We start from the raw sequence: 288,358 nt of genomic DNA on the forward strand, positions 1-288,358 counted from the left end.
TGGCAAGGATATATAGAATAGGGAGCTCAGACACCGTTGATGGGAATGTAAATTAGTCCAACCATTATGGAAAACAGTACAGAGACTTCTCAAAAACAAACGAAAAAATGGAACTACCATAAGATCTAACAATGCCACTGCTGGGTATTTATACAAAGGAAAGGAAGTCAGTATATCAAAGGGATACCTGCACCCCCATATTTATTGCAGCACTGTTCACAATAGCAAAAAATATAGAATCAACCGAAGTGTTCATCAACAGATGAACGGGTAAATAAAATGGAATACTATTCACACAATGGAATACTAGTCAGCCATAAAAAATGAAATTCTGTCATTTGCAGCAACAGGGATGGAACCGGAGGTCATTATATTAAGTGAAATATAAGCCAGGCACAGAAAGACAAACATCACATGTTCTCACTCATATGTGGAAGCTAAAACAGTTAATCTCATGGAGGTGGAGAGTAAAATGATAGTTACCAGAGGCTGGGAAGGGTGTGGGGTGGGAGGGATGAAGAGAGGTTGGTTAATGGGTAGGAACATACAGTTAGATAGAAGGAATAAGTTCTGATGTTACATAGCACAGTGTAATGACTATAGTTAACAACGTATTGCGTATTTCAAAACAGCTAGAAGAGAGGGCTTGAAATGTTACCAACACAAAGAAATAACATACTGGAGATGAGGGATACCCTAAACACCCTGACTGGATAATAACATATTCTATGCATGTAACAAAATATCACATGTGTCCCGTAAGTATGTACAAATATTATGTATCAAGAAAAAATTAATTAAAAAAAGAAAAATAAGTTTGTTCAAAGTCTTTTTTTTTTTTTTTTGAGACAGAGTCTTGCTCTGTCGCCCAGGCTGGAGTGCAGCGGCTCGATCTCCGCTCACTGCAAGCTCCGCCTCCCAGGTTCACTTCAGTCTCCTGCCTCAGCCTCCCGAGTAGCTGGGACTACAGGCACCCACCATCACGCCGGCTAATTTTTGTTTTTTTGTATTTTTAGTAGAGACGGGGTTTCACCATGTTAGCCAGGATGGTCTCAATCTCCTGACTTCGTGATCCACCCGCCTCGGCCTCCCAAAGTGCTGGGATTACAGGCGTGAGCCACGGTGCCCGGCCTGTTCAAAGTTTTCTTACTAGCTCTCTGGAATGCCAACCAAAGGATGAAAATGTAAAACATATATTTATTGTTAATAATGTGTTAAAAACCCCTTTATTGTATGGCTTAGGGACTGTTCAGTTTTCTCTACAGTTTGTTATTTTTTTGTTTTTAAAATTTACTAGTTTGACTTTTTGTTGGTTGTTCAAAAAATGCTATTTTTGCATACAAAAAATGTATAGATGAAAGGAAGAAAATTATATCAAAAAATAACAAAAAATTACTTAGGACACTTTCCTAGTTTTAAAATGGAAGTGGATACTTTTGAGTTGTCAAGGTTTTTTTTTGTTTTGTGTGTTTTTATCAAAATCTCAGATTTAATGAGAACTACTGAAATTTGAAGATGGTCCTGAATGGAAAAAGATGGAAGACAAAGGTGAAATCAACTAATGGAGAAACTTTAGAAAATGTCGCAGTTCCACAACAACATCTTTCCTGTTTTTGAAAATGAGTCTTTGCAGGTGTGTTTCCTATCTTGCTTTCCTGCTCAAGAAGAATGTTTATCATTTTCTGAATTTACCAGCAATTGGTGTGTGCTGAGAGCTCATTTATTACAAAATGTCGCTAACTCACTCCTGTCCTCTTAAATTTAAAACAGCTGCTACCCACTGCCAGAATCTAAATCTTCACAGATTTCCAGACTCTCTGTACGCCTGTAATACATTTTTGTTAATAATAATCTCTGTCCATCAAGGTGACAAGGGGACATTGTGCTTCTGCACACATATTTTCTCTGTCCATATATAAAAAAACTAAAGCTTTCATTTTGTTAATATAAACCCATGATTTAATGTTTTTTAAAAAAACCACTGATTGTTGGTGCCATTTGAGGCACTACAGTTTAGTTTTGCTTCAAGAATCATCACTTCCAACATTGCTCCCTTTCCATGGAGTTATATTTTCTTAATATTATCTCTGAATTAGAATAGCTCATTTACTGAGTGAAAGTTGCAGAGGGATCCCAACTAAATGTTAAAAGACAGCAGGCCGGGTGCAGTGGCTCACACCTGTAATCCCAGCACTTTGGGAGGCCAAGGCAGGTGGATCACGAGGTTAAGAGATTGAGACCATCCTGGCCAACATGCTGAAACCTCGTCTCTACTAAAAATACAAAAAATTAGCCGGGGCATGGTGGCGGGCGCCTCTAGTCCCAGCTACTTGGGAGGCTGAGGCAGGAAAATCACTTGAACCCGGGAGGTGGAGGTTGCAGTGAGCCAAGATCGAGCCACTGCACTCCAGCCTGGCGACAGAGCAAGACTCTATCTCAAAACAAACCAAAAAAAGACAGTGAATTTGGAAAAAGAAACTTATTCTGTAATTTTAAATTGGATTGTAATTTTGTTTTTCAGATTAAATTTCTACAATTTAGAATTTACAATCTTGTCAATATTCATTTGTAAAGAAACTACAATTTTCAACTTTTTCAATGACCACTTCGCTGTCTTAAAATATACGAAAATATGGGCCAGACACGGTGGCTTAAGCTTGTAATCCCAACACTTTGGGAGGCCGAGACGGGTGGATCACGAGGTCAGGAGATTGAGACCATCGCGGCTAACACAGGGAAACCCCATCTCTACTAAAAATACAAAAACTTAGCCGTGCCTGGTGGCAGGTGCCTGTAGTCCCAGCTACTCGGGAGGCTGAGGCAGGAGAATGGCGTGAACCCGGGAAGCGGAGCTTGCAGTGAGCCAAGATCGTGCCACTGTACTCCAGCCTGGGCGACAGAGCAAGATTCCGTCTCAAAAAAAAAAAAAAAAAAAAAAAAGAAGAAAGAAAAAATAGATATATTTGAAAATATTAATTTTGACATAATAATAAATTCTTGGATTTTCAAAGATATCATTTTCATTTTACTTTGTTTTTACATTGTTACCTTACCAGAAAGAAATGATTTTGTTTCTTCCCGTTAGATTTTCTTCTGGAACAACTGTTCAATTTCTACAAAGAGAGAGTAATGTTTTGAAAGATGCTAAAGATTACAATGTTCATGCATAAGATAAATCACTGAGACAGTAAAAGATTCAAAAGGTACTTCATGTTCTACCACAGTGAAATTCAAATCATTCTCCTCCACAGTGAATTCATGGTTTCATGCAAGATAAGATCTCATCCTGTTAAGAACCTTATCTTTGAAGAAAAAAGAACATAATTTCTCAAGGGAACTCCAGTATCATAATTCACAAAATCAAAGATATTAATATACACATCTTTTATTTTAAAATAGCTATCCAAGGCTTTGGAACCTAGAGTATAAAGTATGGATGGTAAATTGTAATACTGCATAATAAAATAAATATGGAGAAGTGAAAAAATAATTGTCTAATTATTTAAAAGTTTTCATTCAGATGAATAAAATTAAAATGCCCAGTAATCCTTAATTAATACATTTAGAATCCCTTCCTTAGTGATGAGAATTAACTCTGCAATTTAATTTGACACTTTACAGTGTGAAAAAGAAAGATAAAAAAATAAGCCTCTTGGGAATGGAAAGAAAATTTCCAGTCTCTCACCAGCCAATCCAATTTAATCAGGTCTTTCTCTTCTTTTTTCTGAAATCATTCGTGTTTCCATACCCAGCCCTTTTCATTCCCTGTGTTTCATGAACAGAACTAGCTTTAAAGATCTGGGGTTTGGATCTTATTTTGTCTTGAAAGGTACACTTACATTTGCTGCTGGTCAACATGGTAGTCCATCATCTCAAAGATTTTATGAAAATAGACTCTAAAAGAAGATACATGGTATTCTAGATATAAGATACCAGGAACCAAGTATGGCACAAATTTCCAAATGTTTAATACTTTTAACAGTGTCCAGCTTATCTTGGTGTTTATTCATTCATTATTCATGCATTTATTCATTCATTCACCAAAAATACATTGAGAATCTATAAGGCACAGAAGAGAGCATAGGGCCGAGGATATTAACTCCACCTAGAGGCACTCATGGCTTAGTAGGAGTGTCAGGTATGTAAACAAACAAGTTTCAGTTTTAGATGGTATTACAAATTATTATATAAAGAGTTGTATGGTGCTATAGGGAAAAATGAGAAGACTTCCCAGAGCAAGTGACATCTGATTGAAGGCTTTAAGAAAGAAGAGAAGGATAAGCAGAAGGTGGGAAATCTATCCTTGGCAGACAGAAGATCATATGCAAAGAAATGGGGATCAGGGATTTGGGGGATGCAGATATCTGAGGTTGCCTGAAGGACAGAGTCAGTGGTGACAGAGGAATCTGAGGAGAGAGAGAGAAGGATTGGAGCCAAACTTTCTGTGCCAAATTAAGGACTTAATACTTTAGTCTGTTCACAAAGGGTTTTAGGCAGAGAAATGACATAATCAGCTTTAAGATTATAGTAGATCAGACTCCCTAAGAAATAGTCTCTGAAACTCTGTGATTTGCATGCAGGAATTCATACAGGGAATAATTTGGGGGACAACACCTGTAAGGAAGCGAAGAAAAGCAGGGAGGGAAGAAGGAACACTGGGCTGCCATGCAATATATGGTTTTTTTTTTTCCTGGTTACCATTCCCCTTCCTTGGGGTTGTACACAAACCCATAAACAATGGGGAAGAGCCTCTGGTCTTTGGTGCTGGTGGCTGCCACGCCTGATCATCCTAGCCCATGGGCCCATGTAGTCCATTCACAGACGTGAAACTTCATGCCTCTGGGTCAGATCTGGCCTCATGATTGTCTGTCCAGAAACCTAACCTAACCTTTCTCAGGTCCATCTTTCCTGGGCACACATACTTCTTACGGTCCTGAGTCATTGATAAAACCTGCAGTGTGTGTGAACCCACTGGTAACGCCTCCTTTTTTTGAGACAAGGTCTCACTCTGTCACTAATTTTTAACAAATTATTTTTCTAGAGAGGAGGTCTGGCTACATCGCTTATGCTGATCTCCAACTCCTGGCCTCAAGGGATCCTCCTACCTTAGCCTTCCAGTGTGCTGGGATTACGGGCATGAGCCACTGCACTCACACATGCAATAGTTCCTGAAGTATGGATCCTGGACCAACAGCAACACCTGAGAAATGCTTTTCATTTTAGTCTGTGAGGTAGCCCTAATTTACTGTTTTTAAATGTAGAACCTCCACCTCCTGGGCTTAAGCAATTCTCCTGCCTCAGCCTCCTGAGTAGCTGGGATTACAGGCACATGCTATCATATCTGGCTAATTTTTATATTTTGAGTAGAGATGGGGGTTTCACCATGTTGGCCAGGCTGGTCTTGAACTCCTGACCTCAAATGATCCACCAGCCTCAGCCTCCCAAAGTCCTAGGATTACAGGCGTGAGCTACCACACCTAGCTTAAACTCTATTAAAAGTAAGTTTCTAGTTAATTTGTAAGTGAAATTACCAATCTCATCTCTCAATCAGCTGAGAAAGGATTCTTGGAACTGGCGGAATTTAAGGAGTTCACGCGCAGAGTCTTCTGGCCCTTCTCCTTCCTACAGGCTGCGGGATCACCAGAGCTAGGCTGAAATCCTGGTGACTTTGGGAATGTAGGTCATGCATGACCAAGCAACGGGATGGAAGGAGCCTGAGGCCCAGGCCTTACCCTGGGCAAACTGATCCTGGACCACCTACATCCAGACATCCTTAAATAAAATAAACTTGAATCTTGTTTAAGCCTGTTATCTTGTTGTTCGCTCATTCACTAACAAGTTATCCCAACTAACATTGATAATATCAATAGCAGTGCCAATTGTATGACTAGGCAAGAGACTCTCGCCATAATAATAGATTAATTAGATACCCACATTCTATGCAGCCTTGGAGTTTAGTTTTAAATGTAACCAAAAAGTGACTGCTATTACTATTTGTGGTATAGAATAACACATGAATGTGATAGTTAACAAACATTGACCTCCCTTCTCTCACGTGTTATGTGAGAAGAGAGGGGCCCAGGAAAAGAAACATACAGGACTCTTAGCTATGTAAGACTGTGTGTTCTGTGAGAGCCATCAACATAACATTATACATGCAGGGCCACACTGGAAACCCAATTTCTATTTTACACTTCAATTTTTATTAAGTATTTTTCTCTATTGTTTAAAAATCAAAAGTTGACACCTTAACCGATAATTCCTAATGCACAAAAAGTTCCTTCTCCAGAAGATATAAAAATTGTGAAAAATCTATTCATAGCGGCAAATGTAACTATTAAAAATCATGAATTCGTGTACAACATTAATGAATTTCTGGACAAAGCTGTTCATTTTGCAGTTTTATGATCATTCTTAAGCTGGAGGCTTAAATGATCAAGCTCTTCACTTAAGAACCATCACAAACTCAAGGGCCTTCAGGGGCCAGGTAGGTAGGTTAAACAATACCCAGGTGGGGTTATAGGAAAATGTGGAACATCTGTGCCTTTGAACTAGGCAGCCTCATTTCAATAATAAATGCCTGGAGTGATTGGGGGACTAACGCTGTCAGAGCTTCTGATTTTTCATAAAAAGCCAAAATACTTGTGATATGGTTAGGTTTTCTGTCCCTACCCAAATCTTATCTTGAATTATAATCCCTATAATCCCCACGTGTCAAGGGAGAGACCAGGTGGAGGTAATGGAATCACGGGGACAGTTTGCCTCATGCTGTTCTCCTGATAGTGAGTGAGTTCTCACGAGATCTGATGGTTTTATACAGGGCTCTTCCCTCTTCGCTCAGCACTTCTTCCTGCTGCTTATGAAGAAGGTCCTTGTTTCCCCTTCTCCTTCCACCATGACTGTAAGTTTCCTGAGGCCTCCCCAGCCATGCTGAATTGTGAGTCAATTCAACCTATTTCCTTTATACATTACCCAATCTCAGGCAGTTCTTTATAGCATCCTGAAAATGTACTAATACAACTTGCTTTTCAAATGTGTTGTCTTCTGATATTCATTTCAAAATTTAAAAAACACAACATGAATCAAACCAAACGCCTCTGTGAGCTGAGCGCCACCTCCCACTTAAAGTCTAAATGCAATCAGACCTGAGTTTGCAAAATCAGATTTTAAAATTTTACTTTAATTTGTCCTTCATATAACTGCCTTAATGGACTAAAAATGGCCTGAACCAAACATGAAGGATGGAAAATAAATGACAATTTGTCAAGCAGAGAAGGAACATGCTGAATTAACTGCCAAGGGGAGCAATCACAGGCCTTTAGAGGCAGATAGAATTAACTGGGATAAACTTCAGAGAAGTTGTGACTTTGTCTTCATTGGCCATTAGGGTCTTGGTACTGACTTTTGACTCCTAGGTTCTACCCATCTGTCACTCCATTGGGTGGATGACCTTCCTTCTTTAACTGGATTAAAGAAATTTGTAAAATTCCTTTTTTGGTGCCAGAAATTGTGCTTGGTATTAAGGACACAAAGTTGAGTAAATTGGTCTCTGTCCTCAAAGGATTCATAGCTGAGCGGGGGCAAAAGAAGCTTAAACAATTATAATATGTGTTATTCAATCCAAGGTGCCACCAATTATAAGAAACCATTATTTTTTGTACCTCCTAAAATTAAACTATGATATTCTTCAATTTTAAGATGAATTCTAATTTTAGAGATATTTCAATGTTAAAAAATAAGTGTGTTTAAATGAACAGATACTGTATGTGTTATGGGAGAAGTTGTGTTGAAGAACAGGGAGAAGAAATGATCTGACCATCTGGGCAAAGCAGGGAGATACAGTAAAGTTTGTAAGGGGGAGTCAGATTACTTTAAGCAATGTAATTATCTTAGTATGCTTGGGCTGAGGCTTAAACAATGGAAATTTGTTTTCTTACAGTTCTAGAGGCTGAAAACTTTAATATCAATCAAGATCTTGCAGATTTGGTTCCTTGCTGAAGGTCTTCTTCCTGGCTTGCAGATGAGTGCCTTCTCACTGTGTCCTCACATTGTGGCGAGAGAGAACTCTACTTCCTCTATTATAAGAACACCAGTCCTATTGGATTAGGGCCTCATCCTTATGACCTTATTTAATCTTACCTCCTTAGTTCATTTGTCTTACTATAATAAAATACCACAGGTAATTTATAAAAAACAAATTTATTTAGACATAGTTCTGGAGGCTGGAAAGTCTAAGATCAAGGCAGCAGCAGACCGGCTTGTCTGGTGAGGGTTGCTCTCTGCTTCCAAGATGGTGCCATGATGTTGCATCCTCTAGAGGGGAGACACACTGTCCTCACATGGCAGACAAGAAGGGATGAACTCCCTCTATCATGCCTTTTGATAAAGCACCTAACCCCATTCACAAGGGCTCCACCCTCATGACTTAATCATCTCCTAAAGGCGGCTCCTCTTAATGCTATTACATTGGTGATTAAGTTTCAACACCAATTTGTGAGGGGACACCAATATCTAAAGCATAGGACCTTCTAAAATCCCTATCTCCAAATACAGTCGCACTGGGAGCTAGGACTTCAATACACAAACTGGGGGGTTGGGGGCAGAAAAGACACCATTCAGTCCATAGCAGTGACCCATGGCTAGTTGCTCAATCTCACTTTTTTCCCTCATCTGTAAAATAAGATAAAAATAGTAGCTACCTCATAGAGTTGTGAAGATTACAATATTTCATATGGAGTGCTCTGTGATGTCTTAGATCTAGTACCTGCTTAGTTAAGGTTGGCTGTTATCAGCAGAGGTAATTAATGATAGAATTTGAACTCCAAGAATCAGTAGACCTTCTCCAAGGACTAAGAAAGCAAGCAGATTCCAGGGAAGAACAAAATGCCTAAAGGACTGTTTCTGGAACATTCTGCCTGTCTGCTATGATGTCTTGATGTAGTTGGGGAGTTTTTTTTCCCTTGAGGAATTTTTTTTTTTTTTTTTTTGAGACAAGGTCTCACTCTGTCACCCAGGCTGGAGTGCAGTGGCATAATTATTATGGCTCACTGCAGCTTCAACCTTCCCAGGCTCAAGTGATCCTCCTGCCTCAGCCTTCCAAGTAACTGGGACCACAGGTGCACACCATCATGCCCAGCTAATTTTTGTATTTTTTATAGATGGGGTTTGCCAGGCTGGTCTTGAACTCCTGGGCTCAAGTTATCTGCCCACTTAGGACTCTCAAAATGCTGGGATTATAGGCATGACCACCGTGCCCGGCTGGAAATCTTTTTGATATCTTTTCTCCTGTACCTTCTTCCCTGTTCCCCAATCCCAATACACCCACAAGGACAGTTTGGTTCTTTCGGTTTTACAGTCAGAAGCATGCACCAGGCCCTGTACTCAATCAAGAACTGGGCTTCTCAGAACAAGGACACAAGTTCCTTGTCTTTCCATTTCCCTTCTCGCTTCCCTCCACCTCTTCTTGTTGGGGACAGCCTTTGTCTAACATCCTTTGTTTAAGAGACTTAATTGCTATCCCCCAGTGCCTGTCAGTGTCTTTCAGAGGACCTCATGTAAATAAGGCTCCAGGTGGCCTGTTCTGATTTCCCAGATTTACCAGAGGGGTAACATCCTGTTAGGACATTCATCAAAGATAACATTTAGTGAGGTCCAGAGCAGTGACTCAGGCCTATAATCCCAGCACTCCGGGAGCCTGAGGCGACAGGCTTGCTTGAGGCTAGGAGTTCGAGACCAGTCCGGGCAACATAGCTAGAACCCATCTCTATGAAAAGTAAAAATAACCAGATGTGGTTGTGTGTGCCTGTAGTCCCAGCTACTCAGAAGGCTGAGGTGGGAGAATCCCTTGAGCCTAGGAGTTCAATGTTATAGTGAGCTATGGTCTTGCCATTTTACTCCACCCTGGGCAAGAGAGCAAGAGCCTATCTCAAAAAAAAAAAAAAAAAAAAAAAAAAAAAAGAAAAGAAAAAAAAAATTTAGTATGTCTAACTCCATTTGAGGCTTGCAGAAGTTACTGGACTCGCACTAAAGTACCCAGTTAATCAGTTAATAACAAGAGCTGGCCCTGTTCAGTGCTTTACTATGTTATGCTGCATTGCCATTCAAAATGTCTTGTCTCCTAAAGGAATTTTCTCATCAGAATTATTCCTATTGACAGTGTCCCCTTTGTAAAAAGCAACTAGCATCTTGAGTAAGAAAGCTACCCAGTCTTTGAATTTGAGTTCATCCATCCATTCACCATGCATTCATCTACACATATTAACTGATAACCTATTTGGGGTACTACATGTAGAGGATTCGAGATTAAGACTCACATTTCCCCTATTCTCACAGAGCTTACAGTCTAGCAGAAGCAATTAAAATAATTTGCAATGCAGAGAGCAAAAGCTGCTTAGGGAAGGCTTCTCAGAGTCAGTTCCTGCAAAGTAGAGACCTAAAGGATTGGGGAGAATTAGCTAAGTAAAATGATGGTGGAAGGGAGGTGATAAAATGATATGAAATACTGTGCGAACTGTGTAACTGCAGACTTGTAAGACTGTTATTAAACAGACATCCCTCCAGAGCTCTCCAATTTCTCTCCCAGGTCTTCTTCCAGCAAAGTCTATCTCTGCTCCTTTGGCAGAATAAGCCCCCTTTTAACCTGTGTTACTCTGTTTTATAAATGGTATTTTATTGTTATTAGTGTATTCTTGAGTTTGAGCTGGAGATAAGGGCCTATCTCTAATCAGGAGTGACCTGATTTTTATGTCAATTACCTGGGAAGAGAACATCAAACCAGATCCTGGGGCTTAGAGACGGATGTAAGGGGATTGCAGAATGGGATTTTGTTTCCCTTGGTCTTGATCCTGAAGGATAAATGATACATGTTAGTTAGGCAAGGGGTGGTTAAGAGTGTTTTTCAATTTTTGTTGATTGAGATCCATAGTATGAAATACATTTAACGTTGCAACCCAGAATATACTCATGTGGCTGAACGTTCCCCTAATTTGTGTTTTGGGAAAAAATACCCTTATTACATGTGATACGATCTGATATTTTGTATTTTGGATTCTGATCAGTGTTTTTCAGATCCTTTAATGGATCACAAAATCAACTTAGTGGGTCATGATGACCACCTTAAAAAATCAAATAGAAGCAGTCATGCAAAGATGGGATGGGAAACAGCGAAGAAGATACCCATACACTGTGGTCAGTATTTTGGAGCTAAGTCCATATTTTGGACTTCCTAATCCCCTCTGTTTCTTACATAATTTGTGCCTGGTTGTATGAAACTTGAGACAGATGAGTGGTTATGGCTGTGGGTTCTGAAGTATGAAGTCTGGACTCTTGACTGTGTTACTCAACAGCTGTGTGACATGGGCACTTGACCTACTTACCTTGTGTTTAAAATGGGGATAATAACATTTCTTATCTAGTTGCAAGAATTCAAGGAAATAATGCAGTGCTTGGCACAGAATCAACATTCAGGAAATATTAGCAATTATATTTCTTTCACTTTTATTTTCCCCAAATATTAAGTACTCTGTTTTGTCTTAATTCAGCTTTTCCTAGCTTGCTAAGTAGGACCAAGGGAAGAGATGTGTGTATTGACATAGAGGGCTCTGGAAGCCAGATTGCTACAGGCAGCAGATATCAAAGAGAAAGAATCACAAGGGGAAACTGAAAGCCCAAGGGTCACAGCGGAGGGCCTCAGTCCTTCCAGTGCTAAACCTCCAAGGTCCAAGGTTTTATTTTCTTAAAGAAAGCAGTTCCTCTCTTTAATAACGACACTTTTGGCCCTAGCTTCTCGCTTCCTGTCTAGGTCAAATTCCAGTTTGTTATAGAAACTTGACTGAACATGAGTGTGTATTTTCCCACAAATTTCTACTTGACATTCCTTGAGGTTGTGATCCTTGCTTGGGTACCTTTACTGTTGGCTATCTTCTGTTCACTGCGTTTACTTTTTCCTGCATCTGGCAAAACAACGTTTTTTTTTTTTTTTTTTTTTTTTTAATACCTGGGATTTCAAGAGAAAGTATATTGAACAATACGATGAGAAGACTATATTCTACAATGCCATCTTTCAGAGGCAAAAGTATTCTATAGGAAAAACATTTAATACATTTGGTGTATGCTTCTTACCTATTTCCACTCCAAAAAATAACAGATGACATGTACCTGTGAAACACTCCCATAAGGTATACCTAGAAACTCAAAAAAATTACGATTTTTAGAAATGATATATATAAAACATTTTGTAAGCATGTAAACTATGAAATTAACAATTTAAAGGTTTCTTAAAATTGTTTTGCAAGGAAAAACATAAATATCACTGTTTTAAAAATATGCAGAACTTTAAAAAACGTTAATTTTTCTATACCTCTGCTCTACAGAAAAACATTGTTACAATTATGTACAGCCTTTACAAATTCCTCTTACATCATTTGATAATTAAAGCTATTTAATATTCAGATAAAATATACAAATATTTTTTCAAATCAGAACATTTAAAAACACGTAGATTTTTCTGGAACAATAAACATTTTTATTTTTAACCAGCTCAAATCTCGAATTAAAACCCAATATTCCCGTCATCACTCTTTCCTATAAAAATACGACAGCGTTTTCAATGAGAGTGTAAACAAACCATTGTTTCAGGTTTTACTTACAACTGGAGCTGCCTTGCAAAATCCCTGCCCTGGCCATCTGCCGTGGTTCCAAATAAGTTTACAAAAGTGAATCTTGCCATTTTCAATACTTCCTTCTTTGGGTCTATTTATTCCGAAGCCTGTTTTTCTCATTCTTTTTTTTTTTTCCCCCCAAGACAGATTTGTGTGAGCTACTTTTTTACCATAACATTTGTTTTTTCTGCTTATGAGAGTGTAAGAATTCCAGAAGCCAAATGTTAATATTTTGTTGTCAGTTCTTTGAGCCTTCATTTTTTCCGTCTATTGAGCCCCCTCTAACCATAACTCTGTTTCTGAGGGCATAAAAGAGCGAAGAGGCCCGGCGCGGTGGCTCACACCTGTAATCCCAGCACTTCGGGAGGCCGAGGCGGGTGGATCACGAGGTCAAGAAATGGAGACCATCCTGGCTAACACGGTGAAACCCTGTCTTTACTAAAATTACAAAAAATTAGCCGGGTGTGGTGGCGGGCGCCTGTAGTCTCAGCTACTCAGGAGGCTGGGGCAGGTGAATGGAGTGAACCCGGGAGGCGGAGCTGGCACTGAGCCAAGATCGCGCCACTGCGCTCCAGCCTGGGCAACAGAGCGAGACCCCGTCTCAAAAAAAAAAAAAAATTAGCCGGCTGTGGTGACGCGCGCCTGTAATCCCAGCTACCCAGGAGGCTGAGGCAGGAGAATCGCTTGAACCCGGGAGGCGGAGGGTGCAATGAGTCGAGATCGCGCCACTGCACTCCAGCCTGGGAGACAGAGAAACACTCGCCTCAAACAAAAAAGTGGGGAGCAGAGAGTGGGGCGTGGACACGGGAAGGTATCGTGAGATGACTGGTGGGGGGGGCTGGAAAGTTTGTCCTGGCGAAGAAGTGAACATGTTTATCCGGATCACCGTTTGTTAAACTTAATGGAGGTGAACAGCAACCCGTGAGTAGCTTCACCCAGCCGAAACGGGAAATCCTGCAGGCCAGGCAGAAGCTGAAATCTGCAAGGAACGGGCTGGGCTGGAGGCGGCGCCAGGGCAGGAGGGGCAGGTGGGGGCCCGCGGGAGCCATGAGCCGGAGCCGGAAGGGCGGGACCTAAGGGGCAGGGCCTAACCAGGTGTGGGAGGGGCCGAGTCAAGAGATGGGCGGGGTCTGGGCGGAATCTACCGGGAGCCGCGTCGAGCCGGGGCGGAGCGAATACCCCTGGGAGAGCTGTCTTCTCAGGGCTGAGGAACGGCCTGCACCTGATGGAGAGCAAATGGCTGTTTCCACACGTGGAGAACTTTTAACGAACACGTGAGGAAGGCGGGCAATGTCTGTGGAAAAACTACCTCACAACCCAGGCGTCCTACTCCAGCCCTCAGGGCGACAGCTTGTTTACAGTATTTCTGAAGGTCTCCGTCCCCTTTTGTCGGCCCCTCCTCCTTCGCTAACCCCGGCTTCGGGCTTTGAGTAAGGCTTTGGTAGAGGAGAGGCCGCCGCAGGCGCCCCGGCTGGCGAAGACCACTGGCATGCCGATTCTGAGGCCTTCTGCGCCCGCGCGCGGTGTCCGCGACGGGGCGGTGCGTGGAGGTCGGGGGCGTGTCTCCCGCCGCAGCGCCGTGGGCGGGGCGAGGGCGGAGCCTGGGGGCCAAGTGGCCGGCGCCGGCTGGCCTGACCTCCCCGAACGCTGGGCCCGTGACGTCACCCCGCCGTGACGCGCACGCTGTAGGAAAACTGTAAGTTTACGAGAATTCCTGCAGCTCCTTGGGCTTGCAGGGCCCGTTGGCAGCTGGCAGCCCCGGCGGTGGTGGTGGCTGTGGGGGCGTCAGTTCCTTGGGTAGCCGCCGATTGTGACGAAGGGACAGGTGCCTGCTCAGAGTGGCAGCGCGTCCTGCTGGGCGGGAGGGATCTGGGGTGCGGGAGGCGAGGCCGCGCCCCGTGGGGCAGGGCTAGCACCTTTTCCCCTGGGGCGGGGAGCGTCCCCGAGCCTGGGAGCGAGGCCTTAGAAGGGGCGGAAAGTCCAAATGGAGAGTGCCTTTTTTTCTTCTGTGATAAAGGGACTTAGATTCCTCTTCTCCCTCTTAGCCCTGGAGTTTGACACGTGAAGTCGGGGATGGAGGATTTCTCTTAGAGACTAGGAATCCTATGTCCTGGCCGTTGGGATCTCGCAAGTGACCAAGTCGTCGTGGACACATTTATAAGATAACCACTTGCTGCCTTAGTTTTCTTTTTGTGTAAAATGGAGGTACAGCAGCCTCTGGCCTCCCTAATGGTCGTTCCCACAGCACTAGGAACACGTGAGATAACACAAGTGTGTAAATTTGCTAGGAGAAAGCTTATACACAGACACTTGGTTATTCTGAGGAATGTGGTAGCCGCTGGCCATTTGACCAGGAATCTTGTAGACGGGGAACTTTTTCACTATTTTGCCTACCCCCGACAACCTTCCATCCATCTGATCCTATACCACACTGGAGCCTGTTGGGTGATATGAACTGTTGTCACTAAACTTGATAGAATGAGGATCCCAAGAAATAACAGGTATCATTAGCATGGTACTCTTGACAATTACAATGCCCCCGTTGTCTGGGTTTTGCAGAGGAAGCTTTCAGTATGCTGGAACTAGCACATTATACACAACATAGACTCACTGAGTTTTAAGGATTGCTGTAAAAAATTAAAAGAATGAGAATATCCAGTCATCGTATCTGACTGCTTGAATATTTTCGTCAAGGGGTAGTACATTATCGATTAGTTGTTTCTAGACTATAATGCCTCTCAAACTCCAGGACTAGTATTTGTCAGGAACTTTGAAGGGAAGAATACTGTGCACACTTCAGGGTGTATTTATACAGGAGCTCGAGAGTTCACATTTCTGTAAATTCATTTCAGGAGTGTGATATCCTTTCATCTAGGTGGGAGGAGCCTTTGAATCAGAAAGCAGGGCTTCTAATTTTTGTTCTATTCGTTAACTAGCTTCGCGTCCAAGGACAAGTCACCCAAACTTGGAACTGTGTTTTTCTTATCTAAAATGAGAGCCGATGGTATATCTGCTGTTGGTTTTTCCAGGATCAAATGAGATCACGAGTGTGTAAATGAAAGGCTTTCTAAGTGTGCTATTGTTATTAGGAGATTTGCATTGGTCGCCTACCCTGGATGAGATGTGAGTCAGAAATCTCTAGAAATAGAGTAGTAAAGAAGACAGCCTCCAGCCTAGCAGGGCTCATGTTGCTGTGGGAAATAAACGAACAATACGTGCATAATGTAATTTCAGATAGTCCTAAGTGCAGTTAAGGGGAGGAAGAAGAGAGAAGGACAGTGGGGGAACAGGGAAAGTTGTTTTTGGTAGGATCTGTCAGGAAGAGCCATTCAAAGGCAGGGGACACTTGAATCAATTGAAGTGTGAGGGAAAAAGCCTGAGGTAAGAAGGTTTCAGAGAGGAATAATAATAGCAATGAACACTTAAAAAAAGTAGAGCTTACCATATGTAAGGCACTATTGTGAACACTAAATTAGAGTTTTACAAGTCTCATGGTATAACCTAATATCTCCATTTCATAGATGAGGCAACTGACACACAGAAAGGTGTCAAATTTGCCAAAGGTTGCACAGCTAAAACGCTGTAGAGACTATCTGAATGTGGGTGGTCTGACATCAGAGTCCAGGCTCCAGGTGACTGTAGTTTCGGCCTCACAGCAGGAACAGCACAGCACAATGCTCTGAGGTGGTCCAGACACAGCAAGAGTGTTTAGAGTACAGCAGGGAAGGGGGAAAGTGGTGGCCAATGATGGTCAAGGGCCAGGCAGGCTGTGGGGTCCCTTGTAGGCTGTGGTGAAGTAAAGGTGTTATTTTAACTGTGGTGGAAAACCACTGGAAGGTTTGCATCAAGGGACTGGTGTCTGATTTAAGTTTTATTATATGGAGAATTAACTGTAGATTAGAGTGGGTGGGGTGGAGTGAAAATGGGGGAAAGCTGCTGTGCCCTGCCGGTGAGATGATGGTGGTTTGGGCTGGGGTAGGTAGTTGTGAAGATGATGGTCAGCGGTAGAACTGATGATGCGTTTTGAAGGTAGAGCTGACAGGATGAGCTGATGTGGAATTTGAGGAAAAGGGAGAAGTGATGATTTCTTAGGGTTAGCCTGGAACAACTAGAAGTATAGTGGTGCTGTTTACTGAGGAAAATTACAAATTTAGTTTTGCACAAGTTCTAAATGCCTGTTAGACGTAGTCATAACAACAGTGCTAGTGAAAATAGTAAGTACTATGTAAGTGTAAACTGAGTCCCAGGCAGGGTTTTAACTACTTTTACCTATATTAATTCATTTAATCATCATAAGAATTATATGTGCAAGCAACCATTATTGTCCCCATTTTACACACGAGAAAATAAAGGCAAAAAGAGGTTATAAGTGACTTGTCTGAAGTCACCCAGATTGTGAGTGATGTAGCTCGGATTCAAACCTAAGCAGTGTGGCTTTGGAGTCCATGCATTGAATCCCTGTAACCACCTCCGAGCGGACATGTTGAGTATGCATGCCTGTGAATTTGGAACTCAGGGGAAGGTCAGGGTTGCAGATACCCATTTATTTTTCTGAAGAGAAAGCCTGCTTTTATATTTCATCTAAGCTTTGGTTGGCTGTAGGAGAAAGATTATAGGCAGTGGGACTGTGCTAACTGGTCTTTCATTATGTACCTGACTGGGTTCATGCAGCCAGTGTCTGGTATTCCCCTGCCCATTCTGCCACTGTAGGTTCCATAGGGGCAAGGTCTATCTCTTTAACTTCTCTATCTCTAGTCCCTAATCCAGTGCCTGCTGTGCAGTAGATGTTAGGGATGACTTTATATGCTGGGCATTTGGTTAGGTGTTGGAAGTTCAGAGATGAATAAAACATAGTTCTTTACCTAGAGGAGCAGAGTATGAGGAAAAACCTGTGGGAATAAGATTAGAGTAGACTAAATCCATAAATACATGCTGATTAGTTCATTCTGGTTTTTTGCACCCTCCCCTCCTCAGCTTCCATGACTTGTGAGATGGGGCATGAAAAGGGCAAAGAGGCAGAAGAATGCCTAAGCTGTTGCAGGATGAAGTTGAGGCTCCCCAAGAGTCCTTTTCAACAAAAGAATTACTCAAAATCATGCATATTTTACTGTATTTATATTAGTTTTATTTGGCAATGATAGAATTTTTACCAAATGAAATAAATTCTGATATTTGACTATCCTTGTGAAGTGGTGAGTTTTTTCAGTTCTGTTACCTCAGTGTTGACAGGGCTCACCAGAGAAATAAGGGAGTTGGCTTGAAATGTTGCAGCTTGCATAATAGAGGGTGATGGAGGGGCTGGGTGAGGTATTCAGGCAGGTTTCCACCAGTTTAAGTGTATTATGCCAAAGTTCCACATATTGGAATAAGTTTGAATTTCTCTGCTGACCATCTCTAACATTGACATGTATTTTTTTTTTTTTTTTTTTTTTTGTCATAGAAAGGGGATCTGGTGATGTATGTCATAGGTGGAATTGCAGATTACATCTTGTATAGCTGGAACATTGTAGAACATGGAGACTAAAACAATACAAACAAAAAAAGATGTGTCTTGTTCTTGTAGATCTTTCATGGCATACCATAACCTCAACAGTTGTCACAATTTTGTTACTTCCTAACATGAGTATTTCAAATTTAAACCATTTAAGGATTGTATAAAATTGCACTGCTATAGATTTTATGGTTAATTTCAGAATTTTTTAAAGTATATAAAATTATATTTTGTTTTAAGCTTTCATTGGGAAAGTATCTAAATAACCCAATCTATGATTACTCCTAAACAGGAGCCCTCTACTAACATAAATGTAGAGGGGTGCCGTCTGATTTTGCAGTTCACAACATTTTAAATCTGCTCTTGTAGCTTCCCTACATTTAATGGAGTTGAAATGGTTAGTCTTTATTTATACTACATTTGCAGTTAGTTTCCCAGGAACATCAGATACCCATATATGGTATAAAGTAAAATTGCATAGTCAATAGCCTACTGATGCTCAGGCGATATTAACTTTTAAGTTCAGGCTTAGTGAGGGCAGGTTGATGGTTATTTAATTGTGTCAGGTAGCTCCCAGCAGAGGCGAATGATGGTAAGTTCTACCTGAAAACAACAGGAGCCTCTGTTTCTAACACTGACCATGTGAAATATAACATCCTAGATAGTAAGTCAGATTCCTTTTAAAATTTACATTTGCACAAACAAATTTTAAACTTTTATGAGTAATTTTATATATATGAAGATTGTTTGTTGTTGAAAACAGTGTGTCTAGCCCAGTGATAGTACATACTGAGTATTTAAATAATTTTTTGAATTAAATTTATTTTTTAAATTATACTTTAAGTTCTAGAGTACATGTGCACAACATGCAGGTTTGTTACGTATGTATACATGTGCCATGTTGGTGAAATGTACCCATTAACTCGTCATTTACATTAGGTATATCTCCTAATGCTGTCCCTTCGCCCTCCCCCTACCCCACCATGGGCCGCGGTGTGTGATGTTCCCCTTCCTGTGTCCAAGTGTTCTCATTGTTCAGTTCCCACCTATGAGTGAGAACATGCGATGTTTGGTTTTCTGTCCTTGCAATAGTTTGCTCAGAATGATGTTTTCTAGCTTCATCTATGTCCCTACAAAGGACATGAACTCATCCTTTTTTATGGCTGCATAGTATTCCATGGTGTATATGTGCCACATTTTCTTAATCCACTCTCTCATTGATGGACATTTGGGTTGGTTCCAAGTCTTTGCTATTGTGAATAGTGCCACAATAAACATACATGTGCATGTGTCTTTAGAGCAGCATGATTTATAATCCTTTGAGTATATACCTAGTAATGGGATGGCTGGGTCAAATGGTATTTCTGGTTCTAGATCCTTGAGGAATCGCCACACTGTTATCCCACAATGGTTGAACTAGTTTACAGTCCCACCAACAGTGTAAAAGTGTTCCTGTTTCTCCACATCCTCCCCAGCACCAGTTGTTTCTTGACTTTTTAATGATCGCCATTCTAACTTGTGCGAGATGGTATCTCATTGTGGTTTTGATTTGTATTTCTCTGATGGCCAGTGATGATGAGCATTTTTTCATGTGTCTGTTGGCTGCATAAATGTCTTCTTTTGAGAAATGTCTGTTCATATCCTTTGCGCACTTTTTGATGGGGTTGTTTGATTTTTTCTTGTAAATTTGTTTAAGTTCTTTGTAGATTCTGGATATTAGCCCTTTGTCAGATAGGTAGATTGTAAAAACTTTCTCCCATTCTGTAGGTTGCCTGTTCACTCTGATGGTAGTTTCTTTTGCTGTGCAGAAGCTCTTTAGTTTAATTAGATCCCATTTGTCAATTTTGGCTTTTGTTGCCATTGCTTTTGTTGTTTTAGTCATGAAGTCCTTGCCCATGCCTGTGTCCTGAATGGTATTGTCTAGGTTTTCTTCTAGGGTTTTTATGGTTTTAGGTCTAACATTTAAGTCTTTAATCCATCTTGAATTAATTTTGGTATAAGGTGTAAGGAAGGGATCCAGTTTCAGCTTTGCACATATGGCTAGCCAGTTTTCCCAGCACCATGTATTAAATAGGGACTCCTTTTCCCATTTTTTGTTTTCGTCAAAATTCTACTTGCAGTCACTTTTTTTTTTTTTACATTATTATCTTCAACTCGTATATATTTGCAGTAGTAGCTGGATGCTTGTTTGTGTACTTTACACTGTAAATGTTTGAATATATTTAAATAATTTATATAAGTAGCACTTAGTTTTGCTTCATGTCACATTTGGTTGCTTGCGAATCATGAGGTCAGGAGATTGAGACTATCCTGGCTAACACGGTGAAACCCCGTCTCTACTAAAAAATACAGAAGAAAAAAAACTAGCTGGGCGAGGTGGCGGGCGCCTGTAGTCCCAGCTACTTGGGAGGCTGAGGCAGGAGAATGGCTTAAACCCGGGAGGCGGAGCTTGCAGTGAGCCGAGATCCAGCCACTGCACTCCAGCCTGGGCGACAGAGCGAGACTCCATCAAAAATAAAAAAAAAAGAAAAGAAAATCTTTACGTTTGATTTTAACACATAACACTAATGGCTAATAATTAGTAAGTCTAGGTGGAGACTAAGCTTTAGTGACAGGTTAACCAAGTTTTAACCCCAAAACACCCAGAAGAAAATTCTTAGGGAATGTTAAGCAAAACCAGTATGTTGATGAAAGGAATAATTTAACCATAACTACGTAGCTATTATTCTTCAAGTTGTTACCATTCTACAGGGAGTATTTGCTTATTTGGTTCTTAAATTACAAAGCTGTTAATTTCAATTTGCATTGCAAGCCACCAATCAGTGTGAAATAAATACTGGAAGATGATACTGTGATGAATCTGAGCTCAGAATGATTTTTTACTTTCCAACACACTCTGGGGACATTTGGCAATGTCTAGAAAACATTTTTGGTTGTCACATTTGTGTGTAGGGGCATTACTCCTAGCATCTAGTGGATTGAGGCCATTATAGCATGTCACTGAATGTCCTACAATGTATAAGACAACTTCTCAACAACAGAAAATTATCCAGTTCAAAATGTCAGTACTCCTGATGTTGAGAAATCCTCTAATATCTTTTTTCCCTTCCCTCCCTCCCTTCCTCCCTTCTTCCTTCCGTTCCTTTTTTTTTTTTTTTTTTTAAATACTTTAGAAATGGAGGTGGTAGATTTAAGTGGCAAATGCCTGACTTGGACAAAGGATTGTGTTGTACTGCTTTTAGTCTGTTGGATAGCTGAGCTAATTTGGTTCTTTTACTGAATGGGAAATAATTCTTGAATCTAATAATAGTAGCCTTGAATTTTTTTGGTTGCCAGTGTGTCTAGTGTTTTTACATTTGTTTTTGGTTATGAATATATTTCTTACTAAAATTAATTTAATCTGGACTTTATATAATCCTGGATTGTAATAGGTTTCCTAGTGTGAATTCCCTTTATTGTTGTATATGTTAAATTAGCTATCTCGGAGTTTCATGGTTTATATCTATCAAAATCCTTTTCACATTAATTTTCATTTTTGATTGTTACGAACAGTCCATAAAATGTATAGGATGTGTATTATCCTCACTATTAGACCAATGAAGAAACAGACTTAGATTAAATGACTTTCCATATGTGTTAGCAAGTTAGTGATGAAAGCAAATCTAGAACTGTATACCTAGCAATCTTTTAAAGTTATCAGTTATTGTTATCCCATTTAATCGTCTTGACAGTACTGTGAAATAGAGTTATTACTCTCATTTCATGGAAAAGGAAACTGGTTTTGAGATATTAAATAACCTATTCAGTGTCACCCAACTCATAATGTAGTTTGGCTGTTTCCACTGAGCTGTTTTGTGTCTTCAGATATTCTCCAATAAATAAATCTGACAATTTCTGGATAAATTCACAAAGTCTTTGCCTAACTTAATTTTAGGTCTCTTGATACTTATGTTGCCACTTGAATCATTGGTAATTCAGTGTTTGTAAGCCTATTCTAATTTGACTTAACTAGAAACTTATCTGAGTTTTGGTAAACCGTACTTGCTGAGTAGGGGAGAACCATGCTTGCAGAACATGGTCCTTTAAACACGCAGAGATGTTTTTATATAGGATTTTGAGGAAGCACAGAGTTTGAGATTGGCTGATTTTGAAAAGTGCAAAAATTTAAGGATTAGCCAGCTTTAAAGTTAGAGTTTAGAGACTGACGGGCTTTGAGGAGCAAAGGTACTGAAGCGGGCAGTTGCTGATTGGCTTACTTTGTTGACAAAGTACTTACGTGGAAATGTTGAGTAGACTTTAAGGATTGATTGGGGTAGAGTTAAAACTGGTTTTGTGGTTACTTGTTTCCAGCTTACGACTAGAGCCAAAGAACAATCTTTTCCTTTCTTGAAGTTGAAGAATACGTACTTTTTATGTCAAACATGTTAATGTTAGCCATGGCACTAATATAACATACTTTTGATTTTTCTTTTCTTCTGAAACTTAAAAGAAAATTGGATGTACAACTATCACTTGTTTTCTATCAATTTCAGGATTATATATTTGGAACCCAGGCTGCCTCAAGGATTATTTTTATATATAGTTCAAAAGGTAATATATTATTTGTGGAAATATATTAATGCTTTAAAAATTATGGTGAAAGCTGTGTTGCTTTTATGTCTATTTTTTTTTCTCTTGTGGGAGTGTGTTGTATTATGTGCCTGCCAAAATTAGTCTTGATAGATGCCAATTACAGATCTAGAAGTGTGTTGTTTTTGCTGTTATTAGAGATATATCTAGAAGTGATTACTTTTTGAAAGTTACTTGGAAATTATTCTTATCAACATTATGAAGGATTAATGATTATATTGCATATATTTTACAGAACAAGGCAAGCAAAATATTTTAGTATTTGCAAATCATGTCACTATAATTATTATATCATAGTAACATTTATATAAAGTATTAGGTTGGTGCAAAAGTAATTGCGGTTTAGGACCATGAATTTTAAATCATAAGTAGACTCAGACACATCTTTATTAATCAGAATAGGAAGCATTATAATCAACATATTTTTGCCAATGAGAAATAAGTTTGTTCATTCCCATAACTTAAAAATTCATGCTTTGGGATTTGGAAAGCGTTTTCTGCTTTCCAAAAGCCTGCTGGTTTTGGAAGCATTTTCCTTTCAAATAGTTGTCGAGATGCTTGAAGAAGTGGTAGTTGACAAGAGGTCAGGTGAATATGGCAGATGAGGCAAACTTCATAGCTCAATTCATTCAGCTTTCGAAGCGTTAGTTGTGTGTCGTGCGGTTGGGCATTGTCATGAAGAAGAATTGGGCCCTTTCTGTTGACCAATGCTGGCTGCAGGTGTTGCACTTTTCAGTGCATCTCATTGATTTGCTGAGTGTACTTCTCAGATGTAATGGTTTCACCAGGATTCCGAAAGCTGTAGTGGCCCGGGTGTGATGGCTCACGTCTGTAACCCCAGCACTTTGGGAGGCCGAGGTGGGTGGCTCACCTGAGTTCAGGAGTTTGAGACCAGCCTGGCCAACATTGCGAAACCCCATCTCTACTAAAAATACAAAATTAGCCAGGCATGGTGGCATACACCCGTAGTTCCAGCTAATTGAGAACTGAGGCAGGAGAATTGCTTGAACCTGGGAGGTAGAAGTTGCAGTGAATTGAGATCGCACTGCTGCACTCCAGTCTGGGTAACAGAGTGAGACTCCGTCTCAAAAAAAAAAAAGGAAAAGAAGAAAGCTGTAGTGGATCAGACTGGCAGCAGACCACCAAACAGTGACTATGACCTTTTTTTGGTGCAAGTTTGATTTTGGGAAGTAATTTGGAGCTTCTTCTAGGTCCAGGCACTGAGCTGGTCGTTGCCAGTTGTATAAAATCCACTTTTTGTCACACGTCACAATCCGATTGAGAAATGGTTCGTTATTGTTGTGTAGTATAAGATGAGATGGCACTTCAAAATGACGATTTTAAAAAATTTTCCCTCAGGTCCTGAGACACCCACTTATCCAGCTTTTTCAACTTTCCAATTTGCTCCAAGTGCCAAACGACCATAGAATGGTCAACATTGAGTTCTTCGGCAACTTTTCACGTAGCTGTAAGACTATCAACTTCAATGATTGCTCTCAATTGGTCATTGTCAACTTCTGATGGCCGGCAATGAGGTTCCTCATTTTCAGTCTCCTTTGCAAAATCTCTTGAACCACCCACTGCATTGTACTTTTGTTAGTAGTTCCTGGGCCAAATGCGTTGTTGGTGTTGTAAGTTGTCTCTGCTGCTTTATGAACCATTTTGATCCCGAATAACAAAATCACTGGAATTCGCTATTTGTCTAACATCATTTCCATAGTCTAAAATAAACATAAACAGCAAGTAATAAATCATTAGGAACAAAAACATAAAGTGAGAAATGTCCATTAAAATGATATGTAACATAGCCACATTTATTTTAAAAATGTATTCCAATATCAAATGGCAAATTCCAGCAATGCAAAACCTGCAATTAATGTTTGCACCAACCCAATATTTCAGTTGTTTAACATTTATTTAGAATATTTTTCTTTTTCAGAATGAAATAAAGAACTGCTGTACTATCTATAACTATTTACTCTGTGACAAAACTTCTTTTAAATTGATCTTTCACAGTAATATTTTAAATTATTATTTTCCTATGGAGATGTTAAAATAAATTTAGGGCATTCATTATCTTAGAAGTTATAGAAGTCAGAATGAGTTTTTGGTGTAATTTCTTTTTTGTATTGAAGTTTTATTTTTAAATGCCCTAAGTGCTGTCTGTATTTACATATGTAATAAGCTCATAACATGTTAAAAAATGGGTGCTGTTGTAAGCTGAGATCACGCCACTACACTCCAGCCTGGGTGACAGACTGAGACCCTGTCTCAAAAAAAAAAAAAAAAAAAAAGTTGCTGTTGTTTTTATATGCAGCCTCTATTTCCTTCCTTAATCTACAGGTTTTGTGTCATACCTTCATTCCTGCCTTCCAGGTAGGAATAATCCACTGTTAAAACTATGTTTGTGATTTAGATATTTTTATGGGAAAACTCTTTAAAAATGTAAAGTCTGATTCTTGTCTCTGTTGACAGACCAAATTTCTGAACTGTGTGATAGTCAACCTTAAGAGGTTAATCTTAGCCTAATGTGAAAATTAATACTATAGTTAATATATTATAAAATTACTTATATATTATGACATTGACATTATGAACAATAAGTAATATTGTTTTTGACAGAGCTGTTGTTTAACTACTAAAAGATATTGAAACATTGTTGTCTTTAACAGTTAAACTTTACAAATTTATACTAAGGAGAAATAAGAAAAACCTTTTTATCTGGGAATGCAAGCTCCTTTAAATTATCAGGCCCAGAAAGGCATTTAAAATGTAACAGCAGTCACATCTCATTCCCCATAGAGCTAAATAATGACCCCTTCAAGCTGCTTGCTATTGGGGCTCCAGACTAACTGACGCCAAGTACCCATAAAATGCCATGTATGCTGTAGTTCAACAACATACACCCAATCACCAAGCAATGTTATTTTTGTAAACCAATGAGAATTTCTGATGAACAGCTTTTGTAATTGCCCCCTCTCCTGATTCGTCCTTTGTTTCTTTAAAAACTTGAGACTCTCTTTTGTTTTCTGGAGCACTCAGCTAGGCAACTTGGAAGTTTCGTCCCTGGCTGCAGTCCTCAACCTTTGTGCTTGAATAAACTCTAAACTACAGTCTGACCCTTTTGATTATTTTAGGTTCACACTAAATATGTACTTAAAATTCTTAGGAAAAAATTGACTCCTGAATATGGTTACTAGGATTATTCTTGTTGTCTGCAGTATGAAATAAATGGATTTGAAATGTGTTTTTCTCTGTGTACATGCAGTGAAGAGTTGGGCTCTTATTTGCCTAGTGATATGATAAAGAATCCTAGGTTTGGTTATCTTTTGTAGTAAAATGAAAAAAAAAGAGTTACATGTTCTTCAATAAAAGACTTATTTTCTAGTTTTTGCTAGTATAATGGGTAAAATGGTAGCTCAAATTTTAATTTGCATTTTTTTAATTACTAGTGAGTGAGAGTGAGATTCTCTTCATTCACTTGTATGGATTTCACTTACAGTTCCAAATTTAGCAAATAAAAATACAGATACCTTGTTAAGTTTGAATTTCAGGTAAGCAACAAATAATTTTTTAGTGTAAGTATGGGCCATGCAATATGCAGGACATACTTCTACAAAAAACAATAATTATTTATCTGAAATTCAGATTCAGTGGGGCATGCTGTATATTATCTGGCAAACTTAAATTCACTTTCTGTGAATTGTCTGCCTCTACCTTTTTGTCAGATTTTCATTTGCACTTTCTATCTTTTGGTTGTTGTTTTTGCAACAGTTCTTGGCATAGACTGGATTTTAATCCCTTGCCTTTTTTAGATGTTGCAAACATATTCTTCCAGTCTTTTGCCTATCTTCTAATTTTGTCTGTGGTGTCCAATTCATCAAAGTTGATGCCATCAAAATTTTTCTGTGTTTATGCTTTTGAGATCTTGAATAAATCTTTCGTCATCCCAAGGTTGCAAATATGTTATTTAACTTTTTCTTTCATTAGCATTACAGTTTTATACATTGGTTTTTAATACATTTGGTATTTATTTTATGGGAAGAATATTAGGAGATGAGGTTAGAGAGGCAATGAAGGGGCACATTGTGTGAAGACTTGTTGGTCATTGTGAGGACTTTGGTTTTTATGCTAAGTGAAATAGGAAGCCCCTGGAGGGTTTGGAACAGAGGGTGCCATTGTCTGAACCATGCCTTTAAAGAAACTGATGACTATGGAGAATAGATTGTATGAGAGTGTGGCAAAGACTGCTAATTCTGCTCCAGTATCTAATTCCTCCTTTCTTTTACTACCAGAACCCCGTTGGTTTAGCCAGATACATGGCTATGCACATAGAGACTGTTTTTAAACTCCTCCTGCCAATAAGTATGGCTTTGTGATTATGTTTGGGCCAGTTAGAATAAGAATACAAGTGATATGTGAAAATTCTGAGTTATCTTTATAAATATAAGGTGCTTGTCCTGAACTTCGTCTGCCCACCTCACTCCCTTTCCCCCTAACTGAAAGCTGCAGCAGCTAGAATGGCAACAGTTACCTTGAACCTAAAGATCCCTCTGCCTGGGTTCGTGAATGACCTTGGAGAGCAGAACCAATGACTACTCTCCATCTTCTCCCTGACCGTCTGCCTATCTGTCTCTTGTTTCAAGGAAGAGAATAAACTTCTTTCTTGTTTTAGCCACTGGTTTTTGGCATCACTTTATTACAGCAGCTTAGCCCATAGCCTGTATAGTACAAAAATTGGCACCTGAAATGGTGTTCCAGAATTAAAAAGCTGAAATGTATAGCACTGGTTAAGTGGTTGGTCGACAGACAGTAGAAAACGTGTTATAGGCTAGAAAACTGGTGACCCTTATTACGCGGTGGCAAAATGTTCAGTGAGACTGTCATCTCTAATAACTTGGAGGAGAGTCAATTTGTCTACCCAGTTTGTACCTCCAGGGAGGTAGTTAGAAAGAATCAGACTGCTAATATGAGTTGACTAGTCCTTGCCAGTAACTACAAGAGGGCGTCAAATGAGAGAACAATTAGCCAGTTTGCAATTAGAGTTAAAAGGGAGGGAGTATATAGTTTTTAGTTATATAGCTAAAGGAGGTTCTCTCTGCCAATGGCCTGTGGTCTGAATTGACTGAGAGGCCAGTAATATGGGGCACTGCAGTGTTGGAAAAAATTGCTTCTCTATGCCAAACAGCAAGAGGTAAGATAGTCATTCTCAGGAATCTCCTGTTAGATTTTCTTGGCCTGACAGTGGCAGACAGTCCAGGCAAGGTTCAAATTAAGGATTTGCTTTTCCACCTCAACCAGTCATTTCAACTATGTAAAAGCTTCAGTTATAAGTACAAAATCTCAGTTCCCTACAACAACAAAGGTTTATTTCTTACTCATGACATGTTAGTTGTGGCTGTGTTCCACATACTTTGTTACTCCAGTGTTTAAGCCAAAGGAATAAGCCTGTTTGGGACATTGCCTTTCTTGTGACAGGCAAAAGAGATATGGCAGAACCAGTGTCTTAGAAGTGGCACGTGTTACTTTTGTTCATATTTTATCGGCCAAAGCAAGTCAAATGGCTGAGCCTGAAATCAGTCAGGTCAGAAGGGATATCTCAAGTCACATGGCCTGTCCTGATGTCAGTGGGTTGGAGTAGTATAAGCCTCCTGATGTGAATCAGATAATCTCAAGGTAGCTAACCTTCAATCAAGAGAGGGTTGAAGAGAGGGAGGAATGGCTGTGTCACAAAACAAGAGAGTTGACAAGCTTAATATCTATGACCAGATTAAATCCTTAGTTGTGGTTACTACTTTCTTGTGGAACTGACTGAGGCAAACAGACCTTTTGAAAATTTTAGGAGATTATGTTGCCAAAGATCCCATAAGTTTGGCTTGCAAAAGCCTCTGATGTTTTGATATTGTCTGTCACCTAAAGCAACCCTTGGTCCCAAATTTGCACCAGCAGTAACTAGGCTATTAGATCTTTGCTGTCCTCTTGGAGCATGTACTCTTCCAAGTCTGCTTCATGTATGACCAGAAGTGATACTGGAAAGGAAAAAATCTTCCAAAGGCAAAGCCAAGACTGCCAAGACACCTGGACAAGGGTCTTCCCCTCAGAGAATAGAATCTGAAATGAACCAAGGGACTTGCCTTCTTGCTAGAGCAGAGATACTTTGCAATTCCTTTCTAGAAGTATTTCATCTTTGATAAAAATAGGTGTTTGCTATTCTTTTATTTTCAGAATGGGAGACTTAATTGCATGAATCTCATTTGTATTCCACAGTTGTATTTTGGGTGTAATGGTGGTGGTGGAGAGCAGAGGTCATACTCTTTTGTTAGTTTGTGGAGCACTGCACTAGGAAGGAGCTACATGGATGTGCATGGGTTGAAGAGGGTTGTGTATTGCCCAGAGACCTAAACTTTAAGCTAAATCCAATAACTGGATGAGACTTCAAGTTATCCCTTTAGAAAGGAAATGACTATTCCAGAGTGGGAAGAAGGATGCTCTCCCACCTTTGATATGTATTTAGCTAGGCACATAACCGCTACATAGAAATTGTATTTCTTATGCTCCTTGTAGCCAGATGAAGCCACATTTCTAAGTTTTGACCAGAGGGATGAGAGTGGAAGTGACATATGCTACTTTTAAAAGCATATTTGTATTAAAAAAGCGGCTTGTTAGTCATATTCTTTTCCCTCCCATCCCCATAAATGAAGCATTGGTGAGTTAGCTTCAATCATGCATCTGAGGGCAGTGCCCCAAGGAGTGGTAAGAGAAGACAGGAGGAATCTTAGTCTCTGGATGACGTTGTGGAGCAAAGCTACTTACCTTCCCTTGACCACTTGTCTGCCTCTTGACTGTAACATGAGAGAGAAATAAATTCTTTTTTTATCTGAGCCACTATATTGGTCTTATTACAGGAGTTTAGCTTTTATCCTAGTTAATATAGATGGCAATGATGTAAGCAGGAAACAAATATAGAATGTTAGATTGGAAATTATTCTTGATTTTTTTCAGTTGAAGCTTTTCATTTATGTATTCTTTCTATGAAAATTTATTTTTCAGATTGTCTAATTATACCAACAGTTTAGAAATAAAGCTCTTACTTTAACATCACGCCTGTTATAATTATGCTATATTTATTTTTATTTTCATAAGTATATGCTTTACATATTTATATTAAAATTTTATATCCTGATATTTTCATGTGATATCTATTTTCTTTCTTGCTTTAGAGTTCTTATATTGCCTGGTTATTATTGTATAACACTCAGTTTTACTGTACTTAAAATTTTGTTATTATTGGTCACTGTGGACTAGTTATGTCCCCTCAAAATTCATATGTTGAGGCCCTAACCTTCCACATGACAGTACTGAAGAAGTGGCCTTTAAGGAGGTGATTAAGGTTAAGTAAGGTAGTAAGAATGGAGCCCTGATCAGATAGAACTGGTGCCCCTATAAGGAGAGGAAGAGATACCAGAGCTCTCTTTTCACTTATGTGAAGACACGGTAAGAGTATGGCCATCTGCTAGCAAGGAAGAGGGCTCTCATCAGAATCTGACAGTGCCAGCGCCATGATCTTAGACTGCAGCCTCCAGAACTGTGAGGAAGTCCCAGTCATGGTATGTCATTATTGCAGCTGAAGTTGATAGTATATTGGCATTTAGATTGCTTTCAGGTTTTCCTTCTATAAATAATGCTGTTTTTTTTTTTTTGTTTTTTTGTGTTTTTTTGAGACAGAGTCTCACTGTCCTGCCCAGGCTGGAGTGCAGTGGCGTGATCTCAGCTCACTGCAACCTCAGCCTCCCAGCTTCAAGCGATCCTCCTGTCTAAGACTCCCGAGTAGCTGGGATTACAGGCACACACCACTACACCTGGCTAATTTTTGTATTTTTAGTGGAGATGGGGTTTCACCATGTTGGCCAGGCTGGTCTTGAACTCCTAACCTCAGGTGATCCGCCTGCCTCAGCCTCCCAAAGTGCTGGGATGACAGGCGTGAGCCACCACGTCCGGCCATAATGCTGTATTCTTATAAAAATTATTTATTTGTTAAATTATCTTACATAGGACTCGAGCTGGAATAATTTTATTTTATCACTGGTAATAATGACAGAAACAATATTGATAGTAATAACAATGGCAATCAGCAATGATGATTTTAATAAAGACAGCTATGAGAATGACAAGATCAATAAGAGTAACAGACTGGGTATGGTAGCTCACGCCTGTAATCTCAGCACTTTGGAAAGCTGAGGTGGGAGGATTGCTTGAACCCAGGTGTTCAAGACTAATCTGGGTAACATAGCAAGACTTTGTATCTACAAAAAAATTTTTCTTTTAATTAACTGAGCATGGTGGCATATGCCTGTAGTCTCTGCTACTCAGGAGGCTGAAGTGGGGGGATGGCTTCAGCTCAGGAGTTGGAGTTATGATCACACCACTGTACCCTAGCCTGGGTGACAGAGTCAGACTCTGTCCCTAAAAATATATATATACATATAAATATATATATACACACACACACATATTTTTATATAATTATAACAGTAAGAACAATGACTAATATTTATTGCATGTTTACTGCATGCAGGCACTGTTTTAAGGGTTTATCTTATTTGATCCTTACAACAGATTTATGAGGTAAATACTGTTGCTCATGTTTTGTAGATAAGGCAAGTGAGCCACTGGGAGGTTGGGTACCTTCGCCGTCGTCACGCAGCTGATTAATGGTAAAGTGTAGATTCTTGCTAGGCTTTATTTGCCACAGAGCATGCTATGGACTGACTTGTATCGCCACCAAACTCATGTGGAAGCCCTAATCCTCAATGTTGATAGTAATTAGAGATGGGGCCTTTGGTAGATAATTAGGTTTAGATGAGGGCCTGAGGGTGGGGCCCTCATGATGTGAATAGTGCCCTTAAAAGAAGAGACACCGGAGAGCTTATTCTTGCTCTTCTGCTGCCATATGAGGACACAGTGTAAGGTGGCTGTCTGCCAGCCCAGAGTGGCCCTTATCAGAAAGTGACCATGCTGGCACCCTGATCTTGGACTTCTCAGCCTACAGAGCTGTGAGAGAATACATTTCTGTTGTTTAAGCCACCCAGTTAAATTTCTGTTGTTGTGGTAGCTCAGACAGACAAAGCCCATGTTCCTAACTGTGATGTGACATGATTAGAGGTTTTTTGTTTTTTGTTTTTTTCCCCAGATCACACAGTCAGTATAGCAAACTGGACTGCAAAGAAGGGGCCAAAAAAGTGGAAGGGACACTAAGAAAAAATAATGTTGCTGAAGCCAAGAGACGGGCATTTTAACATCAAGGATATCATTATTAAATTGATACACTTTGAGTGAATTTTCATTTAAGAAGTCACCTGTGCTTTGGGAAGAGCAGTTTTGTGTTTGCAGTCCAGATTGCAGAGGGTTAAGTAGGAAATGATGTGGGGTAGGGGAGACAGTAAAAACAGTTTAAACTCTTTTTTTCAAGGCTTGGCTGTGAAGGAAAAGAGGCAAATAGGAAGTGGCAAGAGAGACATAAAGTCTGGGGATGTATATTAGTTTGGTTCATTTTTTTAAATGAACCAAATGATGGGAGAAATGTGAGCATTTATGTGCAGTGGGGTAAAAGAAGAGAAGGAGAGAGAGAAAATGTGGAGGGGAAGTGGATAAATGATGGCATCAGAGCCCTAAGGAGGTGGATACCTGAAGTTGCAGATTTGCTTTGAGCAGGAAGTTTCTTTCCTACATCTTCCTGGCACCTTCCTCCACAGGGCCAGGAAGGAGGGAAGAATGTGAGTGTGGTTGTTGGTCAGTGAGGGTGGAGGAAACTGAGGGAGTCTGACCTAATAACCCCTCTTTTGTTTGTGTGGAGGTGATGCCATTTTCTGAGTGAAGGGGGAGTAGGAAGCTTGAAAGTGGTGGACGTTTGGGATTGAATCTGTGGGATGTGAGAGAGCCTAAGAGAGGATTGATGGCAGCAGTGAGAAGGGTCTGCTGAGGTGGGAAGCCATGTATTTGTGGAATTCCCAGCTTCTGTGGTTGGGGATTTTTATAAGAGTGCTCTCTAGACCAGGTATGGAATTAAAGAAGTAGACTCTTAGATGGGTTTAGGGAGTGTATGTGGAAGGATAAGACAGTAAGACAGTTGAGAATTTAGGCCAGGGAGTGAGGGGTTATTAGGTCAGACTCCCTCTGTTTCCTTCACCCTCACTGACCAGTAACCACACACACATTCTTACCTCCTTTCTGGCATTGTGGGGAAGAGTGTCCCTCTTTCTGAGAGATGAGATTCTGGGTTACAACGGATAAGAAGTGAAGCTTGGAGGATGGTTAATGGAATAGGAAAGATAGAGAGTGAAATGGGGAAAGACTGAGCGTAACAGATTTAAGAACAGAGTTGGTGTATGCAGTCATTCCTTCAATAAATGTGTATTGAGCATTTATCTTCTAGACACTGTTCTAGGTGCTATGGCCCCCTAGATCAAAACAGTGATCAAAACAAAATCTGCCCTTGTAGAGCTTAATTCCAATGGGGAGGTAGATGATTAACATATATTATGTGTATAAACATATATGTATATATATACACTTGTATGTATAATTTCAGATGGTAAGATAATGTCGAAAAGAAAATGAAATCAGGGAAGAGGCTCTGAGAAGTGACCTCTGAGCAAAGACATGAATGTCATCAGGGACACAGCAATGCAGATATCTGAGAGCATTCCAGGACAAGGAAATAGCACATATATGTGCAAAGCCCTGGCAGAGGCTTGTATGAGGAACAGCCATGGCACTGGGGAGCATGAGTGAGGAGGAGGACAGTGGTAATAAATTAGGGCCATGATACATTAGGGCCACTGTAAGCACCTAGGATTCTATTCAAGGGTCATGAAAAGCCATTGAAAGGTTTGAGTCAGAGAAGTACTTTTCTGAAGGCTCACACTGACTGCTTTTTGGAGAGTTGATTGGCCGTGGGCAATTAAGTAATCCAGAGGGGTAGAAGGACAAGAGATGGTGGTCCACATGTAACATATGGGAATTTGAGATTTCAGCAGTTGAGTGCTTCTGGATGAGAATCTTGTTGCTATTCCTTTAAGCAGACACACCCACTCCACAATAGACATTCTTTTCTGTGGATGAACGCCTGACCCTGACCCTTGGCTTATACCACACCCTTTCCTGTTTTTGACTCTCTTCCTCTCCAGCTCCATTATTCATTCTCCCATTTTGTCCTCACCTTGTCTTTCATATCTGATGTACATGGTTGTCTTCCTGGCCAAGACTTCCTCTAGATCTAGGTTTTCAGACCTTTTATTCACAGTCTGACTTCATACTTCAGTCTGCAGAAAACTTTGATGGAAGCCCCGTGTGTCAGCCAGGGGAAACTGAGTGAAAGGGGGGTCAGGAGTGCAGTGCTCTGCCCACTTGCAGTTGTCCTCTGACCTCCAAAGCAACTTTGAGATGCCTTCTGAGAACCTTTAGCCTGCCAGCTCACAGTGTGGGAAAGCCCCAGGTTGAACTGTTGCTCTTTTGCAGCAGCTCATCCCTGGGATCACCCCAGGCCATGCTCTCCCTGCTCAGCCTGTGCCTTCTTAATCCTCAGGGACCTGGCTTGCCTGACAGTGGTACGTGCAATACGAAGTGGTGTGCAGAAGGCACTCAGAACCATGAGGCATGCATGCTGCATCTTCCTGAGTGTTAGTTTTCCTCACTGGCTATTATTTAATCTACTACATTTTTATAGTAAAAATTAACATAGTTCTAATTACACACCATAAGTTCTGTCTATCCTTCTCAACAAAATCTTTTTTTTTTTTTTTTTAAAAAACAGGATCTCATTTTGTTACCCAGGCTGGAGTGCAGTGGTGCAATAATAGCTCACTGCAGCCTTGAACTCCTGGGCACAAGTGATCCTCCTACCTCAGCCATGCAAGTAAGTACCTAGAACTACAGATGTGTACTACCGTGTCTGGCTAATTTTTAATTTTTTTTTCTAGAGACAGGGTCTTGCTATGTTGCCCAGGCTGATCTAAAACTCCTGGCCTCCAGCTGTCCTCCCTTCTCAGTCTCCCAAAGTGTTAGAAACACAGGCATGAGCCATTGTGTCTAGCCAACAACTTTGTTGTTGACCCTAATTAAACATATTAAATGTTTTACGCCAAGAGGAAATAGATGTATTAGAGTTTAGAATGTAATATTTGTGTACAGTTTTTAAGGAAAAAAAATAAGATCAAGACATTTAAAGTTTGCCTGGGACACTTATGGTGATGCCTTTAGTCTTCTGGGGATGATTAGATCCCTCAGCTCTGAATTAGGACTGCTTTGATGGAAAAGGTTAGAACTACCTGTTTAAGTTGTCAGATTTGTAACTCTATATTTTCGTTTTGTTTAATGGAGCTATTGTAACGTTTTTATTCAGGATGGAATAGGAACTGGCCATGAGTTAGTCTCTGAATCATCAGGCTTTTCTGGTTAAAGGTAAACATAAGTATTTTCTTCTTTTAGCCATGTTTAATTTTAACAAATGTCATTAAAGTAAGCATTGTTGCATTATAAAAAGGATTGATAAGGCCGGGTGCAGTGGCTCATTTCTGTAATGTCAGCACTTTAGGAGGCCAAGGCAGGTGGATCACGAGGTCAGGAGTTTGAGACCAGCCTGGCCAATGTGGTGAAACCCTGTCTCTACTAAAAATACAAAAATCAGCCGAGTGTCATGGCATGTGCCTGTGATCCCAGCTACCCGGGAGGCTGAGGCAGGAGAATCGCTTGAACCCGGGAGGTGGAGGTTGCGGTGAGCCTAGATTGAGCCACTGCACTCCAGGCTGCTGGGTGACAGAGCAAGACTCCATCTCAAAAAAAAAAAAAAAAAAAAGATAAGAACCAGGTGATGGCCTAGATATTGGAGCAATACTCAAAAACAAGGTTGTCCTAGGACACAAAGTAAGTTTGATGCTTTTCATTTTTTTAAAAAAGAGTATCAATTGTGTTAAGCTCTGTAATGCTTCCTCTGAGTTGAGAGTGGATCTTTAAGATAAAACACTTCTTTGTCAGGACTGTTTGCAACTAAGGAATTTAAGGTTAAGAGTTTTGCATGACACTGCCAAATTATAAGACTAATGAGGGCGAAGATTTGATCATGTTCATGGATGCTTGTGAAATAGGAGTAGTGTGGCACCTCACATGTAATACTCAGTATTTTTTGAGTGAAGGAATGAACTATCCTTGGTGTAACTGTGGAAAATATTGTTAGGTTGTATAATAGATACAGGATAGCTTCCCTGCATCCATTGAGTTGAACAAGGCAGCCTTCCTGGATGTGTTGTCACAATGTTGCTATCAATATACTCTTTTAAATTAATAGAAGCAGAGGCACAGCTATACGTTTTCTTTTGAGTGCCAGTTATCAGGTCTGTTTAATCATATGCCAATTCTGTCTGCAAAATGGGGATAGCAACACACAATCTAGTAGCTGCACTAGTAGCAACACACAATCTAGTAGCTGCACAACGCAAGTAGCTGCACTAAGATTAGATGAGGTATACAGGGTAAGAGAAAATACTTGCAAATTGTATATCTGATAATGGACTTATATCCACATTTGTAAAGAACCTTTGCAGCTCAATATTAAAAAGACAAAAATACCCCATTAAAATGGGCAACGGATCTAAATAGACATTTCTCTAGGGAAGATTTATGAATGACTGATAAGCACATGAAAAGATGCTCAACGTTGTCACTCAGAGAGAGAAGCAAATCAAAACCACATAAGATGCTACTTCATGCCCGCTAGTTAGCTGTAATCTAAAGAAGATAACAAGTGTTGGTGAGCATGTGGAGTGATTGGAAGCTCCATACATTGCTGGTAGGAATTTAAAATGGGCAGCCACTTTAGAAATAGCTTGACAGTTCTTCAAAAGGTTAAAACATAGAGTTACCCTGTGTTACCTAGCAGTTTCACTCCTAGGTATCTGTGCAAGATAAATGAAAACATACGTACACACAAAAACTTATACACAAATGCTAGTAACATTATTCCTAATAGCTAAACAGTAGAAACAACCTAAATATCTATCAGCTGATGAATATATAAATAAAATGTGGTACATCCATACAATGGAATATTATTTAGCATTAAAAGCATAAAGGAATAAAGTACTGATACATGCTGTCACATAACAAAACATGCTAAGTGAAAGGAACAGACATAAAAGGCTGTATGTTGTATGATTCCATTTATATGAAATGTGCAGGGTAGACCAATCCATAGGGACAGAAAGTAGATTCATGAGCTGAGAGGGTTAGAGGAGAGAGATGGGGAAGGACTACTAATGGATAGGGAGTTTCATTTTGGGATGATAAAAACGTTCTAAAATGGCGGTGATGTTGGCACAACTCTGAATATACTTAAACCATGGAATTGTATATTTCAAAAGGGTAAATTGCATGGTATGTGAATTATACCTCAATAAAGCTGTTAAAAAAGAATAAGTGAGGTAATATGTGGGAATATACTTTGAGCTATTTGAAAAGATATTATTATTATTATTTCAGTTTGACTGTAAGGCCATTAAGTAATAGCAGGATGACTTAGATATTTTTCCTTGCTTGCAGGCCTGAGGTTTTTATGCCATGACTCAACTTTATAAGGCTGTAACTCAGCAATATAAAATATTGAAAATGTTGAAACATAAAATGAAAACTGCTTGGTCTACTGTTTATATTTAATAGGATTTTCTCAATCAGTTAATTAGCAATAAGTAGAATGTATCATTAAGGAATTAGATTTTAGAATCGTTAAATTTTAGAGCTGGCAGAAACTTCAAAAGTCATCTAGTCCCCCCTCATTTTGCTGTGTGAGAGAGCTGTCATAGAGAGGCCAAGATGTCTTATGTCGCAGCTTTGAGTAAATTCTAGAACTCAGTGTTCTTTCTGTTGACTATTTGGTTTCAGTGCTGTTAAGAGTGTTCTACTATTAAAGAACTAACACTCTTAATAGCTATTTAAATGCTTCCTATATACTAGGCACTCAGGTACTTTATATACGTTATCTTGGTTAATCTACACAAAGCTTATGAAGGCAGTTCATTTTACCTGTGTATTAGTTTTGTATTGTTGCTGTAATACAAAACAAAACAAACAAAAAAACAAAAAATCTGGCCGGATGCAGTGGCTAACACCTGTAATCCCAGCACTTTGGGAGGCCAAGGCAGGCGGATCACGAGGTCAGGAGATGGAGACCAGCCTGATGAACATGGTGAAACCCCATCTCTACTAAAAATACAAAAATTAGCCGGGCGTGGTGGCGTGCATCTGTCATCCCAGCTACTCAGGAGGCTGAGACAGGAGAATTGCTTGAACCCAGGAGAAGGAGGTTGCAGTGAGCTGAGATCACGCCACTGCACTCCATGCCCTCCAGCCTGGGCAACAGTGTGAGACTCTGTCTCAAAAAAACAAAACAAAACAAAACAAATAAACACCAAAAAAACCTTTGTGGCTTAAAACAACACAAATTTCTTATCTTACATTCTGGAGGTCAGAAGCCCAAAATGGACCTGATGTCCTGTTAGCAGGGCTGCCCTTCTTCCTGAAGGCTTAGGGGAAGTCAATTTTCTTGTCTTTTCCAGCTTCTGGAGGCTGCCTGCATTCCTTCACTTTTAGTCTCCTTCCATCTTCAGAGCCAGCAGTGACTGGGCAAATCTTTCTCACAGTGCTGTTTTTCTGGTTTTGATTGTTTTGCCCCCGCTTTCCCTTTTAAGAACCCTTGTGATTACTTTGGGCCCATCTGGATAATGCAGATACTCTCGTTATTTTAAGGTCCACTGATTACCAGCCTTAATTCTGTGTGCAACCTTAATTCCCCCTCACCAAATGAGTGGAAAAAACACATTCAAAATGGTTTTTTTTTTTTTTTTTTGTATTCTCTCAGCCAACAGCAATCAACACAGAAGACTTCTGTGATGACACGTATGGGAGTTTGCTCCCCACCACACCAAGCCATTTTGCAACAGACACCACCTGGGTTACCTTCAATTCAATGCTGACATCACCTGTAGAGAGTGTCAGATCCCCCATCTTTAGGCCTCAGTCTCACAGCAAGTCTCAGGAGGCTCTACCTGTGCTTCTGACCGACCTGCTATAAATTGGGGTTCCCACAGCCACCTCTTCGGGTTCATTTAATTTACTAGAGGGCTCACAGAACTCAGGCAAACACATCTACTGGTTTATTATAAAGGATACAGATGGAGAGGTGCACAGGGCCAGGCATGTGGAAGGGGCAAGGAGCTCCCTTGCCCTCCCCGGGTACACTACCATTTGCGAACCTCCATGTGTTCAGCTATTTGAAAGCTCTCTACACTGTGTCCTTTTGGGTTTCTATTTAAGCTTCATTGGGTAGGCATGATTGATTGAATCATTGGCTGTTGGTGATCAACTTAACTTTCAGACCCTTTCCCCTTCCTAGAGCTTGGAGGGTGTCGCTGAACGTCCCAACCCTCTAATTGTGCTTTGGTCTTTCTAGTGACCATCCTCCATCCTGAAGCTACCTGGAGACTACCAACCATCAGTCAACTCATTAGCATACAGAAAGCATCACTTTGGAGATTCTAAGGATTTTAGCAGTTGTATGCCAGGAAATGAGGATGTAGACCAGATATATATTTCACAATATCATACCATGTAATATAGGGTAGGCAGAGATTCCAGGGAATAAGGTATGGACATCCTTTGAGGGAGCCAATATTCTGTGTACCACATCTGTTAATAAGCTGAAGAGATTTAGGCTCAGAGAGGTTAAGTAAGTTGTCCAAGGTCACAACATAGTAAGTGAAAGAGCTGATATTTTAACCTAGGTCTGTTATTTATCATATGCATATCTTTCACAATAACATGATCTTTCCCACAAATGCCATTTGATCCTACTCTGGAAAAGTAAATAGGATGATGATCATTGTTCAAATAGTAAATACCTCCTTTTTATTGTATATATTTAAGGTATACGATGTTTTGATGTACACACACAGTGAACTGGATACTACAGTCAACCAAATTAACATCAGTCATCTCACATAGTTACCCTTTTTAGTGGCACTTAAAATCTCTTTTAGCAAAAATCTCAAATACAATACAGTATTAACTGTAGTCCTCATGTTGTATGTTAGACAGGGAGACTCCTTTATCCTGCGTATCTGCAGCTTTGTATCCTTTGAGCTACATCTTCCCATTTTCTCCCCCGCCTGCCCCTGCTTACCACCATTTTATTCTCTGAGTATTCAACTTTCTTTTTCTTTTCTTTTTCTAAGATTCCTCATATAAGTGAGGTCATGCATTTTCTGTGTCTTGCCTATTTCACTTTGCATAATGTCTTCCATGTTCATCCATGTGGTAGCAAATGGCAGGATCTCCTTTTTAAGGCAGAATAATATTCCATTTATGTATGTGCATGTACATATATATATATACACATGCACATATGTACACACACATACCTCATAGTTCATTCATCTCTTGACAGATACTTTGGTTGTTTCAATATCTTGGCTATTGTTTCTAAATCTTGGCTAATGCTACAGTGAACATGGGAGTGCAGGTATCTTTACGAGATGGTGATTTCATTTCCTTTGGATATCTACCCACTAGAGGAATTGCTGAGTCATATGGTAGTTGTATGTTTAATTTCCTTAGGAACCCCTGTACAGTTTTTCACAATGGCCGCACTGATCTGCATTCCCACCAACAGTGTATGAGTTTTCTCTTTTTCACACCATAACCAACACTTATCTCTTGTAACTTATTAAAGTAATAATCACATTTGCTTAATAATATCAAGCAATAGGCTATGTTATTATGAAACAGTTAAAAGCGTATAGGAAATATATTTATTGATGTGGTAAAAGTATTTATGACTCATCATGACTTCCAGCGCCCTTCCCAGATTTCTACTTATCACTTCCTTTCTGTTACCAGTTCTTCCTTATCCAGCCTAGATGCTTTGATTCAAATTATTTTCCGGCAAATTCTTTCAATTCTTTTGTACCTCTTTGGTCTCTCCAATTTCGGAACTGGATGAGCTCAACTACCTGCCAGTTTTTTCACTTTAATGTTATACTCAGCAGCCTTAAAATTGTCCAGCAGTCTTCCAACATGTCTATTATCTCACTCCCTCACTCCCCACAGCATACTGCCTTCATTCTTCTCAAACCTTTTAACCCCCATCAGGTTATTTGACGTCTTAGCAGTTTTCCACACAGTTGACCACAATTGACCATTGCTGCCTTTTGGAAACACTTGTCTCTTGGCCTATGACACAAACCCTTCCCTGGTTTTCCTTCTCCCATTCTAGTTGACCATTTTCTGTCTTCAGTGTTACCTGACATCTAAAAGAGGAGAGGTTTAGTTTCCTTGTTTTTCATCTTGTACTTTTGGTTAAATATCTTTTTGTGTAAGTCTTTCACATTATCTCTAGCCCAGAGTTTGTCATCTTTAGCACTACTGACATTTTGGGCTGGAAAATTTTTTCAGTGTCGGGGGATGTCTCGTGGATTGTAGGATGCTTAGCAGCATCTCTGGCTTCTACGCTGTAACTGCCAATAGAGTTCCCTCTACCCTTATTGTGACAATCAAAATGTCTCCAGATATTGCCAAATGTCTCCGGGGTACAAAAAATCACCACCTGTTGAGAACTACTTATCTAGCCTGAAGCTCTCTTCTGAGGATCTGGGGATAACACCTTTCTGACATCTCTACCTGAATGTTTCCTAGGCATTGCAAATTTAATGTGACCAAAATGGACTCTTGTTTTTTCTCCCGTAGGTGCTCTCCCCTCAGATTTTCAGATTTTAGATGATTTATGACCTTGCATTGGAGGTACCAATAAAAGACATTGGAGGCTTTTATTTATTGAACTAGGGAGCCACCAGAGAGTTTTGAGCCAAGAAAGGACATGATCTCACTTAGGTCAGCTCTTTCTTGAGCATAGACTATGACTTGGAAGACTTAAAGCAGGAAGACCAGTTAAGAGGCTACTGTGGTAATCACAGTGAAAAATGGTAGTAGCTTATACAAGGATGGCAGTAGGGCATAAGGTAAGGAGTGGCATCTCTGGTTTAGTGCTTAAACACAAATATCCCTGAGAAGAAGAATGCACTTGTACCTTCATGAAGTTAGTATCAGAGTATGCTTTGTTTTTCAGATGTTTTCTAAGAACTTGCAGGGAACAGGTTTTGGTGGATCAGAAGGAGAGGACAGTAGCCAAGTTCCTGGGTTCCTCCAAGCCAGAACTTCCTGGGATGTTACTTGAAGGGATTCAGGCCACAACAGGGTTTTAAAACAAAGGACCCAATAGGAGGAGTAAGCAAGACATCCAGTACTGCCTATTCTACCTCACAATCTTACTTAGGGCTGGTCCTCCCTTGGTAAAACATGTACTGGGTGGCAGGGTAGATAGAACAATTGGAAGTCAGGAGTTTCCTTCATTAAATATAGGAAGCACATAATCTTGGGCTGGAAGGCCCTTAGCTGAAGTGAGGTGGCTATTGGCATTTGGGATAGGACAGGTTTTTGTTGTACAAGATTGCCCTACATGTTGCAAGATTCACAATAGTGTGCTCTCTCATTGTGACATCTAAAAAACGCCTCCCCACATTTCCAGACTCCCCATGGGAGTCAGACATGTTCAACTGTATACCACTGGACTGAGCCCCCTTTGCTAATTTGAAAACTGCCTTCTGTAATATGAAGTTAGTAAAAAGGCTATACCTTCCAGGCCCTTAAAGAAAAACTGCATTACTTGTTTGGGGACTTAGAAGGTATCCGCTAGTACTTTAAATTAGCATTGATGTTTATTGCTGATACATCCCATAAATGTTTTCTGTCCATGTTATGTACCTTAAAATACTAATTTGTAATTCTTTCATAGAAGTTGTAGACATTTCAGGGCCATCTCTAAAGATACTGCAAAGGACACATGCTCTAGCTGCTCTCTTCCCAGCATTGCTATGTAAGGGAGCCTGAATGAAAATGAATCGAGAGTTTGTATGAAAAGGAATTCCCTAGCCATCTTAGCAAAGGGAGTGGGAGTAAGATTGGAAGAGGGAGGATATTGGCCTGTTTGTAAATGTTTATGTACATCATGTTTTTTTGTTTGTTTGTTTTTGTTTTTATAATCAGGTCTAGCTAGTATAAAGAGCTAAATATTTTTTAATCGTATTTTTGAAAAGTAGTAGAGAATAGAACGATATTCATCAGATTTGTGAAGGATTGATGACTTAGTGTTAGAGGGAATATTCACCAAGGAAAAGATCTAATAGTTTTGAACATACAAAATGTAAGGTTTATTTACAACGAAAAAAATAACACAACACAACTGGAGGAAATGCTTGTATCAAATGTGACTAAGGGTGAACATCTATAATATCTGAAGAGGAAGTTCTCTCAAACCTAATGAAGAAGTTTTAATACATAAGTAAACAAAGTATTTTAGCAGTTAATGATTAATAAAAAGGTGGAATTATGTTTACCGTCACTGGTAATCAGAGAAATGCCTTTTAAGTTAACCTTGAGTTACCTCTTCTATTCTCTCGAAAGCACTGAAAATTAAAATAACTTCCAATTCTGGAGAGGCTTTAAGGAAATGGACCCATTCACTCTAATGTGTTTCTTGTGCTACTCCCAGCCACTGCCTTTCCCTGAACATGCAGTGCCATTTGAAATTCTTATGTCTCATCTTTATGGGTCCTTCACCTGTTCTTCGTGTTGACTTTCTATCTCTTGAGAGCAGCAGTCAGATCCTGGGGGCATCCCCTCTGAGTCAGCCCTGCCAGTGAGCACTCTGGTTTGCATTCGGTACTGCACCAGAGTCATGGGTGTATGAATCAGTCACTACCACTTGGCTGGGGAGTTCTTGAGGTTAGGGCTGGTCAGGCCCTGCATTAGGGTCTGGCATACAAGTAATTATTCAGTAACTATTGAACTAAATTATTGGACTTTGGTAAATGTTTTAATGAACATTTGTTAGGGTGATGGAATAACGTGATCACTAAAGTGTAATTATAAGTGTAACTTACGGCAAAATTTTGTAACCAAATACAGAATGATATGTTTAGTGTAATTTCAACTCCTTTTGAAAGGTAATGTGCAGAAAATGAATTTTTAAATATTTTAAAGTTATAGATAACAAACTTTTATTTCTTTATTACAATCTTTATGGTACAATATATAATTTTTAAAATCAGTTGGCAGACTTGACCTCCCTCTCTTCTCATCAGAAATTAACCTCTGTGTGCCCTGTTCAGTTATCTGATTGAACTCTCAGGAAATAGGGTGGGCCTCCCCAGAATGTGGGCTTTTAAGGATAGCTGCATTTATGTGGCTGAATTAGGTCCCCAAGCATGTTTGAACTTTTGCTGTGCCTGGGTGCATATAACTGTATGGTACTTAGTATTGTAGAGTTTATAAATATATTCATGTTATCAATGATAAGTTCTACAGCTTTTAATAATGTCAAATATAAATGGTAATTGATTTTTTAAAACATTTTTTGAGTATCTACCATCTGCCAGTGACTGAAATGCAGAATTCCTTTGAGGAAGTCCTTGTCTGACAGGAAAGACAGACATCCATGGGCCTTTCATACAGCGAGATGAGTGCCATAATCATGTGTTGAACAGAGTGCAGTGGGTTGTAGAGGTAATGGAGAAGCAGTTATTTCTTAGAGGGCTGGTGAGATGAGATGACTGTTCTCCAGTGAGATAACTCTTGAGCAGGACTTCAGAAGATGGGCAAAATTTTTGCAAGGTGGATAGGAGAAAAGGGAAAAAGCATGAACAGAAAGGTAGAAGTGTAGAAATACATGATGTGTTCAGAAGCCACTAAAAGATTTTGGAGAGGGATATGACATGGTTAAGTTTGTATTTGGAAAGAAAATGGAGATCAGTGATTATAACAAGGAGACACAAGAAAAGTTAATCTTTTTTTTCTTTTTTTTGCATGCTTTTCTATATGACAATTTTGTGAGCATCCCCAGATTTTAAATTGCAACATAGATAGGACATACTTTATGCACAGTACTGGCCAGCCAACCATATGTCCTGTCATAGCTGTACATCAGAGTGTCCCTTCCAAAAGTCTGGGTTAACAGTGGGCTGCAGGAATGAGGTCAGCTAAGAAGCCATTTCAGTGTCCACATCACCACAGGAAGTGATGGCTTAATCAGGGCCATGATAACAGAAATGGATGGGAGGGAATATATTTGCCTATTTAGACTTCGTATCAGAGTTTTGTGGGGGTAGAGAGAAAAAGGAATTATACATTGGTGTTTCTCATATTTTAATGTGCATATGAATTGTCTAGGGATTTTGTTAAAAGGTAGATTTTGATTCAGTAGGTCTGTGGTGGGGCCTCAGATTCTGCTCCCAAGTGTTGCCACCACTGTGAGGCCATGGTCCAGTAAATAATTAACAAGGACGAGATAACGTGGGTATGAGACTCCACTGACTAGATGGTGATGTCATTATCTGAAATATCTGAAATGGGGAATACCACAGAAAAGAAAGATTGGGTGGGGGAATGGGGTGAAGTTTTTGTGGGACATTTGGATATAAAAATTGTAGACAGCTGAAAGTTTGGATTCTAAGCTTGAGAGAAAAATCAAGCATAGAGATACAGATTTGGGAATAAACATTTCGTTGCTGACAGTAAAAGTCATGAGAATGAGTGACATTACCTACAAAAAAGAGATAAAGTTAATATTAGAAAATATACCTATTGCTTCATCATTCAAAGGCCTCATCTTCTAAAAAGAAAAATAAAGAAAATGTATCTATTTGCTAAAATTTTAATGTCCATTTAAGTGACTATAAATCAGCAATGGGAAAGAAATTGGATAGGTAGCTTCCTCCCTATGAACAATCTCTAGGTGTAAATTGAGGGAAGGAGAAGTCTTCTTTGGAAAACCCCCCTTTTCCTTGGTAATGACTGTAGATAAGTTAAAAATGCATTAAAGTATCTTATGAGAAATAATTCATATAAATAAATATGTGTAAAGAATCTTCAAAATGCCAGGCAGTCTTCTGACCTTAACATTAATAGCAAATGAAATGAATCCCTGAAACAGTGGAGCTTATCGGGGAGATTGACAAATGCTGTGTTAGGAAAGTATAGTGTGATGCGAGAGCACACACATCAGGAACACATGACTCAGTGTGGAGACAAGGGATGGCCTACCTGAGGAAGTAGCATTAAGCTGAGACGAGAAGGCTGAGTGGAGGTGACCTACAGGAAGAAGAAGGGAAGGTTGTAACAGTAATGACTTGGAGGGGAGAGGCCCTGCAGGTTGGAGAAGTTCAGTGTGGCTGACCATGGAGTGTGCAGAGTGAGGGGGATGACTGCTGAGCTCCAGAGGTGGACAGAGCCCCTGGTGAGGCCCACTCCTCTGGGACTTAGTAGAGAGGAGAGGGAGAAAATGATGTATTTTCCCAAGGAAAAACTATTACCCTGCTTTGGTATAGTTCAAACAACAGTCTTATGCATATGGTTTTACAAGCATATGGCTTTTATGGACGGGCCTACTAATGACATGACTCAGTAATGTTTCTATAGGAAAAATGTTTTGTGCTTCAAAAGCTGTCTTATAATTTAACTTTCAGATTTTTTTTTTTCCATTTGGGAACCGCTTGGATAAGAGCACAATTCTATTGCTTTTTGTTATTTCTGCTAAAAGTGTGCTTTCTCTGGTGTGTATCTATGTGGCTATAGTGTTGATTTTCCATCTTCTGATATGAATCAAGCTATCATTGCACAGATGCAGTTGAAATGTTGTTTTATTTTCTTGACCAGATTCAGAAAGTGTATGGAAATAGAGAAATCTTTTTATAAATTGTTTAGTTTTCAGTGTTTGTTCTTCAAAGTTAAGGATTCCCTCTGTAAACTATATTGTGGTATACTGTGTTATATACCATGAAAGTATGAAAAATTAAACTACCATGAAAATTGTTATGAACAGAAAGTAGAAGAGATTGGTATGTTTTCACTATTGAAGTCAAATAGTATGTAGAAGGTAAACAATAAAGGATAAAATACCCAGCTTTAAAAATACTTTAATAGCCATGAGCTTATCGTCATAATCATCTTCATTACTAGCTATTGTTACCATTAGTAATACTTGATATTTTAAAGCAGGAAACAGCAAATGTTAAGGCCACTCCCTTTGTAAAATTGATCTATATGAGTTTCACTTTCTTTAATAAATGAAACTTTAGGCTGAAACTCTCCAATTCCCTTATCTCCAATATGCAAAGTTAATTTCATCCACATCTATCTTGTGAAAGTATCTTTCCTTCTATATCAATTAGAATACTTTCAGCTGGTAAGTGACAGAGACCCAACTGAAAGTATCATATATAATAACTGCATTTTATTATCTCATATAACTAGAAATCTGGAAGAAAGATGGTTTTTTAGTTGGCTCATATAGCAGCTAACTGTTATCATCAGACTCTCTGGCTCTGTCTTTTCATTCTACCATCCTGCATAAGTTGACTTTTGTCTTCAGACTTTTCCCCTTCTCATCTCAAGATGGCAGCTTTAACTCCAAGAATGACATACTCATATCAAAGCATCCATGACTGTAAGAAAAGGTGTCTCTCTCATGTCTTTTTCAGAAATGAAGAAAACTTTCTTAGAAGCCTCCTAGAAAACATGACCTCACTAGCCAAAACTGCATCCTATACTGTTTCTAAGCCAGTCAGTGGGGAGGGGTACAGAAGTCCTATGTTTGGCTTAGACTAGTCTAGATTCATGGCCCTCCACTCTTCCCAAGGTAAAAAAAAATAAAAAATAAAAAAATAAATAAGATTTTGTTATCCACAAAGAAGGGAAGACTAAGTAGGCAACCTCTAGGTCTACCATACCTTCCAAGGCCAATTTATTTGCCTAGACTCTTAATTCGTTTCTGCCTCCTAGAAGACTTTGTTAATCATTTCTTCTTGCCTTCATTTTCAGTCTTCTCATTCTTTTTCTTCAAGCTTATTGAAAGAAGAGTCTATATATGCTGCCTTCATTTTTTCCCCTCCCATTTATTCCTTAAATTCCTTGCAATCTGGATTTTGTTCCTTCTAATAAGAAACCTTCCTCTTCTGTCAACAACAGTGACCACCTGATTCCCAAATCCTTTGCCAGTGTCTTTTGTTTTCTGGATTTTCTATTCTCTGTTTCATTTGTTTGCACATTATTCTTTATTATTTCCTTCCATCTGCTTGCTTAGGTTTAGTTTGCTTTTCTTTTTGTAGGTTCTGTCTTCTTAAGGTAGAAGATTAGATTATCCACTTGAGATCTTTCTTTTTTAATATAGGCATTTATAGCTACAAATTTCTTTCCAAGTACTATTTTTTTTAGCTGTATCCAATAAATTTTGGTATGTTGTGTTTTAGTTTTCACTCATCTCAACATATTTTCTAATTTTCTCTCTGATTTCTTTGATCTATTGGTTATTTAGGAGTGTGGTTCCCCCGCCCATCTTTGTGAATTTCCTAAAATTCCTTCTGTTACTGATTGTATTATAATTGCATTCCATTGTTTCAGAGAACATTCTTTGTATGATTAATCTCTGTAAATTATTGAAGGTTGTTTACGGCCTAGCATGTGATCTCTTTTGGAAAATGTTTCATATGCACTTAAGAATGCATATTGCCTTGTTGGGTGGAGTGTTACATAGTTGTCTTTAGGGCTAGTTGTCTTACTGTGTTGTTCAAATCTTCTGTGTTCTTGTTGATTTTCTTCCTGGTGGTTTTATCTAGTATTGAAAGAGGGTTAGTCTCCAATTATTATTTTTGAGTTGTGTATCCCTTCAACTCTGTCTTTTCTTCCTTCTGTTGTTAGGTGCATATATGCTTCTAATTGTTATATTTTCCTCATGGATTGACCCTTCTGTCATTATGAAGTGTTTCTCTTTATTTCTAGTAATATATTCTTGTTTTAAAATCTATTTTGCCTGATTCTTTTATGTTTACTGTTTTTATGGTATAGCTTTTACTTTCAACCTATTTGTGTGATTGAATCTAAAATGTGTTTTATATAGATTTTATATGTAGTTGGGATCATTGTTCTTTTTCTTTTAAAAAAATACAGCCTGATAATCTTTCTTTTGATTAGATTGCTTAATCTGTTCACATTTAATGTAATTACTGATATAGTTGGATTTTTGTATGCAGTTACGAATTTTGTTTTCCATAGGTCTCAAGTCTTTTTTGTTCTTTACTTTCTTGCCTTCTTTTGAGTTAAGTAGATATATTGTAGTGTGATGTTTTAATTCCTTTGCTATTTTTTAAAACATATATTTTGAATTATTTTCTTAGTGGTTGCTCCAGGGTTTACAGTGTACATCTTGATTTATAAGAATTTCACTTCTGATTTATACTTACTTTCAGCAAAATAGACTTCCTCTATTAGCTCCATTTCCCTCCCCAACTTTTTTGTGCTATTATTGATGTACCTATTATGTCAAACCCAACAATACACTGTTGTAATTTTTACTTTATATCTTTTGAAGAAACTGAGACAAGGGAGAACAAGTACATATTTATAGTTAGTTGCATTGACCTCTCTATTTTTCATTTTCTTTACATATTTCTGCATATTTGAGTTAGCTCTGGGGTCATTTTCTTACTCCCATAGAACTTTGTTCTCATCTGCTTCATTTGTACTGTTATTGTCTAAATATGTAACAGTGAATGTTGTTAGCCCAATAATAAAATTATAGCTACAGTGTTTTATTGAATTATTCTTTAAATCAGTTAAGAGAAGAAAGGGGAAGAAATATGCAATTACAGTGTCTTTTGCAATTATGTACGTAATTTCCTTTACTGGCACGCTTTGTTTTTTGGGGCTTCCAATTACTGTTTGGTGTTACTTGCTTTTAGCCTGAAGAATTTCCTTTAGTATTTCTTGTAAAACAGATATTCTAGCAACAAATTCTCTGTTTTTATTTTCCTAGGGATGCCCTAATTTCACCTTTATTTTAAAAATAACAGTGTTGGTGGATATTAGAGTCATAATTCACAATATTTTACTTTAGCACTTTGAATATTTAATTCCATTGCTTTCTGCCCTTGCTTGTTTCTAATGAGAAGTCAGTTGTTAATCTTACTGGGGACTCCTTTGTGCTTGTCTGGTCATTTTGCTCTTGCTGCTTTCAAGATTTTCTCCTTGTCTTTGGCTCTCAAGATTTTGCCTATAATGTGTCTGGAAGTATATCTTTTTGTATTTATCCTATTTAGAATTTGTTGAGCTCCTTGGGGGATGTGTAGATTAATATTTCTTTTTCTTTTATCAAATTTGGAAAGATTTCAACCATTATTTATGTATTTTTTATTCTTTTTCTTTCTTTCTTTTTTTTTCCCTCTCTCTGAGACAGGGTCTCACTGTCACCCAGGCTGGAGTATAGTGGCATGACCTTAGCTCACTGCAGGCTGCACCTCACTGCAGGCTTAAGCAGTCCTCCCACCTCAGCCTCCTGAGTAGCTGAAACTACAGGTGTGTTTCACCTTGCCTGGTTAATTTTTAATATTTTTTTATAGAGACTGGGTCTCAACATGTTTCCCAGGCTGGTATTGAATTCCTTGGGCTGAAGCAATCCTACCACCTCGGCCTTCCAAGGTGCTCGAGTTACAGATATGAGCCACCATGCCTAGCCTTATTATTTCTTTAAATATTATTTCTCTCTCTTTTTTATCCTAATGGTATCTGTTTTAGTCCATTTTCTGTTACTGTAACAGAATACCAAAGACTAGTTAATTTATAAGGAAAAGAAATTTATTTTTTATGGTTCTGGAAGCTAAGAAGTCCAAGAGCATGGTGTGAGCCTCTGGTGAGAGCCTTCTTGCTAGTGGGAATTCTCTACAGAGTCCCAAGGTGGCACAGAGCATCACATGCTGAGAGGGCACATGAGTGAGAACCAAACTGGATTTTATAACAGATGCATTCTTGTGATAGCTAACCTACCTGCTTGATGACCCATCAATCCAGTAACTTATTAGTCTACTAATCCATTCATGAGAGCAGAGCCCTCATGACCCAGTTACCTCTTAAAAGTACTACTTCTCAATACTTCTGCATTCAGGACCAAGTTTCCAATACAGTGAACCTTTGGAGAACACATTTAAACCACAGCATTCCACTCTGGGCCCCCAAAATTTATGTCCTTCTGGTGTTTAAAAATACATTCATTCCATCCCAGTAGCTCCAGAGTCTTCATTCATTCTATCATGCACTCAAAAACCCAAAGTTCCAAGTCTCATGTAAATCAGATTTGAGTGAGACATATGGTGTATTTGCCTTGAGGCAGATCTTTTCAGCTGTGAGCCTATTAAATCAAGTTACCGACTTCCAAAATATAGTGGTGGAGCAGACATAGGACAGACATTGCCATTCCAAAAGGGAGCAACAGGAAAAAATTAAGGAGTAACAGGTCCCATGTAAAACGAAAACCCAACAAGGAAAACAGCGTTACATCTTACAGCTGGAGAATAATCTCCTTTGACTCCATGTCCTGCATCCTGGGCACACGGGTGCAGGGTTGGGCCTGAAAGCCTCAAGTGACTCCACCCCCATGGCTTTACTATGCTCAATCCATATGTCAGCCCTTGTAAGTTACAGTTGGGTGCCTGTGGCTTTCGCAGGTTGGACCTGCATGCTGATGCTATAGTTCTGAGGTCTCAGCAGCATTCCTGCTCCCACAGCTCCATTAGGCATTACTTTAGTGGGGACTCTGCCATGGCCTTGCTTCTGGCTGTACTAGGCATTGCCCTAGTGGGGGCTTTCAGCAATGGGTTCACTCTTGTGACAAGTCTCTGCCAGGGCACCAGTCTTTTTGGTATATCCTTTGAAATCTAGGTGAAACTACCATAGCCCCACATCTCTTTCATTCTGTATACCTGCGGAATTAGCACCTTGTGGATGCCACCAAAATTTATAGCTTGTGCCTTCCATAGTGGTAAGTTGAGCCACACCTGCTGCTACTTGGGTCATGGCTGGGGCAACCACAGAGCCTTGCTCTGGGGAGCAGGGAGCAGAGTCCTGAGGCAGTCCTGGACAGTGGGCTGTGCAGAATGCCATGGATGCCATGGGCTCCCACAAAATCATTCTGCACTCCTAGGCCTCTGGGCCTCTGATGGGAGGAGCAGCTTCGAAGATGTGTGAAATGCCTTTTGGAGTCTTTCTCTAATTATCCTGATAAATAGTCTCTTGGTCCCTTGTATCAATATGAATCTCTTTAGCAAATGGTTCCTAGGCCACATTCTTGGTTTCCTTTCCTAAACAAGCTTTTTAAATTCTACATAGCCAGCCTGAGGAGAGTTTTCCAAATCTTTCCACTTTGCTTTTCATTTGATTATAAATTGTCTTTGTCATCCCTTTGCTCCCAGATCTCACCTGTGTCTTGAGTGTTTTGCTGCTAGAAATTTCTTCCACCCTATATGCTAGTTCATCACTCTCAAGTCCAGCATTCCACAAACCCCTAGGGCATGGACATGGCCTTGGGGTATGTCAGGCTGTTTGCTGCTTTGTGACAAGTGTGGCCTTTATGCCAAGTTCTAGTACCTTGCTCCTCATTTCCATCTGAGGCCTCTTCAGAATGAACTTTACATATTTCTGTCAACATTCTGGTCATGAGCACTTAAGTAATCTCTAAGAAGATTCAGGCTGGGCACGGTAGCTCACTCCTGTAATCCTCGCACTGTGGGAGGCCGAGGCAGGCAGATCACCTGAGGTTTGGTGTTTGAGACCAGCCTGGCCAACATGGCAGAACCCCTCCTCTACTAAAAATACAAAAATTAGCGGGGCTTGGTGGTGCATGCCTGTAATCCCAGCTACTTGGGAGACTGAGGCAGGAGAATCGCTTGAACCTGCAAGGCGGAGGTTGCAGTGAACTGAGATTGTGCCATTGCACTCCAACGTGGGCGACAGAGTGAGACTCTGTCTCAAAAAAAAAAAAAAAAAAAAAAAGATTCAGAATTTCTCTAGTTGTTTTCAGAACCTTCACCAGAATCACCCTTAATGCTCCATTTATGGCAATACGGGTTTTTTCTATCCAGCTCCTCCATAGTCTGCCAGCTTCTGCCCGTTACCCAGTTCCAAAGCTGCTGCTTCATTTTCAGATATTATAGCAAAAGTCCTACATCTTGGTACCAACTTTATGTCTCAGTCTGTTTTCTGTTGCTATATATAGACTTTAATGAGGTTGAGGATACCTCTGAATCACCTGGTGGGCTCGTTTTAATAAAACACAGATTACTGGGTCCTATGCCCAAACCTTCTGATTCAGGAGGTTGGAGGTTGGACCTGAGGGTTTGTATTTCTGGCAAGTGTCTGAGTGAGGCTGAGGCTGCTCATCTGGATAACCGACTTTCAATGTTTGGTTGCATCTTTTTTTGTGATCCTAGCAGCCATTTATATGTATTTTTTGTATCTATTCATTCATTAAGGTTTGAAAAATAGTAATATTCTAATTCTTTTTACCCTTTTTCATTTATTCATTGGAATATTTTTATAAAGAGATACATGTTCTTATCTCTTACTTGGTTACCCAGTGATAGAGTTCACAAAAGAAAGGTAACATAAATTCTTGATTTTTTCCCTTTGATATATGTTTTTTAAGATAATGAATTGGTTCTCTATCATCTCTTAAAGGTGACCAGTTTTTTAAGAATATTATTATGAACTTTTAGAATTTAATGTATTAGTTTAATCCATTTCAAGTATTACCATCATTGAAGCTCAAATGACTCCATCTTTGGCTAATGGAAGCCTCTTAAAGTTAGCTCCTGAGTCCTAGATTCAGCTATTTCTCTTAGAAGCCCTACTGTTTAAGGGGTGATCATGTTTTCTCTCAGCCCTTTCTGTAGACAGAGATCAGAAGTATGTGCACATATTAAGATAAAATAAAAGTATTTCATAAATTGATATTGATGCTTCCAATTGAAACTTGAGACTATGATGGAGACGATAGTGTGTTTAAATCTTCTTTCTGTATCTCTTTCCTCTGCTTTCAAGGATATGAGTGATTATAGAACTGGAAAGTTCCACAATTATTCATTTATTTTTATCCTATAGTGTACACACAACAGTCTCAGAATGACAACACCACAGTATTACTCAAAACATTAAAATGCATATTTTTGCATACATTCTCACCCTCTTAATCGCATTTAGGACTGGGGATGTCTTCTGAGACTTTAGTTTATTCAGCAACCATTTAAAGCGTCTTCTCTGTCTCATACTCACTGCTAGAAAGGGGATACGAAGAGGTGTAAGATATGTCCCTGTTCTCTAAAAGCTAAGGGTCAGGGTTACTGGGTTATGTATCATTCTGGTATAGGAAGATGTGGCCATAGAATCTGGGATTCTGTTCTTCTTTAAAAGAAGTTAATGTTAATTCTTCTTTAAAAGAAGTTAATGTTAATTCTTCTTTACTTGCATGTTTCTTAAAACCCTTTCTCTCTACTCTTATCAGGGAGCAGCTTCCTTTTGGTGGAGCTCGTTAATACTTTCTAATCTCCCTTACGTAGTGTATTATTAGTCAGGGTTCTCCAGAGAAACAGAGAACAAGAGAAAGATACAGAGTTTATTTTAAGGAATTGACTCACAGAATTTTGAGAGTTGGCAAAGCAACTGTGTAGAATACAGCAGCAGGCTGTATATTTAAGGAAGACTTGATAATAGTCTTGAGTGTAAAAATTGCAAAATAGGCTAGTAGGCTGGAAACTCAGCATTTCTATGTTATCATCTTGATGTAGACTTGCATCTTCTTCAGGTAACTTTTATCTTCGCTGGTAAGGCATTCATCTGATTGGGTAAGGCCCACCACAGTATGGAATCTGCTTTATTTCAAGTCAACCAATTATAAATGTTAATTACATCCACAGAGACCTTCACACAGCATCTCTATTAGTATTATACCAAACAACTGGCCATGATAACTATCCAAAGTGACTCATAAAATTAACTAGCACATCTAGGTTAACTGTTTATTGCCCAAATTGATATTCTTTCTGAAAAACAATAAAATTATTTAATTTTATTACTTGACTGACAAATTGGTTTCATCATATTGGCGGACCTATAAAATAGTCCTATTAAGGAATTATTTTAAAAATAAAGTTATTTCTAAGACATATTAAGATATAGCTATATTCATTAAAGCAAAACAACTGTTTTAACATTAAAAATAACATAAATATAATTCTCAGTAAAAGTTCATATACATTAGTTTCTTAGCTATAATTTGTATCTAATATATAAGCTTCTGTATTGGAAAAAATATTTTAAAAATATAGTTGTATTATCTTTAATTGCTTTATAAAATCATAGTCTTTTTCAAGTTGCATTTTGTGATTGCTACATTTGAAATTATTGATTTTTTCAAGTTACTATTTTCTATACAAATTGTGATTTTTAAATTTGAGAATGTAACCTCTATGTTGATAATGAGGTACCTGGTAAGTTCAAAGCAAATTCTATTATATTTTTATTTTGTAATAGTTTAATATGCAAATATTCTGGCACATGTATTTTCACAGAAACTGTTAAAAAAACAGTAAACTCTATTTACAGCACTTTTATTCAACAAAATTTTTATGACAAAGCTTGTCAAATAAATTATGTCTGTTATGGAAATCTTTTAAACATCTTAACCAAATTTAGATGCTTCTAAATTGTAGGCATTCTCAAGTTCATTTTATTCTAGTACATAATATAAACTTATTTAAGTAAAAAAATAAGTTCTCCATAAAAATTAAATCTTGAATGAAAGATTTCTGTCTTAGTTTGGGCTGCTGTCTCAAAATACCACATACTGGGTGGCTTAAACAACAATTCATTTCTCACGGTTCTGAAGGCTGGAAAGTCAAAGATCAAGGAACCAGCAGATCAGTTTCTGGTGAGGGCCTGCTTCCTGGTTTGCAGACCTGATTTGATCTCGTTATGTCCTCACATGGCCCTTCTTGGGTGTGTGCACTTGGATGGGGGTGGTGGGGGTAGAGAGAGAGATCTGTTTCTTTTTATAACACCATTAATCTCATCAGGAGGCCCCACCAACATGACCTAATCTAACCCTAATTAAAGGCACTACCTCTGAATACCATCACGTTGGGTATTAGGGCTTCAGCATAAGAATTTAAGGTGATACAAACATTTAGTCTATAGCTATTTTCAACTGACTTTGAATGTAATGTTTGATTGAAAATCATCCGTTATGTTGATGATTTTACAAAGTCTAAGCCTCAAAGAATTCTAAGCTAGATAACAAAAAGAGAAAACATGGACTGTCATGCTGAAATATTTTTCTAAATTCAGCATCAGCTTTGTCACAAATATTTTAGTTCATTTTTTTTTTTTTTTAGATGGGGGTGTACTCTGTTGCCCAGGCTGAAGTGCAGTGGTATGATCACAGCTTACTTCAGCCTTGACCACCTGAGCTCAAGCAGTCCTCCCATCTCATCCTCCCAAAATGTTGGGATTACAGGTGTGAGCCACTACACCCAGCCTTAGTTCAATTTTTTTAACCCTATGTGTATGTATAAACATTTGTAAATTTTGATTGGTAGAATGTCACATCTTTTGTGGATGCAGTTGTGAAATATGTTTCCTCCAATTTTGATTGGTAATATATTGCAGTTTATATGGGCACAGTTGTGAATTATATGTGAACCACAGCTAAGTCCAAGTTTATTTCTGTTACATCATTTTTAAAATTTAATAAGAACATTGTTCTTTCTATGATGCTGTGCTCAACCAAAGTTTGTAATTGTGTTATCACTGTAAAAACAAATAGAATTGACCCTTACTATTCACAGATTTTGCTTTCATGAATTCGTCTGCCTATTACAGATTGAGCATCTCTGATCTAAAATCAGAAATGTTCTAAAATCCTAAACTTTTTGAGTGCCGACATGATGCTCAACACAATTCTCAAGGGTCATGCGCAAATGAAATACTCATTGGAGCCTTTTGGATTTCAGATTTTTGGATTAGGGATACTCAGTAAGTATATAATACAGATGTTTCAAAATTTTTAAAAACCCCAAATTCAAAACACTTCCGACCCCAAACATTTCAGGTAAGGGATACTGAACCTGTCAAATTTATTTGGAACTGCAAAATCAATACTCATGACACTAGTCATTCAACTGAGTGCATGACTACAAATGGTACAGAATGGTGAAAATTTTGGATTGCTCAACACATTCCTAGTTGACAGGCTGATTTCCTTCAGCTCTCATACAGTAAACAAGTCTCCTTTTTTGGGTTTATATAGTGCCATGATTTTTGCTTTTTTAGGCTTCTTTGTGAATTCTGTGTTTAAAATGACTATTCAGTGTGGAACTGAAGTGCTGTATATTGCTCCTAAGTGCAAGAAGGCTGTGATGTGCCTTAAGGATAAAATACACATGATAGATAAACTTATAGTGCTGTTGGCTATGAGTTCAGTGACTCATAGTGATTCAACAGTAAACAGCCATACATTGCTTAACAACAGGGTTAAATTCTGAGAAATGTATCATTAGGTGATTTTGTCATTGTGAAAATATCATAGAGTGTGCTTATATGAATCTATAGCTTACCACACTTGTAGGCTATGTGGTAAAGGCTATTGTTTCTGGAGTACAAACCTGTGCGGTGTGTTACTATACTGAATTCTGTAGGCAGTTGTAACAGAATAGTAAATATTTATGTATCTAAACATAGAAAATGTACAGCGAAAATATAGCTTGATAATCTTATGGGACCACCTCCATCGTAGATGCAGTCTGTTGTTGACACATCATGCAGTGGATGACTATATATTAATCAGGTATCTTGAAACAGAACTATACATAAAATGAGGTTATGTTTGGTCAGCTAATTAAAATGTAATCAGAGGCTCTCAGGAGCTCTCAGGAACCCAACCCTGAATTTCCCTTATGAGTAAACAATTTGGTATTCCCTAATTCAGTATTCATGGTGACTTCATAGACCATAACTACTGTGAATAATGAGAACCAACAGTAATTTTTTGTTGTTGAACTTCTAAACTGATTTTTAAGTAACAATTAAAGCAATGTCAGGTGTTTCATATTCTACAGAATGAACTTCCAACAGCTTTACTTTGGTTTCATGAATTAGATGAAATCATCAAACCATTATTGGAATTAACTGATTTTTCTAGTTGGTACATTTCCTGATATTGACAGAAAGCTGGCAACAGTTAACTGTGAGTTTTTCTGTTAATGGAGCCAACCAGATATCACTTTACTTTGATGATGTAAAAAAGATGCTTTAGAATCAGAACTAAGTGCATTTTTTAAAAAAGTAATTTGATCTAGATGAAAAGTCATGCTTTAGAGAGTAATATGTAAAACACTTTCTCTATCTGCTTTCATTAAATCTGTGTCTTTAAGCTAGCCATGAGCAGGGACAGCAGTCAGTACTCAGTATTTCCTCTACGTCCTTTCAAGACTGGAGGAGTTAGCTGTCCTTACCTGCTCCTGCCTGAGAACACTTTTTCTGCGAGGTGCCTGGGTGCTGTCTTTAAGAATGAAGTATCAGTAACAGTACGTTTAGAAATGGGTTACTGCTAGGTGTCTTTCAGATTTAACCACATGTGAAATTGACAGCTGGCTTCATTGCACATGTATCTCACACGGCTTAATGAGGTTATGGCAGAGCCTAAAAGTACAAATAAGTCCTAGCCTATTTTAATGGTATCATTAAAACAAATCATTAGAAAATGAAAGACCCGGCCGGTCGCGGTGGCTCACGCCTCTAATCCCAGCACTTTAAGAGGCCGAGGCAGGTGGATCACGAGGTCAGGAGATCAAGACCATCCTGGCTAACATGGTGAAACCCCGTCTCTACTAAAAATACAAAAACTTAGCTGGGTGTGGTGGTGGGCGGCTGTAGTCCCAGCTACTCGGGAGGCTGAGGCAGGAGAATGGCGTGAACCCGGGAGGCGGAGCTTGCAGTGAGCCCAGATTGTGCCACTGCACTCCAGCCTGGGTGACAGAGCAAGACTCTGACTCAAAAAAAAAAAAGAAAGAAAGAAAATGAAAAACCCAGGACAAATGGTAAATTGGTGGGACAGTGGGACAGTAGCCATAAATTGGGACTGTCTCAGGCAAACTGACACACTTTACCAGACATTTGTCCTTTCAAAAATCTTTGAATCCCAAACTCTTGATTACTGTTTTCCTGTCAAAAAGGCTGTGCCCTGAATATGAATCACTTGTTTGTGACTAGTAATTTCCACAGCATTATGCACATGGAAAAGAATGTGAAGCATTCTTCTTAGCCAGTTTTATTCATTGCGGCATTTCTTTTTTTCTGGAACATTTTCTATTTATCTTAAAACTTTTATTAAATTTTGCATGCTTTCATTTTTAAACTAAAGACATGTAATCAACTATGGAATTATTTTCTTCTACATTAGTTCTTTTGTTATCTTAATAAAAATACACAGTAATTAGAAATGAAACTTGAAAATAAGGTACTATTTACATATATTTGATAAAAATGGATTATCTGAATATGATTATAATACTACTTTGTATTCTGTTACAGAATTAATTAAAAGGATTTATGGTATATCTTACGACTCTACAGGAGCCTTGGAATATAGGTAAGTGACAGGCATTTTTTGAAGAGACGTTTCTGAAACATTAAGTAATTTGATCTCACAGGTTCCTGGCAAAGTAGACAGTGGGGCATATCTTACTTCAGCAATTTACCTCTTTTCTCTTCAATGTAACGTTTGTAGAAATACCACATTTACATGAATCTTCATGTAACATTTCCCTAATAGCTAAAAAGTCATATTTTCCAGGGAATTTTAGGCTTATATTCTATAATAATTATAATGAGGATATTATTTATAAGACATAGGAGTGTGGCATGTAGCAAAACTTAAAGCATTAAAAAAAATAACTAAATGCAATATGGTACCCTGGGTTATACCTAGGAACTAAAAAAAGACATTAGTGGAAAAACAGGTGAAATATAAATGAAGTCTATATTTCAGTTAATAGTAATCAATTAGAAATTAATCAGTGTTAATTTCTTAGTTTCAACAAATGTCCCGTGGTTATGTAAGATGTTTAACTTTATGGAAAACTGAATGAGGGGTATATAGGAACGCTATAGTATTTTTGTATCTGTCTTCTAAATCTAAAATTATTTCAAAATAAAAATTTACTTGAAGCACAAAAGTCAGAGTTTATTGATTCAAACTGTATAGTTTAGGAGTAGATTTTCTGGACTATGGTTTAAAAAAATAAAAAAAATTAATTAAAATCCAAATTACATAAAAATGATTCAAGGAAATACAAGGCTATAGGTTTCATTTTTCAATTTGTAGGAAGTATGCAATTTTATTTTTTTAACTTTGGTGATATGGTTTGGATTAGTGTCCCTGCCCAAATCTCATATCAAATTGTAATTTCCAGTGTTGGAGGAGGGACCTGATGGAAGGTGATTGGATCATGGGGGCGAATTTCTTTCTTGTTGTTCTTGTGATAGTGAGTGAGTTCTCATGAGATCTGGTTGTTTAAAAGCGTGTAGCACCTCCCCCTTCACACTCTTCCTCTTGCTCCGGCCATGTAAGACGTACCTGCTTCCCCTTTGCCTTCCGCCATGGTTGAAAGTTTCTTGAGGCCTCCCCAGCCGTGCTTCCTATACAGCTCGAGGAACCATGAACCAATTAAACCTCTTTACTTTATAAATTACCCAGTCTTGGATAGTTCTTTATAACAATGCAAGAAAAACTGCTATAATGGGCATGGTGTTTGCGGACATCTCCTCGTACTCGGTTACAGGCTTTCTCTTTGATGCTTTCAGCCACTTGTGTTTTTTGGTCCTTTTGTGTAACTTTTTCTGTTATTCCAAGCAGGCCCTTTAAATGGTTCCCAGTACACTTCTTTTTCTTTAGTGTATTGTTTAGAGACGAAAGTCCAATAATGTGACTCAGTAGTTTGGAGACCCCGTTAGTATAGTTTTGTTCAGTCACACTACTGGAGCTTCTAGGTCAAGTAGTAGACACAGTAGACCTATTGTTAATGAGTATGAATAAAGATGAGCATAACTCTTACATAGCCATTTCTGTAATTGAGCTAAAATAATACAGAATCTATTGCTGTCAGATAATAAAATTCTCAGTTTCTAAAATGGACTCTAGCATGATAACTATTTTAAATTTCTATAAATATTAAAAGACTTATAAGAAGGAAACTTTGTAGTTTGCCAAAACTCTTATGTAACTTTTCATTAATAAAAGTAAAGTAGCCATGCAGGTCTTGTGGATGGTTTCCTGCTTCTGCTGCCAAATTTAATGATTTTAGTTAAATTTCATAAAGGGAAATATAAATATATTATACTTAAAGGATATAGACACTTAAAAGAGCAGACCCGTGCCTGAATAACTCTTGCAGAATAATTGTCCAGCTTCGAAATTTCTGTGTTGCTTGGTAGTCTTTAGTCAGAATTGGTGTTAACAGTCTCATGTTAATAGAATTACAGTTAATGGAATTATAATCTATTTTTTAGTTGTTTAACATGATTGTGCTAACCTTGGTTGGGAAGTTTAGAAAAAGACAGGATTGTTTTCTCAGGCCAAGTTTAAATTACATTGATCATGTAATAGTTCACACAAAACAAGCAAACAAGAGAAACTTGTGTTATTCTGTGCTAGAAGAGCATTAAAAGTGTTGTTTTTAGGGACATGCTTACCATTCAGCTGATTGTAATTTGTGGTCATCAAAGTGTAAATAAGAATAGCTAATATATATTGAACATTTTTTTTTTTTTTTTTGAGATGGAGTCTTGCTCTGTCGCCCATGCTGGAGTGCAATGGCACAATCTCGGCTCGCTGCAACCTCCACCTCCCGGGTTCAAGTGATTCTCCTGCCTCCGCCTTCTGAGCCGCCGGGATTACAGGCATGCGCTGCCATGACCAGCTAATTTTTTTGTATTTTTTTTGTATTTTTGTATTTTTAGTTTCACCATGTTGGTTAGGCTGGTCTCGAACTCCTGACCTTGTGATCTGCCTGCCTCGGCTTCCCAAAGTGCTAGGATTACAGGTGTGAGCCACCACGCCTGGCCTGAACATTTTCTATGTACCAGGCACTTTACTTACATTATCTCATATAATCTTCACAATTACCTATGAGATAGGTTGGAATTCCCTTTACAGATGAGGCTGAGTGAGAACAGCTGTCTCCAGTCTAATTCTGAGATGGGGAGGTGGACAGAATAAGTGCCTATTATATAGTACAGTACCTGCTGTTTATTTATAATATAGTACAGTACCTGCTGTTTATTTATAGTTATAGTTATAATATAGTACAGTACCTGCTGTTTATTTATAAGCAGCTCCCAGGAAATGCCGTCATGTTTCCATAGATGTGTAGTAAACTTCAGATTACTTTAGCTTTTCTAGGTAAGAGTATCTGATCACACTGGGTCACCTAGAGTGGATTCTCCTGGGGTGAACAGCCTGGAGTAAGGACTTATGTTTCTTGTCTAGCTTTGTTCTGGCTCATTCTGCAGTCCCCTAACATGTCAGTTGTTCCCTGTCACCTGATTAATTGCTGAACACTCACTCATTGTGTGCTTCACTGATCACATGCCAAGAACTTTTGGCAGGTCTTGGGAACATGCTCTCCACGTGCCTCCTGGTAACTGTTGGACAACTAGAAGTTCCTAGTTGTTGTGAGAACTTTGATCCAGAACCTGCAACACATGCCAGAGACCAGGGATGGGATAGTTGAGCAGCTGACGGGTGAAATGTAGCTATTCAGATTGTTAGTTGGTCAGGAGTCAGAAATAGAGTTGGCATGTGACTCTAAAAAGTGGTTTTTGGAGAGGATTATGATGGTTGGCTATGGACTTCATAGTTTGTAGACAAAATAATTCTAACTTCTTTTTGAGGAAGAGTCATAAAAATACAAAATCTCCTTTACTATCTTCTCTTTATGATCTCTAAAAGTTGACATTTCTTAGGGCTCAGTCCTTAGCCTTCTGTATTTATTTTCCACACAATCTCATGTGATCCCTTGTTTTAAATGCCATCTGTTCTCCCAAATTTACAATTTCTTTACTTTGGTCTCTCCCAGGAGTTCTAGAGGTATTTTTATGTCTTTTCAACATCTCCATTTTGGAGTCTAATAAACATTTCAAACTTAATATGTCTAAAATGTAAATCTTGAACTTTTCTCCCTGTGTAGATGATATACGCAGTTGTTCCAGGCCAAAAACTCAAAGTCATGTTGGACTTTTTCTTTCATATCCCATACCCAGTCCATTAGTAAGGCTTATATGCCTTCCTTTCAAAATGTACCCCAAATTACCCCTACCCCACTCCTCACCCTTACTGCCCTATTATAAGTCGCCTAGGTGATAATAATCATCTTCTAACTGGCCTTCCTTATCTCCTGATTGTATCTCTCCATTTAATCCTCCATATAGGCGTAAAAGGTGTTTTTTTGGTTGTTGTTTTTTGTTTTTTTTTTTAATGTTAAACAGTTTCTGTCATTTCTCTGTTCAGAACCCTTCGGTGGCTACCCAGCACACACAGTATAAAATGTTGTCTCACATGTTCTACCAGACCTGCTGACTTTATCTCCTGTCACTCACTCTCTTGCTCACTGTCCTCTAGCCACACTTGCCTTCTTGCTATTCCTTAGATACTCCCAAGTCCATTTGTAATCAGCTAACTTCCCCCAGTTCCGTGATCCCACACCCCTCACTCCAACCAGTCTAGCCTGGTACCAGTGGAGGTAGATTTAGAGAGAAGAAAAGTGCACATCCAAGACTCTGTAGCACATGCAGTGGTAGAGTCACAATAAAAATATTACAGCTTTAGCATTCCTAGTTTCTGTAATTTAAATTGCTTTCAAGTGTAAGAGGGACTGGATTTAGAGCTACAGAAAGTCATAGCTAGAATCAATGGGGAAAAGTTACAGAGAGAGATTTCTGTTCAGTTTAAAGAGTGCTACAAAGAGACTTAGACTCCCACACAATAATAGTGGGGAACTTTAACACCCCGCCGTCGATATTAGACCAAGTGGTCCAGATCTGTCAAAGATCAGATGGTTGTAGATGCATGATGTTATTTCTGAGGCCTCTGTTCTGTTCCATTGGTCTGTATATCTGTTTTGGTACCGTACCATGCTGTTTTGGTTCCTGTAGCCTTGTAGTATAGTTTGAAGTTAGATAGCGTGATGCCTCCAGCTTTGTTCTTTTTGCTTAGGATTGTCTTGGCAATGCGGGCTCTTTTTTGATTCCATATGCAGTTTAAAGTAGTTTTATCCAATTTTGTGAAGAAAGTCAGTGGTAGCTTGATGGGGATAGCATTGAATCTATAAATTACTTTGGGCAGTATGACCATTTTCACGATATTGATTCTTCCTATCCATGAGCTTGGAATGAAAGCTGAAATTACTCCTTGTTCCATAAGCTGCAGGATGGATATCATGTTAGCAGGCGTGTAAACAACGTTAATGTCCTTGTATATATCTATTAGAGCTGTTGGGTGACTAGGTGCATTTTCATTGAGCAATAATATTTTGAAAGGAATCTTTTTCTCTGAACAGTGACTCTCAACAGTGGGCTTAAACTATTCAGTAAACCATACTGTAAGCAGACATGCTGTCATCCAGGCTTTGTTGTTCCATTTACAGAGCAGAGTGGATTTAGCATAAGTATTCACAGCCCTAGTATAATTCTTAATGGCCTCAGTGCAAATGAAAACAGCCTTATATTCGAAGAAGATGCCATACAAGACTTCCATAGCTAGAGAGGGAAAGTCAATGCTTGGCTTCAAAGCTTCAAAGAGAAGCTGACTCTCTTACTAGGGGCTAATGCAGCTGGTGACTTGAAGTCGAAGCCAATGTTCATTTACCATTTTAAAAATCGTATATACTAGAAATATGGATAAACTTCAAAATCATTATACTGAGTAAAATAAGCCAGATACAGAACACCACATCTGATTCCATTTATTGCTCTAGGTTAGTATATCAGAAGTGTGAGAAAAGATACATTTACTGTATGGTGACGAACAGTGGACAAGTTGTTGCATGCCGCTAAGGGTGGGTTGTGATTGATCTGGAGGCAGTACAAGGGAACTTTCTGGGATGATGGTTGTGTTCTATATCTTGATTCTGGCAGTAATTATGTGGAGATATAAATTTGTCCAAGCCCACTGAAAGGTACACTTAAAATTTATGTATTTTATTGTATATAAACTATTATCTCAGTAACATTGCTTTAAAAAACCTGGTACACACATTTTGAAAGTTGTTTTACTAGCAAAAGATTAACTTCTGTCTAATGTTAGAAGACCTTTGTGTAATGCTAAAATTTAGTCACCCTGAAAAATCCATTTAGATAAATCAGTGTATACAATATACATTAAAAAATGAATTAAAAGCCCTTAAATAAGGAAAGAGAGTATAGAGTAGATGAATTCTCAGTATACTTTCTAGTCTGTGGTTTGATATATTGGAATCCTCAGAATGCACTGATGTACATTTCCAGTTTCTTGAATCGATGTTTGGTAATACCCTTGACACTAAGAAGCAGCCAGATAAAATGAAATAATTACAGTGTGTTCTTGGTTCTGTTTTCTTGTTCTTAACTTCTTGAGTTGAATTTTATTTCATGTTTTTTAACTAGAAAAACTGGTTAGAAGACATACCAGTATCCCTTAGAATTTTTTTCCTTTTTTTTTTTTTTGAGATGGAGTCTCACTCTGTCGCCCAGGCTGGAGTGCAGTGGCATGATCTCGGCACACTGCAACGTCTGCCTCCCAAGTTCAAGCAGTTCTCTGCCTCAGTCTCCCAAGTAGCTGGGACTACAGGCGCCTGCCACCATGCCCAGCTAGTTTTTGTATTTTTAGTAGAAACAGGGTTTCACCGTATTGGCCAGGCTAATCTTGAACTCCTGACCTTGTGATCTGCTAGCCTCAGCCTCCCAAAGTGTTGGTATTACAGGCGTGAGCCACTGCGCCCGGCCCAGAATCTATTCCTTCTTTTAGGAATGGATCCCCTAGAGTTTAGCTAAGCACATGACTGCCCATCTAGAAATTGTGCTCCTCTGCTTCTTTTGCAGCAAAGTGTGGTTGTGTGACTAATGAGAGGTGAATGGTAATGTGTGTAAGGTCACCTCCTTTAAGACAAGCCACTTACCCTAGACTTTCTTTTTTCCTTTCTGCTGGCTGGGATGTTACACCAGTTACAGTAGCCATCTTAGTTGGGAACTACGTTGGAAACCACATGGAAGATGGCAGAGCCAGCCTGGGTCCACAAATGATCTTGTGAAATCTTCCCCTGTCACCCTGTATTTTGACATGAAAAAGAAGATTTTCTTTCTCACTTGAGCTACTTTTGAGTCTCTTTGTTATGGCAGAAAATTTATACACTAATATAAAATGGAAAGCATTTCACAGTTTTAAGTTTTTCTTTATACTGTTTGGCTGTATTCTCTATATTTGTTATGGTATTTGGTATATATTTTACCAAATATATGGTAAAAATACCATATATTTGTTATGGTATTCTCAAAGTAGTTTTTAAAATAGCATATGATTACATGCCACGAGTTCCTTTTTGATTGATTATTTAGGAGAATGTTTTGCAAATTTTCAAGTTACTTTTAAGCTTTTGGTACTAATCATTAATAGAATAGTATTAATAAAATGATTATTAATATATGGCATTCTAATTATTAATAGAATGATTATTAATATATGGCATTCTGCTTTTCTAGATTTTTATGGTTGTATTTCTGGACTAGCTTATGATCAGTTTTGGTAAAGTTACACAGACCTTTTTAAAGAATTTTTCTTCAGGAGATACCTAAATACTTATTATGTTGTTGAACTTTATTATTTTTCTTGTCTGATCTCTCAAACGCTTAAAGTTGTAAATCACTGATTTCTTCCATTAATTTTAATTATTTATATTTCTATAAGTTTTTATTTTGGTGTGTGTGTTAATGTGTTATTTACTGTCAACATCTCAACTGAGGATTATAGCTGTTATTAGAGTAATATGACTTCTTTCTTTTTTTTCTCATTAAATAAAGGGTCTTGCTTTGTCACCCAGGCTGGAGTACAGAGGCATGATCATGGCTCATTGCAGCTTCCAAACTCTAAGGATCAAGTGGGCAATCCTCCTGGCTAGCTGGGTCTATTGTTGTGCTACTACACCTGGCTAATTTTTCTTTTTAATTTTTTGTAGAGACGGGGCCTCGCTATATTGCCCAGGCTGGTCTTGAACTTCTGGCCTCAAGCAGTCCTTCTGGCCTAGCCTCCCAAAGTGCTGGGATTACAGGTGTGTGCCACTGCACCCAGCTATGACTTTCTAATTTATGACTTGTGTTTTGTTTTAGCTGACATTGATATTGCTACCTTAGTTTATATTTCTCCATAAATCTGTGCTTCCTGTTATATTTAAACTTTCTTTGTCATTACTTTTATGTATGTTTCCTAAAAGTAGAACATAGTTAGATTTCATTTTTTATCCTAAAAAGAGCTATGTCCTTTATCCCTTAACAAATATTTAATGCATTTAAATTTGTTTCCAAATTGTTCTAATTGGTTTTACTTTGTTGATCTTCTTTTCAGCTTTCTGTTTGAAATTCTTCCTTGTTTTCATTGTGTTTTGAATTTTTTGCTGTTTTAATTTAAAGTTTTATGTTTAATTTGGTTTTCATTTTTAACTTTGGTTCATCTAAGAGGCTTTGAAATCCAAGGATTATTTTAAAGATTTTTTTTAACTTTAAATTTATGTGATACCTATCATTAACAGTCAAGAATAGGATGGTATCTCTTGATTTCCCTCAGTATCAAATGAGAAATTTAATATGTTTTACTTCTCTGCTTCTCTGTTTTCATTAATATGATCTAAGATTTTTAACTCAGACTGTTACTAAATTATAATTTTAAATTTATGCACAATTTCTTTTATTAACTTTTATATGGGTATAAAGATTATGAAAACCCTAAGTCGTCACAACCTTAATTTCCACTTTTTCAAGTAAAAGGAATCTTAAACCATCAAAATTATACTCTGATATCCTATTACTCATTATCTTCTTGATTTATTTTCATATTATCTCTTTAAAAAATACTGTTTTCATTTTTCCTGTTGCCCACATTTGAACTATTTCTTTGCTCCTTAGTCTAGGAGAAAAGAAGTAGAAATTGTCAGATTTGAAATTAAAATACCAAATTATGTATTTGGTATTTTCTATAGCGAAGTCTAAGGTCTGGAACATGTTTTGGATTATTGGATTAACAGATTTTATGGTGATGGGTTTTATGAGGAGAATTACCAGTTATTTAGTAGCTTCATAAGCTTGTTTTCTAGGATGTCCCTGTCAATTACTGCATCAGGTAACACAGGACCTGGCACTCAGATTCTCATTAATATTTGTTCAGTGACAGGAGCTGTCCTCTGTTGCTTTCGAGTCTCTAAGACTGTTTTCCCCATCTTGAATGTGCCTAGTCATCTGACCTCCTCTCAAATGGGCACCAACTTCATTCTCTCGGTATAATAAGGGACCTCGTATGGGACTTTCCTATTTTTTTTTTCAGAACATGCCTGAGGACCATTTAGGGAAGGAGGGTCTTAGAGGACATTCAGTCTTGCCTTGGAAACAGTGGGGAAGGAAGAACTCTGTAGCAGTTGCTAGGGGTAATATTATATCTTTAAGAAAACAATGCTGTTGCTAAGTTATTTTTAGACACAGAAGGTTTCTCTTTAATTTTTTTTCTTTTTTAGTGGATGATTATGTAGCTAGTCTACCAAGAGGTAGGGAGTGAAGTAAAGCTGAGAACAGCCTCTCCAGGATTATGAGGTCAGGATGAAGTTCTTGGCAAGAGACTCGATTTAGTGTGGTATTCTGGAAAGCACATGGGCTGAGGAGGCAGGAGACCTTTATTCTAGCTTTGGTTCCCTGTGACTGTGGCAAACCATTTAACTTTTGTGAGTCTCAGACTAGATTTATTGAATGAGGAATCTGACTCAAAGAATCCTTTCTAACTTTAAAATTCTGTGTCTGACCAGAGGACCAGGGTAGAACAAGGAGGTTTCTACTCGACAGCATTTTTATTTTTAATTTCATTTTGTAAAGTCAAGAGGAATAAATCATTTATCTTACTGCTTTGAACAGGAGGATTAGAAGAAGGAATCATATGTGGCTCATGTGTCTATGTTCTGACCTTGTATTAGGTAAGTGACATGACGCATGTTGCAATCAGTTTTCCCTATTGTAACACATGGAAATAATCTGGTACTAGAATGACTCAGAGGAATGTTTGTTGTTGTTGTTGCTTGTTCTGTTTTTGTTTTCTTGAAACAAGATTTTATTCCATCACCCAGGCTAGAGTGCAATAGCTTGATTATAGCTTATTGCAGCCTTGAACTCCCAAGCTAAAACGATCCTCCCACCTCAGTCCCCTGAGTAGCTGGGACTACAGGCACCCATCACCAGCCTCGGATAATTTTTTATAGAGACAGGGTCTCCCTGTCTTACACAGGCTGGTCTCAAGCTCTTGGTCTCAAGCAATCCTCCTGCCTTGGTCTCCCGAAATGTTGGGATTACAGGCCTGAGCACCTGCACCTAGCCGGGAATGTTAAATCACCATTTTTTCCCTGGAGAAAAATTGACAAAAATATTTATCTAGATTCCCAGAAGGTTATCACCTTTTCCACTGGGATATGTGTGTGTCTCAAAATTGAGGATGCTGGGAGGTGGGCCTGTTGTATGCTACCACTCAGCTATCAGGCTGCAGGTCACACTGAACATCTTTCATTGAACTCCTGAGTGGTGAAACGGCTGCTGGCACTAAAGTTATGTTTCACAAGGGCAGTAACAGGATGCTGCCCTAGCTGGCTATCTGTCATAAGTGGAGCTGGGCATGGTCACACGCGGGGTGGGCAGAGAGAGTTTTCAAATAATGAACATGTCACAGTTGTGAAAGAGCTGGGGACGAGTGCTGACTGAATAAAATCTATGCAGCAAAGGGTGACTCTTTTTGAAGAAAGGCTTTGTTCTGCCTGGATTCTGGAGGAAGAGCCACCAACAAAGGCTCCATCCAGAACAGCACAGCAAAGACTGGACAGCAGACTTTGGTTGCTTTTCTTCTCTGTAGTTATCACACTGAGAAGTAAAAAATAGTTGAAAAGTTTTATTTCCCTCTATCAAGAGCTTCCAGGGGTGGGAGAGAGTTGTTTCATTTCAGAAATGTGTTTCGTTTTAGTAAACACATATCATGAGTTGAATAAATGTAAATAAAATTCAAAATAAATTAGTAACTTGAATTTAAAAATGTATGTGACAGGCTTTTAAGTGCCACTGTATGTTAGGCCCTGGTAGGGATGCGGAGATCAGCATTCATTAAAGTCTGCCCTCTGGAACTTTGGTGAGGCCAACAGATAAATGGCTAATATTTATTATGTTTCATTCAGTTTTTGTGGAGCATCTACTCTATGCCAGGCAATAGGACTTACAAACTAAGGCAGAGAAGATCGAGTCTCTGGTCTCAAGGCATTTATGGTCCCAAGGGATACGAGTAAATAGGTAACTAGAGGGCCAGGTACATGAGGGCATACAGGGGAGACTACTAGAATGTGTGGGATTGACTGTGTTCTGAGATTAGAATGAAGCAGCCTCAAGGTGCCTATACTTTTCAGATTTCTAGAATCTTTAAGTCTTCTAGAACTACAGAGTTAACTGCTAGAGGAAACATTATTGTATGTTTTTGTAGGAATAGCTGCTTTATATTAATGATCCATAGCTGAGCATCTGGAAGGAAAAAAAATTGTTGATACATGTGCTTTCTGTTTTCAGCTGATGATGATGATGATGACGACTGAATTGCCCTCTACTAGCTGCAAATTATATCTACAATTTTAAATTTGAAATTATAGGGAGACACCTTTTGATCAAACATTGTTCCCTATTAAGTTACGGTAAAAGTCTTTCTTGAACTTTTAATCTATTTAAAAGAGATTGCATGGCTTCCCATAATCATTGAATCCCACGGCTCTTTGAGGTAGGGATTTCTCATTCAGCCCAGTGTCCTCCTGTTCAAGTACGAGGCTGCTTTCTCTCTGTCATCATTGAAGTGTTGGTCTTTTTGGACAACAGTAGAGGCCTGTAATTTATTTTAAGCTGGATTTGTAAATTGAAGGGGCCCAGGCTGAGTCTAGCCCATGGTGCATGTGGCTTACCTCCATGTCTGAGCCACAAAAGGCCCACTATTTGCTGTTTTCAGGGAGTTCATAAGAGCTTTTGTGACATAGTTTATACACACTTTATTGGCTAAAATCTAGATGATGTGAAGGAAAAAAGAAAAGGTTGCAAAAGTCAAAGTTATGGCTGTGAACTAGAAGAAAAGTTAAAAATATGAAAACTGGCACAAATGGTACAAACAAGAATTAGACATTAGCAAGAGCATAGAAGAAGAGGTTTTTAAATTATAGCACCCCTTAAGACATTTGAAATTGTTATAATGATTTAAAATAGGCAAATCTTTGGTCTTAGAAAGAATGAAGGGGCCGGGAGCAGTGACTCATGCTTGTAATCCCAGCACTTTGTGAGGCTGACGCAGGTGGATCATGAGGTCAGGAGATTGAGACCATCCTGGCTAACACAATAAAACCCCATCTCTACTAAAAATACAAAAAATTAGCCAGACGTGGTGGCGGGTGCCTGTAGTCCCAGCTACTCAGGAGACTGAGGCAGGAGAGTGGCATAAACCCAGGAGGCAGAGCTTGCAGTGAGCCAAGATCGCACCACTGCACTCTAGCCTGGGTGACAGAGCAAGACTCCATCTCAAAAAAAAAAAAAAAAAAAAAAAAGAATCAAGGGCTCTACTTTCTGTGTGTAGTTTATTAAATGTAAACACATACAAAATTTAAGGGGAAAAGGTAATCTTTTTATGTGAAACTGTTTTGCTTTATGGCTTCCAAGACTTTGAAAGCCTCTTTGCACTTTGCGTGGTTTTAAAACTTAATAAAATTGTTGGGGGGTGGCATAAGCAGATATTTTTAATATAGCAATTAGGAATATCATAAAGAAGATTATTAAAGCAGTTTGTAACATAAGCCTTCGATAGTATTACTAAATAAAACGAGGTTTTAGAAATTGGAACATGTTAACTACAAAATACAGTAAACTTTTTTTCATGTAATACTGAAATCAACTATGGAATTGAACAAACTTACTATGATTTTCCTTTTTAAAATAAAATTGTTTATAGAGGAAATTCTTGAATACTTTCCCTTTGTTAAAAAACAAAAAAAAACAAAAGACGTTTATATCAGGCTAAAGTTCCATTTGACTACCACCCTTCTGTCTTCCCAGAGATCATCATTTTGCTGTTTATTCTTCAAAATCATCTTCTAAATATTTTTAAGCATATATATGTTTACATACCACAGATGTGTATGTTTTTTGTTGATGTTTAAACACAGAATGTTGATTGCTGGTTCATTTTAAATATGGCCTTCCATTGTTGTTTTATTTTTAATACTTCTGCAGTATTACTAATAGCAGTTGACACTTAACTGAGTAGTTACTATGGGCTAGGCAGGATGCTTAGCATTTTTCATATAATTTAGCCTTATCTTCATAATAACCTTCAGAAGTAAAATAGTTGGTTTTATATGAATAAAATTCTACCTTCAATATACCTTTCATTTACAGTAAATTACTAATGCCAGTAGTTTAGCATTCTTTAATTAGATTTCAATACCAAAACATTTGGAATGATTTTTTAAAATTGCTAAGACTGTAACTGCTAGTTCTGTTACATTTTTTATTCTTGTGCGGTTGGCCTTTACCAAGGCTGAAGAGTCAGGTGTCTGCTTGCTAAACCAGAAGGCTGGAGATATGAAGGTAATTCTTGCTCAACTTTTAGGAATGAAGTGGTAGTATGTGTCCTATTTGACTGATTTTAAATGAGGAACAGACAGCCCGAGACATTTCCTCACTAGTTAATGGTTTGAAAAGCCTATGCCTGTGATGATGTCCATTTTGGGGACAGTTATAGGATACAAGACTTAGACTGAAGGTGGTTCCCTTTTGAAAGAAGTCTTTCATTGTGCCCTTAGTTATACTGGTATGAAGAAATAAAGGCTGCTGCAATAGGAACTCCAAGAATTTTTATGAGAATTGGTAGAAAGGGGTATTGGGTAGATTGAGAGTAAAAAAGGTTGTGCTTATGTATATGCTGATTTTGGAGTTTGGGTGAGGATATTTTCCACATTTCATGACAAAATAAAGAGCTGTTAGTGAATGGGAGAGCTCTCAGAAAGTTTTAAGTCTCTCTGCTGCTTAAGTTTTAAGTCTCTCTGCTGCTTAACTGACTGTGTGACTTTGAACAGCTCCATGACACTGTTTTAATCAAATAATAATATTCACTTCATACAACTATAGGGTAGAAATTACATAAAGTACGTTAGACATTGCTAAGTGTTCTATAAATGTGCCAGTATTAGGTGGTATTCTTACCGTTTTCATTAACATAACTGTTGTCAAAATCTTCTACAGTTCACCTCTATACCAAAGACTTAACCTACTTGCTTCTATCCTTTATTACTTGAGAAAGGTTACTATATTAGGATTCTGTTATTTTCAGAATAGTGAAAGAGGACCTATCACCTTTTAACATTGAACAAATATTGAAGGCCTAATATATGTGTGTGTGTATGTATATATGTGTGTGTGTGTGTGTATGTATATATATGTATATGTGTGTGTGTATGTGTGTATATATATATGTGTGTGTGTGTATATATGTGTGTGTCAGCCAGCATTTCTTCTGGCTGAATGCTAGTAAAGGAAAGATCATTTATATTAATAATAACTCTGGAGGAGAAGAGAAGGTCCCAATAAATATCATTTGCGAACGGTCTCAGTAAATATTTCATTGTCATCATTAGTCTTCATAGGCTTTTTAAAATCTGTTTTTGTCTTCAAGATTTAAAAATGATTATTAATAATATCTGTCCATTTATGCAAGTATTTGTAAGTAAATGAATTTGTAAATGGTTATGATGAGACACTAAAAAAACTGATAAAATCTTACCTGCTTTGGTTTGGTTTTGGTTTTGGTTATAATAGCTTTGAAGTCACAAATTACATTCAATGGGAGTATGAGGTTTTTATGTTTAATAGGATGGAACATGGGTTAAAAATGCTAAGAAGTGCTCATTTCCAGAGTATGCTCTCATTTTCAGCTGAGGAGACTGAGCTCCACTGAGTCTGCATTTGGTATACTTCGGGGTCCACATTCTAATGGGAAACTGATTCTTGCTGGAAACCCAATCAGAAGTCTGGTTTATTCTGGGTTTGTTTAAAATTTTCCTTCCTACTGTTCTATTTTCCTAATATAAGTATTATAGCAATTTAGAATTCATGGAAACAATGAGCACCTTTAGCTTCTTACAGTGTCATGAGACTGCATATTTGTGATTCAATGTTCAAGAAATTAAACATCAGTTGTTTAAGGCAACTAGGAAGTCTACAGTTTAATCTCATTTACTGTTATTTAGTGATACGCCATTTAGTATATGAAAACACTGTGGGTATAGGCTGTTTCTTGAAGCAGACTATGTGTGCTTTGCGGGGGGGCACTTTGCTAGGGGAAGAAATCTTTTGGTTTTTTTGTTCCCTCTTCTGGAGAGTTCTGAAAGTCTGTCCTTTTGACTTTTATTGGCAATTGTCATTGTCATCTCTATATTCTTTTATTTTTTTTACTTACTCTGTGGTAAACCATCTCTAGCCTGCAGTTATACCAATGGAAAAAAATCTTACTTCAAAGTGACCCATGAAATTCCATTCTATATTTTAAACGTGCCACATTGGAAATGCCACTTTTTTCTCCATTGTATTTTGTTACCCTAACCCATGCCCTCACCATCTGAGGACTGTATGTTTTTAAAATTAATAGCTCTCATGCTCACTGGTTTGTGGAAACTGAGCATTTCCCTGTTACCCAGAGGCAGTTGTGGTAAAAGTATCTTGTTTTCTTCAGATCCCAACCATGGGTCTCTAAAGGTATCTAAGATCTGTACGGTCACATCTGCTTTTCCAAGTAACAACTAGAAATATTTTACCTGGCCTTCACTATAGCTAGGCTATAATAAAGTTTACAATCAGAGGCCGGATGCAGTAGCTCACACCTGTAATCCCAACACTTTGGGAGGGCTAGGCGGGCGGATTACCTGAGGTCAGGAGTTTGAGCCAACCTGACCAACATGGAGAAATCCTGTCTCTACTAAAAATACAAAAGTAGCCGGGTGTGGTGGTGCATGCTTGTAATCCCAGCTTCTCAGGAGGCTGAGGCAGGAGTATCGCTTGAACCTGGGAGGCGGAGGTTGTGGTGAGCCGAGATCGCGCCATTGAGCTCCAGCCTGGGCAACAAGAGCAAAACTCCGTCTAAAAAAAAAAAAAAAAAAAAAAAAAAAAAAAAAAAAAAATTGGTTTACAATCAGTTAAATTCTCTCTAAGCTTCTGGCTTAGAATACTGAAGAAACTTTTATATAGAGTAGATAGAGGATAGAGTAGGAATTTCTGATTTGATTGTGTGTTATTGTGGAAAGAATGTTTTCCCTACAGACTGACTAGGAACAAGATGTTTAAACATAAGCCAGGGTGGAGACCTGTTTGGTCAGCTTTATAGGAGCCATGTTTCCCTACTTAGGATGAGTTTGCCAACTATCCCATCAACCTACCCCTGCCTTATCCTTCAAGTGTCTTTGGAATTTTTACTTAGGGCAATGTTGGGTAAGGCAGTGATATAGTACATATGTAGCAGTTAGGCTAGAGGCTGTTTTGTGGAGCAGCATGATTTTATCATGCCATTATAAATTTATGCTGTGCTGTGTGTGTGTGTGTGTGTGTGTGTGTGTGTGTGTGTGTGTGTGTATATAGTCTTTTTTTCCCTTTTTCTCAATCCCTCTCTGCTCTTGGCTTGTATATTCACATAACTGGGCAGCAGGAGGATTTCATTTATCACAGGCGGTGGGAGAGGGTACAGAGATATGAAAGGGTTAGTGTTCACATTTCCTGTGTAGTTCCTTCTGATCTTACTGAGTTGTAATTCCTTTCTTGATGTTAAACATTCCCAGGCTCCAATAACCTTCTGGCCTGCTTGCACTGGCCAAGTGTGTCCCAGGTGATCATGTAGGCGAACCTCCTGTTTTTAAGACAAGAAATCGCTCCTTCCTTCATGAGATAGGCTAAATATTCATTCCTTTGCAGTCCCAGAAGAAATCCTTTAATTTAAAACAACAACAGAGCAGTAACATATTAGTTTTAAAATTAAAATTTAGCAGCCATGTTTGTTGTCAGGTTAATTTTGTAGATTTTTGAATCTGTTCATTGGTGGTTTAGTGAGTTTCTGGTGGAATGAAACCATATTGATACTTTAAAGATTACATCCTTTCTTCTTAAAACACACTTTAAAATTGGGTTTTAATTCTAAAAGGATAAAATTTTGGCCCTACCATCTTACTTTTAGCCTACTTATCAGTAGATCATTTTAAGTTGCCTCAGATGCAAAGCAGCTTAGCTGAACTACAATATTTCTGCTTTTCTTTATTAGTCAGCTCTTAGAAGTTTATAGTTGAGCATTGGGGAGATACTTATTTCCTTTTTCTCTGGTTTTGAAAGTATATACCGGCTCATCTTTTTTCCTGCAATTTAAAATATATAAATTTTTGTGGTTGGCAAAAAGGCTTTCTTTTTTTGCCTTTTTCTCTAAAGTTTTAGAAGAAAATATTACACCATGAAGCATAAGAATGGGTCAGCAGCTAATTTACAGGGACAAGGAGTACTTTTGCCAATGCTGCCTTAATCTCAGGTAAAGAGCTTCTGTTTGGACAAGGCTCCAAGGGTAAGTTTACTCTTACTGCTTATAGCACATCTCTGTGTCTCAGTCAACACCTTGGGAACCTAGGGGCTTGGGGACTGAAATGAAACAGTACCTCTTTGAGGGAGTTTCTAGGGTAATTTTAAGTTTGCTAGTGTTTAGGCAAAGTAAACTGTCTGCATTGCTCTAAGCAATGAGATAAAATATTTCCAGTGTACCTTAACTGTCTGGAATACAGTTTTACAGGGGATGGGTAGATGAATTTTTGGATTAAATCTGTTTAAATCCGCTTTAGAGAGCCAACATGAATTGTTGATATTAATCATTTGCCTCTAGTTCCCCAGTGGCCTAATACAGAGCCTGTCACACAGTAGGTTTTCTTTTCTTTTCTTTTTTTTTTTTGAGATGGAGTTTTGCTCTGTCCCCCAGGCTGGCGTGCAGTGGCGCTATCTCAGTTCACTGCAGCCTCCGCTTCATGGGTTCAAGTGATTGTCCTGCCTCAATCTCCTGAGTAGCTGGAACTACAGGTGCCCGCCACCACACCCGGCTAATTTTTTGTATTTTTAGTAGAGATGGGGTTTCACTGTGTTAACCAGGATGGTCTCAATCTCCTGACCTTGTGATCCACCCGTCTCGGCCTCCCAAAGTGCTGGGATTACAGGCGTGAGCCATTGCACCCGGCCCCTTGATTCTTTTTAAGACCAAAAGTTTGCCTATTTAAAATCATTTTTTCTTTTTTTGAAACAGGAGCTCACTCTGTCACCCAGACCATAGTACAGTGGCATGATCATAGCTCGTTGTAGCCTCAAACTCCTGGGCTCAAGTGCTCCTCCCACCTCAGCCTCCTAAGTACCTGAGATTACAGGCAAATGCCACTAAGCCCTACTTATTTTTTTCTTTTTTTATTTTGTAGAGACAGGGTCTTGCTATATTGCCCAGGCTTGTCTAGAACTCCTGTTCTCAAGTGATCCTCCCACCTTGGCCTCCAAAGTGCTGGGTAATTTTAGGCAGTGGTTTTCAAAAATGATTTATTGAATGAATGAATGAGACTGGTGGATTACTTTCGTAGATTTTTTTTTTTTTTATAATATTGCTAATAGTAAAGAGTGATTCATTTAGTACGTACATCTTTGTATTTTTAAAAATCATTTCAACTTTTATTTTAGATTCAGGGGTTACATGTGCCACAAGACTTGTTACATGGGTACATTATGTGATGCTAAGGTTTGGGGTGTGGATGATCCTGTCACCTAGGTACTGAGCATAGTACCCAGTAGTTACTTTTTCAGCTCTTGCCTCCCTCCTCCCTCTCTCCTTCCTCTAGTAGTCCCCGGTGTCTATTGCTGCCATCTTTGTGTCCATCTGGACCTCATGTTTCACTCCCACTTATAAGTGAGGACATGCAGTACTTAGTTTTCTGTTCCTGAGTTAATTCACTTAGGATAATGGCCTCCAGCTGCATCCATGTTGCTGCCAGGGACATGAGTTTATTTTTTTATGGCTGCATAGTATTCCATGATGAATATATACCACGTTTTCTTTGATGGACATCTTGGTTGATTCCATGTCTTTGTTATTGTGCATAGTGCTGTCATGAACATAGGAGTTCATGTGTCTTTTTTGTAGAACGATTTATTTTCCTTCAGGAAATGGGATTGCTGGTTGAATAGTAGTTCTGTTTTTAAGTTCTTTGAGAACTCTCCAAACTGCTGTCCACAGTGGCTGAGCTAATTTACATTCCCACCAGCATAAGAATTCCCTTTTCTCTGCAGCCTCACCAGCATATTATTTTTTGGCTTTTTAATAATAGCTATTCTGACTGGTGTGAGATGGTATCTCATTTTAGTTTTGATTTGCATTTCTCTGATGATTAGTGATGTTGAGCATTTTTTCATGTATTTGTTGGCTGCTTTTATGTATTCTTTTGAGAAGTGTTTGTTTGTGTCCTTTGCTCACTTTTTAATGGGGTTATTTGCTTGTTGAATTGCTTAAATTCCTTATAGATTCTGGATATTAGACCTTTGTTGGATGCATAGTTTTTAAAAATATTTTCTCCCATTCCGTAAGGTCTGTTTATGCTGTTGATAGTTTCTTTTGCTATGCAAAAGCTCTTTAATTAGGTCTCACTTGTCAATTTTTTTTGTTGCAGTTGCCTTTGAGGTCTTAGCTACAAATTCATCGCCAAGGCCAGTGTCCAGAATGGTATTTCCTAGGTATTTTTCTAGGATTTTTATAGTTTGAGGTCATTGTTCCATATGTGTGTGACTGTGTGCATGTCTACAAATATTACTTTCATCCTTCCTATTAATCTGTAATGGTATGTCCTGTTCAGAGTCCTTTTATCATTGAACAGTTAATTTCCTCACAACATTCTGTGCCCAAGTCCTTAGGTGATCTATACCTAGCTGACCTAACTGTGACACTGCTTGGTCATAGAAAAAAAGATTACATTTAGTTATCAATTAAAAATAATCTGTTAACATTTCCTGAAACTAATAAGCAAATTCATTGTTCTCATAATGGAAAAATACATTTTCCCCCAAGAATTAACTATTCCTAGGAAGAGCGCTGAATACTAATGTCCATCAGTCAACAAATACTTGCAGAATGCTAGTGTAAACAGCATTGTGCCTGGTATTGTGGGCTCTCCAGAAATGTGCACCACCTTGTTCCTGCCATCTGAAGTGTCCTAGACTTCTCAACAAAGAGGATATGGACACTCATCAAGTTAAACAACCACCTAAAGTATGTTAAATATAGTTATGGGCCAAGTGAGAGGCATGGACGAGAATCAAGTAGCTTAGAGGAAGGCGAAATCATTTTTACTTGAATTAGAGAGTGATGAAAGATTTAATGGAAGCTTGACTAGGGCATTAAACAAATAGTTGGGGTTTGAGTATAAAGGAATAAGGCTATCTGACATTTATAATTAAGGGTGACCGTTATCACACTTCCTGTGCCTAGGAGCAATGAAGAAACAACTAAAAAAAAAAAAAGCTTAAGTGTATGGCGGAACCTTTTCTTCATCAGTGACTTATTTGTTCCTTATTTTCTCCTAAAGTAGAATTTCAGAAAAGCTTCCGCCTAGGACATACAGCAGCTATTTTAGCTACTATAAGGATCACTTCAGTAGGAAATCCTCCCAGACTTTTCACCCAAGTAAAATTTCAGCAGAAAGACAGGAATAAGATATATTGAAAAGTTATTGTTCATGACTACAGTTTGATAATAAAGGCTTGATTCAATCTCATTGGCAATTTTTTTTTTTTTTTTTTTTTTTTGAGATGGAGACTCACTCTGTCACCCAGGCTGGAGGGCAGTGGTGCGATCTGCAACCTCTGCTGCCTGGGTTCACGGGGTTCTCCTGCCTCAGCCTCCCATTAGCTGGGATTACAGGCACCTGCCACCGCACCTGGCTAATTTTTGTAGTTTTTAGTAGAGACAGGGTTTCACTATCTTGGCCAGACTGGTCTTGAACGCCTGAACTCCTGACTTTGTGATCCACTCGCCTTGGCCTCCCAAAGTGCTGGGATTACAGGCGTGAGCCACAGGGCCTGGCCTCATTGGCATATATACTAGCGCTCACTGCTGAGTTATATCTTGATTTGAATCCTAACATAAGGAGATATTTCCAAGTTCACTATTTTTTTACACATAGATAGGTGGCTATTGATATTTATCACTATAGATACATATCATAATTTGATAGGAGTTTCTATTAACCTGTTAAAGTTTTTGTTTTTTGTGGTTTTTTTTTTTTTTTTTTTTTTTGTTGTTGTTGGGGGGACGGAGTTTCACTCCGGTCACCCAGGCTGGAGTGCAGTGGCACGATCTCAGCTCACTTCAACCTCCGCCACCCGGGTTCAAGCAATTCTCCTGCCTCAGCCTTCTGAGTAGCTGGGATTACAGGCGCCCGCCACCATGCCCAGCTAATTTTTGTGTTTTTGGTAGAGACTGGGTTTCACCATGTTGGCCAGGCTGGTCTCAAACTCCTGACCTCAGGTGATCTGCCCACCTCGGCCTCCCAAAGTGCTGGGATTACAGGCGTGAGCCACCGTGCCTGGCCAACCTCTTAAAATTTCTTTCACAATAAAGCATTTACTAGTATTACAAACTATTTTAGTCCTGTATTTTGTTTTGTAAAGCAGATTTTAAAATGAATAGAATTTATATTGAGACCCTTTGATTATATTTACTTATTAAAAGCAAACCCATTAGTGCATTTTAGAGTCAAACATCTGTCTACTTGTATTCTTTTATTACATAGCTAAAGGAAAAATAATGCTGCACAGAAACGAAACCAGTTTTTCCAAAACAGTAAAGACAGAATGTTGAGACAGTCTGCTCACTTTAATTTTTATTTTATATTTTAGTCTTTTGGCCAGTAGCAAATTGATATGACCTTGTGCATGTTTCTCTGAATATCTACACTTGTTCAACTGTATGAATTGCTGCCAGTGTGACAATGAGCTGGCAGCTATATCCAGCTTGCTTCTCACACTATATTTTTGTAAAGACCTAGATTCTTTCAAGATATTACTAAGTGATCCATGATTAAAGGTTTTGGTGATTTGCTAATTTTAGGAAAGGTGGGAACCATCACAATGTATATTACATAGTGTATATTGGTATTTTATTTAACCCAGTGTTTCCCAAATGTATTTGAACTTAGAAACACCCACCCACTGTCTTTCTTCCTTCCAACTTCCTTCCTTTCTTAGTTTGTTTTTTAAGAACGCTTATTAAAATCTCTTATAGAACAAGTTTCAGGAAAGTACACTATGAAACTTTTATATACACATGCACGTTATTTAGATATGTTGCTTAAGTCTTTTTCTATTAATCTCCACCTTTTCTGGGGCATAGGTTGGGAGGAAGAAGGAAAATGAGTAACTTATAAGTTTTACTAGTTATTCTGATGTCAAGTTTAGTGGGAAAGAGGCTGAAGCTTCTATCTAAAATAAGGTTTGAGAATGATCTGAGTATTTTAAGATTTCCTACTTTCTGTGTCTTCTGTAGCTTGTTGCTCTGTACAAGCAGGAGTTGACAGAGCATAACAGAAGTTACCTCTATGAGAAAGAGTAAGGTGGGTTGGAGGTGAAATAAGACTTTTCCCTTTTGTAACCTTAATAAGAAAAAGCAAATTAAAAGACCTAAATTGACGGAGAGAACCAGTAATTTACAACATAATTTCTTATTTCAAGCTTTTGTAAGTACTAGCCTCTCTGGTAGTTTTAAATGCATTTTGTTTAGAAAGTACCAAAATTTGTAAAACTTTTTTTTTTTAACAGGCTTATATAAAGTCAGATAAATGTAGTAAGATAAGAATAATATCTTTCGTCCTTTATCTTGTACATACCTGTTATTAATATACTATGCCATCATTGTCTATGTGCTCAGTGGGCAACTGTATATTATTTTTCTCTGTATTTTTGGCACCTAACCTTGCACTGTGCCTGGTACATAGTAGGCATTCAGTAAATGTTTGTTGATGTGAGTGTGGGGGGTGGGAAAACTGAATTTTATAGTCAATCCTAGGGGAATACGTTAATGGTTGAAATCTTAAAAGGATTATGTTCTTTTGAAAACATCTTTAAAATATAGCCTATCTTATTTTTGTATTTATATCTATCTTGTCTAAGAAAGGATTTAAGGTGGTATTGATAAGTACACTTAGTACAGTGGGATCAAATACAATTTAAAATAACTGGGTAGAAGAACAAAATTGGAGGATTTATACATCCCTCTTTCAAAACTCTATCTAAAGTGACAGTATTCAAGACAACATGGCCGTGGCATAGGATAAGCATATAAATCAATGGAGAGGAATTGAGAGTCCAGAAATAAACATTTACATTTTTGGTCCATTGATTTTTGAAAGAGCTGCTAAGACAAATAGAGAAAGGGTTATTTTTTCAACAAATGGTGCTGGAAAAATTGGATATCATATACAAAAATTAACTACCTCACAATCACCATACAAAAAAATTAGCTGAAAATGAATTATAGGCCTAAATGTAAGAGCTAAAATTATAAAACTTATAAAAGAAAGCATAGAAGAAACTTTATGACCTTGGATTAGGCAGAATTGTTAGGTATGACACCAGAAGCATGAGCCATAAAGACTAAACCAGGAAGAAGTTGAATCCCTGAATAGACCAATAGCAGGCTCTGAAATTGAGGCAATAATTAATAGCGTACCAACCAAAAAAAGTCCAAGACCAGACGGATTCACAGCCGAATTCTACCAGAGGTACAAGGAGGAGTTGATACCATTCCTTCTGAAACTATTCCGATCAATAGAAAGAGGGAATCCTCCCTAACTCATTTTATGAGGCCAGCATCGTCCTGATACCAAAGCCTGACAGAGGCACAACAACAACAAAAAAAGAATTTTAGACCAATATCCCTAATGAACATCGATGCAAAAATCCTCAATAAAATACTGGCAAACCCAATCCAGCAGCACATCAAAAAGCTTATCCACCATGATCAAGTGGGCTTCATCCCTGGGATGCAAGGTTGGTTCAACATACGCAAATCAATAAATGTAATACAGCATATAAACAGAACCAAAGACAAAAACCACACGATTATCTCAATAGATGCAGAAAAGGCCTTCGACAAAATTCAACAGCTTTTCATGCTAAAAAACTCTCAATAAATTCGGTATTGATGGAACGTGTCTCAAAATAATAAGAGCTATTTATGATAAACCCACAGCCAATATCATACTGAATGGGCAAAAACTGGAAGCATTCCCTTTGAAAACTGGCACAAGACAGGGATGCCCTCTCTCACCACTCCTATTCAACATAGTGTTGGAAGTTCTGGCTAGGGCAATCAGGCAAATAAAGAAATAAAGGGTATTCAGTTAGGAAAAGAAGAAGTCAAATTGTCCCTGTTTGCAGATGACATGATTATATATTTAGAAAACCCCATTGTCTCAGCCCAAAATCTCCTTAAGCTGATAATAAACTTTAGCAAAGTCTCAGGATACAAAATCAATGTGCAAAAATCACAAGCATTATTATACATCAGTGACAGACAAACAGAGAGCCAAATCATGAATGAACTCCCATTCACAATAGCTTCAAAGAGAATAAAATATCTAGGAATCCAACTTACAAGGAATGTAAAGGACCTCTTCAAGGAGAACTACAAACCACTGCTCAGTGAAATAAAAGAGGACACAAACAAATGGAAGAACATACCATGCTCATGGATAGGAATAATCAATATTGTGAAAATGGCCATACTGCCCAAGATAATTTATAGATTCAGTGCCATCCCCATTAAGCTACCAATGACTTTCTTCACAGAATTGGAAAAAAACTGCTTTAAAGTTCATGTGGAACCAAAAAAGACCCCACATTGCCAAGACAATCCTAAGCCAAAAGAACAAAGCTGGAGACATCACGCTACCTGACTTCAAACTATACTACAAGGCTACAGTAACCAAAACAGCATGGTACTGGTACCAAAACAGTGTTATAGACCAGTGGAACAGAACAGAGCCCTCAGAAATAATACCACACATCTACAGCCATCTGATCTTTGACAAACCTGACAAAAACAAGATGGGGAAAGGATTCCCTATTTAATAAATGGTGCTGGGAAAATTGGCCAGCCATAAGTAGAAAGCTGAAACTGGATCCTTTCTTTACTCCTTATACGAAAATTAATTCAAGATGGATTAGAGACTTAAATGTTAGACCTAAAACCATAAAAACCCTAGAAGAAAACCTAGGTAATACCATTCAGGACATAGGCATGGGCAAGGACTTCATGTCTAAAACACCAAAAGCAACGGCAACAAAAGCTCAAATTGACAAATGGGATCTCATTAAACTAAAGAGCTTCTGCACAGCAAAAGAAACTACCATCAGAGTGAACAGGCAACCTACAGAATGGGAGAAAATTTTTGCAATCTACTCATCTGACAAAGGGCTAATATCCAGAACCTATAAAGAACTCAATCAAATTTACAAGAAAAAAACAACCCCATCAAAAAGTGGGCAAAGGATATGAACAGACACTTCTCAAAAGAAGACATTCATACAGCCAACAGACACATGAAAAAATGCTCATCATCACTTGCCATCAGAGAAATGCAAATCAAAACCACAATGAGATACCATCTCACACCAGTCAGAATGGCAATCATTAAAAAATCAGGAAACAACAGGTGCTGGAGAGGATGTGGAGAAATAGGAACACTTTTACACTGTTGGTGGGACTGTAAACTAGTTCAACCATTGTGGAAAACAGTGTGGCAATTCCTTAAGGATCTATAACTAGAAATACCATTTGAACCAGCCATCCCATCACTGGGGATATACCCAAAGGGTTATAAGTCATGCTGCTATAAAGACACTTGCACACGTATGTTTATTGCAGCACTATTCACAAAGCAAAGACTTGGAATCAACCCAGATGTCCATCAGTGACAGACTGGATTAAGAAAATGTGGCACATATATACCATGGAATACTATGCAGCCATAAAAAGGATGAGTTCGTGTCCTTTGTAGGGACACGGATGCAGCTGGAAACCATCATTCTCAGCAAACTATCGCAAGAACAGAAAACCAAATACTGCATGTTCTCACTCATAGGTGGGAACTGAACAATGAGATCACTTGGACACAGGAAGGGGAGCATCACACACCGGGTCCTATTGTGGGGAGGGGGTAGGGGGAAAGGATAGTATTAGGAGATATACCTAATGTAAATGACGAGTTAATGGGTGCAGCACACCAACAAGGCACATGTATACATGTGTAACAAACCTGCACATGTACTTAACGTATAATTTAAAAAAAAAATTGATGAATTTGACTTAATTAAAATTAACATTTTTATGCTACAGAAGACATCGGGAAGAAACTAAAAAGAACACTGCAGAATGGGAGAAAATATTTGCTAATCATGTGTGATAAAGGACTTGTATCCAAAACATGTAGAGAATTTCAAGTAAACAATAAGGTGAACAACCCAACTTAAAAACAAGCAAAAGAACAGAATAGACACTTCATCTGAAAAGACATGAGAATGATTAATAGCCACATGTAAGCACAGTGAGCATCATTAATCATTAGGAAGATACACATAAAAACACAATGAGATACCACAATGAGATTACATCCCCTGGAATGGCTGCAATAAAAAAGAAAATATATAGTGTCTAGGATGTGGAGAAACAGGAACTCTCATATATTGTTGGTAGGAATGTAAATTGTTAGCAGCCACTTTGGAAAATAGTTTGGCTATTTCTTTTAAAGTTAAACCAACTTACCATATGTAGTAAGGTTCTCCAGAGGGACAGAACGCATCGTGTGTGTGTGTGTGTGTGTGTGTGTGTGTGCGCGCGCGCGCGAAGAAATTTATTTTAAGGAATTAATTGGCTCATGCAGTTGTGAAGTCTTGGTGTGTCTGATGGAGGAAAGCAGCAAAGGCTGGAGACTGAGGAAAGAGTTGCAGTTTGAGTCCAAATGCAGTCAGCTGGAAAACCAGGAAGAGCCAATGTTGCAAATGAAGTCTGAAGGGAATCTGTTGGGGAATTCCCTTTTGCCCAGGTGGGTCAACCTTTTGTTCAGGCCATCAACTCATTAGATGAAGCCCCCGCATATAATGGAGGACCATCTGTTATACTCAAAGTCTAACAATCTAAATGCATATCTTGTCCAAAATTACTCTCACAGAAATGTTGAGAGTAATATTTGACCAAATATCTGAGTGCTGTGATCCAGCCAAATTGATACATAATTTTTAATCATTGTGCCATATAAACTCAGCAATTCTACTTCTTGGAATCTGCCCAAGAGAAATGAAAAGATATGTTCACACAAAGACTTGTATGTAATTGCTCTTGGCAACATTATTTATAATAGATATTAATAAAAACAAGAAAAAATCCAATGTCCATAACCTGGTAAATGGATAAACAAAATGAGGCATATCTACACATTGGAATACTATTCACCAATGAAAAAGGAAAATATTAATGTATGCTGCAGCATGGATGAAACTAAAAAATATTGTGTTGAGTGAAAGGAACTAGACTTAGTAGACTACATATTATATGATTTCACTTATGAAGTTTCTAGAAAAGGGAAACTGATTTAGTTAGCTAGGAGATTAGAGGGGAACTGGGGATAGAAGCAGGAATTGACTGCATATGGACTCAAGGGAATTGGGAGAGATCATGGAAAACTGGATTGTAGTGATGATTGTATCCATTTAGTCCATTTTGGTTTTCCATAAATGGACTAAAACTTCATTAAACTGTCCACTGTTCAATGGACAATGTTTAATTTTATGGTATATACATTGCACTTCAATCCATATCAAAATTATAAAAGTGGTACAGATGGAGTAAGGATGGGACACATATTACATCTTATAAAAGCTATATTTTGCTTGAGGTGGATCGCACATTTTGTTCTAAGTGCTCTAAGAAGACATTTCTCAAAATGAAATTTGTTTTCTATTCACAAGATCAAAATTTATCAATGTTTTAGAAGCCTAATAATTATAATTCAAAGGAAAATATATCCTTTTTGTTAAAGTGCAGTGTAATCAAGTCTGTCCTTAAACAACATCCTCAGTAAATAACTGAAGACTCTCTTCTGAAGACTTGTTTCTTCAGCCCCCTTTCTGTACAATATGGTAGCCTAACATCGAAGGCACATTGATAAATACAGCCCTGTGGGGTGAATAGGGAGGAGATCAGCAAAAGTACAAGGCCAGGAATGCTAGTCTTTGGTCGTATGACTCCGTCCCAAATATGGAGCTACAAAAGACCTCGAGCAGCCAAAGCAACATTGGGAAAAAGAACAAAGCTGGAGTCATCACACTAGCTGACTTCAGATTATACTACAAAGCATTTCCAAACCTCAAGAATAGTATAAATATCCAGGCACAGGAAGGTCAAAGATCATGCAGCCTACCCAGACTGGAATCATAAAAGAACACCTGAGTACAGCAATAATGAGTCACAAAATTGAATCAGTAATAAGAATTAGTCCATCAAAGAAAAGCCCAAACCCTGATGCTTTTCCTGCTGAACATTTAAAATAGAAATAATGCCAATTCTTCTCAAAATATTCCAAAGAATATTAACTGTATTAACCAGTAGTAACCAAAACAGCATGGTACACATATAAAAACACACATAGGACAGTGGTACAGAATAGAGAACCCAGAAATCCATGTATTTACAGCCAGCTGATTTTTTGATGAACATGCTAAGAACATACATTGGGGAAATGACATCCTCTGAAATAAATGGTGCTAGGAAAACTGGACATCCATGTGCAGAAACTAGATACCTGTTTCTTACCAACATCAGTTCAAAATGGATTAAAGACAAACCGTGAAACTATTAGAATAAAACACAGGAGAAACACTTCATGACACTGGTCTAGATAAGGTTTGTATGGGTAAGATTCAAAAGCACAGGCAAGGAAAGCAAAAATAGACAAATGGGATTACATCAAACTTAAAGCTCTGTACAGCAAAGGAAGCAAAAGAGTAAAGAGACAACCTATAGAATGGGAGAAAATATTAGCTAACTACACACCTGACAAGGGGTTAACATCCAGAATGTATAAGGAATCTAAACCACTCATTAGCAAAAAGCAAGCAAACAATTGGAATGCTAAAGTGGGATAAGATCTGAATAGATATTTCTCAAAAGAAGACATACAAATGGCAACAGGTATATGAAAAAATGTTCAACATCACTAATCATCAGGGAAACGCAAATCAAAACAGTAATGAGATTATCATCTTACCCTAGTTAGAATGGCTATTACCAAAGAGAAAAAATAACAAATCCTGGCAAGGATGTGGAGAAGAGGGAACTCTTAATTTACACAGGTGGTGAGAATGTAAATTAGTACAGCTGTAATAAAAAACAGCATGGTAGTTTTTTAAAATATTAAAAACAGAACTGCCATATGATCTAACAGTTTCACTATACTGGGTGTATATCCAAAATAAGTGAAATCAGTATGTTGTTGAAGAGATATCTGCCCGCCTGTGTTTATTGCAGCACTAGTAGCAATAGCCAAGATATGGAATCAACCTAAGTGTTTATTAGTGTGTGAATGGATAAATAAAATATGTCATATATACACAATGGAATACTATTCAGCCATAGAAAAGAATGAAATTCTGTCATTTGCAGCAAACATGGATGAACCCAGAGGTCATTATATTAAGTGAAATAAGCCAGGCATCTCATTTATATGTGAAATCTAAAAAAGTTTATCTCATAGAAGTAGAAAGTAGAATAGTGGTTACCACTGGCTGGGGAAGAGATAGGAGAGATGAAGAGAGGTTGGTCAACAGGTGCAAACCTACAGTCACATAGGAGGAATAAGTTCTGGTGTTCTATGGCACAGTAGGGTGACTGTAGTTAATAATAACATATTTCAGAATACAAGAGAGGCTTTGAATGTTCTCATCAAAAAATGACAAGTATCAAAATACCACACTGTATTCCATAAATATATACAATTATTATGTGTCAAAAATGAAACTTTAAAAAGATATCAGTTTGGTCACACACATGTTTATGTAAACATAGTTTTTCATTTCACTAACAGTATTCCCTCTTTTATATTTCATCACTTATCTCACATTGGTATTTTTTATGTTGTGTTTGAAAATCACTGCTATAGAGTACCATAAAGAGTCTTAATTTTGTATTTGTAATCCCACTCTTGCTTCAATCATGAGAAAGTGACTAAATAACTGTGTTAAATGAACTGAAGGAGAGCCTGAGCATGAATCCTTTGGCTTGATTATCTATGTACAATAGTTTAGTAAGACGAAAATGGTTGGTTATAATTGCAATGATTTAGTTGGAGTATATTGTGTTTGGAAAATTGTTTGTTTTATAATATCTCAGAGAAAATTGGCCTCTCAGAAATAATTTTACTGTATAATGAACTTTGCAAATTGCTTCTGCAAAATCACTAGGTTAAGGCTTCTGCTTTCAGTTAGGTTGTAGAAGGTGGTAGTGGGATATTGTGGCTTCTGGAACAACTAAAAGAAAAAACAAATTACAAAAATCAACGTTGTAATAATATGTTACTACCTAATAAAATGCCCCAATATTCAGTGGTGTGAAACAAGTCTCATTTAGCTCATGGGTCTGTGGGTTGAAAATTCAGGCAGGTGCCAGCTTGGTGATTTTTGGTTGCATGTCTCGTTGACTGAGATCATTGAGTGGTATTCTGCTTGTGGATGGAATGCTCTGGAGGATTCAAGGTACATATATACTGGGTGCCTGGGCAGAGGTGGAAGGCTAAGTCTACATGACCTTTCTAGCATGGTAGTCTCAGCATAGTTAGACCTCTAATTATTGTGGCTTGGGGCTTCTAGAGAGAATTTTCCTGGAGATAGAAAGTGGACGCTGCCAGTGTCTTAAAGCCTAAAACTGAAAAATGGTACCATATCACTTCCACTATGTTCTGCTGGTCAAAGGAGTCACAGAGTCCTCTCAGTTTTAGTGAGAGAAGTCATAGGCATGACCTTTCAATGGAAGAAGTATCAAAACATTTGTGGCCATCTTTAATCTGCCACAGTCCACTATCCAGTCACAAATGATTCAGTCTCTTCCTGTGTTCCTTATATACTCACCCACTTCCAAGAATCCCAAAATTCCTTTCCAACGCTTCTTTACCCCGAATCTTAAAGTTCAAGAACTTGTTATTTCCAACAAGTATACTGCTCAGGAATCTCCTCAGGTGTAGCTGAAGAGACACCTACCCAACAATACAATGAAGAAGCAGTCATAGAATAGCTGCAGTAAACATTTCCATCCACAAATAGGGAAACAGGAGACATATAGCTTCACTGGTCCATAGAAATTTTCATATCCTGATGTTAGTTCTTTTATTAGGCTATTCTTGCCTCCTGATAATGATTCTCCCTGGCTCCAGGTTTTGCTCTCTCAATTTAGAGTCATCCTTTTTCTGTAAGAAATAGTCATTTTTTGCAACTGAGTAGCCTTTTCAGCCTTTCTGCCTGGAGAAATTTGACAGTCCAAAAGCCTGTTTTCATTTTGCACTATCTCTGTCCCTTTCAGCGCAAGCTGATGTAATGTTTTTTAAAACTTTATGGGTTTCCTGTGTATCAAATTGTAGCCCACTCCATTAATCAGAGGCCCACCCACATTTATTTTAGAGAGGCATTTTTTTTCTTTCACACTGAGTCAAGGTATTTTGAAACAACACCCATAATATTCCTATGAACTTTTCTGTCTATTTAAGAGTCCAAAGTGCACATCATCAAGATTCTTGGAGGCCTTTTGCCTTAGAACAGAATCTAAGTGTCATACTCTTAAGATTCTTAGAACCGAACTAGATTCTTAGAACCAAACTAGATACGATTTTAGTTTTTCTGTCTCAATAAGGTGTTTTACAGCCATGCTGTAGAGATTTTTATCCTGAAATCATGTTTTACTGGTAGTAGGCCCCAAGCCTTAATGGTAATTCTGTAACTCTGAAGCTTTTTCTTACTTTTCTCTCTAGAGATAATGGGGATGAGAAACTGTTTAGTTTTGAAAAGATCAAGTCCTGGTTCTTTAAAAATTTTCCTCCAAATTCTACTTGAAAATGAAACAGTTCTTTCATCAGTTTGTGTATGCATAACTTATAGGTAGCTAAAAGAGACCACCACTTTCAACCTTTTGCCTAGAAATCTTCTTAGCCAAGTGTACCACTTTATGGGGGTATATTTTTTCTTTTTCTTTTTCTTTTTCTTTTTTTTTTTTTTTGAGACAGAGTCTCACATTGTTGCTTGGGCTGGAGTGCAGTGGTGCGATCTTGGCTCACTGCAACCTCCGCCTCCCGGGTTCAAGCGATTCTCCTGCCTCAGCCTTCTGAGTAGCTAGGATTACAGGTGCCTGCCACCACGCCCAGCTAATTTTTTGTATTTTCAGTAGAGAAGGGGTGACACCATGTTGGCCAGGCTGGTCTCAAACTCCTGACCTTGTGATCCGCCCACCTCAGCCTTCCAAAGTGCTGGGATTACGGGCGTGAGCCACCGCACCCAGCTTATTTTGTCTTTTCTATTTCATGTGAGGAACAGTGTTACAAACTTCCCACTGCATAAGAAGAGTTATTCCTCTGTCCTCCATAAGGTTTTCATTAATGTTGTTCAAACCTTCACTAACAGTCTTCTTAAGTCACTTCCAGCTTCTGCTCACCTCTGGTCCCAAAACCAATGCCACATATTTTAAGATTTTATTACAGAATTCCACTTCCCTTTACTAGATTCTGTTATGGTTCTCTAATTCTGTGTAAGAAATTACCTAAACACATCCCCTTAAGACAACAGCCATTTTATTGTACCTCACAATTTGTGGGCCAGAGAAAAGGGCAGGCTCAGCCGGTGGTTATTCTTCTTCATGTAGCATCACCTGAGATCACTTGGTGGCCTTCAACTCGAGAATGAGCTCAGTGGGGTCTGGAGGATTGAAGACAGCTGTAATCACATTTCTGGCACTTTGGCAAAGATAACCCAAAACCTAGTTTTATCTGAGACTGTCAACCCGAGGACCTGCATATAGCTTCTCTACATGTTAGACTATGTAGTCTACAGTAATTAGACTATGATGGTCCTACAGTAGTTAGACTATGATGACAGTAGCACAAAAGACAGGAAGGAAGAAATAGATAAATTTTATTATGAAGTTTTTATATTTTGTATGTAAAGTGGTATAATATTTGAAGTTATGTTGTGGCAGGTTAAATGTGCATATTTTAAACATGAGAGCAATCACTAAAACTACAAAGATACAAGTATATTTATAATAGGCCAGTAGTGGAGATAAAATGGAAAACTAAAAAAATTCTATTTCAAATATGGCAGAAAAAAAGGGAAAAGGGAACAAGAACAGATTGGGACAAATAGAAAATAACAAGATAATTCATTCAAATCCAACCATATAAATAATTACATTAAGTTTAAATCATCTAAATATTCTAAAGACAGCAATCATCAGGCTGGATAAAGTAGCGAGACCTAACTATACTGTCTACAAAATATTCCCTTCAAATATATACTAAGCGGTTAAAAGTAAAATAATCAAAAGAGATACCATGCAGGTACTAATTATTAAGAAAACTGGAGGGAGGTATATTAATAGCAAATAAAATAAACTTCAAAACATGAGATAATACTAGCAGTATTGAGAAATATTTCATAATGATGTAAGAATCAATTAATTAAAAAGACATAATTTTAAATGTCTATAAGCCTAATAATAAGAGCCTTAAAATACTTGAAGCAAAAATGGACAGAACAGAAAAGAGAAATAGATAAATCTATTACAGTTAGTTATCTCAACACTTCTCTTTCTCACTTTTCTCTCAATTGATAGAACAAGTAGGCAGAATGTCAGTTAAAAAAAAAAAAAATCTGGAAGAGTACTAGGTGTAAAGTAGAAAAAATCAACATAACCAAAAGTTGTTTCTTTGAAAAGATTAACAAAACTGATAAACCCCTACTGAGAAAAAAAAATGAAAGTTCAAATTAACAATATAAGAATAAACAGGAAATATTAATAGAGATCCAGGAAATATATAAGGGATAAGAAAATATTATGAACAATTTTATGTCAATACATTTGACAGTTTAATGAAATAAACAGATTCTTTGAAACAACTGTTTCTCCTCTTTAATATGACTGCACTAACATTGTTTTTCCATCTTCTCTTGAATTTGTTCCATTATTTAGCACTTTCCCTTGAAAAATACAACATAAAAATGACTCAAAAGAAGTAAAAAATCTCTGGGAGGCCGAGGTGGGTAGATCACGAGGTCAGGAGATTGAGACCATCCTGGCTTACACGGTGAAACCTTGTCTCTACTAAAAATACAGCAAGTTAGCCGGGCGTGGTGGCAGGCGCCTGTAGTCCCTGCTACTTGGGAGGCTGAGGTAGGAGAATGGCATGAACCCAGGAGGCAGAGCTTGCAGTGAGCCAAGATCACGCCACTGCACTCCAACCTGGGCGACAGAAGTAAAAAATCTGAATACTGCTATATCTGTTAGAGGTATCGACTCCTTAATTAGAAATCTCCCCACCTCCAGTGGCATTCATCAACTAAATTGGGTCTCAGTATTAAGTCCTTGAGTGTGTCTAGAAATTTAAAACCACTGTAGCTGACGAGTTCTCCCCTCAACCCACCCCCCATATGGTTTTCTTCATACTTTCCGTTTATTTACTTTACATCCCTGTTGTTGGAGTTTGAAGGGACCAATTAATTATATCACTTTTTTATTCTTTCTTTTGAACTCTTTAAGAAGTAGACTTAAGATGAGAATGAAAATGTCAGTTTTGTTTATGGAGAAACTAGGTAAAAGAATACACCTAGCTTTGCATCTTGTCTTCCTACCCCTTCAAATTGGATAGACTTAACTTTTCCTGTAGCGTTTACTATGTAGATGACTGGACAATGTATTTGCATTTGGGCAAGCAAGTTCTGAGAGTCAAAGACTGATGACACATGTGGCCAGTCTTTTGCCCTTTCTCACCAAACAGATGTGTCAGAAAGAGGGAGAAAGGTTGGTGTTTTGTCACCTACAACTTAGGTGACGTCCTAGTCTTATTATGGTCCATTTTTCCAAGCAGTCATGCCTTCCCAGTTCAGATGGAACCCACAGTCCACTGCTGACTTACTTTCAGTTCCTTATGTTGTTTGGACCTTATGCTCTATTGTGAACAAGTTTTATAACTTTGATCTTTTCTCATACCTGTTTTCCCTTCTCTTCCCTAGAAATTTAAACCTGGCATTCAAAGGCTGTAATTTTTTTTTTTTTTTAACCATCTCAAGAAAAAGCATGGCATTTAAAAAATCCTAGTTTTTAAAGGAGGCTTGATTTGTACCTTTGCTTACCAGTATCAGTTCAAGGCTCGGCATGCCACCTTTGTTCATTAGTTCCTTTTCTTGTAACTCTTTCACTACCATCTCCCTTTTCTACTTCCTGTTACTGGTTGACTTCCAGGACAGTGCTCCAAATTCTTCAGTGGTGTCACCACCGGGCTTGAAAGTAATGTCAACCCATACCATGTGACTATAATCTGTTTCTCCAAATTCATATTTTTGAGTTTCTGATACTCAGAACTCACAGTGTTTTGCCAGCCAGAATTGTTTCAGTATCTTAAATACTGAAAGCCCCTCTTTTCTGTTTTCTTATTCTCTGGCAATTTTTTTCTTTTAAACTCTTAAATTCAAATTTTTTTTCTGTTCATATACTTTCTCTCCATCTCTTTTTCTCCATTCTCTCCTCCTCCCTTTCCCTCTTTCCCTCTGTCTCAATAGATGGTCTTGTGATTGGGTCTAAACTCCCTCAACTTTACTGCCTTACACACAAAATGTTTATATTCATCACCTATCCTTTCTTCTATTTCTAACCGTAGAGAAACAACTGTTTCTCCTCTTTAACATGATTAACTGCACTAAAGCTCCTGTTCCCGTCTTCTCTTGAATTTGTTCCATTATTTAGCAATCTCCCTTATATTTCTTCCTGTTACTAGCATTAAAAATGAAAAAAAAAAAAAAAAAAAAAACCACCAACGACGAAAACCTTGTTAAAGATTCAGCTTCACTTTCAAAGTATGCCAGACTTCTTAGAAGACTGAAATTGATTAATTCCACTTTTTCTCCTTTAAAAAAATTTGCCAATTATTGAAGTCTTTGTTTACTTCTCTTGCCTTTCTGAAACGTATTCCAAAGATTCCCAGTGACTGGTAAATTATTCTCAGTTCTTCTGCCCTGAAAAGACAGGACTGGGCACGTTCTTCTTTTGCTCTTCTTTCGTGACTTCATTGATAGATATCCGTATTTTGTGGAAGGCCCCTTCTGAAATAAATAAACCTTTTAGGAGATGTGCAAACTGTTCTATTGACTTAGTGCAGTAAATAAGACTACACGGATGATTCTGAAATGATACCTCCTTAGAGAAAATTTGTGTAAGATTTGTATTATAGATTGGAGCTCCGAAATTCTAGGACAGGTTATCAGAAATGAAGCGAGTCATTGGATTGGCTGATTTCTTAAGTTCATGGTTGATGTAAACAATGCATGGTTCTGATCGGAAAGAAAGGTCTATTGTGGCCTAAGAATCCTACGTTTGTAACCGTATAACTGAATGTTGGTGATGGTTTCAGGTCTCAGTCTTGCATAATTGTTTAGGTGGTTATTATGCTTCTCATTTTCAAGTATATCTTCAGAGAATTTTAAACTTTTTACTTTTATTGCAGTTACTCTGATTTCTTCTCATCTTGACTACTGTAGTAACAAAATGGATCTTACTGCTTTTTGAATTTTCTCATGGTAACTTACACTTGAAAGCCAGAGCCATCTTTTACAATACAAATTTGAATGTGTTTTCTGCCAAACACCCTTGATGTCTCTTTATATACAAAATAAAGCCCCATGTACTGACTCTAGCATGCAGCTTCTTACAATATAATCTCAGCCCCAAATCCTAGTCCTTATAGACCTCCCTCCCCATTTCCCTCTTTCTGTTTGTATTCAGTCCATAAGTCAGAGCCTTCCCACATTTTCCTTATAGTAATTAACATACTCCAAAATCCCACAGTGCCTTGTGTCACTTGTAGCACTTACTACATCTACCTCAATATAGAGTTTTTCGTGTTTGCCTCTTATGGCGGTTTGTATTTCTTAAGGACAAGAACTGTCTCTTATTCAACTTCATGGCTCCCTGTTCCCTATGATACTGAGTAGGGCACAAATGCCAGCTAAATTTTAAATAATTCAGTTTAAATCAGGGTTAAATATCTAATAATATGTTTTCTAAAATTTTTAGGAGGTTGACATAAAAATAAGTGAAGACAATATATCTCCTATTTTAGAAGTCTTTGAGCACAGCTTGAGATTTTTATTTTAGATTCTCAAATTATACATGGTATCAGAACTGTAAATTTTATAGAACTTCATATAACTCTTTTATGGTCTTTCAGGCGCAATCATCTGATTGGCTTCTATAAGGTACGTAGAAATTCTTTTTAATTTTGTTATTTCCACTGCATTTGTTTTCAGATAGAAATGAATGCCATTTCCCATCCAGTACTGAAGTGTTAAAGTTAGAAGACATTTGCTAAGTCAAATCACTTCAGGTAAGTCTGCTCACATCTAGCTTGGTACCAGCTTAAGGTTTATTTAAAATGCAAAGAATTAAGTTCGCTAACTTGGACATCTCAACTCTCAAATTTCTCAGCATATCTTCTAGTCACCTGGTATGTTGAATCACTGGTCTTGGGAGATAGTGGGAAAATGATTTCTTATTAAATTTCACATGCTTATAAAAATAAAATGTTCTGGTCAGGCATGGTGGCTCACGCCTATAATCCCAGCACTTTGGGAGGCCGAGATGGGTGGATCACCTGAGGTCAGGAGTTCGAGACCAGCCTGACCAACAAGGTGAAACCCCATCCCTACCAAAACTACAAAAATTAGCTGGGCATGGTGGCAGACATCTGTAGTCCCAGCTATTCTGGGGGCTGAAACAGGAGAATTGCTTCAGCCCTAGAGGCCAAGGTTGCAGTGAGCTGAGATCATACCACTGTACTCCAGCCTGGGCAACAGAGTGAGACTCCATATCAGAAAAATAAAATAAAATAAATTGTTCAGTTTTAAACTCATGGTGTTATTTGTCTAAATGAGACTAACACATTAAAATCATCCTTGTATTTGTATCAAGTCTAGTTGAAAAATCCTAAGTGCTAAACATGCTTTTGTATTATAGCTTTTATATATATATATTTAGTTTTTTAAGTCTTTATGCAACTTTTCTAAATTATTTATATGTTCTTATTTAAAGAAGTACTTTGTTAATTAACTAGCACTTGAACCTTAAATGTTTATTAACTGTTAGTGTAAAAAAATCTTTGAAAGGTCATCTTAATCACCCTCAACTCTTACAGTGATCTCCTAATAATCTTTCTGTATTCATTCTCTCTTCCCCTGTCCTGTGTTCATTGTTAGATAAACCTGCATATAGAACTACTTTTAGTAATTTTAAAATGCTTTAATGGCTTCCAACTCCCTCTTGGATGGAATCTGTGTTCCTTTGCCTGGCATTCAAAGCCCCCCACCAAGGTCCTGAAAACATACCCCACTTAAGCCAACTGGGCTTTTCCTGTACTCTGAAGTCTCCTTGTTCTTCATGCATCTGTCTTGACTTGTACTGGCCTTCCTGCCTGTGATGTCCCCTGCTGCCCTGACTCTGTTTCCTCTGCACATTGAAACCCTGTGCAAGCCTCTCTATGACATGTTCCCTGATTACTCCAGCTAGAAGCACTAGTTCTTTCTCTCTCTGCCAGTGTCATCTGATGTTTTGTTTGTGTCACTATTGTGGCATATTTTACCGTGCAGCTTTATTGTTTGTATTTATGTTTGTCTTATCTCCCACCATACATTGTAAGAACTATAAAATCAAAGATCTTGTCTGATTTTTGTCTCCTACAGCTTTCACCATAGCCTTTAATAATGCTTAGTAAATATTTATGTAATAAGAGTGTGCTTGGCTTTTTCTCTCATCATTTCCTTTGTCTTTCATCCATATAAATGCATATGTTCCATATTCTTGGCAACCATTTTTGTTCTGCACTCCTAGTTGCCATCTTACCCTAGGAAAATACTGACCCTAGTGCAGTTAACAAGATACAGTCAGTTCCTGACTGAAGAAATACACTGTATTCCAAAAGTTCATGTCTAGTTCTGTTGTTTGGAATGCAGAATGCGTTTTTCCACAAAAACAATGTTATAAATAGTGGTTAGGTTCTCAGCCAGCCCTCCCAAGACTATTTAACTCATAAGTACCAGCACTCCTTTCACTATGGGCAGCCATGGTGTACAATGCTGTTTTGTGGAGAGATTGTAGCTCTGGATATGAAAATATATCTCCCATGCTCTAGGAACAGGACAGAAAGTTTCTGGGCAGGTTGAACAGTAGGAGAGTCTGAGCTGGGGCTCTGACAGTGTTGGCTATTCTACCATCAGAAGCTTCTTGGTTTTCAGTATTTACAGGAGAGACTTTTACCTATAGATTGCTGTTACTCTCATGTCACCTAAATTGAGGGCAAAGGGACACTTGCTCTTCTGATCTTTCCCACGGTTGATTAGGATGGTAAATGGGGTTTTCTCTATCCTTTCACATGAGTGGGTTGTTTGTAAGTCAGGTATTGACAGATCAGGGACTATTTTACTGCTTCCTCCTTTTGGATGTGATACAAACTTATGGGAATTGAATATATAAACATAGAAAATACTTCTATCTATAGGAAAAAAACACATTTACAGGTATCACCCCTGTATTTGACATCACATCAGTTTTTGTGGACAAGTGATTCTCATTTACATAAGCATAATAATGCTTCTGGTAAGAAAAACATCAGTATGTACATAAACAACCCTCAAGGTTGACGGTTAAGGTTGTCAGGCTGTAAGAGAAAACACTTCATAAATTTCAGATAATTTATTCAGTCATAAGTATTGAGCACATGAGTGTCTACTTTATGCTTAATACTGTGGTCAATGCTAGGGGCTAGGAAGTGGGAACAAAAGATGTTATATAAAGTTTGCCTTCGGGCTGGCGCAGTGGCTCATGCCTCTAATCCCAGCACTTTGGGAGGCCAAGGTGGGCGGATCACGAGGTCAGGAGATCGAGACCATCCTAGCTAACATGGTGAAGCCCCATCTCTACTAAAATCACAAAAAATTAGCCTGGCGTGGTGGCAGGCACCTGTAGTCCCAGCTACTCAGGAGGCTGAGGCATGAGAATCACTTGAACCTGGGAGGCGGAGGTTGCACTGAGCCAAGATCTCACCGCTGCACTCCAGCCTGGCAACAGAGTGAGACTCCATCTCAAATAAATAAATAAATAAAGTTTGCCTTCCCTGGGAAGTCTGAAATATAGGGAGAATAATATTAAACATTCACATTGAAAACAATATGTGATTAATTGACATAAAATGCTTCATAAACATAAAAAATGCCTTTTGGATTCTCAGAATGGAAATATTATATCCCCATGGTTGTAAGGATACTGGTGGGATTTCACTTAGTTTTAGAAGAATAGTACTAAAGCTAGGCCGGGCATGGTGGCTCATGCCTGTAATCCCAGCACTTTGGGAGGCTGAGGCGGGTGGATCACCTGAGGTCAGGAGTTTGAGACCAGCCTGACCAATATAATGAAACCCCATCTCTACTAAAAATACAAAAATTAGCCAGGCATGGTGGCATGCTCCTGTAATCCCAGCTACTCAGGAGGCTGAGACAGGAGAATCACTTGAATCCAGGAGGCAGAGGTTACAGTGAGCCGAGATTGCACCATTGCACTCCAGCCTGGGCAACAAGAGTGAAACTCCATCTCAAAAAAAAAAAGAAACAGCTAGAGAGGAAATGATATTCCAGGTTGGATTAACAGCATGAATAGAGGACTGGCAGCACAAGCAAACAAAGCATTACTGAGTGGAGCAGAAGGGTTAATTCATGTTGGCTGAAACAATGGGAGGGCGGTGGGGAATTAGACCACTGGTTCAATCCTGGCAGTAGGTAAGAGTCATCCATAGATATTTTTAAAGATATTAAGTCCCCAGATCTTAGCCCAGAACTAGTAAATAGAGTTTCAGGGTGTGGGACATAAGCCTGTTTATTTTTTAAAGCTCCCCTCATGGTTCTGATGTTCATCCAGGGTTGAAAATCCTTGAATTAGAAGAATGGTCCAAACTTAGGAATACCATGAATGCCCTCCTGAGGAGTTGAGCCTCTGTCCCTCAAGCAGTGGGAAGACTGCAGAAGTTTCTGAGATGGGTGACAGGATCAGATTGGTGTTTGCCAAGATAAATGATTTGTCAGCTATATGTGAATGGAAGAGAAGTAAGAAACAGCTTGAATTAGAGCAGTGGTAGTGGTAATAAAGAGAAGAGCCACCTTTTTAGGTGTAGTTAGATGTGTGGGAGCTGGTGATGTCAGCCTTGACCTCAGCATGATCTGTTTTATAAACTGATTATACAACTTCATCCTCATTAATTTGATCTCTTTACTTATTCGGCCTGGCAACTTAAATAGTAATTTCAGCGAGTTTGCATTTAATGGAAGAAGACCATTGTCTACTCATGTACCCGTCTAACTCATAATAGTAAGTGAAGTTATGTGTACGAGGAATATGACCTTTAACATAATCATTATAAAGCATTTAATAACCTCCCACATATGCAATAACACAACCCCAGTCCTGCATGATTGTGCCAGGAGCCAGAATCACATGTATAAAGTAGTTATTAACACGCAGTTCCCTGGCATTAAGTTGAAATTTGAAGAAATGTTCTAAATCATGTTATGTATTTTAATATTTTTAGCATTAAATTTGATAATTGCATAATTTTCTGATGTTAGACCCAAGCATGCCTCCGGACTATAGCACCTTTTCTTAGTCTGAGTTTATGCTTCTCTTCGGCAAGGAGTGCAGCTCCTCACCCCACATTTGGGCCCATCCCCTGCTGATGTCAATCCATGAGCACCCCTGCCCTAGCCTCATCCAAAGGGATAACTGGGCTAGCAGAGAGGAGTTGTAAAGGAGTCAGAATTTCTCTTGTGGCACAGACACACAAAGGATCTTGGTGGCTCTTTTGCTTCTGGCCCAAGAGGAACATGATAGCTGCTAAGGTACACACACTGAGGAGTCCCAAGTCTCACCACAGTTCATATCTCTTTGATGTGTTTAAAATTTTTTTATGTTTGGAGGCAATGAACCACATTAATTCGAGAGCAGAGAATAAGTTCAAAGCATAAAGTTTTGACGTGACCTGCCTCCTTTTAAAAAAAGCTCAACATCATAACTTTTAAAAACAATGACTTTCTTGCCAATTCTTTAATGGTACACGTGTGACAACAGTTTCTACCATGGTCTTTGTCCATGACAATGCATTTATTGTTGTTTTATCAGTATCTCCACATTCTGTGAGTTACATTTCCTTTTTTTTTTTGAGATGAAATCTTGCTCTTCTTCCCCAGTCTGGAGTGCGATGGCATGATCTCGGCTCACTGCAACTTCCGCCTCCTGGGTTCAAGTGATTCTCCTGCCTCAACCTCTCGAGTAGCTGGGATTACAGGCGCCTGCCACCACGCCCAGCTAATTTTTGTGTTTTTAGTAGAGACGGGGTTTCACCATGTGGGCCAGGCTGTTCTTGAACTCCTGACCTCAGGTGATCCACCCGCCTCGGCCTCCCAAATTTCTGGGATTACAGGCGTGAGCCACCACGCCTGGCCGAGTTGCATTTCTAATAGCTATTTAGATTTCTGCTAATCACCCAATTGTTTAACCAGAGAGTGGGTGGTTTACTTAGATTTGAGGGATTCTATAGTAGAGAGGGAGGAAAAAGGGGGTAATATTTATCAAGTGCCCACTCTGTGCCATGTTCTTTACATGTGTTTTTCCACTTTAACTCCATTTTACAAATGAGCAAATGGGGCTTTAGAGATTTAAAAAAATTTATCCGAAGTCAAAAGTTGAGTTGGCTATAGAAACTGGATTTGATTACAGGTCTGGCTGTCTGACCGTCTAATCATCCTGGTCTTATAAATCTTCATGGCTTTTATGTGTGGGGTAAGATCAGTGAACTCAGAATTAGGAGGTTTGAGTACAGGCTTCACCTCTTCTATAGTTTGGATGTTTGTCCCTCTGATATGGTTTGGCTGTGTCCCCATCCAAATCTCATCTTGAATTGTAATCCTCATAATTTCCACATGTCTGAGGAGAGACCTGGTGGGAGGTGATTGGATCATGGGGGCAGTTCCCCCATCCTGTTCTCATGATAGTGAGTGAGTTCTCACAAGATCTGATGGTTTTATAAGGGGCTCTCCTCTCCTCGCTCCTCATGCTTTTTCTTGCTTGCCACCATGTAAGATGTGCCTGCTTCCTTTTGCCATGATCGTAAGTTTCCTGAAGCCTCTCTAGCCATGTGGAAGTGTGAATCAATTAAACCGTTTTTCCTTATAACTTAACCAGTCTCTGGTATTTCTTTATAGAGATGTGAGAACAGACTAATACACTTTCCAAACGTCAAGTTAAAATTTGATCCCCATGTTTGAGGTGAGACCTAATGGGAGGTGTTTGAGTCATGGGGGCGGATCCCTCATGAATGTCTTGGTGCCCCTCCTTGCTCTGTTAGTTTCCACCAAGAGCTATTAAAAAGAACCTGGCACTTCCTCCCCTCTTACTTCCTCTCTTGCTATGTGATCTCTGCACTTGTGGCTCTCCTTTGCCTCCGGCCATTAGTGGAAACAGCCTGAAGCCCTCACTAGAAGCCATATGAATGCTGGAACTGTATGCCTCCTGTATAGCCTGCAGAACCATGAGCCAAAGAAGCCCTTTTTTCTTTATAAATCACCCAGCCTGACATATTTATAGCAACACTAAATGGACTGAGGCAACCTTGTCACTAACAACCTTGAACAAGTTATTTAACATCGCTGAGCTTGAGTTTCCTCATCTGTAATATGGGGATAAAACCTGCTTTACCAACCATTTGGGGTTGTGGTGAGAATAATAAGCTAGGGAGTTTCCAAATGATTTCATAGGTATAAAAACCAATAGAAATTTCAGAGATGTTTAATTCAAGCAAAACACAACAACATTCAAGCAAAACACAACAACAACTATAAAGATTAAATGAGATGATTTGGACATATTTTATGGCATTTTACTTCTTAGCGTTGCTCTACAAACGTACTAAAAATAATGTTGGTCAGTTTTGTAAGTTCTAGACACTGTGGTGTTCCAAGCTGTCTCATTGTGCATTTAATACCTCACTGTAGTAGAGAGTGTCTTGGCAACATATCAAGTACCTGTTTTCACTTGCCAGAAGCAATCATTAGTTTCTATACCATAGCAAATAGGTCTGAACTCTGGTAGATACTAAATAAATGTTTATAGCCAATGAGGCTACTAACTAGCGATATGGCTTATTGGACTAGAGTTGATATTAACATTCTCAGAACAATTTTTCTTATATTTTTGAAGTTTTAGAACAAACCTGAGGAATAAAGACATTTTGTAAAACTTTTCACAAAACTGCTTTTCAAAAATGTTTGCAAGTTTCTGAACAACTTTTATAGGTTACAATATGGTGAATACTGAAAGACAGTTATGAGCTATTAATATCAACTTACAAATCCTTCAAGTATGTATATACAAGAGGTAAGAAGTTTGGGGAACTCAATAAATTGTAAGGATAGGGCTGTGAATGAAGTGACAGTGAGCCTGAGAAATATTAAAGTCATGTCCTAGCCTTAGACAAAACCTTTACCCAGTTAAAGCTGTAAGTCTTTTTCTATATGGGACACCAACTGACGAGTAGAGGAGCAGTATCAGACTTCAGATACACAGATGCAGATCAAGGAGAGCACACCCATTTGGTCTTGGATTCCTGAGTGTGTACAACTCTTCTGCATCTGCCAACTCAGTATATCCCAAAGAGGGTTCCCCTGTCCTCAAGTACTGATTTCAGCATGGCTCCCAGTGCCCACACTGTGTCTGCTTTCTGCATCTGGTAGATGGTTGGGGCTGCAGTTGGGGCCAGGTCAAGTGAAGTGCAAGGGGCAGTAGACATGGAAAGCAAAGAAAACATACAACAGAGATTGCAAAAATCTGGACCTCTTGACAAGTTTGGTTCATAAATGTGTTTTGCATAGCATGCATAATGTTTTTTATTTTATTTATTATTAATTTTACAGACAGGGTCTCACTCCGTCACCCAGGCTGAAGTACAGTGGCCTTATCATAATTCACTGTAGCCTTGAACTGCTAGGCTCAAGCCACGCTCCCACCTCAGCCTCCTGAGTTACTGGAATTAAGGTGCAAGTCACGATGCCTGGCTCTTTTGTTTTTAAAGCATAAATAGCTTGTTAACAGGTATTATTTTAACTAGTAACTGATATAATTTGTTGTTAACTAATTTAATGCACAAATCCAGATTTCTGCATTCTCTTGGAAACTGGCAACTTTGATCCTGCTCTTGCATGTGGCAGTAACCAGCTAGAGCTAAGTAGAAGCTGCCTCTATTAGATGGGAGGCTGTGCTTTTACATTATAGGTTGTAACCTATAACACACCTGGCTGTTGTTTTTCTTTAAACAGAATTTAGAGGAAAGTTTAAATGTTACTCATACCACCATCTGTGTTAAAATTGGAAATAGCAAGTTGATTGGATGACATATTTTAATGTAAGTGAGAGATGGTATTAATTTTCTAGGACTGCATAAGCAAGTACTACAAACTGGATGGCTTTAAATGACAGCAATTTATTCTCTTACAGTTCTAAAGGCTAGAAATCTAAAGTCAGGGTGTTGGCAGGACCATGTTCCCTCAGAGGCTCATGGGGAAGATTCTGCCTTGCCTTTTCTGGCTTCTGGTAGCCCCAGGCATTCCTTGCCTTGTGGTAGCATAATGCCAGTTTGATTCCATCTTCTCATGGCTGTCTTCCCTCTGTGTCTGTCTACATCCAAATTTTCCTCCTCTCGTAAGGATACCAGTACATTGGATTAGGGCACACCCTAATCTGGTATGAACTCATTTTAACCTGATTATATCTGCAAAGACCCTATTTCCAAATAAGGTCATATTCACAGATACTGGGGGTTGGGACTTCAACATACCATTTTGGGGTACATAATTCAACCCATAGCTGATGGCATATTTCTTTGTAGAGTACAGAGTAATGGTCAAGGGCAGGGTGCCTTGAGGCAGAGTGCCTGCATTCAAATTCACAACCTATTTGCTATGTGATCTTGGGTAAGCTGATTACCCAATACCTCAGTGCTCTCATCTATACATGGGATAGTGGCACAATCCTGTAAGGTTATTATAGAATTGCAGCAAGGACAAAATAAGTTAACTTATATAAAGCACTTATTACATTGCCTGGCACATACTATATGCTCAGTAAACTGAACTGTGGTTATTATTAGCTCTTATTCATATATAATTTAAATGTATGCAAGGAGTACCAGTGCCAAAAACTATTATTTAAGATAGCACTATGAAACAAACCATGGAAAAACCAGGGATAGTTGGTAGAATTGTTGCATGAAAAAATAAAGAGAGACTAGAATTTTAATAAGTTTTTTTTTTTTTTTTAATGCATGCAACTGTAATACTTTAAAAATGTTAGCATGCTCACTCTTTTAGATTACCTGCCTGGCCCTTATATGCACTTGAAGCTAGCTGAAGACCCGAAGAACTTCAAACCCAGAAGCTTAGATATTACCTGTTGGGTTGTTGAGCACAATGGCCTGTAGATAATAGGGAAGTTACTCCAGGGAGAGTATCCAAGGAACACTGACTTCTAAAGAAGACTTCCTACGTATCTCCTTGGGAGCATGTTATTACTGTCTACCTTCTCCTTATAAATCTTTAGATTAAAATTATCCTGGTCCCGAGTCTCTGGGTCAGAGATTGAGACTGAATAATTCTTTGAATTTAAATTATACGTTTCCTCCCAAGGGAACAAATATTTTAAGGTGTATTATTTCATTTTTCCACATAGACTTTACATAAAATTATACAACTTGATCTTTATTAAGAATCTGAGACCTCTGATAGAGAAGGTATAAAAAATTGGCAAGAATGTTTGAAGTATGTGGAAGAAAACTGTTCAGTAGGTTAGTGGCTATTGGATTTTTAGTACTATAAAATATACATACACTTCATTCTCAAAGATACTGCTACCTTGAAGACATGAATATTTAACTAAAGTCAAAGTATTTGACCTAAATGGTGAAAGGGACACATGTGCGAACTTTATTTCTGATTCGCGATTTTATTTGAATAAAAAAAGTTAGGGTATTTAATTTGGGGCAAAGAAGTGTTATTTCTGTTGTTCAAGTATTAGTGATTGGAACATTTAGATTCAGTGATGTGTTCATCAGGACTGCTTCAGTTGCAAAGGAAAGAAAGCCAGCTCAAACTAGTTTATGAAAATAAAAGAAACTTGATTGTTTCTGTAACTGTGGTTTCCGGAGGTACATCTGGCTTCAGGCATGGTTTCAGCCAGGAACTCAGATGATCTCATTTGGACTCCTTTTATTCTGCTGGTTTCTTTATTTGTCATTTTTCAGACAGGCATGGTCAGTAAGATGACCACTAGCAGCTCAAGATGATTGTCCATCTAGTTTAGCAATCTCAACAGAAAGAGAACCTGTCACACCAAATGTCTAGCTGCCTGCCTCAGAGAAGATGTGGATTGACTCTCTTTGATCTCATGTGTCACTGTGGCCTGGGAATGGGGTATACTGGTGGGCCAGCCTTGGTATGTTTTCCCAGTGCTCCAGTAGAGGGGCATAGCCCAGTGAGTGCAGGCCCCATGAGGGTCTTATGGAGTAGGAGAGGCTTTCTCCAAAAGAACCAGAAGAGAAATGGGAATGTGTGCTTAGCAGACCAAAAGTGTCATGACTTCAAACCATTAAAATGGTACACGAAATCATTCAGATTGCAGTTTCTGGTTTTAAGAAAGAACTATCTGCTTTTTTTTTTTCTTCTTTTTTTTTTTTTTTTTTTAAGTCTCTGTCTGTCACCAGGCTGGAGTGCAGTGGCATGATCATGGCTTACTACAGCCTCTGCCTCCTGGATTCAAGCGATTTCCCTGCCTCAGCCTCCTGAGTAACTGGGACTATAGGCGCTTGCCACCATGCCTGGCTAATTTTTTTTTTTTTTTTATTTTAGTAGAGGTGGGTTTCACCATATTGGTCAGGATGGTCTTGATCTCCCAACCTTGTGATCTGCCCACCTTGGCCTCCCAAAGTGCTGGGATTACAGGCATAAACCACCGCGTCCAGCCACCATCTGCTTTCTTCTATTAAAATCTTAGCATAAAACAAAGGAAATAAAAACAAAAATTCCAACTCTTTTTGTCAGAGGTAGGTCTCATCAGTTACCTTAAACCATAAAATCTGAAACAGAAAGTATATGATACCATCACTTAGTACCAGAAGGGAAAAACCAAAACACCTGCAGAGGAGATGACAGTGATGTCAGGAGGTTGAAAGGGAGGCATGGTGCTAAAAACAGATGATCAGCTGAAAGTCTGTAAAAGGACCAGCTGAACTCCCAGGTCTTTACCTCACTCCAACTGGACAGCAATGTTCCCCAAATCCATGAGATGAGGGGTTTGTTCTCTGAAACTACAGAGAATCTAGACCAGGACTTGGTGACAGTGGAGGGTAGAGTTAACTGAAAGTCAGGTCTGATCTTAGAGCAGCGGGAAAAACAAATGTCATATATTATAAAAGTATTGAAATTTGGAAGTGAGTGGAGTTCCCTCCCTTCTCTTTGGGTTAGTTTCTAAAACTTAATGAAATGGAAAGCAAGTGTCTTTTCACGCTGAAAAAAGGTTACATTTTATTCCTTATTGTACTGAGACCCGAATAAAATAGATAAATCAGAAATAAGAGTGCCAGAATTTTTTCTTGCCAATATAAATTTTTAGAATTATGCTGAGTTGCTTTTGCTATAAAAACTGGACCAACTAGTCTATTATGGATATTTTGTAGAGAATTTCTGTACTTTCTTTTTGGCTCAGTGAGGTCAAGAATTTTAAATTAGAATTACAGAACTAGAAGGCATCCTCTTATTCATTTCACAAATGAAAGAACTGAAGTCCTGAGAAGTCATGATTTATCCAGGATCACACAGTTAATGGTGAAGGTTGGATGAAATGAGAGCCTCCTGGCCATCAGTTCAGTGATCTTTGTAAAAGACCCTTCTGGTTTAGTTTAACCATCACTTTACGTGCAGTGTATGTAATTTATTGCATTAGGCCAGTTAGCACATTCTAAGTTTGCGTTTAATCTGCTAAAACTAAGGGAACATCTAGGATTAGGAATACTGACAGTGATAAAAATCATGGATGGCAGGAAGCATGTTGAAGAATCTTTAGCTAGGGTGGGAAGTGTTCCTTCATTAGCCTCTGATCCTGCTGTCTGGGAGGAACTTCTTTGTTTATTGTTCTCAGGACCTCATTCTGCCTTCTGGAAGGTTCTTCCTTGCCCATTTTCCTCCAAGGTCACATATATGTAGACATCACAGAACATGCCCTTTGTGGAGACTGTATAGCCTTTGTTTCCTTCTTTCTGTTCTTGAAATTCAGGGAGCTTGAGCATTGTTTTAAGGGTCAAAGAGTCAAAGGCTTATAGGTATCACTTGAGGGGGTTTTGGCAATGCCATTCCTCCAAAACTGAGATGGCTTTTGACCTATCTTGTAGTTATTATCATGTGCTAACATTAGAGTGACTGCATGGACCAGGCTGGCAAGGGCAGTCTTAACTGATATCTCTTGTCTTGACACATTACGTAATGATGTTCTCTTCCACTCTCAAAACTACCCCAGTTTAGACAACGTGTGTTATGATCACTCTAGCCAATAAGCACACCAAAAATTCCCAAGTCTAATACATTTCTTTGTTTCCTTATTTTTATTCTCAACTTGCTGGGGAGTCTTCTATGGCCAACGGAAATGGGTTTTGTGGAAAATTAACCTACTTAACTTGATTTGCAGCAAGGCTGAGTCCCTCTGTTTGCCTGAGAAAATATAATGGGCCAGTTTTTTTCAGTCTTTTTCAGTCTTCTTTTTTACCATATGAAATCCAGAAGCAGTCAGCTCCTCTAATCCTGGGAGTCCCCCAAATTTCTGAGTTTTCTATTTCCATTCATTTCTGCTCTCAAATCTGTCAGTGCTTGCCTGTGCACATTTCTTTCTTATAATCTTTGATAAGTGCAACAAGTAGTACTTCGTTAATCTTTTTTTTTTTTTTTGAGACAGAGTCTCACTCTGTCGCTTAGGCTGGAGTACAGTGGCACAATCTCAGCTAACTGCAACCTCTGCTCTCCTGGTTCCAGTGATTCTCCTGCCTCAGACTCCCCAGTAGCTGGAACGACAGGCACCCGCCACCACGCCCGGATAATTTTTGTATTTTTAGTAGAGACGGGGTTTCACCATATTGGCCAGGCTGGTCTCGAACTCCTGACCTTGTGATCCACTCGCCTTGGCCTCCCAAAGTACTGAGATTACAGGCATGAGCCACTGCACCTGGCCATACTTTGTTATGCTAATATTGTTCATCTCTTTTTTCCATAGACATAGGCTTGGTAGACACTTGTTCTGCTCTTGAAGTTGTATCAGTCATTTTTTTAAATGGAGCTATAACTTACATACAGTAAACTCACAACTCTTAAGTGTTGAGTTCAGCCAGTTTTGACAGTTATGTACATCCATGTAACTACTACCCAAAATACGATATCAAACATTTCCATTGCCCAAGATGGATGTCCATTTCTAGTTAATTGCCTACTTTAAACCTCTGGGGGCAACCACTTTTTCTCTTCAATCACCAAGGATTGGTTTTGGCAAGCAGTATTTTTAGTAAGTGTTTTATGACTGTGTGACATAAGTACCTTTCTATCTTTTTCTCAGTTTCTTCATCTCCTGCTGTTTGGCTGCTAAGCAGTCACCATATATTTTAGTTTTTTTAAAGTCAGCATCTCCCTCAAAAATACCATCTTTTTGTGGTAGGAAAAGCCAGCTATTAAGATAAATGTACCCCACTTGTACAATAGCTTAAATCCAGTTAAAGTGCATTTATTTCTAATGAAGCAGTGCATTAAAATCATTCTTGATCATTTGTTGACCTTCCATAATGTGGGCCTTGGAGTCCTCTAGCAGCTGGGAAAGAGAGCATGAACATACCTTGCCTGCTTCTGAGGGACCTTAACCTGGAAGTTGGCATTCAGTCATTCTCACTGACAATTCTTTTGGGGAGAGCTACTCACAAGGCCACATCTGATACAAGGTTGGAAAGGCTTGGAAAGGGTAAACTTTGACTGGGCAACCAATTCCCAGTGACAGCTCCCACACTGTGAAGGGGATAGCAAAGTTTGGACAGGTTAATACGATAACTTTTATTTTGTTTTAATAAAATAATACTATATTGCATCCCTTTTTTGTCTTCATGTTATTTCTTAGTCTTTGTATTATACATTCTTTTATACTTTCTGGATAAACATTTTCAGTATTTGAAACTTTAAAAACAGTATTGTTATCTCTGTGGTAGAAATGTTCAAAGCAAAAGCAAGTAATCTTCCCTAGATTATTCTGTGAAATTAAAATTAGTTCTGGATATCAACAGATATAATCTGACCCTTAAAAGACAAAGCTGCCCGGTATCACCATTTCTGTTCAATATTGTGTCAGAGATCCTAGCCAGCAGAGTAAGTCAGGGTTGGGGGTGATGGGTGGGGGGGGGACAACTACAAGAAAAGATGGAAAAGGAGAAAAACACTGTCATTATTAAATGACTTAATTGTCTGTATAGAAAGATCCTAGAAGTCGACAGTTAAATTCTTAAAATTAGAGAGTTTAGCAAAGTTTTAAAATGTAAAGTCAATATAGGAAAGCCAGTTGTATTTCTATAGACCAGCAGCAACAACAAAACAGAAAATTAGAAACCACTTTATTTTGAAATAATTAACATCCTACATAGCTGTAGTATATTTATGAAAACTAAGAAATTAACATTTATATACTGATGTTAACTAAACTACAACTTTTATTTTGATTTTTCCAGTTTTTCTACTGATACTCTCTTTTCGTTGCAGGATCTAACCCAGGATACCACATTGCATTTGGTAGCCATGTCTCTTAACCAATTTAAGGCAGTTTCTTGATCTCTTCTTGTCTTTCAGGGATTTGATACTTTTGAAGAATAGTGGTCAGGTCTTTTGTAGAAAGGATATCAATTTGAGTTTGGTGTTTTCTCATTATTATCTCACATCATATCAGGCAGTAAATGTTACCAATATTGAAACCCACCCAGTTGGCCCATAGATAGTTTTTTGGATAAACAGAAATCGACCCTTCTGGTCTTAAAGCTGGAAACATATTTAATTTATCTGAGTTCCTTTCTCAGGAAATGAACTTCAGACCTCTCAAAATAAGTATCAAAGAACTGAAACTCACCAGATCACCACATCCAAACAAGGAGATGCTGGACCCCTCATTCATCATGATTGCTTCCTTGCCCCTCCAGAGTTCCTATTTTCTCACACATTGTTACATTTCTTCCCTGGTATGTAAGCCCTTAGTTTTAGTCCCTCAGGGAGATGGATTTGAGACTGAGCTCCCATCTCCTTGGCTGTAGCACCTGATTAAAGCCTTCTTCCGTGGCACTTCTCATCGTCTCAGTCATTGACTGGCTGTACAGTGCAGCAGCAGGACCTAGACCAAACTTCTGGTGTTTCAGTAACAATATGATTGGTTACTGGTCATGCTAACCTTGATCACTTGGTTAAGATGGTATCTGCAAGATTTTTCCACAGTGAAGTTACTAGAGAAATGTAATTTTTAAAAGATATAATTTACATAGCAACATACTTCAAATAACTTTTGAAGAAATCGAACAAGTAATGTCTAAGTCCTTTATTGAGAATTTACAAACTTTTATTGAAAGACATTAATGGATTAGAAGATTTAATGTTGCAAAGATGTTAATTCTCTCTCATTGCACATAGAATCAAATCCCTAACAGATTTTGAGATTGTGTGATTACTATTAATATTATTATTTGGATGATACTTGACATTATAATTCTGAACTTAAATGGAAGAGCAATCATCCCAGAATCACATACATATTCCTAAAGAAGGTGTTTTTCCTCCTATCAAGGAAGTGCTTTTGCTGCCTTTATATAATGACAGTATAAAACTATAGTAGTTAAGCCAGCATATGGTGTAAGGATATACAGATTGGCAGATGAAAAGAATAGAAAATTTACAAACAGATCCACATATATGTGGAAGCATGATTTATGACAAAACAGGTGTTGAAGATCAGTGGGGGAAAGGCTGCATATAGCTTTCAGTGTATGGTGCTGAGGCAATAGAGTGTCCATATGAAAAAGATGGAAAGTGGATTCTTACCTAATCATACACAAAATGGAAAAAGTTAAAATGTTATGTTAGTAATTATAGTTTAATTATAAAATCTAAAATTATGCATTTAGAAGCAGAACTCAGGAAAGAAAGAAGAAAATGAAACTGTCAAATGAAAACAACATTAGAAGGAGTACAAGAGAAAAAGATGATACAGGAAAAACAGTGAGGTCATGGAAATTAGACATGAGAGAGGTGAGCAAAGTCAAATATACATTTAAAAGAGTGACATAACACCTCAGCTTTAAAATGTCAGTGTTTACAATATGACAGAAACACTGCATCACTTATTAACTTTGCTCAGCCTGCTGAGTTACTTGCCAGAAATCATAATGTGATCTACAGATTATTTAACAATGTTTCTACTGACAACTCAATTACACTATCATTTGTAGAAAGCAAAGGACTGGAAATCACTTAACTTGGAGAGGGATGTGCTGTCCCTTTCTCAGTCTGGGAAAATTTATCAAAAAGGCTTAACTGAGACTTATCAAATGACCGTTACACTTACTATTCTTTTACTTAGGGGCACCCTGTTTAACCTAACATACTTAGAAAGGATTGTTTAAAATTATTAATTCCTTTGTATACTTGGCAATGTACAATTTTTAGGCAATGGTTTTTCTTTTTTTCTTTTTTTTGAGACAAAGTTTCTCTCTTGTTGCCCAGGCTGGATTGCAGTGGCGCAATCTCGGCACACTGCAACCTCCACCTCTCTGGTTCAAGTGATCCTCCTGCCTCAGACTCCCAAGTAGCTAGGATTATAGGTATCCGCCACCATACCTGGCTCACTTTTTGTGTTTTTTACATTTTTACATTTTTTGTATTTTACTAGAGAAGGGGTTTCACCATGTTGGCCAGGCTGGTCTCAAACTCCTGACCTCAGGTGATCCACCCGCCTCGGCCTCCGGAAGTGCTGGGATTACAGGCATGAGCCACTGCTCCTGGCTGACAGAGGTTTTTCTTAATTTATGCCTCAAATATATTTTTATCAAAACCTTGCAGCTATAAATGTAGATCACTCAATTTAGGGAAAATGGTTGCCATTTAATCTAATTGACAAAGCTGGTATTTATTTTCAAACTTATCTTTTAAATCAGACATCCTTCTGTCAGTAAAAGTCCCACTTGATTTTTCATCTCAAATAAATATGTTAATATATGCCTCCATGACAACCATCACATGGCTGAATTCTAATTCTAATATAGATTAAGTAGATAAGGCACAGAGCCTTACCATGTGTTGCCTGGATACAGTAAGGTGCTGCTGCCTTCAGTGTTTCTTTGCTTTGGGCTCACTAAAGCCTCCAGAGAGATACGTCTTTAACACTAATAAGAGTATGGAAGAGGTAATCCCTATAAGTAAAATGTCGTCACTGTGTATTGTGGAACTGCTTCATTCTACAATACACTCAATTTATCATCATAATATGGGCCAAGTACTCCATTTCTTAATAAACATCTGTATGAGACATGGAAAGAACAAGGCCTTACTGTAGTGCTTTGATTAAAGGAGGTTTCATAGGTAGCATTGTTATAATTTTTTCCCATTTTTGGAACCCTGGAGGTTTTTGCATCCCAAGAGGTATGCATTTCTTTTGTGAAGTGAGAAGAGAGGCTGCATGATGCCTTAGCTGCCAGTGCACTCTCAGAAAGATTGGTATTAGGAAAAAATGAGAGTTGAGGACCTGGAAATAGATTGCCTTAAAACTATCTAGGTCTGCATCTCTCTTAAGAAGCGTTAGAGCAGCCTCAGATGTTCCTCAGTTTCAAGACCGTGGGTATAGATGACAGGCTGAGTAGATCCATTATATGCATAATCGTAGACCCAATGAAAAGTCCAAACTTAATGAAAGGAAACCAGTGTTTAGAGCATAAACTTTTCTGAAGTAAGTGACAACTTGAATCTAAACATTGAAAGGACACTCACTCTGTGCCTGGGTCTAGTAAAGTTGCTGGACCTCAGAGATAAAATTTTGGGAGGGAACCAGAAAAATAGGTCAAGATATTTATAAATGAGAAAATTATGTTGGCCTCAGATTTCATTCAGTGCAAGGAAATAGGCCATACTTAAAAGACTTTTAAGAAAAGAATAGGTAACTTACGGATTTTTATATCTGTCCAAATAGTCCTTCAACTATAAGTCAATAGGCAAATAGGTTTAAATTTAAAATAATATAAAAATGATTTATTTGAGCCTTTATTGAGGCAACACTGGAGGACAGACCTTTTTTACCAGACGTTGAAAGGTAAAGATGTACTTGAAGCTGCTAATTAACCACATAAATACGCTTGTTTGTATACAGGTTCAACTTCTTCAGCACAAAGATAAAGCAATAAGTTATCATGATACCCATCTCCAAAGGTTAATTCATTGATGAAGTAAATAGAATCTTGGGCATGGTGTTTGGTTGATACCATGAATGCTGTTACCAAAAATCTTCCCAAGAAACGTTAACTTTGCCTCATTCTAGGTAAAACAAGTTAAATCTGTAAAAGATCTTATATGCTTGAGTTAGAAAAACCCTGAATATATTTGGGTTGGTGACAAAAGTGAAATATAACACCCCTGCCACTTTGGAACAGAACTACCTAGTTTGTGAACTGTAGTAAAATATGTCATATATTCCTTTTTGAGAAGCCATCTGAAAAAGAGTATTATGTTTTTCTTCAGTGGTAAAGAGTTGCAGTACCTAAGCCAAGTTTTCTACTGGCTACACTCTGCTATTTCTTTTCTTGACCTCTGTGGTTGACAGCAGCACATGAGAAAAATGAAGTCTGTAATAAGTTTGTCTGTAACAGAGCTGCAGTGCTCTTTATTACTGATCCTGCAGCCAGGGTGCAGGATACCCAGGTCATGAATTGGGTTCTTTAGTTCGATTGCCCAGAGGATGCCAACTCATATTCCCAGAGCAGATCGAACTGCCAAGTAAAATGAGGATGGTGAAGTTGTATTAATTTTACTTCTCTCAGAAGAAAAGGATGGTGTAGCTACCTCTGAAGAAGAGAGTATGTATGAAAGAAGGAAAAATCAATCCAGAAAAATTAGGGATGTCCAGAAAATACTAGAGTCCTTTTTAGCCCAAGATCAACCATTAAAAGGAAGACCTCAAAGGTGTTTCATTTCCTGTGTACGTTAGTGTATCTGATTTGATTTGAGTATTTGATTTGAACAAGTTACCTCTACCTGAATATGCTGTGTCTCTTTGTCTTGCTATAACACTTTGGATAAGGTCTCTGCAGAAAATACAGAAACAACTGACAAAGAGTTGTTAATGAGAATACAGCTCTTATCTCTCACCAGTGATTACATGGAAGAATTTAGAGCCTATTTCAATAACAATATGTTGTTCATCCTTCAGTCAGATGGAAAGAGACCAGAAACAGGAGAGAGAAGAGTACACGCTGGCCAGTGGTGTTAGTAATGAAGAGGGAGAGGAAGAGGAGGAAAGAGACAGATGAGACAGAAAATGAAAGAGAAAGTGGTGAAAACAGAGGAACCTCAAAACTCAGTCTGCCCCTAATACTGATAAGGCACAGAAAACCAAGGACATTTCTATAAAGTTCATGAACACAGATGAGGAGGCCGAAGGTGGCCCAGATGCTGATTTCTTTAAGGAGAAATAGTACTGTATGCTTGGGTTGGTTGGACCTTGAAGAGAATACATTGTAAAATAAAAAATTGTTGGCTAGGCGTGGTGGCTCACGCCTTTAATCCCAGCATTTTGGGAGACTGAGGCGGGTGGATCACGAGGTCAGGAGTTCGAGACCAGCCTGGCCAACATAATGAAACCCCGTCTCTACTAAAACAAAAATTAGTCGGGCATGGTGGCATGCACCTGTAGTACTAGCTACTCCAGAGGCTGAGGCAGGAGAATCGCTTGAACCTAGGAGGCGGAGGTTGTGGTGACCCGAGATCTCGCCAGTGCACTCTAGCCTGAGCAACAGAGCGAGACTCTGTCTCGAAATAAATAAATAAATAAATATAAAAATAAAAAATTGGCTAAATCCAGTGACAAGAAAAAAGTGACCAAAATCACATGCAAAAGAAATGAGAAATTTTAAGTGAATAAGAAAATAATTCTTACGAAGGGAAGTAGGTTCAGCGGTGGCCAACGATGCAGAAATGCATCTTAAAGGATACTAAGGAAGAGGATTGTGGCGGTATAAACCTTGAAAAATCAAAAGAAAGGCTTCAGGAAGTGGAAAAACTTGACAAAGAAGAGTAGAGGAAAAAAGTTAAGACAAAGCATATGGAGAAAAGACTTTAAAGGGGAAGCAAAAGGAGAAACCAGGAAGGCCAAAGACGATGGGAATGTCTTTTAGGATCTCAGTGGTAATAATGGGAAATTTGATTAATTCTCAGATCCTTGCACATACAGAGGTCTGAAGAATTAGATAGTGAAGATACAGAAAATAAAATTAGTAGTTCCAGGAAAAAGCGTAGAAGGAAGAAAAGGAGCCACAGTAAAGTGAACAATGTGAAACTACTATTATAACAAGTTGCAAATGAAAGAAGGCCAAATGGGAATCCTCAGAGTCTCTGGATACAGTTCTGTCTTTAGCAGAAGACAAAGAGCTTAAATTTTATTTAAGAGCTTACACTATATCTGCTCAAAATCAAAGCTAAATATTTCCTGCTCTTCTCCTCTCCTTGAAACCTGTGCTCATCACTGTGTGGGCCAGATGTCAAAAAAGCTTTGGAGTAGTTAGGTAACAAAAGTCCCATTCCTAAAAGATCAGTGCATCTGTAGACTGAGTTAATGGTATGTCTGACATCCTTCTTCCCCGTCAGATAATCTACTTGAAATGAGTGTGGATTTTAAAAATTCCCCAGCCCGATTTCCAGCATGTGTATTGTTAGACTTTAATCCATTCCTTTATTTTGCTGCCAACTTGTAGAGTCTCCATTCATTTTTAGAAATTCTTGTTTACCATACAGAATATAGTATGTACTATTTAATATTAAACTTTCTCACGATTTTGATGTTTTAATGTTTCCAAGGAGTGAAAATGTGATGGAGGCACCGTGAGAAATGAGTATTTTTGAATTGAGATGATCATTAGTAGAACCTATTTCCTATTTCTAATAAAAGTAGAACATTTAGGAATAATTTCAACAAAAGGCATGCAAAATCTGTAAGAACAACAAAACTATACTGAGAAAAATTAAAGATATAAATAAATGAAGAGAGATGCCATATGATTGGAAGACTCAATTAAATGACATTTCCCTCAAAATTGATCTGTAGATTCAACATAATCCCTAGCATAAATCCACGGACCTTTTTGTAAAATTGGCAAGCTAATTCTTTTTTTTTTTTTTTTTTTTTTTTTTTTGAGACGAAGTCTCGCTCTGTCACCCAGGCTGGAGTGCAGTGGCCAGATCTCAGCTCACTGCAAGCTCCGCCTCCCGGGTTTACGCCATTCTCCTGGCTCAGCCTCCCGAGTAGCTGGGACTACAGGCGCCCGCCACCTCGCCCGGCTAGTTTTTTTGTATTTTTTTTAGTAGAGACGGGGTTTCACCCGTATTAGCCAGGATGGTCTCGATCTCCTGACCTTGTGATCCGCCCGTCTCGGCCTCCCAAAGTGCTGGGATTACAGGCTTGAGCCACTGCGCCCGACCAGCTAATTCTAAAAGTTACGTGGAAATGTAAAAGACTGAGAAAATCTGACAAATCTTGAAAACATAGCTGGAAGACTTGACTTTGTACCGTAACTATAAAGCTGCAATAATCAAGATAGCATGGTATTGCCATAAGGATCAACTAATAAATTAATGGAATTGAACAGAGGTCATAGACCCATTTATATAGGCCTCTGATTTCAAACAAATCTAAAGCAACCAAGTAGGGAAAGGAAAGTTTTGCAGTAAATTGTGCTGGGTCAACTAGATATCCACAAGCAAAAATATAAATCTCAATTTCTGTCTTGCATCATGCATATAAATCTATTTGAGATGAATCATACTACTAAATATAAAAGCTAAAGCCGTAAGAATTTGAGAAAACATCAGAGAATATCTTTATGACTGGGGGTAGGCAAAGATTTCCGAGGATGTAGAAGCAATCACTGTAAGAGAAAAGCTTTAAAGAATAGACTTCATTGAAAAAAACAAACATATTTATCAAAAGATACCACTGAGAAAACAACAAGCCACAGACTGAGAAAAGTATTTGCAAAATGTATATTTGTCAAAGGAATCTATAGCTAATTTATACAGCTCCATAACAAAAAACTGAACAACCAGAAACTAAAAAGGAGGAATAGGGAACAAATGATTTTAAAAGAAACTTTGTAACACAGACACTGCACAACGGAAGATATTCAAATGGTCAGTAAGCATGTGATGAATGTCATTTGTCATCTGGGAAATGCAGGTTAAAATGAGAATGAGAAAACCACCATACTGTCTAAAATTAGATAGGATCTAGAGCAACTGGCATTCTTATACATTAGGTAAGAGGGTTAAATGGTACAGCCACTTTAGGAAAAAGATCTGGGAGTTTCTTACAGAGTTAAATATACATTTACCCAATGTTTCAGCAGTTCTCCTAGGTATTTGCCTAAGAGAAATGAAAATAAAAATCCACCAAAAATATTTTTATGAGAAATACATACATAATATGCATATGTAATATAGCTTCATTCATACTAGCCAGAAACTGGAATAGCCCAGGTTTCCATCAGTAAGAGAATGGATAAACAGACTGTGGTTATTCATAACATGACACACTGACAAATTATCTGTGAGGGAAAAGGATGAGAAAAGTCGTTTCTTCTAGGGGATGGGGCAGGAACTGACTGGGAAGGATTTTGAAGGAACCAACTTGGGGTAGTGGTAATGATTTGGGTTACAAGGTACATGCATTTGTAAAAAACTTATGGAATGGTACACTTAAGATTGGTGCATTTCATTTTATATAAATTTTGCCCCAGGAAAGAAAAAACAGCTTTAAAAAATCACAAGGAAGTACTTTTTTATGTCCATTAGATTGGCAAAAATGTTGGAGCATCTTGAACTTATCTTGCCCTGCTAGTGGTTGTACAAATTGAATCAACCATATAATACATTTTCATTAACTAATAATAATACATTAGTTAATTTGCATTAACTAATAAGTTGTGCATATATCAACCAAGCAGCTCTACTCTGAGGCATAGAAACTCTTGGTAATCTACATAGAGAAATACATAATATGTTCCAGAAAACTGGAAACAACTCAGGTATCATCAATAAGAGAAGACACAAATTGTGCTACATTCAAGCGTATCATCATGGATAAGTCTCATGGACAGAATAAAACCAAGAAACTTAAGAATACTTCCAATATGATTCCAACCAATATAATTCCATCCAAAATCTTGCAAAATTAAGCAAGATATTGATTAGGGATACATATGGTAGCACCATAAAGGAAAGCAAAAACAACAACAGAAAAAGATAGCTGGGGAGAATGCATGGGAAAAAGGGTTGGAATTGGAATGGGAAAGGCCATAAAGGGGACTTCAAAGTTATAAGTAATGTCTTCTCTAAACTGGCTAGTGGAAAAACAGGTGTTCATTTTACTGTTCTTTATAACTTGCACGTATGTTGAAAATACTATTTGGTGTGTATTCAGTATTTAATTTTAATTTCTTGAGAAATTAGAGATACACTTAAATAATCTTTAAGGATACTTCATTAGCAATAATATGCAAAATATGAGAAGTAGGCTTTCTGCTGTCACTAATTCAGTCATTCAAGTGTACAGCTTGATATGGATGTGACATTAGTGGCCTTATTTGGAGGCCACAGTTTTGGTGGCTGTATCTTAAAAGCGAATTAGAAAAACTGAAATCTAAAATGATTGGGATTTATATTGGTACAGGATAAATCTTCTGAGACTATTTCTCAGAAGTTCTGCCATTATTGCTTAAAGAAGGGAAGAAAATTATGAATTTTCACTTATGTGATGGGTAAATGAAACCATCAGAAAATACAGAAGTAATTTTTTTAGCCTTTGGAATGAATCTCCTTCAATAGAATTCTTTTAAAATAGGATGGACCAGCTAACGGAGAGGGCCCGGCTTTGACCTCCTTCCCCTAATGCTGGTTCAGCTGACTTCTCAAAGCACACTTTTATGAGTTGAACCATTATTGACCCATCAATGAATTTACCTTAAAACCAGGTCATGGAGAATGTCTCCCATAATATATTTTCTTGCAACTTCACTGTCATAAAAATTCTCGGAATGCTGTAGCTAATATCTAGATCTTAACAGTTATGTTGAATCCTAAACATTTTCAAGATATTTATAGATTTTTTCATCTCTACATTTCCTGAAAAATCTGTGAATATTTTTCATTAAATTAACTTGCCAAGAAAATGAAGGTTGGACAGTGTGGCTGCAATATGGTCCCTACATTTGTAGCTTTAAATTTTAAGGGCTTACCCCAACCCTTTACTCTTTATAAGTATTCAGACATTCCTTTGGATAACAAATAATAAATTCATAGTGCTAGATATCCAGCAAGATGACAGTCTGGTTGCTTATATGAAGTACTTAAATATACACAATTGCAATTCCAAAGCCTTATTGCTTCATTTATCACAGGAAGTGCCAGAGTTCTGCAATATTTTTTAAGAAAAGCTACTCGACTTGCATGAATTCTCATAGGAATGACCATGAATATTATGCCAATTTCATCCTAAGTATTGAAGTTAAGGTTCTAAATGACATTTAATAGTATGATTTATTTTCTATCTTAAACTTTATAGGGCACAAAGCAAGATCCTATCCTTTCATATTGCTTTTTTATTTTTAAAGAGTCTGACTGATGATAAAAATCTAAGCTTAAAAACTGTCAAATGATTTATGATATTTCATTTATTTTTCAAAGGATTGGGGTGTCACCAGTAAGCCTATTAGAATTGTAGGTTTAAAGTTCCTTGATTTTAAAAAAGACCAGCTGGATAAACAAGTTTTGAGCTTTGTAATTTAATTCTGTGTGATTTTTTTTTTAATACTTCTAAGTAGCAAAGTAGGCAGTTTTTCTTAGGTCATAAATAGTTGTTTATGTCATTATGATCTCAAACTTTCAAGTACATTTTAAGATCTACTTTTTAAAAATATTGATTTTTTTTTATTGTGTTTGTTACAACCTCAAGATATTTCTTCTGTCTACTTAAATCTCCCTTTATTCATGGACTGACAGCAACAAAGGTAGAACATGGAGAAACTGGAGGAAACCTGCTTTTAAAAAATTGGAATTCTGTAGTCAAGTATATATAATCCGATGTCTTTGAGAAATATTGTGAAACCACTTTAAAGCTGTTTTTTGATGACACTTTTAAGTTTAGGGTAATTGTAAATTTGCATGCAGTTACAAAAGATAACATACGTTCCATGCACTGCTTACACAATCCCCCCAGTGGTAACATCCAGGATATTAACACTGGTGCATTCTAGATCTTACTCGGATTTTCCTAGTTTTTCTTGAACCATTTGTGTGTATATTTATTTCTAATTTTTATCACATGTAGCTTCTTGTATCTACTACAGTCAAGATGAACATATCTATCACAAAGATTCCTAATGTTGGCCTTTTATAATCACACTCATCTACCTTCCTACTTCCCACCCCTGTCGCCAACCCCTGGCAACCACTAATCTGTCCCCTACTTCCATAATTTTTCCATTTTAATGATGTTATTTAAATGGATCCTTAGATTTAACTTTTTTTAATTTAACTTTTTCATTCTCTTGAGATTATCTCTTGAGATTAATATTTCCTTGAGATTCATCCAACTTGTGTTTATTAATAACTTGTTCATTTTGATTACTAAGTGGTATTCAATTAAAATCAATTTTGATTTTTAGTTTATATGCAAACATAAAATGTGAAGCAATAATGCAGAATATCAGTTTAAAAGGTGTTTAAGACATTGTTGAAATTAACCTATTAAAATTACATATTTTTTTGTCATTTTAGTCATTTGGATTGGATTTGTCTATGGCTTAATATGCTAAGACTAGATGAATCATCATCTGTATACTGAACATATAGTTCCGGTGGGAACATTCTGTTCCATTTTAATAAAAACCATGAGGTTGGAGATACAAGAGAAGTCCTTGTTCTGATTCCAGCAGATTTGCTGTTTAGTTTTTTCTTTCCTTTTACAACCTGTGATTACCCACCTAACTCTCTTCATATAGCATATTGTTACCTAAGTAATTCTTCCCCTTGTGCCTGTGTTTGCTTTTTCAACTAAACGATTAAGTGTCTTAATTTCTAGGCTAAGATACTTCTTTCCTCCTTCCTCCCTAAATTTCCTTACTCTTTCTCTGCCCTGAAAGAAAGGGGTAAGATGATGAGTACCAAGAATAAAAGTATTTGACTTCATCTAGGAGGCCAGAGGAGGCTTCCCTAAGGAGGATACATTTAAGCAGACATCTGATGGATGAAGTCAACTAGGAGAAGACGAGGAAGAAATAGCATTTCAAACAGAGGAAAGAAAGGGCATGGGCAAAGACCCTGTGGTAGGGAGGAGCAAAGCAAGCAGGAAGAATTGGAATCAAGCCAAGTGGAGAATGGGCTGAGAGAACCAAGGGAATGTATGGTGTGAAATTAGACTGGAGAGGGAGGCAGAGTTCAGACCTTCTAGAGTTTTTTAGGTCATATTTAATAAAGATCAGTGCTTATTCTAAGACCAAGGAGAAACAAATAAAAGGTTTTAAGCATGAAGTTGACCAGATTTGCAATCTGTAAAGATCCTTTTGGCTGCAGCGTGGATGGTACTTTGTGGTAAAGGATGGAAGTGTGTTGATTGGTTACAGGCCATTTTAGTGGGGTACACTGGAGAGGATGGATCTTGGGATAAAGTTAGAGTGGTGCAGTTATAGAAAAGATAACAGATATAATTCTTAAATCTCAACAGATACGTTGTATTAGAAATGGGAGAGGAAAGAGAACTGTGTGAAAAATAACTACTAGATTTCTGATTACAGCATTTAGACAGCAAGGGAATCCCAGAAGCAGATCACATTTTGGGAACATCATGCATTTCAGAGGCAGAAAATTTCAGATGGCTTTGAGACACACAAGAGGAAAGGTCGAACACTAATAATGATAATAGCTAATATTGTTGAGCATTTACAGTTATTATAGCATTTTTTAAGCTGGGGACATGGAAACACAGATGTTAAGAGACTTGTCCAATATCAGACAGTAAGTGGAAGAAATGGGATTTGAATCTACATACTTCACTTCCAGAGCCCATGCATCTTATCACTCTGTATGCTGCCTGTGTAGACAGATGTGGACCTACAGATATGTAGGTGTGGAGCTCATAGAACGGGTCTGGACTAGAGATTAAAAGTACAGAACAAAAAAATAAATTTTTATTTATGTCTCTGAAATGGATGAGATATCCTAGGGAGAGAATATAAAGTGAGACATGATGTTTACCTTGAGGCTCTTCAGCATTCAATGGCCAAGGATAGCAAGATAGGCAGAGGGAAAGACCATGGGCTTCTGGTTGATATAAGAGAAAAAGGGGAGGTTAAGGAGATAACGAACAGTGGTGATTTTACTGCTAACACATCCAGTACGGAAGGGTCTTAGAGGAGTGGCGTAGTGGGGCTCAAGCACTTTGGGAAGTGAATAGGAGATGAGGACATGAAGTCAGAACATTTAGGCAACTCTGTAGAGAAGTTTATTTGAAGCAGGAAGTGTCTAAATAGGCCTGTGAGCTACAGCTGGAGGGAGGTGTGAGGCCAAGCAGCTTTGTTTTGCCGTTATTTTAAAGGAAGAGACTGGTGTTTGTTTAAAAACCAGTGCAAAAAGATCTGCATAAGAAGAGGTTGAATATATAAATGAGAGAAGGAATAATATTTTCATGTTGTTGGGAAAACAGGAGAGAATGGGATTAGGCATATGCAGAGAGTCTGGCATTTGGAAGGAGGAGGGACACCACTTTGGTGTGTCAAGTCTGGAGTAGGGAGGACTGGAGCCACTTTGGTAAGTTGTATGTGATACCGGGAAGGAGAGTGACTTTCCATCAGATAACTTCTGTTTCCTTTGGAAAATGAAGGTGAAATAATCTAGAGAGAGCCTGAAGAGGAGAATAGTACTGAAGGTTTGAGGAGTTAAGGAGAGCAGGTTTAGTGTCAGGCATCAAAGAGGCTGGCTCTTGTGTTTCCAAAAATAATCTGTGCAGTGAGTTTCCTAGTTGAACACAAACACCCTTTTCGGAGCAGTTGCAGAGTTTGAGGAGATGGGAATTTGTAGGACACAGAGACTTACGCTGCTCTAAATGTGGTTTCTGTATTGTGTGTGTCCATTTCTCCTAAGAGTGAGGTCAGTATTAAAGCTGAGAAGGAGATAGGAGGCATGAGATGGTCTGTGGAAATTTTTAAACACATTTTTAAGGCAAACATTTGTAGTGATTTAAATTACTTTATTGAAAGAGTCTTCTGACATATCACATGTTATCTTACATTTTACTTATTTTAGAAAACAGTTTATTCACCAGCAAGGCTCTTCAACTGGCTTTTTGAGGACAGGGCCCCTATCTCACTAAGCAAGCTACTGAGTGTGTGTCCCACAGGTATTTGCTAAATAAATGGTGAGAAAAGCGCTAGATATTACAACTCTGTTGGTACTGTGGCTACATTTTATTTGGCCAAGGGATTTTTTTGCTTTATGTTTTTTTGTAAACCTAAATAGATGTTCTCATTTGAAATTATAATGATCTCCATTTTTTAACGTGCCAAGAGAGTGATTTTCCCTTACCCAATTAAAAGTTTGATTTATTTAATGTAACTGAGAAGTGTGAATCATAAATGAAACATTATATGTATTTATTTTTCATATTTTTTAAGTTATGAAAATATATTTGCTTGAACTACTGTATTCTAAGATTTTGATACATTTTTTAGTGACTCTTCTGGATGTTTTCTATTCCAGAAAATATGAAATTTTAGTTTTGATTTTTCATAAAAAGATACATTGAATATGATAGCTTTAATTTTAACTCTACTAATTTAGATTGGCCTAGGGACAACAGAATGCTTACATAAAAATTCTAAAGAACACACTAAGAAATATTTTATTTTTACCATAGGTAAAAAGGTGATGAGTTTCTCTAACTACAGGTGGGTTTTTTTTTTTGTTTTTTTTTTTTTGGCCAAAATACAAATAAAGATTCATCTAAAGCAGTGGTTCTCCAAAGGGGTGGTATATCAATACTAACGTATAAAGTTGCTTTCTGCCCCTTTGCAAGATTGTGTCTCCGTTCTTCATGCTACCAAGCCCCTGCTGAGACTCTCTTCATACTGACTAGATTGTTTTCTGCTCCAGTCGGGTTTGGAAGTGTTCGCATTTTTTTTTCTACTGTATATTTGCCTCTTTGTCCATCTATGGCTGTAGGAAGCTTATCCTGGGAGTGGAGGAAAAGATGTTTTGTCATTGCCACATTCTTCTGGACATAGACTGGAGGACTATAGGAATGTAAGCATTTGCTGAAACATAGTACTCTTTTCTGTTTGTAAGCACCTATTCATTATTACTGTCATCAACCCTTATCTCTGTCTTTCCCAGGGTTCCTTGATTCCTTCAATCTATGATCACTTTAAATATGGTCTTTCCTCTCCCCTGCACCTGTAGTCTCAGGTGAATCTTCTTCCCCACTCCCACACAAGGTAATTGTACTCTAACACCCTAGAAAAACCTGAAGTTTTTGTGCAGCCAGCCTGTCCTGCACAAGGACAGAGAGCTTCAGGAGCTTGCTTTTCAAGAAGTACCCAGCTGAACCTAGGGAGCTTCAGTCCTCAGGAACAAATGTGAAAGAAGATCTAGCTAGACAAACTGTGAAAAGAATACATTTACCTGCCATGACCTTTACATTGGTTGTTAGGATAGTTCAGAAGTCTCTTTGCATCACTATACGTACCCTACTTGTGTGGATATTTTGTGATATGGTCATCAAAATTGGAAGAAGGCATGGCATACCAGCTTGAAAGAATATTTTTAGATTCAGGCTCCATGGTGGTTACCATGTGACTGCTTAAGCCACAGCTGCTTCTAAAACACCTTTGCTATACTTCACTTTTTCTAATTTAATTAGATCATATAGTTAGTATCATTAATTTGGGATGGAAGCACCCTTCTGTCATGACTACTGTCCCTCACAAGTTTGAAAATGATTCACCATGCGTATTAAAAAGTAAAATGCTTTTATTACTTTCATCAAGAGGCCATATGATACAAAGGTAAGCTGTTCAGGATGAAGATGAAAAAGTAAGTAGGAAAAGAAAATTAAAGTAAAAAGTTACTTTCTGAGATTTATTATTTCTGGCACTATTTTTGGATTTTGGGTTCATATTTTAGAAGGTAAAATCTCAGTCGACAATCAGGAGTTCTGTGTTTTATTCAGTTAGAAAGTTTTGATGTATTTGGAAAGTCATGTAATTTTCCTGTTGTCCAAGTAAAAATGGCCATGATTCCATAGTAGAAGCTTATGGAGACTATGTGTGAAGGTTCTGAATGATTTATTACATAATCATAGAAACAAAAGTTAAGTATTTCTTTGGTTTTGTAACTTCATATAATTCAAGAGATAGTATTTAAGTCATATTCATGTATATGTTAAAAAAATTTTAGTACTTTACTAAAGTGGTAAACTTTCATATTACACAGTTCAATAAGGCAAATATCTTTATGACTTTTGCATAAGATCCTAAATACTGTGTTATTTTTTCAAAAAAATGTAGATGTGTTAATGATATGCTAATAATACTGTTTTGTAATTTTAAAAGTTTGTAAATCCAGTTTTCTTTTTTAGGTGTGTTGAAGAAAGTACACACATCTTATCTTCTGAACATTTTGATGGAATTAACCACAAACCATGCAAGAACAGTAAAAGGTATTTTGTTAAATAATTTTTGCATATTGATGTAGTGCTGTTAATTTCTAGATTTTCCTCATAAAGGCCTACCTTAAATCAACTGCAGTGGATACTACTTCACAGAGCATATTTTGTAAGAGAAGTTTCTTAATCATAAAATATATTTATTCTGTACCAAGTCATATGATACTTCTTTCAGAAAGTGCTTGTGCAGACAAAATTTCAGTATTGGTAGTATGAAATAGCATCATTTATTTTCACTGTGCACTTGTATATATTTTTTATATGCAGAGTACATGTAGTCGTGTATTTAAAACATGCCCATGAGACAGATATGAAATTAATCAGGAAACGTAGGACAGCTGCGTTCATTTCATACTTTGCTCTCCTTGGAGTTCTTCAGAATAGATGTGTTTAAGAGCAAATCCAAAGTGAGCATCTTACTGTGCATACCTCTTAACATTAGGATGATATTAAATGGCGTGGTGAGCCCTTAAAAAGGTAAACACCCTCCTGAAAACACCAGAATAGCTTGGGCTCCATTCCCAGATCCCACGTTATAAGCCACATAGACCTAACAGACATCTGTAGAATACTCCACTTAAAGAGCAGAACACACATTCAAGTGCATATGGAACACTCTTCAGGATAGATTATTGGGACATAAAATTAGCTTCAATATGTGTAAAAAGGAATGAAATAATACAAAAGTTTGTTCTCTGACCACTATAGAATACAATTAGAAATAAGTAACAAAAGAAAATTTGGGAAATGCACAAATATGTGGAAATTAAATAATATACTTCTAAATAATCAGAGTCAAAGAAGAAATCACAAGGGAAATCAGAAAATGTCTTGAGATAAATTAACCTAAAGCACTACATACCAAAATTTATGGGCTGCAACTTTAAAAGGCAGTGTTTAGAGAGAAATTTATAGCTATAAATGCTTATTTTTTTCAAAAAAAGAAAGATCTCAAATTGATAATCCAACTTTTCACCTTAAGTACCTAGAAAAAGAAGAGTAAACTAAACCTAAGCAAGCAGAAGGAAGAAAATAATAAAAATGAAAGTGCAAATAAATGAAAGAATAAAAACAATAGAGAAAATCAATAAAAGCAAAAGTTGGTCCTTTGAAAGATCAGCAAAATTTATGAACCTTTAGCTAGACTAACTAGGATAAAAGAATAATCAGCAATGAAAGAGCGGATACCACTACCGACTCTACAGAAATTTAAAAAAGGTAATTATATGCTAAAATATTTGGTGACTTAAATGAAATGGATAAATTCCTAAAAAACAAAAACTACCAAAACGGAGTCAAGAAGACAGAGAAAATATGAACCTATAACAAGTTAAGTGATTGAATTATAATTTTAAAAATTTCCCCCTTCATGCACACAAAAAACCCAGGCCCGTATGTCCTCACTGTGAATTTTACCATAAATATAGAAAAGAATTTATGCCAATCTTTTACAAACTTCTCCAAAAAAATACAAGAGGAGAGAATACTTCCTGACTGATTCTGTAAGGCGAGTGTATTACCCTGATAAAAATGGACAAGACAACAAGAACACAAGAAAACTATAGACCAGTATCTTTGGTCTATAGTTCTGATGTAAAAATTCTTGGCTGGGTGTGGTGGCTCACACCTGTAATCCCAGCACTTTGGGAGGCTAAGGCAGGTGCATCACCTGAGGTCAGGAGTTCGAGACCAGGCTGGCCACCATGGTGAAACTGCGTCTCTACTAAAAATACAAAAATTAGCTGGGCGTGGTGGCTAGTGCCTGTAATCCCAGCTACTCTGGAGGCTAAGGCAGGTGAATAGCTTGAATCCAGGAGGCAGAGGTTTCAGTGAGCCAAAATTGTGCTATTGCACTTCAGCCTGGGCGACAAGAGCAAGACTCCATCTTAACAAACAAAAATTCTCAACAAAGTGCTGGAAAATTAAATCTAGTGACATGAAAAGCATTAACATCAAGACCAAATGGGATATGTGTCAGGAATGCAAGATTGCTTTGACATATGAAAATCTGTGTTGACACCACATTACTAGAATAGAGAACAGATGATCATCTTAATAGACACAGAAAAAGCACTTGACAAATTCTAAGTCCCTTTTATCATACAAACACTGAACAAACTAGGAATAGAAGGGAACTTCCTCACCCTGATAAAGAGAATCTACAAAAACTACACAGCTAACATCATACTTAATGGTGAAAAACTGAGAGTTTGCCCTCTAAGATCAGGAACAAGAGAAGAATGTGTTATCTTACTGTTTCTATTTAACATTGCACTGGAGGTTCTAAGCAGGGCAGCTAGGTAAGAAAAAGAAAAGCATCCAGATTGGAAAGGCAGAAGAAAAACGTTCTCTGTTTGTAGATGACATCTTTTATGTAAAAATATCTAAGGAATCCCCTAAAAAATTGTTAGAACTAATAAATGAATTCAGCAAGTTTGAAAGATACAAGATCAGTACAAAGATGAATTGTATTTATATATGCTACCAATGAACAATCTGGAAATTAAGAATAAAACTGAGAAATTAAGAAAACAATGACATTGGCAGTAGCATCAAAGAGAATAAATATTCAGGAATAAGTATTTACAAATAAGCAAAAGAAGTGCAAGACTTGCACACCAAAACTACAAAATATTGTTGTGAAAAATTGAAGACCTAAGTAAGTGGAAAGACATCTGTGTCTTTGAATTGGAAAACTCACATTGTTAAGATGGTAATACACCCCAAATTGTTCTAGTTTCAATGCAGTCTGAAAATTTCAGCTGCCCCTTTTGTAGAAATTGACAAGTTGACCCTAAAATTAATATGGAAATGCAAGGAATCCATAATAGCCAAAATAGTATTGAAAAAGAAAAGCAAGTTTGAAAACTCCCCATTCTCAATTTCGAGAGTTACTACAAAGCTATAATAAATAACAGTGTGGTACTGGCATAAGGATATACATACAGATCAATGGAATAGGGTCTAAAAATAAACTGTTACATCTGTGGTACACTGATATTCAACAAGGGTACCAAGACACTCTGATAGTCTTTTCAGCCAGTAGTCTTCGGACAACTAGATATCCTCACACAATATATAAAAATTAATTCAAAATGGATCAAAGACCTAAATGTAAGAGATAAAAACAATATAAAACTCTTAGAGGAAAACATAGACTGAAATCTTTATAACCTTGTGGTAGGCAGTGGTTTCTTAGATTGATACCAAAAGCATAAACAACAAAAGAAAACTATGTAAGTTGGACTACACTAAAATTAAAAACTTTTGTACTTCAAAGGACGCCATCAAGAAAGTGAAAAGACAGCCCACAAAATGGGAGAAAATATTTGCAAATCTTTTATCTGATAAAGAACCTGTATCCAATGTATATAAAGAACTCTTACAACTCAACAATAAAAATAACCCAATTAAAACTAGTCAAAGAAATTGAATAGACATTTTTCCAAAGAAGATTTGCAAATTGCCAATGAGCACATGAAAAGATTCTCAACATTGTTAGTCATTAGGGAATAGCCACAATGAGATACCGCTTTGTGCCTCGTGGGATGGCTGTAATTTAAATATGGACAAAAACAAGTATTAGTGAGGATTTGTTGACATTGGAAACCCTCTACATTATTGGTGGGAATGTAAATGGGAAACTTCTTTGGAAAACAATCTGGAAAATCCTCAAAAGGTTAAACATAGAGTTACCCTAAGACACAGCCATTATTTATATTGAAAACCTCTTCCATTCCTGTGTGTAACACTGTAAAGGGGTAAATGTTACCGTATGTGAAGTGTATCACAAATAACTCCTCCTAGGTGGTCTGTTACTGTGTCAAATTCTTAGGGTACCATATGAACACAAAGGGATATGAACCCAACCCTCTAGAGCTTCTTGTCTGTTAGGAGTATGAGGCATTACAATTGTGGTAAGTACCATCAGGGAAAGATACAGGGGCCACTAAGATTATTAACAGGGATATCTGAACCTACGTCAGGGACAGTTCTCTTTAAGGGGGTGATTTTCGCTTGAGATCCAAAGGATGAATCCAAGCTATCAAGGCAAAAAGGGCATAAGATAAGAGGGATTACAGGAAGTGGGGGCCAACACGTGTAAAGAGTCTGTCAAGAGAGTCACAGGGTTTTCAGGAAATGGAAGGAAGGTCAGCGTGAATGAGACAAAGAAAATGAGGGGGTGAGGAGTGCATCCGAGAAGAAGGTCCAGACCAGACTGTGCACAACCTCATCAATGTGTTACAGCTTTGAAAGGTTTTCAGTCTGGGGTGACACATTCTAATCTGTGTTTTGAAGATATCCCTCTGGCTGTGTCAGTTAGAAAAGGGGCAAGAGTGGAAGTGGGAGGGACCAGTGAAGAGTACTCATGGTCTAGGCAGGGACTGATAGAGCAACTTGCACCAGACAGTTGGCAGTGGAGACGAGGAAAAGTGGACATATCTGAGGGCTTTTTGGAAGATAAAATTGATACTATTTGGTGAAAGCCAAGGTAGGGGAAGTAAAGGAGAGAGGTGTAAGGCATGGCTCCCAGACATTGGACTTTGGAAAGTGAATGAGTTGGAGGGCTGTTTCTAAGCCAGAGATTTTCCTTCATGATACACTTTGTTATGAACAACTTCAAGTAACATGATTGGATTTTTTTTCTGTTGACAAGTATCTCTTTCTTACTGAGGCAGTCACATATAATACAGAATTATGTGATTTGCTGATAGCAAATATTTGGGGAGAGTACAAATTTCTGAAAATTAGACAATTTTTTTTAATTTGCCAGATGAATTTTGCTCTGAGAGTCTCTGTTGTCCTAGTCTGTCTCCTGTGTCTTCTTTTTTTTTTTTTTTTTTTTTTACTGTGCATGAGCTGTTTTTAATTTGTTGTGCTGTTACTAAAGTTCTGAAGGCTGCAGTTAAAACATTCCAATTTCTCCCTTCCATCTTTATTGATTCTCAAGATTTTACACAGAAAATTCTTTGGGGGCTAGAATAGCAGTAATTGCATCACACTGTTTTCAAGACTTCGAGTTTCAAAAGCAAATCATTAAAAAAAAAAAAAATACAGTTCCTGATTTAAGTTAGATACCGGGACAAAAAAGTAGCACATACTTGAAGGTTACATGGTCTACAAATGGTGGCACTATTTTCCTTGGGAGAGTAGTTCTGTTGGTATATATTTTTTTAATACTCAAAAGGCTCAACCTCAAGCAGTAATAAACACAAGCAAAAGTCCTGTGTCTTCTTAAAATGTGTTTGGCCTTGCCGATCCTCCCCCAGTGCTGTAGAGATCATCTGACATGTGAGCCTCCTCATTTTTATGTAAGTAATGAAAGTAGACTCTGAAATAATTTTCTGGCAAGTAACTACCTTCCAGTGAGAAATATTTGGACTGAATTAGTTTTAGCAATTTCTTATTTCCTTGGCCAGCCAAAGTCTTAAAATGCCAAGTTCTTTGGGGATGTTTTTTTCTCCAGTTATGTAGAAGTGATGGTGTTTTCTTATAACTTCTAAAAGCCACACTGGCAATTTAACACTACACTGAAATAAATTTTAATTTACACCCTAAAATCATTTTTATATGATCCCTGAAGAGTTAGTTATTAGGCATCCACTTGCATTTAGGATGCCAGCACACAGAACCAACTGACCTGTAAAGATCTTATGAGAAAAAGTATGCAAATGGGTTATAGTTTCAGTTATAACTGTTTATAAGAAAAGTGACTTCCTGATTATTAGTGTTTATTGTTAATGTATCAGTAATGGGCAAGTATTATAAATCTGTAAATGCCAAACACAGCAAAGCTAGAGGCAAATTTGTGTTAGAATCAGGACAGTCATTTAGAGAAAGTCATAGTGACCTGCCTTTTGCATTTTTCTCCTGGGGCATTTTCACTAACATTTGTTCTCATGAACCAGCACACACAGGAAGGAAGGAATCAGGGACTACTGTTCCTAATTTTTCAGTGAGAATACTGACACTCACATCTATTTGAAACAAGTTTCCGTATTTCTTACTGGAGTATAGGCTATCTAAAAATTAGCGTTTTATTATTGATGAGCATTAACTATCATTGTTTTTCATGTGTACTTATTCTGTTGTGCATTTTAATTTCTGAGAATACTGAGGACAGAACCCAGTACCTGTCTTCAAACCTCAGCTCCACATTTTACTAGCTGGGTGAGCTTAAATAAGTTACTTAATCTCTCTGTGCATGAATTTCCTTGTATGTAAAATGGGGATTATAAAATATCCATCCCAAGGCTGTGATGAGAATTAAAGAAATTAGCATATACTTAAAATGCCAAGAACACTGTTTGGAGCCATAGAAATCTCAAAATAAATGTTAGTTGCTGCTGCTGTTACACCAATAAAATAGCTCTCTAACTCCCACATGAAAATTAAGAGGTTAATTCAGTTACAGTTATTGGTGGTGGTGGTTTTCTTTGTTGTTTGGGCTATTGTGGTGGAGTAAGGGCAAGGTTACATAGCTCATAAGTGGTATAAACCAGGTTTACTAAGTCATTGATTTAGAGTAGGGACTAGCAAACCAAATTGGTCCTGGTTTTGTGTGGACTGCAAGCTAAGAATGATTTTTATATTTCTAAATTATTGAAAAAAAACGAAGACAATATTTTGTGATCAATGAAAATGATATAAAATTTTGTTTCAGTATCCATACATAGTTGTTGGTTTTTTTTTTGTTTTTTTTTTTTTTTGAGACGGAGTCTCGCTCTGTCGCCCAGGCTGGAGTGCAGTGGCCAGATCTCAGCTCACTGCAAGCTCTGCCTCCCGGGTTTACGCCATTCTCCTGCCTCAGCCTCCCGAGTAGCTGGGACTACAGGCGCCCGCCACCTCGCCCGGCTAGTTTTTTTTATTTTTTAGTAGAGACGGGGGTTTCACCGTGTTAGCCAGGATGGTCTCGATCTCCTGACCTCGTGATCCGCCCGTCTCAGCCTCCCAAAGTGCTGGGATTACAGGCTTGAGCCACCACGCCCAGCCATCCATACATAGTTTTTATTGAAACTTTGTAAATAACCTTATATATTGCTTGTAACTGTTTTCTTACTACACTAGTAGAATAGAGTAGTTAGGACACAGATGGTAGGGTCCACAAAACTGAAAATATTTACCATGTAACACTTTACAGAAAAAGTTTTCCAATGCCTGCTTTGTGGGGTTATCAGTTACGTTGATTACAGTGAATGCCTACCTTTTATATTGCCTTACTTTGACAAAAGATAGTTGCATAAGAAAGTGTATAACTTTAATTAGTTTTCCTTGTGGTCAGAAAACTTTTGTTTGTTTTGTTTTGTTTTGTTTTGTTTTCAAAAGAATAATTTTCTACGTTGGTTAAAATTTTTCTTGAAACTGGCATACGAGTTCATGAGTAGAGTTAATTCAACTCTAGTAGATGTATAAGTATATACATGCCAAAAACTATACATATTCACTAGAGTATTAAGATTTGGATTCGTCTCAAGAGTTGTCAAAACAAAAGTCTGACTCTGTGTGCCCTGTGTGTGGCGGGGGGGCGCTTGGGGGGGGGTGAGGAGGAGGTTCAGTACATTTGCTATTCCATGTTTCTTCTTTTTTTTTTTTTTTTGAGACGGAGTCTTGCTCTGTCACCCAGGCTGGAGTGCAGTGGCACGATCTCGGCTTACTGCAAGCTCTGCCTCCCGGGTTCACGCCATTCTCCCACTTTAGCCTCCCAAGTAGCTGGGACTACAGGTGCCCACCACCACACCCAGCTAATTTTTTGTATTTCTAGTAGAGACAGGGTTTCACTGTGTTAGCCAGGATGATCTCAGTTTCCTGACCTCGTGATCCACCTGTCTCGGCCTCCCAAAGTGCTGGGATTACAGGCGTGAGCCACCACGCCTGGCCTCCATATTTCTTTTTTAAAAGATTATTGAAATATAATGAATTCTGAAACAACCTGTTAATAAGATGAATTTTTAAATGATAATGTACCTTAAGAGTATAGTATTATAATCCCATTTTGGAAGTTACTTGTGGTTATTTCTTTAAAGCCTTTGCTTTTGTGACTGAAAGCCTGATATTTATAAGGTAGCCAAACTCTGGAGGCTTTTAGCAGTTGTATTTGGAGAACATGTGCTTTAATTTTGTCATACCAATCCTTTAGGCAAATAACCTTTTCTTCTATTTATGTGCTGTTTTTAAGTATGATGTGGATCTTTCTTATTTGGTTAGTTGTATAATTTTTATTTAGCATCTTCTTTCACCTTGAATATCTGCAAAATCTTGTAACTCCTTTTTTAAAGGTTTGTATCATTCAAAGTTAATGCATCAAATATTTTGAAAGACTTCCTCCAAGGTCCTGAAGTTAAGAATGTGACAGACTTGCACCTTGCCCCTGTAGAGTTTTGAGTCTGGTGAGGAAGATAGATGTGAAGTTAATATAGGTGTAGTCAGTGTTGGAAAAGGAGAATTAAATTGTGCAAAGAAAATATAGAATAACAAGACCTTATCTAATCTGAAGAAGGCAGAGAATATTCTTTGAATTTTTAAAAAAATGTGTGATGATTTTGAAAATCCATCCTTAACTAGAGATCTGTTACTGAGTTGAAATTATTTTGTGTTTAGAAAAAGTATTGAATGAGAATTATAAGAAATTACATACAGTGTCTCTCTTATTGATATAGGCACAATCTACTAAATTGCTATATTGGATGATTGATGGATGGACTTTACACATTTGATTTTGCCAGGAAATTATGTATTGAGTGTAATGGTCACCGTGGAATTCGAATGCAGAAAATATCAAAAGTGAAAAAAGACTACTTGAAAATCAAAGTATCTGTTCTTCTTAAACAGAAATATATTTTTAAAGTGGAATCTAACTAGGCGTTTTCCCCTCTTTTAGAACGGTTATTATTTTTAGTATAAAAATAGATGGTTATGTAGTTACATATGTATTATATAAATATATACAATATAGTTATATGTGTGTATATATACACACATATACATGTATTATACCCAATTAAAGGTGGAAGTGCCACCAAGTCAAGCCCCATAAGTAACCACTGTTGATAATTTGATGTTTCTCTGTAAGAATACAACTTTTTTTCCTTTAAAGGCAAATGAGATCAGAATATACCTACTGTTCCCCCGCTTGCTTCACTTAAGATGATGTTATGGACATCTTTCCCTGGCAGTGTTGATTGAGAACCACCTGTCTCCCAGGTTCTACTTTATTCTTGTTGTTCTTATTGTTAATACTACTGTTTTAAGTAAGGTAGAACATTCAAAAGGTTTACAAAAAAATATACAGTAGAAAGTCATTTTTCTTTCCAATTCTTCCTTTTCCAGAGGCTACCACCCTTAACAATTTCTTACCTCTTGAAATCATCCTGTTACAGTTATTTGCCTTTACTTAGACTAAAGTTAACCCCCCAAACTAATCATTCATGAGGAAACCAAATGCTTAGTGAATTTACAGCAGCAACCAATTGATTTTGTAATATTATATTTAATATTGTATTTAAGTGTATTTAAAATTGTATACCAAAATGGTAACAGATTTCCCATTCGTTGTATTTCAGTTTCAAGTTTAATGCTGTATGATTGTTGTTAGAGGATACAGTCTGGAGGTCAACAATCTCTGTCACCAGTTTGAAACCTTAAAGTAACTGTTTCAGGAGCAACCCCACAAGGCCCTGTGTGCCCCAGAGCACTGCCCCATGTCCTCACCCATATCTGCTTGTCTCACTGTCAGTATTGTGAGTACAGACCCAGGTCTTGAAGACCCCAGGAGGAAATGACCTTGCTGCTTTAATCTCAAAGCTAATTTAGGGGTTTACAGCTCATCTCTGTGATGCCATATTTTCACCTGATGATTGTAATCTGGAACTACTGGGTTAACTTGCTTTTTTCAGGTCGACTTTGTTAATGCCAGAGCCTGGGGAGTGGAGGTGCCTGGGTGGTGGTAGATTTAAGGGAGGTCAGAAATCTCCTCTGCCAGGACCACGACTGAGAAGATGTTATTTGTTGAAGCACTTGCTCTGTAGCACTAGATCTTTTGTCAGCTGCTAATACTAAGGTAGCCTTATGAACAAGATTGCCTGAAACTCCCTGCCTTTCTGATAAACTCACCAGAGAACATGGGATGATAGTATTGTGGGGAATATAGAAAGAAATTAACCAGATCCAATCTTCGGAGTGGTTTTGTTGATATCCTATGGCCTGAAGAGCCCTAGGCTAGTACTTCCTTTTTATAGGCAGTATTTACTTTTATATAAAATATGTTCCTCAAAAAACTACCCAGATATACAGTGTGTAAAAGTAAAACAAACAAAAGGACATATGCTAAGAAGATATTCCTTTACCACAGAACTAGTAAAACATTATACAATTCAAAAAGAATATGTCATTCTTTTTGACAGAGATGTATGTCTAGTATAAATATTGTATACTTTGTAAATATTCTTTAGTTTTATCATTTTTCTTTACAGTTGAGCACATACCTGGCTTAAGTCAAGTATGCTTCCAGTAAAAGTTAAAGACTTGCCACATAAAACACGCTGAGTGATTGCCATTTTTGCCTACATTTATATTGCTTACAGTACCTATGCTACATATCACTACTATGATCACGTTTACTTTTTTTATTGTGGTAAAAAACACATAACCTACAATTTACCTTCTTAACCCTTTTTAATTGCACATTTCAGTAGTGTTAATTACATTCACATTGTTGTGCAGCCAAACTCCAGAATTTTTCATCTTATAAAACTGGAACTGTATACCCGTCAAACAACTCCCTATTTCTCCCTGATTTCTTCTCTTCCGGCCTGCCCTCCTCCCTGACCACAACCCCCTATCCCCCGGAAACCACTATTCTGCTGTCTGTCTTTGAATTTGATTACTTTAGATACCTGATATATATGGAATCTTACAATGTCTGCCCTTTTCTGATTGGCTTATTTCATTTAATATAGTCTCCTCAAGGTTAATGCATGTTGTAGCATGTGTCAGAATTTCTTTTCTTTTTAAAGTTGAATAATATTCCATTGTATATATATATCACATTTTGTTGATCCATTTGTCTGTCAATGGGCAGTTGAGTTGCTTCACCTCTTGGCTGCTCTGAAAAAATGCTGCTATGAACATGGATGTACATGTATCTCTTTGAGATCTTGCTTTCAGTTATTTTTGATATTCACACAGATGTGGAATTGCTAGACCATATGGTAACTCTATTTTTAATTTTGTGAGGTACTGCTGTACAGTATTCCATAGTTTCTGCACCATTTTACATTTCCAACGGTAAATAAGAGTTTCAATTTCTCCATATCCTCACCAACATTTGTTATTTTCTGTTTTTTTTTTTTAAATAGTAGCGATCCTAATGAATGTGAGGTGATATCGCATTGTGGTTTTGATTTGCATTTTTCTAATTAGTGATGTACGTTTTTTAATATGCTTGTTGGCCATTTGTACATCATCTTTAGAGAAATGTCTATACAAATCCTTTGCTCATGTTTAAGTTGGGTTATTTGGGTTTTGTTGAGTCATAGGAATTTATTGTATGTTCTGAATATTCCTTATCAGATAATTATTTTCAAATATTTTCTTTCATTCTGTAAGTTGCCTTTTCACTCTGTTGATTGTATCTGTTGATACACGGAAGTTTTAAATTTTGATATAGTCCAGTTTATCTATTTTTACCTTTGCTGCCTGTGTTTTTGGTGTCATCTCAGTCACATTTACTTTTAATCTTTTCATCTCCAAACACCCAAACTAATTTTTCTAAAGTAAGGACAAAATATAATTAAATATTTAAATAATTCTAAAATAACTACTGTAAAGACAAAGATGACTACCTCCTGAAAGTGAACTCTTGGCTAGCACCATCATGCCCTAACTTGAAGTGTTGCTTCATCAGCTAATGTGAAAATGTACACATTTGGAGTACAAAATGCAGTTGGAGGTATGGATCTAGAAATAGATTGTGGGGACATGGGCAAATATAGGAAAACAAAGGAAGAGGAAAGCACTCCTAGTTGTATCCTTTTAATTGGGATCCTTGAGTATTCACAATTAAACTATTTAACAAATCCATGCAAGAAAAAAATGGTCCTCTAGGCCTTCTGCATTCTGATTTTTCTCATCTTTCCTATGTGGTAATGCCTCATAGTCAGCTAACACCCCTAAACAGAGACCAATTAGAAATTCTTGTTCTAAGGTTAACTTTCAAATTTAGAGAAATAAAGATGCTCTTCAAATATTTAACTTTATCCCAATGTAAATTTTAATAAACTATTGTAGTTGACTAGCAACATGGCCATTTATACCAATTAGTAGTTATAGACTATCAAAGACTATCAGCCATGCACAAAAAGTACTATAAGCATCTTTTCTAACTGCAAGAGTATATGAACCAGTGCTTGAATGGTTTTCTGTGTCTTCTGAGATATTTAAAGAAACTGGAATTTAAGTGATTTTTTTCTTCAAATGCTATTTCTCCTTGTATAATAATGTTGCCATTGTTCCTTTTTTTCTTCCCACTTTTTCTTTCTTTTGTGATTGCTACTTACTCATCTTTCTCTTGATCGTTAATCCTACACAGATGTTGATAGTTCTCCTCCTTGCCTAATTTTTCTTCCCCACCCACCCAGACTCATTATTCACTGTCCTCATCCCTGATCTCTGTCCTCCAGCATTTACAAGGATTAAAATGAACCCGCCAGAGTCTGTGTGGCTATGATTCTGGTTTCGGGACACTAGAGAACACACACATTAAATACTCCCCAGGTGCTGGGTCGGCGGCTTCCTCTCCCACCTGGTGCTCAGGCCAGGTGTTGGTAAGATGGTAGGAACCTGAACTGGCAGGAAATTATTAAGCTTAGATGTTGCCTCTGGACCGTCTTGTCCTCCAAACACCAAAAGCAGTTTGATTCTTAAAAACGTATTCAGAAAAAGAAGCTACTGAGATATTTTCCCTCTTTGTTTTCTTTCGGGTTTAAATAAATAGTAATGGTTATTCTACCCATGTGAAGTTTTTAGATCTTAAATAAACCTGTATAACACATAGAGCATCTTCTGCAAAGAGAGTCTATGGATGCTTATTAATACATTAAACATTCCAGTTAAGCTCTAGGTTAATGAGAATTCAAGTTTTTGAGTGATTACTTTGTTCTAGTCCTTTGATGTACCATTTTGCTGTGTGCAACAGTACAGTATTATTTGAGTAGTTTTATTCATTAACAAAATGTACCAAAATAAATTTAGCTAGGGTCACAGTGTTTAATTTAATAGTATTACGATAATAACTACCATAATTAGTTTCAAATTTGCCTTCCTTCCCAGAGGATAAGACTTTTTTAGTTTTGAATGCCTTCTGAAGGTATGATAATGACAGCAAAATTAATGTCATGACCTTTATAGCCTGTTTATGGTTTTTCCATGTTGTACCCTAAAGGATTTAGGGAGCAGTGTACATCTAAAATAAACCACTTCGTATGGACAAGTTAAAAATTGGGTTAATTGGGTTCACATATCCTCAGCTGGTAGCACCTCAGTCAAGACACCATTTCATCGTAGATAAAGGAGCATAATTTTTACACTATAAAATCATTTTAAAACTATATATGTAATGTTTTAAAAAGACAAACACTTTTAAAGGGCTACTTTTTCAAATATGTAACAATGTTTTCTCTTATTATGTTATCTGGTTTGACTTTTTCAATTAGGAAATCAATCTGTTTTCATTTTCATAGCAAGAAAATGTTGATCCAAACTAATGAGTCATGCTGCATGAACACTAATGCACACTTCCTTTTGGTGATGTTGGGCAGCAGCACTGTCCCTTGCAACGGACTCCTTTTCCCATTTCTAGTTTGTTGGTGGGACTTCCCATAAACAATCACCCTTCTAACTCCTGGAGACAGGAAACTTGGTTTTCATGGTTTATATATTTCAGTAAAATGCAGTGTTTGTATATTCAGCTAAAGTTGAGACAGTTACATAGGCATGTTAGGATCCTTAAATGTTTTGAGTATTTGATTGAAAAATTCCTATGGCAGTTGTTGCAAGTGGTGGTTTTGAGGCACTTTCATGCATTGTTGGATAAATCAGTGCAACTTCTTTGAAGGACAGTTTGGCAAAATCTAGAAAAATGTTAAGTCAACCCAGAAATTTCTTACTGTGATTTCCTGTAGATAGACTTCCACATGTTAGCAAAAATATGCATACAGGGGTACACACTGTATGTAGCTTTGTAAGAGCAGAAGGCTAAGAACAATCTAATTGTCAACCAGTGGGTTAAAAAATAATGGTTCCATGCAATCAAATACTATGCAGCCTTTAAAAAGAATGAAGATGCTTGATAAGTGCTGAGATAGCAAACTCTCAAAAATATACTAAGTGAAAAAAGAACAGCATGTATAATCTGCTTCAGTATGGAAATGGGGACAGGGAACAGAGCTTATTTCTATGTGTTAGTTTCTGTAAACACAAAACCATTTCTGAAAGGATGCCCAGAAAAATGCAAATAGCTGTTGCCTCTGAGGAGGGGAATTGGGGGAATAGAATGAGAAGGAGGCTTATTTTTCAATTTATTCATTTTTTTAGGACTTGAATTTTTTTTTGACCTGGTACTTATATTTTTTAACCAAACAGACAGAATGTTAAAAAAAAGTTTTTGAAGACAATGTAAGTAAATGCTTAATATATAAATGCAGTAGTCTTCCCTTATTTGTGGTTTCTCTTCTCATTTCAGTTACCTGAGATACAGTACAATAAGACAGAGTTTTGATAGAGAGACCACATTCACATAACCTTTATATGTTGTTATATATGTGTTCACATTCACACATTATGTTATTATAATGTTGTATTTTATTATTAGTTATTGTCAATTTCTGTGCCTAATTTATAAATTAAACTTCATCATAGGTATGTACATATGGGAAAAAATACAGTATATATAGGGTTTGGTACTGTCCAGAGTTTTAGATATCCACTGGGGATGTTGGAATGTATCCCCCATGGGTAAGAAGGGACTACTCTACATTTTTAAAGCAGAATAAAAATTATACATGCATTGTGATTACAGGTATTACAAAAGCCAAAACAAACAAACAAAAAGCACAGGAAAGAAATTAAGAGACAATACACCAAAATCCTAATAGTATTTATGTTAGAATATTAGAATTGTGGATTTTTTTCTTTGTTGCAAATTCATTAAGGTGATATTTCATTAGTGGAAAATATAAAAAGTACCCAGGTTTCTCTAATTCTAAAATGCTATGATATACATGTGCTTTAAATAATATAAATTAGTAAATACATATATATATAAATTAGTTATCTAAATACTGTCACAGTTATGTCATGTTCATCTTTCAGAAATGTCTTCACAGCATTAGTATACAGTAATAGATGATTTTTGAAAAGTGAAAGCAAAAAGAATTCCAGAATGTTTCCTTCTAACCTGCTGGCTATTTGTCCCTTATTTATGTATTTATTTATTTATTTGAGATGGAATCTTACTCTGTCACCCAGGCTAGAGTGCAGTGGCTTGATCTCAGCTCACTGCAAGCTCCGCCTCCTGGGGTTCACGCCATTCTCCTCCCTCAGCCTCCCAAGTAGCTGGGACTACAGGCACCCTCCACCACACCTGGCTAATTTTTTGTATTTTTAGTAGAGACAGGGTTTCACCGTATTAGCCAGGATGGTCTCGATCTCCTAACCTTGTGATCCGCCCGCCTCAGCCTCCCAAAATGCTGGGATTACAGGCTTGAGCCACCGCGCCCGACCTATTTGTCCCATTTTTTTTTTTCGTATTTGTTCATTTCCTTTAGCTTTTTCTATGTTGGAAATAATTATTTTATAATAATGTAAGTGTCAGAAACCATTAGGGGCATGGAATAAAAAAAGTTTGGGTGATACTGAAAAGGCAAATCTGTGATTAGAGTACTTCAGGAAAAAAATGAAAGTTTGAATTATTTTTAATGAAGAAGAAAAATTATCGATCATTTATTAAGCAGCAATTTCCACACCCACAAGAACACAAGAAAATATAAAACATAGATTAAGTTGTGGAGCAGAGAAGCAGAATCGAGTTTTAGAAAATTGAATAGTCGTTATAATGCTAATTGATGGAATTTTCATTTAAGACAAAAACTGTAAAGAAGAACAAAAGCTACTGATGTCAACAGACCTGAGAGAAAAATGGGTGGAACCAGAAATGTGCATCAGTTAGAATGGAATAAAGGCGAGAGGTGGAAATAGTTTGTTTCCAGTGCACAGATTGGTCTATGTGGATGAAACCAGAGCTCACGAGGTGTTTCGCGTAGCAAATAAGACTTAAGAGAGAAAAAGAATGTGGGGAATTCCAAATGATCTTAAAATTATATGAACTTTCTGTAAACCTGCTTAGTTTAAATGATTTTGTCACTGCATATAGACAAGAGAAGAGCAAAAACGGTGGAAATGTGATCATTTCAAAAGCAGTGAATTAAATCCAACCTGATTGAAGCACTGCCAGCCAGACTGATTGCAGAAAACAAAATAATGAACAATTTCACAGTACATGTCTATATTATGGAAGTGTAAATGACAGCCTCTTTATTTTATGGTTTTTATTTTTCTGCTAAGTATCAGTTATTAGCAAATAATGTAATTCTTTTTTGAAAAGCGTTCATCTTTGTTGTGATGGTAACTTCACTGGCCTGAATGCCTTCTGAACATTCTGTTAGCATTGGAAATCCAGGCTAGAAATTCCAAGCATGTTCTGCTTGATGTAGAAAGAATCACATCTTTTTCTTATATCTGTATCCTAGGCATTTGAACAAATAAGAAAACAGAGGATAGTCCTGTTTGTTAAAATTTGCCGCAAACGTGGGTCTTTCTAGACTTAACTAAAATGCACTATGGCAGCATTGGCACTGTATTGCATTTACAAATAATATCAGAAATCAGTGTTTCCTAGGACTCGTTGTCTTCAGATAATGAAACTTAATATTGATACATCTGAAAGGCCCCCAAACCTGATGTTACATAAATTCAAGAGACTGAGACAATTTTTACTTTTACATAAAATAAATGTCTTAAATTATTTTAAGAGTGCTACAGTCCTTCTAAAAACACAACCAAGCAGTCTATAGAAATCAAATAAACTTATACTTAATTATCTGTCACTTTTAGTTATGGAAAAGTATATTAATGGCAGAATTAATAAGACATTGCTTCAAATTTTAAAAATCACAGATGGAACACGTTTTTAATACTGGGAGGTAAAGTTAAGGAATTTTTCCAGAAAGAGCAAAAATTAATAAATAGAAAACAAAACATAGTAAAGCGGAGACAAGCATAACCAGCCAGGGAAGCTCAACATTTCAATCATAGGAATTTGAGGAGGAAAAAAAGAGAGCAGAGCAAAGTAAATGAGGAAATCTTAGAAAAATAATTGACGAAAATATCCCAGGAATTGAAATGCACAAATTTTCTGATTAAGAGGCCCCACAGACACCTGGCAAGTTTAAGAAAATAGACTGAGACACTTCACTTGTGAATTTTATAAATATTGTTTCCACAATAAAAGCAAATTATATACAAAGGACTACTCACAGTGGCTTTGGATTTCTTCACACTGACATTGGAAACCAGAATACAGTGGAACATTGCCTTTAATTTTCAACCTGGAATTGTGTACTCACAAAAATTATCAGACATTTTTATTGATGAGAGAAAAAGTAAATCTTCATCCTCCATTGTGGGACATCAGTTGATAATGCCTAAAATTGAACAATCAAGAAGTGAAATGATAAGCATGTTATTAACGATAATGGAAGTATAAATGCTGGGAGAATCAACTCTAAGAATTGAGAGTGCATGTCTCTGAGGAAGAGGACATGATGACTGCATTTTCAAAATAATAAGATGTATAGAAATGTTTATTCGACTTGAATTTTTTACATTACAAAGTAGAAATGGAAAGATTATTCTAGTTGCATCAGAGAGAATAGATTGGACCAGAGGCAGGAAGACAATTTAGGAGGCTATTGTAATACAGGGAACAAGCAGTGAGGACCTGACCTAAGGCAGTAAGGGTGCCCATAGAGCAGAGACAATGGCAGAGGAGGAGCACATTTGGAGGCAGGAGCTGCCTTGAGTTTGGAGGTAGCCTTTGAGAGATACATGGGAAGGAGAGAACATTTCACCCTGGAACCTGGGAACTAAAAATATAAATTTGCAGTTGTAGTTGGGCCCAAATGAGTTGGAAGAAAATGAATAGAAAACCTATGAAGGAAAAATAAGGATCTAGGCTAGAACATATTTTCCTAATAGATTTTTATCAAGGCAGAAAAATGCCCTCTTAAACATTCTTAACCTACCGAGTTCAGTCATACGTGCAGCACATGTTAAGGAACACATGTGCCTGTATGTGCATGTGTTTTATAGAAGTCAGTGATTAGATCATGCAATTGGAAATAATGTTTTTTGTACTTCTAAGTATATTCTAGTACTTTTTTTTTTTGGAACTGCCAAAGATAATAAACATTTGTTTTATTTTGAAAGAATTCTGGAGAACTTTATTAACATGTAATGTAATACGCTGGTTTTTGAGTAATTTTTTTACCAAGTATTTTCAGCATGTAGTATTCAGTTTAATCCTTTCTTCAGCAAAAAGAGTTAAGTATTTTATCTCTTACTTTCTATGAAGCAGAAACTGAAATGGAAAAAAAGATTAAATGATTTGTCCAAGATCATACAGTAAGAAGTTTCAGTTAGAAATGTACATCTCCCCACTCAGTTCCCCAGGTTTTTAACTCATTGTATACCTGAGATTGGGCAGGAACATGATCCTGAAAATTAAGGGTGAGTATAGTTCAGTGACTGACATTCAGAAATAGGTGTTGATGCCGGACACAGTGGCTCACGCTGCAAATCTGATCACTTCAGGGGGCCGAGGTGGACAGATCATTTCAGGTCAGGAGTTCAAGACCAGCCTGGCCAACGTGGTGAAACCCCGTCTCTACTAAAAACAAACACTAACCGCATGTGGTGGCACATGCCTGTAATCCCAGCTACTGGGGAGGCTGAGACAGGAGAATCACTTGAACTCGGGAGGTAGAGGTTGCAGTGAGCCAAGATCGTGCAACTGTACTCCATCCAGGGTGACAGAGTGAGACTCAGGAGAGGAGGGAAGTGGGGAGAGGGGAAGGGAAGGGAGGGTAGATTGTTTTTAAATCAAATTCATTAGCAGCATGCAGCCATTTAGGGAAGGAAGATGATTGCCAAACATTGATACATTGTATTAATGCAAATATCAATATAAGCATTAAGAATTTACTACGTGGATTAAAATTTATTTTGTAGATTAAGTTTTAGCTCCTCTAAAGCTTTAGTAACATTTTGAGAATTTTGTTATTTGTTTCTGAAATAGGACAGATTGAGATAAGAATAAGCATTGCAGTTGAGCCAATGAAGAATACTGTTATTACAATTGAGCAAATGATGAGTACTATTATTAGTCAGGATTTATGTACTATAAGCTTCTATTAGATATTATTGTATATATGTGTGTGCATGTTAGATGCTGACAAGGTTGCAAAGAAAAGAAAATGCTTATATGCTGTTAGTGGGAGTGTAAATTAGTTAAGTCACTGTGGAAAGCAGTGTGGTGATTCCTCAAAGACCTAAAAAATAGAACTACCATTTGACCCAGCAATCCCATCACTGGGTATACACCCAAAGGAATATAAATCGTTCTACTGCAAAAACATTTGCAGACATATGTTCATTGCAGCACTGTTCATGGAATGAACCTAAAATGCCCATCAGTGGTAGACTGGATAAAGAAAATGTGGTAGATATACACCATGGAATACTACACAGCCATAAAAAAAAGACTGAGATCACGCCCTGTACAAGAACATGGATGGAGCTGGAGGCCATCATCCTTAGCAAACTAATGCAGGAACAGCAAACCAAATACTGCATGTTCTCACTTACAAGTGGGAGCTAAATGATGAGAACCCGTGGACACAAAGAAGGGAACAACAGACCCTGGAGCCTACTTGAGGGTAGAGGGTGGAGGATGAAAAGGTGGGAGGGTGGGAGGAGGGAGAGTAGCAGAAAAAATAACTATTGGGTATTAAGTTTAGTACCTGGGTAACAAAATAATTTGTACAGCAGACCCCCATGACATGAGTTTACCTATATATCAAACCCACACATGTACTCCTGAACCTAAAAGCTCAATGTGTGTATGTTTGTGTGTGTGTATGTATATAATATTATATAACTAAAGTGGGCCTGAAGGTATTTGGGTTCTCTTGCTCTTGAGAAACATAAATTCCAATCATTGCTTAGAAGAGGTAGTTTTTTTTAAATAAATGAAATATAGTACAACCATTATGGAGAACAAGCAATTGCTTCTAAAGTTAAGTGGTCCATGCTTAATAGACTTAATAATTCCACTCCTAGGTTTTTACCCAAGAGATACTAAAACCTTTATCTATACAAAAACTTGGACACACACATTTATATTTATATTAATTCATGATAACCAAAAACTGGCAACAACTCAAATGCCCATCAGTTAATGGATTAAAAAATTGTGTTATATGCATATAATGGAATATGATTCAGCAACAGAAAGGAATCATCTACTGACACACATAATAAGTGAATATTTACTGTTTGATGTATATGAAATGACAGGAAATTCTAGGACAAGCAAAACTAATTTATAGTGACAGAAAGCATCAGTGATTGCCTGGGGCCATGGGTGAGGGATGGAAATGTATTACAGAAGGGCACGGGGTGACTTTTTGAGATGACATATATTTTCAATAGGGTGATTGTTTTAAAATGTACTTGGGTTTGTTTTAGTCGGGTATGGTAAAGTGACAGGAGACAACTGCCTTTGAAAGAGGAGTTTAGGCCGGGCGTGGTGGCTCACGCCTATAATCCCAGCACTTTGGGAGGCTGAGGTGGCGGATCATGAGGTCAGGAGTTCGAGACCAGCCTGGCCAACATGGTGAAACCCCATCTCTACTAAAAATACAAAAAATTAGCTGGGCATGGTGGCTGGCGCCTGTAATCCCAGCTACCCAGGAGGGTGAGGCAGGAGAATCACTTGAACCTGGGAGCCGGAGGAGGACTCTGGGCTGGAGTACAGTGAGCCAAGATCTCACCACTGCACTCCAGCCTGGGCGACAGTGTGAGACTCCGTCTCAAAAAAAAAAAAAAGAAGAGTTTATTACTTACAGTCCCTTAGAGGAGGGGACACACCATACCATTCAGAGCCACTGGGAGAAGCGCCTGCATCAGTCAGGAGGCAGAAGGAGCCAGGGGAAAGCATGGCCCAGAGCCTTTGTTGTAGTTTCCCCAGGAAAGACAATGTAGGACGTGAAAAGCTGTTTAACATTGGCTAGCTTGAATAATTTCAGTGGTCCCGGGCCTATAAGGTAGTCCATATCACTCCAGTGAGTTCGGCTGGAGAAATATTGGCTTGGTGTGTTAGTTAGATAAAGGAGGTGATTGAGGATATGGGCTTTGGATTGGTTGGTTTGCATATGAAAGACATGCTCACAAGGGAATCATGTGCAATATATAGGAATTAGCCCTGGAAGGGACAGTATATTCCCCTCTAGCAAGTCCTCGAAGAAGTCACATCATCATAAAATATTACAAAAAGCCATGACTGATACAGTGATCACTGTAAAGGTGTATGCATTTGTCAAAGCTCATCTTAAAGTGGGGTGCATTTTGTTGAATGTAAATTATCCTTCAACAATGTTACTTTAAAAGTAAAAAAACAAAAAAGTTAATGAAATGGACCAACAGTCCCTGATGTACCTTAGTTTAACTCAAGATTTTTCAACTTTATAATGGTGCGAAAGCCATGTGCATTCTGTAGTAACTGTATTTTGACTAGCCATAAGACCATTCTGTTTATCACTTTTAGTACAGTATTCAATAAATTACATGAGATATTCAACACTTTATTATAAAATAGGCTTTGTGTTAGGTGATTTTGCCTAACTGTCGGCTAATTTAAGTATTCTGAGCATGTTTAAGGTAGGCTAAGTTACAACATTTGGTAGGTTAGGTGTATTCAACACGTTTTTGAATTATGCTATTTTCAAGACTTAGGATGGGTTTATCAGGATGTAGCCCCATCATAAGTTGAAGGGGCATCTGTAAATGGGTACATGAAATTACTTAAAACAAGCCAGGAAAATTCATCCTCAAGTGCATTAAAAATTTTCAAACAACACCTAAGTATATAAAGGCAAAGAGCAGCATTGAATACTTGAGAATTACAAGTTCATCCAGGCAGTTCCTATTTTCATTCCATGTGTCCTGACCATTTTCATGTTACGGCAAAATAAAAAGTTGGCATTTTCAGTTATATGGTGTCTGAGTTTATACAACATTTTGGAGTTATTTCCTGCCATATTCCTAAGGAATACTAATATGTATTTATTTTGATAGCTAACAATAAAAGGCTTCACTCAGCTTCTTCAAGTTTTTCAGTGATGAAGTTATGTAACATCCAGTCCATCGCTGAGTATCAGTAATCATGAGAAAGTTCTTATATCCAGTTGAAATTTGCCTCCTAGTAACTTTGTCTTCCTCACTGGTCCTAGTCCTGTTCACTAGAGTTATGTAGAATTCCTCTAATCCTGCTTCCAAAATAACAGTTCTTCAGATATTTGAAGATGGCTAGCATCTCCCCCTGAATTTTTTTTATTTCCCAGGTTTGTTCCTTTCCCAGCTTTTAAAACTCATTTTTCCTTATTACTTTGTCCTGGCCATTCTTTGTTTTACTGACTTTCCTTTATTTTTAATAGTTGCACAGACATTCTACATTGATTTCCATCAGAACACACTTGTATATATGTACATGTATGCATGGGAAAGGGATGAGGGGCAGAGGGAGAGGGAGAAGCTGCACTCAGGAGAGCATGAAGAGGGTATATATGGAAATGAGACATACCTTGGGAATGAATTCTGGCCCATCTGAGTGACCTTGAGCAAGTTCCTTAATTTTCTTTGAGCACCTCAGTTTCTGAACTTGATGATAACAGTGCAGATCCTCGTATGAGGTTGAGGAGTTTGTGAATTACCTGGTGATAGGTCTAGTACACAGTAGCATTTGTTGCAGAAGAGCTACAGTATAGACTACAATCTAGGTGAAGCTGTCATCTATGGCTTCGCTGACTCTGGTTCTAGCCTGAAACTAAGATCTTGTGTGACTATCAACATGTTAGACTTTAAAATCAAGAGGCACAGAATAACAGTAGAATCAAAACTGGAAGATGGCCTGTCAAAAGAGCAGCTGCCCAATCAAGGTAAGTTAGTAACATTATCTTAATATATAAAGAAAAGCCTGTTAAGAATTGCCAGCTCTGAGACATTAAAAGACTCATTACCTTTTTTGTATTTCCATGTTTTAAGTTATCCTGGCCAGATTTATTATCTTATGGCATTTATCTGAATGATAGTATGTCAGTGTGATGATATATGACATGTTTATTCCCTAGGAAATAGTTTCCTAGAAATAATCATCTACATTGACATCTACATCGCAACTCTGTGACTGGTGGCCACATACACATACAAGAGCATGCACTTATACACGTACTCACAACATGGGTTAAAGTTAATCGGCATGTTGAGCATGAAGCAAATTATTTTATTCTCTTACATTTCTTTATCTACATTTATTTTTAGGAACCTTAGCAAAGCAGCATAACAGGGACAAAGCAGTGTCTGCCTTAGGTTTCTTCAACAAGGAATAAATGGAAAAATTTTCGTTTATAACACCATCAAGCTGTCACTTTGTCAAGTAACCAATTCACCTAATTTTCATTTTTAAACAACTGTGTTTAAATATGGCTTATTAACTAAAACGAAAATTAATCATGTAACAGTGATTTATAAAGCACATTGTATTAGATCTTGCTATAATTGATTGTATTCACTGTTTGCATTCTTTAATTTTATTCCTTTCTGATAGATTTTTCTATTTAATATACTTTTCAGCAATTTAGTAAGAAAAGTCAGGTTATAATTTTCAGAAGTTTTTCCTTATAAACTATGAAGGATGCAGTGGCTGTTAGTGCTGTATTATGATTCCTTGAGTAAAAATGCACACTTACCCAAGGAATCATAGTATAAGATTTATTAAATACTGTTAGATTTTATGTAACTATTTAATGCATATTTTCTGCCAGCGTATTTATCTTATTATCCAGTCAAATCAGAGGATGCAATATTTTGTAACTATCCAAACGTTTTTTAACAGGTGTTAGGTATATTTATTACATAATTTATTCATGTTTAATAATTATAATAGAATTAAATGCAGCAGTGCTTTATGTCACAGCAAAAGACAATACAATTTCATTTGAGTGGGTGTCCTACATGAAAAACCAAGATATTAGGAATACAGTTAAAATTATTTTGATGGCACTCCTTTTCTAACATAGTATTTCAAAACAATGAAAATTAAAACTTTTTTTCTGATTGCAAAAGCAGTATTTATTCATTGGGGAAACTATGTAGTATCACTTTATAAGCATAAAAGGGAAGATTATGTAGCACTTTAATGCCCCACTGAGAGATACATACTTTTATTATTGGGTAATTTCTCTCTTGAGTTATGAAAAAATAACTGAACCATACTGCTCTGTAACCAACCCTTTTTTTGGAATAAGAACAGGGTCTCAGTCTGTCACTTAGGCTGCAGTGAGTGCAGTAGCACAGTCAGGGCTCACTGCAGCCTTAACCTCCGGTTGTCAAGGGATCCTCCCACCTCAGCTTCCTGAGTATCTGGACTATGGATACGCACCACCACAAGTGGCCAGTTTTTGTATTTTTTGTAGAGATGGGTTTCACTGTGTTGCTAAGGCTGGTCTCAAACTCTGGGCTCAGGCGATGCTCCCACCTCTGATTCCCAAAGTGTTGGGATTATAGGTGTGAGCCACAGCGCATCACTATAACCAGCCCTTTTATACAAAAACATGTCATAAGCATTTTTTATATTTTTTAATATTTTAAGAAACATTTTTAAAAATAGCTTTATTATAAAAATATACCCTAATTCTAAGTTTTGCATTTTTTGTATATTTTAAACAGCACCCTTAACATTTCTTTAAAGGTAATGAGGATGATGATAATGATGATGGCTTTACACATTACAATGATAATTTTTTGAGCAAAATTCCTACATGTGGAAGGAAGGAAGGTCTGGGCCAAAGGAATGCAGAATTGTAAGGCTCAGGATGCACATTGCCAGAGAGTTTGTACCAACTATAATACAGGAAGTAAATGAGCATACCCCTTTCCTCAGACTTCTCCAAAAGTTTGTATTATTTTTCTGCCAATTTAGAGGCAAAAAAGTAGTATTATTTTAGAAATTTGCAATCTTTGATTTTTAGTAAGTCTTAACATTCTTTCTGATGATTACTTGTTAAATGTTGTCTTTTATAAATTTTTTAAGTCCTTACTCATTTTTATAGTGGAGCATTATCTCATCGTTATTTCTTTTATGTTAGACAGGAATACAAGAACCATGTCTACTATATCTTTTCCAGAGTGCATAGTAACACTACAAACAACATCTGTTAAATGAATAAATGTATGTCTGTATGTCTATTAGAATTTTTAAATTTTTTCTCAATATTTACCTTTTAATTTTTAACAGCTATATTAAGATATGATTGGCATACAGTCAATTGCATGTATTTAAAGTACAGTGAGATAAATTTTGACATACGTATACACCCTTGGAACTTAATCATAATCAAGATAATGAATATATTCTTCACCTCAGTGGATGGGTGTATGCTTGTAGAGTCTCTCCCCCAACCTTCTCTGTCTCCCCTGTCCCCAGGCAACCATTGATCTGCTTTCTGCCACTATAGTTTACAGTCTCTAAAATCTTATGCAAGTAGAATCATAGAGTATTGCTCTTTAATGTCTGTCTTCTTTAATATAGCATCATGTTTTTGGAGATTCATTTCTGTTGTGATGTAGATCAACAGTTCATTTAAAATGCTGAGTAATGTTCCATTGTATGTTTATATATTCCATCTGTTGGTGAACATTTGGGTTGTTTCTGGCTTGGAACTACTACAAATATAGCTGCTGTGAACATTCCTTGTACAAGTTTTTGTGTAGACATATGCTTTCGTTTCTCTTGGGTTGGTAGGAAGGGATTACCTGGATCCTAAGGCAGGTGTATCTTTTCTTAATAACCAGTGATGTTGAACATCTTTTCATGTTCTTATATGCAAGCCATGTATCTTTTTTGGAGAAGTGTATGTTCACCTCTTTAGCCCATTGCAAATTGGGAGATGTGTTTTATTATTTAGTTTTGAGAGTTTTATATACAATTTCTTTATGAGATTATTTTCAAATAGTTTCTCCCATTTATGGCTTGTCTTTTCATTCTCTTATTGGTACCTTTTGAAGAGCAGAAGTTTGCAATTTTGATGAAGTTTAGCACATTAGTTTGTTATTTTATGGATTATGTTTCAGATGCCATGTCTAAGATACCTATGCCTGACTAAAGGACACAGTATTTTCTTTTAGAAGTTTTGTGTTTTACATTTGGGTATATGATGCATTTCAAATTTTGTATATGGTGTGAGGTTTGGCTCAAAGTTCTTTTTTTGTTTTTCGCATATAGAGAAAGCATCATCATTTGTTGAAGGGACTATTCATGTTCCACAACTTTCCCTTTGGACTTTCATGAAAATACATATCTGTGTGGATTTATTTATGGACTCTCTATTCTGTTGCATTGATCTATATGTCTCTTTCTTGAAACTAAATTAGCATCAGTCCAATTTGTTTCTTCTTTTTTAAGAAAGTTTTGATTATTCTGAGCTCTTTCTATTTTCATGTGAATTTTAAAAATTGGTTAATTTCTACAAAAAGTCTACTGGGATTTTGATGAGGATTACATTGAATCTATATATCTATTAGAAGAAAATTGTCATTTTAACAACATTGAGTCTTCCAACCTTTGAATGTGGTATATCTCTTCATTTGTTTAGATCTTTTAAAATTTCTATGAGTGTTTTTTAGTTTTCAGTGTATAGGTCTTTCGCATACTTTGCCAGTCTTATCCTTAATTATTTCATTTTTTATGCTGTTATAAATGGTGTCTCAATTTCTGATTTTTTGTCTCAATTGCTGATTATTTCTAGGATACAAAAATATAATTTATTTTTGCATATTGATCTTGTATTATGTAACCTTGCTAAACTCAGTTATTAGTTAGAAGGGCTTTGTTTGTAGATTCTATTGAATTTTCTAATTAGACAATCATGTCGTCTGCAAATAAAGACCATTTTAAGTCTTGCTTCACAATCTGAATACATTTTATTTATTTTTGTTTTATTGCACTGGCTAGAACTTCCAATACAGGGTTGAATAGAAGTGGTGAGAATAGATATCCTTCTCTTGTTTGTGAACTTAGAGGGAAAGCATTTAGTCTTTCATTATTTAGCATGATTTTAGCTTTAGTTTCTCATATTAATAGATGTGTTTCACCATAGTGAGGAGTTCCTTTCTAAATTTATAAAGAATTTTTTTTTTATCAGTAATGGATGTTGGATTTTATCACATGCAATTTTTGTATCTGTTTAAATAATCGTGTAGTTTTCTTTTTTAACATAATAAGATGGTAAATTACATGTATTTTGAATGTTAAACCAATTGTGTATTCCTGGATAACTCTACTTGATCACGATGTATTCTCATATTGTTGGATTTGATTTGCTAGAAGTTTGTTTATTACTTTTGCATATGTGCTTATGAGGGATATTGGGCCATAGGAATCTTTTCTCGTAATAGATTTGTCTGGTTTTGATATCTAGATAATGCTGACTTTTTAGATAGTAACATTTCCTCCTTTTCAATTTTCTGGAAGGATTTATATATAATTGGTATTATTTCTTCCTTAAATATTCAGTAGAAGTCACTAGAGAAGACATCAGGGCCTGGAGTTCTAAGAATTCTAGATTACAGTTGTTCTTATTGTTTATTGTCTTCAGACTTGCACTGTTTTTGTTTTTGTTTGTTTTCTTTTTCTTTCTTTCTTTTTTTTTTTTTTTTTTTTTTTTTTTTTGCCCAGGCTGGAGTGCAATGGCACGATCTCGGCTCACCACAGCCTCCACCTCCTGAGTTCAAGCGATTCTCCTGCCTCAGCCTCCCGAGTAACTGGAATTACAGGCATGCACCACCATGCCCAGCTAATTTTTGTATTTTTAGTAGAGACGTGGGTTTCTCCATGTTGGTCAGGCTGGTCTCACCCGACCTGAGGTGCTGTGCCACCTCGGTCTCCCAAAGTGCTGGGATTACAGGCATGAGCCTCCGCGCCTGGCCAGACTTGCATCATTTTATTAATAGTAAAAAAATCTGTTGTTATCCTTATCATTGTTCCTTTATATGCAATGTGTCTTTTTCTCTGGGTGCCTTTAAAAACTTTTTTTTTCACTAGTTTTGAGCAGTTTGGCAATGATATACCTTAGTATGGTTTCATGTTTCTTGTGAATCGGTGTTTTGAGATGTTTGGATCTGTGTGTTCACAGCTTCATCAAAGGTGGAAAATGTTCTGCCATTCTTTCTTAAAAATAATGTTTTTGGCCTTCCATCTCTCCCCTCTTCAAATACTGGCATATTAATCTTCTTAAAGTTGGCCTGCAGCTCACTGATGCTCTCGATTCTGATTTTTGTTTTTTGTTTTTTTAATTTTACTGTCTTCTCCATTCTGTGTAGTCTCGATAGCTGTGTCTTCAGATTTGCTAATATTTTCTTCTGACATGTCTGATGTACCATTAATTTCATGCAGTATATTTTTCATCTTATACGTTATAGTTTTTATCTCTAGAAATTTTATGTGAATTTTTTCGTATCTTTTCTACCTGTACTTAACATTTTGAGCATATAAAATACAGTTATACACTTAATGTCCTTGTCTGCTAATTCTAATATGTGTCAGTCCTGGTAAGTTTTGATTGTTTTCTAAATTATGGATCATATTTTTCTGCATTTCTGCATGCTTGATAATTTTCATTAAATGTCAGTCATTATGAATTTTACTTTATTTGGTGGTAGATATTTTTGTATTTCTATAAATATTTTGTGATTTGTTCTGGTACATAGTTAAAATAATTTGAAACAGTTTGATTTTTTCATGTCTTGATTTAAGATTTATGTGAAACCAGAGAAATACACAGTCTAGAATTAAGTATTCCCCCCTACTAAGGCAAGACCCTTCTGTGTACTCTACCCATTCCTTTGTGAATTGTGAGTTTTTTCACCCTAGCTAATGGCAACAGGCAATATTCCTGTTCTTCTGTGACTGTAGTGTACCTTGAACCTTTCCCTGGTCTTGGGGTGTTTCCTCACTTGCCTGTGTTGATCATTACAAAGGTAAATAACCCAGCAAGGACCCTCTCTGTTGTGCTCTGTCTGTGTGTAGCCCTCTTTTCCAGTATTCTGGAAATCTCTGCAAGGATCTTTCCTCACATAGAGCTCATCACAGTTGTTGCCATAGGGCTCATTGCAATTGTTTCCTGGCTCTCAGGGATCAGTTTTTCTTGACATGATGATGCAGGATTTTTCTTGACCCCTTTGTCAGGTTTGCAATGGGGATGCCCTGTTTACTTAGCCCGCCACACTCAACCCCTTGCAGGAGGGAGCACGTGAGCAAATGAGAGCCGGATCAGGCTGGTTGCTTTGGGTGCCGGCAGGAGCACGCTCCATGCACACCTTGCGGCGGTGCCCAGGTGGGAGTGATCCCCTAAATCCCAGAGGGCATGCTGCAGTGCTCTCTTAGCTTAGTTTTGCCATTTGTGGACCGCAGTGTGTTACCAGCTCAGTGGGCCCCTTGTCTTGTCAGGTGGGGCGTCTATACTCCGCCAGCAAGGGCTAGTGTGACAGCCTTTTTTGGGTACCTACATCCAGTGGGTCCCAAGCTCTTGTGTGGTGTCCAAGAAGAATGAGGTCGTGCCAACACTTGAAGGATGGTGGAGGCAGATAATTTTATTTAGCGATGGATGGCTCTCAGCGGAGAGAGGAGCTGGAAAGGACGGGACAGTCAGGTAGTCTTCCCTGAAGTCAAACCATCTCTCCAAAATTAAGCTGTCTCTTCTCTGAAGTGCAGCCGTCCCTCTGAAGTCAAGTTGCTTCTCTTCAGTCAAGCTGCTTCTCTCCTCTACTGACTGAGTCTAGGGTCTTTATAGGCTCAGAATGGGGGGCAGGGCAAGCCATGGGTAGCTTTGGAAAAGGCAACATTCGATTGGTGAAAAGACATTATTCAGAAAGAACCAATCAGGAGAGAACAGGCAAACAGGGATAGAAGTTCTCACCTTGGGCTGCAGGTTTCAGGCTACTTTGTCTTGAAGGTGCCGTTTCACGGGGGACCCGCCCCTGTCTGCCTAGAATTTCTCTGCCTCCTGCTTCTATCACTGATGTTCACTGTTTTGAAAACATTGTTTCATATATTCTGTCTGTGTTTTGGTTGTTTCAGGCGGAAGCATGAATCTGGTCTCTGTTATTCCATCTTGGCTAGAAGTAGTAATCATGCCTTTTAATTTTGTCCAATTTTCTTACTTTAAAAATATTTAAAAATTTAAACCGAAAAATTCATCAGTCTTTACCTTAATGGGCTCTGTACTTGGTGTCATGCTTAGAAACACTTTTTTGTTTAAGAACTTATAAAAAAAATTACTTCTATTTTTCAAAGATTTGAGTTGCCTTATTCAGATATTTTATTAATATGGAATACTACATTACTCACAATTTGGAAAATAGCTAAAATGTGGGGAATGGGGGAGAACACCTGTAATTCCATCACCAAACACACTGTAAATTTATATATTGACATATTTTCTTCCATGTGTTTTCCTGTGCCTTTATTTTTTGTATATTTGTAATGCTGGTGTCTGTCATTTAGCATGTTCATCCAGTGCATCGCATCATTAACCTTTTTTATGTTGCTATGTAATCTTCACAGTTGCATTTTAATGACTGAGTTATATTTCATCAAATGATTATATTGCAATTATATTACCTTTAAACTGTTAAGCATTTTAGCTATTTGTTCTTAAAGTATATGAATCAATTATCAGAGAGTACATTTTCAGAGAATCCTAACTTTGCCTACTTACACATGACCCCATGAGAGCAGAAATGTGAGTAAGACCCCTGATGTGTCGTTGCATCTGTCTCTAAGCCCATTCTAGTACATCCAATAAAATCCTGTTTGTAGAAAAATGAGAAGAAATAAAAACATCAATTCTTAATAACTCAATGCATTTTGTATTACTCGTGTAGTTATAAAACAAACTTTAAAAAACAGCTTAGAATTTCTATATTTAGTATGCGTTAACATGCTCTCTCAATTACTTTCTAATACTTATTTGTGCTTGCTTATTTTTAGGAAAGATACTATTCAAGTCCAGTACATCATAATGCAGAATTCTTTAGCAGTACCACCAAAAGATGAAGGTAAGATAAACTGCTGAAGCAAATGGTGATGTGTCTGTTATAGTTTTAATTTAATACATTGAATATCATTGACCTCTAATCATAAGGTAACTTATTTCTTAGAATTAAAAACAAAAATTATAATTATATATGAAAACTCATTTCTTTTGGTAAATAATTTGAGTGTATATGGATTCCTGAGTTTTAAGGACCTGTCTCCTTTTCTAGGCTGTGGCTCCTTGAGAGCAGGGCCATCTCATTCCACCTAAAACTCACAGAGCCCTGCTTATTCACTGGCAGTTAACTGGCACTAACAGATATCAATGAAATTAAAAAGTATTGACTTTATTGAAGCAAAATAACACAAGTATTTTAGTGAGTAGAAGAATATATGCATACATATTCATACACACATCTGTAGACATACACTTAGAGGATATAGAATTTATGTATACATTTCTTTGACCTGTTTCCCCTGATAATCCATTTTAAAAGAAATAGAAAAACTATTTTACTCTATACAATGTATAAAAAATAAAATAATGATTTTTTAACAGGCACTTCTGGACCTTCCAGAAGAACCTGGACCTCCAGATGGAGGTAGAGTCCTTTCTTAATCAAGAGTATTTAAATTATCCTCACCATAAAGGGTACACTCTAACCCCAGGGAGAAATACCAGTCTTTCCCTGCCCCATCTAGTCTCTTCCACACGGAAGAGAAGTTCTGATGTGTGTGAGAAAAAAGACATATCTTTAATGAGGCAAAATTAGGCTGTCTTAGTGGAACATGTAGCTTTTAGTAAAAGGAGGGAACTTGTTATGAAGGGCCCTTAAATAGAGCAGACACTCTGATCTCTGTCGGTGAGAAGGGTAGTATCATAACTCTTGAGCTCATGGAATCTGGATTTGAAACTCAGTCCTACCACTTAATTGTAAAACCTTAGGTATATCACTTGACCTCAGCTTCCACATCTGTAAATCTATAAAATGAAGATAATAAGTCCCACTCTATAGGATAGGTGGAGACTAAAGGAAATAGCATATGTAAATCACCCAGCATATTGTTATTTGCGTAGTAGGCACTGATATGATGATAAAACTACCGTTCTTAATGGCTATTATTAATATCTGGGACCTCCTCATCTTTGAGACTGGTCAGTGAGATGGCCATGAGGCTGCCTCTTGCTTGGGAATGCCTAATGACCTTGGAAGGCCAAACTGCTCCAAGGAGACCCATGAGGAGTAAGCAGGAAGCAGACCGCTTAGTTTGATTGTTATCCAGGAATTTATCCCAGGGAAGAGTGAGAGTCCCTGAGACTCACACAAAATCCAGCCGGGAACACTAGGGCAAGGAAGGAGATGGGAAACCCCAACTAGAAATCAAGAGCATGTGTTTTCCTTGAGTGTTCTTTGGTATATATTCTCTAGAAGATTTGTGGAGCCCTAGGTAGCTGATCAAGGGTTTGATATTCGGTGTCCAAGCTGATATTACCTTCTTTTATCCAAGTAAGCGAGGAGAGGCTTAGCAGTAAAAATAATGGAACAAGTATCAGGAAAGCTGGACTCCATTCCAGACCTGCCTCCAAACAGCTGTGGAACCCCAGGCAAAGTTATTTTGCCACTGAGCCTTAGTTTTCTCATTTAAAAATCGAGAATGACTAAGTGTTCCTTTCAGGCTCTAAAAAGGTGAGTCTATATGAGTAAACAACGAGCCACTTGGCTCTGGCTGATACAGAGGGAGAAAGCACTCACACCTCTTGGCTGCTTTGATTCTCATCACAGTTTGTTTTGTTCTGATGTCTACCTCTCTGGGCTATAACATAAGCTTGGATACTTCCATTGACCAGAAAGTAAGACCCCTTTGCCCTACCCAGAGCTCAAGTGAACCTCCTCACCAATCTTTTCTGGGACTAAAGATGCTTAAGCCCAATCCTGGAATTTGACAGAGGAGATGTAATAGCCTTTAAAAACCTAAATCATGTGTCTCCAGTGTGATATCATTCTGCCTACAACTTTACATCCTTTATTTTATTTAATCTTCACAATAAGTTAGACGTAAACCTTATTTTACAAGTTCAAGATTAGGTATTTTTTGCCAAGACCACCAACAAGTAAGTGACTGATCCAAGATTTGAACCCAGATCTATCATAAAATTTATAAAGAATATTTATATAAATTATAGAAAACATATATTTATAAAGAATACTTATAAAGAATATTTAATTCATAAAGAATATTTCTATAAGAATTTAGAATAATTTGTAATTTAACATCCTGGCTAACACGGTGAAACCCCGTCTCTACTAAAAAAAATACAAAAATTAGCCGGGCGCAGTGGCGGGCGCCTGTAGTCCCAGCTACTCAGGAGGCTGAGGCAGGAGAATGGCGTGAACCTGGGAGGCAGAGCTTGCAGTGAGCTGAGATCTGGCCACTGCACTCCAGCCTGGGGGACAGAGTGAGACTCCGTCTCAAAAAAAAAAAATAAAATAAAATAAAATAAAATAAAATAAAATAAAATAAAATTTATAAAGAATATTTCTAATAATTTTTGATCATCTCCTTTTTCTTCTCTGATCAAAAGTACTATGCTTAATTACACATATGAATGCTTAAAGCCATTTTAAACCAAAGTGAGCAGAAATTATAACTTAAATTATGGGAAATTACATCTATAAGGAAAAATTATGTATATGAATATGTGTAACACCTAAGAATTGCCCAGTTATTCGTTAATTTATTCATTCATTCAAATGCTTTCTGTATGTCTTAGGTTAATATTAATATGTTTTAACAAAAGCATCAGATTTATTATGGTTCTGTTTATGATCAAATATAATTTATGGCTAGGTGTAGCAGCTCCCACCTGTAATCCCAGCACTTTGGGAGGCTGAGTTGGGAGGATAACTTGAGGCCAGGAGTTTGAGACCAGCCTGGGCAACATAGTAAGACTCCATCTCTACAAAAAAAATTTCAAAATTAGCTGGGCGTGATGGCTCATGCCTATAGTCCCAGGTACTTGGAAGGCTGAGCTAGGAGGATTGCTTGAGCCTAGGAGTTTGAGGCTGCAGTGAGCTGTGATCATGCCATGCATGGCACTGTAGCCTGGGCAACAGAACAAGACTTTCTCTCTCTATATATATATATATATTTTTTTTGTCGGATATATATATACACACACACACGTATACCTATATATTACATATATATTTGTTTAATTGCATGTACATAATTTGTGTGACATGAGAAGTTTGCTGGGCACATGCTATTTATTAAATGCAGATTGATTTATTTAACAAACCATTGATGGCTAGCTATAAATTATGATACCTTTGAATTTCCAACTTACAAACACATACACACGTATTATATGCATTTCTCTATAAAATTTAGATAAGACATTACCAACAGAACTGTGAGCCTTAAATTAAGGAAAACATGCTGTACCAACATACTGTCCCCAAACAAAGTTCATATGGTAGAAGCAGGTTTAATGATCACCAAGGTAATTTGTACCAGGAACTATCAGATGCTGTGAAGAATCCAAAAGTAAGTCATACAGAGCCTGAGCTTTTAGGCTCTAAAATCCTGTTGGAACAGCATATATGCATGTCCTTAACTAGAATAAAGCTTGACTAATGCTGTACTAGAAGTGAGTATGACATACTTTGAAAATCAGAATGAAAGAACAGTTGGTTAAGCTAAAGATTTTGAGGCTGGTCAGGAAACACAATGGAAGAGATGACATTTGTTCAGGATATTAACATATATGTACAAGTCAAGCAAGTGGAATTTAGGCCAGGGGGTTTAAAGCTAGGAAGAACTGGCAGCATTATTAACGGAGAAAACAAATTTAAAATTCTGGTTTCTTCTACTTAAATGTTATCTAATTTCAGATAAAGAGATTTAACATTGTGCTATCACTCTAATGATAAGTTATACTACATTATAGGTTTTCTATTATAACCTAGTGTCACTGTTATTCCTTTCTGTGTGAGAATATAATTTATAGAATTTTGAGAAGTTCATGAGACTTGTTTTGTTGTAGTTTTCTATATCATTCTTTCAGGATTTAGGGATACGATTTAGTTTTCCATATTCCTTTTTTTGTCTGATATTTTCAAATGATGAACTAAACTGTGTTTTTCAAAAAAGAGGCATGAAAACAACGTAATAAGGCCAACTATTTAGATTTGGTGAAAGACAGTCACCACACTAATTAAAAATGCAAGTCAATTTATTTACGTGCCATATAAGAAAACTCACACAGGTGAGCAGTATCACCAAATGATTCTCTGACAGGGACAATGTATGTGTTTTATGGGCTAAGAAGAGGTAGTTCACTGTGATTATGCCAGTTGATCATTGAATTTTGTACCTTGGGTAGTCAGAATGAATTTTAAGTTCCTACACAGTTGGTTAGTGCAAACCCCATTGTTCATTGGTCAGGAATGCGTCTTCATTTAAGTCAAGTGAGTCTGTTTTAGTGGAGTCTCTCAATTCTTTTTTTTTTTTTTTTTGAGACAGAGTCTCATTCTTTCACCCCGGCTGGAGTGCAGTGGTGTAGTCTTGTCTCACTGCAACCTCCACCTCCTAGGTTCAAGCGATTCTTCTGCCTCAGCCTCCCTAGTAGCTGAGACTACAGGAGCGAGCCACTACGCCTGGCTAATGTTTGTATTTTTAGTAGAAACGGAGTTTCACCATGTTGGCCAGGCTGGGTCTCAAACTCCTGACCTCGTAATCCGCCCTCCTCGGCCTCCCAAGGTGCGGGGATTACAGGCCTGAGCCACCGTGCCCCACCGAGTCTCTCAATTCTTAGTCACTTGTCAGCCTTACAGTTAAGTTTGCCATTTCCTAGACAAATCTTCTGCAGGTAGAAAAGTTTTCTTATACAGTTCTTCTACCACTTTTCTCAACTCTGTCAAACTCCTGACCTCGTAATCCGCCCTCCTCGGCCTCCCAAGGTGCGGGGATTACAGGCCTGAGCCACCGTGCCCCACCGAGTCTCTCAATTCTTAGTCACTTGTCAGCCTTACAGTTAAGTTTGCCATTTCCTAGACAAATCTTCTGCAGGTAGAAAAGTTTTCTTATACAGTTCTTCTACCACTTTTCTCAACTCTGTCAAACTCCTGACCTCGTAATCCGCCCTCCTCGGCCTCCCAAGGTGCGGGGATTACAGGCCTGAGCCACCGTGCCCCACCGAGTCTCTCAATTCTTAGTCACTTGTCAGCCTTACAGTTAAGTTTGCCATTTCCTAGACAAATCTTCTGCAGGTAGAAAAGTTTTCTTATACAGTTCTTCTACCACTTTCTCAACTCTGACATAACAACTCTGTCATAACATAACATAATTATTTAAAGGAAGATTTCAAATTGTGAGTGCTATTTCTATTTCATAAAAGTAAGAAATGGGGATGGAGAGAGAGCAAATGCTTTGAGGCAGACACAGAGGCGGCCCCCTCTGGACCCACTGCAGTTAGCTGAACATGTGCTGTACAGCTACTACTGATTTCCCAAATCTGTACATGATTGGACTGCACAGCCAAGGCCATTACTGTCTATCATGTGAATTCATATGTGAATCCTTTAAAAAAACCCTAGATTTTCTGATTCAATAAAAAATAAATAGTTATGATACTGTCTAAAAATGTATTCTATGTCTTGCAGACATAAAAGTATATACTTATAGCTTACAGACCTAACATTTTGGTATTCATGAATATAGGATATTAGAACTCAAGTAAGGCACACTTAGAGAGGAGCTAGTTAATACTCATATCATTTTTAAAGTTTGGGGAAAAGATCTTATTTTGGACTTAGTGTCAGTTAGGTCTTTTATAAAGTTCTTGATGAATTTTCTGTCTTTAGGAGGGTTTAAAGCACCCCTGCATGTAGTAGTCTCTCAAATGCATATTAAATTATGTATAAAATGTCTTAAACCCTGAAACAGTTTTTATAAATCACATCTGATGCTGTGAAAATGTTGTAATCTTTTTTTTTTAATGAAGCACCAAAGTGGATGGAATTCTAAAGCCAATGAAAGCAAATGTTCATTTAACAAGTATTTATTGCCTTTGAAGAGACAGCAAAAGAAGCAAAGGCGGAGGAAAGTAAAACCAAACTAAGCTCTTCTCTCTTGCAGCTGTTGTAATTAATAACACTGGGCTGCCTATCCAAGCAGGGGTTTCCTTTTATGGGGATTTAACCTGAAAGTGGTTTACTCTTGTTATCTAATCGTAGTTTCACTGTTTCGAACATGGTATGAAAGCTATTTTCTTAAGCTCTCTATTTTTTTCTTTTCCTCCTTGCCCATATCTCCCCTTTCCTCTCCATCTGGTGGAAGAACACTGACCTGGACAGCTGAGCTCTGGTCATTGTTATGTGCTTCTTTTTAGGCTCTGTGATTTTGGCCAAATCAGTAAACCTCAGTCCCTTCGTCTTTCCAATGGGGATAGTAATTCTTGCCCTGTAACGGTCAAATGCAGTAGGTATGGTTGATTCTCATTCTCATTATTTGTAGTATTTATTTTCTAGAAGGTTATTAGGAACACTGAATTAGCAAATACTGAGCCATTTGTTCCCAGGGGATATTCAAGTTTAGGTTCCTGTGAGCCTCTAATCACAACATTTTTGTCAACAACTGATACATGGCCTTGTTATAAGTGTATTTCTGTTAAAAAAATACTTTAATAGACAGGGTTAATTTTTTAACATTGAACTCAGAGACAAAAGCACTAGAACTCATGCCTCAACAAAGCTTCTCTAATACAAGTGTTTTCTCCGTAGAGCACATCACACTTGTCTTGTGTGTAGGAGCACTAGACAGCACCCAGCACTATGCTGGAGACCATAAGTAAACAGTAAAATCACCAAGATAGACCAAAAAAAGTGGCAGTTTTTGAAATGCAAAAAGTATGTGTGTTTACAGTATGAGAGCTGAAGGAAGAAAGCAGGACATCATCTTGTTCTGCCTCAGCTGGAAATTTGCATGTGAAGTGGCTCAAACTTTTTTGTTCTCCACACATGTCCATGAATGACCATGAAAGCACCACAAGTATTGATTTTGGGGTTAAAAATAAATTTTAGCAATTAGGGAAATTCACAGATACAGAATCTGCGAATAACAAGAATCAACTGTATATGAATACGCCTTGTAAAAACTTTGAAAGCACAGTAGAAGCATCAGGATAATGTGCAGAATAAAAACTATTTTTTATGATGTTTTTCTCAGATAAAATGACTGTGCATAGTTAATATTACAAAATTCAAGTTAATAAAGTAATATATTATTTGAAGGTGACCATAAATTCTTAGTTCGGTAAAGCTACAAAGAAAACTACTGTTGCAAGATCTGTGACTCTCCAGCCCTCACATTGAACGCACAGTAGCAAGGAGTACCACTGTAATTCGATGCTTTGAATTTAGTGGTTAACATTGCTTTATGACCTCATTATTGAGGGAAAATATCATTCCCTGTGTATTACCAAAATATTATGTTTCCAAATATGTGATATTCATATGGAAACATTTTGATCTTAACAAGTGGTGTAAATGCTGTTCTTGGACTTTTGGTACCATTTTATGCTGCAGAGCAAGTACAGATTGACATTTGCAAGCTGGTTTTGGTTAACTCCTTAATGTTGGAAATTGGAACGTTCCAATGTAATAACTTCTACAAAATACCATTGTGTATTATTAGTATGTTATACTGTTGACAGAAGAACAAATGGAAAACACACACATGCCTGTAGAAATATCCTTTTAGAATAAATGGAAATGACCTGGGTAGCCTAAAACCATAAAGTAGACCAGCCATATATGGAAGTTGAAATAAAATATTAGAGTTTAAAATATTAGTAAATTTAGATTATGATTATTTTTGTTGTTTGAAATAGCTGTATTTCTTTCTTCTTTCTTTTCTTTCTTTTTTTTTTTTTTTTTTTTGAGATGGAGTTTGGCTCTTGTTGCCCAGACTGGAGTGCAATGGCACGATCTCGGCTCACTGCAACCTCCACCTCCCTGGTTCAAGCGTTTCTCCTGCCTCAGACTCCCAACTAGCTGGGATCACAGGCACACACCACCACACCCGGCTAATTTTTTGTATTTTTAGTAGAAACGGGGTTTCACCATGTTACCCAGGCTGGCCTCGAACTTTTGACCTCAGGTGATCTGCCTGCCTCCCAAAGTGCTGGGATTACAGGCGTGAGCCACTGTGGCCAGCCGAAATAGCTGTATTTCTGTGGCTTAAAAAGCAGGCTGGTAATCAGATAATTTACTTGGGTATGTATCATTGCCAGTGTGGCCGTTTGGCAGCAGAGTCTCTCGGAAATTCCAATTAACCATGTAAATATATTTCATAGCATCACATCTCACTTTGTCAGAACCCCTGCTGCGTTTATATCATTAACATAAATGCAGGTGCAAATAGCATTTATGTACTGTGATAGAAAGCAGTTGGAGACATTTCACTGTGGGACACAACACTTTCAGATTGTGTACATCTGTTCAAATAATGTACCCAGCCCCAGTGACATGAACACAAGGATGGAAACATCTGCCCCTGAGACCATTTGCAATATGGCAGATGCTTGCATCTTTATTTATGCAGATGGTTAGCATGGTGGGTCGAGCAGGGATAAAAGCAAAGTAGTTTGACCGGGATATTTAGGATGTTATGCAGCCAAAAATAAAGGACAGGCATTTTCTGTTTTTAAAAATCCAATAGCAATAGGAATAGAAATTCATAAATCTAGTAATGCTTTTAATAGAGTAAACATATTGCTCTTGTCTTTAAATTAATGGGCACCAAAATCCTAAAAACATTTATAGAATTCCAGCATCTAACTTGTATTAATAAGGAAGAGCAACTTGTGATTACTTTTGTTTGGATAAAATAATTTTAAATGACTTTGAATACTTTTTGTTTAAAAAAATCCTTCAGGCCGGGTGCACTGGTTCACACCTATAATCCCAGCACTTTGGGAGGCTGAGGCGGGCAGATCACATGAGGTCAGCAGTTCAAAACCAGCCTAGCCAACATAGTGAAACTCCATCTCTACTAAAAATACAAAACATTAGCTGAGTGGGGTGGCAGGCACCTGTAATCCCAGCTACACGGGAGGCTGAGGCAGGAGAATTGCTTGAACCGGGGAGACAGAAGTTGCAGTGAGTTGAGATCGTGCCATTGCACTCCAGCCTGGGCAACAACAATGAAACTCCGTCTCAAAAAAAAAAAAAAAAAAAAAAAAAAAACAAATTCTTTAAAAACACTGCTCTGTTTTTTGAAAAGATTATATACTACCAAGAGTATCTTGTGATGATATTTCTTAAAATTGGGGGAAAATATAAATGTCATTTGAATATAACTTATCTGATATTCCATAAATATAAATTCAAATAAGATAAGTTTCTGAAACATTATATAACATTTTTGTCAAGCATTTTATTTGGTTCATATTCTAACATTGACAGCTAGTGATATTTTAATTATAATAAATATTTGTGTTAGGATGAATTACCTTTTAATACCTTATTATCAAAACTCTCTCCTATTGATCTGCCATGTTATATTCTCAAGGAAACAAAGGTGAAGGGAATAAAACCTAACAACAAAAAGTAAAACATTTCTCGATTTGATTTTCTATTCTCATTCACACAAACCTACCCACTCACTCATACACACACACAATTATAGAATCTCAAAAGACGTAGTAAGTTAGATTTCATCTAATTCAGTTGCTCTCAAACTTTGTAGCTTCAGGACCTTTTACACTCTCAAAAATAATATGAGGACTCTAAAGAGCATTTGCTTGTATGAGTTGTATCTGTCAGTATTTAGTGATCATAAAAAGAAAAATATATTTATGGATTTATTTTGAAATAACAATAAGCTCATTACATCTTAACAAAAATAACCTAGTTTAACGAAATTGGCTATACTATAAAACTAATGACAAAAACCGCAATTACTTTTGCACCAACCTAAATATTTTTCCAAAGTAAAAACATAATAATAATAATGAGACTGGCATTGATTTATGTTCTGCAAATATCTTTAAATTCTGGCTTCATTAAAGAGACTCATAGTTTGAGTCTCATAGCTAGTCCTGCATTCAGTCAGTTGTGATATTGTATATGTTGACATGTTTTTTAAAAAGTCGACTTTCCAATAGTCAGAAAGGAAGGGGATATTTTGGTAGGCTTTTCAGATAATCATGGATATTTTTCTTTGATGCTACGCCAAAATTTGTCAGACGTAAACTTCTTTCAGTTTAGTTGTACTGTGAAATTTGAAACCCTGTCCATGTACTTTTGTATTCTATTACATTTTGGGTCTCATACTTGAGTGATTCTTTTATTCATGCATGTGACATTAAACTAAACTGGTCATTTAGAAAACACTAGTTCAGTGTGTTATGCAAATCTCCCATATACTTCATTGTACAATATTTTTAAAAGCATTCATTAATGTAAGCACCAGTTTTTTTTGGTTTTTTGTTTGTTTTTTTGAGACAGAGTCTCGCTCCGTCACCCAGGCTGGATTGCAGTGGCGCAATCGAGGCTCACTGCAAGCTCCACCTCCCAGGTTCACGCCATTCTCCTGCCTCAGCCTCCCAAGTAGCTGGGACTACAGGCGCCCGCCACCACTCCCGGCTAATTTTTTGTATTTTTAGTGGAGACAGGGTTTCACTGTGTTAGCCAGGATAGTCTCCATCTCCTGACCTCGTGATCCGCCCGCCTCAGCCTCCCAAAGTGCTGGGATTACAGGCGTGAGCCACCGCGCCCATAAGCACCAGATTTATCTGAAAAGTAACTACTGGGAAGCTTCAAGCTGCTGGTGGTGAATTCAGATTTTCCAAAATTCCAATTGCCACTTGAAAGAAAATGACTTTTATCATTGGCAACAAATACTGTTAGAAGTTATTTCTTGTAATGCCAAGCTCCATTCATTCACTTTTGAGAAAATGTCTGCCAGATACCCAAGTCTTAATTTGTTCATTCAACATATTTCAACATACGTCTGTCAGCCATTTTTTCAAGTAAAAATGGTATTCCATGAAAAAAGTAGCCAGGTCAGCTTCAGGGCTGAATCGAGTGCTTGTCCTCAGGACAACAGTCCTATTTCCATATGAAGCAGACGTGTACTTTGACTGCAAACGATTTCATCACAGAATATTAAAAAGGCATGTACTCAAGGGCCAAAATTTTATAAAACTAAAATTTGGTACTGCTTTTTTGTTGTTCCGCTGTGAGAGTGCCACAGTGAAGTATAGGACTGCTTGAACAGTTTGTGGGCGCTAACTTACTTGGCTAAGTTGCTAGAGAAGTTTTACCCCACAGCGCAACAAGTGCAAATGTCGTCACAAGGCAAAGGCAATCTTGATATGAGTATGAAAAGAGTATTTGGGACCCTCCTTGAGGTTCTGCAAGCCCTACTTTGAGAAACACTAATCTAATCTAATCCTCTCTTGCTAAAGACAGGAAACTATGGCCAGGAAGGCCGAAGGATTGTTATCTTGCTCAAATTCATTCCAGCAGTATAATAAATAGAAACAACAAAGCCAGACGTCTACTCTCTATCATACATGTAATGCAGTTTGTCTTGTTTTCTCTGAGGAACTCCTCCCCCAGCCTCCCACAAAAAGAAAATTCCTCAGATCCAAATCATTACACCTCAGCACTGATGCATTATCAAGTTTACTAAAGGAGCAGGACTTGCCACATGAGGAATTTAGAAATTCCTTTAGCATTTTAGACTTTTCTTTCAGTCCTAATGTTCTTTAGTGTTGTCAGTTTTAGAAGAAGGTGGTGTAAGATTAAGAAGTATCTAAGAAATGTGTATTATTTTTAAAATTATGAAAGACCTTAGTCATTTTTTTCTTCATTTTTACGCATCAAAAAATTACTTTGTCACTGCTTAAAAGTGTCATTAAATCTGTTGTATAATTGTTGCTTCAATAAAGTCAGATTCTGGTGTAAGCCTGATTTGGTCACCAGAAGCTCCGTTAAAAGAAGACCATAGATACAGTTCTATAGGGCATTGCGCATTGCTATGTGTGAGTTCATTAACTACCTCTCCAGTGACCATGCTGTAGATTTCTCTTAGAAGAGAGACATGTCTCTCTCTCCTAACAGTTGCATTTTGATTGGAAAAAGGTTGTTCAAAATGATCTTTCTTTTCTCAACATTGAGATGGATTATGTGGCACTCACCGGCCACTGGAAGAGACTGACATGTAAACAGATAAATTGCTAAACAACTTAGTTAAGTTCAGTGTGTTGGAATGGAGGGAGAGCAGCTTTGGTGCCAGATAGACCTGGGTGAAAATCCAACTCTCAATACCTGCTTTGTGATCTTGCAAGAAACGTTGTTTTCACGTCTATGGACTGGAGGTGTTAATACCAAGAATTGGTGGAGGACTTCAGATAGCAGATTAAGCATTCAGTCTGACTTCTGACTGAGGGGCATTTTAGTTCTTCGAAATAGAACTTCAGGATTCTAGAGGTTTGAGGGAAGAATAGAAATGGATGAGTAGAGGCAGTGTGTATGTGCATATCTACCATAGATTGTCTCAGGAAGAAAAGGAAGGAGATAGGGCCTAATGACTCTTTCTTGTTGCTGTTGTTTTTCTGTTTTTGTGTTCAGCAATAGCATAGCAGAAGGAAGGCATGTCAGTATGGTTGAGAGTTAATAGTTTGCTCCTTTGGTAAAAAATATGTTGTACAACTGCCAGCTGCTGATCGGGAGACTGTGGCCCTGGCAGTAACAAAACAAGCCCTGCTCTTTTGGAGCTGACATTTTAGGGAGGAGACAGATAATGTAATATCATCATGAAGGTAAGTACCACGAAGGACAATGAAGCAGAAAGAGAAAACAGCAAGTGATCGCATGGGGCTGAGCAGCTCCTTTTAGATAGGATGGTCACAGGCCAGCCTCTCTGAGAGCTGGGGAGCTCACCAACGGTGCAGGATCCCTGAGGCACAAGGGGCCTGGAAGGAAGGGTAGCCTCCAGATGAGGGTTGGGAATACTCCATTTCCTTATTTTCAGATGCACCTTTTTGTACATTTTAATGTGTCAGGACTTGAGCATTGTGTATTTAGAGTTATAATACTTCTCCTCTTTTTCCCCACTACAGAAAAGGTTTTTATAAACTCATTTGTGTGGCATAATCAAAGACAAAAAGGGAGTTTACATATAAAAGGGATAATGAATGAGTTCCCACATAATAGCCTCTCTTTTTTCCATGAAGTCAGTGTCAAAAATCATTGGCAAGAGAGAGATGGCTCTGGGGATAGGGCAGGGGTGGGGCAGAGGGAGAGTGCCTCAGAAGAGCAGGGGAAGGAACCTGGGCCACCAAGAGTCTCTCAGGCACAAGTAAATAGACTGTGGAATCGGTTTTGAACTAGAAACTTTGAACTTAGAACATTGTCCAGCATTCACAATGGTTGGATTTCTCCAGCACCAAATAACAGGAGGTGGAAATAGAGAGCACAGGGTGGGGCCAGCTGGGCAAGGTTCTGTAGGAAGACAGCAAGTGGGTGAACCTACAATCTGAGGGGAGTGTGTGTGGATGGTCAGCCAGGAGGCCGCCTCTGGAATGGGAGGATCTGCCTAAGGGGACCGCTCACAGGCACACATAGCCTCGAGGCAAGGAGAAGCAGTGGGCTGTGTCATGACTCCATCTCCAAGGAGATGGGAAAGATAACTGACATACTCTTCATCTGTGGATGAGAGTAGATATTCCCTTCAACCCAGGTTTCGTAGTCATCACTAAAAGGCAATAAACATATTGGTGGAGAAGAAGGATGGCAGAATTCAAAGGCAAAGGAATCCAAAGTAGTCACCACAGCTTTCAAACTCCGCTACCTTCACTCCTGGTACTGGCTCAGGTCAGAATCTGATGGCATCAGTCACACGACAGGATCTGTAGATGCCAGCTAACTCACAGACAGCTAATCTGGTCAGCTCCTCAAAGGTGACCGGCACAAACCAGTCACCTCAGTACCCGCCAGTGCCTGGGACTTCATGTTCTTTTTTATTATTTTCTTCAAAGTGTCAATATTGTAGATGGTCCCTCTATGTTCAGGAAAGGTGTGTCTTCATTAAAGAAACAAGGAACAGTCAAGACTTACCAGCAGAAATGTTAGGGAATAATTATCTGCATAACAAGGGAATACTTGACTTCTTAAAGATCCGTGGCTGTCCAACCTTATGTATTTGTACCTACAAATCATGAACTATTTGACATAAAAGCTGAGGTATAGAAAAATGTGCAGCAAAAAAATTATAAATCACTGTGAGTTAAAGATAAATCAGCAGTGAAGGTAAAGCATCTGTAAAATTCTACTATAAAGCAGTGAAAATTCATTTTTTAAAATGTAGTTTGCACATTCCTCAGAAATACCTCTTTTAGATAAAGTGAACTTACTTTTGAAATTACAGTATAAAAATGATACCTTTGTAATTTTGGTTCCCTGCTTTTTGAAACATTGTGATCTTTACCACTTTAGTCTCATAATCATAGTGTTTTGACCAAAAGCAAGAAACTTCCATCCTTTTGCATGTGTCCTGGTTTAATTGTTCCCAACTGACTTTACATTCTGATGTTGAAACCCTATCTTTCTGTTTATCCCACTGAGGAAAAGGTTTTCTTCACCAACTGTCACCTTGTTAGTCATCCCAGATACTTAACCGTTCCAACTGCTATTGAAAAATAAAAGTAGGCTGGGTGCCATTTATGATTCATGCTTGTAATTCCAACACTTAGGGAACTGAGGTAGGAGGACCTCTTGAGCCCAGGAGTTTGAGACCAACCTGGGCAACCTGGTGAGACTTCAACTCTACAAAAAAATGTTTGAAAACTAGCCACGCAGGGTGGTGTGCCTGTGTCGTCCCAGCTACTTGGGAGGCTGAGGCGGGAGGATCACTTGAGCCCAGGAGTTTGAGGCTGCAGGGTGAGCTACGATCATACCATTGCCTTCCAGTCTGGGTGGCAGAGCGAGTCCCTGTCTCAAAAGAAAAAGAAAATTTATAAAGAAGAAGGGCCCATTTTTAATTTGTTGTGGAAGATTTCTTGCCATGCCGTATCTGTGCAGCTCACTAAACCTCTTTTGCAGGATGTTTCCCTGTTCACCAGCTCTATTGAGTAACAGCTGGCTCGGCGAATGGCAGAATGTTGTGGAAAGAGAGTGTGCACAAGTATTTGTGATGGTGATAGAAGGTTAAATGAAACGACCTGCTGCTTTTCACCATGTTGGAGTTCAGTTATCAAGGTCCAAATTTCAACTGTGTGACTCAACTGAATATTAACAGTTTTAGTGATAAATAACAACAAAAAGAATATTGAGAGAATGGCGTTAACAAAGCATTTCAGAAGTTTCCGTTTGTCTAGCTCAGTGTCCTCGGAAGGTCATTAGCTCTTAGTTAACTTCTTATGCTCCTCAGTCATTCTTAGATTTGAGTAAAGATACTGGCTTGAATGTTTTGTAATAATGAATAAAATCGTATGTTTGCTACAAAATTATTTTGCCAAAAAATAAACAACTTCATCTTTCTAAATGTATTAAAAGCAAACATATTTCATATAGTTTTCAATCATGTTTTATCAGAATCATTCCAAATAAAAAACAATTCCTTCCAGAAATAAGAACCAATAAAAGCTTCATAATTAGAATGAAGAAGAAATTATTTGAAATTGAGAATCATTAAAATATATTTTAAATGGTAAAGCTTTTTAAATGTACTTTTCACTTGGGATATTAATTACATGGCCCTGAAAGTGTAATTAGTTACTTCAGTTTATCAACCATATTGTGTGGTTTTTTTTTAATTGCCACTAATATTCTAGGTAATTCGCTTTTAAATTCTTTCATAAAGAATACTTGTTTCCTCTTGCAGCATGATATAGTCAGCCCTCCACATCCTGGGTTCTGCATCTGTGGGTTCTGCATCCATGGATTCAACTAACCACAGATTGAAAAAAAAATTTTATTTGCATCTGTATTGAACATGTATAGACTTTTTTTTCCTTGTCATCATTCCCTGAACAATATGGTAAAACAACTATTTACATAGTATTTACATTGCACTAGGTATTAAAAGCAGTCTAGAGATGATTTGGGGTATACAAGAGGAGATATGCATAGGTTATATGCAAACACTGTACCATTTTACATCAGGGATTTGAGCATCTGTGGATTTGAGTGTCCGAAGGTGGTCACTGCCCCTTGGAGGAACCAGTTCCCCACAGATGGTAAGGGACAACTGCGTTTATATATATCATTTAGTCTATTTTAGGGGCTATAGTTCTTTCGGTGCCTCACTTTTCTTTCTGTACTCAGGCTGTTTTAAAACTTACAATGATTTATTTGGCAAAATACTAAAGTCTACAAGGCTAGTGTCCCTAACGCCACTCTGGGCCTCATCCCCCATCACAGGGCCACTGAGACCTGTACTTACCCCACTTTCTGAACAACTACTAGGGTAGTTGCTTTCTTTCCTGCTAGGTTTAAGAGCAACAATTGGCCTCGCTACTTACTAGGTATAAACTAAAGTGGAAAGGAGAGTCTCCATAAAGTAGCTCTTTAAAATGCATCTATGTTAACCCTATTCACATCAAATTGTTAATCCAATTAGCACTTTATCAATTGGGATACAAAAATTTACAGAAGGGCAAGTGGGAGTAGGGTGTGGACAGGGAATCAGAGAGCCTGGCAAGACAGATTGGATCAGATGTTAGGAAAGATTGAGCTACCAGCATGAGTGTCAGGAGAGAGGCACAAGATTTAAAATACAGTTTCATTATTTACAAGCGTAGAGGCAAAGGAAAAGTTCCTCTTCACCCCTCTGAAGGTTCACTGATAATGAGCTGACAGATCAGCAGATTAATTGGAGAAAAGGCATATACATTGTATCAGTGTGTGTTACATGACAAGAGAACCTTCAGAATGCAGACCCAAAGATGGGAAACTGTCCATTTTCATGCTGAGGTTCAACAAAATATGGACAGCTGTGGAGAAATATAACTGAACAAAAGGGATATGATCTGATGCTAATGGAGTGAGTGAGGAAACCCAGCAAGGCTTGTCTGTTCTGGGTTGCTGTTGACCTCTCTGCACAGCATCCCTTCCTTCTGGGTATGAGGTAGGACCCTCTCTGGAATGGGGGTCCAATGATCTACAATCAAACAAGTAAGTCAGATCATTTCTTTATGGCCAGGGTTAGAGTAATAATTTTAGGTTTTATGGCTGGCTTTGGGGAAAAGTGGTTCTGGTTTCTATGACTCACCTTGGGGAAGAGGGATTCTAGAGTCTATGCCTAGTCTCAGGGGGCAATGAAGGGCCAGAGACAGAAGGGCAGAGAGAGATGTTTGCTTCTGAGGCCTTCATTTTGGGGAATTATCTTTTGAGACCAGCACAAGTAATACCATTTCTTTTCTCTTTCCCTCATTGACCTTTCAAAATAGAAACACTACTTTAAGAATTCAGAACTACTTCCATATGCTGAGCATTCAAAATTTGTGCCCTTTTTTCCCACCAAAAATAAATGTCAACAATCTGATACTCTCTAGCAAGAGAAAGTGGAAAACTAGTGTATCAGCTGAGCATCTAACATGTAGCAGGAACTACCTGCACCATCGTGGGTATTTTTCTCATTTAATCCTGACAGGGACCTTTGTAGGCAGATTATTACTATGCCCATTTTATAGATCCTAACATTTAGGCACAGAGAGTGAAGTGCCAAAGCCACAGGTACATGACAGAGCCAGGAGTTGACACCAAATCTGTCTAAACCCCAAAATACACAGTCTTTCTACTGAAGATCAGATGCTGGCCATAACCACATGTAGTAGCTTACAGTCAGCGTGCAGAGGTAGAAAGAGCTCTTGGAATAAAATGGGCTAGGATTTGAGTTCCAGCACTGTTACTTACCAGCTTAGAAATCCTTGTAAAACAGACTTGGCCAGGCACGGTGGCTCACGCCTGTAATCACAGCACTTTGGGAGGCTGAGGTAGTTGGTCGCTTAAGCACAGGAGTTCGAGACCAGCCTGGATAACCTGGCAAAACAATACATAAAAAATACAAAAATTAGCCCAGCATGTTGGTGTGCACCTGTAGTCCCAGCTACTTGGGAGGCTGACGTAGGAGGATCACCTGAGGTTGGGGAGTTCGAGGCTGCAGTGAGCCGTGATTGCACCACTGCACTCCAGCCTGAGTGACAAAGTGAGACCCTGTCTCAAAAACAAACAGATACAACAGTGGTTCCTAATTCAGGTTTTTTGGGTATTAAGTGAGATAATGCATGTTATATATTTTGCACAGTACCTAACCCATAAAATCTACTTATCGTTGGGATAACATTAAAGAAACAGTATTGATAAAGAAGCTCAGCTCCTCAGAAAATGAGAATTTCTTCCCTGCTAAGTGAGGTGATGGATGGACTGTTGGACAAGACAATCTCAAAGGCCTATGCTGAGTGGAAGTTGCCTGCATGTCACTGGTATTGTTAAGGAGGGAGAGGGGAGTTAGCTAAGAGCAATAATTGAGCAGAACACTACAAGTCTTGTCAAGGAGAATGGACTAAACTAGACTCAGGATACAACATCTCCAGTTAGGAATGTGCTTGTTTCCTTTGCATTGTCTCAGATTTCCTGAAATTTAGGTCTGAGACATGATGACTCTAGGAGGTCTCCGTGCTGCATATATGTGGACTAGAAATGCATTTGGCATCCTGAGTCCTTAGAAACAAAAGAACACTTGTGCCTGTTGCCAGCACGTTTTACAGCGCACACTCTGTAGTCAATGCTCAATAAATTCTTGTTGACTCTGACTGCTGCTGCAGACCCTGGACAGTGGCTTGGGGAGAGGGTAGGTAATGGCTAAGGGTGTTTATAGGCTTTTCAACAAAATTAAGTTGCACTCCCTTGTGTTATGAGACATTGCTTTTATCCCAGACCTCTCCAGGGTTTTACCATGTTTATTTTAACTAGAGACCATCTTGGGAAACAGTTTGAACCCCAACTGGAATTTATTATTTGAAAGCCAAGTGGCAGAGAAAACAGGGATAACAACGAATAAAACTGAAAATAGAGTATTTCAGTTTAATAAAATTAAAACCAAAACAACACCTAAAATTTTTGGCTCTTTAGTGACCAAGACTTGGCAGAACTTCCCTCATGAGCCTGGATCCAGGGGCCTGTTTCAAGAGCAGGGACACGCCTCTCTTTCTCTGCCTGCTCCCTTCTGCACTCTTAGCAGTAGGCCTGTGGGTCCCCTCAGATAGAATAATGGAACTTTGCCCAAACCAGCAACCAGATGAGGTTGAACAACTTTATTCAGAAGCAACAAAGCAGGCCTTGGTTCTGCCAGTGGAAATCAGGAAGTGAGCTGTTAGTGGCTATCTGGAGAATTGCCTCATGTGCTTGTCTCTTAATACTATTTGTGGTAGCTGCATTGTGAAACAGTTTAATAAAGCTGGGTAAGACATTGGCACCTAGTGCTATTGAGCCCTCACTCTTTCCTCCACTGCCTTTAACATGTAAATGATGTCCATCACATCTAATCTCTAATCCTTTGATGGCAATGGAGGAGGAGGAGGAGGACACATGTTACGCATTCTCCAAATATCCAGCAGCCTTTCTGGATTTCTCAGAGTCCTATGGATAGTAAGTGGCAAATTCAAACATAATGTGCTTTTGCTTCCAAATGACTATTAATTTTCTGTGAGTTATCTCTAATAAGTGGGCTTTCAGAAAATTAGTATAATATAATGGTAATTGAAATTTTAGGCCAGGCGCGATGGCTCACTCCTGTAATCCCAGCACTTTGGGAGGCCAAGGTGGGTGAATCACTTTAGGTCAGGATTTTGAAACCAGTCTGGCCAACATGGTGAAACCCTCTCTACTAAAAATAGAAAAATTAGCCGGGCATGGTGGCACATGCCTATAATCCCAGCTACTCGGGAGGCTAAGGCGGGAGAATCACTTGAACCTGGGAGGTAGAAGTGGCAGTGAGCCAAGATCGCACCACTGCACTCCAGCCTGGGTGACAACAAGACTCTGTCTCAAAAAAAAAAAAAAAAAAAAAAAAGTTTAGAATATGACAAACTATTTCTATTTCAAAATTTCTTTTTTTTTCTATTTAAAATTTAGATATGATATTATATTTTGTGATAAATTTGGACAACTTTACATATAATCCCCCCGCCCCTTTGAAGGAAAATGAAGAAAAAGGTCATTGCTTTGCATTGGAATGGGACAGCTCTGGGTTGTGTGGACTTTGGCAGATTATTTAACTTCCTCAAACCTCATTTTGCGTACTCTGTATAAGGGGAACAGTAATACCTATTTGCAGAGTTTGGATGAAGATTTAATTAAAAGACCTGGCACCAATTCTAGACCATAATAAGGGCTCAACACTTCCTAGTTTCCCTTTAATCCCAGTTAGATCAATTTCTCACCAACTGTAAATGTCACTTTTCAAAATCATTATTTTAGTATGCTTAACATATTAAAAACAGCCCATATTTAAGATCCTAATATTAAGTGTTCCTGTTGAATAATTGTACAAAATTAATTTTACTGAGCGACCCTTTTATGTCTTCAGTTAATAAAAGTCCATGTTTAGTACCCGAGAGTCCTGTGAGTCTCTTTAACTGTGTTACGGGTAGTTTTGCAGGATTTCCAGAAATTATGAATGTCAGTGGAAATTTTTACTTCTCATTAGTTAGTGCACAGTTCTGTAAGATCTGTAATATAGTGGGTGCAGGTGAGAGTTTTTAGATCACACCATCTGTGAAAGGCCTTGTAAATGTGTAGTGGAATAAACCACTGTTGTATAACTGTATTGCCAAGAAAGACTTTCTGCAGTCATACTATCTTAGTATGTTAGAGTTTTTAAAAACTTAATGGCATTTTCAGCTTCTCTAAGGACTCCTGTTGTTCAGACTACTCAAAAAAAAAAAAAAAAAAAAAAAAAAACAAAGTGTTATTCTAGCATCACTGACCTTTATTGCAAATTGCCTCATTTTATCTTATAAAGCAAATGTTTGGAGGAACAATTCGTACAACTCCACTTGTCCTTGGGAGGTAATGAGCTCTAATACTTCTCAGTGCTTAACTTTGTTGGGTAGTTATGCACTGCCTGTCGGATTACTTACTAGATTACTTCCCTGATCGTTAGCAATTCTTGTCATTAAGTAGTCAAGGAAAATAAAAGACATGAGCCATTCTCTGTGTGTACATCTAGACAGTCATTTATGCATAGACACACACACTCATCACAAATATCCCAAAAGATACTGCTTTTTAAAACAGATTCAACTAGGGAAACTTTCGTTTTCCTTTCATTCATTAAACAAATATGTCTAAGAACCTCCTGTGTGCCAGGCACAGAGGGTATTCAGTGGGAAATTAGCACTTATCCCATTGCTGACTTCTTAGTTCCCCCGGGTCCCTCCACCCAACAAAGGCCACCATAATCCTGATTTCTTTTGTTTCATTTCAGAGATATTCTGCACATATACAGGATATATTTGTGTGTGTATCTTCTCATTTTTGTTAAGACAAGTGATAGCATACTGTACATCTCCCATCTTGGAGAGTATTCCAGATCACCCTGATTCTTTCTTTGTTTTTATTACTGCATGGTATTACATTGTATGGTTGGATGGTTATCTTATTAGCACCCTGTTGGTGGACACTTAAGTAATTACCAGGGTTTTTTCTCTTCTGTTTCTGTGGCCTTGCTGTCTTTCTTCTGCCTTGCATTTCTATTAACACATTGGTTTCGTTTCCTGTCCTTAATGATTCTGAGAAATTGGATTCAACGCCACTTTCATGGAGACCATCACCCTTGTATGTACTTCCTGATAGATCAGACAAGCATAGTATGTTAAATGTACTCAACAAGACCTTATCTTTTCACCCCACAAACTCTTTGTGATTAGCTTGTGATATTGATCATGAACCACCTGATAAGCCTTTCAACCCCAGCATCCAGTTCTTTAAGTTGCAGGGACCTTGAGGAGCACGGACTCAGTTTGGCAGACATCATATCGGTCATCTGGGCCTCTGTCACTTCAGGTTGCCCACACGGCTGACACTGATCAGTGCTCTCGCAGCCGGGACAGAGCACAGGAGTGTCCTTTTGTTTTCAGACCACAGTGGCCTCCTTTTCCTTTGAATGCCCTTGCTCTTCCTATGTGATTTTATTCCCACTATAATGTAGAGACATTTGAAGATCAGTTGAAGCACATTAACTTCAAATATATCATAATTAGCTCACTCCCTTTTGGTGTGGCTGTATGAAGTATATCTGGTTTCATTTCTGGAAACCTTAACTGTCAGAAGGTTGCTTTCTCACACTTGGTCATAAAAAATAGGAAGCTCCTTCCCAACTTAAGTCTTTAGAGACTTCGAGGTGACCTTGACCACTGTTGTTGCTTCAGCTGCATCTTCTGCTGTCTGTTATTTCTGCCTTTCTTCATGTTGACATTACCATGCTCTGCCTCTGAGGTTTGGTTTCCCTTTCTGTTGTTCCTCTGTCTTCGCTCTAATCCCCCCATTCTTCCTCTCTGTGTGTGTGTTTTCTGTAGAGCTTGCTTGTTTCTTTGACTATTTCAGTGTATGCCCCAGCAACATAATTTACCGTTCTCTTTTGTTATTTCCTCAGGTGGTTAGTTGATTATTCGCTCCTTATTCTGGCAATAAATAAAATTACATTTAAAAATGTTTCCAAGAAATATCCTGTTTCCTTTTAAATTTTCAAAATATTGAAATGTTAAAGGTCATTTTTAAATTGTGTTTTTTTCCCACTGTTTACAAAATTTCCAAGGCTCAACCTCTAAATTATTTTTCTCTTTGATCACTTTATTACTGCTTAAAAAATTCAACAAATATTTAGTAAATCTCTGTCACGTACTGGATACTGTAGGTTCTGAAGACACAGACCAACTCCCTGTCCTCTAGGAATTCTAGGGAAAGCAGGCGATATATGTGATACTTTTTATTCATTCATTAATTCATTCATTCATTCATTGGAGATGTAGTCTCACTGTGTTGCCCAGGTTGGAGTACAGTAGCATGATCTCAGTTCACTGCAACCTCCACTTTCCGGGTTCAAGCAATTCCCCTGCCTCAGCCTCCCAAGTAGCTGGGATTACAGGCGCCTGCCACCACACCCGGCTAATTTTTGTATTTTTAGTAGAAACAGGGTTTCATCATGTTGACCAGGCTGGTCTCAAACTTCTGACCTCAAGTGATCTGCCTGCCTTAGCCTCCCAAAGTGCTGGGATTACAGGCATGAGCCACCGCATCTGGCCATAGATGGAACATATGATCTAGAGAAAATGAAACAGGAAGAGGGAGCAGGGAGTTCACAATGGGATATAGTTTTAAATAAGGTCGTCAGAGAAGATGCTCGTTGAGAAGAAGCCATTTGTACAAAACCTTGAAGGAAATGATGCAACAAGTACTGGGGATTTATTGTCTTGGGCATAAAAGGGAAAAATGTCTTGGGCAGGTGGGAGTAGCCAGTGCTCCTCCCAGCCAGGAGCCACTTCTCAGGAGGTGCATGCCCAGAAGAGCAAAGAGGCCACCATGGCTGGAGTGGAGCAAGTGGAGGAAATAGGTCAGAGAGACTGCCAGGGACCTTTTAAAGCATGAGGCCTTTTAAGCCATTGCAGGGATTTTGGCTTTACTCTGAGATGAAGAGCCACTGGACAGATTTGAGATGAGGGAGTCATAGATCTTGGGCTATGATGTGTTATTGTCACATATTCTTTAAAGAGGGCGTATTACTAAGCCTTTGTTCTAGCCCTTCTTGCAGTAAATATTTTCTGCCCAATTAGGAGGAAGAACTAGTGATAAATGACCCAATATTTTCTCTTCTCTCCCTTCCATACCCCAGATCTGTTGTGTAAATGCAAATAACATTATTACTGTTAATGTAATTATGTATTAAGCCACATCTCTAAGTAACCAAAAGCCATCAGTAATTTCAGGCTTTCTGCAAAGTCTCTCGATCCTGATTTAAAGTATTTATTTACAACTTATTTTGGTACTTCTTCCAAAAAAAAAAAAAGATGAGAAGGTGAGGTTTAAAATGAAAAACATTTAAAGGCTATGAAAATAAAACTTAAAAAATTAAAATTGTGTAGGAAGAAGTAGCAATCCATATAGATGACTATTGTGAAGTGATTTACTGCTCAGTTTACCCACAAGCGGAATTCATGGTAATCAGACTCAGAAGGAAAACAACAAATAATTATCTTTTTCTGATTTTTCCAGAGCATAGCACTAGTCTTTATACTTCTTACTCTAGTGCAGGCTATTCTGTGAACTATGTTTCATAACATCCTTTTTCTTCACAAAACAATTACTTTCTAAAAATAAAGTGGTCAATGTAAATTTCAACTTATTTCTACTAAGTGGCTTGTTTATTTAGGGGGTGTCATTTCTGCTGAAAGAACCAACTTCCTGCTAAAATTGTTAATTCACTCACTGTAGGCATTAAAATCAAGGTTGATGGGCCAGGCGTGGTGGCTCATGCCTGTAATCCCAGCACTTTGGGAGGCCAAGGTGGGCAGATCACCTGAGGTCGGGAGTTCAAGACCAGCCTGACCAACATGGAGAAACCCTGTCTCTACTAAAAATACAAAATTAGCCAGATGTGGTGGCGCATGCCTGTAATCCCAGTTACTTGGCAGGTTGAGGCAGGAGAATCGCTTGAACCCAGGAGGCAGAGGTAGCAATGAGCCGAGATCATACCATTGCACTCGCCTGAGCAACAGGAGCAAAACTCCATCTCAAAAAAGAAAAAAAAAGAAAAAGAAAATCAAGGTTAATGTTACATTTTCTTTTTTTTTTTTTTTTTTTTTTTTTTTTTTTTGAGACGGAGTCTCGCTCAGACTGTTGCCCAGGCTGGAGTATAGTGGCATGATCTCGGCTCACTACAACCCCTGCCTCCAGGGTTCAAGTGATTCTCCTGCCTCAGCCTCCCCAGTAGCTGGGATTACAGGCATCCGCCACCATACCTGGCTAATTTTTTTTGTATTTTTAGTAGAGATGGAGTTTCATCATGTGGCCAGGTTGGTTTCGAGCCCCTGACCTCAAGTGATCCGCATGTCTCAACCTCCCAAAGTGCTAGAATTATAGGCGTGAGCCCCTGCGCCCAGCTGATTTTACATTTTCGATTGTCTGTTGTACTAGATTGTCTGCTGCCTACCTTGTATCCTCTAACACAGTGTTCAGTCCCTTACCTCCAACTCTAAAATCTAAAAAACTCTGAAAACATAAGTTTATGAAAAGTTAAGTTCCAAACTCATTCAGAAGTAAAAACTTGAACTGAAATAAAGACAATTTAAAAATCTTCGTTTGTCCTACTTGTGAATATTTGCATGTTTTGCTACAGAAGTGGTAATAGGTTCAATTATGGGTGCCCTGCAGATTCTGCTGGGAGTTATGTAACATTTAGTATATGCATCTTATTACTTTTCCAGAATTTGAAAATATAAATTCCAAACCACGTCTTCCTCCAAATATTTCAGAAAAGGGATCGTGGGCTTGCAGTAGCCAATCCTGGAATAATAATGATTGGAATAATGTAGGTGCCTAGTAAATGTGAATTGAAGTTTGATTAATATGAGATACTTAGAAATTAGAAACATTTCTGCACCTGGGTCTTGTGACCTTGAGACCTCAGAAAATAAAATAGATTTTAGAAGCAGGACACCACAATTGTTCTCTTAAGGTAGTGGTAATTGGTCTTAGGTCAGGTTAATAAATCCAGAAAGAATGAAGTGTTATTCTAGCAGTCAAAATTGTTCTTGTTAGTATCCTAGAAGGTGCTTTTTGTGCCATTCACATATTTTTCATGTTGTCTCTGTATCTTTACTTATCACTTTGTATCTTTTTGGGTTTTGTTCAACATTTTTTAAAGGTGTCACATCAGCTTTTTTAATACTGGTGATTTAATTGCAAAAGCACACATAAACAGTTTGAAAGGTGTGAGAAGAAATTCGCAAGTCACATGGGGAAACAGCAACAAAGCTAGCATTCAGTCTGGAATGCATCCACTGTGCCAAACAAACTCAACTGCTAGTGGGTCAAATGGTGTATCCTGAGATTGAGTGAAAAATAAGTTTGATACAAGAAATGCTTGTTTCATACAAAGGATGCAGTGGGAAGTATCAAGATGAATTGAATATAGGCTGTACCCTCACAAAGCTCAAGCTTAATAGGGAAAGCAGAACATGAATATAAAATAATAAACTACATAGCAGAACACACCAGACATCATGTGAAGATGAGTGGGGATAGGTTAAATGGAGAAGATGGACTTGCAGAATACATGGATGAGAAGGACGGAATCTTCGCTGTCAAGCAGTGTTGAGTAGTAGAGATACACATAAACACAAAAATTATTATGGAAAATTGTAAATAACATAATAGGAGCTAAGGAAGCATAGATGAGTATAGTAATCCTTGGGGAAGGTAGGCAGGAATTGATCTTCAAGCTGGTCTTGAGGGACACAAGAGTTTGTCCAGGAGGTTTGGAGGTAGGTCAAGGAATCTCTTCTGGGCAGAGTAAATAAGATGCATGTTGTTTGAAGTATCACTAACAGGACAGTTACATACAATAACTCTTTATATTTTATTGTCATTTCAGGTGAATCAAACATCCCTTCTGGAACAATACAGAGTAGGAAAGGTTTGCAGAATAAGAGTCAGTTTAGGACCATCGCACCAAAAATTGTGCCCAAAGTCCTAACATCCAGAATGCTGCCATGTCATTCACCATCACGCTCTGATCAGGTGAATCTGGGACCCTCCATCAACTCTAAGCCACTGGGGATGTCCACCCAGAACTATGCTCTGATGCAGGTTGCTGGCCAGGAGGGGACATTTTCTCTTGTTGCTTTGCCACATGTTGCCTCAGCTCAGCCAATTCAAAAACCCAGAATGTCCCTACCTGAAAACCTGAAACTTCCTATTCCTCGATATCAACCCCCAAGAAATAGCAAAGGATCAAGAAAGAAACCCATCCTGATCTTTCCTAAGAGTGGCTGTAGCAAAGCTCCTGCCCAAACCCAAATGTGTCCTCAGGTATCCCCTTCCCCACCTCACCACCCTGAACTCCTGTACAAACCCAGTCCATTTGAGGAAGTGCCATCACTAGAGCAAGCCCCAGCCAGCATTGGCACAGCTGCGCTGACCAATGGAAGTGACCATGGGGACTTGAGCCCACCAGTGACCAACACCCATGGCAATCTGAACCCTCCTGCCACCACAGCATCATCCACGCCAGAGGGGGCTGCCAAGCAGGACCTCACAGGTCTTTCAAGGAAACCACACTTTGTAAGCAAGGTAACATCTAGTAAGCCTTCTGCTGTTGCCAGTGAAAAGTTTAAAGAACAAGTTGATCTTGCAAAAACCATGACCAGTTTATCACCAACCATTCTTGGCAATGCAGTTCCATTGATCTCTTCAGTCCCCAAAGGGAAACTACCAATCCCACCCTACTCAAGAATGAAGACAATGGAGGTTTACAAAATCAAATCAGATGCTAGCATTGCAGGTTTTTCTTTTCCAGGACCTAAGGCTGACTGTGATAAGATATCCTCCACCACAGAAGGCTTTAATGCAGCTACCAAGGTGGCAAGCAAGCTGCCTGTTCCACAAGTGTCACAGCAGAGTCCCTGTGAAAGTGCCTTTTGTCCACCCACCAAACTTGATCTCAACCACAAAACAAAACTGAACAGTGGAACCGCAAAGAGAAAAGGAAGGAAACGGAAGGTACCAGATGAAATTTTGGCATTTCAGGGAAAAAGGAGGAAATGTGTCATTAATAAGTGTAGAGATGGTAAAGAAAGAGTAAAAAATGATCCCCAAGAATTCAGAGACCAAAAGCCGGGGACCCTGAAAAAATATCGTAGCATTATGCCCAAACCTATCATGGTCATACCCGCTTTGACCCCCCTGGCTTCTCCAGCTACACTACAATCCCAGATGCTTGGGGGCCTAGGACAGGATGTTTCGTTAAATAATTCAGTCACTCCTAAATATCTTGGCTGTAATCAAGACAACAGCTCTTCCCCTAAGCCCAGCTCCATGTTCAGAAGTGGATTCTCTGGCATTAAGAAGCCTTGGCACAGATGTCATGTCTGCAACCACCACTTCCAGTTCAAACAGCACCTTCGAGACCACATGAATACACACACCAACAGACGGCCTTACAGTTGTCGGATTTGTCGCAAGTCCTACGTACGTCCTGGCAGCCTGAGCACACACATGAAACTTCATCACGGTGAGAACCGTCTGAAGAAACTCATGTGTTGTGAGTTTTGTGCGAAAGTGTTTGGCCACGTCCGAGTCTATTTTGGCCATCTGAAAGAAGTGCATAGGGTTGTGATCAGCACTGAGCCCACCGCCAGTGAACTGCAACCAGGAGACATACCAAAGAACAGAGACATGAGTGTGCGAGGCATGGAGGGATCACTGGAGAGGTGAGTGCCGATGGAAAGGAAACCTGGCAAGAGAGTCTGTTTTGATTTGGGGAAGACGGGAAGATTTCATGTTCAGAAAGGAGAGTTTATAAAACATCTCTTGGATTAAGATTTCATAAGGTAGTTATCTATACCTCCTAGTTCTGTGAAGAATAATCTCGTTTCTCTCTGGTTTCTGATCATCCATATTTGGAATTACCTTAACCACTCTAGTAAATTATTGTATATAGTTCCAGTGGTCTTTACAAGTAATTTCCCCCAAAATCACATCCACAGAATTTGCACTATTTTAAACAGCATCATTTGCCCCAAAATGTGGCATGACCCATGGTGGGGACTCAGAGTGGGTGTGTCTGTCATGTTGGCCCTACCTTAAGGTGCCCAGACCCCACCCTCTTCATTTGCCATGTTTTTCCCATCAGGTCAGGTTCTCTCTTTCTGGAGTCATTCCTTTTTGCAAGCCCTGCTTCCTAGTATTACTGTTACAGGATCCTTGGGGTGTCATTTCACCAGCCGGAAGCCTCTGTGGCCAGTGGCACCTTGGCCTGAGTTTTGCTCTGGCCCATTAGGCTCGTTCCATGCACTCAGCCTGGCAGGCTGCACTCAACTCACGCTACTGGCCTAGATCCCATGCCTTCCAAGGGCAAGCCAGGCACAGAGTGGTGAGGGATGTGTGAGCGAGCATGGGGTCTGGCCACTGCGCATAGGCAGGCACGCCAGCTGCTGCTGCTGCAGGCCAGGCAGCTCCAGATGCCACCTCCCTGCAAGGCTGTGTCTGGACCAGGCACATCACAAGCAGCTGCCACAGCTGGCACCGGGAACATGATGTTGCTCGGAAGCTTGGAGACTCCAGGAACTGCATGGCCCCAAGGAGGGAGTCACTGCCCTGGGTCAGGGGGCTCCCAGGTCAGAGCTCCCCAAAGGACTGCAGCTCTTCTCTTCACCTGCAATGTGGCAAGCAAAGGGTGTGTTTCGGCCTGTTTGTGTTACAGCTCTCTTAGCCCCACCATTTGGCAGGTCCCGAGTTCTTGTCCTGCGTTCAGGAAGAATGAGGTACACAGAGAAGTAGAGGGTGAGCAAGATAAAGAGGAACTTTATCAAGTGATAGAACAGCTCAGAGTTGAACTGCAGGGGGCAGTTCCTTGCAGCCAGGTTGTCCCAACTAACATTCAGCTCTTAGCAGAGAGGGTAGCTCTTCTCTGCAGGCCAGTCATCCCCATCATCTCTTCTGCTCAGCAGAGAGGGTAGCCCCTCTCTGCCACTGGTCATCCCATTGTCTCTTCAAGTCTGGCTAAGTCCGGGGCTTTTATGTGCCTCAGAGGAGAGGAAGTGGCGTGCGGTTGGTCCATGGGTGGTCGTGGACAGACCCAGAAAAGCACCACAAGTTCCCACTCCAGTCCACGTGGCCAGCAGCCTGGCCCCCAGGATTCAGGGCTTCCCCGGCTTGATGGCGGGGCTTCATCAGGGACCTCCCCCTTTCTGCCCAGAAGCTTCTTTGCCTCCTACTTCTGTTGATGGCACCCAGGCTGTTCATGCTGAGGGGGCACCTGCAGGCCGGCACCGAGCTGTCCTCAGCACCCCTTCGTCAGCCTCCCTCCCATGCTTATTGGCACCCAAAGTCTGGAGCGGGCCAAGGTGGTAGGGGGTGGGCATATCAGCACTGCCTCTAGCGTGTGCACACCCAGCCAGGTTACAACAGTGCCCAGGCTCAGCCCCAGCCTTGCTTTGAGATTGGAGCAGGTGCTGACAGTAGGGAGAAGCCAGTCAGCAGGAGCAGGTGCTTCTTGAGTCTGTGGGGGGAAAGGGGCCTTCCCGGACCCCTGAGAGTGCAGAGATGCCTGGATCTGCAGCCACAGCAGGGTAACTACAGTGATGCCTGGGAGGGCAGGAGGGCTCCTGCCTGCTCCCAGCTTCCAAGAGCACAGGGGTGCCTGGGTCGCAGCTGCGGCTTGGGCAGCTGCAGGCTGTTGCGCTTGGGAAACTCCCTCCCCGCCAACTTAGAAAGGGCAGGGCTCCTGCTTGTCCCCAGCTCCCTGGCTCCATGAAGCGTGGCACCGCCCCTGGCCCATCTCCGCCTCAGGGCCCCTCTCTACCCGCTCCTGCATGCCCTAGTGTGCTGTTTCCCCTGCCAGCAGGTGACTCAGCCTGGCCCCATCGCAGTGGCTCTCAGAGCGGCAGGTTTCAGGGACTGCCCACCTCCTCTCCACGTTTCTCCAGCAGCAACAGCAGGCAAGGTGCAGGTGGCGCAGTGGCCCTGGCCAACCCTGCACAAATGAACCCGACACTCAGGGCCAGCCCCACAAGTGCCCGCTGCACCTTCAGCCGGGTGCCCACTGGCTCCTTTCTGAATGTGAAATCTTCCCTTTCCCCAAATCAAAACAGACGCTCTTGCCAAATGTAGTTTGGACATTGTACCTAAAAATCAAAATCTAACTATAGGAAAAGAAGGAAGAAGTGAGGTTTCATGGTTCATTAGTGAAGGGCACAGAGGTCTTAAAGGGGACAGAAACGTCTGAGAAAAAGGAGAAACTATAGAAAAGCAAGGAAGAAATAGGATAGGCACCCTTTATTTTTACTGAACATAACAGAGTGAGCCAAAATTGAATAGAAGGTATTGGTGCTCAAGGTTAGGGAGAGCCACAGTGGGTACGGTGGGACCGTTACCTTCAACAAAACTGAGGGTGTTCCTGTGCCCTTCATGCACTCTTACATGACTCTACCACGTGATTGCTCCTGTCCTTGTGGTAACCAAAGATGAGTTAGCTCACCTGGGACAGATGCATGAAGAGAAGGACTGTTGATTAAAAGAACCCTGGTAGCTGGAGAAATGTGTGGCCGCAAGCAGGAATGACAGTTGGGATTCACCGCGGTCCTTGCGGAAGGTCTTCCCAGGCGCTCTCTGTTTACCCCAGCCCTTGTCTTTCTCGTCAGTGTATGTTTTAGATCCCTGAAGGCTGAGAGCTAAGAGGAATGGTTCCAATTGCATTTTTCTATGAAACTTATATACACTATTTTTGCCCTTTTCAGGGAAAACAAGTCCAACCTGGAAGAAGACTTCCTTCTAAACCAGGCAGATGAAGTCAAATTACAAATCAAATGTGGCCGTTGTCAGATTACTGCTCAGTCTTTTGCGGAAATAAAGTTTCATTTACTTTATGTTCATGGAGAGGAAATTCAGGGCAGGCTACAAGAAGGGACCTTCCCAGGAAGCAAGGGGACTCAGGAAGAGTTGGTGCAGCACACTAGCACTGACTGGAAAAGGCATCCTGAGAGAGGGAAGCCGGAAAAGCTTCATTCCTCCGAGGAGGATTCACATGCATGTCCGAGACTGAAAAGGCAGCTCCACCTTCATCATCAGAATGGCATGGAAATTCTCATGGAAAATGAAGGACCCCAGTCAGGAACCAACAAACCAAGGGAAACCTGCCAGGGCCCTGAGTGTCCCGGCCTCCACACAGTTCTCTTGTGGTCCCGTTCAGGCTTTAACTGCCTGCTTTGTACAGAGATGCTGGGACGGAAAGAGGACCTCCTCCACCACTGGAAGCACCAGCATAATTGTGAGGACCCTTCCAAACTGTGGGCTGTTTTAAATACGGTCTCCAACCAGGGAGTGATTGAACTTTCCAGTGAAGCTGAGAAATGAGACCCCAAGGCAGGCCGGGGTTAAGGAGAGAGCTCTGCCGCCACCTTCCTTCAGAGCTTCGTGCTTTATGGTGGTGCTTAGTCACAAAGATCAAACAACAGGATTGGCGTGAGTGAACAGAAATGATTTTTGTACATGGTTTTATTTTCTTATGAAATAAAATACATGTTCTCGAAACATATTTTTCTAACTATATGCAGTCTTATTTTAAAATCATATGTACTGATTCTTAATGTCTTGGACTTTCAGAATAAATAAAAAGATCAAAATTTGGAGATTGAAATTTAGAGGGATATAGGCTGTTCTTCAAATATAGCTCTCAGTGAAAACGTGTGTGTGTCCTTCCTTTTGTTCAGATGTTTTCTGCTTATGTAGATTGACAAATGTCAAAAATGTCCAGGCGGCAAAACCCTTTTAGTCTCAACCATAGTATCAAGTTAGATGGTAAATGCTGATATTTATTAAAATCTCTGGTTTATTTGAATATGATATAGAGCAGTATTTTAATAAGATTGTCATCTACAATAATTTAAAATCCATGTTTTCAGGACTCAGATTTTTGTTTCTCGTAATTTTGCTATTTTCTTAAATGCACATTTCCTTGAAGATTAGTTGTTGGCAAGTCTGATGGCTGTAGTGTTCCATATCAAAATAATTTTTTAAAAAATTTAGTACTTCAGCTAATAAAAAATCCACTTGCTTGGTAAAAAGTTATTTTCAAGTAGTCTTTGGGGCCAGAAAATTTACAACCTGGAAAGTGAACTGGATAGTTCAGTCCAGATGTGTAGGGGTCTCAACTGCGTTCCCTCACTCCCAAGTGACTTCAGAGGGTTGTCGCCAGCTGATCAATTTTAGTTGGAACTGTGCTTTTCAAGCCCAGGTTCTCTCTGAGAGCCAGGAGTAAATGATTGCCTCTTAAATTCCTGGGAAACTACCTCAAATCAGTAAAGTTGTCATTTGAAGTTTCTGGCCATCCTGGCTGCAAAATCATTTTCTTAGAAAAGTGGAGTTTCAGCACTCATCCTACTGATAATCTCAGCCTTGGATGAAAGCACCACGCATGTGGCCAGCTCAGCCCAGGCATGGTCATAATATTTTGTGCTCAAGGAAGTTGCCTAAGCAGAGAAAGAATGGAATTCTAATTGATAAGCTAGTGGATCTTACATCATCTGTTTTTAATGTCTGGTTTTAAAAGCCAGTGTTCGTAGACATGATTTGCCTCAAATAGTAAAAGAGAAAACTAGTATTTGTCTTTTTGCAAATAGTTTTGTAAATTTGAGAATAAGAGAGTAGGGATAGAAATATCTGAAAGATTGTGTTGTGGTTTGTCAGTTGATCACGCTTTACCCAGTTTCAAATAGGGAATATCAGACCTCTACTGTTTTGATAGTTTTAGAACTTTTTGGTGAATAATGAAAAGGCTTTACCATTCAAACCAGTTCCCAGTTTGTTTTTTTGAAAGACTGGTCTCAAAGACATTACCAAATGACTTCTACAAAGAATACTACTTGAATTCAAACCATGAAACTTGAATTCAAACTATGAAATAATTCATAGATTGCTCAATCCTCAGATACGAAGTCGTATTTTAGAAATACTAGCCAGTTGGCCAAGGTAGAGTAGTGGGTGTGGAGTGTGTATGGAAACAAAGGTGTGGGGACAGAATACACCCACCCAGCACTCGTGGAAAGTCTGAAGTCCCTAGGTTGTGGAGGAGCCCACCTGTGGCCTGTGTCTCCCCACATATTCTTACAGCAAGGCCATAGGCAGTCTCCGGAAAGAAGTACAGTGAGGAATTGGGGAAAGAGCAAAGGTACATAGATGATATGATTGGCTCATGATTCAGCACTCTGGCTGGATCCCCATTTCAGAGCAGCTGCATTTCCGAGCATTTCAGAGCAGCGGCCCCAATGTACTAACTAAATTTAGATGACTCAACGAACACTGATCCATGGGGAGAGGGAGGGTGCAGGTGGGGAGCCATGGAAAAGTTACGCTCATCTTTAAGAAAATTCTTTTTTTTTTTTTTTGAGACGGAGTCTCACTCTGTCGCCTAGGCTGGAGTGCAGTGGCGTGATCTCGGCTCACTGCAAGCACTTGCTCCCGGGTTCAATCAATTCTCCTGCCTCAGCCTCTTGAGTAGCTGGGACTACAGGCACCTGCCACCACGCCTGGCTAATTTTATTTATTTATTTATTTATTTTGTATTTTTAGTAGAGACGGGGTTTCACCGTGTTAGCCAGGATGGTCTCGATCTCCTGACCTCGTGATCCACCCACCTTGGCCTCCCAAAGTGCTGGGATTACAGGTGTGAGCCACTGCGCCCGGCCAAAAATTGTTTTTTTAAGATAAGGAAGGTTAGTGGGGCATAGGACCCACCCTGGACGTCAGTGTGTATGGATTCATTTGCGGTACCATGTTACAGTTCTCAGCTTTTGAAAACTCCCCTGCGTTACAATGCAAACATCCCCAGTGCCACCCAAAATAAGGAGTTTCTGGCCCTTACTAGTAGTGCTTTACCGAGAATGGTGGGAAGACAGCCTCCTATTGGGGAGGTGGAAAGACAAGAGAGAGTACTTAGCTAAAGTTACTTTGGGAACAGCTCAGAGCCTTTCTTGGGTGTAGAAATGTTATTGGAACAGTCCCAACCTGTATGCTTAGGCCAGAGGTGGTGCGGTGTGGAACAAAGTGCTCCAGTACTTACTGTGTGTGGCCTTGAGAGAGTGCCCTCTGTTACACTCCATTCTGTCCTCTGTGAAATGGGGGTGACAGTCCTACCTCAAGGCACTGTTGCAAAGAGTAAAAGAGACACACATGAAATTCCTGGCACCTGTGGGCCATGTGGTAACTGGTAGCTGGTATTTAATAGGCTTTTGGCCAGACTTGGGAGAAGAGGTATTTTGTACCATATAAAGGATTGTAAAAAGCTCGGGTAGACAGGTCTTAAGTGCAGAATTCAAGGATGGAAACTACTAGGAACCACAGAAGTTGGCATTTTTGCATGAAATGCATTTTATTTTTATTTTATATATTTTTTTCGAGATAGAGTCTTGCTCTGTCACCCAGGCTGGAGTGCAGTGGCACAATCTTGGCTCACTGCAACCTCCGCTTCCCGGGTTCAAGCAGTTCTCCTGCCTCACCCTCCCGAGTTGCTGGGATTACAGGCATGTACCACCACCACACCTGGCTAATTTTTCTTTTTTTTTTTTTTTAGTAGAGATGGGATTTCACCATGTTGGACAGGCTGGTCTCGAACTCCTGACCTCGTGATCTGTCCATCTCGGCCTTCCAAAGTGCTGGGATTACAGACATGAGCCACTGTACCTGGCCATGAAATGCATTTTAATTTTTAAATAAAAACGGGTTTGGATTGCATGGAGGTTTGGTAAGTGTCTATTCAATCAGAATAGAAAGCAACATTCACTAAATTATTTCCATGCCAGGCTTCACTTTGGGGCTTGTATTCCTTAGGTCTCAGCCCAGGCAGCACCTCATTCCTGCGGTTGTCCCTCTGCCCTTCCCTTGCCCCTGTTCTAGCTGTCATAGCACCCACCTTGCTGTCCAGAAGCTGAGGGTGGACTTGTCCACCTCTCACACTAGATAATAAGCCTCTTGAGGGCAGGAACTGTGCCTGTGAACAGAGGTTCAGCGCAGAGCCACAGAGGGTCCAGTGGCTGACATGGAATAGTGCACAGCAGATGTTTGTTGGGGGAAATAAAAAAAAGATACATCAGCTAAGTAAAAACAAAGTTAACACTTTTTATGGATAAACCAGCCTTAGAAGCAACGAAACTTGTAGCTAGAAAGGCATGGAGGCAAACTTGGTCTTAAATTCAGCACATTCATTTTGCTTCATGTCTTTTGCTTCTTGGAAAATTGTCCCAACGCCAGCAAAACTAGTTTTTTTTTTCCTCTTCTTTTGGCCCTAAATTATTTCTGAAAGTTACAGCATTTTAGATTTGTATTGTTTTATTACCTGTCATTTTTATTCACGTCCGCTTTTGTTGCTCTCTCTCTCTCTCACTGGACCTCTTCCTAGTTTAGCTTGACTGTTCCTCTGTTAAGCTGTTCCTCATATGGAAAGTTGCCTCTTCATCAGCACACCATAAATTATCCAACCTGGGTGCGTTCCACTGCCTTCTCTGGCTACAGACTCCTCCCCTCCCCAGCTGCACGGCTCCAGTTGTCTGTGGCCCCAGTGACATGGTTGTTGGCAGTAAATGTTCAACTTCATTTATTTCCTAGAATTCTCAGATCTGGACTGGTTTGCTCCATTCAAGCCGCTGACAAGCTTTGTTAGGTACATATTTTACAACATCTCCCCTTTTCACTGGGCTCCTGAGAAAAAGTGTCCTGGTGAGTATGACCTGGAATTTAGCAGAACAGGTTTTTAGCTTCAACTTTTTTCTGACTTCTATGACGTTGGACAATCAGAAGCTTATCTAGGCTTGTGGTTTAACCTAATGTATATTTGAACAATATCCACCTCTTCAGGAATATTACTTCCAGAGGTGAACTGTTTATTGTGTCTTATATTTGGTCACGGTCACGGTCATGGTTATTCCTATAATAAAACTATAGCCACAATTTTGGGAGCACATTTTAAATTTGTGTTTAGTATGCAGACCTTGGCTTAGGAGTACATCACATTTTCCATGCTGTGAAGTGTGAAAATATTTCAATGCATTGCTTAACTCTAGGAAAAATGCTACCCATTGAAGGAAACCAAATGTGACAACTAAGAGATGTACAGATTATTCCTTCTAATTTTAATGTGAAACTAAATTTTCTTTTTCAATTAAATTTGCTCATATCTTCAGAATTGCCCCACCCCCTTAGCTTAAGAAGAAACAATAGGATGGCAATTCTTGCCATTTTAAGTATGTTCCAAAAAACAAAATCTCAACTTACTAGAATTACAATAGATCATATTTTTTAATAAATAGCCACTGAGCACTCCTCAATAAAAAGATTGTGCCTTCTTTCATTAAATATGAATTTAATCTCTGCCTAGGAGTTGCAAAGAGACCACCAGGTCTTTTCAGAGACAAAGCACCGAATTTAGTCTGATTGCTGCCTGAATTGTAATGCATATCTTACTACAGAAATTCACCCATGGAAGAGATCCAAGTAGCTCAAACACATGCACTGCATAACCACCCCTAGAGCTCTGGCTGTCTCGGAAAGATATTTAAGGTTTTGTGCTTAGGAAACTAACCTACTATCTTCTCCCAATCTAATGCAAATTAAAGCACAGTTCACGTTTTCATAAGGCATTCATTTGAACCAAGCCTTTTTGACAATGGTTACACTCTAGGAAAGTTATTCTAAAATGTCCACGAAAACTGAGTCTTTCAAAAGGTCTTTATTCCTTCTGGAAGTAAAGGGTGGGCAAACAGAAGCAGGAGGATGGGACTAGTGTGTCAAGATGTGGCATGAGCTTTCTGATGATGGAAGGTCCAATGGGGCACTGTAAGGGTAGGGGGGAACATGTCTCTAGTGTCCAGGTAGCACAATGCCATTAATATTTTGTTGTAATGGAAAGAAATTTGACAATGCTTATCACAATCTAAAATGCACATTTTGACCCAGGATCTCTACTTCTAAGAATTTATCCTATAGATAATACCACACAAGGACACAGGTAGAGGAACAAGGATGTTCACTACAGCATTGTTTATAGTTAGCAAAAGACTAGACCCAACTGAAATGTCTATCAGAGCTGGTAAAAAACATGACAGTACACCATATAATGGAGTACCATGGTGTGGTAGAAAAGACTGAAGTGGCACTTTATGTGCTGGAATAAGTATTGTGTGAAGGAAGCAAGGTACAGAAGAATGTATACTGTGTCCCCATTTGCTATTTAAAAAGGGGGAAGAAAGAGGGAGAGAAAGAATATATGTGTGCTCCTATATGCACAGAAAATTTACAGAAGGTGACTGCACTATTGGAATGTTTTGTTGCATTTTCTTTAAAAACTTTTCTTTATATTTCATATATATGCTTGACATAGCAGAATTTTAACATTATTTACAATCAAATCTGGCAGTATTTTATTGCATGGCCTTTGCATTTGGTAATATGCTTAGAAACTCCAATGTTTACTGAAGTGTTTATAATTATTTTTGTCTAGTATCATTATAGTTTTTTGGTTTTTTTTTTTGTTTTTTGTTTTTTTTTTTTGGCAGAGTCTTGCTGTGTCTCCCAGGCTAGAGTGCAGTGGCGCAATCTCAGCTCACTCCACCTCCTGGGTTCAAGTGATTCTCGTGCCTCAGCCTCCCAAGTAGCTGGGACTACAGGCATGCGCCACCACGCCCAGCTAATTTTTGAGTTTTTAGTAGAGACAGGGTTTTGCCATGTTGGCCAGGCTGGTCTCGAACTCCTGACCTCACGTGATCTGCCTGCCTCAGCCTCCCAGAGTGCTGGGATTACAGGCATGAGCCACCGTGCCCAGCCCATTATAGTCTCCTTTATATATCACAGTTGGTTAGAAACATGGGCTTTGTTGTCTTATGGTTTTAGATTTCATTCCTGATTCTACCAACTATTTAGTTCTGTAATTCTGGCAAGTTCCTTCATTTTTTTTTAACCTTAAGTTCAGGGGTACATGTGCAGGTTTGTTATTTAGGTGAACTAGTGTCATGGGCGTCTGTTGTACCGATTATTTCATCACCCAGGTATTAAGCCTAGTACCCGTTAGTTATTTTTCCTGATCCTCTCCCTCCTCCCACCCTCCAGTAAACCCCAGTGTGTGTTATTCCCCTCTATGTGTCCATGTGCTCTCATCATTTAGCTCCCACTTACAAGTGAGGACATGTGGTATTTGGTTTTCTGTTCCTGTGTTTGTTAGTTCCTGTGTTAGTATGTGTGGCTGCATAGTATTCCATGGTATACATGTACCACATTTTCTTTATCCAGTCTACCATTGATGGGCATTTTAGGTTGATTCCATGTCTTTGCTGTTGTGACTAGTGCTACAATGAATGTGTGCATGTGTCTCTATGATAGAACAATTTATATACCCAGTGATGGGATTTCTGTGTCGAATGGTAGTTCTGTTTTTAGGTTTTTGAGGAATACCATACTGTTTTCCACAATGGTTGAACTACTTCATACTCCCACCGACAATGTATAAGCGTTCCTTTTTCTTTGCAACTTGCCAGCACCTGTTATTCTTTTACTTTTTAATTATAGCCATTCTGACTGGTGTGAGATGGTATTTCATTGTGGTTTTCATAAGGCATTCATTTGATTTGCATTTCTCTAATGATCAGTGATGTTAAGCTTTTTTTCATATACTTACTGGTCACATGTATGTCTTTTGAAAAGTGTCTGTTTATGTCCTTTGCCCACTCTTTAATGGGGTTGTGTTTTTCTTGTAATTTGTTTAAGTTGCTTAGAAATGCTGGATATTAGACCCTTATCAGATGCATGGTTTGCAGATATTTCCTCCCATTATGTAGTTTGTCTGCTACTCTGTTGATGGTTTCTTCTGCTGTGCAGAAGCTCTTTAGTTTAATTGGATCCATTTGTCAACTTTTGCTTTTGTTGCAGTTGCTTTTGGCATCTTTGTCATGAAATATTTGCCCATTCCTATGTCCAGAATGGTATTACCTAGGTTGTCTTCCAGGGTTTTTATAGTTTTTGGATTTACATTTAAGTCTTTACTCCATCTTGGGTTGATTTTTATATATGATATAAGAAAGAGGTCCAGTTTCAATCTTCTGCATATAGCAAGCCAGTTATCCCAGCACCATTTATTGAATAGGGAGTCCTTTCCCCATTGCTTGTTTTTGTCAGCTTTGTCGAAGATCAGCAAGTTGTAGGTGTGCAGACTTGGCTTTACCAGATCAAGCTGAAGTCATGCTGTTTTCATTAGGGTAGGCCTCAGCAAAATTGTGAAGGAGGGAACATCTGTCCTAGTCCCTCAATTGTGGTGCCCCCATGCATTTTCTCACTTGAGTCCCTACTGCCTGACAGTCCCAGGAAGATGACGACCCACAAATAAAAAAGATATATTTGCAACCCAAGACACACATTCATACATACATGTACTATACACAGGTAGATACCTGCAACGGAGACAAAAGGTTTTATTTTATAAAAATAATACAGTGTTCAAAATAATTTACATTGTATTTTGGTATGTCCTATTCTAATTCGTTTTTAAAGGCTGGATACCTTGCACTAAGTTGATTTCATGATCCACTAATGAGCAAATAAAATCTGAAATATTCGGCTACAGACTTTTGACTTTCTAACCCTTCCCCTACATCATGGCCTTCCAGTCTCTCAGATCCCTGCTATCAGAGGCTTGATGAGTGACGCTCATCTCTCCCCACAAACTTACATTTCTTAGACCTTCTGAAGGGTGACCTCACGCCAAAGGGATAACTGGAACTTCAGACATCCCTTGGCCGACTGTAAGGCCTCTGGGGGCTACTTCAGTTAATGCCCTGGTGGCTCTCCTCTGCCCTTTTGGAAAAGAGACATTGCCACCCATCTAGGGACTCACCCCAGTAAGCTGCCAGGCCTTGAAATCCTTTTCAAAGTTTTACTTGACTAGAGTTGCCAACTCTTTGGGGTTTGGGCTGGGTTTGAAATAGTTTCTCATTTCTTTTTTTTTTTTTTTTTTTTGAGACGGAGTCTCGCTCTGTTGCCCACGCTGGAGTACAGTGGCGGGATCTCAGTTCACTGCAACCTCCACCTCCTAGGTTCAAGTGATTCTCCTGCGTCAGCCTCCCATGTAGCTGGGACTACAGGCTCTTGCCACCATGCCTGGCTAATTATTGTTTTGTCTTTTTTTCAGTAGAGATGGGGTTTCACTATGTTGGCCAGACTGGTCTTGACCTCCTGACCTCAGGTGATCTGCCCGCCTCAGCCTCCCAAAGTGCTGGGATTACAGGTGTGAGGCACCGTGCCCAGCCTAATTTGTCTCTCATTTCTTATCCTAATTCAAACAAAATGGTGTGGCAGACAATAAGTCCTCAGAAGAAGATGCAAATTCAGGCAGCATTGGAGCCAGCAGCCTTCCTCTACTCTCCACCTTCTCCTCCTCCGCTTTCCTACGAAGCCCACATCTGAGCAGTTTTTCTGGGTATGGATAGGACCCCTTCCTTCTCCTCCCAGCCTCACTTTCCTGTGGAATGTTCTGCTGTTCACCAGGCCTGCTGGGTCACAAAGGTAGAACATGGTCAAAAAGGGCTCTTAGGCTTCAAGGTGATCTTTGTCTTTCCATCATCTCTCCAGGGACAGATTCTGAAATGAGTCTGAAACTTTGACTGAGGGAAGCTGACACTACTGTCTCAGGTCAGATGCCCAGGGCCACTGTGAAGAGAAAATTCCGCTTTTCATTTAGCTGTCACTTGGCCCAGACCAGTCAAAGGTAACACCTAGTTAATTCACATTCTCCCCTGTGGATTCCTCCGAGGTCCCCCTTTTTCAATTTTAGTGTGTTGGCTTAAAGAAAGTAGGTCTGGTTTCCCTTTTAATGGCAACTTAAGTCTATCCCAAGTCGCCAAAAGACTGTTTATGAAACGACTCACAGGTCCTCCAGGGATCTCCCCAAATCCACATGCAGCTCCTGGGTGCCCTGGTCACGTGGAGAATCACTAGCGTGCCCACCTGGGGGTCCCGGGTGTGAAGAGCCAGCCTGGCACAGAGCCGCACTGGCCTTGGGAGGGTCCTCTAGGCTTCTGGGCAGATGGCTTTACCTGGGAGCTGCTGCTGCTAAGCCGTACTTTTCCATTTGCACATTGATGGGAGAATAGAATCTGGCTCTTGCAATGATAATAAAAGGCACTACGGGAGAAGGAAATTGGCAGGTATTAACAAATAATTGAATGTTTTCATTTTGCTTTGATTTTCATCAGTGTGCTGAAATACTACCTCAAACGTTCATCGTCTTATATGGGAAATAATAATTATAGTAATAATAATTGTTATAACTCCTAGGGCCTTTATTGCTGAAGAGAGCAAGCTTAGGCAATTATCACAAAGAACTCAAATGCTTTCCTGGGTCCTGTGGGATTAATTGGGGATTTCAGCCCAGTCACAATTGAGGAAATTTCCACATCACAAAATCCATTGCTATAATGGACACTAATTGGCCTCCTTGTTGACAGTCCCAGAAGAGAAAGCCCAGAGCCCTAAAACTGAGCGATTTGCTAAAGGGTTGAGACAGTAGATAGGAAATCATGCTGCTGCAACCCTAAGTTTGCTCTTTTCCAGGGATAAGGAGAGTGTGTTGGACTGCAGGGCTGTGAGTGTCGCAGGTAATTGATTCAGAAATAGCAAAAGGCCTTCTCGTAGTACAAGGAACTTATAATAATGTTCGGCAAGACCCTAAGCTACTCCAGCATTAATATTGTTTTAACTTAGGAAAGAAACCGCTGAATTTCAGTTGGTGGCAAAGCAGATAGAGGTGTAGATGAGAGAGCTCGTTCTCCTGATGTGAGAGTGTTTGACTACCTTTCAGGAAAACAGGCTGGCTGCTCTCTTTCTACATGAAGTGGCTGGGAGGTGTGATTTGCAGGGACCACATTAGTCCTAGGTAAAGGAGCAGGCTCTGGCACATTGTGAGGTTTGAATTAAACCTTTCACTCTGAAGCACTGCATTCTGAATCACATCCAATCATTAGCTAATACCTGCCAATTTTCTACTAAGTGCAGGCTGACATTGGTGCCAGTACACCAGAAGCAAGCTTCTTAGATCATCCCAATATTTTCTGTCAGATTCATCAACAGCGTTGCGAAAATGTCTTAAATGGACAATTCTTCTAGAAGACGATTAAAATAAGACAGAAAAGATGGGCAACCGCTGAAAAGTCAGTTGTCCCTGAAGCATGAAGAAAATCTCCCCCCACCCACTCCAAGGGCTATCTTATTTCCCCCGATTTTAAACTAACATTTATGGTGCAACCACAGCCCTACCGGCCACACCATCCTGAATGTGAGTCGCCCAGGGAATAGGGCTGAAAATGGCAGTCCTCTTGTGCCGAGGTCTCACCTTGGAGCTGCCCGCTTTTGTGCTCCCAGCCCAGTCCTGCCAGCTTTCTCCTCTGGAGACGTGGCTACCCTGGCCCCACTCGGCCACCTCACCTCTCCCATGTCCCCAGTTCATTTGCTTACTTGTGTTGTCACTTCCCATTCCCTAGGAGGCCCCAGGCCCTTGGAGGTCCCAGCTGTTCTCCACTTTAATCACATGGGGCCGAGTCCTCCCCTTCAAACCGGGACAGTTTTTTTTATTGGGCCCCAAACTTGGAGGTAGCCCTCAATTTCTTACAACAACCTTTTGTTCCTTGTTTACCCTCTTTTTCTGCCCAAAATTAAGCTCCACAGGAGCTTGGGGAGGAGGCCCTGTGACCACATTCCTCCCCCAGCAGCCTGCAAGCTCCATGCAACCTTCATCGCTTTGGGGCGAGCTCTCTGCAGCTGGATCCCCCGCCTGGGGCTGTCTCCTCCAGTTGGTGTCAGTTTCTCCCACCCAAGGCCTGCTCTCGTTCCCCAGAGCACCTCCCACCCTGCCTCCTGCTACAGAGTAATGTCTTCAAAGTACACAGTAACATGGTTTCCTGCAGAACATAGGCAAAGCAGAAGTTTACAGGATTCATCATTAGGAGAGAGGGAGGCTGAAGAATGAAATTGTAAAAGGAAAACATTAAACATTCCCTGAGTGAAAGGTAGGGGGACCCCACTCAGGGAAGAGCCGCGCCACCTCTCCAGGCTCTGGCTCAGTCCAGACAAGTTCCATGGGTGAAGAGGGCACAAAGACATGGCCCACGGTACTTTAACTGTGGTGGCTGTCCCTGGCTTGCCCACTCTCTTGCTGTCCAATCACATGCAGTTCAGTTCTCCTGAAAACACTTCAGGGGCGATGGTTCTCACCCGATGGTCTCTGTTACAGTCCTTGCACTCTCAAGGTGACAGAAACTACTGAGGTTCTAATTGTCGGAGTGAATCGTGCTCCTCAGTGTCCAGGGTCAGCGTGCACTGTTTCTTTCAGAGAACATGATTAACAACTAAAACAAAGGAAAGATCAGACCGGGTGTGTGGCTCAGGTGACAACAGGATTCCTGTTTAAGTCAGTTTCCTGCTCTTCCTACCAAACTAGTCAAAGCAATTAAATGTGTGAACTGTGTTATTTATGAGTTTCCAGGGCTGTAAAAGTCATGTCTGTGCTAAGAGACCAAAAATATATATGCCTTGAACACCACAGCAAACACCCTCTTCTGTCAAATGAACAGATATTCTCTTCTCCAAAATCAAAACCTCCACTAACTCAGAAAGCTAGCACAGGACGGGTTTCTCGCAGGGAGTGCCTCTCTAGGCAGGTAAGCCGTGCATGGGGCCCAGCGACAATTGCCAATTGTGATTTATTAGTGGAGGAAAATTTGGAATTGGACTTTACCGTTGGGATTTACTTGCATTTGAAAGCAATGCAGTTAGCAGTCCATCTTTCAACACTGAATGTATTTTCTCTGCTTTTATATCTTTCTGATGAATTAAGCGCTTATGTGAGGTGAGGGATTGAAAACACTAGCAGATGAATCTCTCAGTAGATCTGCTTGCCAGATAAGGCTGTATGGAAAAACACGGGGACCAATTTTACATTGTTTCTCCACCAATTCATGCCAGCCATGAACTGTGATGCTCCCCCTAGTTCTACAATGGGCGGATAATAGGAGTTCCTTGCCCTCCAGTTCTCCAAGCCGTTTTGAAGAAGCCTGCTAATTGAATTCAGTTGTTTGCAGTTTTAAATGTTCATGCTTTCCCCAAAACAAGAATATATTAAACTCATTTCATCTGTCATCCAAGAAGAATTGGAGCCTGCATTTTTATTACCAACTGACTTGTGTGTTCATCTTTATCCCAGATTTTTTTTTCAAATGTTTACAATGTAATTAAAAACAATCAAGTCAAATGATGTATTTGAATTGTTCCCTTTGGGGGAAGATAAAGGAGGAGAAAAGATAGCTACAATTGCTTCATTTCTGCTGAGTATTTCTGCCTTCTCAACAGAAATACATCATGTAACTGCTCACCAAGAGCGTTTTCGTAATGTCACTGGTGATTTAACAATTACAAAATATTGTAATTAAATGTTCGAATGTTCTCTTCTGTTTACCCATTACAAATGATCATGGAACTTGATTAATTTCAGCCGTTTAGAAAGGACCTGGCTTTGGTAATATTGTTTCCTGCAATGCACACCTCCAGGGAAAACTGTGATCTGAATCCTGAAGTCAGAACCAATTAAACTCTTCCATTTTCCCCACTGCAGCCTGAGGATGAGCCACATTTTTCAGGCATGGCTCAAACAGGCTTGTCGGGTCTCTGGGGCTCAGCGCCCCTGGGCACTGCCTGCCTGCTGCCAGCTGTGAAGAGCATTCTGTAGGTACAGGCGCATAATAGGGAAGAAAATTATAAATCCACAAAGGCAGGGGCCACAGTGGGCAATTCTGAGCTGCAACGATTACTCAGCATCAGGGTGGCCTGGTCCTGGTCTGGAAGCCCTGCCTACGGGCATAAGAATCTGAGACTGATGGTCAGAAAGAGGTGGATAGCTAGGAAGTTGTGGAGCAGAAAAATGAAACTATTGTATTCTTAAACGTCAGAAGGGGAGAAAGGCTTCAAACAAAATTAGCCTTTGGGCTGATGAAAAGCCAGAGCATATCCTTAGGTAAGGCATCAAATAAGAAATTAGCAAGCAGGAGCCATTGATCAAGTCTCTGTATGTTTAAAGTTAGTTTGAATGATTCCCCAGATGATGCAGAAAAACAATGTTATTGTCCTGAGTTTCTTCTCTAGAGAACTGAATGTTGTGTCATTTTGCTCCATGTGACTTTTTATTTTTATTAAGTAAACAACCACCACCACCAAAATCTACAGTAAATTAGGATCTAGCAAATGAGTTACTGAAAGAAAACTGTTCTTCCCAGGAGGTCTGGTGCCAGCCTCTTTGCTCTGGAGGATTTTAAACAACTCTTCCCTGCTGAGCAATAAATGCAAACCCCGAATTTGCTACGCAGATTTATTTTTCTTACTCAGGAGATTTTGCATTTTCCTCTTTGACCTAAAATAGGAGATCTTTGATAGGTAATATAGAGGCCAACATCTTTTATTCTTAATGTATAAAGCAATCCAACTTCAGGTTTTAGCGTCAGAGACCATTGTGATGAAATCCGAAGGAGCCCGTGGACCCTGCATTCATGCCCTGACATCCAGGCTCCCACCCTGCTCGGAGGTTTCTTCCCCGGAATCAACAACACTTCTTTCTCTGTTTGCTCTTCACATCAACATCTGTTAACATACTCACATATTTTTAAGCTGAGCACAAATCCTTGTAGACACTTCCTCAAAGTTCAGCAAATGGATGGGGAAGGGAAGTGGGGGAATCCAGTGCCTGCACAGGTACCCTAGGCACGTGGGGAGTGCCTGGCCTTGCTCTGGCTTTGTGCTTTCAGACCACAGCATCTTAAAATGTGGGAGTGGCCCAGGCCTCCCAGCTTAGAGATCCCAGGCTGACCCGAGACCCGAGGCTCTTTATCACCCAGCTCCATTCTGTCCAAACTTGCTGGCCACAGTGGCGTCCCCAGCAGGGGCACCACCCAGGCAGAGGCCTTGAGGCCTGAGAGCAGGCACCAGGGAGAATTTCAGTGTCCAGAGCTCCCAGGGCCAGCGGGAATGTGATGGGAGGTGCCAGAGGCTGTGAAAGAGAAAGAAAAATGGTTAGAGAAGTTGGGGGATCTCTGCCTGGAAGAGAGATGGGATGGCTTGAAAGGAAAAGACCAGTTTGGAAGGAGGGACCCTCCCCAAGCCCTGCAATGGGCTCAGCCCTAGGCGGGTTCAGGCAGAGGCGCTGATGGCCAGAGCCAGAGGCCACTGGGCCTGCAAACGCCTCCCCCACCCCCAGCCTCCTCCACCCAGGGAAATAACAAAGGCAAATGCTGCTCCACTCAGTACTGTTCTCGAATGTAAGGGATGCTTGAGCTAAACCAGATTCTCCATCTTGGTGCTTCGGGTAAAAATTCCATTATAACTTCTGAAGCCCCGTCAGATTTATGACTGGAGAGGGCTGCATGCGTGGGAATTGAGCTGTTTGTTATGCCTGCCCTGCCTCCCTCCCTCAGCCATCACCCCGTCACGACAGGTTTACTCTCAAAACCCCTGAACTGGTCTGAAATGCACCTTGCTCTGAGACCGTGGAGATAAAACAGGATTTAAAGGCAATGCATTTTCAACTGGGCAACCTTATCTGGATTGACTGCTCCGGGTTTTCAGCTAAGTGTGAATGTGAAGGATAATTACCATCGTGTGTTACCTGAGATTACAGGGTTGTGTTCCAACTAATGACACCACGAGAACCAAGCAGTTGTTAATATTTAATCAGTCTCTTGGCTTAACAATTGGATAAATGAGGTGTGTAATTACACAATTATAAAAGACATTTCAGATAGGAATGGTACTGTTATTAATACTGAAGGTGAAAGATGGGAGAAAGAGACCACTGGGTCATTTCAGAAACGCCACCGAAGAAGACCCTTCGAGGGGGGCCTCCCTTACGGAATTTTAAGGGCAGACCTCAAATGCGTTTCCAATATGGACTTGTTCTGTTCCTTCTGGGGCTCTCAACATCAAACATCAGGCCAGATGTTTTGTTGATCTCAGAGATAACTACCAACAGAGTCTTCAAATGGGACACGCTCTAGAGTTGCATTCTAAAGGTGAGTCATGTTTAGTAGCTCTGTGTGCTGGTGGATATCTGCTTGCTATCTTATTTTTAAATTTTTGGTTGACATTCAGAAGACACTGAGCTAAAGCCCAGGACAGTGAACCCCAATGTCACCTTCTTGGAGTGGGTTTTTTTTTTTTTTTTTTTGGCCTGTTTCTCCTCATTAGTCACTCGGTCTGTACCACTGCTCCCTACCCTGGGTGGCATTTGCCCACCAAAGGGAGCAGCTTGCACCATCCTTGCTAGAGGATGCTATTGGCAGGCAGTCACCCTGTGACCCACCTGGGTGTTCCATCTTCTCTCAGGTGCTGACAGCTCCTCATGGAAAATGCCATTTTCTCATTCAGGGGCTCAGGCAACCAATTAGCTGAGTGTCCTCCATGGCTAAGGCCTGGAAAACACAGTCAAGAGCCATGAAAAGCACCTGGCACATTTCAGCACCCACAGGAGAGATGTTGTCCACCAGGATGATGGCAGTTGCCTTATATGGATCAGAGTGATCTGTGTGGAATTTATTATGCTCCGATCCATATCCCTCAAGAATCATTTGTCAGAGCTGCAAGAAAGCCCTTATCCCTTTGCACACGCTGTTAATAATTTTCAGAATCTCTGGATTGACACATCTGCTGTGCCCAGAAATGCAGTCATGGCGATGAGGGTCACCCCTCCTCATCTCCCCTGCCTAGCAGCCCAGCCAGCAGCCACCAACCTCCTTCTCCAGAGCTTAAGCCCAGGTTTCATGGCCTTTCCTTTCTTTCTGGGCCGAAGGGATGGATCTTTTAAGGAGCATCTCTTGCACCTCACCTGTCTAGCAGCGTCCCTCAGTATCCAAGACCAGGCCATTGGCGTGTGCTCCAGCGCCTTCTCCGAGGGCGACCACTATGACTCCAGGAGATGGGAAATGAGTGGAAAGGAATCTGGAGACAGGGAATCGGTTCATGTTGCAGTTCAACCATCACCCTCTCTTTGTGGCTTTCCCCAATTTCCCTAGATAGGGAGTCCATCTCCCCTTGCTCTGGGAACCCTGACTCCTGTGCAAGGCTGACTGGCCCAGGAGACAGACAGACAGATCTGGATTTGCATTCTGGCTCTGCCACTTACTATCCATGTGAACTGGGAGTGATTCTCCTTCGTACACCTCCACTTTTTCACATAGGCTGGGGTGAGGCTGCACTAGTCAGAGTTTGTTGTGGGGGGAGATGAGAGAAACCCAGCCCTTGGCAGGCACCCCACACTTGTTACGCTTTTTTCTCTCCTTCCAGCAGTGCTCATTCTGGCTGAGATTATTTATTAGTGCCACAGACTACAAGTTCCTTGAAGGCAAGGAATGAAGGCTGTTTCAGCTTTGGATATCCAGCTCTAAACACCATTCAAGGCCACAGTCAGTACTCAGTGAACCCTGGCAATAATCCTAGGGTACTTTGTGTTTTTCTGGGGCTCCTCTATCTTTCCTAAAAATTAAAGCCTCGCATTTTACTATCTCTTCTTAAGAGCTGAGAGGAAACACCCAACGTGAGCTCCACTAACTAACAGTCTGATGAATAATGAACCGGACTGAATGCTTGGTGCAGCCACACCCCTGTCACTTTAGTACCATCAAGGTTGCACCGTGGAGGCTCCCTGCAGGCTGTCACATCTGCAGGGTCACTGATGTATGGGTGGTAGAGCCTATACCGTGACAACTGTCCTTGGACCAGGCTCACGGAGACACACCATGGGCAAGTCCATCCACGGTGGGCATGTTATCAAGTTTGTAGAAAGAATCGTCCAGTTCCATATGTTTTGGCTTCACATATGAAAAGAAGCGTGTTCAGCCTCTTTGGAAACTCAGGGATCTGGCACCAGAACATTTCTTAACACATTTGCACTTCAGTTGTTGGGGATGCAAGAGAAGTATTTAAATCGTAATAATCACTATTAACTATTTGGAAAAAGTAAGCAGGTGGAAGCCTCTGCTGCCCAAGAGCAACATTGGCTGCTGATTATGTGCCTGATGAGGTGGTTCCTTCTTACAGAATACAAGTGAAGCCCCCCATCTCTCATGCCCCAATTAGAGGGCTGGCCAGGTAAGAGACCCCTCCGAGAACCTCGTGGTGGCTGTGCATTGCATCCGTGTCGGCCCCCTCTCCTCCCCTGGCGCCTCCCCGGCGCTCAGCCTGGCTTCCTCACTGGCTGGTGTTGAAAGGCAGTTCTCAGCTGAGTAAATAATGTTGGTATGAAGCCAAGGCCCTTGAAAGTGAGTTAATCCTTTCTCCGTCAAAATCCCCAACAACAATCTGGGTTTGTTTAACCATTTGGTGTTGGTATTTCAGTGCTTTTTTACAAACACGAAGGGAATCACCCACTTTGGCCAGTGTCCAGAGTGGCCATCACAAATGCACATGTAGTGACTACTCTTGCTCACAATGGATGACCACATCGCACCCTTCATACTAGATGAAGGTGGCTGGGCGTGGATCACACCTGTAATCTCAGCACTTTGGGAGGCTGAAGTGGGAGATCGCTTGAAGCCAGAAGTTTGAGACCAACCTGGGTAACATAGCATGAGCCTATCTCTACAGAAAAATTAAAAACTAGCTGGGTGTGGTGCCATGCACCCGTAGTCGCAGCTACTTGGGAGGCTGAGGTAGGAGGATCACTTGAGCCTAGAAGTTTCAGGCTGCAGTGAGCTATGATTGAACCACTCCAGCCTGGGTAACAGAGCAAGACTCTGTCTCAAAAACAAACAACAACAAAAATAGAAGAGGGTGGTCATTACTCTGCATGGTCCAAGAGCGCCCCGGAGGTCATTATAGAGAACTTGGTTAGCACTTCACATGTGCTGAGCACAGAATTAAGCTTTTTGTCTATGGTAACTCCTTTCATCTCACTACATCTCTTGGAGTTATAAGGAGGTAGCTATTATTATTATGTTCACTTTACAGATGAGGAAACTGAATCACTGAGAGGTTACGTAGTTGTTACTAGAGTCAAACCCAAAAGCCCATTGTACAGATATGTCTGTTATTACAGTGAAGCCTCCCCAACAAAAACGTCCTCTCTTGATGCCACATACTTGCTGGTCTGCAGCTGTTTCCAAAGTCTAAGTCTCCAAGCAGGCAGGGGCCAGGGAAGGGATCTTGGGATGGAAAGCCTGACCAGGGTTTGAGAGGCCTCTGTCACTGTGTTCTTGCCACCTGGGGACATGTCCTCCTTGCCTTCTCCCACTGCCACCTGACCTGAGGTTACTCAACATCACAGACACACAACTCTAGACTGGCCTGCATATCTTTTTCGCAGGTCATCATCTGTTCATCCATCTCTCCGCAGGGGCTTGCACCCTGCCATGACCTGGTGTGGGGAGTGAGAAGGGGAGGCAGGTGTTTGCAAAGTGACCTACCAGCTTCCAGTTGCAATCTCAGTGAACCTATGATGATGCACTACAGCGTAGGAACAGCTCCTTGTTTCCATCACGGAGCTGGGAAATGTCCTCTTCCTGCTGGTTCTGCACAATGCTGAGCTTTCCTGAGTAATTTTCTAGAGTAGTGCAATTTACATTTTTGATGACTACACTTCAAAGTAAGTTTTCTGTGTTTCTCTGTGTATTTATTTTTTTTTGAGACAGAATTTTACTCCTGTTGCCCAGGCTGGAGTGCAATGGCGTGATCTTGGCTCACTGCAACCTCCGCCTCCCAGGTTCAAGTGATTCTCCTGCCTCAGCCTCCTGAGTAGCTGGGATTACAGGTGTGTGCCACCATGCCAGGCTACTTTTTGTATTTTTAGTAGAGATGGGGTTTCACCGTATTGGCCAGGCTGGTCTCAAACTCCTGACCTCAGGTGATCTATCTGCCTCAGCCTCCCAAAGTGCTGGGATTGCAGACATGAACCACCACACTGGCCTGTGTATTTATTTAAACATTGACTTGTGCTTAGTTAGGGTCCTTTGTCATGGTTGCCATTTGTGTGTTGATCTCTTCTGCAAGACAATGAGCTCCTTCGGGAAATGCATTTTTTGCATCTTGGTGACCTGGTTTTGAACTTGATACAGAGGAGGTGCTCAGAAAGTGCTTGTTAACCAGAAGATAAGGCTTTACGTGATATCTGAGATTAAAGTGGCAGAATGGGAAAGGACAGAAAAGGGGTCACCAGCAGATATTTAGAAAAGGAAAATTCTCTCTTATAATCATCCCCAGACCTAAACCATCAACCCAGGAGCCACAAGTAATGCACAATTTAAAAGGTCAGAATAAAGTATCTCTTTACTACCTCTTTCAATGCTGCCATATTGCCTCTTTCAATACTGCCATATTGCCTTATTCAATGCCACCATATTGCCTCTTTCAATGCTGCCATATTGTCTCCACTCCATCATTCCTCACTCCAGTTAGACACCATCCCTCCTTTCCAGCTTTTCCATCTGCTCACTGATCCTAACTCCAGATTCTGTCTCATCCTGCACTGGCTGATGTAATGTACAGTTGTTTATCTCAATCTCCTTCCCAGTGGCCTGTTTTGGCATCTTTTAAGGGACTGTCCTCATTTGCCCATGGCTAGAAATAAAGGGATCTCTCTTGCCATGAGCTTCTTAAGAAGGATCAGTGTATCAGTCCACACAGGTTATCAATGACAACAAACCAATTCAGCCCATCTCAAGCCAAAAGTAATGTAGGGGTGGGCAAGAGGTCGGTCTACCCACCCAAAATGTTTAGGCAACTGCCTCTAGACACTCAAACGATGTTATCAAGGTCCCATCTCTTGTTCCAAACGTCTTTGGGACAAAGTTTGGGCTGTGTTAGGTCTATTCTCCAAGCAGACTCTGCATGCAGAGATGAGATGGATGCTGGCGGTGCCAAGCATGTCCTGTATCTCACAACTGCACAGAAGGGGAGATGGCATCCCCAGTGGCCAGCAAAGTTCTAGGGAGGACATGGGGTTGGTGATCATGAGTTCAGGTGGTGTGCCCATTCTTGTCCAAGTCTAGGTCACAGGCCCTCCCTGGGTTCACTCAAACTTTGTTCACTAGAACAAAGAGAGCCCCACTCAAAGCCAACGGGAACATACACACTATGGAGAGAGGGCTTGGGCTCCCTCAAGGAAGACAGGCTGAACAGACGCAACCAGAGCTCCTTTCCAATAGCACAGTCCCCTACATGTCCTCCTGCCTTCTTGGATCTAACACAGATTTCCTGCAAGAGGAGTTCATCTTTCCTGCCCTTGTTCACACAGCCAGGTCTAGAATGCAGGTTTCCTAACTGTAGGTGCGGACCTCATTCCTTGTCCCACACCACTCCTTCACACATAAAGACGCAAATGCACACAAACATGCAGTGCACGTTCACCGTCGATCCCTGGTCAAAAGCACCCATAGCACAGTTCACCATTGTGAAGATATTGAACCCACATAAGTGCTCAATGGTGGATAAGGAAAATGTGGTGTATATACACCATGGAATACTACTCAGCCATAAAAATGAACGAAGTAATGTCTTTTGCAGCAACTTAGATGGAGCTGGAGGCCCTTATTCTAAGTGAAGTAACTCAGGAGTGGAAAACCAAATACCGCATATTCTCACTTGTAAGTGGGAGCTAAGCACTGGGTACACAGGGGCATACAGTGACATAATGGACATTGGAGGCTCAGAAGCAGGCGGAGGTGGAGGGGAGGGATAAAAACTTCCTGTTGGGTACGATGTACATTATATGGGTGATAGCTGCACTAAAATCTCAGACTTCACCACTGTAAATTCATTCATGTAACCAAAACCCACCTGTACCCCAAAAGCTATTGAAATAAAAAATCAATCCATGAAATTAAACACCCATGTCAGCAGCAGCTAAGTACATGAGGTCCTGGGGTCTGGGTCAGCAGGCAGGCTCTGCTGACAGCTCCAAGCACAGGCCCTCAGCCTTGCTGCACACGGGGATCTCCGGGGGAGCTTTCAAAACACTGAGCCTGGTCCCACCTCAGAGACTTGGATCTACTCGGCCTGTGCTTCTGTGATTTTTAAAGTTTTCCAGTTCCAAAATATATTTTGACCCCAAAATATATTAATTTGTTTGTTTGCCCTTGACAATGTTAAGGTTGGATCATCAAAGGCAAGGAAAGGAGGCAGCTACTTTAGTCCAAGCCAGAAATGACAGAGGCCTAAACTGAGAGGTGAATTGGACACATTGTCGACTGACAATTCCTGGGTGTGGGCCATGCACACCAAGAAGGACACACAGGTGGGAAGGGTTGAAGGTGGATTCGGTAGGGCCTGGGGACAGCTGAATTTCAGGAATTAAGGAGAGGAAGGAAAGGGGGCCCACTTCCCCACGTCCAGCCCTGCAGATAGTGACACCATTAACAAAGACCCGCAATCCGAGAGGCTACTGGGCAAGGAGCAGGCTGGCGAGAGTGCCTGTGACATGATGAGGTTGAGGTGCCTGTGGTCATCTGGGTGGAGAGATCATCTTTTTCCTTTGCATTCTCCTTCCTTCCAGTATCCATCTGTCACCTTTTTGTCAATGCCACCCTTGGAGGGATTCAGAAGGGGCGATGGGTGTACAGAGTGAGGGGGACTCCATTATCTGGCTTGGTGTGGATGCCACGGGCGCCTCCCAGAACCCTCCTAGTGTGATGAGCGCCACGGCCCCTTCTGGACCCACTGTTTGCTCCTCCTGCCCCGAGAAGCCCTGCGCCCACACCAGCCAGCCCTGAGAGGCCAGCAGGACCAGAGGGTGGCTGAGGAGTCCCGCAGAGCAGGGAGGACAGCACAGAGGCTGCAACAGATGGCCACAGTGGCACCCAACGTGGGTTTATTTAAAAATGTGAATTGTTCCAAGGATGGGACTTTATACCTTCAGCAGGGAGGGCACTGGAGCAGTTTACGGGCTGTGTCCTTGTGCATGTACAATCTCCACAGAGATTTGCTTTTGTGTTCTGTTGAAACATGCACTGCTCTAGCTTCTGCATTAGGCCTGCTCCTCTGGAGGGAGACAGAACCCCTCCTGAGGAAGCCTGCGCTGCCACCAGGCAGGGACGGGGAAAGAGCTCAGGAACGACAGAACTGAAATAACCCACGCCACCTTGAAGCTTGCCCATGGATTGCAGAGGGCGGGAGTGGCTCCTTCCCTCCCAGCTGGCATCTCTGGCTCGTTCCTCTCTCCCCACCTGCTCCCCTCTCTCCTCCTGGCCCCCTCTCTGAATCCCTCTTCCTCCTTCCCCTGTGGCTACCCTGTTTCTTCTCTTCTCTCCCTCAATCTACTTCCTTTTTTTTTTTTTTTTTTAGACGGAGTCTCACTCTGTCGCCCAGGCTGGAGTGCAGTGGCGCAATCTCAGCTCACTGCAAGCTCCACCTCCTGAGTTCACGCCATTCTCCTGCCTCAGCCTCCCGAGTAGCTGGGACTACAGGCGCCCACCACCACGCCCAGCTAATTTTTTTGTATTTTTAGTGGAGACGGGGTTTCACCATGTTAGCCAGGATGGTCTCCATCTCCTGACCTCGTGATCCGCCCGCCTCAGCCTCCCAAAGTGCTGGGGTTACAGGCCTGAGCCACGGCGCCCGGCCCAATCTTCTTTAGAGAATTTCTGACACGGAAAGTTGCTGGGGGGGGTGACACCTCTCATGCACCTGTTATGCATTTCCTCATCTTAAAAGAAAACCTCTGGACTAGATCATCTCTAAATTCCTCCCCACTTCCATCACCCAACCCCTGCTGGAGCCCCACCCCCTCGCTAGCCCCTAGCTCCAAAATTATGTTTTATAAGTGCTGTCCCCCAATAATTATAGATTCGTAGTAAATCCCTAGTTCCCCTAAAATATCCAGAAAAGTTTCTTCAGCTTTTTGGTAGGATAATTTTACTGCCATAGGCACCCAATTTACTTGCTTTTCATTTTTCTTTCCTGGCTAGGCGAGAGCTGAGGAGGTAGCGCTTTTCTTCTGCTTCGCTCCTAAGGTACCCATGTCACTCGTAATACTCCAGAAAGTACCCCTGTCACTGGTAGCACTGACTACAAAGCCACCAATTCACGGAGGAGCCTTATCTTGACTGGGGTCAAGTCCAGCCTCGCCTTATCTCTGGCCACACACTAAATGCTGTGTTGTGATCTTGCTTCTGAACTTGCCTGAACTTGAGAGACTCAAAGGGAAGCTGTGTCTTTAATCTCCTGTCACAAGCAAAAGGCATTTCACTCTGGTCATGCTTCAGGGACATCGCTGTTGAAAGTCTCTTAGGCGAGAGACTTCCAACAGGAGTTAAGAAGTCACACTAGCAAGGTTAGTTCCAGGCCTTTTGCTTTGAAAGTGTCATGGGCTGGGCGTGGTGGCTCATACCTGTAAACCCAGTGCTTTGGGAGGCCAAGACATGGGAAGATCACTTGAGCCCAGGAGTTTGAGACCAGCCTGGGCAATATAGTGAGACCCCCATCTCTACAAATTTTTAAAAACTAGCCAGATGTAGTGATGCACACCCGTAGTCCCACCTACTCAGGAGGCTGAGGTGGGGGAATCACTTTAGACCAGGAATTCGAGGCTGCAGTGAGCTGTGATCATGCCACTGCACTCCAGCTTAGGCAACAGAGTGAAATGCTGTCTCTATAAAAATTAAAAAATAGAAATAAACGAGATTCCCCAGTAGGAAGCAGATGCTAACATGGGATTCCTTCTGAAATTCTCCAGGAGTTGGTGAATGATAAACACAGCTATAGCAAGGGGTTGTTAGAGGGAGGCTTTATCAGTCACACACATTATCGGATTGAACATTTCTACTCTGGCCTGTTGGAGTCTGTTCCTAAAAAAATACCTCAAAATATAGTAATAGAGGCATGTCTCTGAATAAAAAGGTCAATCCAAAATTGCATTTAATCAAACGCAGTCACTTTCGAGGCTGGAGGTTGAAGGTATACCCAGAGAAGGGGGAAATGGGAAAAGTGAACTCAGTTGGCAGGAACGAACCATGACTAAATCCATCTCATTTCAGTAAAAACAGGCATGAGAGTGAAAGCAAGTTTTAAAACCGAATTTTCCCAGCATGACTCAGGGATTGTCTTTCTTATGCCAGTTTTCAATTTGTTTTTACAGACGGAGGAATGGGATCTCACAGCCTTATCTAATCTCCAGATGAAGAATGGGCCCATTTGACATATCCTATGAGCACAAAGCTTAGGGGACTCTTCACCGAAACCTAGACAAATATTTGAATGCACTTTTTTTTTTTTTTTTTTTTGTTGGAAAGGGAGATAACGTCCAATGGCTCTGTTTTATAATGCATTTGTGTAAGGGGAACGGGGGAGGAAATGGGATTTAAAAATAAAACTGTTTACTTCAGAGGCTTGGGTTATAAAAGCATAGGTTTCTCTTTCAGGACTCTCTGAAGTTGGAAAGTATGAATTACATATACTCATTAAAACGTTTTATGTTAAATTCAAAGAGTAAAATTAGAAGCCATGTTAATGATTCAGCCATGCAACAACTGGCCAACAGATGTTGGAACCTTACGGTTAAGAGATTACATGGTTTGAGCTGACAATTTACTGTATGTGTCCCTGGCAGAGGCGAGGTATAGCAAACATATTATCAGACACAGAAAGTATGCAGCCCCAGAAAGAGGGGGCGTGCAAATCGGACTGCCTTCGATGCTTTCAAAACAGCACATCTTCCCCCTAAACTGATACTGCAGAGAGCTGGGGTTTTTTTCTCTCCTTAAGAATGAAGAGTTAATCTTATCCAAGTTCACAGAGCCAGAAACCTGTCATATTAAATCCCAGTGAAGCTCGACATTCTTTCCAACTTGCTTGCTTGAAATGTAGTTGAGTTTTCCAGTGATCTGCTTGCTAACTAGCTGTCATGCAAAATGGAGCAGTTCCTCATGGCTTTGGAGGTCTCTGGGATTCTAAACTGGGGACTGCTCTCGTTTTGGGGAAAAAGCCTGGGACCACGAAGGGAGGAAACCCTAGAGAAAGACTGGGATGGACTCTGGGCAGCTGGGCAGAGACTGTGCAGGTTCACACAACTCCGGGCGGTTACAGTTCTGGTCCCCGGCAATGCCAAGCACCATGTGGAAAAGTGGCCCAGGCTTCAAGCTTCAGAATCGGACTCCAACCCCTTAAAGCTGCAAGTCAGCAGGAAAAAAGAGAGCTGCAAGGGAGCTGTGAAGGGGAAGAGTTCTCCTCCGGAGGGAGAGACAACTGGGATTGCCTGTTTGGGGCTGAGTGTGGGGAAATGTGACAAATCCAGCTTTTTCCTCATGCGCCCTGAGCCGAGCAGAAGGGGGGCGGTAGCAGATGATTCCGCTTGCTCCGAGTTTCCAAGCTCCTTGCTCCTTTCCAAATTGCTTGTGGCAATGTAATTCTTTCCTTCAGGGATCGGCAGAGCTCCACTGTTTTTCTGGTTTCCAGGGTGTGCCCATGGGTTACCCAGAGTGGGTGGAGCAGTGGGGCAGCTCTGGAATAGCCTTGCGGCAGACGCAGCTGACTGCCCTCGAACAGAACTGGCGGATCCCAAGAAACCAACCACACAGCAAGATTTGGGGAGCCCACAGCTTCTACTCAGGCACCCCTACAGAGTGTTTGCTCATTGCTAAAAGAGTGCAGGCGTAGGAAGTGTCCCCAGAGGCCATTGCCTAGCTTGCCTGCAAGCCCTTAACGAGCATCTGCCCTGTGCCAGGTTCCAAACTCAGCTGACCCAGGTCCTGCCCTCAGGAGCTCACTGTATTGCAGAGAGACACAAGAGGACACCAGGGTGGCTGTCTGCTCTGTGCTGGGGGAGGCCAAGGGACTCCTCACCTGCCCATCTCTCAGGAGTTTCCAGCCTTTCCCCTCTAGTCCAGTCTGTGACTGGCAAATTACTAACCACCCCTCTTCCTTGAAAAGAGCCACCTTCCTAGGTGGCTCCTGGCTCTCTGAGCTTTCCTGAGATCTAGAGAGAAGAGAAAAAAGTGTCTCTGTCACAGCTGGGGCTTCCCTAGCTGACCCTCCTCCTCCGCCACCTCTGCAGCTGAGGTCAGCAAAGTGGTGCCTATATCAACTGAGCTGGGTAGTTTGCTGGGTGAGCAGGCCTGGTGCATCGGTGATGTTTGAAGGTGTCAGGTGGACAGTTGTATGTCAGGAGGTGAGAGGAGAAGGGTTGGCTGGAGAGAGCAGGTTGGATTCACCAGCACTTCAAGCACCCAGAGGGAAGGGGACCCCCCAGAGAGGGCGAGGCCAGAGGAGGCCAGGTGAGCCCCGAGGGCAGTCAGGCCAGCCCCTCCACCTGCCAGCCTGCAGGGATGCCTCTGGGTCAAGGTTGCATGAGCAAGGTCCTGCTTGGCCACTTATCAGCTCCTATGGCCTTAGAAGCCTGGCCCCAGCCCACTTCCTCCTGTTGACAGCACTGGCTGCAGGCCAGTAGCTGTAGTCATGGCCTATTGACCAAGGGCTACACGGGCCAGTGGCAGGAAACTATCAGTAACTCAAGGAACAGACACCAGAGCTTGCAGAGTGGATTCTACAGCCTGCCTTGATTTCAAAGGACCAGTCCAGAACTTCACAGTACTGCAATTCTGCACAAAATGGGTCCCTCTGCACCATGGTTGGGTTGACTTTGAGGATCGAGTCAAACGAGTTTCCCTCCAACACCCCAGTACCACGCATGGGGTTCCCTGGCTGCTCACGGGACACAGCTTTGGACTGGTTCTCTCTCCAGCATCTAACCCTAGGATGAAGATTGAAGAAGGGATTTCTCAACTCCTGAGCTCCCTTCTCCCTCTCTCCTGGCCCTCTCCCCAGTGGGGGGCTCAGGGATCACAGACACATGCCTCAGTCTCATTTTTTGAGGGCCATCATCACATACCTAAAACCCAGCCACCTGGAGAGTCCTCTAGATTTTTAGATTCCCATGTTATTCTAGAGGAAACTTTGTTTGTTTGTTTTTTGACGGAGTCTTGCTCTGTTGCCCAGGCTGGAGTGCAATGGCACAATCTCGGCTCACTGCAACCTCCACCTCCCGGGTTCAAGCAATTCTCTGCCTCAGTCTCCTGAGTAGCTGGGATTACAGGCACCTGCCACCACGCCCAGCTAATATTTTTGTCTTTTTTAGTAGAGACGGAGTTTCACCATGTTGGCCAGGCTGGTCTTGAACTCCTAACCTGGTGATCCACCCCCCTCGGCCTCCCAAAGTGCTGAGATTACAGGCATGAACCACCGCACCCGGCCTCTAGAGGGAACTTTTTGGTCATCTCAATCCATAAATCCATACTGAAAAATATTTGTCTGAAAATCCACACATCTGGTGTTTTGTTTTTGCTTTGCTTTGTTTTGTTTTCTGAGCATATGACCAGAAAGGATACAGGTCTTCAACCTTCTTCCCAAGGAGGCAGTGTAGTTGTTAAAGATTTGAAACTCCAGCTCTACACCTCGCTGGCTATGTGACCTTGGGTGTGATTTAGCCTCTCTGTAAAATGGGAGTAGTAAAGTCCCTGACTCCCAGGGAGAAATGAGTTAATACGTCAAGTTCTTAGAATAGTGCCTGACACATAATGAGCCCTCACCATGTCCCAGGGACTATTATTACTCTCTGCAGGAGAGTGATAAATGTGCACAGCCCTCTCGCCTAAACCAGATTGGAGCCATAGTCAGAAAATAGAACGTTTTACATTATTTAAGCCTGGCCACTTGCGTATGCAGAGTCTTGTGTCAAACTGCAGTATTAAGGGGTCAAAGGGAGACCTATTTTGAGTTAACTGAAGGAGTTCTCTCTTACATTTTAGTTTAAATACAGCTTCTGCCAAAGGTGTACTTGGGAACAGGACGTATTAACATAATCTCATCCAGCGGATTAAATCCAGGCCTTGGAATGCAAAGAGAAAGAAGCCAGATGGGAAGGCTGGGCAGGGAGCTCCGCACAGCCTATTTGTTCTTCATCCTTAGACTTTCTTACATGTCCGCAGGCCTGTCACTTTGTGGGACCATCAGTTCCATCTCCCAGCCCCAGCGACCTGCTGTCTGGCAGTCAGGAGGTGTACTTTCCAAGAATTCTGGATTTCCCTGAGTCTATAAGTTCCGTCCTCCTTTACCTGCTGATACAGTTTGGATGTTCTCATGTAGAAATGCGATCCCTGATGCTGGAAGCAAGGCCTGATGGGAGGTGTTTGGATCATGGGGGCAGATGCCTCCCTCCCACGGTAATGAGTGAGTTCTCACTCTATTAGTTCACATGAGGGCTGGCTGTTTAAGGGAGCCTGACACCTCCCCTTTCGTCTCTCTTGCTCCTTCTCCTGTCATGTGACATGCCTGTTCCCCCTTCCCCTTCCGCCATGAGTGGTAGAAGCTTCCTGAGGCCTCACCAGAAGCAGGTGCTGGTACCATGCTTCCTTTTTTTTTTTTTTTTTGAGGTGGAGTCTCACTCACTCTATCACCCAGGCTGGAGTACAATGGCGTGATCTCGGCTCACTGCAACCTCTGCCTCCTGGGTTCAAGTGATTCTTCTGTCTCAGCCTCCCGAGTAGCTGAGTTACAGGTGCCCACAACCATGCCAGGCTAATTTTTGGATTTTGAGTAGTGACAGGGCTTCACCATGTTAGCCAGGCTGCTCTTGAACTCCTGACCTCAAGTGATCCACTTGCCCCAGCCTCTCAAAGTGCTGGGATTACAGGCGTGAGCCACCGCACCCAGCCCTGGCACCATGCTTCTTATACTCTTTGCTGAACCAGGAGCTAAATAAACCTCTTTTCTGCATAAATTACCCAGTGTCAGCTATGCCTTGACAGCCACGCCAAGCAGACCAACACACCTGCTCACAGTTTTTGCCTCCTCTACTCCCACCTGGGCATGATTCTGTAGCTGAACATAGCCAGGAGCCCCAGGTCTGCCTGCATTAGCCTCCCTCAAAGCACAAACATCTGCGAAAGCAGAGGCTCGGGGGACCATTCACTTTTGTTTTCTTATAAACGGTAAGACAAGTACATAACCACTAAAATTAAAAAAAAAAAAATGTGTGTGCACCTAGACTTCTAATGTGATGGCATCACGCTTAGGACATGCTGTGCTAGTGGCTTTGACGGTCAGACCTGGAGTGTCCTTAGAGCCATCTCACTACCTTGTTTGGGAAGTGGTAGACTGAGGCAGGAGGGAAGCTGAAGGGGACTAGATGCACATCTAGGTCTTGCCCAGTCTGGGCCTGCATGGAACATCCATGCATTGCCCTTCCCCATGAGCTCTCCTTCCTCCCACACAAGCAGAGGGCTCCTGGGAGCTCTGCACACCCTCTAACAGGGGCAACCCCTCATTGCTGATTCCCCACATTCACCTGAACCCACATGTGTAGACGACTCTCTGTGGGCCACTCTGGAGACACATGGGGAATGAAACTGAGTCCCCACCGTGCACCTGCAGGACTGTGGGATGATTCCTCAGTCTTGGCCACTGAGGTGACTCTGTAGCTCAACCTCTGCACCAAACTCCCAGGGATGGTCCAAGTCTTAGCCAAAACCTTTCCAGAACTTTCTAGAAATTTCTAGAACTGTAATTCCAGAGATGGAAGGTCTTGGTGTCTGATCATTTGGGGAACCAGCCCACAAGGAAGGTGTTTTCCCAGGTTTAGGGATTGAATCAGGCCTTCTAGTCTTTGGTCATACCACCCTGAATGTGCCCAATCTCGTCTGAATCCAGTGCTCTAGAGTTGGGGTTTGATCAGCTGCTCGCAGAAGTCAGATTCCATGAACTTCCAGAGTTCCTCAAGATGTTCCATGAAAATGGACTCTAAGGAAGTTTGGGAAACACTTCAGACGCTTATTACCTTTGAGGGAGTTGTAACCGTATTATCTCATAAAAGGCTCTAAGAAATCCTACAGAAGAGAAGTTTGTTTAACACTGCATTTTCCTAACACACTTGATCACAGAATTCTTTTCTTGCAGAACACATAGGGAGAACACAGGATTATATTCAGGACCTTCCAGTTCAATGCCCCAATATCTTGTTTTCTCTGGTCTGGTGGTGAGCTCTCACTCAATAGACCAATTTTTCATGATTGTAATCTTGGAAGCCTTTCTTACCCTTCCCTCCCATAAAAAACTTAAACACAGGGGGAAAAAAATAAGTTTCTGGCCTCAGTGGAAGTAAACAGCTGGAACTGATGAATTCCAGAAGCAAGTGTTCTTTTTTTCTGCAAGAATCTATGAGAGACACAGAGAGACAGAGAGAAAGAGAGAGAGAGAGAGAGAGAGACTGGGGGGAGAGAACACAGAGGCTATGTAAATATAATTATTTCTAAGTAGAGTACCTTCAACATTTTCCATTAGGTAGCAGTGAGGTCACTGTAAGGCCAGCTGTCCAAATATGGGCACTGATTCCCCTGAGTCAGCAAAGCATATAAAATAATTTCTCTTTGGGGACAGAAATTTCTGGCCACACATTAAAATAAGTATCTCCAAGTGCATGGGGTATTATATTTAGGGTTGTGGCTTTCAAACTTCTTTTCAAAGCAGGAAAAACCCTTTTTTCCAAGAGAAATCTGATTCAGAAACCCCTTTGCACAGCCCCCCAGGCCAGCACCTGAGTCATCTTCAGGAAACCCAGGAATCTAGTCAGGAAACCTGTGGTCTAGGGCCCTGCTACTCAAAGTGTGGTCCACAGACCAGAAACTTCTGCATCACCCTGATTAGCCATGCAGAGCCTCAGCCCCACCCGGACCTGCTGAATCTGAATCTGCATTCCCACACCATCTCTAGGGGATTTGCATGTACATTAAAATTAAAGAAGCGGGTCTAGGGGATTTACTTCTGAATATTTCTTCCGCCATTGGCTCATCCTAAGTACTTGGATGAAGCTTCTTGAAAATTAGTCTGAAAATTTTAGGCTTCCAACCCATCTACGCCTGTAAGTAGGGTAATCCAGGATCGTCATGTCATTGGCTCAGTGCTTCTCGCCTGTAAAATCTAATCCTTCCCTCTCCCTTCACAGACACAGCGGGAGGGGGGGGAAGAAGCAAGGTGTGTTTGGGACGAGGCAGAGAGTAAAGCTGAGACTGTGAGCAGAGGCCATGGGTTTGAGCCTCGACATTCCTGTCTCTCCTCTGGTGACCTTGCACAGGCTAATTAAAGTCTCTGCCAGTTTATCCTCATAGGTCTACAGGGGTAGGAGATGAGATGATGATGATGGTGGTGGTGGTGGTGGTGGTGGTGATGATGATGATGATGATAGTGGCGATTATGGTACCAGTACCCATTGAATACCTGGATGGGCCAGAAGCACTTAGAATCACAAGGTACCTGGTAAGAGCTTTTATTCCGGAGTCAGTAGGCGCTAGCTTCATCCAAGGGCTTCTCTTCAAGGAATGTACAAAGGAAAATCTGGGTCTATCAAACAGATAAAATAGGAGTAATAGAGAGTCACCATAGGTGATTTGCAAATAATCCCACACTTAAAGTGTGATGGAAAGAACGAATGCCATTTAAACTTTCTGATTTACATTGTCACTTGTTTTAGACTTAGAAAAATCTCTTTGGGAGGCCGAGATGGGCGGATCACGAGGTCAGGAGATCGAGACCATCCTGGCTAACACGTTGAAACCCCGTCTCTACTAAAAAAAATACAAAAAACTAGCCAGGCGAGGTGGCCGGTGCCTGTAGTCCCAGCTACTCGGGAGGCTGAGGCAAGAGAATGGCGTAAAAAACCCAGGAGGCGGAACTTGCAGTGAGCTGAGATCCGGCCACTGCACTCCAGCCTGGGCGACAGAGCCAGACTCCGTCTCAAAAAAAAAAAAAAAAAAAGAAAAATCTGTTTCTGCTTGGACTGCTCTACTGATGAGTTCCATGACCTTGGGCAAGTCCTTCAGAGCTTTGATCGCACTTTCCTCATCCAGGGTGGGGTAGGAATCCTGCCCTGTCTAACTTGTGGGAATCTAGGAGAAGGGCCACGGGAGAGAGTGGGCATACGAGGGCTGGAAATTTCTGGAGCTCACATTAAAAGCAAATAGAAGCACAACCAGTGCCCTAGCCTTCCAGTCTCTGATTCAGCCTCTGCAGAACTGGAGAGTGAGAACGTGCAGAGGTCCTTTCCTGCTGGGGCAGGGCAGTGGCGAGAAAGAAAGAGCTCAAAATAGGAACGTGCTCTCTGAAGAGCACAGTGCAGGCAGGAAGTCTTATCCTGCCAGTGTTTCTCCCACGAACACGTTCTCTTTATTCTATGGGACACCAGCATGAGGTCACCTGCACGCTGAAACAAAAGGAACCCCCGCTCCGCAACTGGAGCCGAGGCTGGGGAGGCAGCCAGGCCAGGGCATAGAGGGGTTCCTGGGGAGGAAGTTGTTGCCAGCACTGAGCCAGGCGTCCTTTTGGGCCTGGGTGCATGCATGGGCCACCCTGTGCTGACCCCAGGGATCCTGTGTGCCAGCTCCAAAGGCAGCCCCTCAGCAGGGGCAGTGGGGGACGGTGCTGGCAGCCAGAAAGCATTCTTCCATGGTGCTCTGAGCCTCTGCAGCCTCTCTGGTTTCTTGGCACAATAAACTGCTTGATCTCCGTCCAGTGATTTGCTCCTATAAACAACAGAGGAGAAGAAAAAAAAAATAGAAAAGTTGTGAAAAACAGATACAGGGAATTAGGTCACCCTAGAAATTCTAAAACATCAGCAAAGCTCTTGTTTAGCATGATTCATTCAGCGACCTCTGACCACAGCCAGGCCTTGAATGTGGAGGCAGAATGTAAGAGTGGAGACTGAATGGAGCAGACGCGAAGAAGGTTAAGGTGATTCTTGGCTCGGAGGTGGGGGAAGCGCCGCCGACCGCTTTTGTCGTGATGCATGGGTCTGCTGGAACCGGGAAGTGGAAGGCGGGGGGTGCTGGACGTTCTTTTGGATCCTGATGTAGTAACTGAAGCAGGGTGGGCCTCTTCATGCAATTCAGCATCAAGCTCTCCAACTTACAGAGCACCAAGCCAAGATGTTTGCATGGGAACACAGGCCGCCCCCATTTTTGCGAACTTCATCATTGCACTTCCGTTTCCTTGATCTTGATGCCAACGTGGTGTTTACCGGAGACCAAGTAGTTGCCGGAGATTTATGCGGCAAGAACATCTCAACTGATGAAAGCAAGCCTTCCGCTCGGCTGCAGCCTGGAAGCCACTTAGAAGACTATTCATTCTCTATGCGTCTCTCCACAGACAATCCCCCACCATGGGGAGCACATTTACACCTTAGGCAATGGAATGCATTTTAATTGTGTTAATAAGAGTTGGAATAGGACTAAAGACAAAAGACTCACTCCGTACAAAATTAAAGACTGTTGCTCGTGCTCAAGATCCTGTGGCTACAGGAGTTTAGACAACAGGACTGCCTGTCTCCCGGGAGCCCAGACCAGCAAGGAAAGGGATCTTGTTCGCCTTGAGAGAAGATGCAGCTAGTGGCCTGTAGCCTGGCTGCTGAGGATCTGGAAGGGGAGGGGGTTATTAGTGGAAGTTGGATTTAACCTAAAGGGAAAAAAGAGTTATAATGTTGTAGAATGGGCACTCGTCTTAAGATTAGCTTGGAGGCAAGCTATTTAACCTTTCTATTTCCTCTTCTGTAAAATGGGTATAATGATATTTATCTACTAACATGAGGAAGGTGAAGTAAGAGAAGGGATGGAAACGCATAATAGATCCATAAAGCAGAACATACAGATGATCCCCTTCTTCAGCATCTACCGCACATCCTGCACTAGCCCGAGATGGGCTCTGTGCTCATGATTTTATAGCGCTTGCCTCTTTGCATGTTTACAGCAATGCTGAAAGGAAGGCAGTGATTGTCATCCCGTCTTGCAGATGAGGAAAGCAGGCAAGTTAATTTCACATGCCCAGGGACCCATGGCTGGTACCTGAGAAGGTGAGCTTTGAAGGTGGAGCTGCCTGGCTGCGTTCTTTGCTTTAGGGAAGGACGTGCTCATTCTGTGCTTTTCTAGTGACTGTTGGGGATACAGGCCCACGTGCCACAGGAACAGTAGCGGGGTCTATGGAATGCTGTCCTCTTCTGCACAGCTCTTTGCTCTGCCTCCAGTGCCCTCCACCTGTGAGTGGTCAGAGGCTCTGCTGTTGCTCCCTGTGCTAGCCCCCAGCCAGGGCAATGAGCTTGACTTGAAAAAGCCCTTCAAGAGCCACTGTTCCTGGCTTGGCTAGACTTCAAATGGGACCAGGGAGCTCAGACTTGGACAGGGCACGTCACTCCGTCCCTACACAAGCTTCCCCTGGCAGGGAGCCAGCTTCCCTGGGGGCTCTGCATTTCCAGAGAGGAGATCACAAGCCTCCCTCACATCCATTCCAGGGTCACTCACTCCCTTGGGCACAGTGACGATTCTTTAGTCATTCTCAAAAAGGTATTTAGCTTGAAGACAGCCTCACCCCCATTTTCCATGTAAGGAGCTAAGAAAGCCACCTCCATCCAGGCGCCTTTAAGTGAAACCTCCCTTTCCCTGTCTGTGGGGTTTAGGGGACCAAATTGTCCAAGAACAGCCTCTGCAGCGGGAACGTGCCCTCCTGCATCCAGGGCTCCTCTTTGCCCCGTTCACCACCGGGGCTAGTCTCCATCCCCACCAGCCATGCCACTAGAGATGACCCAACCTCTCTAAGCTTCCACTGCCTCGCCTGAAAGGTGAGGATGCTCAGCTGTGGCGGGAAGCTGGGAGGGCGGGATGCTGCAGGCACAGGAGCGTCACCCCAGCAGGAAGACAGACTTTTCCTAGTTGTCACCTCATGTTGCTGATTCTTCACCTGCATTTACAGACCACCACCCCCCACCCCCTGCCCACCACTTCTCCAATTCCTAGGGAGCCTGGAAAATCTGAAATTCTTATCTGAAATTCTATCAACGCTTTTCCTTGCAGAGCCCATGAAAGCAGTGGGCAAAGCCACCAGCTGGGCCCCTGTGCTCCATGGCTGGGTGTGGGCCCACTTCAGGTTTATTGAGTGCCTTCTGCACTGGGGGTGGGGGAATGTAGAGAGCAAGAGAGGAGAGAGATTTGCCCACAAGTGAATGAGCTGGAAACTAAATCCAGGCGGACTCCAAAGCTTGTGTCTTTGGCTCACACTCCAGCTCCTATGGGCTGTGGAATTTGTCTATTTGATGAGTAGCATCAGGGACTAAGTCATATTTGGGAGAGGTTTGGCATTCCACGATCCTACACTCTGCTTTGCCACCTGAAGTGGAACAGGGGCTTCTTTCCTCTCTTCCTCCTCTTCCCTGCCCTCTTCTCAGCTTTATTAAAGCACGGCTATATAATTAACACACAATAAACTATATACTTTAAAAATTTTTTAAATTGTGTTTAGAAGCAGTGTCTTGCTCCATTCCCCAGGCTGGAGTGCAGTGGTGTGATTATAGCTCATTCCAGCCTCAAACTCCAGGACTGAAGCCATCCTCTTGCCTCAGCCTTCCCGAGTAACTGGGACTACAGGTGTGCCACCAGGCCTGGGTAATTTTTTAAAACTTTTTTGGTAGAGATGGGGTATCACTGTGTTGCCCAGGATGTTTTCAAACCCTGGGGCTCAAGCAATCCTCCTACCTCAGCCTCCCGAAGTGCTGGGATTACAAACATGAACCGCTATGGCCAGGCAAACTACACCCATGTAAAGTGTTCAGTGTGTTGAGTTCAGGGACCCCTCCCAGCACATGAAGCTGGCAGGCCTTGTCCTTGCCCTGGCCCTGCCTGCACAGAGCTTATAGTCCTGGAGGGGACCAAGAAGGACCAGGGATCTGGACAGGACTTTTTGAGACCAGACTTGGAGAACTCCCAGAAGAAACTGCACCCAAACTGAAGCCTACAAGGAAAGGGTAAGAAGAGACGAAAGCAGGCCAGGCACGGTGGCTCATGCCTGTAATCCCAGCACTTTGGGAGGCCGCGTCAGGTAGATCACCTGAGGTCAGGAGTTCGATCCCAGCCTGGCCATAATATCGAAACACCATCTCTACCAAAAATACAAAAATTAACTGGGTGTGGTGGCACGCGCCTGTAATCCCAGCACTTTGGGAGGCTGAGACAGGAGAATTGCTTGAACCTGAGAGGCGGAAGTTGCAGCAAACCGAGATGGCACCAGCAGTGCAGACTCCAGCCTGGATGACAGAGTGAGACTCTGCAGCAGAAACCAAGAGAAGGCTCATACAAAAAGAAGAAAGGCACACATCATGTGGATCCAATTAAACTAGAGCTTCTTTCATTTGGTTAAATCGTAAGTTAATTCCTGCCTTCTGGAGCATTTAATTAAAGGCAAATCCCATAGGCCACCTGTTGTTTTAACCATTTTTTTCCTTTGGTGGAGTCACTAGGACCCTTTGGAACAGGGAACATTGATCTGTAACGGACCATTGGATTCTCCGGGGGGAAATAGGGATTAACAGGAATGATCAACATCTTGTCTTCAGAACATCGTAAATTCTTCAATACCAGACCCAAAAAGCATTAGATTTACATCTTTAATTGGAACGCACGCTACTTGGTAGTCCCGCTTAGATTTCCCACGTGTGTTTTATTTTCTTTATGGGGTCAAGAAAGTAGAAAGCAGACAGACCTCTCTCCATCCTGCTTCCTTCTGCACAGTGTGGCTGTCGGCTGGTTTTCTTTGATTAGATCATTATCTCCTCTCCCTCGGATTCTTTACTCAAGGGAGGGATGTGGGTCGGGTTTCTGTGCTTGTATACCTGATATAACAGTTATTTGTATTTCTCGACTGGTGTTGCAGCTTGTGCCTTGGGAGATAATTCGCCAACCCAAGGTGTTCATGTGTGACTGAAGTTTCCAGCTAGAAGGTGATCAGCCTGACAGCCACCCTGGAGACCAGAGGACCAGTTCAACATTGGTGTTTGTATTACTTCGCTTCATATTGTCAATATCATCCTATTATCAATCAGCAGCTACCAAGACCCCAGTAACTGGTATAAATTCAAATTAAACGACATAGATCGAGTTCCTGATGCAGGCTGGTCATTCTGCCAGCAGAATGCAAAGGCCACGTTCCTGTTTCATTCTTACAATGAACTTCCAGGCCCAGAGAAATCAGGCCTTCCGCGGGGGCTTTGCAGAAAAGGGCTGCATCAGGCCTTTTGCCTCCAGTTCCAGAACCTTCCTCCAACAGAGCTTTGCCAAACCTCATTCATTCAGGGTCATTATTTGTGCCCTGTCCTCATTCTACCACATACAGTCTTAACAATTTTCGCCATGGCCACTACCACCTATAGTCTGTGGTTTATTCAACCTTTAAACAAAATGACTGACATTTTACTTAAATAGATTTATTTAAAAGTTTCCTATGATATGCTAAATGTGAAAAGTAATGTCGTTTGTCAGACCATTACAAATGCAACATAAATTCTAGAGATCTGCTGTTCAACATAGTGCTTAGAGTTAATAATATACATTGTGCACTTACAAAAATTCTTGAGAGTAGGCCGGGCGTGTTGGCTCATGCCTGTAATCCCAGAACATTGGGAGGCCAAGGCGGGCAGATCACTTGAGGTCAGGAGTTCTAGAGCAGCCTGGCCAACATGGTGAAACCCCATCTCTACTAAAAATACAAAATTAGCCGGTCGTGGTGGCAGGTGCCTATGGTCCCAGCTACTCGGGAAGCTAAGGCAGAAGAATCGCTTGAACCCGGGAGGCGGTGGTTGCAGTTAACTGAGATCATGCCACTGCACTCCAACCTGGGTGACAGAGTGAGACTCGGTCAAAAAAAATTGTTAAGAAAGTACTCTCGTTAAATGTTCTTACCACTCACACAGAACAAGACACAGCCCCCCAAAACGAGGAACCTTTTGGAGGTGATGGATGTTTATGACCTTGAGTGTGATGATCTTGCAGGTGTTTGTATATGTTCAGACTCACCAAATTGCACATATTAAATATACACAGTTCTTTCATATGTCAGTTACACCTCTGTCAAGCTTTTAAAAAAATGCAATGAAGATAAAACAATGTCATTCAAATGTGGCTGTTGCCGACTGAAGCCTGGAGGCCCAGGATCTGCTCCTGCCAGTGATGAGGAAGGTTGGCCAGGGACACACTAGTATGAGACAGAGGCTTTTCTCTGATGTCACCAGGGGGACTGGAAGAGAACTGAGGAGGGAGCTGTGTCTCATCAGGAATGCGGGGTCCCTGGAGGCCCACCTTCTACTCCTAATGCTGGGGATACTGGTTTCCCCAGCATCCCAGTCCTTGCTGTCCTGGCTGCTTGCTTTCCTGTGCTGGCCACAGTGGTCGGCCAGGGTATAGGAGACGCCTGTTCACTACCAGGACGTGCTCCCCGAGTGATCATCCACCCTCTCAGGGTGAAGCTGAGCCTGTACCCTCCTGGCAGGGCCCAAGGCCCTATACAGGTTGACTCTGGACAGACAAAGGTGCTGTCCCCTCTTCTGCTCCCTGCCCAAGGTGGGGAGTTCTCTTCAGGCCAACACACCAGCTCTCACGTTCTCAGTTTTCATGCGTCTTAGCATCCACAGCTCCCACTGCCCTCATGTGATTTTTAACCGGGAGTGTTCTGGAAACAGCTCAAGAACTCCGAGGTGAGGCTTTCTACTTGCCCGGTGGGAGCGGGCGGTCAGGGGACAGGTCAGCCTGTCCCTCTGTGACCTGTCACTGTCTTGAGGCAGCACCCCCTCTGCCCTCTGTGTCTCCAGCTGGCTGAGTGTAGGGGACCTCTGTCCTCAAATTCCCAGTGCCTCCTCCCGAACCCCACCGAGGCCCTGCCAGGCTGGGCTGTTGCCTGCCCCGATCTCTTCCTGGGGTGAGGAGGCCCCTTTGCAAACACGTGCTTCCAGTATCCCAGGTGGTTTCATGCTCTGTCAGGGACAACAAACGTGATGTCGCTACTTCACTTAGGCCCACTCCCGAGTAAGACCTCGTTGTGTCGTGCTTCAATGGGTGGGAAAGCTTGAACCCACGTCCTGGGCCTTTCAGAGTGGGAGATGCACAGAAATGAAACAAAGGTCAGCTCTGGGGTGATGGGAGGACCTTGGACAAGTGTTTCCATAGCGCTTTACAGTGACCACCCCTCCTCGCTACTGAAGGGTGTGTGCCTCCCAGGGGCTTGTTGAAAGAATGAGGAGGTGACTCCCCAAATTGACAGTCAGGCCTCCACCCCAGCATTGGATTCCCAAGCCCCTGCTCTCTCACTGAGGGGCACACAAACTCACTCCACCTGCAGGTCATGTTTTAGCTCTTAGTGAAATGCTAACACGATTCCCTTAGATTATGATGCCAAGCAATTAGATGAACTCCAATTTTCCTCATCCAACAGGTGCTTTGCTAAGCTGACCTGGCCCATGGGTCCCAGGCTTGCCTCAGAAAAGAGAAGGAGCAAAGGTCAGACCAAGAATCACAGTTCTTTTGAACTTGAGACTTTGAAAATAAATAATAATGCCCCCCTCCTTTTTTTTTTGGATATGGGGTCTTGCTCTGTCTCCCAGGCTGGAGTGCAGTGGTATGATCATAGCTCACTGCAACCTTGAGCTCCTGGGCTCAAGCCATCCTCCTGCCTTAGCCTCCCGAGTAGGCAGGACTACAGGTATGCACCACCACACCTGTCTAGTTTATTATTATTATTATTATTTTTAGTTTTTATAGAGATGAAGTCTTGTTTTGTTGCCCAGGCTGGTCTCCAGCTCCTGGTCTCAAGCAATCCTCCTGCCTCAGCCTCCCAAAGTGCTGGGATTACAGATCCAAGCTACTATGCCTGGCCCAAAAAATGCCTTTTCCCGTCAATCTTAGGTCAGCCGCATGCTAAGGGTTTGGTACGGGGGACTAGATGAATCTGGAAAGTGTTGGTGTTGTGAAGTCTGCACCAAGCGCCAGGGCCCTGTAGAACACTCACCTTGATCCACCAGAGCCCACCTTGATCCACCAGAGCCACAGTCGGCTCCACACCAACCACCCCAGCAGTAACAATGCAGGCCGTGGGCTCAGCTGTCCAGCAGATGCCGGGTGGACCCAGGGCAGCCTCCTGGACCCCTGGAATGACTTGTGCTGACCTGGGACATGAAGATGAGCGGGAAGCCCCAACATGCAACTGTTCTGATTTATAGTTGCAAGACTTTAATAATGCAGCTCTTTGACACAAAACACAGTAATGGCTACTTGGATCTGTTTCAATGTATCATGTCACCCTTTGCTTTGGAGATGTTACAAAGCTGTTATGGACACCATCCAGGGTCTGGTTTTACAAGTGTGTTGCTTAGAAGTGCAACTGTGTGTTGGCTCAGCTGATGTTCAAATCTTTGGAGGAGTTTAGTGTGGAGGAAGATTAAAGTGACTATAAAACCACAAACTATGTACAAAATGTATCATGGATTTTAATTTGAGAGCTGTTCTGTTTTTTTTTTTTTTCTTGCTTCATACAGCTTGAGGCGGTGGTTTCTAGAAGAGTCTTTTGTTTGCATTTAAAGCTGCTCTGGAGAAACACTCTGTTTTCAACGTTTCTGTGGGTCATAAAACAGTTGGTCTGAGTCCTGGCTGGGTCCCCTGGGTGACGCAGGCGTGGGTTGAGGGCTGGAGAGCACATGCTCTTTGCGGAGGAGTCCTCACCACAGACAGGAGGCTGCCTGATGGGGACGGGGCCCTGCCGGGGGCGGCCCAGAGGCTGCAAATCATGGAGCTCCAGCCCCTCATATGTGCTGGATGCATCTCCCTCCTGGCTTCAAGTTAAAGAAATTTGGGTCCTAGGGTTTGGTTTGGTTTTGTTTCATCCTAAAAAGTGAATCTTCTAGTGTGGCCTTTAGACATGAACTTCATAAATGATTCTGACCTTCTGGGTCTCCAGTTGCTTCGAAGGGAGTTTGGAGCATGGTGTACAGTATCAGGAAGCCACAAGGGCAGGAACGTCAATTTCCTGTTGGTGATGCCAACATATCACGCCTCTGCACGTCCCGTCCTCTTCCTGTTCCGTGGGAGGTGAGATTTCCGTATGTGATGTGTTGCTGTTGCATATCAGGCTGGGCGATGGGTCTTGCTTCACAGGCAGAAGGTCAGCTTTACCAAGCCAGACACCGTCCCTTCCATCTCCTTTTTATGCCCAAATGGTAAGAGGACTCGATACACAATCTGAATTGAATTAAAAGTCCAGGACCCAGCGTTCCTGCCTGAGACATCTGGGCCTGGAGGAGGAATGCAAGCACAGCTGCCAAGTGCCTGGGAGAAGAGTGTGGTCAACACTTGCTGTTTCAGTCTTCATTAGAAACCCCTACACTGGAGGGCAACCTGCACCCTGCACGCTTCAAAGGCCGCATCCCACAGCCTCAGGGGCTGCCCTCCTGCTGCCACTCACTCAGGTGAGAGGACCTTCAGCACCATTTCCACCCTCATGGGTTAACCTGGCGATCTAAGCCCCACAGGACCCTTGAATCCCACTCCAAGTTCCGATCTCAGCTTGGCTTGGAGTTCAGAGTAAGTTCTGTCCTGAACATGAAAACCACAAAAATCTCCATCCGGAGAGGGTTCAAGAATTTATTTACTCAGGAAATGTCTACTAGACATTGCAGTATGTTTGAAGACCTCCACGCTGGAATAAGAGTCAGCTCACCTGAGTCCAGTTCTGCTTCCCACCTGTATTCATCTGCTAGGGCGGTCATGACAAAGCACCAGGGACCAGGGTGTTAACCAACAGAAATTGATCGTCTCAGCATCCTGGAGGCCAGAAGTCCAAGATCAAGGTGTTGCATGTGTGTTCCTCCTGAGAGCCGTGAGGGACAATCTGTTTCATGCTCCTGTCCTAGATTCTGGTACTTTGCTGGTAATCTTTGGTATCCCTTGGCTTGTAGAAGCATCAACCCAACCTCTGGCTTCGGGACCACATGTTCTCCCTGCAAGCATATCTGTGTCTGTGTCCAGCTTCCCCTTCTTGTAAGGACACCAGTCATATTCAGCCAGTCAATTGGATTCGGGCCCGTCCTAATGACATTTTAATTAATTACATCCCTATTTCCAAATAAGGTCATGTTCTGAAGCACTGGAGGTTAGGACTTCAACATATGAACTTGGGGGATGCAATTACATAACACCACCCTATCTATGAGACCTTGGACGAGTGGGTGAATATTTCTTTTCTCCACCTGTGACATTTTTGATTTTTAAGATTCTTTTCTAGTTCTTAAGCACAGTCACTTTTAAAGTCTTTAGAGTATGACCGTCTATTTCTTTTTTTTTCTTTGAGACAGAGTCTCGCTCTGTCACCCAGGCTGGAGTGCAGTGGCGCGATCTCAGTTCACCGCAAGCTCCACCTCCTGGGTTCACGCCATTCTCCTGCCTCGGCCTCCCAAGTAGCTGGGACAACAGGTGCCCACCACCATGCCCGGCTACTTTTTTTGTATTTTTAGTAGAGACGGGGTTTCACCATGTTAGCCAGGATGGTCTCGATCTCCTGACCTCATGGTCCACCCGCCTTGGCCTCCCAAAGTGCTGGGATTACAGGCGTGAGCCACCGCCCCCAGCCTGAAGATCTATTTCATTCTCACTGTCAATGGTCTCCAAACAATTCTTTTCATGGAATGTCATTTTTAAAAACACTTTATCCAGGCTTTAAGAGATTTGTCATTTCCTGCCTTTGACCATAGTTATTTGCATGAGTGATATTAAACATATTTAATGATCGGTCAGGGGTCCAGCTCATCAAATAGCTACTGGTCATTTTGGCCACCTTGGGACATGTTGGAGTCCCCTGGTGTGTACTGGCTGAATCCCAGTCCTGGTCACTTTTGTATTTGCCTTAGATCTCCTTTTAGACTTAATATTCTTCCTTCAAAAATTAGTTTTTTTCTGATTTTAAAATAAATATGGAATTATTATTTAAGGTTGTAAGGAATAAAATCAAAATCTAGGCTGGGCACAGTGGCTCACACCTGTAATCCAGCACTTAGGGAGGCTGAGGCGGGTGGATGACTTGAGCCCAGGAGTTGGAGACCAACCTGGGCAACATGGTGAAACGCTGTCTCTACTAAAAACACAAAAATTAGCCGGGCATGATGATGGGCACCTGTAGTCCCAGCTACTTGGGAGGCTGAGGCAGGAGAATTGCCTGAACCTGGGAGATGGAGGCTGCAGTGAGCCAAGATGGCGCCACTGCACTCCAGCCTGGGAAGCAGAGCGAGACCCTGTCTCAAAAAAAAAAAAAAAAAAAAAAAAACTAGAATAACACTTTTACTGATATGTTTGGTATCAAAGCATTTTAAATATATATTCTGCTTTTTCTGTATTCTCTCCTAAATATTTTTGTAGACATTAAGTACTTTTCAAAAACATGATTTATATTTTCGCAAAATATTCTATTCTCTGGATGAGCCATTTCCATATTTTTAGTATTGCAAATCACGCTGTTGCTAACATTATTGTACTCAAGCTTTCTGCACATCTCTAATTACTTACTGAGGTGAAGTCTTTAGGGTGCAATTATTGAGCAAAAGTTTACATAGTTTCACGTGTTTTATCAAACTGCCCTCCAGGAAAGTGGGGAAAATGAATACTCATACCAGTGACATCTCAAATTGCTTTTGTTTTTTATAGGGATATTTTCTCTTTTCTTATTGATTTTTAAGAACTCTTGTTATATATAGTTAGAGTATTAAATCTCTTTCTATCACACATGTTAAAAATATAAACTCCGAACTTCTTAAAGGGCCTGTGCCTTCTCAAATGTGTCTCTCCCACAATATTGAGTTCTATGCCTTGTGCATGTAACACCCAACAAACATCCAAAGAATTTAAAGGAACAATTCTTGCCATTAAGAGGCATATATTTTAGCCAAATAAATATAAACAAATACCAAAACACAAAATGAAACAAATGCTATAATGGAGGCACCAGGCAAATGCTGTGGGGTCAGAGAGGAAAGTGTGATCCAGGGCTACCAGGAGATCTGGGGTCACCGTGACGGGGAGTGATTTCACTTACTTCTTGGGTGTGTTTTTTTTAACCGGAGAGGAAGACATTCTAGGCTGATGAATGAACATGAATACAGCACATGGCATGAACATGTCTGGCACGTTTGGGAAGGAGAGTAGTCCACATCCACCCAATGCCAAGAGGGCCTTGAAGCCTGCAGGGTTCTCTCTAGGCAAAAGGGACCGGGTGGAGCGCACCAGCTTTGACTTGCATTTGGGGAAGATGGTGCTGGCAGCTGTGAGGAGGAGGGATAGTAGAAGAGAGAGAATGTTAACCTGCTTTAAAAGGAGCTTTGTGGGCCAGACACAGTGGTTCACACTTGTAATTCCAGCACTTTGGGAGGCCAATGTGGGCAGATCAATTGAGGTCAAGAACTCAACACCAGCCTGGCCAACATGGTGAAACCTGTCTCTACTAAAAATACAAAAATTAGCCAGGCGTGGCAGTGCACACCTCTAATCCCAGCTACTCGGGAGGCTGAGGCAGGAGAATGACTTGAACCCTGGAGGCGGAGGTTGCAGGGAACCAAGATCGTGCCACTGCACTCCAGCCTGGGCAATAGATGGAGACTCTGTCTCAAAAAAAAAAAAGTTTTATTGCAATATAAACCACACTCCATACAATATACCTGGTTAAAGTACACAATTCAATGGCTTTTAGTATATTCACAGAGTCATGAGACCATCACCACATCAATCAATTTTAGAACACTTTTGTTTCCCCCCGAGAGAAATCTTGCAAGCAGTAGCCATCACCCCTTCCCAGCCCCCCATCTCCTCCAGTCCTAGGAGACACTACTCCTCTTTCCATCTCTATGGATTCGCCTATTGTGGACATTTCCTCTAAATGGAATCACACGACAGGTGTTTTGTTTTGTTTTGTTTAGACGGAGTCTCACTCTGTCACCCAGGCTGGAGTACAGTGGTGCGATCTTGGCTCCCTGCAAGCTCCGCCTCCCGGGTTCACGCCATTCTCCTGCCTCAGCCTCCTGAGTAGCTGGGACTACAGGCACCTGCCACAATGCCCGGCTAATTTTTTGCATTTTTAGTAGAGACGAGGTTTCACCATGTTAGCCAGAATGGTCCCGATCTCCTGACCTTGTGGTCCGCCCGCCTCGGCCTCCCAAAGTGCTGGCATTACAGGCGTTAGCCACCACGCCTGGCCAACTTGTGGTCTTTTGTTTCTGGTTTTTTTCACTTCCCTAGTGTTTTCAAGATTTCTCCACACCGTAGCATGGATTAGTGCTTTGCTTCTGTCTATGGCTGTTTATTGCAACACATGGATATGCTGCATTTTCCTTATCCATCAGTTGATAGACATTTGGGTCGTTTCCACTTTGGGGCTGTTCTGAATCACACTGCTGTGAACATCAGAGACACTGTTTCCCATTGAGGCTTGATTTTTTATCCATCAGCCAAATGTGGCCCTCCATTATGTGGCCCTTCAGTGTTTAGCCCCTGTGCCCTGAGAAGCTCCTGGCATAATCTGAGCACCTCCTGACTTGCACCACAGCTGTCAGGGGCTCCACTTGTGATCCTTCTTGGGGCTCAGCCCCTGAGAAGCACCTGTCATACTCCCCTGTCTCCAACCCACGTTGGTGGTATCTTGTGGATTCTTTGAAGAGGTGCTAGAAGAAGGCAGAGTCGTCTCTCTAAAATGCCAAAAACCTTTCTCCTTGAGACAGGCAAGTTGAGATGTCTGTATGGGAAAACCCAAAGTAAGCCTTGTTGTGAGTTACCCTGCTTGTTCTCTCCACATTCAAGAAAAAGAGAATCATTCAAATTAAAATCATTACCCAATAAATGCTTGAGGTGACAGGTACCCCATTTACCCTGATACGATTATTACAGGCTGTATCAAAATATTCCATATACGGCTGGGTGTGGTGGCTCACACCTGTAATCCCAGCACTTGGGTAGGTCAAGGCGGGTGGATCACCTGAGGTCAGGAGTTTGAGACTAGCCTGGCCAACATTGTGAAATCCCATCTCTACCAAAAATACAACAATTATCTGGGCGTGGTGGCGAGCACCTGTAATCCCAGCTACTTGGGAGGCTGAGGCAGGAGAATCACTTGAGCCCAGGAGATGGAGTTTGCAGTGAGCCAAGATCATACCACTGCACTCCAGCCTGAACAACAGAGCGAGACTCCATCTAAAAAAAAAAAACAAAAAAGAAGTTAATGATGCTCAGGGCCAGTGTGCGATGACCTTGCACTGTTGCCTTTTTTCTGGAGTCAGGAGCCCTTGTGGGAAGGAGGCGCTCACTGCCTCTCTCAGGTGTCTCCTCTTTGCTGGGAGCCATCTTATCTCCCTTCTTTATGTTGTGTGTGTCTGTCTTAAAATTATCTTCTTCCTCCTCTCTCCCCACCAGAGCATGGAGGGCAAGCAACAGGGAAGTAGATCCAAGCTCAGAAAGTTGGGTTTGAATCTCCCATTTTCCAGCCACTATGACTCTCAGCCAGTTATCAAATCTCTCAGGAGTGGCGCTTGTGGACCCTAACCCTAGATGAGAATGCTAATGCCAACCTCATTAGATCATGGCTAAACCCGAGGAGGGGTGCACTGCGGGCACAGGGAGGCAGGTGTGTTGTGTGCGTCCCCTCTTCTCTTTATTTCTCAGGGACAGGTAATTAATTACCCTGACATCTGAATTTCCAGAGGACATTACCTTTCAACTCTCTTTCATTATTGACTATGGCCCCTGTGGGCAGAAACCCCTCCTGGTCTGACTTCTCCGTCTCCCCCAGCCCCCCAGCACAGCCTGCGCACCCTGCGGATAGACAGGGACCTCCTGCCGCCAGGTGACAGATGACCTCCTTCTCCCCTGTCCCAGGGAGGAGGGGGTCCCTGCTTAATGTCACCAAGGGCAGAGAGTACTCAGACATAATGACCAAGCCACTGTCTGAATCAATTATTTTAACAGGATTCCAGGGTATCCGCATTCTGTCCTGGCTTCCTTTTATAGTTAGGAGGCGAAAATTCTCTAATTCATCCATGTGCCGTTTCATGCTGCTTTGAGGAGAATGAGAATGATGAACGCGCTGCAGTTCCCCTGGAATAAATAGTTCTTGTAAAGCCAAACTAAGTAAGGTGATTTGCAATATGGATTTTTTCCCTCCAAGTTATGAGAATATGTTCCATCAGCACATTCAGACTCTGCCTCCAGTGATCCATTCAATGCACAACGCTCACCTCCAGCCCCGTCTCAGGTTCAGGATGGGGCCCTGCGTTTGTCTTGGCCGTTCGGGCTGGGAGAAGTGGGGCCGTGGAGAGGGGGTTTTGGATGTGGGTTATTGGAGAGGGCCTCGGGGCTCATGCTCTCCTCAGTACGCAGCCCGGCTGGGAGCAAATAAGGGGCAGCTGGATTCAGCAGCTGCCAGGCCCCGCAAGGCCTGTGTCTCACCACAAGGCCTTGCACATATGTGGGTCTGATTCGTCACACCTTCCTCTGCTTGCCTGAGGGGGACCACAGCCAACTAAAGGACTGTGTGGGGGACACTCCAGACATGTCCACCCACCATAATCAGCCTGGAGTCAAATCCGGTGGCCAAGTCTTCAACAAGAAGACCTGATGCATGAAAGTCCTGCTTGGCTCTAAAGTAAGGCCCTTGCGAAGGTGCCATGGCTCACACCTGTAATCCCAGCACTTTGGGAGGCCGAGGTGGGAGGAGCTCTTGAGGCCAGGAGTTCCAGACCAGGTTAGGCCACATAGCAAGACCCCGTCTCTACAAAAAATAAAAATTTTAAAAGCGGCCAGTCGTGTTGGTGCACACCTGTATTCCCAACTAATTGGGAGGCTGAGGTGGGAGGACCCCTTGAGCCTATGAGCTTGAGGCTGCAGTGAGCTATGATCATGCCCCTGCACTGCAGCCTAGATGACAGAGCGAAACCCTGCATCAAAAATAAATAAATACAGACATAAAGTAAGGTCCTCTGTAGCTACTTATGGAATCTGTGCGCTCTAAAGAGCCAAGTGCTGTAAGGGGGCGAGGGAGAGGCTGTGGGTGCTCCTCTCTTGAGGCTGACCCCATCCGTCTTCCCACCTCCTGTCTCTCTGAGCAGGGTGAGTTTCGGCTCCCACACAGTGGCAGTTCACTTACTTCTAGCATTACTGTATGCTGAGCTACATTTTTTGCTCCTGTCGGTTAGAGTGGCGGGTGCTTTTCTTTGCATTCATGGAAATGATCCAATGGTACACACACAAGCGTCATCACTACCATATTGGAAAAACCTGTGACTTAGAGGATTCAGGCTGGACGCGTTTCATTGACTAAATGATATGAGAGGCTCACCTGCACCCCCTGGGCCTGTGCAAGTCTTTCAATAATCCTGTTGTCATGATCCAAGGATTCGAGGGCACCCTGCAAGCTAGAATATTTTTGGTGTCTTTGAGTGAGGTCCCAGAAGCCTCTTTACCTCTTGCACTGCATTCTCTGCTATCACAGACTGTTTGATCAACTGTGGCCAGTAAATTGTCCCCCTGATCTTCAGAGCTTTCTCAGAGGTACCAGGCATACTGGGTGTCAACAGGGACTTGTCCTTGTCCTGTGGATAGGAGACCAAATTTATGGACTGTCATTGGGTGTGCCATTGACATCAGAAGATAGCTCTTGGTGGTTGGAGGTAGGGCTGGAATGGTAGGTTCTGGTGGGGGTAAGGGAGTGGAATGGTAGGTTCTGGGGAGGAAACAAATAAAGATACGTGAGAATAATGTGAAGACTGCCTTTCTCCAGAACCCTAGTGGTCCGTGCTGTGACTTTCCTACTGGCGCTTGGTGGAGGCTCCAAACAGCATCTTTCTCCATCCCGGATACCTTAAACAGCATTACACCGGCTGGCTGCAAACCTGTGAGTGAGTTGTAGGGACAGACAGGATTTGCAAATGCAATATATGCCATCTCCAAAATCCAAAGCGGCCCACCAAATGCTTCATCAAGCATGGAGCCCCGTCTTAATGGCAAAGGGTGCAATATACCACCCTTTGTCCTTTATCTTAAGAGGAATGTTCTCGTGGGAGATACACTGGACTAAAGGACTGTGAAAGCCTCACCAATGCGAAAGGATCCTGAATATTTGTTTCTCTGGCATCTTCCTGCTCACTGGGTCCAGTTAGTAGGATGTCATCAACATGGTGGAGCCTCAGGATGTTCTGTGGGATGTCAAGATGCTCAAAGTCCCCTTGGCCTGTGCTGTGTCAGAAAGATGGAGAGTTCACATAGTTCCAATGTTGCTCTTCCTCACTGGTTATTATGGAAAAGAATGCAGTTTGCCAGATTAAAGAGCAACACACAAAGGGTCAGAGGCTGTGACAACACATGCGGCTCTATTGCAGGAGACACTCTACTCAAGGCTGGGAAAGTAACTGTAGGATGGATAGTTGAGTGCACTGGATATGAGTCAATCTGAGGCTGGGACTCCATTGATTGCCTTGACCTCCATAACTCCCCTCCTTGGTTGGAGGAACTTGATGGCTCTCCTTTTTCCTTGGTATCAGCATCAGCCCAGCTTCCAGACCCGATAGTCCAATAGTCCTTGAAAGACTGAGTACCATTCCGCAGTGCACAGTTACCTTGGTAAAAACCCTTTTGGGAAAAGCTTAGGGGAATATTTATTGCTTATACTTGGGGTGGTGGTGCCATGACCTATTTCAAAAGTACCTGGCCTCAATTTTAATTATTAGGCTTTGGGTCTGTGAACCAACTCAGATCCAGAGACGTGGGAAGGGCTGGATGATGTAAGTTTCCTGACTGCCACCTCTCAGGCAACCCCGTAGGCAGCTATGCATGTAGCTGACCTCAGAATACCAGGGCCTATTGGCTTGTGGGTCAAGTTACCCTGCCTGCCTCTGGCCTCACTGACTGTTAAGGGATTTACATTCACCACATTCACCTCGTTTCTGTCATTCCAGAATCCTATCATGCTCCACCTGATATGGTTTGGATTTGTGTCCCCACCCAAATCTATTTTATGTCAAATTGTAATCCTCAATGTTGGAGGAGGAGTCTGGTGGGAGCTGACTGGATCATGGGGCGGACTTCCCCCTGGCTGTTCTTGTGATAGTGAGTGAGTTCTCATGAGATCTGATTGTTTAAAACTGTGTAGCACCTCCCGCTTCACTCTCTCTTCTTCCTGCTCCCAAAGCATAAGATGTGTGTGCTTCCCCTTAGCCTTCCAGTATGACGGCAAGTTTCTTGAGGCCCCCCCAGCTATGCTACCTGTACAGCCTGCAGAACTGTGAGCCAATTAGACCTCTTTTCTCCATAAATTACCCAGTCTCAGATAGTTCTTCATAGCAGTGTGAGGGTCAGGCATGGTGGCTCATGCCTGTAATCCCAGCACTTTGGAAGGCCGAGGTGGGTTCCTGGCAAAGCTAGTCAGAGTCTACCTGGAATTGGCCACTGCAGCAGGGCCAGGAGAATTTGAAGTATGCACAAGGGATGTCTGATACAACTCCATTAGCATGAGCAAATACACCATCACAATGTATTGTATTTGATTTGGTGTAATTTTGATTTTGGTATATTTGATTGTATTTGATTTAGTATTTTTCTATAACTTCTGCCTTTAAAATTCTGCTTAGCTCAGGTTAATATCAGAATGAGATTGCATTCCCTAAATACACCCAGACAGCCGGGATGGGTGTTGGAAGGAAAGTCCAGCCCACTATTTGAAATGCTCTGCACAGAAATCCATATGTGATTCATTCATTCATTCAACAGATAAGCACTGTTTTAGACACTAGGATTACAGCAGTGAACAAAATTTTAAAAAAGCCTCTTGGGAGCTTATAATATGGGTAATGGAGACAATATATAACACAAGTAAATTAAATGGTACACTAGAAAGTAAGAAATGCTATGGAGAGGTCTTAAGGCAGGAAGAGGGTAGGAAGTAGAGGTGGGAGGGGACGATGTTGTAAACAGGATGCTCAGGCACGGTCTCCTGAGAAGGTGACATTTGAGAAAAGACTTGAAGTGGGAGAAAAACAGATATCTAGAGACAAAGCATTCTGGGCAGAGTCATAGCAAATGCAAGCGCCATGGGTGGAAGCCTGCCTGCTGGCGGAAAAGTGCCATAGTGGTCTGTGGCTGGAGTGGAACAGGAATCTGAGCCAGAGGGTTGGCAGGGCCACGGCGTGTGGCACCTGAGAGCCATAGGAATGTCTCTGCTTTTACTTGGAGGGAGGGGGAAAGGCACACACTGGTGAATCTGGAGCAAAGGAAAACGTGACGTTCTCACTGTATTAGGTTGGTGCAAAAGTAATTGCAGTCTTTGCCATTAAAATGAATTAATTAAATTAGGTTGATGCAAAAGTAATTGCGGTCTTTGCCAATTAGCAAAGACCGCAGTTACTTTTGCACCAAACTAATACATGAATTGTGGACACACTCACACATCAGCGTGAACACACCCAGGTCCCCACATGGCTGAGTCTGATATTCTGCAGGTTTGACATCCATGGATGTGGTAAGCAAACATAGCCACCACAGAATGCAATACCGAGGGTCATCATCTGGGTGCTTAGACAATGATGAGATTTTGGTCACAGAGGAGACATGGCTGATGGTGGAGAATCCAAGTCACAGAGGACCTTCCAAACTGCAGATGGTCTACGAAGCAGGATCTAGATGTCCAGAGGCACGCAGGGAGCCCTGGCCACCCCTGGCATTGGACGCAGGCATGGAGATACTTCTCCTGTCCATGCTCTCCTGTCCTCAGCAGGAGCCGCCTCCGCCCTCCAATGTCCCACAGTGTGTCTAGCACAGGCTTTTAACTTGTAAACTCCACACCATTGACAAGCATGGCAATAAAACTTCATTGTTCCTGATGGCAGTAGTCTGTTTTTCTAACCTTTGGCTTCTCTTTTTCCTGGTACATTTATACATCTGGTTCTGGTAAAATAAAAAGATTCACTCCATTTACAACTGTACTTTTTGTCCAGGGCTAAGTTCTCTTCCCCACACTCCCTCCCCAGCAGAGGCAGAAGTGACAGAGCCTATTTCAAGAATCAGCCTTCTCCAGGCAGGACAATGCCCCACAGTCTCCAGAGTTTCTATCAGAGGTGACCCTTCCCTGCGCTCTGGCCAGAAAGTCTTCTGAGAGTTACCATCCAGGAAGTGACACTCCAGGAGGCCAAGCGGTGCAAAGGCTCCCCCTCCCCAGTTTTACCAGGACCCTAGGTAGGACTCAATATGGAGAGAGAATCCCTGGGACAATGAGGCATCCTGAGAATGTGGACTCGGGATCATATGTGGCTTTCATTGAGTGTTTTCTGTGTGTCTTAATCCCGTCTCTGCTGCTATAATGGAAGACCACAGGGTGGGTACTTTTTAAAGAAAAAATGTGGGCCAGGAGTGGTGGCTTACACCTGTAATTCAAGCACTTTGGGAGGCCAAGGTGGGAGGATCACTTGTGGCCAGGAGTTCAATACCAGCCTGGGCAACATAGTAAGATCCTAGCTCTACAGAAAAAGTTAAAAATTAGCTGGGAGTGGTGCAGTCCAGGCTAGTCAGGAGGCTGAGGCAGGAGGATTGCTTGAGCCCAGGAGTTTGAGGCTGCCATGAGCTATGACTGTGCCACTGCACTCCAGCCTGGGCAGAGCAAGACCCTGTTTCTACAAAAAATTAAATTAAAATTGAAAAATAAGGAAAAGTAGAAATAACCTAAAGTTCCCACACCAGGAACTTAGTTAAAGATCAACTGCCTGGTTGTTCAAATAAGAAATCTTGAGGTCGGGCGTGATGGCTCATGCCTGTAATCCCAGCACTTTGGGAGGCCAAGGCGAGCAGATCACCTGGGGTCAGGAGTTTGAGACCAGCCTTGCCAACATGGTGAAACCCCATCTCTGCTAAAAATACAAAAAAAAAAAAAAAAAAAATTAGCAGGACGTGGTGGCGGGCACCTGTAATCCCAGCTACTTAGGAGGCTAAGGCAGAAGAATTGCTTGAACCCCGGAGGTGGAGGTTGCAGTGAGCCAAGATCACGTCATTTCACTCCAGCCTGGGCAACAAGGACAAAACTCGGTCTCCAAAAAAAAAAAGAAGAAAAGAAAAGAAAAAGAAAAAGAAACCTTGAAGTCATCCGGTGTTTCCCCCTCACATCCAAGTTTCTTGTTCCTACCTCCTCTGTTAGGAGTCGGACCGCTTTCTGCATTTATCCCTCAGGCCTCTGCTTCAGCATGATTTCCTCTGGGAAGTCACCCACGTGCCCACTTCTGACTCTGCTACACGCTGGTGTGACACTCTTCCTGTTCCGCCCCACTTGCCCCCGTGTCATAACTGCTTCTCCACTTCCGCCCATCCCTCCAGATTATAAGTCCCATGAGGGCTAGGGCGCCGGCTGTCTTGTTTACTATTGTGTCCCCCAAAATGTCCCCCAAACCTACAACAGTGCCTGGCACACCATATTCCCTGACTGAAGAATAAGCACATGAAAGAACGGATGTGATCCAGTCTTAAACCATATTCTCTAAGAATCCATATGGCAACATGCTCACAACCCAACATTAAATGAGAAAAAGTCTGCAAAATTGTATACACAGCATGACATTAACATGACTATACACAAATACATGTAAAAACCCAGACCAGAGGCACTAAATTGTTAGTAGTGGTTGGTCCTGGCCATTTTAGTTTTTTTCATTATACACATATATATTTTCCAGATATTTACAATAAACTTCCATTTCCTTCATAATCGTGAAAACAGTGAGTGAAGAGAGACGGAAACAGCAAAGGATCCAGGACTTCTGGAATGAACCACGATTTAAGTCTAAGGTCTGGATGGTCGGGCCATCCTGTGAAATATCTCCATCTGAACTTGGCCACAATGGATATCTACTATAGCCATCATTTCCAGACCGGCTCTCCACAGTCGCCAGTGATTCCTCTAATAAGCGCTCCCTTTCTTTCTCATGGGGACCCATTAGGCTGAGCGCAGCAGAGATGACAGGTAGGATTTCATAAAGACGACATAAATTTCCTTCTTTTTTGTAACAGAAAAATTCAGGGCAAACAACCCTTTTCTGCACTGTCACCACGCTCGCATTCAGAGCAACAACTTAGAGGCGCTTACAAGAGGCCTTGTTTACCTCTGTCTCACCTGAAGCATCTGTAACTGTTTGCAGTAACTGTCGAAGGTGTCAACATGAAGCTCCCCCGGCTTGGTTCCCAGCACACGGATAGGTGGTGCGTTAAATGGGCCCAGGGAGGACAGATCTCACGGGAGTGGCATCTGCAGAAACTCGGGGACAGTGGTTCCAAGTCTTGATCTGGACCCTGGATTTCTTCTCTTGCTTTGATTTCTCCGTTTTCCCATCAATCACATTGGAATGTGCATGCACCCCTCTGAGACAGTTTCAGGGAGTGGTGAAATTTACAGCACTGCCATTTGGGGATCCATCCCTCTACCCTCTGCCTGTGGGTCTCTCTTAAGAGATCACCATATGGGGAACAGAGTGGAGAGAAGGAGGGATGTTCAGCCTCAAGAAGATGAGAAAAACCACAGAAGAGTGGAACATTAAAATTGTCATACGCATGAAAAGCAGATTCGTTCTATGTGGCTTCCCAGGACAGAACTCAGGCCAGAGGCAGAAGTTCTAGAAAGCCAGGTTTCTGCTTCACCTAAAAAAAGCAACTCCTAAGAACAAAAAGTGATCCACGAGGCTGCCTTGTAAGGCAGTGCTGAGTCACCCATCCTGGTGAATGTTTCAGTGGGGCTGACCTGTCACAGGGCACTTTTGGTAAAGGGGATGCCTGTGTGAGGTTGGGAACTGGACTGATAACCTTTCACTTTTCCTCCTAACTCCAAGGACCTATGTTTCTGTCACTTGGCCTTTTGTTTGTGCAAGCTTGGACATAGTTATAGTTTATAACTCATCCTCAACACCATTTTACTTAGGCCCAGCCAGAACTGCAATAGCCAGGGGCCTCCCTCTTTGCTCACCTCCAATGGGGGACATTTGTCTTGCTCACAGATGCCATCTATCACCTGACTACAGGACAAGCTCACGATGTGAGTCCCGACTTCCTAGAGTAAAAGTCAGAACTCAAAATCCCAGGCTCCCTTGCAGGAAAGAGGAAGTCTTGTGACCTGTCTATCTTTCATATGCTCCTGTGCAAGACTTGAATTTGGGAGTTAATAACCTGAAGGGAAAAAAGGTGCAGGAGGGAATCTGCCTGGTGCATTAATTTTCTGCTTTGAGCGACAGCAGAGACATTGGCTTTTAGGCTGTTTCCCAGACAGTGCAAGGTCATGTCCCAGGACTAAAAGTATCATTAGATCTAGCAGATGTGGTATTTGTGATGAAGCAGATTTGTGGCATTTCATGCTTATGAGCCACTACCATTTCCTCAGCAAGTTCTGTGACGGGATTTGGGGATCACTCCTGGACGTTTAGCTTCAACTCTGACTCCCAGCTGCCCACGACTCTGTGAGCCTGCTCTGATCTCCCAAGAGAATGGCTCAGTGCTCACCAGTCCCATTTTATCCCCGTTGTCAGGCACACACAGAGCCGAACCACCTTTCCCAGCCTTCCTTGCCCTTCGGTTGGCCACATGACTGAGTCCCAACTAATGGAATGTGGAGAGAAGTGACAGACCCATGCCTGGTCCCTAAAGCATCTTGCAGTCACCCACACTCTTATCACCTAGCAATGTGCAGAGGATCCGCTGGGAGATGATAAGAGCCCTGGAGCCACGAGAAGACAGGAGCCTGGGCTCTTGGATCACTAGCCTGCATGGTGACATGAATAAGGAATAAACCTCTTACTGTCTTAAGCCACTTGGAGTTTGCAGTTGTTATAGGGTTAGTGCATCTGGAAATCCATTTTCTGATGGACTAGCTAAAATAGATTTCTTTTTTTTTTTTTTTTTTTTGAGATTACCCAGGCTGGAATGCAGTGGCACGATCTCAGCTCACTGCAAGCTCTGCCTCCTGGGTTCACGCCATTCTCCTGCCTCAGCCTCCTGAGCAGCTGGGACTATAGGCGCCCACCACCACGCCCTATTTTTATATTTTTAGTAGAGATGGGTTAATTTTTTATATTTTTTATATTTTTTATATTTTTAGTAGAGACAGGGTTTCACTGTGTTAGCCAGGATGGTCTCGATCTCCTGACCTCGTGATCCACCCACCTCAGCCTCCCAAAGTGCTGGGATTACACACATGAGCAACAGCGCCCAGCACCCTCCTTTTTCTTATAAGGTGAAGCCATGGTCAGGTGTGGTGGCTTATACTCGTAATCCCAGCATTTTGGGAGGCCAAGGTGGGAGGATCAGTTGAGGACAGGCATTCAAGACCAGCCCGGACAACACAGTGAGACCCCACTGCTAAAAGAATTGTTTTAAATTAGCATGCGTGATTGGTGCCCAACTGTAGCCCCAGCTACTCAGGAGGCTGAGGCTGGAGAATCACTCGAGCTCAGAAGTTTAAGGCCGCCGTGAGCTATGATCACATTACTGCACTCCAGCCTGGCAACAAAGTAAGACCTCATCTCCACAAAAAATAAAAATAAAAAAGCCGAGTGTGGTGGCATGCATCTGTAGTCCCAGCTACTCAGCAGGCTGAGGCTGCAGGATCCCTTGAGCCCAGGAGTTCGAGGCTGTGTACTGCGCTACTGCACTCCAGCCTGGGTGGCAGAGTGAGAGTCCATCTCTGAGAAGAAACAAAAGAAATAAAAAAGGTGAAGTCAACTCTGGGTCAGGAGCCCAGAGAGCTATCTATGAAAGAAATTACCTTGTACCCGCTTGAAATCAGGCTTGAGTTTGTGCAGAAGATGCTCTTAGCCATTTCTGGCCAGCTCACCCCTGATTCACCCCTGATTCACCCCTACCCACAGGGCAGTCCCATGGTGGCAGTGAGTATCATGTGGCTGGCCCTCTGCTCTCAAGTGGCTGGACCCGAGCTGGGCATGTGATCTAAGCTGGGCCAGCCGCATATTTTGTGCCTGAATTCTGGAGATGCAGTTGCAGGCTGGGCTCCCCTGTTGAATAGAGCAGATGTAAACTGATAAACAGTGGCAGGACCATCTTCTGTCCCATGTGGACTGAGAAACAGGCCTCAAGGCAGTCAGTTGGCCAATAAAAACAAAGCAGCAGGTATGCAGCAGAAAAGGTAAAAGGTGGAAGAACTTTCTGAGCCTGGAGGTATCTCAGGCCCATGGGTCCATGAGCAAAGTCTATCCACAAAACAGAATTTTCTAGTTTGCTTAAACTAGTTCAAGTCTGTTCGTAATATCTAAAATGTAAGGACCTTGATGGATACAGGAAGAAGTAGAAAAAGTTACCCTACACGTTGGCACCCCCTGGGAACCTCAGAACCTGTTGGCTGCGGCAGAACTGGGAAACTTAAAAATTCTCATGCAGAGCTGGGGAAATCAGGCTGCAGGAGAGACCTCTTGGGACGCGTCCCTAAGTGGAAAGGAGTTTCTCCAGCCTAACAGACTCTTGTCATCTCAGAGCAAACGCAAAGAGCCAAGAGAGGTGGAGTGACTTCCCTGCGTCCCCAGAGTCCATTGGCTTAGGGCTAGAACCCAGGTCTCGGGGCCTCCCAGCTGCAAGGCTGCCTAAAACCCCAAGCCTGAACTCTCACTTGGAATTAGCATCCCTTTCCCACATTTGGCCCCAGGGAGCAGCGGCCAGGCGGGAGCTATTGGGAGAAGTAAGCTCGAGTTGCTAGGCTGGCGACAAATGACGCGGCTAATTCTCCTCGCCTGGCTGGTCCCTGTGCCCTGGGACCCCGTGTCCCCGCGCACAAGTGCGCGCTCAGGAGCCCGGCCCGGGAGCAGCTGCGGAGGCCGGGCGGCCCTGGGAAGATGCCTGGCGGGTTGTCGGGGGAGGGAGGAGAGGGTACTGGGCTCGGTGCCCCCACTCACCCACCCCTGCACCGCGGGGGGCGGCGCTGGGCGGCCCCGGTAGGGCCAGCCCCGCAGGGCCTTTCAGAGTTAATTAGCCTTCATGAATATGGATGCCACCGCCGATTGAAGACGGTTGAGAGGTCGTAACCTGACCTCGGCGAGGCGTGTATAAAGAAAAGCCTACTTTTCTCAGCTCGGCTCATAATTGAAAGCCCGAGTTGTCTGGCGCTGCGCGGAGGGTGTGATCGCGCGCCCCGCTCCCTGCGCTCTCCGGGGACGGTGGCGGGGGCGCCCGGGCGCGCTCGGGGATCCGCAGGTGTGTGCGGGCGGCCCAGCGCAGCGTCGCCGCGGCGGGATCCGAACTGGGGATTTATTCTGAAAGCTTTCCTTTTCCATGATGGTTTTCATTTCCTGTAATTTAGAGCTGGAAGCATTTATGGAATATCACATGGTTTTCGTTTACACAGGAAATCAGCTGCAGTTGTGAGAAGATACTGACTTACTTTTCTTGTTTGTTTTTGAAATCCTCCTCCCACATCCAAAAAAAAAGAGAAAGAAATTTTAAAAAGACGAGCTGGCAGCATGTTTTGAAATAGTTCTCCTTTTTGATCCAACCTCACTGTTCTCCAAAGGGGACTGCAGTTTATTTCTGACACGTGGTAATCACTTTATGTGAAGAAACCCCAGCATCGAGAGATGCTTTTGGTTTTTTTTCAGAGCAAAGCGGGGAGCTCAGAGCGGGTGGGGGCGGCCAGGGGGCGCCCACAGCTGCGCCAGCAGCTTCCTTCCTGGGATGGGAACCATTTCTAAAGGATCTTAGGGAAAGGAGCCTGCGAACCTGGCCGCCTTTGGAGTTGAACTCACTCCCTCCCCGAGAAAGACAGCACTTACTGCCCCAGTTAACCTGCTGGGACCACTGCTTAAAACCTTAGAGTCGCAGCGTCGCGCCCCCAACCCGGAGTCACAGTGTAAGTCTCTTCTTAACCCAGCCCCACCCCATCACCCCAGAAATCATCAGAGACCCGCAGGGTTTTATCACAGAGATTGAGGCCGAGGTGGAAGAATTTGCTATTTGTTTTTTTCATCTATGCCCCCGGGGTGCCACTGAGTTGAAGTCAGCACTCTCTTTTCTCTGCTGGGGATGGTTCTAGCCACTTCCCACCCTCCACCCCCGGTTCGGAGGGCAACTAGACCGCCGTGGGCAATAGCACCACCGTGTGGCCTGCCTCCCTCTCCAAGCTTCTTCCCATCCCTTTTCTGGGATCCTCCTGGGCCTTAGTGTGTATTTATCCGGGCTGGGATGGTCCCTGCCCGCTTTCTTCTCTTCCCTGCAATGCGCTGAACACACAGGGCACCAGACGCTCTCACTTCATGCCATCTACTAAGACATTCTGCAATGACAGATCCGTTTCTTTGATTCAAGGCTTAGCTCCCAATGAAACGGAAGATGCCCTTGCAGAGATACAATTTAGGCACCGAATTTAGGGTGAAACAGTGTATTACTGTTTCCCAAGGATTGAGTGGGCTCCTAGAGAAAGGAAGAGGCCCAGCCTCAGACCCAGAGGGACAGGAGCCAGCCCTGTGGCCATCCTTCAAGCCAGGGCCCTGGTCATTCATTCGGTGGGACTGCGAGGTGGTCGGGTGGTGGCTCTGGGAGGTGGGTAGTGACAGAGTCCTGAACACATTTCAGGGGGTGTGGGGGAGCCTTCTGAGAATGTCCAGACCTCGTGGGGCCTCTAGGACCCAGGTGGCCCTCGATGGTCACTGTGTCCCCAGCAGCTGAGACCCATTTGAGAGTCCCAGGCAGCTGCACCATGACCATGTTCTGCTCCTCTCCCCCAGCCTGTAAAACCAACAGCCGTCTGTGTGAACATGAGCCCCATGGTTTTATGGGCCGTCTACTGGTGGCTGCAGACAAGCCAGGATGGAGGCTTACGGTCGCTGCTGTCTCAGCCTCCAAATATGAAACTGTGTAATGCGACTCATTCTCTGAAACCAAATATTTGCAGGGACAGCCGGCAGCCACCTGGGTACCACATCTTTTGACCAGGCAGGTCATTTGTGCTGTGAAAACGCCGCCTAGGGATTTTTCTCAGCTTCCGAGGGGTCTTCAGGCAAATTGCCCCTCCACCATGCAGGGAAGCCCACACCGGCCTCTCCTGCTGCCCCCCAGTTGGGGTGTGCAGATGAGATCTCAGTTGGGCCTGTGAGCAGAATGAAAAAGTCTGTTCCCTTCTGCAGGCACTCTGGTCTCTGTCTGAGGCCCTGGTTTCCTCCCAGGAAACTGCACTTACCTTCTGTTGCTTATTACCTAATTGATGAACTATTTGAGTCTGCATGGTGCTACTTTGAGCTTCCTTAGCTTGGCCACTAGCTGAGCATTAAGGAAGTTGTGGAGAGCAGTACCTTCACGCCCTGCACAATGATTCAGTACATTTCCAGAAGGATCTTCTCCTTGTCAGGCTCTCTCCCTCCGTTCAGCAGCCCTTATTTTTTCTCCTCTCTCTTTCTCTGGAAATGTGGAGTTATATTGGTCTCTGAGGGGGGGAAATGATCAAAAACGTAATTATCATAAGCTGCAACCCCTGGCCAGCTGTTTGGGTTTCAGGGTGGTTCCCAGTGAGTCACTAGGGCACACCCTCTCTCTGCCCAGCTCCTCTGGGTCCCCGAGGCTTGGCCATCTGGAAAATGGGAGGATTTTTTAAGGGAGGAAGACGTTTGGGGAAGAAAACAGGCGCCTGGGAGCCTCTCTCTCTCTCTTTCTCTCTCTCTCTCTCTCTCTCGCTCTCTCTCCTAACCCCACGAACTTCTGAGAAACCCCATGTTCCTGGCCAAACATGGAACTGTCTGGAGGGACCTGGGCGGGCTGCAGGCCTGGGCCCCCACCCAGATAGCTGCTGTGCTGCCTCTCCTAGCAAAAGCCTTCCCTGGAAGGGTGAGCAACCAGGGCCTTTGGTACAGATGACTTTACCATCCCGGACTCCATTTTAAATAGATCGACGTTTCAATATGTATTTATTCTTGTTGTATATACAAACAATAAATAAATAAAAAATAAAAAAGCCCTGCTGGTGATATGCCAGGCTGAGATCTATAATGATATTTAGCAGCAACTGTGTCATTCTGTGTTGTTGACAGTAAAATAAATTAACATAATAAACATAATTTGCTCAAAAACAGCTAAGGAAAAGCAGATGGTTAGCACATTTCGGCAGGACCTGTTGGTCCAAGTTTGCACGGATGTTTAGACGTTTATGCAGCCTGCAACAGATGCTCGCCTGGGTTCCCAGGCACTCCCACGTGATAGGCACAGGAGGGCTCCACGCCTCTGGCCTGGGACAGGGCCATCCCACTGCAGAGAAATGGGGTCCCCAGGAAAGGGAGCTGGCGCTTGCATTGCAGCCCCAGGCCAGGGCTGGCTCAGGGTGAAGAGCGACAGAGGCACTAGGCTGGCCTTCCCACCAGGCAGAGCTGGAGCCTGCAAGCGCCTGGGCCATTAGCATTCATGGCCTGTCGCTTGCCCAGCGCCCATCCTTTGTGTGCCTGGAACAAGGGAGCTTTCTTCCAGGGAGGATGGTGCCGAGGCACTCTGGATCCTGCAGGCGAGCTTCCCAGTGGGATTGGGGGCCAGTGGGCCTTGGCCCTCCCTTTGGTTCATGCGCCTATAGCTCTTGAAAGAGAAGAAAATGTTATTTTTGCAGAAGATGCCTCAGTGCCTGGGAAGCAGAGGAGGGCTGCAGATTTATTTCACTCCGCAGGTTGGAGGGGATAGGGCCAGCAGATCCCTGACATCAGGACCCCGGGGTCCCTGGTTCTACCAGGCAAATAGTCCATGTTAGTAGCCCCCTGGGAAGGAGCATTTTTCCTCAGGGCAGAGGTGAAGGCTGTGGTCCCCAGCGATGGGCGATGGCATTTCAACCTGTCCTTCTCAAAGCAGGGCAGAGACAGGGACTCATGAGAAAGATGACGTTAGGATTGCTGCTCAGAAACCCACCTCACTACCCCGCTGCAGGAGGGCTGAGGGCTCCCTCCCAGCACCGGGATGCCAGGGCAGAGCTCTGGAAAGGGCAGCCCTTTCTGGAGTTTGGGTGTGGCTCCAAAAGCTCCTGGGAATTCCTGTGCTGCATGAGCAGTGCTGCAGACAAACCCCCATGGTCCATACTTGAGAGTTCTGATATAGGCTAGACATGGTTTCCAGCAGAAAGGAGCTTACCATCATTATTATTATTTTTAGAGATGAAGTCTCACTCTGTCACCCAGGCTGGAGTGTAGTGGTGCCATCATAGCTTGCTGCAGGCTTCCACATCTGGGCTCAAGCAGTCCTCCCCACCTCAGCCTCCCAAATAGCGGGGACTACAGCTACATGCCACCATACCTGGCTAATTTTTAAAAAAATTATTTTCGAGATGAGGGTCACATGGTGTTGCCCAGGCTGGTCTTGAGATCCTGGCTTCAAGAGATCCTCCCACCTCAGCCTCCTGAGTCTCTGGGATTACCGGTGCACACCACCATGCCCCACCTACTAGAAAAGAGTTTAGAGTAGGAGACCCAGCTGGATATAAACTAGCTAGAAAGACAGATGCCCTGCTGTAGGACAGGTTAAGCATCTGTAGCTCCACCACAGAGCTGTTAGCATGGCGCAGTTACCCAGTCTGAGTCTGGGATCCTGGTATAGGTGTGCTTAGCACCATGCCTGGTATGTGCCACACGCTCACTAAATGTCAGCTGTTGTTAATTCTGACTGCAGTGTCCAAGACAGTTTCATGGGAAGAACAGCTTCCCCGTGGGTCCTGAGGATAATTAGGACCATGTTCAATTGTCTAATACGCCCCTCAAGTATGGCCAAGACTTGAGGATCTGGCCCCAGTTCATTCTTTATGGAGTGGTCCCACCCCTGGAAATAGCCCTACCATCTATCCTGATGTTCAGCCAAAAATTGGAGGCCATTCTTTCATTCTTTCTTTTACCCCACATCAGATCTCATCAGCAAGCCCTGTCAACTCTACACCCAAAAAGCACGCTGCATCCCCCGACTCACCATCTTCCCCTTGCTCTACCACGATATGGTTCAAGCCACCTTACTCTCTCCAGCTCCTGAGCAGCTGCTGATGGATTTGCTCCACCCAAAGCCCTATAATCAGAGCATGCCAATTAAAACCAGCTCTGTCAGGCCAGGCTGTCTGGGAAGCAGAAGGCAGGATGTGGTTGGAAAGGAAAGGAGTTTACCAGGGGAGACCTGCAGAGTATGCAGGAGAGAGGAAGCACAAGTAGGCAGGGAGAGCCTTCAGACCAGCATGCGGATCTGACCCCTGAGAAGGGAGAGCTGAAGGAAAGAGGATGGGGGAGGGAGAGCTTCAGGCCACAGTGCAGCTCTGAGAAAGCCCGGCCAGCCCAGCAAAAAGCTTCCCATCAGAGTCTGGGCTCATGTACCCCTGTACAGGTTGGTCTTTGGGCAGAGCGTGGCTGCAGGTCAAACGCTGCAGGAGGATCTTGGTGGCACTGCACTTGGAGGCTGTCCGCTGCCTGCTCTGGTCCCAGCAGGTCCTCTCTTGAAGTGGGAGCTGAGCAGTGCCCCCTTGGCTCCTACATTCACCATTGGGTTCCCCTTGCCCTCAGGGCAATATAACCTGGTTCACAGAGCTCCTGCCTACCTTAGTGCCCTCACCTTCCCCGCCCTGCAGCGGGGCAGTGCTCCAACCCCAGATCCTCAAACAAGCCAAACTTTCCCCAGTGTTATGGCTTTTCTGTCTGTCTAGATCATTGATCTTATTCCTCCAATGACTGGCTTCTTCTTGCAATTCTGATCTTAGTTCAGTGTCAGCAGGGCCTTCCCTGGATCTCCCACTCTAATGCACCCCCCTAATCATTCTCTTTCATAGCATCTTATTTCAGTCTTGTAGAGCCTTTATCATCGTCTGATTTTATTCCTCCTCCTCTTCTTCTTCCTCCTCCTCCTTCCTTCCCCTCCTCCCCTTCCTCCTCCCCTATTCCTCTTCCTCCTCCTCCTCCTTCTTCTTCTCCTTCTTCTTTTGCTCCTTCTCCTCCCTCTCCTCCTCCTCTTCTTCTTCTCCTTCTTCCTACTCTCCTTCTTCCTCTCCTTCTTATTCTCCTTCATCTCCTCTTCTTCTCCTTCTTCTCCCTCTCCTTCTTTTCTTTCTCCTTCTCCTTCTTTCTTTCTCCTCCTCCTTCTCTTCTTCTTCATCTTCTCCTTCCTCTTTCTCCTCCTCTTCTTCTTCCCCTTCCCCCCCTTCTCCTTCTCCCTTTCCTCCTCATCCTTGTCTCCCCATCCTCCCACTCCTCCTCCTTTTCATATGTGTGTATTCAACGTCACTTTTGAGACCAGAGGCCTTCTCTGACTTGTTATCACTGTGATCCTAAGACAGTTCTTAATACACAGCAGGCACACAAACACAGGCATACACAGGTGCAAATGCAAGACCTGCAAAAGCTGGAGCACCAGGATTTAGTAGTTGAGTGTTCTGGGCAAGGTTCTGGCAACTTTTCAGATGTAAATAATTGGGTGCTGAGTGTTTGCAGCCTTCTACTCTGCTCTCCTGGGTGCCTTAGGCAAATCTAATAGGAAAACACAGGGTACCACACACCGAAGGTATGTATTCCTTATCTAAAACTTTATCAGTTCTTTTTCGTTGATTATACCAGAATACCTGAAACTGCATAATTTACAGAGAAAAACATCATTACTTCTGAGAAGTGCAAAGTCAAGGCCACACCCCGTGGTGGTCTTCATGCTGGTGGGGACTCTGCAGAGTCCCAAGGCAGTACAGGGCATCCCATGGTGTGCTCATTACATGGCTGGTGTCCTAACATGCTATGCTCAAGTCTCTCTGCCTCTTCTTATAAAGCCTCCAGGTCCACTCCCATAATAACCCATTAATCCATTAATCCATTAATCCATTAATGGATTAATCCATTATGAAAGCAGATCCCTTATGATCCCATTACCTCTTAAAGGCCCCACCCCTCAATACTACCAAATTGGGAATTAGGTTTCAACATGAGTTTTGGAGGGGCTGTTCAAACCATAGCAATCTTTTAGGGCTGTTAACCTAACAACTAATGTTATGTGCAGACATGCTAAGGAAGGATGGATCAGAACTTCTTTCCTCAATAGCTCTTCTCTCAGAGTAGCTTTTGGAAATCCTTTAGCATAAAAGGTTTGCTTTTGTTGTCTAACTCAAGAGATAGTCTCACTTGTTGGTAACTTAGTTATCAGTGGATTTGGTTCTAGAACATTCCAGTATTGCTTGTGGTCTAAATGTTGGTGTCCCCCCAAAATTCATATGTTGGAACCTAATGCTCAATGTGATAGTATTGAGAGGCAGGGCCTTTTGAGAAGTGATCACATCATGAGGGCTCCGCCTGCATGAATGGGATTAGTTCCCTGATAAAAGAGGTTGAAGGGATCTTCCTGGCTCTTCTGCCATGTGAGGACACAGCAAGAGGCACCATCTATGCAGTGGAGAGCAAGCCCCCTCCAGACACCAGATCTGCTGGTGCCTTGATCTTGGAATTCCCAGTCTCCAGAACTGTTACCAATAAACTTCTGTTGTTTATAAATTACCCAGTTGAAGGTATGTTGTTAAAGCCGCCCAAACAGACTAGAACAAGTAATTTGCCCTGTGGACTTGAGCAAGTCACTGAATCTCTCTAAGCTTGTTTCTCCAGCAACAAACTAAAGGAATATTTATTTCATTTTTTCTGTGGATAAAGGGAAGATGCATGAACATTTTATGGGATGCTACTTTTGGGAAGCACGATCTCATGTATTCGCCTAACCTCATTGCCCTACTGAGGTGGCTGCCATTCTGCCTCTATCTTAATCCTTCCCCAGGGCAGTGGTGGAGATGGGGTAAAAGCTGGACAATAGAGACGGGGGGAGAACAAGTACCCTCCCATGCCAGACTTAAGCTGCTGCAGAGAGCTACGTTCTTCTTTCTTTTTCTTTTCTTTTCTTTTTTTTTTGGTTTTTTGTTTTTTGTTTCATTTTTAGAGATAGGGTCATACTCTATTGCCCAGGATGGAGTGCAGTGGTCTGACCCTAGCTCACTGTAACCTTGAACTCCTGGGTTCAAGCGATCCTCCTATCTCAGCCTTCCAAGTAGCTAGGATTACAAGTCATACAACCAATGCCCATTATTGTTTTTATTTTTTAATTTTTTGGTAGAGACAAGGTCTCACTATGTTGCCAAGTCTGGTCTCAAATGCCTGGCCTCAAACGATCCTCTCGCATCAACCTCTCAAAGCACTGGAATTATAGGTGTGAGCCACTGCCCCCAGCCTTGAGCTGCACTTTTCCAGCATAATTCTTATTTTGTGGGGGCAGTGGGAGGGTCAATCTCTAAAAAGTTTTCTTTCTGACATTTACAAACAAATGTTTCCAATTAATATTTATATACCTAAACAAGCAAAAACTCCCCGCTGGAACCAAACCTAGCAACAACCTTAAAAACCCTGAAATTTCCAATTATCCCAAATCTTCTTGACTAGCAGAACACAGCCCTCTCAGCACTGTATGTGCTGTGCTAGCGAATCATCCCAAAACTATTACAAAAATCTCAGCCGGGCCGTGGCAGCTGTGGCACAGATGTTCTGCATAGTGGCAGGAGCATTGTTCAGTATCAATAAACACCACCTCTGAGACATAAAACGTGAGAGTCGAGCTAGAAATGGTGATAACAAGAGCCATGAAGACCATTTGCAGGGAAATGGAGTGAGACCCAGGGCTGAGAGGGAGCCCCTCCCTCCCCACGCAGGATGCCCAATTTCAGAGCATGCTGTGATGGGAGCACTAAGGGCTGCCTGGCCCAGGCTCGGATCTGAGTGCTCAGTGGTCAGTTTGCTCTTTAAGAAGGGTGCCCAGAGCCCAGTGCTATACCTAAACCCCACAATTTGTGGTTCCCAAGCCCTGAGCCCACCCTCTAGTGTTTGTCCGTCTAAAGATATAACTCTGCAGGTGCTGGTTTCTGAAGCGGCTCACGCTGTCCTCAGCTCCAGATGTTGTGGGCTAGCTGCAGCCAGTTTAAAAGCAGTAACTCCTGGCCGGGCATAGTGGCTGACGCCTGTAATCATAGCAGTTTAGGAGACCGAGGCAGGCAGATCACTTGAAGTCAGGAGTTCCAGACCAGTCTGGCCAACATGGTGAAACCTTGTCTCTACTAAAGATACAAAAATTAGGCCGGGCGCGGTGGCTCAAGCCTGTAATCCCAGCACTTTGGGAGGCCGAGACGGGCGGATCACGAGGTCAGGAGATCGAGGCCATCCTGGCTAACACGGTGAAACCCCATCTCTACTAAAAATACAAAAAACTAGCCGGGCGAGGCGGCGGGCGCCTGTAGTCCCAGCTACTCGGGAGGCTGAGACAGGAGAATGGCGGGAACCCGGGAGGCGGAGCTTGCAGTGAGCTGAGATCCGGCCACTGTACTCCAGCCTGGGCGGCAGAAAAAAAAAAAAAAAAAAATTAGCTGGGCACAGTGGAAGCCTGTAGTCCCAGCTACTTGGGAGGCCGAGGCACAAGAATCACTTAAACCTAGGAGGCGGAGGCTGCAGTAAGCTGAGATTGCGCCACTGCACTCCAGCCTCTTCCTCTGGGCCACTCAGGAGAGAACAGGGGATCAGGGGCAGAGGTGTTGGCCTGGGCTTCTTGTCCCTCTGATCTTTGACCAGATTCCCATATGTGCGTGTGCCTGCCTGTTTTCTTAGCACTCGTTGAGATATTTGCAGGCCCTGTAGAGTTCCCAGGGTGTCACCTCCTGAGTTCTCAGAAGACAGGTGCAGCACCTGGAGCCCTGCCCCCTCATCTGGGCAGGTGTGCTAAGCAGGTGGTGCATCCTCAAGGCAGCACCTCTTCCTCCCTCCTGAGCACCTCTGCCTCAGGTGAGACATGCATTGGGGATTCCAAGCTTTCAGGTTTATTAGATTAAATGAGATGGAATTATTGGTGAGACCGGAGGCCAAGGCTGGGCTTGAGGGGAGATCAAGGTTTTGGTGCTGGGCATGGATTGGCTTAAGCCAGAAGCTTCCTCTCCTGGCTCTTGCTGACTGCTCTGCTCTGGGAAGACACATGGGTATTGGAGCTGCCCTCCTGGCCCCTGGCCTCACCCCGGGGCTGCACTGTGGGCCTAGAGCTGCGGTGCCCCTTCTTGATCTCTTACCAAACACCAGCGTTAACCAGGGCCCCGTCAGCCTCTCGGCGTGGGTCCTGAGGGCAGCTGAGGGAATACACCCTAACACAAGCATTTTCCCAAGCCTTTTCAGATTAGTAACTGCCATTTAAAAATAATTAGAAGTGATTGATAATTAATTTCAGAAATAGCCCTTGCCAAATAACTCATTAAATGGAATCTCCCTGGTGCCAGTTCTGCTCACTGTCAGGCTTTCAGCGCTGGGGAAAAGGATGCTGAGTTTGATCAAAGCTTCCAGTCGGAATTGTTGCCATCTCTGGCTGCTTTTGGGATCCCTGGGCCATCTGATATCCCAGCAGAGTCTGGACTCTGCAGAGAACCTACAGGCTGGGATTGTGGGGCGAGGTAGGGGAGGATTCTCAAAAGGAGTTGGGGGAAGGGTTTGTGTCTCTCCTTCAGAGATTCAAAGCAAAGCTGAGAAATTCTCATTTCTATGCGTGTGTCCTCCTGGTCTCTGTTAATTGTTGGGCAAAATGCTGATGTGAGAATAAAAATCCAAGCAGCCGGGGCAGCTTTCCAGTCATTCAGCATCAGCCCATGCTTAAAGTGGCAGCTGATGCTCTCTGGGGTCTGTGGTCGGCCCGGCAGGCTGGGCTCTGGGCTCCTGTCCTCTGGAAGTTTCTGGCAGGACAGTGATCCTCTGAGGATGGACTTACACCGCCAAGTGCTCGTGCCAGATACCACTCTGCTGTGCCTCCTGGGAGCAAAGCCACTGTCACTAGTGAGACCCCAGAGACCCAAAGAGCTGTGACACAGGCCCGCCGCTTAGGCAGCTCCCGGTCCAGCTGGAGAAATAAGATGTATGCATATGTGAGGAATGTAAACAACAAAAGCCCTCCACTGAGGACACCCATTATGACGTCCCGTGAGGGGTTTGGATTCTGGTAAAAGTTCAAGAGAGGAAGAAAGCCCATACCTTGTGGTCCTGGAAATTCTTCACAAAGGAAATCAGATTTGAGCTTTGTCCTAAAAGCATGGTAGGATTTGGAAGGTGTGTGTGTCTCTCTGTGTGTTTATGTGTATGTGTGTGTCTGTGTGTGTATATATGTATGTGTGTGTGTCTGTGTGTGTATATGTGTATGCCTGTGTGTGTATGCATGTGTCTGTATGTGTGTGTGTCTGTGTGTATGTGTGTGTCTATAGGTGTATGTGTCTGTGTGTGTCTGTGTGTCTGTGTGTATGTGTTTCTGTGTCTGTGGGCATGTGTGTGTCTGTGTGCGTGTGTGTCTGTGTGTATGCATGTGCGTGTGTGTATGTGTGTGTGTCTATGTGTATATGTGTGTGTGTCTGTGTGTATTTGTGTGTGTGTCTGTATGGATGTGTGTCTGTATGTGTGTGTTTGTGTGTGTCTGTGTCTGTGTATATGTGTGTGCTTCTGTATATATGTGTGTGTGTGTTAATATATGTGTGTGTGTGTGTGTGTGTGTGACAGGGATAGAGAAGCAAGTATAAATGCCCATGGGGAGAGCACAGGTGTGTCAGGGCAGTGGGTTCACCTGTGGGGGGTGTGAGGAATGGTGGGAATCCGGCTGCAGAGGTGGGTCAGGGCCAGCCCATGGAGGTCCTTGGAGGGTGGACTTTGATCTGACGGAAACCTTGTGTGGAAGGAATGATGAGATCAGGGTGTGATTCCAGGGCTCTTTCAATGGAAGGGAACATAGAGAAGCGTCTGCCAGTCTGATGTGTGATGCATCAGGGAACTCTGGTTATGGGGTGCAGGATGGACTATTGAGATGCACAACAGTCTCCTCAGTCTGCAACTCTGAGCTACTGGAGGACACACTGCACCACCAAAAGCTACTGTTTGGTATTACGCTACTAATGACATAAAAGCCTAAAATAATAATGCCTTAAGGTTTATTTGTTCTCACATTCTGAAAGTTCAGGGGTAGGCAGTTTAGAAATGATATGGTATTCTGCGGCACTGGAGATCCAGATGCTTCCGGCTTCTGGGTCTGCAGTGCATGCCTTTTATTCCCAACAGCTTCTCACGGTCCACGACAGTTGCTGCAACTCCAGCCTTCACATTCCCATTCCAGGCAACAGGAAGGAGGAAGGGATGAAGCAGGAAGAGTATGGAAGACTAAACAGGGCCATCGATTCCTTGACACTTTTTCCATTGACAAGTGGAGGCTATGTCTCCTCCTCTTGAATCTGTCTGTGACTATTTGGTTCACTGGAAGATGGCAGAAGTGATGTTATACCAGTTTCTAAGCTCAAGTCTTAAGAAAATGGCAGCTTCCACACTCTTTAGGAACATTCTCTCTGGAAACCATGAGGTGCTGCGTGATGCACCTGACCACCCTTCCAGCCATCCCCATTAAAGTGCCTGGGATGTGCATGAAGCCATCTTGGCCCTTGTACTACACCAGCCCATCCATCATCTATCACCAAGTGACCTCAGTGGAGGAAAAAATCATATCACCTCTTTGAGCCCTAACCAAGTTTCTGACCCAGAAATTTGTGAAAAACAGTAAAAATGATTGGCATTTTAAACCACTAAGTAATGGAATTTGGAACATTAAGCTTTGCAGCAAGCTTCAAAAATTTGAAGAGAATTTGCTAGATGGAAGTGGATTGCTGCCATAACAGAAACCTAACACATGGCCTTGGTTTTGAGATGAGGCACTGGGCAAAATCTGAGAGGACCTTATGAAGATTGTTTTTTGTTTTTTTGTTTTGAGACAGGGTTTCACTCTGTTGCCCAGATTGGCATGCAGTGGTGCGATCTTGGCTCAGTGCAACCACCATCTCCCAGGTTCAAGCGATTCACCTGCCTCAGCCTCCCAAGTAGCTGGGATTACAGGCATGTGCTACTACTACCTGGCTAATTTTTTTTTTTGTATTTTTAGTACAGACAGGGTTTCACCATGTTGCCCAGGTTGGTCTCAAACTCCTGACTTCAGATGATCCACCTGCCTCTGCCTCCCAAAGTGCTGGGATTACAGGTGTGAGCCACCATGCCTGGCCAAAGATTGCTAATAAAAGCTGGAAGGACTCTGTTGATGAGAGCTTAGAGGAGAGTGAGGAAAACATTACTGGAGGCTGAACAGAAAGCTTGGACACACTGTCACCTGTGGTAAACTGGAAAGCAGGAAAGTACCTGATGAACTCAGGGATCTTCAGAGAAGAATCCAGGCAGAGATAGAAGACACTGCTGGCTTCTCGTAGCTGCCTATGATAAGCTATAGGAAGAAAGAGTGAACTAAGGAAAGAACTACCAGGGTGCAGAGCTGAGCTCAGAGGGAGTGCAAAGGAGCCAGGACCTTCTGGGTGTGATAACAAACCTATTTCTCATCTCCATTCCTTCTCAGCAAAAGTGTCACAGTAAGAAATGGCTCCAGAAGAAAGATCAAATATTTGTACAGAATGACCTTGGAGTGAAGATTTCACTGGGCATGACTGTAAGACTTTAATAACTGCCAAAATATTTAAGGATATGATATGCCTGGATATTGGAAGGTGGGGGCTTCTAAGAGTCTTAAAGTCATGCTTTATAGACTTTCTCAGACAATACAACTTTAAAGAATTTTAATAGCATTGCTCACAATAACTTTGCCTATTGCTAAAGGTGGAGAAAGATCTGACATGGAAAGAAATGTGACTTTTGTTTAACGAAATTGACCACTGATTGGTATATGGGTAACCCACAGAGTTTTTAAGGGAATTGTATCAGCTTGGACTAAAAGGACAAATGTAGTACAAAATGAATTTTATCCTGCTGGAATGTTGAGCCTTTTATTCCCAACGGCTTTTCATGGTCCAAGATGGCTGCTGCAACTCCAGTCTTCACATTCCCATTTCAGGCAACAAGAAGGAAGACGGGATGAAGCAGAAGGAGTATGGAAGACTAAAGAGAGCCATCAATTCCTTGACACTTTTTCTATTGACAAGAGGAGTCTATGTCCCCTCCTCTTGAATCTGTTACTACTTCGTCCACTGGAAGATGGCAGAAGTGATGTTATATTAGTTTCCAAGCTCAAGTCTTAAGAAAATGGCAGCTTGCACACTCTTTAGGAACATTCTTTCTGGAAGCCATGAGCTGCCATGTGATGCACCTGACCACACAGCTAACAACCTTCCAGCAGGAATCCAGCTCAGCTGGGAACAGTCTGAGAAGGCTACTTCCCTGTGAACACTTCTTATTTCTTATTTCAGCTGCCATTTCTTATGAAGAAACAGTCAGGAGCCACTGGGAGTCACTCCCAGAAAGCAAGATTTTGCTTTAATCAAGGAACTGGAGACATGGGCTGACCAGATTTCCAAATTGCTATGGACCAATCATGGCTAATACCTCCTCTCCCTGTCCCTTTTGAATAGACAGTGTTAATTGGAGTTTCCCTATCCAGATATTACACTTGTAGTTAAATGGAGTGTGGGGTGGTAGGGACATGTCATTATTTATCTACCTCATGGGTCTTCAGAACAGGCAGAACCAGACTTGAGGAGCTGCTCCTGAAGAAATACACCCAGACGGACCTGGACTTGCTTTAGGAAATAAGATCCTGGACCTTGAGCCTGAGCCTGAAGCTGTAATGGGAAGAGACTTGGAAAGGAGAGAGAGTGTTTGTATTTCATATGTGGAAATAATGTAAATAATTTTCCGTTATTGACAGAGAGTGGCCTTGGTGGATTAAATAGAAGAGTGAGTTCTCTGGCACTCACCCACTATGCTTGGGGTGTGGATCCCAAACTAACTGGATTTGATGGGGTTGCATTTGAGGCGACTTTATAGCCCAGTTTAAATGCAAATGAAAGCATTATAGGTTAATCCTTGAGATCTATTGATAATCTAGAACTTCAGTTCTAGAAAACTCAAGCTGACTCTGAGAGTCATAAGTCAACAACGTTGCATACAAAAGAGAGAGAGAGAGAATCACCAAATAGAAGAGTGACTGATGGACTTCACTGTGGTGTGGAGGTAAAATATAAAATGAAATCTAAAAAAAAGGGGGTGACAAAACCCCAAGTCTGTGTGTGCCCAGCTCGGCTTTCCAATGGGGCTCCAGGAGGTGCTGCTCACTGGGGAAGGTGACTCAACCTAATAGACCCAGATGTGATTCTTGAGGAACCGCAAGTTCAGCAGCAGGGGCTTAAGAGCTGCAGGCAGGAAGCAGAGAGCTGGAGAGCAGGTAATGAGATGGGGCTCCTGCTATGGGCTGGGTTTCCAGCCCCTGAGCTCTTCCCATGGGAGGCCACATGTGAAGCACCACATAGAGGTTGGCCCAGGGCTGGAGACCTTTGTGTGACCCTGCCTCAAAGTCCTCTTCTCTTCCATCACTCTGTACTCTCACCTTATGTTTTTCTTGTAGCTCTCTGACTGCACCATTTTTTTTTTTTTTTTTTTTTTTTTCCTGAGACAGGGTCTTACTGTCACCCAGGCTGGAGTGCAGTGATACAATTACAGCTCACTGCAGCCTCAAACTTCTGGGCTCAAGTGATGCTCCTGCCTCAGCTTCTGGAATAGCTAGGACCACAGTATGCACCCCCTCTCCCTGCTAATTGTGTGTGGTGTGTGTGTGTGTGTTCGTAGAGATGGGAGCCTTGCTATGTCATCTATACTAGTCTGGAACTCCTGGCCTCAAGCTTTCCTTCTGCCTTGGTCTCTCAAAGTGCTGGGATTACAGGTGTGAGCCACCATGCCCAGCCCTGCACCCAATTTTATCTGCTCTTCTGTTCTTCTAAAGGCATGCTAATCTCTGTGTCCTAGCCACTGTTTAGAAATGACGATTATACCAGGATTCCAAGCTCAAGGCCTGTGTGAATTCCACTGTGAAGGAGGGTGATCATATGTAGGAGACAGTCCCTAAATGCTGTTTTAGCCACTTTGGCCCAGAAATTCCCTGTTGCACACTCTCCATTTGCCAGAAATTTGGTCATTTGTTTAAACTCTTCTTTTAAGTAACTGAACTGAATGGATTCTATTGCACACAATCATAATTGCTTCAAGTTAAACAATAAATACGTTTTACTGCTTTTCTACAGCCTAGGTATTATAAAGAAAGTAAAGCAAAGGGTGCCAATATAAGTGCCTGGAACTAAGGTTCCTTATGGGGACAAAAGCTGGAGCTGTCAAATATGCAGACGCGAGTGGTGGCTGTTTTTCCCTATTGTGGAAGTGTGACAGCCCAGGACTGCGGCCACAAAGGGAGGATGGAGGAGAACGAGGAGGCAGGAGAGCTGTTCCTGCTAGTGAGCGGTCGCATTAAGAATTGGCCCACAAGTCTAGTCTTTATTTTGTCTTCATAATTTTTTCCTAAAATGAACAAATGCCCTGCTATAGAAATGTCAAGCATTTTCCAAATGACATTTCAGGTGGAGTCCATTGAACTGTATTTCTGAGAAAGCACTTAAAACCGAACTTCAGAAGCAGATGTCAGCCTTTTGGATCCTCCTGACATGATTAAAGGTGCAGGTGGCAGCTGGCGCTGGGGAGGGGACAGGGCGGGAGCTGGCACAGGCCAGAAGGCAACACGGTTCATCATTCCCCCTAAAACAACCAGCACAGTTAAGGAAGCTGGGGAAAGAAGGGCCATAAACTTGAAAACACACATTTTTACTTAAAATTAGGTGTGAGCTCCCATTATAACAGGTAAACAAATAATCCCAGGCTGCCACTGCTCAAGAACCTTCCCTCCCTCTGCCAGCTCTGTGCTGATGGAGCAATGACCCTCTTGGGCTACAGCAGATGAGCCCATGACTGCCACTCTCCCTTGGGTTGGTCTCCCAAATCTGGATGATGTCCAGGGACCTCAAGCTCCAATCATTCTCTCTGGATCACTGGGTCTCAGATAGAATGTGTGGTGGAGCCCCAAAATGGTCACCTGTCACCTTGGGTTGGGGAAGACCCAGGGTCCCAGCCTCCTGGTGTCTCTGCTCACATTTTAACCCTGGCTGCCTCCATGGGCTGTCCTGTCCCCTGACAGTGCTACTGGCAGGGGGCACATCCTGCCTGGAACAAGGGGCCACTCTGTAGATCCCATTTCAGGAAGAAACGTGGCCTCTCCCCTAATTGTAGGGGTGGAAGCAGAAAAGCAGCCACAGGCCTTTTGTTTGCCAACAGAAAGGCTGAAGTTTGGTTCTCCCTGGTTGCATTTCAAAGAAGTTTAAAAAAAAACACCCCTCATTTTGCCTAAGTGCTGCCTTCACATCGTGAACATGGACACTTTTATTTGTCTCTGCCCACTGGTTTCTCCACCCCACCTGCTTCTGAGGTGGTCGAATGGGAAAATTACTCATGTCCTGCTAATCAGTTCCAGGGTCAGGCACAGGACGGTGTACAGGGCCAGTTACCGCAAGGGCTGATGAGCACTTTATGACATGCTCCTCCCCGACAGGGCCGTGAACTTGGGGCCGCTCTTGGCCTCCGGTTAGGGCCTGGGCTGCAGCTGAGTGCCCACTGGGGAGCTCTGATTCTGGGCTCACTTGGGGCTCATTTGAATGAGAGCCCCTAGAATAGTTTTCTATTTAGCCCTGCAATTGGTGGCCGGGGTCTGATCTGGGGAAGGAAGAAGCCGTTTCTCACTACCCCCATCAGATGCTGGTGAGCACGGCAGGACCACGGGGTGGTACATGACTCAGCTGGATTATATGTTCAAAGGAGTATCTGATTTATTAAAGTTTGAAAATGTAAAAACCTAGTCTTTCTTATGCTTTTAAGTCAAGCTAACAATAAATCTAGCAAATGACAGCATTCATTTTCAGCTTCAATTGTTTGATCCCATTTTGAGCTGTCATCTCACCCAGCTGGTCCATTTAAGGGCTTGGAAGCCTTCGTGACTCCTACCTAGTATTCTTAGCTTTCTCTGCAGTTTGGTCCAGGTGGCAACTCGCCTCTCTGTCTCCCTTTCCCGCCGAATGCCTCGTCATCGTAGGGGAAGATAAATGGCTTAGGAAACGCTCAGGGTTCAAATGTGAAGTTACCTCAATTGTAAATATTGAGGCTTGGTTCTCAGTAATTTCCAGTTGCCGTGTGTGCTTTGACTACGTGGCAGATGAGACCAGGGAAAGGTGTTTCTTTCACCATGCCTGGCAGAACGTTTCGGGGAGAGCTCCTCTCTGTCTCTCTGTGTCTCTCCTCTTGGCTCACTCTTCATCTGGAAGGCAGGTTAAGGTGGGCCACAGACACTGCACACTTTGTTCTTGGAAGTCCCACAGCCCATCCAGGCACCCACGTCTGTCCATGGCAAAGCTGACATCAGGGTCCAGCTCTGCTCTAGGTGGCCCCAGTCTCATCTTAGGCCTGGGTGCAAAGTGACTTGGCCCACTTACTTGGTGCTCCGCTGTCTTCTACTTCTGAGCCTCCCCATCTTGACCCTGACTCGGAGCTGTCATTTGGAACTTATCATCAGCACACAGCTAGTCTTTTAGGATTCCTCCAGTCACATATTATATATTTTTGTATTGACAGATGCTTCCATGAAAGGTAATTTTTTCGGGTATAACTTGGAAGAGAAATTTATTGCTGGAAAATTGGGAAACCTTCCAACTTTAAACACACACACACACACACACACACACACACACTTCATGAACTGTTTCAATAATAGATGATTAAAGAAGTCTATGGAGTGTTCCTAATGAGCCCCTTCTATGTTGTCTAGGAGCCGTGATTGTTAAAACGATCGGGGGGAATTGAATTATAAATTAAAGGCATCCAGGGTGTCCCTGACCATTTACGGGCCTGAACCCCACTAATAACACGGAGCTGGGGCTGAGTGGCCTTCATCCAGCTTGTTGAAAACCAGTAGTTGTGTAAGACTCTGACTAGTTAATTTGAAAGCTGCCCTTTGGGATCGATAGATTTAATTTCAAGACCTTAATTCATGAGAAAGTTTATTCAATGAGGAACAGGTACGGGCCACTGAGCAGACCAAAGAGAAGTGTCCACCAGGCCCACTGCACCAACGCTGTGTCTTTGACAGCTCCGGGGCTGGGCACGTCATGGCTACAAGAAAACACGTGACCGCTTCCCTGTTTGGTTTGGTTTGTGTTGTGTGTCAGGGCGCAGGGGTTTCTGCTTTCACTCAAGTTGATTTATTTTCCTTTTCCTTGGTAATTGTGAAAAACCAAAATAAAACCTCCTGTGAGCCTTTGGGAACCTCTGGAAAAGTCCCTTTGCTGTGAACCGCTGAATCTGAGAAGAGTTTTGAGCAGGGCTGGAAACCATTTTTCTGCAACCTTTTCTTTCCTGGGGTGTGTCTGGGTGCACACAGGCTCCCCACGAGGCAAAGGCTGTCCCTGGATGGTCAGCAAAATGCACCACACCAGAGTGAGTTTGTGTTGGCAGGAGGCATGAGAAAACTTTGCTGATGGCAGGAGAGGACGGCGACACCACAATGGGAACAAAATCCTCCTCCTTACCTCTAATTACAAAGAGGAAAAAGTCACTGAAAAACAAAAATTTTAAATGTCTTAATATAAGAGTCACATATAATCCAAAGCTACCAAAGGCCACGTGTTTAGGGGGAAGTTTCTGGTGGTTAACCCCACTTCAGGGGAATTTAACATGGTTGTGGTGAGGATTCGGTTCCAGATATGCGTCCTACCAACCTGGGTGGGTGTTCCCTTTGGTGGAGCCTCTTAAAAAACAAGGGAGTGGCCGGGTGCAGTGGCTCACACCTGTAATCCCAGCACTTTGGGAGGCCGAGGTGGCCAGATCACCTAAGGTCAGGAGTTCAAAACCAGCCTGGCCAACATGGTGAAACCTCATCTCTACAAATATACAAAAATTAGCCAGGTGTGGTGGCAGGCACCCGTAATCCCGGCTACTCGGGACGCTGAAGCAGGAGAATCTCTTGAACCCGGGAGTTGGAGGTTGCAGTGAGCTGAGATTGCACCACTGCATTCCCGTCTAGGCGACAGAGGAAGACTCCATCTCAAAAGAAAAAAAAAAAAAAAAGGGAGTGGCTGGGTGCAGTGACTCCTTGCTTGTAATCCTGCAATCCCAGCACATTGGGAGGCCAAGGCAGGAGGATTGCTTGAGCCCAGGAGTTCCAGATTGGCCTGGGCAAGGTGGCAAAACCTGGGCTGTACAAAAACCAAAAAAATTAGCCAGGCATGGTGGTGCACACCTGTAGGTCCAGCTACTTGGGAGGCTGAGGTGGGAGAGTTACTTGAGCTAGGAGGTTAAGGCTGCAATTAGCCACGATTGTACCTCTGTATTCCAGCCTGGGTGACAGAGCAAGACCCTGTCTCAAAACAAAACAAAAACAACAAATGATGGAGAGTTTTTACTAGGGTTGGTCTGATCAGGCTAGACACTGTGCCTTCAGCCTCCCTATCTGGCTCACTGCCAGCATGTTTTTGGCTCTCTGATCTTACTCCATCAGTGACCCCCATGGACACCCCACCTCCTTCTGGGGCTCAGATCCTAATGCCTGTCAGACGTTGGATGCTGCCCTAGCGGGACGGCCTTGCAGACTCATTCTCTCTGCAGAGCTCTCTGGGTCTGCTTGGGCCATGGAAGGCATGCAAAGCCCTTGTGATGTGAGGGAGATTATGGCTCAGAATCTTCCAGACACTGAACTCTGCATGGCTCCCCGAGTGCAGAAATTTACCATTTCTTTAGAATTCCTATCTTTTGTTTTTCTACATTAGTACAGTTGCACAGCCCTCAGCCAGACCTTGAGAAGGCGGGAAGTGACGGAAGAAAGCTCTTCCATGGAAGCTCTGTGTACTACAGGAGGTTAATAAATGTCACTCCACATCAGCATGTACCTCTTAGGCAGGTAGGAGAGATCTGAATGGTCCCTTGGCCCTCTTATTTCAGTGGCTATGACATCACCTTGACCATCCCAGAACTCTCATCTTCCAAGTCCTGCCTTGTCTGTTGTCATAGCTAGCTGTCTTAGTGGGCTCTATAACCAAATGCCATAAGCTGGATGGCTTGTAAACAACACAACTGGCCTGCATGGTGGCTCATGCCAGTAATCCCAGCACTTTGGGAGGCTGAGGTGGGAGGATCACTTGAGGTCAGGAGTTCGAGACCAGCCTGGCCAACATGGACAAACTCTGTCTCTACCAAAAAATACAAAAATTAGCTGAGTGTGGTGGTGTGCACCTGTAGTCCTAGCTACTGGGGAAGCTGAGGTGGGAGGATAGCTTGAACCTGGGAGGTGGAGGTTATCATGAGCTGAGATTGCGCCACTGCACTCCAGCCTGGGTAACAGAGTGAGATCCTGTCTCAAAAACAAAGCAAAGCAAAACAAAACACACACACACACGGACACACACACACCACACCACACGCACACACACACAATTTATTTCTCATGATTCTGGAGCCTGGGAAGTCCCGATCAAGGCCCCAGCAGATTCTATGTCTGGTGAGAGTTTGCTCTCTGGTTCATTGACAGCTACCGCCTTCTTGTTGGGTCCTCACATGGTGGAAAGGATGAGGTAACACTCTTTTTATAAGAGAACCGATATAGTTTGTCCCCTCCAAACCTCACATCGAAATGTGATCCCCAGTGTTCAAGGTAGGGCCTGGTTGGAAGTGGTAGGTCCTGGGAGCAGATCCCTCATGAATCACTTAGTGCCCTCCTTGCAGTAATGAGTGAGTCCTTGTTCTATTGCTTCATGCAAGAGTTGGTTGTTAAAAGAGTCTGGTGCCTCCTCCCCACTCTCGCTCCCTCTCTAGCTGTGTGACATACCGGCTCCTCCTGCACCTTTCACCATGATTGGAAGCTTCCTGAGGCCTCACCAGAAGCAGACACCAGCACGATGCTTCTCATACAATCTGCAAAGCTATGGGCCCAAATAAACCTCTTTTTTTTTTTGGAGATGGAGTCTTGCTCTGTTGCTCAGGTTGGAGTGCAGTGGTGCGATCTAGGCTGACTGCAACCTCTGCCTCCTGGGTTCAAGTGATTCTCCTGCCTCAGCTTCCTGAGCAACTGGGATTACAGGCATGTGTCACCATGCCTAGCGAATTTTTGTATTTTTAGTTGAGATGGGGTTTCACCATATTGCTCAGGTTGGTCTGGAACTCCTGACCTCAGGTGATCTACTACTTTATAAATTACCTAGCCTCAGGTATTCCGTTATAGTAACGCATATAGATGGATACAGACCAAATCTCTTTCATGAGGTTTCTGTTCTCATGACCCAGTCCCCTCCCAAAGGCTCCCCTTCCTAAAACCATCCCCTTGGGGGTTGAATGTCAGCATTTGAAGTTTGGGGAGACACAGTCATTCAGACCATGGTGCTACCACTTGGACAGTTTTCTCATGAGATCTGGCACTGTCTGGGGACTGTCATATCTTTCTATGAGACCATGTCCTGCTCATTTTTTGTTGTTCCCTCACCTTCGCTTCTCAACCTCATAAGACCTGGTCCAGTCTTCTGCATACCCACTTCTAGAAAACATTTATGGTGATTCCTAAGATACAGAAAATAGAGTGAGATGAGATAAATAATTTTCAGATTAAATGAATTCTAGTTCTTTCTAGATCTGAGAACCTAAGAGTTGATGCCTACAAGATGCCTCCTACATAGAAATACACACATGAGGCTGGGCGCAGGGGCTGACGCCTGTAACCCCAAAACTTTGGGAGGCTGAGGCAGGTGGATCACTTTAGGTCAGCAGTTCAAGACCAAATTGGCCAACATGGTGAAACCCTGTCTCTACCAAAAAAATACAAGCATTACGTGAGTGTGGTGGCAGGCACTTGTAGTCCCAGCTATTCAGGAGCCTGAGGCAGGAGAATTACTTGAACCTGGGAGGCGGAGCCTGCAGTGAGCCAAGATCGCACCACTGTACTCCACCCTGGGCGACAGAGCAAGACTTTCCATCTAAAGAAAAAAATTAAAAACAAACAAACAAACAAACAAACAAACAAAAAACAAGAAAGAAATACACACGAGTGCATCAAAATCTCAGAAATCACCACTAAATAAGTTTTCCATGTAGACCCAAACCACCTGTTCCACAAAACCTATTGAAATAAAAAATTTTTTAAATGCAATTAACAGAACAGCATCAGGGTTTGACATGATTGACTCTGATGTTGAAAGAAGCTCTACCATGGGTAAAATGCTATCAGACAGCATTACATGCTACAGGGAGAACTTTCACGAAAGGAAGAGTCAATTGATGTGGCAAACTTCATTATTGTCTCATTTTAAGAAATTGCCACAGCCACCCCAAACTTCAGCAGCCACCACCCTGATTACTCAGCAACCATCAACATCAAGACAAGACACCCCCACCAGAAAGAAGATTACAACTTGCTGAAGGATCAGATGATTGTGAGCATTTTTAGCAATAAAGAAGATCCAGGGTCTGGCACTGCACACTTGGTTATATGGAGATGCTTGTTTTTCTCCAGTTTCATACATGCAGATCTTTTTCACTCACTGGATTGTTTATATAGCACTTAGAGGGGTGTCCCGAGCTACATTTGCATCCATCATAGGGCACACCAAAACTTGGGCCTACGGGAGGTGTGCAATCCAACCTTTGGCCTGATGGAAGCCCTGTCTTGAAAATAAAAGTTGCCCAGAAAGGTTACGGGAAATACTATAGTGTTTTCATTACTCACTCCCTTGCTGCATGTCCTTAAGTCTTTTAAAATGTTTGTAGTGTTTTATGGAATATCCAATTTCTGCACCAGTTAGGGATCTGGATTCCAAGTGCAGAAACTAACTGGTGAGTTTATAAAGAAAAGACATTTAATGGGAAGATGTGCGGTGCCTGACAGCATCTGTGGGACGCACTGAGAGCCACACTCTGGAAATAAGCAGCAACGAGGGGTTGGGGGAGCAAGTTCACTCCACAGGGACTTGGTCCTGTTGCGGGTGTTCATTTCCACTAGCGGGTCCTTGTCGTAGGCATCCTGGAGTCACAAAACTGCCATTTCCACAGCACTTTCTCAACTGGCTCAGCGGTGGGGCTCACCCCTTCAGGAGTTAAACCTGGGGCTTCAGTCAATGCCTTCAGAAGCAAACTTAGTTGCTGGGCACGGTGGCTCATGCCTGTAATCCTAGCACTTTGAAAGGCCAAGGCAGGCAGATTACTTGAAGTCAGGAGTTCGACATCAGCCTGGCCAACATGGTAAAAACCCATCACTGCTAAAAGAAAAAAAAAAAAAAAATTAGCCAGGCATGGTCGGAAGCACCTGTAATCCCAGCTATTCAGGAGGCTAAGGCAGGAGAATCGCTTGAACCCAGGAGGCGGAGGTTGCAGTGAGCCAAGATCGTGCCATTGCACTCCAGCCTGGGCAACAAGAGCAAGACTCTGACACACACACACACACACACACACGAGCAACGTTAGTGATTTAACTTTGTTTTCCTCTCACATAAACTGTCCAATTCTATTACAGGCAGCCACCTCACCCTAGAATCCCTGAAATCCTTTGTGCCCTGCACATCATTTAATGGCAGACTCAGCCCAGTCCCCCAAGCCCTGCCCTCAGTAAGCACTTCAGTTCAGAAGACCTCAGGTCATAATTTAGCTAGCTATTTCCCCACTGGACTTCAGAATCCCATCTCAGCGTAAGGGAATTTTTCTGCCCTCAGCCAGATAACAGTCTGGCTTTCCCCTGGAGCTGGTTATGGGCAGCCCACTCACAGTTAGCAATGTCTCTTCTGCTAGACTGTAAACTTCATGGGGCAGGAAGTTTATCAGTCTTGTTCATTAGTGTGGGTGGTACCTTTGGTTAGAATACTGTGAGACAAGCAATAGGTATTTGATCAATGTGTTGAATAAATGATTTGAATAGCATTCTGCATCACAGAACTATGCTTAGGAAATTATTTACTGGAATTCTAAAATCCTCTATGTATAGCCAAATCAAAGAGCACATATATAGTTTTTTTCTTTCTTTCTTTTTTTTATTTTTTGAGACAGATTCTTACTCTGTCACCCAGATTGGAGTGCAGTGGTGCGATCTCAGCTCACTGCAATCTCTGCCTCCTGGGTTCAAGTGATTCTTGTACCTCAGCCTCCTGAGTAGCTGAGACTACAGGTATGTGCCACCATACCCTGCTAATTTTTGTGTTTTTAGTAGAGACAGGGTTTCACCATGTTGGCCGGGTTGGTCTTGAACTCCTGACCTCAAGTGATCCACCCACCTCAGCATCCCAAAGTGCTAGGATTACAGTCATAAGCCACTGAGCCCCGCCTCAAAGAGCACAGATATAGTTTCTTCTCTTTCTTTTTCTTTTTTTTTTTGAGACAAAGTCTCGCTGTGTCACTGGGGGGCAGTGGCACGATCTCAGCTCACTGTAACTTCCACCTCCCAGGCTCAAGCCTCAGCCTCCTGAGTAGGTAGGACTACAAGTACGTGCCACCACGTCTGGCTAATTTTTGTATTTTCAGTAGAGATGGGGTTTCACCATGTTGGCCATGCTGGTCTCGAACTCCTGACCTCAGGGAATCTGCTTGCCTCAGCCTCCCAAAGTGCTGGGATTACAGACAGGAGCCATTGCACCCGGCATAGATATAGCTTCTAAGGGAGCAGTAGCATCATAGGCAAGCAGGACCCATGGTTCTCTGGTAAAGGCCATAGAGTAGCCATCCCTGGCTGTAATGTCTAGACCCACCACTGCTTCATATCGGTGATAAAAGAAAAGGTGGATTTGATTGCTTGAACCCATCCATGCTAACTTGGGCAAAGAGGTCCCATGATCTGGGTTTCTTGGTCCTCAGTGAAGTGGATTCAGGCATGGCCTGGGCCTGTTCACTCAGGTAGAAACTTTTCATACTGAGTTGTGTCCACTGAGTGACCAACTGAAACCCCCAAAAGATTCAAGTCTGTGAGTATTTGATACAGCAATTACTTGCACGGCATTGCTTAGAAGTTTTTGTAGATAAATGATGGACTGAAGTGTTTTGTTGAGTCTTTGCTGAATTTACAGGGCATTGCTTAGAAATTATCCTAACAAAATTCCACCAGTTCTGAAGACACATTTATTTGTCTGCTACTAAGTACTAACAATTCAAACAACGTTCACAGTAGTTTATTTGTTGTTACTCAACTTCTTCATTTCTGGGGAAATGGTGAGTCAAGTACTATTCAAGGGAGTTAGTATATGTTAACGCATCACCATAGAAAGATGCTTATTGGTCAAATGGATCACAACCAAATTTAGAGAGTCTCAGAAAGAGATGACCCGAAAGGGAATGATATACTTAGGCTTTGTGTCCCCACCCAAATCTCATCTTGAATTATAATCCCCATAATCCTGGTAATCCCCACGTGTCAAGGGAGAGACCAGGTGAAGGTAACTGGATCATGGGGACAGTTTCCCCCATGCCGCTCTCGTGACAGTGAGTGAGATCCCATGAAGTCTGATGGTTTTATAAGGGGCTCCTCCCCATTTGCTCGGCACTTCTTCCTGCCGCCTTGAGAAGAAGGTACCTTGCTTCCCCTTTGCTTTCTGCCATGATTGTAAGTTTCCTGAGGCCTCCGCAGCCATGCTGAACTATGAGTCAATTAAACCTCTTCCTTTATAAATTGCCCAGTCTCAAGCAGTTCTTTATAGCAGTATGAAGACGGATTAATACAGGGACCTTAGAGATCATCCACTCCAACGTCTTCATTTAAGAGGTTACTGAGTGGCTCACACCCATAATCCCAGCACTTTGGGAGTGCAAAGTGGGAAGATCAATTGACACCAGGAGTTTGAGAGCAGCCTTGGCAACATAGTGAGACACCATCTTTACAAAAACAAAAAAATTTTAAAAATTAGCCAAACATGGGGGTGTGCATATGTGGTCCCAGCTACTCGGGTGGCTGAAGCAAGACGATCACTTGAGCCCAGGATGTCAAGACTGCAGTGAGCTGTGGTCACACCACTGCACTCCAGCTGGGCAATGGAGCAAGACCCTGTCTCAAAAGAAAAAAAAAGATAAAAAGAGGAAGTTGAGGTAACGCTACTTACTGGCCTTTGCTGGACTGGAACTTAGATTCGTCACTTCTTAGAACTCTAAGACTGTTGGTGTAGGTTCTGGCCAAGGTAACTGGGAAATTAATAACATGAGCGGCCTCTTTGAAGCCTAGAGCCTGGAGAGTTCTCAAACCTTTCTGATGGCTCTTTGCTTTCTTCCCTTTAGACTCGCTGTTTGCTTTACCAATTGCCTTCTTCCATAATGCGCTAATGCTGCCTTCATTTTGAGCCTTCCCACAGGGCTCTCTAGACTTGGCTGGGCCCTCTTGGTGTACAGTCAGATTTCTGCATCTGGCAAAAACCCACCTGCTGTCTGTGCTGGTTCCCAAATGCCCTAGCATTAGGAGGGAGGAGTTCTTCCCCCAAAGTGGGATAGAGGCAATCAGTGACCAGCCCTGCACAGCTGGGATTCATTCAGCAGGAGCCTGAGGCGGGTGGGCCCCACCCTAAGTGGAAACTTGTTCTCTGTCAAATACAAGCCAATGGCATCTGCCCCACACCTTCTTAACACGAAATGTTCTCTCGGTTTCTTTGGAAAGTAACTTTACATTAGCCCATCCAAGCTGAGGCAAGGAGTTGAAATCTTAGGATAGGCCCACTGGGAAGCAGGAACAAAACTTAAACAGCTCAAGATATTATCCTTTTTGTCCATTCCAACGCTGATTACACGGCCTCCCACTGGAATGTGGAGCATGAACCGTGTAGCACAGACTCAACAGCTGGAATTTATAAGTGGACCCCATATTAACCCATTGATTCCAGGAGCTGGGATTTCCTGAACCCAAAGCAGTAATTTTGCAATTTTTTACCTTTCCTTTCCATCTTTTAAGGAAGCAGGGAATGTGTGTGGGCAGAGAGGTCAATCTGGGTAGCAACAGATTACCTTTCCATGTGCTTTGTGAGTGAACTTAGGAGCTGGGAGAGAAAGAAAAATGAAATTAGAACAGCCCACTTGTGTATTGTTCCTGGCTCACAGAAGGAGGCCTCTGTGGTCCTAACTTTGCTTCTAGCCTTTGGAAAACAAAACCCTGAATAACATCGACCCTCATCATCCCTCCTTGAAGGGATGAAATAGACAGGGGGATCTTGGCCTGGAGAGGTGATATTCCCTGTCTCCTAGGAGGGGTACAAGGATGGAGGTACCAGGAGAGAGAAGTTCCACTTTCAGATGGGCCCAGCACAGGCCACGGCAGAGGAACAAGAGTCAGTGGGTGCATGGGCTGGGGGTGGGCTGTAGGGCTGGGTGTTAGAATAGTCCAGAACATAGCAGGTGGACTTCTAATCCCCTGTCTCCGTCGGCCTAATGTTCCTCTTGACCCCTCTTCAGAGAGCTGCGTGGAGCTCATCCCAGGAACTTGCTGATGGTGGGAATATAAAGGGAAACTAAACTTCAGCAAGGTGGAAAGTGAATTCCCACCCTCACCAGTTAATCTGCTTCCCCATCTGCTAAACAGCTATAGCACCCCTGGCTCATGGGGCCCCGGGGTGGGTAAGTGAGGGAACACACCAGACACTCCCAACCCAGTATGGGCACAGGGTCCAGGCCATGGCAGTGCCCATAGCCAGGAAGGAACATGTGCATCTCCAGCCGAAATTTCCCTACTAAAGCTCCCATAAGGTACACACAGGTTGGTAAAATGGCTGGTGAACAATCCCACGGGCATTTCTCAGCAAGTTGTGAATATGGCTCGGAGCTCCATGGGCAGAGTCCTGTGCACACAGACACTTGTGTTGCCTCCTTTGGCTTCCCTGTGGCTTTCCTGGCCACTCTACCTCACCTCCTGTGGATCCCTGTCCTGGTTCAGGAGGTCCGAGGCCTTTGTTTTCAGCAAGCTCACCAGCTAAAAGGGACTGCCTGTGAGACACTGGTGACACCCCTCCAAAGCCCGGAAGAAGCAGGTGAAGCACCCAGGGTTTGACAGGTTATAGCAGGGGCCACAGTACTGGCCTAGTGGAGTAAGAGGGTTGGGGAGGAGTGGTTCTCTCGCAAAGGATGGGGTTCTAGACACTTCTCTTGGGTCTTAGGGTTGCAGTGCCCACATGTGTGAGAGGTCACAGCTATCTGGAGATAAGGACCAAGGGGAATGTGGTGACCCCATCTTCTGGCTGCAAGTCTGGGATAAGGAGGAGGGAGAACTGAAGATTCCCTGGGGAGGGTGTGCTATCAGGGCCAATGAGTTTAAAGACCACTTCCTCTGAAACAGGAGCCCTGGGGTGCTGATATGGAGGAGGACAGAGAGGAGAAAGAAGAGTGTGCTGCCATAGTTTATCTTCTGTACATTTACGCCCTGGGCAGCCCAGGGAGCAGATGGGAAACCTGTCTTTAAAAAAAAAAAATGTGAATAAGAAAAGGAAGGCAGGAAATCTAATGCTCTTGCCCTTAGATCTGTCTTTCATTTGCTTATCAGCACCTTAAAGACAACCCAGATTTATTTAGAAGACCAGGATGATACATAAAGAGGTAGAAAAGCAGGCAGGAAACTAGCAGGCTTGCCAGTGACACAGAGGAAATCAGAGGTTGTCGCCGCTGTTGGGGGCTTTGCTCCAATCCTGCAGGGATGGACTCCATCTCTCTGTGGGGACACGAGACAGCAGAGGAGACTCCCCATAAGATGAAAGGCTGGCCGCACCACTGACACCCAAGTGTCAATAAATTAGACACCGGGCCCACACCCTTATCACCAGGCTTAGCGCACGGCTTCAGGTAAAGCCTGTGAACTTGACACCGGCACTGTTCGGAGAGCTGCTCTGATCATGAATACAAAGGAAAGGTAGAGAATATTGAATTTCTGATTAAGCCACTGCTAGATGCTTACCAGGCCCGCTCTGATTTCTCATGGGCCATGGATCATTTTTATGACTGGTGAATAAATGATTATAATATCCATCACATTGTTTCTGCAAAAAAGGGCTCAGCCTGCAGCGAGTCTAGCCCCGTCCTGCAGTGAGTGGGAGGTGGGAGGTGGGCTGGGTGCTGGGAGGTGGGCTGGGTGCTGCAGGCGCTTTGTGCTCCGTGGTGGCTCCAGGGCTTCCCGACAAAGCCAGACCAGGGAACGCTGTGGATGCAGGCAGCCAGGGCCTTGGCTTCTTTCTGGCCTGGCTGGGATGGGCAGGGTCTGACTGAACAGGTAGAGCACCGTGCTGCTCTGTGTGGTCTGTAATTGGCATTGAGCCTGCCTATCGGGGACAGCTCTGCCCACACCTCCCAGTCCCACAGAGGAAGGCACAGCCACCAAATCTGTTCTGGGAGGAGGAAACAAAAAGCCCTAGTCTGTACCAAGGAATCGCCCATTTTTTCCTTAGCAGAAGCCAGGCTCTCTTCCTAGCAAGCGTCCAATCAATCTCTGAGGCTGCCTCCTGCAGGCTAAGAGGCAGGGCCTCATTTGAGTTGCGTTTGGAGTGATAAGGGACTGCTTGCTGTTTGATAAGCGGATGGGCAGGCACCTTCCTAAATGGGCGTCTGTCACAGCATATTCCGGTCCTGCTGTCCCTCCGGTGCTGTCACTAGACCCAAAGGCAGCAGAAGCCGCCGGCTGCCCGCTGGGACCAGATAATGCCGGCACTGTGCTGCAGTCGCATTTAATTTTCGTGAGCTGTCACATCTCATGGGTCCTCAGCCTTGGGAAGGTTCTGCTGCCTGGAGAAGATCTCAGCCTGGCCTCCACAGTCCCCTTTCTGGGCAACAAATGGGTCCAGCTCCTGACTCCTTCTTGGAGCTGACAGCTCGCTGGGGGAAGTCAGAGGACGGACTGCCAGCCCGCAGGCTCACTGTGTCTTCCTCAGTCTACAATTTCATCTGCAGAATGACCAAGGGGCAGCCTGAAACGAAGAAAAGACCCAGGAAGGGGCTTTTAAAAGCCGACACAAGCTCCATGGGCCTTGGCACTGTCTCCCAGAAAGCAGACCTTCCTGGTCCTGTTCCCCCTTCCCGCCCTGCAGTTTTCTTCCTCTGGTTTTGTTATCTCTGTTCATCGCCAAGGCACTTCTCGTTGGATGTGACTTCATCGTGGACATAAGGCTCTGTCAATTCGTCAAGTGGGATCCAAGCCAAACAGTTTTCTGATCAACTGCATCCTCCAGCTGGCTCTGACCCGGCCTGCCGCAAACGGGCGTTTCTTTCCCCTCGCGCAGCCCCAGCTCCCTGTCCGAGCCTGCAGCCCCCTCTGCTGGTGGCCTGTCTCTATGACACGCAGGAAGTGCGTCCCGTCGGGCCATCTGTACCTATTAAAGGAGATGTCATCTCAGAGGTTTAATGCACATTTTTTTTCTTGGCGCTCTGAAATAACTGATGATGGAAAATAAATACGGAGAATTTGTCCAGCTGGTCCTACTTCACTTCCCAACACTTGCTTTCCTAAGCTGAGCTACCAACATTTGAGCAGCCTGGGTCTGCGAGCCACTTCTGCGCAAAGGCGGTTTAGAGACATCCTCAGCAAAGAGGAACCGCTCACCTCGGCTTTGCCCGGGGCACAACTTCTCACGGTGTGCGAATGTGCTTTGTTCTTTCTTTCTTTCTTTTTTTTTTTAATACTTTAAGTTCTAGGGTACATGTGCACAACGTGCAGGTTTGTTACATATGTATACTTGTGCCATGTTGGTGTGTTGGACGCATCAACTCGTCAGCACCCATCAACTCATCATTTACATCAGGTATAACTCCCAATGCCATCCCTCCCCCCTCCCCCCTCCCCATAATAGGCCCCAGTGTGTGATGTTCCCCTTCCAGAGTCCAAGTGATCTCATTGTTCAATTCCCACCTATGAGTGAGAACATGCGGTGTTTGGTTTTCTGTTCTTGTGATAGTTTGCTGAGAATGATGGTTTCCAGCTGCATCCATGTCCCTACAAAGGACACGAACTCATCCTTTTTTATGGCTGCATAGTATTCCATGGTGTATATGTGCCACATTTTCTTAATCCAGTCTGTCACTGATGGACATTTGGGTTGATTCCAAGTCTTTGCTATTGTGAATAGTGCCGCAATGAACATACGTGTGCATGTGTCTTTATAGCAGCATGATTTATAATCCTTTGGGTATATACCCAGTAATGGGATGGCTGGGTCATTATAGTGCTTTGTTCTTTCAGGTCGATTTTCTCTGCTGGTTTCTTTCACTCAGAGCTCTTCCGGAGAGGCTGCCTTGAACGTGGAGCCTGGTACACAGCAACTGCAAATACTTCTGGAAAAACATGTTCACAACTCAGTCAATGGTTTGCGGCCGTGTGGGAGAAAGATCTAGTCTACTGAAATATTGCAAAAACAAAAAGGACGTGCTTCTGTCTTGTAGCGCATTGGGAGAATCATCAATTTCTCTCAAAAGTTGTCCAACCTGGGACCTCACACACAGATGGTTTATGACTTTCTGAACTCTGCTAGCAACTCACAGGTGTGTCCATGTTGGAAATGCTGAGAATATCTTCCTGAACACACGTTGGTTTAAAATTCTCAGAGGTGAACAATAGGACCGGTGCCTGTGCACCAAGCAATGACACATAGAATAAAAGTAGACCAATGACCTGCACATGGTATGGGTTTTTTCGGTCTTCTCTCAGGCTGGATATCCCGAGGAGTGGAAGTGTAAAAGCTGTGGGCATTTGCTGCCTGCCTCAGGAAGTCCTGACTCCCCAAATAGTGGTTAGAGCAAATACCTCTGCACCCTCATTCTCAGAACCCAGAAGAAGCCGAATCCAGGACTCGTTTGCTTGTTGTCTTTGGAGGGCTTGTGGGAAAAGAACAATAGCTTCTGTGATAATTGGCCAGGCTTAAGGAGAAGTCATTGGCCACAGCTTCTGAGCAGAGCTGGACTCAGAGACGGACCTCAGGCAGGGCTTTGCATGCAACTGCCTCACTGCGCCCTTAATTGCTACCAAGCTTTGCGTATGTAACACCTTTTTTTGGTGACTCAGTTTCTTGTCCCTCCAGAAGTACTAGCGGAAAGCAGAGAAGGCACCCCCTTCAGGTCACGGGAGAACTCTGTTGTTCTAGATGAATTTCTCACACCAGGCTTCCTGCACATCTACCAGGCAGGTCTCCAACACCCCCATGCCCCCATGATCCTGTGAGGACCAGCCCTGCCCAGCTCTGCTGAGCCTTCAGAGCCTGACTTTGTCCTGCATGAGGTTCAAGCTCCTCTGACGGCTCCCCAGGTCCTGAGTCCCCTGTCCCCTCACCCATCCAGCTTCATTTCCCCTCTTCCACAGCAGACCCCTCTGTCCTCATCGCGCCCCTCTGTCCGTCTTCATCACACCTTGTTCCTTCCGCTGCAACACCTCCCATGGTCTTCACTCTGTTGTATCTCCCCTTCAGCCTGCAAGATCCGGGCCACATTCCGTCTCCTTCATTCAACCGCCTCGTCTAGCCTGAATTTCATCACAAATGCTCCCTTCTCTGAACTCCTACAGCATTTGTGTATTAAATAGAACTTGCTAGTATTTTTGCCTCTGCAACTCTGTAACAACTCCTTTGAGGAGAGGGAGGTGCAGTGGTGATAGGGGGTGAGCCATCTGCAGGCAGGGGCTCTGGGGCTCTGGGGGTCCAGCCTTGGCCTCCCTGCTCCTCATTAGCTGTTGAACAAATGACCCCTGCCCAGTGATTCTCAACTTGGGGGCAATTTGTTCCCCTAGAAGACCGTAGAGACCAGAGACTTTTCTGGTTGTCACAACCAGGCTGGTGCTACTGGCCTTGGAGGCCAGGGATGCTGTTAAACATCCTGCAATGCATAGAACAGCTCCCTACAACAAAAGACTTTTCAGCCCCAAATGTCAATAGTGAGAACCCTGCCCTACCTTATCTGCTGATCTCCTCACCTGTAAAAAGAAGAAGAGTGCAAACAAATAAACTGAGATGAAAATGTGTGAAAGCAGAGGAAAACTGAAAAAACTGAAAATACTATATCCACTGAAGCTATTTATATCAGACTTCTTGCTCTCGACACCCTTGTAACAGTATTTCTTCATTTGTGAAGTAGGGTTAGTGGGATGATGGCTGGAACACCGAATGAAGGCTCATTGTGGGTGATCTCATTTGATCCTCAGAGAAGCCCAACTGCATTGGCACCAGCATGGGCCCTGCTTTCCTGCAGAGGGATGCGTGTCGAGCCACACAGAGGAAGCTCAAGGGCACACACTCAGGCAGTGGAGGAGCAGGGGTTTCTTAGTTCCTCTTGTGACCAATGGTTACATCATCTCAAGACAGTGCATAGAAAAGCAATTGGAAAACGTTGGAATGCTGCTGTACATGCGTGGTTGCAGTTACACATCCGTGACCCTGTCCCGATAACATGATGTTGTACGTGCCTTGGAGATTCAGCGAATGCCTGGAGATTAATTAAATGTGAATTACGGCCAGGCACGGTGGCTCATGTCTGTAATCCCAGCACTTTGGGAGGCAGAGGTGGGTGGATCACTTGAGGCCTGGAGTTCAAGAACAACCTGAGCAACAAAGCAAGATGTCATCTCTACAAATCATTTAAAAAATTATATGGGCATGGTGAACATCTATAGTCCTAGCTACTTGGGATGCTGAGATGGGAGGATCACTTGAGTCCAGGAGTTCAAGGTTGCAGTGAGCTGTGATTGCACCATTGCACTCTAGTCTGGGCAAAAGGGTGAGACTCTGTCTTTTAAAAGGCACAGGGGAGGGTGGGAGTGGGGAGTTACTATACTGAGTTAAGAGAGGCTGAAAACTGAGAGGCTGCTCTGTGACCTGAGAGCCACGTCATGAGAATCTAGTGCTCGGAAAGTACTAGATGTTAGGACAAGTCTCCGTGGCCTCAGAGGAGCCTGAGGCCTTGTGAGACCTTGTGAGAAGGGTGACTTAGAGCCTGGGTCCTGCCTGACTGCCATTCTCAAAGGATGCTTAGCCCCTGTGCACTTTGTCAGCACGCTGTATACGAGTTCATGTAGCTTTTGAACAGAACCAGTGCGACCAGGATCCCAGGATGCTTTCCTTCTGGTTCCAGGTGCAGCAGAGTACACAGGCCACAGTGCTTGTACCCCAGGGGTGGGCCGAGAGCCTCCAGAAGTGGGAGGTTCATGACCCGACTCTGTCTCCTGCAGTAATGTCATGCTCTCCATTGAGCAAGATTTTAATTTCCAGGGAGAGCTTGCTAAGTTCATTGTCAGGATGCTTGTCCACGGGGCTGGAAGGCCCAGCCTTGATTAGCAGCGCAGCATCTTCTGAACCACGGTTACCTCTTGTCTTTCTGTATTCAAGGGGGTGAGGGGTGAAATCAGGCCTTGCCTGTCATGACACAGCCAGTTTTGGGAACAAAGTTACTCATGGTCATTTATCATTTCCTCTTTGTTTTTCCATTTGGGAAGTAAAAGATTAAATTGTATCTAAAGAGAATCTCCTTCCAAGGCCTTCCTCTGAAAACCATTCTGGGACTAGAAAGGGTTATTCCTATGCCCTGGGCATTAAAGCTTTTAAGACTGATGACATTGACAAAATTCTCTGAGTGACACGCAGGAGGCAACATAATCCTTCTGGTAGGAAAAACATCAGTCCAATAAGCAGATAACATATTGCCTGTTCCTCTGTAAATAAAACAGGCCACATCAATTTCTCTTCTGCCTGTGAATGATGACCAATTTATCAAGTGTGCACTGAATAATGACTTTCCGTGGGGACAGCAGCTCTTAAGATAAAGTGTTACTGCTCTAGCTACATTATTATAAACAACATCCAATTTATGGAGTTGGGAAGCAGATGCATTTCTCAGTCATATGTCACTATTATCTAGAATGAGCCATAAAATCTAGGCTGTCGCATATTTTCCTGGCTGCAAACTTCAAGCAATTAATAGTCCTATAAAGCGGTCTTGATCACAGCCCAATTTAGAAATTAGTTGTTCAATATGATGATTAAATTCTAGAGCTGGAAATTGTGATGGCCAACTGTGACAAATCTTATACAACTTTTTAGACGGAAGGAACTGTTTGAGACGCTGGGAGTTTTTGGTGAATTTCAAATGAGGCACCTTCACCTTAAGAGTGTGCTGTGATCTGGCCCAGCCTTTGAGAGGAGGATGAGTCACCAGCATTTTCCTGCATCCAAAAGCCATGGCTGGTCCCCAACCCTGAGTCAGTGTTAGGGAGGCAGCAGACACACAGCAGACACACTCTTCGCTCTGATGGATGACAGTCTCCACACTGCTCTCTCGCAAAGTTTTTTTTTTTTTTTTTTTGAGACAGGGTCTCGCTGTGTCACCCAGGCTGGTGTGCAGTGGTCCAGTCACGGCTCACTGCAGCCTCAAACTTCCGGGCTCAAGTCATCCTCCCATCTCAGCCTCCCAAGTAGCTGGGACTACAGGCATGCACCACCATGCCTGGCTAATTGTGTGTGTGTATGTGTGTGTGTGTGTGTATGCATTTTTAGTAGAGACAGAGTTTTGTCGTATTGCCCAGGCTGGTCTCAAACTCTTGGGGCTCAAGTGATCCTCCCACCTTGGCCTCCCAAAGTGCTGGGATTACAGGCGTGGGCCACTGCAGCCTGCCAAGAACTTTCACTACCACCCTACCTTTCTCCCCAGCACAAGGAAGCCATAGAACGCTGTAAGTCTGCCTTAAGTGAGAACTAGCAGACATAAGGGGTTGGGGAGAACAAACCTTGGAGTAAGATTTGAAAACGTGACCCTGTGCAGTGTGAAGTCTATGCCACCAGAAACAGAATGGTAAGAGTGATAAGTGCTGGGGACGTTGTCGCTCACTAATTGGTTATTTTAAACATATGGGCAGGACCACACTTTGCACTGTCATCTGTAATGTGTGAACAAAAATAGTTCTGTGGCTGGGTGCGGTGGCTCATGCCTATAATCCCAGCACTTTGGGAGACCAAAGTGGGTGGATCACCTAAGGTCAGGAGTTTGAGACCAGCCTGGCCAACATGGTGAAACCCCGTCTCTACTAAAACTACAAAAAACTTGCCAGGCATGGTGGCTCATGCCTGTAATCCCAGCTACTTGGGAGGCTGAGGCAGGAGAATTGCTTGAACCCAGGAGGTGGAGATTGCACTGAGCTGATATTGAGCCACTGCACTCCAGCCTGGGCAACAAGAATGAAACTCTGCTGGAAAAAAAAAAAAAAAAAAAAAAAAAGTTTTGTTCTAGCCAGATGCAGTGGCTCATGCTTTTAATCCCAGCACTTTTGTAGGCCAAGGTGGGTGGATCGCTTGAGCACAGGAGTACAAGACCTGCCTGGGTAGCATGGCAAAACCCCATCTCTACAACAAATACAAAAATGAACTGAGCATGGTGGCGCATGACTGTAGCCCCAGCTACTTGTGGGGCTGAGGCAGGAAGATCGCTTGATCCTGGGAAGTGAGGTTGCAGTGAGCAGAGATCATGCCACTGCACTCCAGCCTGGGTGACAGAGCTAGACCCTGTCTCAAAAGAAAAAAATAGTTTTGTTCTATCATTTGGTTGACAAAACCTATGTCAGCATTCCATTTGCCTTGAAATAGGTCCATTTATTTCTGTGGTTATTCAGAAGTGCTGTCTTTTGTGCATCTGTGGGCTGCTCAGGACGGTGATGCAGTCTGAAGATGGATTTCACCATATTGAACGTGTACTATTGCATTTAAAATTAAAGAGCCAAGAGAAAAACCACCACTCACTGATGACAAGTGTCTGGTGAAATGCACACTTGTACAGGCTGCTTGTAAAAGTACGTTCTGTTATGAGACATGGGAAAAATAATTTGGCAGTAAGTATCAAAACCTGTGTTGTGGGTGCTTATGCAATCCCAGCACTTTGGGATGCTGAGGCAGGAGTTCGAGACCAGCCTGGGCAACACAGTGAGACGCTGTGTCTACAAAAAGTTTAAACATTAGCTAGATGTCAGCCAGGCGCGGTGGCTCATGCCTGTAATCCCAGCACTTTGGGTAGCTGAGGAAGGCAGATCAGATGGTTTCAGGATGGGGGCTAGTCACAGAAAGACCAAACGCTGTTTAGAAACCTGGAAATTTCAGCCCCACACTCCAAGCTCTGGGGAGAGGAGAGGAGCTGGCGATTGAGTTAATAATCCACCTTGTGGCCGGGTGTGGTGGTTCACACCTGTAATCCCAGCATTTTGGTAGGCCAAAGCGGTTGGATCACAGGTTAGGAGATTGAGACCATCCTGTTCAACATGGTGACAAAACCCCGTCTCTACTAAAAAATTACAAAAATTAGCTGGGTGTGGTGGCACGTGCCTGTAATCTTAGCTGCTCAGGAGGCTTAGGCATGAGAATTGCTTGAATCCAGGAGGCAGAGATTGCAGTGAGCCAAGATTGCACCACTGCACTCCAGCCTGATGACAGAGGGAGACTCCGTCTCAAAATAAAAAAATTAAAAAAGAAAAAAAAAAAAAAGGGCCGGGCACGGTGGCTCACACCTGTAATCCCAGCACTTTGGGAGGCTGAGGCGGGTGGATCACAAGATCAGGAGATCTGAGACCATCCTGGCTAACATGGTGAAAGCCCATCTCTACTAAAAATACAAAAAAATTAGCCGGGAGTGGTGGCAGGCATCTGTAGTCCCAGCTACTCAGGAGGTTGAGGCAAGAGAATGGCGTGAACCCAGGAAGTGGAGCTTGCAGTGAGCCGAGATCGTGCCACTGCGCTCCAGCCTGGGCAACAGAGTGA

At 41.4% G+C, this 288,358-nt stretch overlaps 1 protein-coding gene across 35 annotated transcripts; it reads left to right on the plus strand.

Annotated features, from left to right (window-relative positions):
* The first annotated feature begins 13,798 nt into the window (after window positions 1-13,798).
* Window positions 13,799-191,563, plus strand: ZNF438 (zinc finger protein 438). 35 transcript variants are annotated; one of them, XM_073018873.1, is made up of 13 exons: window positions 13,799-14,355; window positions 22,683-22,740; window positions 25,123-25,155; window positions 34,592-34,693; window positions 59,344-59,401; window positions 67,017-67,109; window positions 68,953-69,011; window positions 96,748-96,824; window positions 127,517-127,597; window positions 159,039-159,106; window positions 174,200-175,335; window positions 185,751-187,587; window positions 190,615-191,563. In XM_073018873.1, exons 11-13 carry the CDS (start codon window positions 175,221-175,223, stop codon window positions 191,228-191,230), a joined length of 2,568 nt encoding a protein of 855 aa, XP_072874974.1. In that variant the 5' UTR covers window positions 13,799-14,355; window positions 22,683-22,740; window positions 25,123-25,155; window positions 34,592-34,693; window positions 59,344-59,401; window positions 67,017-67,109; window positions 68,953-69,011; window positions 96,748-96,824; window positions 127,517-127,597; window positions 159,039-159,106; window positions 174,200-175,220; the 3' UTR covers window positions 191,231-191,563. The 35 variants fall into 35 exon arrangements, with proteins under 35 accessions (XP_072874974.1, XP_072874977.1, XP_072874993.1 ...); XM_073018876.1 differs by lacking the exon at window positions 34,592-34,693 and adding an exon at window positions 70,633-70,754; XM_073018892.1 differs by lacking the exons at window positions 34,592-34,693; window positions 96,748-96,824 and adding an exon at window positions 96,669-96,696.
* The last annotated feature ends 96,795 nt before the right edge of the window (window positions 191,564-288,358 follow it).

The sequence above is a fragment of the Chlorocebus sabaeus genome, chromosome 9 (assembly GCF_047675955.1).
Source record: "Chlorocebus sabaeus isolate Y175 chromosome 9, mChlSab1.0.hap1, whole genome shotgun sequence".
Lineage (NCBI taxonomy): Eukaryota > Metazoa > Chordata > Mammalia > Primates > Cercopithecidae > Chlorocebus > Chlorocebus sabaeus.

Bases quoted from the DNA above. Each gene is read 5' to 3' on its own strand.
- ZNF438 (XM_073018870.1), top strand. From the start codon at position 126,131: ATGTTTTGTCATTGCCACATTCTTCTGGACATAGACTGGAGGACTATA. The intron at 126,184-127,516 runs GTAAGCATTTGC...TTTCTTTTTTAG, and splicing joins GACTGGAGGACTATAGGAAT to GTGTGTTGAAGAAAGTACAC. The intron at 159,107-185,750 runs GTAAGATAAACT...TTGTCATTTCAG, and splicing joins AGTACCACCAAAAGATGAAG to GTGAATCAAACATCCCTTCT.